This window comes from Vipera berus, assembly GCF_964194415.1.
Source record: "Vipera berus genome assembly, chromosome: 3".
Taxonomy (NCBI): Eukaryota; Metazoa; Chordata; class Lepidosauria; order Squamata; family Viperidae; genus Vipera; species Vipera berus.
The window spans coordinates 81,277,577-81,555,568 of NC_138204.1; the positions used below are offsets into that span (position 1 = coordinate 81,277,577).

The window sequence follows — 277,992 nt, forward strand, 5'->3', positions numbered from 1 at the left end:
AATAAATAAACAAACAAACAAATAAGAAGCACTTTGGTATAATAAGAACTCATATCTTAGAGAGCCAGTCTGGTGTAGTGGTTAAGGTGGTGGTCTAGAAACTGTGCAACTGTGAGTTCTACAGTTAGTCTTCAACTTACAACAGTTGTTGTAGTGACCGTTCAAAGTTACTACGGCACTGAAAAAAAGTGACTTATGACTCTTTTTTCACACTTATGACCATTGCAGCATCCCCACAGTCACGTTATTTGGATGCTTGACAACTGACTCACGCTTATGATGGTTGCAGTGTCCTGGGGTCATGTGATCACCTTCTGCAACTTTTTGACAAGCAAAGTCAATGGGGAAACAAGATTCACTTAACCGTGTTACTAATTTAACAACTGCAGTGATTCATTTAACATATGTGGTAAGAAAAGTTGCAAAATGGGGCAAACCACACTTAACAAATTTCTCACTTATCAACCTAAATTTTGGGCTCAATTGTGGTCGTAAGTTGAGGACTATCTGTAGTCCTGCTGCAGGCATGAAAGCCAGCTAATAAAGGTGGGACAACCTAAGCAATTGACTAAACCTATTCTCCTATTATACTGAAGGGATTTTATTATGCTTAAGCTTGATATTAGTAATATTGATATTAGTAGTGATACTTTGTCATCATTATATATATCTTTGTTTATCTGCAAGCAGTTTTGTAGGTGCTTTATATTGGGAAATTAGTTATATAAAAGCAAATGTTTCATGCTTTAGGTACAGGGGATTGCTTAACATGAAAAGAGCGTAGTAATGGGAGGGGGAAAATGAGTTACGGATGATTTAGATTTTAGATTTGGATTTTATTAGATTTATATACCGCCCTTTCCCGAAGGACTCAGGGCGGTTTACAGGGCATTTTAAAATCATACCAATACAAAATACAAAGTTAAAAGACAAATAAAAGATTAAATTATCCCTGAAAATAAAACCCAGTTAAAATTCTCAGCCTGGGTCAGAGAGCTCAAAGAGCCAAGTCTTTGATGAAGATGATGAACCCTGGGTTGCTGTGTATGAGTCATCATCTAGGAATTATTTTTCTGTACCTTTTGGTTCCTAGTACCAAGACCAGATCTCTTTCTTCTGGAAAGGTATAAAAGGTGGAAGACATCTTTCCTGGTTGTTGCCTTCATCTCTCTACCAACCACGAAGAGAGATGTGGCCACCCAACTCTATTTTGATCAAAATAAAAGTTGTTTGCTTGTTGAAACCTCTGCTTAGAAGTTTCTTTGGGTCTCTTAAATTCCTGAGTAACGCTGGGGCAGTTGTGAGGCTAAGTGTAAAACCTTACAACACCTTCTCAAAATGCGCTCATTCGAATTGTTTTTGCCATGTTTCCTGTGGCTGACTGTTCCCTTCTGTCTTCATGGGCCATGACTTCAGTTCACTTCAATCCTGCTCATTCTAGCATTTTCAATTCTCTCCAGCTAGCTTTCCAACCTGCTTCTCAGCTTCTCTCAAAAGTGAAACCTCCAGCTCTTTGAGTGACACTGACTCATTCAATAGGATTGCTTTGATATTCTTTAGATGAAACCTCATGCCTTCTCTTTTCCACTTCTTTCTCATGAATAATCTTTCTGACCTAAGAGGGCAGAACATCATGCCCGATTAGTTTCAAACACCCTTTCTTGTATCCTTCAGTTCTCACTATCCTTACCACACCCAAAAGGGGGATTTTATATTCATTTTTGAGTTAGCTTTCTTCCTTGTCACCAAAATTAGTTTCTTTTTCCTCCATTCTTTGCCTTGTCCCATCACATGACCTTTAGCACTGACCTAGTTAAAGTATAATCTGGGGCCCACAGATTTCATAAGCAATAAGAGCTTTTCTATCTCTTCCCTAAATCTAAGATTCAGTTTCCTTTAACCTGTAGTTATCTACGTTAACCCTTCTTGCCATGAACCTCTTTTATGGCACACATAGAGTTATGGCTCCACGCAGTTACTAAGTCAGGGGTCGGCAACCTGAAAAAGGAAAAGAGCCACTGGGAACCGGTTCCATCACACACACAAAAAAGTGGGAGCTGCGTGTGTCCGTCCATGCACGCGCATGCGCAAAAAACGTCTTGCGCATGCGCAAAACGTTTTTTTTGCGCATGCGCGGACGCCTGCGGTTTCCACTTTTTTGTGTGTGTGATGGAACCGGTTCCCAGTGGCTCTTTTCCTTTTTCAGGTTGCCGACCCCTGACTTAGTTCGGAAAGCTGCCGCGGCCCGTTTGCAGAACTGCCGCCTTCGGCAGCCTGTAAACGTGCCGCGGCAGCTTTCCCAAAGAGCAGCGCCGCTGCCTGTTCGCGCGGAGGTGCGCGCGCACCTCTCCAAAGGTTTGGAGAGGTGCGCGTGCACCTCCGTACATTCGGAGAGGTGCACGCGCACCTCTCGGAATGGGCAGCGGCGCCGCTTGTTTGGAAAGCTGCCGCGGCCCAATTGCAGGCTGCCGCCTTCCTCTGAAGGCGGCAGCTGTGCAAGCGGACCGCGGCAGCTTTCCCAACAAGCAGCGCCACTGCCTGTTCAAGCGGAGGTGCGCGCGCACCTCTCTAAAGGTTTGAAGAGGTGCGCGTGCACCTCTGCACATTCGGAGAGGTGCGCGCGCACCTCTCCAAATGGGCGGTGCCACTCTCCATTTGGAGAGGTGCGCATGCACCACTGCCCGTTCGAAGAGGTGCGCGCGTACCGGGCGGCTGGGAGCCACAGGAGACCGCTCAAAGAGCCGCATGCGGCTCCGGAGCCGCGGGTTGCTGACCCGTCTACTAAGTTATTATTGTTGAGGCTAGCCCAATTTTACACTAGGAAAAGTTAGGAAGTATTACTGATGACCGAACAAGAAGATTTATGTGAGATTCAGTGTACTGGCCAAAGGGATCTGAACCATTCCTAATATTGTTTATGTAAGCAAATAATTTCTCTAGCTTTAAACATTCCAGCAGTTATTCTGAAAAACTATATGTATCTGTGTATATATATTTCTACAGTACTTCAGAAGGGGTCAGAGTTTGAGCAAACCTGCTTGTTCATGCCAGTTGAGGGGTTCTGGAATAGTCCACTTGTTATTTGGAAATTAATGGTCTGAAACTTCTTGTATTGTTGCAGATTTAATATGTCAAACTAAAAGTTTACTGTAAGGTAAAGGTAAAGGTTCCCCCACACATGCATGCTAGTCGTTTCCAACTCTAGGGGCCGGTACTCATCTCTGTTTCAAAGCCGAAGAGCCAGCGCTTGTCTGAGGATGTCTCCGTGGTCATGTGGCCGCCATGACTAGACGCCAAAGGCACACGGAACGCTGTTTTTACCTTCCCACCATAGTGGTCCCTATTTCTCTACTTGCATTTTTTTGTGCTTTCGAACTGCTAGGTTGGCAGAAGCTGGGACGAGTAACAGGATATCACTCTGTTACGCGGCACTTGGGATTTGATCCGCCAAACTGCCGACCTTCTGATCGACAAGCTCAGCGTCCTAACCCACTGAGGCACCGCGTCCCTTCAAAAAAGTTTACTGTATTTCTAGACAAAATACCAGGACCCATTTTTGGTTTGGGAGTGACTCCTAAAGAAAAGAAAAGAAAAATGTTACCAGGAAAGGGACAGTCTGAGCTTGCTCAGAATGGTTTTGCATATTTCCAGAACAATCATAAACCATTCTCTGTCATTTGATTTAAAAAGTCCTGCTATTTCCTCATTTTTAATTTTGTTATTGTTTTAATGTACAAAGGGAATAAGACAACAAAGAACTAAAAAACACAAACAACAAAAAAGAAGCCTGTTTTTAAATATAAGGGAAAAAATCATATTGTTAAATTGTTACCACACAGAAAACGATTAGTCTTTCTATTAGACTGGTCAAGAGCCAGTTTACAGACATAAAAAGAACACATATGTTCAATTTTCATAGTAATCCTGGGATTGCTCATTTTTTCCATACTTTATTTTTTACTATATCACATGCTCAGTACTCCCAGTAATAAAGTAATACTCAGTAAAGTTCTCAAAAGATAAGCAAGAACTCATGCAGAAGTCTACATATAACAGCTCAAATTTCAAGGTTCTTAATGGGAGTGCCTCCTATTTCAGGTAACATCAGGGCACTGTTTCACATGCAATTTCTATATGAAGGTAAGCAAAACTAAGCTAAGCAAAGAAGCAAATTAACATAAATTAGAGTCTCTGCCAAAGCAAAGTGTCATTTACCACAGGAAATGTGGAATAGTAGTCAAGATTCAGTCCGAAGTTCAGAGAGGCCAAGCAAGCTTTATTGGGCAGTCCAAGTTCATCAACCTTTTAAAAGAAATAAGGTTAAGGTTTTCTTTTTTTATATAAATCTTTATTTACATTTCATGTTAAAAACACACCATACACCAACAAAGACAAAAAAAAAACATTTACAATATACAAAAAACGAAGAAATAAAAAAATTGAAAACCATTTCAAAAATTTTACATTATATCTACTTCTAAACTAACAATTATATTCCACTCATTAAGTCTCTTATAACCATCCAACTCCAAAGCTTATTCATTAACAAAGACTATATCACTTCATTTTTGACCAACCTCCAAGCCACCCTCATTTCTTTAATCTTTTATCCATCCAAATATACCATTTATTCCATGATAGAAATGCTGGTGTATCTTCTTTACCCTTCAACTTCTTGGTCAATGTGTCTGCTTCTGCACAATCAAGTATTCTCCTAATTATAACTTCATCCGGCGGGGTATGATTTGCCTTCCAAAATTGAGCATACCCCATCCTTGCCGCCGTTAAGATATGTAAAACCAAATACCATATATCCTTCTTAATATTTCCAGGCCTGGAGCCAAGCAGATACGTCTCTGGTTTAAGATCAACTAAACACCTTGTGATTTCCTCTATCCATTTTCCTGTATAGGTTTTCTATACAGGAAGAAAACATAGGAAAAACATGTCAAGAAAGGAAAACAGACGGTTGCTCCCAACAGTGAAACCTGGTCAGGATTGTCTCTTAAACCACAATGCAGCTCTTCTTAGAACATAGAATAGTATGTTTGTAAAGAGTCTTGTTGGTCTTCTAGTCCAGGGCTTTTCAACCTTTTCACCCATTGTACCACTTTTAGGATATGGCAACATCCGAGTACCACCAGTCGCCTTGCAAGGTGTCAAAAACCTGAAGACCAAAAAAGAGAAAAAAGTGAAGTACAGGTAGTCCTCGACTTACAACAGTTTGCTTAATGACTGTTCGAAGTTACAATGGCACTGAAAAAAGTGCCCCCAAGCCACAGCCAAGCAAGACACCTGCCTGCCTGCCTGCCTGCCTGGCGGCACTCTTCCTCCTCTCCGAGGTTTTCATTCTTTTGAGCATTTCTGTTAAGGATTGGCAGTGGGGGTGGGGTGGGGGGTGTTTGGTTTTTATTCCCTCCATCTGCTGGGTGGTTGCAGCAGGTTTTGGTCATTTCACATGACCCTGGGACACTGTGACTGTCATAAATATAAATCAGTTGCCAAGCATCTGAATGTAAATCACAAGACACTGGAGATTCTGCAACATTCTAGCTGATCGGTGCTTCCTCTGGGACAGAAGCGCCAGGATCAGCGCTGAGCTCCAGCTGGAGCCTGGCGCTAATCCTGGCGCTTCCACTGTCCCCTGACAGCCCTGCAGCTCCAGCCATCTCTCGCTCAGTCTTGTGTGGTGCTGCCACCAGGTTAGCTCATTCCCCTCCCCCGCTACCACTTTTCTAGGATGGTCGTGTACCACCTGCCAGGTGCCAATGTACCACAAGTGGTACCCGTACCACTGGTTGAAAATCCCTGTTCTAGTCCAACTTCCTGCCCATGGCAGGAGATCTAATACAAGTCTGGACAAATGTACAAATCTAATCTCTTCTTGAAAATCTCCAGTGATGAAGCAACTTCCAGAGGCAAGCTGTTCCATGGATTAATTATTCTCACTTTCAGGAAATGTTTCCTTAGTTCTAGCTGGATCTCTTTTTAAGGACCTTTCACCCATTACTTCTTGTTCTGCCCTGGAAAATAAATCAACTCCTCTCTATGTTAGCTCATCAAGTACTGGAAGACAATTATCATATCACCCCTAGTTCTTCTCCTGGTTAGAGTAGGCATACCTAGTTCCTTCAATCATTCATCATATGGTTTAGCCTCCGGACGCCTTATCATCTTTGTTGGTCTTCTCTGTTGCCTTTTTTTTGTATATTCCAAGTGTGGTCTCACCAGTGCAGTATAAAGCAGTACTATCACTTCATTTGTTCTTGAAACTATCCCTCTGTTGATGCAACCTAGTACTGCATTAGCCTTTTTGGCAGCTGCAGCAAATTGCTGGCTCATACTTACAGTAAGAGATGGTCTACTAGGGCACCTGGATCTCTCTCACAGTTGCTATTATTGAGCCATCTACCACCTATTGTATATCTGCACTTTTGTGTGGGGACCTTACTTTTCTCATCACTGAATTGCATTTTGTTGGATGGGGTCCAGTGTTCAAGTCTGTCAGGTCCTTCTAAATCTTGAGTCTGTCATCTAAAGTGTGAGCTATTCTCCCCAGCTTGTGGCAGCTGCAAATTTGATGAGTTCTCCTACTATCCCCTCATCTGAATTTTCATGAAGATTTTGAAAAGTACTGGACCAAAGGCAGAACTTGAGGTATCCCACTGATTGCTTTCCTCCATGTAAATGTAGTTCCATTGAGGACTACCCCCTGAGTGTGGTTGGTTAGCCAGTTGCGAATCCACCTGGTGGTGTCTATCCCACATTGTTCTATCTTACCAAGAGGTTAGTGCGGTCTACTTTGCTAAATGCCTTACTGAAGTCTAAGTAACCTATGTTACTAACACTGAATGAGTTTCCTTCAATCCTTAGCAAAATATGTTTTAAATACAAATCTAGTGGTCATTTTTTTCCAAATCAACAGGAAAAGGGGGATTAGGGGAAAGTTACAAATGGACTCAGGCTCCAGATAAATTTGAAATAAGATTTTGAAGCTAATTATAAAAACCCTTCCCATGGGAAAATGTTTTTTTTAATTCTATTTTTTATTTTGATTTAATTTGATGATACTAATACAGAATGAATTAAAATACTTTAACATTGGGTATAATGAAAGATTATTTTGAACAATGGACTTAGAAGTTAATTTTAAGAGTGTCTATTCCTATAAGTAATGTTTTAAAAATGCTATAAAAGAGAAATAAGTTGAGACTGACCTTAAAGTGATTTAAAAATGACATGTTACAAGAATGATATGGAAAAAGATGCTATGCTGGACACAAAAGAAATTGGTCGATGCCTTAATAATTTAAAGGAATATACAAATAATAAGGGACGCGGTGGCTCAGTGGGTTAGGACGCTGAGCTTGTCGATCGGAAGGTCGGCAGTTTGGCAGGTCGAATCCCAAGTGCCGCGTAACAGAGTGAGCGCCTGTTACTCGTCCCAACTTCTGCCAACCTAGCAGTTCGAAAGCACGTAAAAATGCAAGTAGAAAAATAGGGACCACTACGGTGGGAAGGTAACAGCGTTCCGTGCGCCTTTGGCGTCTAGTCATGCCGGCCACATGACCACGGAGACGTCCTCGGACAAGCGCTGGCTCTTCGGCTTTGAAACGGAGATGAGCACCGGCCCCTAGAGTCGGAAACGACTAGCACGCATGTGCGGGGGAACCTTTACCTTTACCTTTTTACAAATAATAAGTCACAATGTGACCTGGATAATTTTCCTAAATTGGATTTACAAAAGAACTGTTAAAAGTTTTGAAAAATTTTATGAAAAGGGACAGAGAAAAAATGAAATGTTTTGTGGGACGTTATTTGAAGGGTCTAAAGATCAAGATTGTTAACCATAAAAGGAAGGAATATAAATATGGTTTAATTAATCAAGGTTAAAATAGATAAATGTTGTTATCTTTGGTAACTCTTAATGTACTTTTGCTGATCTGAGCTGAATATTAAGTCCGTAAGGGTTTGTTTATGGATAAGAGATGCACTATGACAAGAGGTCCTCAACCTTTTGGGCACCAGGGACCAGTTCCATGGAGAGAGTTTTTTCCGTGGACCTGAGGGTGTTTGGTTTTGTGTGCTGCCTGTATCACACGGATGGGGCTTTGCTTGTTTGTGCGGCCCAGTTACTGGCATGCTGTGGCCCGGTACTGGTCCACGGTACCCCTGCGCTATGAGAAGAAGAAATCACTTGTATTTAAGAGAAAATGAAATGGTTTATAATTGTTTTGATGAGGAAGACAATTATGAGGAGGACAACCTAGAACTAAGGAGAATCTTCCTGACAGTTTAGAACAATTAATCAGTGGAACAACCTGCCTCTAGAAGCTGTGAATGCTCCAGCACTGGAAGTTTTTAAGAAGAGACTGGACAGCCATTTGTCTGAAATGGTATAGGGTTTCCTGCCTGAGCAGGGGGTTGGACTAGATGACCTCCAAGGTCCCTTCCAACTTTATTATTATTATTATTATTATTATTATTATTATTATTATTATTATTATTATTATTATTATTATTATTATTATTATTATTATTATTATCCTTTCTTTTCCATTTCTATTTCTGTTTCTCTTTTTCCTTCCCCCCCTGCAGCTTCTACTCTTTTTTTCAATTTATATTAGTTTTTAGAGTTTTTAATATAATCTTTAATAAAATTATTACAGGAAACCACCTCCACTCACTTTTTGGAAAAATGCAAATAATAGACCATCATATTCTATCCAAATATTGACTTCAAAAGTAGGGAAAAAGTTAAGTTCATGAAGTGAACAAATTACTTTCCTATAAGATTGATATTCCAAAAGGTTGATTTAATTTGCAATGTTTGTAGAAGAACAAAATAATGTTCTATAAGTTCTTTAGAATGCTTGCAATGAATTAAGATCAGAATGAGGAACTTCAATTCTTATTAAACTGTTGATATTTAACATACATATCAACAAAGAATAATCAGCAGCTGAATCACTCCATCAGAACAAAGTCCTGCTATAAAATATGCTGGAGTTGACTGCACATATAAATATGTGCATATCTAATACTTCTGTGCCATCCTTTCAGTCAACAAGGTGAGGAAAGTAGTGCCAACAAAGATGGCACTCAGTCAAGACATTTTGGTGGTAATGATGCTACTACATGGAGTAATGGGAACCATGATCAATTTCACCAATAATGGCTTTGAAGACATTGTTATTGCTATTAATCCAGCGATACCTGAAGATGACAGAATTGTTACCAACATAAAGGTATGATAATTGGACATTTATGAATATATTAACTGTATAATACATTAAGAATTCTGCTATCTATATCTATCTTTTGTAAATAATGAGGTAGCTTCCAAGATGTGTGTGTGTTACGGTGGACAGCTCTGTGTCAAGGGACTGGGCAATTCAAGACCAATTTGATGATAAGAAAAGAGTCCTTATCTGACAGGCATCCATTTGAATAGGCATAAAAATCAACTGATAAACAAGCTAAAATATATTTGTTTAAATTATAACTATAGCTGCCATTTTTATCTATTTCTGTTGATGATGCCACTTGATTCTGTCTAATATTTTACTGATTTAATTGTATCCTGTCTTTATTATTTTTGCAAATACCTCAAGGCAATGAACATATTCAACACACCTTCCTCCCCCTATTTTCCCAACAACAACCCTGTAAGGTGCTGAGAAAGAGTGACTGGGCCAGTTGGTCACCCAGCTGGCTTTCATGACTAAAGAGGTACTAGAACTCATAGTCTCCTGTTTTCCTGCTTTTGTCCTTTTAGTAATGCTTTCCTCTTTGGTGACGTGTAAGCGTACCCCCTGCTTTTACTATGAAGTTCCACCATTAATGTTTATGAAACTCCAAAGAAATTCATAAACGCTTCAACCAACTTGATTTCTCAGGCCCATAATGCTGCTCTTTTATCATATGGACTTTGTGTTCCATTTTAAAAGTCTTCCACACTCAAATCAGGCTAATTGTTAACTAGTCTCTCTCCTTTACCACTTTGAAGGAGAGATGAAGAAATCCTCCTTCATTTCATAGAATTGTAATAATTTGATCTCTGGCACAATATATCATATTAGTGCTGGCCTTCCCCAGCCTGATGTTTTTGAAGTTGAACTACAAGTCCTCCTTTTTTAATCAATATGGCCAATGAACATGTTTACTGAGATTATGGGAACCATAATAATTCATTACATCAGAAAGATATAAAAAATGAGGAAAATTCATACAAATAAGCTGGAAGAAAGTATTCTTCATATACCAAACAAGATTGTGAGCTTTAGCAAAATTTCACCCTGTAGGAATGTATGGTTATTAGATAGTTTTATTTTTAATGGATCTTATTCACATGCATTTAATTCTTTTTTTATAATTTCTCAACACAGCAGATAGCCTCATCTACTAATTTCCTGAATGTCAACATTTTGTCAAGTGTTCAAGAAAAAAAAAGAATATTTACCAGAGAATTCACAGATTCTATACGTATATATTTTTTATTTTTTATTTTTATTTTAATTCCATTTATATCCCGCCCTTCTCCGAAGACTCAGGGCGGCTTACAAGCTTAGCAGTAGCCTTCATTCTATGTATATGCTTGCTTATTAGGGCTTTCACCCCCCCCCCCAAAGCGGCATTATTACAAAGTCAGCTTAATTGCCCCCAACAATCTGGGTCCTCATTTTACCTACCTCGGAAGGATGGAAGGCTGAGTCAACCTTGAGCCTGGTGGGACTCGAACCTGCACTAATTGCAGGCAACTGGTGTTACTTAAGGAGGCATTAGCCCACTGCTCCACCAAGGCTCTTTTTTGTTATATTGTAAAGAGACCTTTTTCTTTTCACAAGGTAATACTAATAGTATTGTTTAACCCAGGGAAGTTGCATCATGTCCACTGTGTTTTCTGTGTTTTTAACTGTATATTCAATTAAAAAAAATTAAAAAAAAGAAAAAAAAGAACACAGAAAGGTACAACAACATAATTTGTGACTTTCAGATTCTGGGAAGTTGAGGTCTAGGTAGAACCATCTGGGTATGTGTAGTTTAATGAAGAGAAGGGTGAGGGGTGACATGATAGCAGTGTTTCAATATCTCAGGGGCTGCCACAAAGAAGAGGGAGCCAAGCTATTCTCCAAAGCACCTGAAAGCAGGACAAGAAGCAACGGATGGAAACTAATCAAGGAGAGAAGCAACCTAGAACTAAGGAGGAACTTCCTGACAGTCAGAACAATTAATCAGTGGAACAATGTACAGAACCCTAAGCAGTAACAATTGACAGCTCCACAACAAAGTGAATATATTTGTATTTTGTGTTTCTATTAGGATATGGTTAAAGAAGCATCTAATTATCTCATCAGTGCTACAGAACGAAGATTTTACTTTAAGTCTGTAAAAATTATAATTCCATTAACATGGAAACCAAAACCAGAGTATAAAAGAGTAATAAGAGAATCCTACGGAAAAGTAAGTGGACAATATTCCTCAAAAATATATATTAAGAGACAGAAACTACAATACAGCTGCAGGTCTCTGAATTTGTCTTTATAACTCAGTTGCCTTCTCCAATTGCAGTTGCTTTGAAAGGGTATTTGCCTTTTAAGAAGGGAGTATGAAAGAGCTGGATATGTTTAATCTTCAGAAAAAAATAACTGAGATAGAATATAGAATACTTTATAAATAAATAAAAAAGGTGACAGATTTAGAAGGTAAGAGCTTTTTACTCACTCCCTTTGTCATTCCAGCGGTCAGGACAGAGAATAATAGACTTAAGTTACACAAAGACAGATTCTGACTACTAGTATAAAAAAATGTAATAACAGTTCAACTATGCTGGCTTTATTCAGATTCTTGCACTGAAAATCAATAGCCTAAACAGGCCCTTCCAAATGGACAATTTTAAGATATTGCAACTGTGACATTTGCAGGGGTTATGAATCTAAAACTCCATATTTACAGAAAGTTTGCAATTAAATCAGTGTTAGCCCTACAAAGTAGAGTAGACTAAGACACAATGCAGTTAAGGTCAGGACTAGTTATATTTTAACACCTACAGTAACAGAATCTTGCAAGTCTGAATTTCCTCCTCCTCCTCCTCCTCCTTGCAACCCAACTCAGTGTGACCCAGGCAAATCAAAGTTTGAATGTGCTCTTACATCAGCCATAAAGTACTATGCAGTGCATATTGTGCTGCCACCATGCGGTTATTTGGGGAACTACAACATTATGCTAATTTGGGGAACTACAACATTATGTTAATTTGTTCAGCCAACCCCTCCCATTTGTGACGTACTTCCTCCTTCTCCTTAAACTCCATTCTATCACTTCCTGCCACCATCTCACATGCGGTGGTCTCTACATGCTCGTCTCTACATGCTAGGATCATTACTGTCTTTTGACCTTGAAATACCGTCCATTTCATCATCTACCACACCTTGTCTGCTGTAATCTTCTCTGCATGCAAATAAAGGTCCTTCTGGATGATTAAAAGATAATTTCATGAGTTCTGCTATCTGGCAAAGATTGTTAACAGTGATAGTATCTGCTTATACAGGCCAGGTACAGGGGTCTCAGCAAGGGGATAAATCATTAAACAACAGTCAGAGTCAGAAAAGTCAAAAGACAGTAGAATTCCTACAGCCTGCAATCCATATGTGTGTGTCATATCTGCAAGCAAGCTCACTGCAATCCGCCATCTTGTGAGAACACATGGTCACACAAGCTTACTGAACATCTCCTGTGTATGCTGAAAACTGTTTCTGTATATTGGACTGTGTTATAAACCCTGTCTAAGCTAGAATTTGACTTCTTAAAGAGACAGTACCCATTTTTGGCAAAACTTAAAAAATGTCTAGACAAGGCTCTGAACACTCTTTTATCGCTGAATCAATGCAGATGCATCATGCCTCTGACCACACAGATGCACAGGCAGCTGATTCTGTTGTAAAATCCAAGCGCACAATAAGACCAACACAGAAACTCAGAGAAAACTATGAGACAATTAGAGATGAATTCTCCAGTAATCTGTCAGACCTATGGGACAGAACTGCACACTGCATGTCAGTTTTGCTGCACTTTAATGACAATCCTGCTGAATTAAGAGACTCTATAGATCGCCTATCTGCAGCCTATGAACGTTACCAGTGGCTGTCTGCAAAATACACAGCCTTCTTAAAGGACTCTAATATAGATGACTCCTCAGCAGAACTAACCAAGACTGATGCACTAAACCACCAAAGAGATCTCCTAGTGCAGGGGTAGGCAACCTCGGCTCTTTTATGACTCGTGGACTTCAACTCCCAGAATTCCTGAGCCAGCCAAGCTGGCTCAGGAATTTTGGGAGTTGAAGTCCACGAGTCATAATAGAGCCGAGGTTGCCTACCCCTGTCCTAGTGCAAGATGCAAGGGATAAGGCAGAACTCCATATTGCTGAACTGCAGGAGACCAGATCCACAGCATGTTCTTCTAGATCCTCTCGCTCCAGGACTTCAGCATTAAGTGATAAGCTGGTAGAGGCCCATGCACATCTAGAAGCAAAGAAAGTGCAAGTCTCCTTTGCCAGAAAGGAAGCTGAAATACAGGCCCGCCAAGCAGAGGCGGAATCCCAAATAAAGATTCTGCGAATAGAAAAGGAAGAAGCAGCTGCCCTAGCAATGATAAGGGTCTTTGAACAAGCAGTGAAGGAAAGCACTGATCCAGATTGTGCCATCCCAACAGAAGTGGAAGATCCAGTGGAACGCACCAGTAAATATCTGCTAAAGCATAATATTTGCAACGATGCAGAGCTATCTTCTGTACCTCCTATGAACAACACTGTTCTGACTCTCAACATAGAGAGTCAGAAACCTGCAAGGGCCTGAGCCTCTTCAACTCCACAACACAAGTGCATTAGCACTTCAAACTGCATCACCAATGCCAGCAATAAACTGCCAGTGCTAGCAATAAACAACAGTTTAATCAACAGCCAGCATAAGCCTTAGAGACTAAACCACAGCTGAATCCTCTTGGAATGTCATTCTATCCTGGTACACCTCACCCTTATTCACCAGAGAACTTTCACACCCAAGGGGTCCCACAAGTTTCTTTGGCACCAAGGCGTGAGGGATCAGACCTCTCTCACTTTGATACATGATTGGCTGAGAGCTCATCAACACTAGCCTCTCAAGGTTTGATGACTGTCCAGAGAACTACAGATCCTGGAGATCAACCTTCAAAGCTGCTATTGCTGATCTCAACCTTACCACCAAGGTGGAACTTGATCTACTCATAAAGTGGCTGGGGCCAGAATCTGCAGATCGTGTTAAAAGACTGAGAACAGTACATGTTGACTCTCCAGATGCAGGTCCTGCTGCTGCATGGGCAAGACTTGAACAAACCTAAGGAAGCTCAGAAGCAATAGAGAATGCTTTATTCAAAAGACTGCAAAACTTTCCAAAGATAGGCAACAAAGATAATCACAAGCTTCAAGAACTAAGTGATCTCCTCATGGAGATAGAATTGGCAAAAACAGACCCACGTCTACCTGGTCTAAGCTACCTGGACACCTCCCATGGTGTCAATCCAGTGGTGTTAAAACTGCCATACAACCTGCAGAAGAAATGGACACAACAAGGCTCAGAATACAAAATATGCTACGATGTATCTTTCCCCCCATTCTCATATTTTTGCAGGTTCATCAGCAAACAAGCCTGGACAAGAAATGATCCCAGCTTCAACTTCAGTGAATTCAGTGGGCCTGCTCCACCATCATCATCAAGGTATGATAACACAGCAGCTAAACACAGAGACTCACGTGAAGCTGTGTTTACAAAAAAGACGGACATCTCACCTCCTGTACCATCTCCTGCTCAACGAAGTGGTTCAGATGATAGAGATAAAGATCCTAATCGTCAGTGCCCTATCCACAAAAAACCTCACCCTTTTAGGAAATCTTGTGAGCTTAGAGCAAAGACTATACAAGAGCGGAAAGAGGTTCTCCAAAAACTTGGAATATGCTACAGGTGCTGTGCTTCTTCAAAAACTTGGAATATGCTACAGGTCCTGTGCTTCTTATGACCATTTTGGTAAAGACTGTAAAGCCTTTGTCAAGTGCACAGAATGCAGTAGCGACAAACACATTACAGCTCTGCATCCTGCTCCACTTCCAGGCAATCCACAGCAACCACCGGTATCCAACCCTGCTTCAAATCATGGCGGGGAGCAGCAAAATCATGCTCCAGTCACAAATGTCTCATCTTCATGTACTGAAGTGCGTGGGAAAGGTTTCAGTCACAAATGCTGTGCCAAGATATCTCTAGTCAAGATATATCCAGAGGGTCAGCCTGAAAAAGCTACCAGGATGTATGCCATAATAGATGAGCAGAGCAACAGATCCCTGGTCAAACCCAAATTCTTTGATATCTTTGGCATACAGGGACATGCAACACCATAGACTCTCAACACCTGTTCTGGTCGTGTAGAGACCTCTGGCAGAAGAGCTAATGGGTTCATGATCTCTCATATCAAAGCAAAGAAGGACATACCATTGCCATCATTGGTTGAGTGTGACCAAATACCAGACAACAGGGAAGAGATTCCCACTCCAGAAGCTGTATATCACCATCCCCACTTAAGGCACCTGGCTACTGAGATTCCTCCAATGGACATGGATGCTGACATCTTAGTCTTGCTGGGAAGAGACATTCTCAGAGTTCACAAAGTACGCCAGCATTGCAATGGACCTGATGATGCCCCATATGCACAAAGACTTGACCTAGGCTGGGTAATAGTGGGAGATATATGCATAAATAGAACGTGCACACCATCAGAGATCAACTCCTTCAAAACTCACGTGTTAAGGAATGGGAGTGTATCTCACTTCAGACAATACCCTCACCACCATGAAGAAAAGGAGAAGCCTCTTAACATCATCCAGGTATCTGATGCTATCCCCATCAACTGTGATGATAACTTAGGCAGCACAGTGTCTCATACTACACGTGATGACAACAAAATAGCCATGTCAGTTGAAGACAGAGAATTCATCAACATGGTGGACACTGAATTCTCCAAAGATATGTCTAACAGCTGGGTAGCACCACTATCTCATCATGCCTCAGGAGAAAGCACAGCTGAGGTCTTCAATCTTCAAGATCCTGACAACAATCCAGAGATTCGTCCTGAAGTCAAGACCCTTCTCACCAGATCTGAGCAGAGAGCCATCATGAACTGTCAACACTCTGAACGGTTCTCCAACTGGACAAGGCTTGTACGCATCATTGCAAGGTTAGTCCACATTGCACAATGCTACCACACCAAGTCTAGTGACACTGAATGTCAAGGCTGGCACTTATGCCAAAAACCTCTCTCTGCAAAAGACAACTGCTTCTGGAATCAATGGAAGATGGAGTATCTTTCTCTTTTGCAAGGACACAGAAAATGGCAACATCAGAACCCCAATCTCCAAGTTGTTCTGCTCAAGGACCAACAAGCCCAAAGAATTGAAAGGCACCATAAAGACTTTTCACAGAACTTGTCTTGCCTTTGCCCCTTGGAGACTGAACTTGTCGCCTTTCCTTGTTGGATCCTGACTTCAAGAAGAAAAGTGATTTAAACTTTAATCTAGACTTTGAGGCCTGAAATTGCAGTTGTTATTGTTGCAATATATGCATGTTCCACCTTTATGTCTTTCAGGTCTTCAAGACAACAAGCAAATCACAAACATTTATTTGTATTTGCATAACTACCGTTATAGAATTTATAGTGGTATTTTACAATACCAGACGGGGAGTGTGCTGTTACATCAGCCATAAAGTACTATGCAGTGCATATTGTGCTGCCACCATGTGGTTATTTGGGCAACTACAACATTATGCTAATTTGGGGAACTACAACATTATGTTAATTTGTTCAGCCAACCCCTCCCATTTGTGACGTACTTCCTCCTTCTCCTTAAACTCCGTTCTATCACTTCCTGCCACCATCTCACATGCGGTGGTCTCTACATGCTCCTCTCTACATGCTAGGATCATTACTGTCTTTTGACCTTGAAATACCGTCCATTTCATCATCTACCACACCTTGTCTGCTGTAATCTTCTCTGCATGCAAATAACAGTCCTTCTGGATGATTAAAAGGTAATTTCATAAGTTCTGCTATCTGGCAAAGGCTGTTAACAGTGATAGTATCTGCTTATACAGGCCAGGTACAGGGGTCTCAGCAAGGGGATAAATCATTAAACAACAGTCAGAGTCAGAATATTGAACATGCCTACTCAATACCCTCTGCAGTCAAAGAATGACAGAAAAGTTGTTACCTTCAAGTGAGCTTTATGCTCATCGCTGGAAAAAAACAATTTCTAAACTATATATACTAAAACTTAATTTAGTGGACTATTAAGAAAAGAGATATCCATTATTCCCAAAGATCTGCTAAATCCAAAAGTACTTCTTTGGATCTATTTATATCACTTATATAATGATATAATTAAGCAACTGTTGTAATATTCACCATTTAGATAGTGACAACATTATAATTTTATTTTATTTTATAATGACATTATTAAGGTGAAATTAACTGAAATGTATCTGATTTATCTGAACTATTTGGGCTGTAACTGATTTGCCTGTTATTTTGAAGAGGAATGACATCTACTGTAAATGAAAATTTTACTCAATCTTTTTAAAGTCTGCTAAATAGTAGTCCACTAAATTAATGTTTTACTGTAATTCATGAGTTTCAAACTTGCCATATCACATGAGGTGTTGTGACATATCACAACTTTTTTCACATTGCCGGAGTTGGAATGGATGTGGCCTCCGGATGATGCAACCGGCCTGCAGACCAGCAGTTTGACACCCCTGCTGTAATTGGTTTTTTGTGATGTAAAGGGTCTTTCTTACAGTTTAACAAAGTGACTCTATGTTGCAAAGATGTTGCTGATATTGCTGAAGAATAACTGTTCACATCCTTAAATATTTCCCCTGCTAATTGTGGCTGCAAGGAATTATGAAGGACAATAGTTACCCATCTCTGCAATGTAATTAAATGAATTATAGATATACTTAATATGAGTAAATCATATGAATATCAACCAAGCCTTTCATTATTATGGTGATCCAAGTTTATGTTTCAGATGCAGAAGGAGTTAATTTTGACTGCTTCCATGCCAGTGTGCAACACCTTGTCAATTAAGTACCATAAAAGATGTATTCATTGTAGGTAATTTCAAGGCTAAAGAATACTGAATAGTGTGATGCAATAAATAAAAAAAATATACAGTGAATTTCTAAGAGGTGGTTTAAGACCAGGAATAATTTTGTATTAGCAAAAGATTAGCAATTTTTCCTTCACCTATCTTTAAAATATGCCCATGATTATTTTATTTTAGGCTGACATCATAGTAGCTAATCCTTACTTGAAATCTGGAGATGATCCCTACACCTTGCAGTATGGAGGTTGTGGGATACCAGGAAGATACATTCACTTCACGCCAACATTTCTGACAAATGACAATTTGCGCAATGTTTATGGATCTCGAGGTAATATATTGTAACTAATTGGTTTTTTTTTTCATTCTCATTAATGAAACCTTCAATAGGCAGGGACTGAACAATAACCAACAAAATAAGAAAGTTCATGAAAAATAAATGCCTAATCTTGCTCGGTCACTTCTTTCTAAAGGGTCAAAACTCAGGCAAAAGTTTAACAAGTTTGCATTTTAAAACGAACCATACAGTCTCCAGCCTGAAACTATCATATCCTGGGTCTATTCAGAGGATGGCCAGATTCAAAAGATGGAGCCCTGGGTGTCTGCATGTTTAGTAAACAGGATAGAAAAGGAACTTTCAGTTTTGTGCAGCAAGTCATCTAGGCTTTATTTAATGAATTTCCCTTTTGGAGTTGCACATAATAACTCAAGGTTGACTCAGCCTTCCATCCTTCCGAGGTAGGTAAAATGAGGACCCAGATTGTTGGGGGCAATTAAGCTGACTTTGTAATAATGCCGCTTGGGGTGTGTGTGAAAGCCCTAATAAGCAGGCATGTACATAGAATGAAGGCTACTGCTAAGCTTGTACGCCGCCCTGAGTCTTCGGAGAAGGGCGGGATATAAATGGAATTAAAATAAAAATAAAATAAAAATAATTTTAAGTGCAGCTTCAATTCCAAAACTTTTCTCAGTGGGATCATCATTAAATACCCACTAGCAATGGTATGTCTACAGTTCCAACAGCATTTAAGCACATTCACATAACACCAACTTCTTACCAACTATTGTAAATTTACAATTCATTTGTTTTATTTTTTCCTACAGGCAGAGTCTTTGTCCATGAGTGGGCTCATCTCAGATGGGGTGTCTTTGATGAATATAATTATGATGCTCCTTTCTATGTTTCCAAGGAAAAGGAAGTTGAGGCAACAAGGTATCTTCCTAGACTTATATTGGCTTCAGCACTTCATCAATTTTCTATCTACTTGTCTAGATCCAATTATTATTCAAATAATATTCAGGTCACTGTCTTGATTTGTTATTTGTATATCCCTTTCAATTATTAAGCTATTAATACAATGGTTTCTTTTGTATATCCAGTCTAATATCATGGGAAGTTTTCTTTATAATTAATTAAGAAAAACTTATTTCAAAATTATCTGGGCTCTTAGTAATTTGTTTTGCTGTTTATTCAAAGACACTTTTGTTTTAGTCAATAAACTTATCGTTTGAAGATTTTCTTTCACTAAGAATTGAAGGAAATTCACCTGGTGCTCTAAAACAAATGAATCCTGACATTCCTAATAGCTAAAATGCAGTTAACAAGTAATTTCCAAAAGTGATTATAAGAGGAAGCATGCAAACTTAATGTCTTTTCAAAGGGGTCCACTGGGATTTGAGCAAGATGGTTAACCCTTCTTCTCCCAGAATTCCACCAAGGACTATCATCTTGGAAGGACCAGATGTCTGGACCATTGGTGGGTGATCTCTTGTGTGTAGAAGAATTTTCAAAGAGCTGTTTACCGCTCTTCATTCTGCCATGGTTGTTGGCTCTGCTTTTCTGGGAACTATCTTCAGTTCCCTATTTCTTCCCTAGAAGTCCCTCCAATACCAAAATTCATAATTGTCAATACTCTTCCTATCCTGCTTTTTCAAAGTCCAAGGTTGCAGATATTGTCTACTTAATATAAACATCTTCTCCTGACATGGATGAGAGATCAAGGATTACTTGAACTTTAAGCTAAACCAGGAAGCTGAAAAACATCCTGGAACAAGGCAACAGCAAACCACTTCAGTACTCTTGCAAAGAAAATGAAATGAATATATCCCAAAAGATATCAGAAGTCAAGCTCAATTTGAAACAAATGTTCTCTTTTTATATTGATGTCATAGTTTTTCATTTGTAAATTATGTATATTTTTATCATATCATTTAGATGTTCAGCTAGTGTCACTGGTGTTTATATATATCCAACTGGACCAGGAAACCACAGAGACTGCAAATTCCAGGAGGACACTCAGATGTATGAACCGGGATGTCAATTTGTACCACATAAATACCAAAGCACTCCAGAGTCGATAATGTATATGCAAAGTCTACCTTCTGTAAGTATAACTAATGTAAAGCATTTAATCTGATCCGTTATTTGTCCTCCTGATTAATTCTTATTTTTATACTTTTAGGTTACTCTGTTCTGTAATAAAAGTAATCATAATATGGAAGCACCAAACCTGCAAAACAAATTCTGCGACTATAGGAGTACGTGGGAAGTAATCATGAATTCCACTGACTTTGCCTCTTCATCGATAATAAATACTCCTCTACCTGACCCCACTTTCACCTTGATGCAAACACGCGACAGAGTTGTCTGTTTAGTGCTTGATGTTTCGGGAAGCATGGGAGGTGTAAGTGTAGTGTTAGAAGATTCTTTTAATAGAACACTTCTTATAGGAATGCTGGGTTAGATGTTAAGTCATTATTAATATTTAATCGCTTCTAACTAAATACACGCTTCTTTTTTGTAAAGCTATTTATGAAACTATAATACGTCATAGTTGCTTAATTGTTCTGAAAAAGGGGAAGTTATCCAAGAGGATAGATATGATCCAAGATATTATACAGGCCTTAGAAGCAGGGTTTTGTAAGACAGTTTGAAAGCAGGCAAGATGTGCACGCTGCATCCATACATCTGGTTTGTCCTGCCCTCTTCCCTGTTCTGAACTTGGCAGGAAATTGCTATCCCAATAGCCCCACACCACACACTTAATGTCCAGTTGGACAGGTCTGTGGTGTGCTGCTGTCCATAAAGCAATACGGAACATGGAACTTTGCAGCATTGCCATGATTGGTTCATTCCCCGACTGAGAGTTTGTCTTCTCCAACATCATCCACTATTTGGAAATCCTCCACCAATTGGCACACACAACCCTCTGGGGTTACTTCATCGCTGCAATTTCTTTTTTCTTCTTCTTTCTTATTGTACCTTTGTCCAGCTATGCTTTCAAAGGTAACTCTGGGCCAGCCATCAACAGTTTTACCACTCGATTCTCAAGGCAGCAAGAAGTTAACGTTTTTATATCTTTTGGCACCGTCTTAAAAGGCCCTCTGCATTTTTTTGCTGCTGGATAAGGATTTTCAAAGAGTGGGAGTTTAAGAAAGAAGTTTAGGTGTGGGGAATCAGTGTGGGATCTGGAAACTCCCTTAAGAATATTACTTGAAGAAAGGAAATGAGGAGCTGGGCTTCCCTAGGAACAGCAATCACTGAAAAGGGAATTCCCAGGGATATTGGCCTCAACTTATGACCACAACTGAGCCCAAAAGTTTTGTTATTAAGACATTTGTTAAGTGGATATAGCCCCATTTTGCAACTTTTCTTGCTACAGTTAAGTGAATCACTGCAGTTGATAAGTTAGTAGCCCAGTTGTTAAACGAATCTGGCTTCCCCATTGACTTTGATTGTCAGAAGTTTGCAAAAGGTGATCACATGACCTTGGGACACAGCAAAGGTCATCAGCATGAACCAGTTGCCAAGCATCTGAATGTTGATCACATGATCATGGGGATGCTGCAAAGGCCGTAACTGTGAAAAGGGGTCATAAGTCACATTTTTCAGTGCCGTTGTAACTTTGAAGAATCACTAAATGAACTGCTGTAAGTCGAGACCTACCTGTACAAAAGCCAAGTCTTCTCCTCTTTAATCCCGGGAAGCAACACACAATTTCAAAGTTTTATACTTTCTCATCCAACTAATCACAAGCTGACCAATTCATTTTAAAAAAAGAAAAAATACAGGGGAGCCAGAGAAGGTTGGGTTTAATTCTCTCCCAAGCCAATCAGTTCCAAGTAGCATAAATGTTTAGTTACAGAACTTGAACAAGCTGTTAGAACTTTGAGATCAAGGTTGGATTTAGGCCAGCTGTTGCTGCTTCTAAATTGATTTTATCATTTGGCCAAAACAAAGGCATTTGAAATGATTGTTCAGGCAGTATTGACAACTGACAACTTTGTCGTTCCTCCCCGTCCTCCCATCCCTTTTTCTTTCTTTGCAGTATGATCGCATTGCTCGTCTCAGGCGAGCTGCAGAAGTGTTCATCCTACAAATAATTGAAACGGGTTCCTGGGTTGGAATTGTAACGTTTCATAGCAGTGCCAGCACTCGGGTTGGCTTGCGACAGATTGTCAGTGACAAAACACGGCAGAATCTTGTGACTTATTTGCCAACCACAGCTAGTGGAGGGACTAATATTTGTGCTGGAGTGCGCCAAGGATTTCAGGTAAAAGAAAACATTCTCCCATTACTTTTATTTCTAGTCCCCCCACCCCAGACATATGTTGTATAGTGAGCTGGTGCAGGTGTTTTAAGAGAAACATGAAGCAATTATATCATTCAATCATTGTAATTTTTTCAGCCTGATAAAACTGGATTGGCAGTATTCACAAGTACCACAGCTTTAATAGATGCCTATTGAAATTAACACACACACACACACACACATGCATATTTTAAAATGAAAAATCTCATTATCTCAGTGATCTTTTATGAAAATCTGATAGCAATTTGATCTCTTATTTAAATTGCATTTATTATATTTATTTTGGGGGGAAATCCTGGACATCATCCATGCCAAATTAAGATCCATCATCTCTCATCAGTGTGGAAAAGAGGGACAAAAAGATGCCATTCTATTAGGAGCTTCTCTTCCTAATTATTAAAAAATAATTAAAAGTAGAATTTCCATATTAATTTTTGAGAGGTAGACTGGCATTGCAATTCTTGTTGACTGGATTAGCCTGCAGGCCAGTTTATGGATACGCTTAGAAGCACTTCTTACAGTGGAGTTTCAGAATTTAAAAATATTTTTATTTTATAAACAGCTTCATGTACTCTTTTCATCTTTTAGTTCAGGGGTGTCAAACTGACAGCCCACGGGCTGGATGTGTCACGAAGAAACTGTGCCCACCACATTGCTGGCAATGGGGGAAAAGTTCCAATGTGTTGCGCAATGTCACGTGACATCGCGAGTTTGACATGTCTGTTTTAGTTGTATACTACAGGCAGTCCTTGACTTACAACCACAATTGGGGGTAGAACTTTTGTTGTAAATAAGAAATTTGCCACAGTTGTTAAGCAAATCACTGCAGTTAAATGAATTATGCGGTTGTGAAGTGAATTTGGTTTCTCCTGTTGACTTTGATTGTCAGAAGCCAAATGGTGACCACATGACCCTGGGATGCTGCAACTGACACAAATACAAGTTGGTTGCCAAGTGCCTGTATTCTGCTCACTTGACTGTAGGGATGCTATGATGGTTATAAGTGTGAAGAACGGATATAAGTCACATTTTTCAGTGGCGTTGTAACTTTGAACAGTCACTAGATGAATGGTTATAAGTTGAGAACTACCTGTGGAAAGAACTTTTTTTCTATAAAGAGAAGAGGAACATGCCTGCAAATGCAGATTTTATAAACTATAATTCCACAAGACAGTCTCTGAGTAATGGAAGGATGAAAATGTGAAGTCATTGCGTCTCAAGCTTAAGATGACCCCATTAATCATAAAATGTATGCAGTTTGTTAGAACAGGGGTGCCCAACCCTCAGTCCATGGACCGGTACCGGGCCACGGCATGCCAGCAACCAGTCTGCACAAACAAGGAAAGCCCCATCCACAGGATGCAGGCAACACACAAAACCACACCCCCTCCGAAAAGAGGAGAGGAGAGAAAAAAACTCTCTCCACGTAACCAGTCCCTGGTGCCCAAACGTTTGGGGACCTCTGTGTTAGAAAACACAGGAATGCTTTTAGTATGATAGGAGGATAAAGCAAGGGATGTGGTAGGAATATTTGTAGTATCAAAATACCGGCCCTTTTCCCCCCAAGGTGTATTTCATATGAATCAAGCAGGTTAGTGTTGCTCTGCTTGGGACAGATTAATAGAGGTAGGGTTAGAGGAAAAAGAAGACAAAATAAACAAGCAGAATAACAAAGTAGAAAGACGTTTTTCATTAATCTGATTGGAGGTGTTAGGATATGGCAGATTTCTTTTCAATAATACTAGTTCTGCAACAGTGGCAACCTTGGCGACAGGCTGAGGTGTGTGTATCGAACTGAAGAAAATAGCATACAACACAAAGGCCACCCCTTTTGTATATTTGTTGCAAATTAAACACACACTCAAAGGAAACAAAATTTATAACACTGACACACCACAACACTGCTCTCGTCAGTGTAAGACAAATTATAAGATCTTGTGGATTTTGTCCTTCGGTAGACATTTTATATGGCAGTCCTGGCAACTACTAAAATGGAATTGCAGTGAAGTACTGCTGAAAAGGAAAAAGAAAGATTCACATCAGAATAAAGCTTTAGAATAACCAAAGCAATGTTATACATGTTGTACGTTGTCTTGGTTCTAAGGCCAATTGAACAGATAGAGGAAAAACAGTGAAGGATGAAGGATTCATAGCACATCACTCCACTGAGATTTATAATATATTTTCTCTCTTTCTTTTCTTCTGTCTCTCTCCCTTCTTTTTATTTCTGACTCTATATGATCACAGGAAGTATGTAGTCTGGCTTTTATTTCATAGGTAATGATTTCTAAGGAATGCAGCACAGCTTTATGGCAGCTGGGGAAACATGCTGTAATTTTTATTATAAATTATTTATATAATTATTCTATGAATGTTATCTAGCTCCTTCATTTTAAAGAGCATTCCATGAGTTTTATACTGCATTCCCTGTTCTGCTAATATTTTATTTTAATTATTTTTAATACAGGTGATTTATTCAAAAGATAACAGTACCGAAGGGGGTGAAATTGTGCTCTTGACAGATGGAGAAGATTCAGAAGTAAGATTTTGCTTTGGTGAAGTTGAAAGTAGTGGATCAATAATTCACACCATTGCTTTGGGGCCAAATGCTGCAGAAGAACTAGAAATGCTGTCAACCATGACAGGTAAAGTAAGCTATATACTGTACTTTGAAGGGTTTCCAGTGTTATGCAACAACAAATGGTGATTCAGAAAATGTGAGCTTATCCTCATAATCACTGTTTGTCATGTATTCTAACTTCAGGTATTCTAAAATGATATTGCAATAAGACCCAAAGAACACTGTTTCAATGCCCAAACTGTATTAGTTCTGCTTCATTGTCCCATTCTCATTGCTCCCCCTTGTCTTTTAGATAATTTCTAAAATAAGTTGTCCTGACTACACGTACAACAGGCTTCCCACTTGATTATGAAGAGAGCAGTGAAGAAAGGAATAAGGTTCTAGGTCTTCCTAAATATCATCATCTCAAGTTTAAATTACAAACTCATTGGTATACCACAGAAATAATCAAACTTGTCTGAAAACAGACCTGTGCCTCCCAATTATGAATGCAAAAAGTCATCCCAAATATCCTGAGATCACCAAACTTTGCACAAACTCATTAACCGTGTTCTGCGGTCTTGTGGCAATATCACCTAATTCCTTAATTTTCATTTAACTGAAAGGAGAGTCTGTACTTCGAGGGGAAAAATGGCAAATTGACAAAGGCTCTGCCAAAAGTGGAGCCAACAACTGCAGTAGAATGGAGAGCCGACTAGTAAACCAGCTCTTTGTAATTTCTCTCCAGATAAGGAGAGGACTTGAGATTACCCACAAGTGCTCCAGACAATCGGTCTTTACAATGAGACTGCAAAATTGTAGCCTCTGGCAGGTTTAGAGCTCTGAGAGACAAGGGAATAGATATCTTGCTCAAACCATGATTGGTGCCTTCTAAAGGCCATTTGGTACACATACTTCCTTTTGGAAAATTGCTTGTTAACTTCTTTTCAGTTATTAGGAACGTTTGGATTGATAGGTTTTATAGCATTGGGTGAATTTCCTTCAACCCACAATGAAAGAAGATTTAATTACAAGATTTGTTGTTGTTGTTAGCTGCAAAGTCGTGTCCGACCCATGGCGACCCTATGGACAATGTTCCTCCAAGCCTTCCTGTTCTCTACCATCTTCTGAAGTCCAATTAAGCTCACGCCTACTGCTTCAGTGACTCCATCCAGCCACCTCATTCTCTGTCGTCCCCTTCTTCTAGTGCCCTCAATCTTTCCCAGCATTAGGCTCTTCTACAGTGAGTCCTTCCTTCCCATTAGGTGGCCAAAGTATTTGAGTTTTAGCTTCAGGATCTGGTCTTCTAAAGAGAAGTCAGGGTTGATCTCCTCTAGGACTGACCGGTTTGATCGCCTTGCAGTCCAAGGGACTCGCAGGAGTCTTCTCCAGCATCATAGTTCAAAGGCCTCAATTCTCAGCCTTTTTTTATGGTTCAGCTTTCACTGCCATACATTGCAACTGGGAAGACCATACCCTTTACTATACGCACTTTTGTTGACAGGATGATGTCCCTGCTTTTTAGTGTGCTGACTAGATTTCCCATAGCTTTCCTCCCCAGGAGCAAGCGTCTTTTAATTTCTTGGCTACAGTCCCCATCTGAAGTGATCTTGGAGCCCAGGAAAATAAAATCTGTCACTACCTCCATTTCTTCCCCATCTATTTGCCAGGAACTGAGAGGGCTGGATGCCATGATCTTGGTTTTATTAATGTTAAGTTTCAACCCAACTTTTGCACTCTCCTTCTTCACCACAACAAGAGGCTCTTTAGTTCTTTTTCACTTTCTGCCATTAGAGTGGTATCATCTACATATCTTAGGTTGTTGATATTTCTTCTGGCAATCTTAATTCCAACTTTTGATTCATCTAGCCCTGCCTTTCTCATGATGTGCTCTGCATATAAGTTAAATAGGCAAGGCGACAGTATACAGCCTTGCCGGACTCCTTTCCCAATTTTGAACCAATCAGTGGTTCCGTGTCCAGTTCTCACTGTTGCTTCTTGGCCCACATATAGGTTTCTCAAGAGACAAATAAGATGGTCTGGTACACCCATCTGTTTAAGAACTTGCCACAGTTTGTTATGATACACACAATCAAAGGCTTTAGCATAGTCAATGAAGCAGAAGTAGATGTTTTTCTGGAACTCTCTAGCTTTCTCCATGATCCAGGGTATGTTGGCAATTTGATCTCTAGTTCCTTTGCCTCTTCGAAATCCTGCCTGTACTTCTGGTAGTTCTCGATCCACATACTGCTGGAGTCTAGCTTTTAGGATTTTAAGCATAACTTTACTAGCATGACAAATGAGTGCAATGGTGTGATAGTTTGAACATTCTTTGACACTGCCTTTTTTTGGAATTGGAATATAAACTGATCTTTTCCAATCCTGTGGCCACTGTTGAGTTTTCCAAATTTGCTGGCAAATTGAGTGTAGCACTTTTACTGCATCATCTTTTAAGATTTTGAATAGCTCAGCTGGAATACTGTCACCTCCACTAGCTTTGTTATTGCTCAGTTTTTCTAAGGCCCACTTCACTTCACATTCTAGGGTGTCTGGCTCGAGGTCAGTGACCATCTCATTGTGATTATCAGGGACATTAAGCTCATTCTTGTATAATTTTGTATAATTTTGCTACCTCTTCTTAATCTCTTCTGCCTCTGTTAGGTCCCTGCCATTTTGGTCCTTTATCATGCCCATTTTTGCATTAAATGTTCCCTTCATCTCTCCAATTTTTTTGAAAAGATCTCGGGTCCTCCTTATTCTATTGTTTTCTTCTATTTCTTTGCACTGTTCATTTAAGAAAGCATTCTTATCTCTTCTAGCTATTCTCTGGAATTCTGCATTCAATTGGGTGTATCTTTCTTTTTCTCCCTTGCCTTTCGCTTCCCTCCTTTCCTCAGCTATTTGCAAAGCTTCCTCAGACAGCCATTTTGCTTTCTTGCATTTCTTTTTCTTTGGGATGGTTTTGGTTGCTACCTGTTCTACAATGTTGCAAACCTCCGTCCATAGTTCTTCAGGCAATCTGTCTATCAGATCTAATTCCTTAAATCTATTTGTCACCTCTACTGTATATTCAACAGGGATATGATTTAATTCATACCTGAGTGGCCTAGTGCTTTTCCCTACTTTCTTCAGTTTAAGCCTAAACTTTGCAATGAGAAGCTCATGGTCTGAGCCACAGTCAGCTCATGGTCTTGTTTTTACTGACTGTATAGAGCTTCTCCATCTTTGGCTGCAGAGCATATAGTCAATCTGATTTCTCTGTTGACTGTCTGGTGATGTCCATGTGTAGAGCCATCTCTTGGGTTGTTGGAAAAGGGTGTTTGCTATGACCATCGTATTCTCTTGACAAAATTCTATCAGCCTGTGCCCTGCTTCATTTTGTACTCCAAGGCCAAACTTGCCTGTTATTCCAGTTATCGTTTGGCTTCCTACTTTAGCATTCCAATCCCCCATGATGATAAGAACATCATTTTTGGTGTTAGTTCTATAAGGTGCTGTAGGGCTTCTTGCCCGCAGTAGTATACCTGATGGTCATCTGAATTAAATTCACCCATTCCTGTCCATTTTAGTTCGCTGATACTTAAGATGTCGATGTTTAGTCTTGTCATCTCTTGTTTGACCACTTCCAGCTTTCCTTGATTCATGGATCTTACATTCCAGGTTCCTATGGAGAAAAAATCTTTACAGCATCGGACTTTCCTTTCACTACCAGATACATCCACAGCTGAGCATCCTTTCTGCTTTGGCCAGTCACTTCATTCTTTCTGGCGCTACTAGTACTAGCCCTCTGCTCTTCTCCAGTAGCATATTGGACGCCTTCCGACCTGAGGGGCTCATCTTCCAGCATCATATCTTTTTGCCTTTTGGTACTGTCCATAGGGTTTTCATGGCAAACATACTGGAGTGGGTTGCCATTTCCTTCTCCAGTGGATCACGTTTTGTCAGAACTCTCTGCTATGACCTTTCCGTCTTGGGTGGCCCTGCATGGCATAGCTCATAGCTTCATTGAATTACGCAAGCCCCTTCACCACGACAAGGCAGTAATCCATGGGGAATTACAAGTTTAGGGACTTAATTTTTTTTTCTTTTGGAATGAACAGCAAAATGGTACTTAGTTTTTGAAAAGTTACAAATAAGAGTTCATACAGCTTTGAAATAAGATTTTGGAATTAGTGATAAGAATCCTTTCATGGGAAAATGCTTTTGTTTTGAGTTCTATTTGAAAAGAAAACCATGACAAGATGACTTTGAAGATTGGATACTAGAGGGAAGCATTATTACACTTAAAGGAGAAGAACATTTGTCTTTCTAATTGAGAATGGAGGATTTGTTTGTAACACTGGATATATTGAAGAATATTTTTGAACAATGGGCTCAGAAGTTAATTTTAAGAGTGTTTGCCTCTGTGTATAGACTATGTTTCAAAGATGTTATGAAAGAGGAACAAGTTTTAACTGACAAGATTGAGGCTGAATTGAAAAGGGATTAAAAATGACAGACTACAAGAATGATATAAAAATTGATATCCCGTTGGACACAAAGAAACCAGCTGATACCTTAACAATTAAAAAGAGACAAATAACAAATGAAGAGTGTGACCTGGATAATTTTCCTATATTGGATTCCCAGAAGAGGCTTGTTAAAGTTTTGAACAATTTTGTGAGAAGGGATAAAAAAATGAAAAAAATCAAACTCTGGAACATGATTTGAAAATCAAGATCAAGATTGTTAAAAGGAAGGAATATAATGTTGGTTTATTTGAACCAGGTTAAAATAGATATGTATGTTTTTATCTCCAGTAAATCTCTAATGGACTTTTGCTGATCAAGCCTCAATGAAAGAGCCTTTAAGGCTTGTTTATAAATAAAAGATTGGATATGGGAAGAAGAGATCATTTGTTTTATTTTAAAAGGAGGCAATAAATTATTAAAATTATTTATAGTTTTGATGAAGGGGAAGTCATTTCTTTACATATTTCTTTTTATTATATTCTTATTTTTTTCTTTCCTATTTTTCTATTTTTGCACTTTTTTCTTTTCATTCTTTTTATTTTTTTAGTTTGTTTTAGCTTTTGTCTTTTTAATTGTAGCTTTTAATAAATTACTTTTTTTAACAAAAATGAGATGGTCTGCAAATGATATTTGGATTGTTGCTAGTGCTGCATTGCTGATCCCTAATGTAAACACTGAAACCAGGTTTAGGCATAATGCAAATATTTTAGTGAAACTAACAGATTATCTCCATCTTAATTTAGGGGGATTAAAATTTGCTGCCTTTGATAGTTTGGATCCCAATGTCCTCATCAATGTTTTCAGTGGAATTTCATCAGATAGTGGAAATATTTATGATCAGTCAATTCAGGTATTTGAAAGCTATTTATTTTTTAAAAGCATAAATTACCTGACTGTCAACAACACTGGATGATTAGTAGCCCTTCCTTTGACCATTCCTTTTGAATGGTTTGTAAATGGAGCTATTTCTATCAATCTGTTGATGGCTAATTTGTCAAATGCCATGTTTCTAGAAATTCTCTTGCATGCTTAGATTTGGCTTGATCTAAAATATTTACTTATTCTCAGTTGAAATTGTGATGGAACTTCTCTGTGTCTGGTGGAATTAAAGACATTTGATTATGTCTTCTGATTACCAATTGACATTCATGGATGCTCTCTGCCAATCTTCTGCCTGTTTGTTCTTCATAGTGATTTTCATAGTCTTTATATTGTTTGTATAACTCCCATTTTTCATGTTTGGCTGCTAATTTTTGGATTTATGTAAGATGCTTTGGGGTTACTGTGTTACTTTTTAGGCTAACAAAACCAATGATATTGGTTAGTATTTTCTTGGAAATGTTAGTACATTTCTTATATTTCCCAGTGTCTTACAACAATTATTTAGAAAGGTTTTTTTAACTTTATCATAATTTATTGTCTACCTTACTGCCACTGTTGCAACTGTTATTGCTTGATTATCACTGCTTGCATGATCGTTAATTTTGCATTAAACTTTTTTATTATTCTTGACCATCTGATTAAACATATAGGTTTATGTATGCTTAGCTGCAGCATTCTGATAACTATATGCATGTGAATGCAGATGTTTGTGTGCCTGTGTACGCCAATTGTTTCTATAGGTCGTTCTCCAGTTATAACCACCAGTGAGCCCAAAAATTATATTGCTAAGCAAGACAGTTGTTAAGTGAATGTTGCCCCATTTTACAATCTTTCTTGTCATAGTTGTTGTGAATCGCTGAAGTTAGTAACACAGTAATTAAATGAATTTAGCTTCCCCATTAACTTTGCTTGTCAGAAAGTCACAAAAGCTTATCACATAAACCCGGGACACTGCAAGTGTCATAAATATGAACCAGTTGCCAAGCATCTGATTTTGATTATGTGACCATGAGATATTGCAACAGTCATAAGTGTGAAAAATGGTAATGAATCACTTTTTTCAATGTTATTTAACTTCAAACGGTCACTAAATCAAGTACTGTAAGTCAAGGACTACCTGTAGTACGCTTTTATTATTTATTATTTATTATAGTAATAAAAATATGTAATTACCTATGAAAATTACCAAGATAGATGATAGATAGATAGAGATATGGTTTGTTGTAATATCTGGAAGAGATGCTGTTATGTCAAGTGGTTGTTGCACTAGAAATACACAACAATATCAATGTTTATTCTTTAACCTTATATAGCTTTGTATTCAATGTTCTTAACTATTAAATTTACCTTAGATTATATATTCCCAAAGTAATTAAATACATTTTATTACAATTGTAATATTTTCTTGCTATATCATAATTTTTTTCCCCACTTATAGCTTGAAAGTAAAAGTCAGACAGTTGATGCCGGCAATTTTCTTAATGGTATTGTAACCATCGATCACACTGTAGGAAATGACACTTTTTTTGTACTTACATGGAGTGTAGCCAATTCTAAACCTGGAATTCTTTTGACGGATCCAAAAGGAAAAACATATCATACTAATGATTTTGAAGTTGATAATACCAATCACAAAACTGCTCGACTTCAGATTAATGGGACTGCCGAGGTAAAATATCTCAGCTTTCTTTCAATCAAGGAAACTGTATTATCCTTAAAGTTATAATTTTAACATTCCTTTTAGTACAAACAGGTCTACTTCAGAGTGCAAGCGATATACTAATAAAGTTTGTAATACTTTAAACTAAATTAGTACAATTACTTTATCTGCTGAAGCTCCATAGGATGGTAGATTAGACAAAGAAATAACCAAGTCTCTAAAAGGAGTGGCCTGGTGTTTCAAATTTCTCTTTGCTGCAACAGTTAGCTGGTGACATTTATTTGCCCATTCATTCCATTTTGACAGTTGGGAGAAGTTATACTCTACTAACAACTTATTTCCTCTGTAGTTGAAAACTGAAAATGTATTTTACCATATTTATTGGAATTTTAGACACTACAGTTGTAGTACATGGAAGACATTGGATTGGTGAAGACTTTCTTGAAGGGAGTCCTCATATGGGCACTCTTGTGTAGCCCCAAGTTGGCATTTCATTAAGCATAGTGTTCTGGCAAAAGGCTGGTCTTCTATGGACGTTCTTCAAATATACAGTCAATTGATATTAATGATATTGTTAATTGCAAGCAGTTACACCATCATTAAATCTTTTACACATACAGTGTGAGCCACAATCATGAAATTATGGGACCTTAGTTCATATGAAAGCCAATATGTGTACAACTGTATGAGTGATATTTGCAAGCTGCAGAACTAAAATTGGAGACTTCACAAGTGATCATGAATGGGCTTCTGTTGTCAAACTCTTTAAAATTCCGGCATATACAAATGCCTATTTATCCTAATGAAATACTGCAGGGGTCCCCAATCTGTGAGCCACGGCCCACTACGAGGCCACAGCCTATTGGCCACCAGGCCACGTGAGTGGCTGGCAGCTGCGCATGTGTGCATGTGCATAGCCTTACTTGTGTGAGCATTGTGAGCATCATGGGCATTCATGGCCCCACTCAAGGGAGCATCCCTGTGAGTGTTGTGGGCTTTCACTGCCCCATTTGTGTCATAGGCACTCGTGGCCCCCTCATACGAGTGCCCCACTCACACAAGCAACGGGTGTTCGTGCATGCCCGCATGTGCTCATGCGTTCACTCCCCACAAAACCATTCTTTCCCCCCCTCCCCCCGCTATGGGCCGCCAACCCTGAAAAGTTGGGGAATTCTGAAATACAGGATGCAGAAAATCAAAAATGCAGAGTGAATATTTAATAAAATTTTACTTCCAAATTTTGATCTGCAGGCAGGAGATTGGACTTATGTACTTTATAACACATACTCAATGGCTCAAGTGTTATCAATCACGGTAACTTCTCGAGCAGCATCTCTATCGGAACCTCCAGTAACTGTAAAGTCCTACGTAAGCAGTGATGCAAATGCTTTTCCCAATCCAATAATTATTTATGCAGAAGTCAGTCAAGGACTTTTGCCAGTACTTGGTGCAAAAGTTACAGCCACAGTTGAATCAAAGACTGGAAGTGAGGATCTAGAGCTTTTGGATAACGGTTCTGGTAAGTGTACTTGGAAGAATGCTTGCATTATATATTTTTCATTGATCTCTACATAGTATTCTAAAGATATGAACTTACCCACATGGACTCAGATATTTGTCTTACTACTGTTATTCTAAGATCATAAATAGCGATAGTGATATTTGGCCACTGTGTCTGTTGAGTTCCTTGCACCATTGCAGCTGCTTGCCTGGGGAAAAAAATAACTGTGTTGGATTAGGTATGGAAGGCTCGTTTGTGGCTAGTGTGCTTCTGCTCTGCTCTCCTTCTGTTGTATTGTTTTATCACACCCTTCTTAGCGTGATGTAACAAAATCTTCACCCCAAGATATAAATAGCCAGGCGCTTAGACTGTCAGCAACATTTCTAGATTAATTTGGTTCAATTGTACTGAGACTGTACATTGTCCCTTTATTTATTTAACTTAAATGTAGACTTCATCATGAGAAATGCTGAACTGGTAGAAACAAAGATTCGAAATAAAATTAATGGGAGAAATAACCACCTCAGCTCTACTAATGATACAACTTTAATGGCTAGAAGAAAAAAAAGACCTAAGCAATCTCTTGTTGAACATGAAAGGAGAGAGTGCAAAAAATGCTCAATATTTAAACAAAACCCAATATTATGTTTACAAGCTAAGTCAATCCAGTACATCTAGACAGAGTAGACTTCTAAGTTATATTGTAACAGGAAGGCTTCAAGTCTGACATCTTAGCAAATTATTGAAATAAAAGACAACATCTAGGTTCAGCCATAATTAACCCTAAGGTGACATACATAACTTTGTCAAAAAGTCGAATCCCTCTACTCTTAACCTTCTAGAAAAAAAGAGGCTTTATTTTTTGGGGGGGTGGGGACTGTAGGCAGACGTCTGGGAGAAACTGAGAAAGAAAGTGAAACAATTTTATTTATAACACTGTGAGATTCTATCATTATTTTGTTTAATATAAAGATTAGCATGTAATTATTAGAAATATTTCTCACTCAACACTTGGCCCAGAAAAGTCTGAACAGAGGATGAGGGATATTTTAGTACTTGTGGTATTCCAAGTCCATATTTTTCATTGATCTTTTACATAGTATTCTAAAGATGTGAACTTACCCACATGGACTCAGATATTTGTCTTACTACTGTTATTCTAAGATCATAAATAGCGATAGTGATATTTGGCCACTGTGTCTGTTGAGTTCCTTGCACCATTGCAGCTGCTTGCCTGGGGAAAAAAATGAACTGTGTTGGATTAGGTATGGAAAAGCACAGAGATTTAGGCAAATCAAGGTACAAAAATTTACTCTAGTGAAACTCAAGGTAACGTTTGTTTCTTACCTTACAATTTAATTTTCATAACATTAGTTTTCAGAGCTAGTCTTCTGAAAAATGTATACTATCTTAGGTATCTACACTTAACAAAAATATGATTATACAGGCCTGTTAGTTTGAAGTTTGGAATATGTCTCCAGTGATGGGATTCAGATATGTGAACAACCGGTTCTCTGTGTGGATGCCATTTCCAGAAGTCCATTCTGGGCCTGGGCAATAAAAAATTAGCTACTGGTTCTGCTGAACTGGTGTGAACTGGCTGAATCCCACCACTGTATATCTCTCATTTTTAGTGTTTACAGACATTTATATGGAAAAAAAATCATGCATGGCATATACCATCTGTATGATATCTCTGTCAGAGAAATTATATTCTGATAAATCTTTAGTTATTTTATCATTGGCTCTGAGTGGCTCACAACAGTACTTAAAATTAGCCCATCATCCCTCAAATTTAGGAAGTCATAAATTATGGTCCCTAATGTCTCAGGAAATCTATGCCAATAACATTGGTGTTTAGAATCTAAGACCCAAGAATTACAGAATTGGAAAAGCCTTTGTGGAGCCATTTTGATGAACTTCAAACCTATAACAGCTATTCTTTGGTTCTGAATATAAATAACATAGAATTAAACATTTACTTCTATAAAAACAGGAATATAACTTATTTTGGATGTCTTTTCTCCATTATGCAGGTTGTTAATTTTTAATATTTTTGTTTCAAGGTGCAGATATTATCAAGAATGATGGAATATACTCAAGATACTTCACATCATTCAAAGACAATGGTAGATACAGCATAAAGGTGCATGTCCAAGGGAGAGATAGCACCAGCCGACAAACTCGCCAAAGGAATCACGCTTTATATATGCCAGGCTATGTCGAAAATGGTAAAATTGATGAAAGAACAATAATTGATTAATTACATGCCATCAAGTTGTTTTGGGCTCCTGGTAGCCACATAGTTTTTCTCCATCATGATCTATCACGAAGACCTAACTTGATCTTTCACGTTTTCCATCACCACAATAACTGAGTCCATTGACCTTGGTCCTGGTCATCTTCTTCTCTTTACTTCTATCTTTCCCAGTATTACAGCCTCTTCCAGAGAGTGAGGTGATTGCATAATGAGTCTGAAGTAGGATAATTTGAGTCTGGGGTCATTTGAGAACTCCTAATTGATTTGTTTGATGATCCATTTGTTTGTCCACAGTATTCTTCAACATCACAGTTCAAATACTCTTCCCAACTTGCTTCTTCAAAGTCCAACTTTCACTTCTGTAGAGTATTACAGGCAATATCATGGCTTACATGATTTTTTAAAAAATAATTTTATTAAATATTTTGATACTTAATACAGACTAAACTTAGAGAAAAAGAATAGAATAGAAAGAAAGAAAAAGTACAGAAAAGAAGAAAAAGAAAAAGAAAAGAAAGAATACAATGAAGAAATATATAAAGAATTTCAAGCTTCATCACAATAAGTATAAATAAATTTAGTAACTCTTGCGGGTGAAGAAGGAGAGTGCAAAAGTTGGGTTGAAACTTAACATTAAGAAAACCAAGATCACGGCATCTAGCCCTCTCAATTCCTGGCAAATAGATGGGGAAGAAATGGAGGTAGTGACAGATTTTATTTTCCTGAGCTCCAAGATCACTGCAGATGGTGACTGTAGCCAAGAAATTAAAAGATGCTTGCTCCTCGGGAGGAAAGCCATGGCAAATCTAGACAGCACGCTAAAAAGCAGAGATATCACCCTGTCAACAAAAGTGCGTATAGTCAAGGCTATGGTCTTCCCAGTTGCAATGTATGGCTGTGAAAGTTGGACCATAAAAAAGGCTGAGCGCCAAAGAATTGAGGCCTTTGAACTATGATGCTGGAGAAGACTCCTGCGAGTCCCTTGGACTGCAAGGCGATCAAACCAGTCAGTCCTAGATGAGATCAACCCTGACTGCTCTTTAGAAGGCCAAATCCTGAAGCTGAAACTCAAATACTTTGGCCACCTAATGAGAAGGAAGGACTCACTGGAGAAGAGCCTAATGCTGGGAAAGATTGAGGGCAATAGAAGAAGGGGACGACAGAGAATGAGGTGGCTGGATGGAGTCACTGAAGCAGTAGGTGTGAGCTTAAATGGACTCCAGAAGATGGTAGAGGACAGGAAGGCCTGGAGGAACGTTGTCCATAGGGTCGCAATGGGTCAGACATGACTTTGCAGCTAACAAGAACAACAACAACTCTTCACTAAAAAAAGTTACGAAGAGCTATTCCTTCATTTCATATCCCTTTCCTTACCTGTAAGCAAATCCATAAAATTTTTCAATCCTGGGATTAGCAAAAACTCCATAAAGGGTTGCCATAGTTTTGCAAAAAAAAGTGTTAACTGTGATGAAATAACCCTATTTTATATTCTTTCCTTTTACTTCTAACAGTCTTAACATTTAGTTCCAAATATTGTCCTAAGATTTTATTTGTCTTCAATTCTTTTTAATTCCCTTGCACAGATTTTTTCCCCCAAGATGTTAACAAGACTCTTTCATAAGAAAATATTTTCCAGGTCATTCTCTTGGTCTATCATTTGTATTTCCCTTTTAATTTTTAAAACTTCAGCCAGTTTCGTTTCAGTTCTTTCCTGTCCTGTCAGATAAAATTTGTTTTGCGTCTGTCATTCCTTCATTAACATCTTTTGGACATATTCTATCCACAGAAGCAGACATCTGACTCTGTTGATATTGTAGTTACAAATTCTGGCCCCATTCTCCCAAGATGTCCTTTCATGTTTTCAATATTATAATATTTTATATCATTTTGTAACTCCCAGTATTGGCCAACAACAAAGAGCAGGCTTCTATTTTCTAACATAGTGATTTTAAAAGCTACATTAATCTTAATTTTATCACACCAGAGAAAGCCATGCCATCCAAAGTTCAAGGAATGTCATTCGAGTTTTAATACCTTATTTTCTACTTCTTCAACCAAACCAAACAGTAAGCTTCAAGTACAATTTCAGGCATTCCCAATCTTCTTCCTTTCTTTGCAGCATGGAGGATTTTATATTTAAGCCTTGGCAAGATGGCTAGCATAGAAATTTAATAATAACTTTTTCTTTCATCATGCAAACCGAGATGTATTTTTCTGCCATTACAGTTGTCCCCAATAGGTATTCTTTGAAACAAAAACATCATTTTAGACAGTAAATTCATTTTTATCCTAAAAATTCTTCCCAACAATGACAGTTGTAATTTCTCTCATCTTTCATATCATCTTAATTTAATTTTGTCTTAAGATATTGAAATTATTCTGAAATAACATACAATTCATATTAGTCATAACTCCCAAGTATTTCCTTTTTGTTGATGTTAAAATCATTGTTCCCATTCTTTTTCCTCTTCCATCTTCCTGTTTTTGTTAATATTTTCATTATCTAATTATCAATTTTAAATTGAGCTAATGCAGCAAAATCCTTTAATTTTCCTTTAATATTTCTATTCCTTTCAAAGAATTGTCAAACTATCAACAAATCATCAGACAACACTCATAATTTATATATTTTCCTTTTAATTCTTATTCCAGCAGTTATTCATCTTGTTTTAATACTCCAATCAATACTTCCAAAGCTAAGATGAATAGCAATGATTGCAGAGACATCCTTGACTTCTCTTTTTTTCTGTATCTCACAAGGCTTTTCACTTAAAAATATTTGTGCCTGTTGCAAAGTATAAATCCATTTTACCCATGGAATAAAATTTTCACCATTATCTTTCAGATAGTAAAGTCAGCTATCAAAGGCCTTTTCTACACTTGGAAAAATCAAAGCAGCCTGTTTTTCAGTATTTTATTTTCAGTATTCCAAAAAGTCTGATACATTTCTAATATCTTTTGGGTAAAAACCCAAAGTGATCTTCATTATGGAAATCAATGCAATAAATAATTATAACTATAAAGGTAATGGATTCCCTGTGGATTTTACTCCCCTAGTCCTGGTCAATTATAAGGGGCAGTGGCCATCTCTGTTTCAAGACCATTGAGCCAATACTGTCTAAAGACCATTCTATGGTCATGTGACCAGCATGTCATCACAGAGTTCTGTTATCTTCCTACCAAAGTGGTACCTATTTATGTACTCGCATTGCATGCTTTCGAACTGCTAGGTTGGCAGGAGCTGGAGCGAGGACGGGAGCTCGCCCCATTGCGTGGTGCTCAGGTCTTTAACCTGGGCTGCTGGCTTTCCAGCTGGCAAGCCCAGAGTCTTAACCCTGAGCTCTCTTTGTCTCTCACTGTCTGTCTCTGTCTCTCTCTCTCTGTCTCTGTCTATCTCTGTCTGTCTCTGACTCTGACTCTGTGCGTCTCTGTGTCTGTCTGCCTATCTGTCTCATCTATCTATCTATCTATCTATCTATCTATCTATCTATCTATCTATCTATCTATCATCTATCTATCTAATAATTATGTATCTCACAGTCCCTGATGAGTAAATAGGCATGATTGTTTGTATGTGTATAAACACACACATATACATACATACATACATACATACATACATACATACATACAATAATATGAAAATGATTTGTCATTCTTCTTTGTAGACAACTGAAATAAGCATCAGTTTGGAGTTTCCGCTGAATGACTTTCTTAAAAACTTTTTACAATAGGTGAAATAAAAATGAATGCATCAAGACCAGAAGCTAGTGACAATGATACCGAAGCAAACCTTGGAAAATTCAGCAGAATTGCTTCAGGAGGTTCTTTTGTAATGTCAGGAGTGGTTCCTGGAACTTCAGATGCCTTTCCTCCATCTCGAATCACTGACCTTGATGCCAAACTCAATGATGAGGATGAATTCCATTTTTCATGGACTGCTCCTGGAAACGATTATGATAAAGGAAAAGGTAACGTTTTCTTTCCTATGTTGGGCAGAAGAAATATTGCTAAAGGAGGAACAAAATACTACTTGTTACTAGCTCCCAAACTTAATTCTTTATGGAATTTTCCTTACCAGATAAAATTAGGTGATGCAATCTAATTTATCACACACACAGTGCTTTTGGTTTAAATGAGATGCCTTTGCCTTAGATAGAATATGCCCCAGAACCCTCTGTGAGTCGTTGCAAAGATTTCCCTGACAAAGATGTCTGTTCCCAAGTGTTGTGGAGAATTTGTAAGGACAGAGTCCTTTGTCTGAATGTCTCTTTGAATATTTTCATTTTTTTGTTTTTTGTAGCTGAAAAATATGAAATAAAAATGAGTGAAAATCCTCTGGAATTAAGAGATACTTTTGAAAGTGCTGCTTCTGTCAACACATCCAATCTGAAACCTGATGATGCTGGGGCCAAACAGTCATTTCAGTATAAGATAGAAAACTTCACAAAAGAAAATGGCACCGCAGTTTACTTTGCCATTCGTGCCAATGATGGCATCCATTTTGGGGAAGTATCTAATATAGCAAGAGCAGTTGTAGTTCTTTCTCCACCGCTCCCTACTACTCTGCTCCCTACTCCTCCCAAACCAACCAATCCTTCTAACTCTACTCCTCTCACGGATCCTTATACCACACCTTCTAACTCTACTCCTCTCACGGATCCTTATACCACACCTTCTAACTCTACTCCTCTCACGGATACTTATACCACAAAAACCACTTCTAGTGTGACAACTCCCAATGATGGACCCCCTGATGTGATAAATATTGTGACTGTAATTGTTATCATAGTATGCATTACTCTAATTATTATTTGTGCTTGTATATGTATAACTATTTGTGTTTTACATAAGCAAAAAAAGGCAAATCCTGAAACTGCAATGTAAGAAGTAAGAATTCAAAACTATAGACTGGAAATAAAGATGATTTGTGCTAGTTACATAGACTTCTAACAACCCGTATATGTATATTTAGAAGACCAGTTAATATTCTCTATCATAGACACAGATTTCCGCAATATCATTGATTTTAATTTCTAAAAGGAAAAGGAATTGAATCACTCCTCAGCCTATAGGGGAAGAGGTGAGTCAAAATAAAAACAAGTTAGAAAGACTTATCAGCCTTGTATTTTAAATTTTATAAGCTGCCCAGAGTCACCTATTTGGGGGGATATATAAATTTGTTTAATAAATAAATACAGAAACAAATAATTTCCCCATACTTTCATTACTCAAACAAAGGTGAATTTCCTGTGCAAATACCCCATTTACGTACCTATTCCTCCTTTTACCTTTACTGTAAATTTAACATAAAGCCAATCTGAAATTGTTTAGCAACCTCAATGGCAGCACTAATTTCATCTACACTGATTTACAAGAGTAAGTTTTATGTTAGGTTTAGGTTACAATGATATTGCCATAATGGAGTCTGATTCAGCTTTACACTGAAGCATTTGTTTTCTGAGATGAGAAAGATTAAATTAAATTAAATTAACTTTCTGCAGGCAGAATTTAAATGGCTTGAACATGTTGAATGGTTAAAGTGGCAACTTTTTTAGCAATTACAGTTTTTACAGTCCAAGAAATCTAAAAGCATCAAAGTGGGGATTTGGGGTGAAATAATTATAGAACAATAGGATTTTCACCCAATTTAGTAAAATTGCCAAATACCCAATGATTATATTGCACCATAATGTTCTATACTACAACATTAACTAAAGTTGAAGATGGCTTACCAATTCTAATAGCTACCAACAGGGACCAAATTGCTTCTCCTAAATATTGGTAAAATAAGTATCAAGAATCAGACTCATGACAAAATGATGTTTTAATACACATGGTAGGGAGAGATTTAGAAGAATCATATGAGATAAAAAATATTGTTACATTTCAACAATTTTACTTACCGGTATTTTCATTTGTTTATTCAATGTATACAGTCTCAGTTCCATGAATCTGGGCAGCTAACCAGGATTAAAAACAAAATAACAACAAAAAGTCACTAAATAATATAGAGTGGCCAAGGTAGAAAACCAGCCAACTCATCAATCAACATTTGCTCCAGTCTTTCTGAAGTTTAATAAAGAAGAAATTTAATTAATTCCCAAATTTGTTCACCATTGTGTGTGCAACTGCTACATTAAATAGCCCTTGGTGTATTTGTGAAGAAGTGTATTGAACTGTTTTGTTTTTGTAGGTATAATTCAAAATTATGGGCAACATGAAAATGGATGGGGATTTAATAATGTACCTATGACTGCCATCCTGACTTTTCTGACACGCCCCTGTATTTCTGTCTTGAATCCCCAATTTCTCCTTTGAAAATAAGACCTTTGAATTTGATGGGCCAAAATATTTTCTGACTTCTCATTGACAGGCTTATCAGACACTATTGCATATCGTCCTCGACTTACGACCACAATTGAGCCCAACATTTATGTTGCTAAGTGAGACATTTGTTAAGTGAGTTTTGCCCCATTGTATGACCTTCCTTGCCACAGTTGTCAAGTGAATCACTACAGACGTTCAACAGTAACACAGTTATTAACTGAATCTGGCTTCCCCATTAACTTTAAGATCTCAAAAGCTGATCACATGACCCCAGGACATTGCAACCATCATAAATATGTCAGTTGCCAAATATTTGAATTTTGATCACGTGATCATGGGGATGCTGCAATGATTGTGTCAGAATCCATTTATATCACATTTCATAAATGTATAGGTAGAACAATGTGCTTATTCTGGGGATTCTGCCATCTCTCCGAAGGGGGGGGGGAGAGGATAGACTTTAGGTATCTTCAAACAACAGGGAACATTTGAACTGGGGGAGGGAGGGGGAGTGACAGATCTGGATTGCATCTTCATTTACAACAAAAAAGGAAGCAATAACCATAAAACCAAGGAGAGTTCCCTTTCCCATGGAAGGGCCTGACATCTGACCAAATGGATGAGGGGAGGGGCTGAAATGGGAATGCTTTATATAGGATTGAAATGTAACTTTGTTAGATTCCGTCTTGTATTGCCACAATCGATTCCATCCTAGTAAACATTTTCCTTTTGGACTAAACTTGCATCCAAGAGTTCTTATTTCCTAAGATGTGGATTGAGGTGGGTCCTGACAGTAGACGGAATCTGCTTTAAGAGTCAACGTGGAAGGGAAAACCTTACCGGGGGACTTTGCAACAAATACAATGTCTGGCGACGAAGCAAGAGAGGAGGGAAGCCCCATGGAGGGGGAGTCTTCCCCCCAAATGAAATCCCAGAGACAATGGGAAGCTGAAGCAGCATATTCCCCCGGGGAAGAAGCGGTGGAGCAGTACGACTGAAAACCCCGATGGTTGATGGGCGTTGGAAGGAAAAGTGAGTGGGAAAAGGCTTCGGGAGAAGCGACCCTGAGGCAGAGTAACCACCAACCGGAATGGAGGCAAGAGATGGAGAGTTCCCTGCATGCCAGTGAGGAGGAGCGGATCCTGGAAAAGGCCATTGATCTGATGAAAGCAACCCTGAGCTCACTGAGGGAGGAGAGAGCTGAAAATCGCAACCGAGGCAGCGCCTGGGGACATAACTGGAAAGGTAACGGAGGGGATCCAACGCCTGAAACCCCGGGGCCGTCCAATGGAACAGGAATTGCTGCCTCAGCAGTACCCACCCACCCCAGAACCACAGACGGGGACCAGGATGAGGAGCGATACCGGCCCCAGCGCAGTCAACGCTCCAGCCAAAGACTCCTGCCCCTGGAAGTCAAATTCAAGGGGGAGCCATCACGACTGGGATTTTTCCTAACCCAAGTCCTCAGCTACATGGAAGAGTACGGACGGGACATCCCCAGTGACAAAGCACGCATCCAAATTGTGCAATCTGCCCTGGACGGGACGGCTGCAGACTGGGTGGTGAACTTGCATGACTCCAACGCCCCATAACTCAACGACTTCAACCGATTCATGTCATCTTTGAGGCGGCAGTTCGAGGATCCTTTGGCTGACCGTACGGCCTGGGAGAGAATCAAAACGGTGAGGCAGGGCAGGCGAGCAGTGGCTGATTATACCCAAGAATTCCGAGCCATTGCCAGCAAGCTGAACTGGCCAGAAGACATCCTCCTCAGCCACTTCAAAGACGGTCTAAACTACGACCTGTATGACGCTTGCCTGCCTCGAGGAGACCCACCCCATCTCAACGACTGGTACATCCTGGCGGAGGAAGTGGAAATAGACCTACTGAAGAGACACCGCAGAGGAAAACCATGGGGCCGCCTGCCACCCGAGCAAACACGCGAGGGGAAAAAACCACCAGCCACAGCCAAAAAATCAACAGGTTGCTTCAACTGCGGGAGAGAGGGCCACCGTGATGCAGAATGTCATTCAAAAGCCCCCCCATGAAAACCAGAGGCAGCATCCTCCAAGAAGCCGGGGAAGCCCCAAGGCAACACAAAAGAATCTTCCATGAAGGGGACAGAGGCTGTAGAGTCCACAATTCCTGCCAGGAACTGGGATTGGACTCCGGCCTGCACCGCAGGGACGGTGGACAACTCGGAAGACAGCTCAGAGGGAGAACCATTGGTAAGTGGACACCTTCCATCCATACTTAAGACAGTGACTATATTAGCTTCCCCTATGCCTGAAGCAGCCAAAATAAAAGCTCTGATAGACTCTGGGTGCATCCGCTGCCTTATCAGCCCAACGCTGGTGGAGAGATTGAGCATCCCAGTGAGGAAGCTAAAACAACCAATCTCTTTTAGTCAATTAGATGGGACAATAGCAGGGGGTGGACCAGCCACCCTAGCCACTTTACCAATCCACCTATCACTGGGGCCCCATGAGGAGGACATAACGTTTATAGTGGCCCCAGGCATGGAATGCCCAATGATTCTAGGACCGGAATGGCTGAAGAAATGGAACCCCGGGATAAACTGGAGGACAGCAGAACTCAATTTCCCAAAGGGGGGGCAGAAGAATTTAGACTCCAAAAGCAACCCCCCAACCCAGAGGGAGGAGACAGCAGCGGTGGGGAAAGAGAAGGGGTTACCAGAGATACCGGAAGAATACAGGGACCTGGCTGAGGTTTTCAGTGAGGAAAGAGCAGATGAGCTTCCCCCCCACCGCCCCACAGACTGCACCATAGAATTCAAACCTGGGGCAAAACTCCCAAAACCCAGGATGTATGCCATGAGCCCAAGGGAAATGGCAGAAATGGAAAGATTCATAAAGAAAAACTTAGAAAGAGGATTTATTGAGCCTGCCAAACCCAAAGTGGCCGCCCCGGTTCTGTTCAGGGAGAAGAAGGATGGGTCTTTTCGCTTGGTTGTGGACTATAGAAATTTGAACACAATTAGTGAATGTAATCTGTAGCCCCTTCCCCTAATGAAGGATATGCTATCCCACCTATCGAAAGGAAAGATTTTTACCAAACTAGACCTGAGGGAAGCATACTACCGTATTAGGATTCAGGAAGGAGACGAATGGAAGACTGCATTCAACTGCCCAATGGGGTGCTATCAATTCAAAGTATTGCCATTCGGACTGCAAGGGGCCCCCGCAGTCTTTATGCAATTAATTAATGACGTGCTGAGAGAGCACCTATATAAGGGGGTCCTGGTTTACCTCGATGACATCCTTATCTTCACAGAAACCAAAGAGGAACATATCAAACTAGTCAGAGCAGTCCTGAAGAAGTTGCGAGCTGCCCATTTATATGCTAAATTATCGAAGTGTGAATTCCATCAGGAAAAAATCGACTACCTGGGGTATCGCATATCTCCAGAGGGCATCGAAATGGACCCTGAGAAGGTCAGGGCAGTACTAAAGTGGGCATCCCCCCGCACACGAAAGCAATTACAAAGTTTCCTGGGGTTTGCAAATTTCTACCGCCAATTCATCCCCGCATTTGGCCAAATAGCCATGCCCCTCATAAATTTGTTGAAAACGAAGGGGGGGGGTCACCCGTGAAACACAGCCAGCCTCTGAAATGGTCAATGGAATGTCAAGCAGCATTTGAGAGGCTAAAGAGACTTTTTTCTGCTGAACCTGTCCTAAAATACCCAGATCCCGACAAACCTTTTGTAATACAGGCAGATGCGAGTGATGTAGCGGTAGGAGCCATACTACTACAAGAAGATGATGGGGGGACGTTGCAACCATGTGCATACACATCCAGAAAACTCACAGAAACAGAACAACGCTGGCCAATATGGGAAAAAGAGGCATTCTCGTTGAGGTGGGCATTACTAACATGGCGCCAATTTTTAGAAGGAAATAAAATACCTTTCCAGGTCTGGACAGACCACAAAAATTTGGAAGCACTAAAAACGCCCAGGAAGCTCACTCCTAAGCAAGCCCGCTGGTCCCAACATTTTCACCGATTCAATTTCACTCTCAAACACTTACCAGGGGGGAAGAACTTCCTGGCAGATGCATTATCCCGCATGCCCCAATATAACAGCACAAGAGTTACTGACTTTAAACCACTTGTACCGGAACAACAACTGGCAGCACCAGTCACCACCAGGGCACAAGAAAAAATGAAGCCGAAGGTAGATAGCCAAACTGGAATAGAATTCAGGAAGTCTTTGGAAAGTGATGAATGGTTCCAGAAAAATAGACATGTGTGCACAATTAAAGATGGACTGCCATGGGTGGGGGAGAAGCTATATATACCTGCCACACAGAGAATCACAATTTCATGCAACTGTGCCATGATACAAAATCAGCAGGACACTTTGGCTTTGTAAAAACCCTACACTTAACTAAAAGGCAATTTTGGTGGCCATCTATGAAAAAGGACATAGAAAGCTATGTGGGTAGCTGTCAAATTTGCGCGATGGCCAAAAGACTGCAAGGGAAACCGCCAGGTCTGTTACAACCAGTGGCAAACCCCTCAGCCCCATGGAAAGAAATAGCCATGGATTTTATCGTAGAACTGCCAGAAAGTAATGGAAACACCGTAGTCTGGACTGTCACAGATCTGTTCTCTAAGCAAGTACATTTCATACCTTGCCAAAAAATCCCGACCGCAAAAGCATTAGCAAAACATTTTGTACAGCATATTTACAGATTGCATGGGGTACCACAACGCATCATATCTGACAGAGGAGTGCAATTTACGTCGGCATTTTGGAAAGAATTTTTATCCCTCTTAGGAACCACCCAAGGACTGTCATCTAGTCACCATCCTCAGACAGACGGAGCTTCTGAATGACTTAATAATATACTGGAACAATATCTGAGATGCTTTATTAATTTTCAGCAGTCCGACTGGGCGGACCTACTGCCTTTTGCAGAAGTAGCATATAATAATGCAGTCCACTCAAGCACAGGTTACACTCCTTTTCAAGTAGCTACAGGCCAGAGTTTCAACCCAATACCAGAACTAACCCCAAAAGAACCGGTTATCCCTGATCTGAAGGAATGGATTGCTCAATTACAAAATACATGGCCAATCGTTAGGAAAGCGTTGGAAGATGCCAGAAAAGCATACAAGACACAGGCAGACAAAAAAAGAACCGATCCCACACCATTTAGGGTAGGAGAGATGGTATATTTATCCACAAAATATCTGAAATCACTCCAACCCTGTAAAAAACTAGGACCAAAATATATTGGACCCTTTCCAATTAAAAGAATCATAAACCCAGTAACAGTTGAATTAGAACTACCCAAAAATCTTAGACGAATACACCCAACCTTCCACTGCAGTCTATTAAAGAGAGAACAACAATCACCACTACGAGCAAAAATCCCACCACCACCACCCCCCATCATGGTGGAAGGAGAACAACATTTTGAAGTGAAAGAAATCTTAGATTCCAGAAAACACCATGGAACGATACAATATTTAGTGGCATGGAAACACCTCCCCTCCTCAGAAAATGAGTGGGTTAACAAACTCCATGTTAAAGCACCTAAGTTGCTTAAGAGGTTTCATACAGAATATCCGAACAAACCAGGCTAACATTTATATGTTTTCTTTCCCCACAGATGGACTCATCTTTTTTCTGAAAGGAGAGCCGAATGTCAGAATCCATTTATATCACATTTCATAAATGTATAGGTAGAACAATGTGCTTATTCTGGGGATTCTGCCATCTCTCCGAAGGGGGGGAGAGGATAGACTTTAGGTATCTTCAAACAACAGGGAACATTTGAACAGGGGGAGGGAGGGGGAGTGACAGATCTGGATTGCATCTTCATTTACAACAAAAAAGGAAGCAATAACCATAAAACCAAGGAGAGTTCCCTTTCCCATGGAAGGGCCTGACATCTGACCAAATGGATGAGGGGAGGGGCTGAAATGGGAATGCTTTATATAGGATTGAAATGTAACTTTGTTAGATTCCGTCTTGTATTGCCACAATCGATTCCATCCTAGTAAACATTTTCCTTTTGGACTAAACTTGCATCCAAGAGTTCTTATTTCCTAAGATGTGGATTGAGGTGGGTCCTGACAGATTGTAAGTATGAAAAACGATCATAAGTCACTTTTTTTCCAATCCCGTTGTAATTTCAGTCACTAAATGAATTGCTGTAAGTCAAGGACTACCTGTCCAGCAACACACCAATTCCCTCTGAGAAAACTATATACAAGTTTTTACCTGAGGTCTGCATCCCCACCAGGATTCATTTTTATGCCCTCTTGATCATGCTTTATCAAATACTTTTTTGTCAGTCCTAGCAAAGAGTAATCTTCAAGCAAGCGGTTCATCATCTAGATCAGGGGTGTCAAACTGCTGGCAAAAGCCATGCCCACCTGATTGCCGGCAGTGGCAAAACTGTCCTGATATGTTGCGCGATGTCACATGACATCGTTTGACATGTCTGATCTAGATAATTGACAACATGATTAAATGCTTTAAGAATAGAAAACGAGTGAGACAAGTCTATTCTGGAGAAAGTTTGAGGCAGTGGTTAAGGGTTGGATTAGAAATGGGGAGACACAGATTTACGTCAATCCTCAGTCATAAAAGCTCATTGAGTGACTTTTGGCCAATTATTTTCTCAGCCCAACCTACCTTATAAGGTTATTATTTTGGAGAACAAATAGAGGCGGCTGTGCTATGTATTCCACCTTGCGTTCCTGAAGAAAAGGCAGAATATAAATCTAAGAAACAATACTGCCTAAAATATCTTCTAAATTTATCTTTTTCTGGGAAAACTTTGGAAGAAGGGATCTGCCATTGTGAGATCTTCAGTGGGTTCTCTGCCAGGTTGCAATAATCAGTTTTGTCGTGCTTCAAGATACACTGCAAGAAAAACATCAAGAAATGATCCCCAGCAACTAACACAGATAGAACCTGGAATTAAGGATTTTTTTTGCTGATTTTGCAACAAAGTCTTCATGTGGGAATGCTCAAATTCTAAATTAGAAGTCACTATTAAAAGTTTAGGGGGGAGGCGTGGTGGCAGAGGAGTTAAGATGCTGGGCTTGTTGACCAGGTCGGGAGTTCAAGATCTAAGTACCATAGTGACAGAGAGAATTTCCATTACTTGCCCCAGATCCGGCCAATCTAGCAGTTTGAAGCATATAAATGCAAATAAATAGGTACCACTTCAGTGGAAAGTTAACAGCGTTCCATGTGCCTTCAGCATAGAATCATGCTGGCCATATGACCATGGAGGTGTCTTTGGACAATGCTGGCTCCCTCGGCTACGAATTGCAGATGAGCATTGCCCCCAAGAGTCAGACAAGATTGGCAGGGGAAACCTTTATTTTTATTAGACATTTAGCATTTCTCTCCTTCCTCTTGGGAGATAATGACTCACTTCTGAAATTATATTTCCTTCAGATGGGAAATTTGAGGAGAAGAATAAAGGTCTCTTTCCAGTCACATTTCTCTGAGATAAGGACTTTCCATTTTTCAGGTGGTTAATTAGTTTATGACAGAAGTAGTTTGGTGTAATGATTAAATTATGAGGCTAGAAGCCAGGGGACCTGGAGTTCTACTGCTGACCGAGGCAGAAAACCAGCTGGGTGACCTTGGGCCAGGCATCTCTCTCAGCCCCAGAAAGGAGGCAACTGCAAACCACTTCCAAAGATTGCCAAGAAAACTGCACGCAGCCATGTCAAGACTGACTGAAAGAAAAAAATGGTTTGAGAATCTGGAGGCCAGGGAGGAGACAGGCCAATAGAAACCGAGGCATTATTTTACAAGGCCTTAACCCTGGAACTCTTCCCATTTAGCAGCCGGAATCCAACTTTCAAGCCAAATGGGAGTGACATTTTCAGGCTGTGGGAGGTAAGAATACAGTCCCTCTCTCACTGCTTGCTCTGTGTGCAGCAAAGCAGTGCTAGGACAGATCATTCGCCCTTCCTAACAGTGGGTCTCCTGTGGGAAAACTAGGTCAGTTTACATTTCGCTTACAATTTTCTCCAAATGCTCCTGTCTGTTTTTCTCCTTCCCCTGCCCTTGTTAATTCATTCTTCTTAGGAGATAAGGTTGACCCAGCTAATTACCGTAGACAGGCGAAGCCAGCCACCTGCCTGCTTCGAGCTACCTGTGTATATAATTTATATATTTTTTTCATTTAGAGTTTCTAGGATTACATCTAGTAGAACTGTCTGCAGTTTCAATTCAATTCAATATTTATTTTTACTCACCACACGTAGTGAAACATTTCTTCTTTGTTGTGAGATTTCCGACATATATATTTTTTGTTATATGCTTTGGCTATCTCAGCAATTCTTGATGCATCGTGTATCATCTAAATCTAAAGCAGAGGTTCCCAACTCCCAGGTCTCAGACTAGGACTACTCCATAACCCTTAGGAACACAGGAGCCTTCCCCCTTTGTGGTTGCACCTGCCAAACTCAAGGTTGGTCTGTGAAGGAGGCCTGCTCCTGAAAGGCCTGCCCTGAGGCTCCCTGCAACAATCAAAGTGCCACTTCGGTGGCCTCAGTTTGTGATCTGTTCTGCAATTAGCAGTTGCTCATGTTTTTGACACCTCAATTGAGTTCCTCTACCTCCTTGTAGCAATAGTATGGCCTATTTCTATAGGCACCATCTGATGATGTCCTTCTATGGATTCATTATTCTGGTTGTTTCAAGACAAGTGTTAGCTAGGAAGAAATCATAATGGCAGAAATTAATAACATCTGTTTTTATTATAAATGACAGCTTGTGATTCAGCATCACACATAAACTCATTTTCAATGGACTTTTCTTTATGAAATTGAGCTAAATATTGGGGTGAATTTATCTTGTAATTCCCCAGAATGCTAAATTGATTTCCTGCAGTATGCTGACATCTAGCGGATTTACAATATTATTTTTATTTTACTTATTTATATCCTGTCCGATAGATGCTAGTTGCTCTAATACCATTTTTGCATTGTGGAAATGTGCTGGTGAAACTTTCACCATGCGCATCACTAACTACACCTCAATTTTTGGGAAAGAAGTCCAAGTGTGAACGTAGAAAATGAATCTTCAGTGACATACATGCTGCACTTCATAGAGCTGTACACTGTAAGAAGTTTGTGAACCAGCTGAATGTAATTTGGCACTCAATAGTTGCCAAGAAAATTCTCAATGACATCCTTGAATGCTTTCCAGGCAATTTTCTCAGACTTCACTAACCAATTTTCGAACCGTCGCATTGCCATTGATGATGTATCTGAACCGTGAACCAAGAAAAATGCCTTTGTTAATCTTGGAATTAAGTTATTCTTGGAAACATCTGTCTCAAAGAAGAAAAATCGTCACCTTCCTAGCTCATCACTTTCAGAATTTTTTTCATTAGTGTTTTATGTGAAGCAGAGGCAAAAATATCTTTGTCCAGTCAATAAGTGCTTCATTTGCCATGTTTTTCTGTTCTGAAATCAAATTTTTTTGTGACTCTCTTGCACAACTATCCCATTCGCATAAATAAAAACAGTACTTGGTACATCTGAAATGTATTCCAAGCAGCAGAGCCACTGCTTTTAGATCTCTTATACTTGATCTACTGCAGGGGTGTCAAATTGCCAGCCTGCGGGCCAGTTTCATCATACCGAAGCCAAGACCACCCCATTGCCAGCAATGCAAAAAGAGTCACGTCACAATACATCATGTGACGTGACGAGTTTGACACCCGTGATCTACTAGATATGCGTCAACCCAACAGTTTCATGTTTTCATATGTTTCTTTCATGCGTGGAGCAGAGCAAACAGGTACTGAAGGATGTACATGCCATTGTGTAACAACAGAAGCATTTTATAAACCGGTATATGATAAGTTAAATTACAAGCTATTTTCATGATTAGCAGCCAAAAATCTGTAAGATACAGCCAAAAGTGTTTAGGAAGCAAAATCTTTGATGTCCAGAACTCTGCTGGGAAATCTAGAGCAATGAAACTAGAGGAAGAGTAGAGGAAAAACAGAGGCAGGTGAATTCAAAATTTAGTTTTAACAGGTTTTATTAAAATAGTTTAAATAGCTTTTAGTAACAGCCTGGTGAAAATGTGGATCAATGAGACAATACTTTGCAGATAAAATTGTTTAAGTCCATGGTAGTTTAGATTTGATAATGGCTACTATATTGATCGGTGTACCAGCAAACTGCATTTCCTTAGGTACATTTTGAGTACTGTAAATTACAAACTGATAAGAATGTTGTTGTTTTTTAATCCCACAGTGACTAACATCTTTCAAACCACCTTGTCTCTATTACTGAAGTTAACAGGAGATGCACTTTAGTGTAGTGTTTAAGGGGCCAAGCTAGAGACTGGGAGATTTATGAGTTCTAGTCCTGCCTAAGGCACAAAGCTGGCTAGGTAACTTTGTGCCAGTCATTCCCTCTCAGTCCTAGGAAGAAGGCAATGGCAAACCACTTCTGAAATCTTGCAAGAACACTGCAGAGATTTGTCCAGGAGTCAATGATAACTCGAAGGAATGCAGATAATTTTGTAACCTTCCCTTTATTGGATTATGAATTCAAATGTGAATTCCAAAAGGCTATTTGAAGATTCTGAGATATAATAGGCACATGCACTTTTTACTATATTGGCAATTTACAGCGTCATATATGCACATACTTCCGTTCAGAGTGCAAAAATACCTTTTTATTTATTTATTTATTTTTGGGACTTATATGCCGCCCTATCTCCCGAAGGACTCAGGGCGGCTAACAACAATAAAAAACAACAATACAAAAATTAAAAAAGAATTAAATAACAGCCCCAAAATAAATTAACTACACAGTTAAAATTAAAACATATTTAAAAACCCATCATCAATCCAGGTCAGCCTGATGGAAGAAAAAAGTTTTGAGGTCACGGCGAAAGGACCGGAGGTCCGGGGCTATCCAAAGCTCAAGGGGGAGTTGGTTCCAAAGGGCTGGTGCTCCCACAGAGAAGGCCCTCCCCCTGGGGGTCGCCAGCCGACATTGTCTGGCCGACGGCAACCTGAGGAGGCCCTCTCTGTGTGAGTGCACTGGGCGATGGGAAGTCGTCCCCGGTAGCAGACGGTCCTGCAAATATCCCGGGCCTAAGCCATGTAGGGCTTTAAAGGTAAGTACCAGCACCTTAAATCTCGCCCGGAAGACAACTGGTAGCCAATGCAGCTCACGCAGGAGGGGTGTAATATGGGAGTATCAGGATGCTCCCATCACTACCCGCGCGGCCGCATTCTGCACCAGCTGAAGCCTCCGGGTGGTCTTCAAGGGCAGCCCCATGTAGAGAGCATTGCAGTAATCTATATGGGAGGTAACGAGTGCATGAGTGACCGTACGTAGGGCATCTCGGTCCAGATAGGGGCGCAACTGGCGCACCAGGCAAACCTGGGCAAATGCACCCCTGGCCACGACTCCAATATGATCTTCAAAACTGAGTCGTGAGTCCAGGAGGATGCCTAAATTGCGTCAACGGGAGGCAACACCTCTCCTCCCATAACCAAAGATGGAACCTCTTGGACAAGTCGAGATGCCGGTACGTAGAACCATTCAGTCTTGACCGGGTTGAGCTGGAGCCTGTTCTTCCCCATCCAAATCCGTACTGCTTCCAGGCAACAGGACATCACATCGAGGGCATCACTGGCTTGGTTCGGGGTGGAGATAAAGAGCTGGGTATCATTGGCATATTGATGATACCTCACCCCAAAACCACGGATGATCTCACCCAGCGGCTTCATATAGATGTTGACCAGGAGGGGCGAATTTACGATGCGTGCCACACTGTCTGAAAACATAAAAACAGGCAAAATTGTATTTCAGTGGTGAGAAAAAGGCAAGTAGCAAGTACTCACAGGCAGTCACATAAATCAATGACGCTTATTTTTGGAGTAGATGCTCCTTCTGATCTTGGCTGCCGTTTTGAGGATAGCGACTCTGTTGTGTTCTGAAATAGCGTGATCGGTGCTGGAAGACAAAACTCTCGCAAATCAAGCAGCAATTCCCGAGACAAGGGGAAAAAAAAAGATCCACGTAGCTCCTCCAGAGGCACCACCTCTCAAGAGATTAGTACGTGACCGGCCGCTGTAATCTACAACCGCAGCCGCCGAGAAAAAGGATCACGCCCAGCCTCGGAAGGACGTTCCCGTTAAGATCCTCGATTTAGGAAGCTCGTCATCCGGGTTGGGGGCGGAGCGTAGTTTAAGCAGCGGTGCCGTCTCCTTCTAGCTCTTTGGCTCCGCCCACGGTCCCGATGCATCCAATTGGCTGCTGGTTTCGTAACTCCTGGCCAAGGCCCTGTTGCGGCTGGCACCACCCTTTTACTGCCGCCGCCGCCGCCTTCGCCGGCGCTTCCAAAGGGAGGAAGTGTGGTGGGCGGCAAGCCGCCGCCGCCGCCGCCAACGACACCCCCCTCCCCTGAATTGGTCGGCTCCCGCTGAAAGATGAATATCATGGATTTCAACGTGAAGAAGCTGGCGGCCGACGCTGGCACCTTCCTCAGCCGAGCCGTACAGGTAAAGGCGCGGAGAAGGCAGAACCAGCGCTGAGGAAGCCAAGCCTCGTTTTGTTTTGTTTTTCTTCCCCTCCTTCCAAAGAGGGACTTCTCGTCTCGTCTCCTCCCGAGAGAGAAGCTCGGGCGTTGGCGCAGGCCGTTGCTGCGCGCGCCAGACCCCCCCACCCCACCCCTCCCCACCCCTCCTCTTCCCCAGCTGGCACGGAAGCCGGTCTCTCTGGCATTGGGGCAACAACCGGTTGATCAGGAGCCAAACTAGGCCTCGCCTTGTCTCCTCTCTTCTCCTCTCCTCTCCTCTCCTCTCCTCTCCTCCTCCTCGCCCAGTTCTGCCCAGGACCGGGCTGTCTGCATAGGCCAGGGGTAGGCAACCTCGGCTCTTTTATGACTCGTGGACTTCAACTCCCAGAATTCCTGAGCCAGCTGTGCTGGCTCAGGAATTCTGGGAGTTGAAGTCCACGAGTCATAAAAGAGCCGAGGTTGCCTACCCCTGGCATAGGCGAAGAAGGCAAGAGACGTAGAGAAAGAGAGAGAGAGAGAGAGAAGGGGGGGCTGCTGTTTTTGTGCCCCTTGCCCTACGGCTCTCCTCCCCAATCCCCCGGGTCGGTGGGGTTGCGCAGCTGGCTTTAAATGCAGCTGTTCCTCAGCTCCAGCGCTTACGCAAGGTCTCCCTCCCTCCCTCTCCCTCTTTCTCTCCCCCCCACAGCCTTTCCCTTCCCTCGTTGGGTTTTTTCTTTTATTTCGCTTCCTTTTATCAGCCTTTCTCCCTCGTCTCCCGGGGGCGTTTCCCGCGAAAGGGAGGAAGGTTGTGTGTGTGTGTGTGTGTGTGTGTGTGTGTGTGTGTGTTGGGGGGGGGGAAGAATGAAGATGCAAAACCCCGAATGGCCTTGGACAACGTGAAGAGTTTAAATGAAATGCTGGGACTTTCAGGACTGACGGAACGAAAAATCTTCCTTTCTTTATTATTAAAGAGTTTTACAAATTTTTTTTTACAATGCATATCCCCAAACCCCCCCCACCCCAAACCACCCCCCTTCCGCCCCCCCCCCCACTTCCCAGAGCTGAATACAGGGTTATAGATAATAATAATCCTATTCTAACTAAAATTATCCATTATAAAATTAACCAAATTCATAATGTGCTTTAAACTCCCCTTTAACATAGATACATTCAAATTATTCAAAACATAATAAGAATAACTTAAAAACAAAAATATAATCAATACTAATACTAAAATTAATAACAAGATCCCTCTAAAATCTACTCATAAGCTAAGTGGAACTTTTTAGTCCCATATTTATTCTGAATATAATCTATCCATCTTTTTGGGTTTTTTTTAAACCCCACACCACCACAAACAACTACGCTTTGAAATCCTCGAGCCAGTCATCATCATAAAACAGCAAGCAGCCAGTGCGGAGGGTTTTTTGAAAAAAGGGCTTGGGACAGATTGATGGAAGATTTGGGAGGGCGGGTGGTTTTGCTGGTGGTCATGACTTACATTGCTCGCCGCTTGCTAACCTTGTAAAAATCGAAAGCTTGATGTCTTCAGTACACTACCAGATTTGGGGAATTAAAATGTTGCCATTCTTTAGCTAGCCATGAAGGTTTCAAAGTGCATCCCCGCTGGCTACTTTGTGACACAAAATGCTGGACTAGATGGCCCTGTAGTTGTTTGATCCAGCCAGGTTCTTGTGCCATTATTGTTTCACTTAAATATCTGTGTAGACAAATAATTACAAGCCATTAGGATAACTGTAGGTGACTGTAGTGACCCTTCTAGACGCTAGAGTTCGGCATTTATGCTGTCATTTTGGAAGAGTAAGGTCCAAGTAAAATAATATATCAGAAAACAAAGTGAGGCCTCTTTCTTGCTCTCCATGTGTCTCCCTTCAAAAACAAAAATAAAGGATGTGCTCTCAGCTATTATTAGCTTAAGCGCAAGAGTGACTTCATACAACTGACTCTGCACATTGAGATTACGTTTAACTTTGCAAAAAGAAAATGCCTGTCTACAAAGTCTTAGGGCGCTTGATATATTATCAATTTTGTTGATTTCTTCTCATTCTACAGAAAATGTAAGGCTATCCCTGTTAATATACACAGCATGGTAGTGAGAGGAATTGTGCCCTTTTGCTTAACGTTCACTTTTTTATATTTGCCTTATTGGTAGATTGGATGAATTTGTGGCTTTAGAGGATATTTTGTTCCTAACTACACTTACATAAGACTTCCTGTGTTGTGCAATTGTTGCCATAGCACAAAGTTAGGGGATATCTTTAAGATTTTTCCAGTTAATAACAGGATGGCATTTCATTTCTTGGTAAAATTCTGCTAGTTGCATAATTGCCAATATACCACTAGAACCATATTCATTTTCTCTTCTGCCCTACTCCTAAAGTGTTGTTATATATTAATTTTAAACCTTCCATTTGGCTTTTATGGTAGGTTTCTGATCTTGTCTCTTAATTATAAACTAATGAGGAGAAACAAAAGTAGTAGTAAAGTTTTCTTTAAGTTGTTGGTAACACCATGTCTGCATAGTTTTCTGAGCACCAATAAGAGAATGGTTTGCCTTGTGCCAAGATTGATTTTCCAGTCTAGCTTATAGTTCCAAAGTTTTTTAGAGGCTCTCTATCCAGGTACTAAACAGAATTGACCTGCTTTATGTTTTGAGATGAGCTTTCATTGGCTAAGTACTGTTTGTTTATTGATAATATTTATAATTATTTATGCAAATCTTAATTCATTATATAATATGAATATTAATAGTTATATATAGGGATAGAATAACCTAATGAAAAGTATACTGATGTCATAGTGGTGGACCCCATTTTGTGACATACCTCTCCCTGGGAGGTGTGTATGACCCCAATGTTGTTGGCATTTCGTACCCAGGTCAATTTTATTCCAGCATATGTTGAGCCCTGAGTTTGGTTGGATTTGTTTTGTGGATATCCAAAGAATCTATTGTTTAATGTTTAATATTATTTTAACTTATTGTATATTGTTTTTTGATTTTGTTTGCTTTGACTTTGTACCTTGTCCAGAATTCCTTAGGAATAGGCTGTGTATATTGTAAAGTAAATACGCTAAAAGAACATTTAAGACTAAGTCAAATCATTTCCAAAATACCAAATATTTTGGTTGAATTTTTCACAAGTAAGGAACACCATAGGGCAGAGGTGTCAAACTCAATTTCATTGAGGGCTGCATCAGCATTGCGGTTGCCCTCAAGGGGCCGGGTGGGTATGGCCAGGGTGGGCGCGGCCTACTGGGTGGGCGTGGCTAGAGTGCATATGGCCTACTGGGTGGGCGTGGCCAGCTCTACATCGTTCGCATCAAGGGTGCCTATGGGGGCCTGGGCAGGAGTGGGACAGATCTGAGGGTCTCTGGCAGAAGGAGGGTCTCTGGGCCAGGGCCAAGGCAGTGGGGGCCGTTCCCTCACTGTTTCCAGGATGGCTTTGCGGGCCGCATGAAACCACTTTGCGGGCCGGATCCGGCCCTCGGGCCTTGTGTTTGACATGTCTGCCGTAGGGGAAAGAGACAGATTGCTGCTTGACATATAGATGTCTTTATGTGAGGGATATCCCTAAAAGTTCTCTTGTTGATGGCCTTGTGATCTGTTTATAGTCTTTAAAATGATATATGGAACAGAATTTTATATTAGAAGTCTACTCCTTTGGCCTCTTCTTTCCCCTTCCCATGTGACCATTGCTACTAACCACCCTGCGCAGTGGTTTTACATGTTTGTTTTCATAATATATAAAAAGGTAAAGGTAAAGGTAAAGGTTCCCCCGCACATGCGTGCTAGTCGTTTCCGACTCTAGGGGCCGGTGCTCATCTCCGTTTCAAAGCCGAAGAGCCAGCGCTTGTCCGAGGACGTCTCCGTGGTCATGTGGCCGGCATGACTAGACGCCAAAGGCGCACGGAACGCTGTTACCTTCCCACCGTAGTGGTCCCTATTTTTCTACTTGCATTTTTACGTGCTTTCGAACTGCTAGGTTGGCAGAAGCTGGGACGAGTAACAGGCGCTCACTCTGCTACGCGGCACTCGGGATTCGACCCGCCAAACTGCCGACCTTCTGATCGACAAGCTCAGCGTCCTAACCCACTGAGCCACCGCGTCCCTTTCATAATATATACTGTATTTTTATTTACAATTGTTTAAATTGCAATGAACTCAGAAGAGAGAGGGAGGAAGACAGGCTATATGTACAACAGATGTTTGTTCAGTTGGTCTCTTGCTTTCTCCATTCAGGCCATCAACACTAATTGCCCTTTATGAAATCTCGCAAGTTTATTAAATTTTTATTTATAGATATATGTGTTCAGTTGGTCTCTTGCTTTCTCCATTCAGGCCATCAACACTAATCGCCCTTTACGAAATCTCGCAAGTTTATTAAATTTTTATTTATAGATATATGTAGCATTGAAAGCTGCTCAGAGATAAAGCAATACCAAGTGGATTGCACTGCATATCCCAATCTCACTAGAGATCATCCACAAGCATCTATATACTACTAAAAATATTGTGTTTGATTGTAATCTTCCATTGGGTGAAACAGTGCAGCATAGGGCACAGATTTTTGAATCAACATACCTCAAATGGGCTAACCTACAGAATGTGTACCAAATGTAGCACCCGTGACTCCTGTAGGGTTAAAATTTTGAAATTTTGCAAAGTTGTGGCTGCTGCTACACTCAGCCATGAACATGTGATCATCATTTTCAATATTCCCTGTCAGTTTTCTACAAGGAAAATCAATGAGGAAGTCAGAAGTCACTGCCATTGTTTTTCTGCCCTGCTTGTGGTCATTCTGTTTTTCTGATTAAGTAAGGAAATACCTCTGAAATGAAGACCCGATGGGTAACAGATTGTCTTGTAATATTGGTGGCATACTAAGATACAATTAGTCTCAAAAGAATCTGTTTCCCCAGGGCTTTTTGCAAGTGTTGCCACAAAGTCTTCTCAACAATTTTCTTTAGAAAGGGTTGGTTGGAGACCAATCAATAGTTGTCCTGAATTTCCAGTCTGAACTATGGTTTCTTGAGAAAGAGGTATACCACCATCTCCTCCTAAACAGGGGACATTGTCTACTCTCTCAAGGATGCACTGAGCATTGTACCAACACATCACTGAGACATGGTTTGGAGCCTTTTGCCAATCAGAAATGGAAAGGAGCCAGATTACAGATGTCCTGTTCCCATTCTTCAAGCTAATTGCTAAAGATTAGTATAAATAAAAGTTAATATTTTTCATAAATGCCAGTGTTTCTTAAATTACTTAATAGGCTGCAGTACTTCCATCTACCCTCTGTTTTAAGAACTACATTTCTTCATTTGTAGTTTGTTCATTGGCACTGGAATGAGAACAAACAAAGCTATCTTCTAATTAAGAGATCCTATGATGCTTGCCTTATGATGCTGACTTATTCACTTTTATAATTAATGGGAAAAAATAACTCTTTCATTTTGCATTTTCTTGGCTACAAATAAATATATTTTTGATCTGTGTTAAACTATTTCTGTAGGCTCCAATAATTTTCATTTTAGTAGGTCATCTTAGTAATAGTAAGGCTGTTGTCAATTTATTTGTTATTGTATTGTTTTCATGAATTAGATATTTGCCTACCTACTTCTCTACTTTCTTTCCTGATTATATGCAAAAGGTAATTGTATTACTGGTCCATAAAATGTATATCACATTGTCTTTTGAGATTGTCTGCACAAATTCATATCTCTTGTCAAGTAATATTCATTAATAAAACTTGCATACTGGAGATTCTACCCAACGTTCTCATGCAGTGTTTTATTTACACATTGCATAACTTCAAATATTTACCATAACTGTAGCATACAGCACTTCTTAAGCATTCATGTGATTTCACAAAGCAATAAAGCAAGTTGAGAGATTAATCATAATTTAAAACATCCATTTTTGTTTATTATTTGGTATTGATTGGAATGTCACGTAGAGCCAATCTTCAGGAATATTTTATTTTTTAGATTATTTTTATCCCACTTTGATTACTTTATAAGTAATTCAAGACAGCGAACATACATAATACTTCTTCTTCCTCTTTTTTCTACAACAATAACCTTGTGAGGTAGATTGGAGTGAGAGAGAGAGTGTAATTGGACCAAAGTCAACAGCCAGTGTTCATGCTTAAACATGGGCTAGAACTCACCTTAATTACTACACCAACCTGTTCAGAAAATGAATAGTGATCAAGCTCCTATTGTGAAAGAGAGATCATAGGGATATTGTTATTGTTGTTGTTGTTGTTGTTGTTGTTGTTATTATTATTATTATTATTATTATTATTATTATTATTATTATTATTATTTATTAGATTTCTATACCGCCCTATTCCCGAAGGACTCAGGGCGGTTTACAGGGCAAAATAAAAACAGATAAAACAGTACAAAAATTAAGATAACGTTAAAATTAAAATAGGATTAAATATGTATGCTATTCCATTTTAGTAAAGAAGCTGGATCAACATGCTTGAGCATTTCCTAAATGTGAACCTAGTTCTCTAAAGTAGCTCTCTTAAGAACTACAGTACACTCTTTAGAGAGAGTGTAGTTCTAACCTGAATAATCTGAACAATATCCACATAAACCACCAAAGTCATTCCAGGATAAACGTTCAATTTACAGAACACAAAAAAGATAAATTGCTTTTAATTAATTTATTTAGCCATATAATTCCAGAGACAACATGTATTTTACAATTACTGTAAAATTTTATTTATTTATTAAATTTATTTACCACCTATCTCACTGTCAAGCAACTCTGGGTACAACATTCCAAAAGTACCTGACATTCTTATGTAGATGATGAAAGAATTAAAATGATATATGTTCTTTTAGCATAAGCACATAATAGGGTGTCAAGTGATAATCTAGGAGGGTCACTTTTCTGAAATCAGCCCTTAGAAATGGAGTCACCGATGTTCTGCCTCGTACTTACAAACTAAACTGGAAGGATACCATGTGGTTAATGGTACTGAAAGCTGTTAAGAGATTTTAGGGAAACTATTCCAGCTACACCCTGCCTGACCTTTTCTACAGACCATCTGTCAGGCTGACAAAGATAGTTTGAGACAGATTTGCAAAGGATAACGAATTTCAGGAATTGCACAGGCATTGCTTGCTTAAACATGTTGCCGAAGGAAGGCTTCCCATCAAGGATGCAAACCCTTAGTAGCCAGTCGTTATTTCTTCTTACATTGTTGCCCCTTCCCCTCAAGTTCTGAGGCTGTGAGGAGGAAAGTTGTTTTTTTTTTTAAAAAAATTAACACAGAACTTGAAAAACCCTGTGTCAGACTACTGTACATGAGAATGCCTACCACCTATTGGTGGGAAAGGAAGGGATGTTCGATAATGCTGAGGCTGAGGCAAACAGCTTCTGGGATCAAGTAATATATCTCCAGGCTACCTGAGGCACCATCTCAGTCAATGGGATTGGCTCGTCCCACTTGCAGAGGTTTAGAAGAGCCTCCTCTGCTGGGCCCTCCCTCTGGAGCATCATATCTCCTCTGTAAGATCTGCACCCATCCTTTTGATCTCCCATAAAAGCCTTAAAACCTGGTTCTCCGATTGGGCTGGGGCCTGGATGGAGGATCTGTTATTCTAGAGGTGGTTACCAAATTAGAAAATTCCACCTCCACTCTATTGTATGCCTCTCCTCCATTAGCTTAGCTATTGCTTTGTTGATTTTATTGTATTTGTTATCTTGCTCTTTCAATCTTTTATAATATTGTTGTAAGCCGCCCAGAATCGCATGACAGAAAAATCGGCGGTGAATAAATTTAATAAATAAAGTAAAATAAATACATGTGTACCAATATATATGCTTTTCTTTAATCATTGTAGTTTACAGAAGAGAAACTTGGGCAAGCAGAGAAGACAGAATTGGATGCTCACCTAGAAAATCTTTTGTGTAAGGCAGATTGTACAAAACAATGGACAGAAAAGATTATGAAACAGACAGAAGTGTTGTTGCAACCAAATCCAAGTAAGAGCAAAACTTTATTTGTCTTTTGCCATTAACTGATTTGCATTTTGATAAGTTCTACATGCATATATAATGTAACCTGAATTACTAACTTCAGAGAAACTAGCATTTAACTCTTCATGAATCCACATGCCATCTTTCAGTTGTTTTATTATGTACAAGGTAAAAAGGTAAAGGTAAAGGTTCCTCCGCACATGCATGCTAGTTGTTTCCGACTCTAGGGGCCGGTGCTCATCTCCGTTTCAAAGCCGAAGAGCCAGCGCTTGTCCAAGGACGTCTCCATGGTCATGTGGCCGGCATGACTAGATGCCAAAGGTGCACGGAACGCTGTTACCTTCCCACCGTAGTGGTCCCTATTTTTCTACTTGCATTTTTAATGTGCTTTCGAACTGCTAGGTTGGCAGAAGCTGGGACGAGCAACAGGTGCTCACTCTGTTACGCGGCACTCGGGATTCGACCTGCCAAACTGCCGACCTTCTGATCGACAAGCTCAGCGTCCTAACCCACTGAGCCACCGCGTCTCTATTATGTACAAACTATGCAATAATTCTAGAACTTAAAAAGTTAATTATAACCTTAAGCTTACAATTTTGCAAAACAAGTTGATTCAAAATAAAAACCAAACTTGTAATATCTTAAGTGACTAGGATGGAATAAAATTGATAGTATAACTCTCTGAATGTCAGAAATTCAAGATTTGTTGAAGCACAAATAACCAACTGATTATTCAAAGCTTTATGCTACTTTAATATAACTAAACTTAATTCAGTTCTCCAGTTCTGAAAATTGATTTCTCAAAAGCTTTTCATATGCTTGGAGTGAGACTTCATATACACATTTTTTTTAAAAAGCTTACACCCCAGCTTTCATTGAGTAGCTCAAGGCAGCATTTAGCACTTTTTCCTCCATTTATTCCTCACAGCATCAACCCTTTCAGACAGGATGGGCTGAGAGAATGTGACCAGCCCAAAGTAAGCCAATGAAATTATATCACTGAGGGAGAACTTTAACCTGGTCTTTCTTCCTCCCCTTTCCTAATGTGACACTCTAATCGTCACATTGTATTGCCCTTCAGCAATAATTTATTTGATATTGTTATTTTTTACAGGGGCACAACTGCCCGGTGGTTAAAGACATTGAGCTTGTCAGCTGAAAAGCTGACAGCCGGGGTTTGAGACCGAGCCCTGCATGATGGGGTAAGCTCCCAACTGTTCTGTACCAGCCTGCTACCGGCCCTGCAGAAAAGGCAACCCCTTTACAAACGGCAAGAGGCTGGAAATACGTCTGCCAAATTTATTACTACAAAAAACAAACAAGACACGAACCAAGATACAGGAGCTTTGAAACACTATCTGAGCAGTTGCTTTCAGCAAACCAGCCCTCCCCACACATTCCCTTTATAAAGAGTTCAGGGCGTGGCCTCTCTCTGCCTCCTTCCGAGAAGCCCCACAGCCTTCCTCTGTTTACTCCTACTTGACTGCCTCCTGCGTCGGGCGTCCTTGAACAGGGCCAGCTGTGGGTCATCTTCATCCACACTGTCAGGCTCACACAGCTGGGTCTCCATGGTGACCAAGTGGGAGGGGCCTGCCTGAGGGCTATCATCAGCAAGATCTTCAACCCCCTCAGCAAGGTCTTCAACACCCCCCTCCTCCTCTGAGTCGTCCGACCCAACTGCCGAACCCACAGGCTGACCCTGAATCACAACACCATCTTTGCCCCAGCTCCTGCCCACCTAGCAGTTCGAAAGCATGCAAATGTGAGCAGATAAGTAGCTACCACTTCTGTGGGGCGGTAACTGTGTTCTGTGGGCCTCAGCGTATAGTCATGCTGGCCACATGACGCTGGAAAAAGTCTTCGGACAACTCTAGCTCCTTCAGAGATGAGCACCGCCTCCTACAGTTGGACATAAACTGGACAGGGGAAAACTTTACCATTACCTTTATTAATATTACAAAATATACAAGTTTGGTTGTATAGCTAGTCCCCCCCAAGTTACAATGGCAGTTGGGACCAAGATTTCCATTGTCAAGTTATATGGTCATAAATTATGTCATGTGACCACATTGCTTAACAATGGCAATCTCAGAAGTCCCAGTTGCTATTGTAACCCCATATTGTGTAGGTCAGAGGTCGCAAACCTTTTGGGCATCAGAGACTGGTTCCGTGGAGAGAGGTTTTTCAGTGGACCGGAGGGTGCGTGGTTTTGTGTGCTGCCTGTATCCTGCGGATGGGACTTTGCTTGTTTGTGTGGACCAGTTGCTGGTATGCCGTGGCCTGGTATTGGTCTATGGACTGGGTGGTTGGGGACTCCTGGTGTAGATCATGAAATAGGAAGAGGTAGGAGTCCTAGGCAGGCAATGCAGGGGAGAGCATGGTTGCCATGGGGGAGAGGCAGGTGCTACCCAGTGAGTGTGTGGCTAGTGAGGGTGCTGCACTACAGCAGGGGTCCCCAACCCCCGGTCCATGGACCAGTACTGGGATGCGGCATGCCAGTAGCCAGGCCGCACATACAAGGAAACCCCCATCCGCAGGATGCAGGCAGCACACAAAACCACGCCTCTCTGGTCCGTGGAAAAACTTCTCTCCTGGTACTCAAAAGGTTGGGGACCTCTACACTACAGAGTGAGGGTGGATGAAAAAAATAACAGGAGTGACGACCAATTTCCTGTCAGCTTCCCCATTCACTTTGTTTGTAGGAAGCTGGCAGGGAACATCAGAAATTACAATCATGGAGCATGAGTCCAAATTGCAAGCCAGGTACCCCGATACCCAGATTGCATGACTATTGGGACTGCATTGGCTGTTTTTCCAAGAATTGGTCATAAATCTCATTTGTTCAGTGCTGTGGTAGCTGTGAATGTTTGCTGAATGATTGGATGTAACCCAGTGTCGGCCTCCCAAGTAGACCAGACAGAAAATTACGACAAGATGAATTAATTCTATTTTAATGTAAGGCTACATTTACAGAATTGGCAAGTCTGAAAGTACAAGTCTCCTGCTACCTTTCTTTTACCCCTAATAAATTAATATGAATTTTCTCTAAGTTTCTTTTTCCGTCTGTTACTCAGTTCTGGGCTTCTGATCATTCCCCAGGCAACATATTTCCCACCACCTCACCACCCCCCCCCCACTTCCAAGGTCATTCTCACATTCCATTCCATCCAAGAATTGTCTATAATGTACACGTGATATGTTTTGTTTTTTGCCAGATGCTAGAATAGAAGAGTTTGTTTATGAGAAACTGGATCGCAAAGCACCAAGTCGTCTAAATAATCCAGAACTACAGGGCCAGCATATGATTGATGCTGGAAATGAATTTGGCCCAGGAACAGCATATGGCAAGTTGCAATTATTAGTTGATATGACAGAATGTCTAAAATGAATTAATTAGATACTAATTCTATGATGAATGATTTATCTTCATTGTTCTGAAAGTGCTCTGTAACTTTACATTTTGAAGCTATGTGTGCTGGGTAGTGAAAATAATACTTTGAACATATTATAAAAATGGTTGTAATATTTAAATATGTAATAATACACAACTAAGGAAGGCTTTGAACAAATGGTCTCAATTATGTCTATACTGCTATTTGAATCATGCAATCAATTTTTCATTGCAGGAAATGCTCTTATTAAATGTGGAGAAACGCAGAAAAGAATTGGGGCAGCAGACAGAGAACTAATACAGACTGCTGCAATAAACTTCCTTACACCTCTTAGAAATTTTATTGAAGGAGACTATAAAACAATTACTGTAAGTTATTAATATAACTTCTTAATGAAACTTGAAGTAATTCTGAAAGCTCAAAGAAATAACTTTTATTGTAGTAGTTAAGCATTTGGTAGCATTATCAAGAAACGTAGCACAATTCCTGATATGCAGCCTTCGGTGATACAAGGAGCAAGAAATTGAAGTAGTTATGCTATTTCATTTTTGTGAAATAAAACTGAATCTTTTTCATATTTTTGTCACAAATAATAATGTTTTGTCTTGTTTAACAGAGAGAACGCAAACTATTACAGAATAAAAGGCTAGATTTGGATGCTGCCAAAACTAGACTGAAAAAGGCAAAAGTAGCAGAGGCTCGTGCTTTAGTAAGTAAGATCTGCTTCGTAAGAACTTCACAATACATAGTTTTGTATTTAATTAGTATTTTGTTTTAGTTCTTCACAATCCAGACATTGCTGCTAATAGCAGAAGGGATAGAAAACTAACTCATTTGTCCTTACCTTCTTTTATAGTCATGTATATCTTGGAAAAAGTCTATGCAGGTTTTTGGAGTGCATAAAGTATTTATATATTAGATTTTTAACCTGCCTTTATTACTTTATAAGTAACTCAAGGCTGTGAAAATGCCTAATGCATCTTCCTCTTCCTATTTTTCCCATAACAACAATCCTGTAAGGTGGGTTGGATATTGCAAGAGAAGAGAGGAGCTAGCAAAATACTTCCACCAGCAAAATGCTTTAGCTGGATGAAACACTTTTTATGAATATTAGGAGACCTTCATTTTCAGAATAGGAAATCTGGTTCTAGTCCTTTAAAAACAGTCACCATAGGTTCTTAATTTTTCAGAAAAAAAGTCATATAACAAGTTTAATAGGTTTGTGGCTGCGAACATAATATTAGTAGAACTTTGTTCAGCCTAAGGTGAGACTCTGTAACAGGAAATCTCTAGTCTTGGGGAAGTTAAATGATTCTTGTAATGTTACTTAGAAAACAAGGAGTACCTCTAGAAATTCATATTGGTGGGAGAAAGACTATAAAAATGCTGCTTCCAGGTACATAGTTTCAAGAAAAAAACAGAGCAAGTACCACATCTGAGAACAGGAGGAAAACATCAGATTGGCTTTAATTCTGAGATGTTCCGATGAGAAAAAGAGCTGTAATGACTGAGTTGCCAGATCCAAATGAGTTCTGTTTACTAAACGGGGACTACGTGTACTATCTAAAATGTGTAGGTAAGGCTTAAGAGATGATATAATATAGATACAATGATCTAGAACAGTGTTTTTCAACCACTAGTGTGCCGCGAGATGTTGCCTGGTGTACCGTGGGAAAAATTGAAAAGTAATTATAAAATACTTTCTTTGTGTTTATTTGATTCCTATTCAAGAGAATTACTTTATATATAGTCAATATAGGCACAGAGTTAAATTTTTTAACATTTTCTAATGGTGGAGTGCCTCGTGATTTTTTTCATGAAACAAGTGTGCCTTTGCCCAAAAAAGGTTGAAAAACACTGATCTAGAAGTACTAAATTCTGTATATTGAAAAGCATTAAACATTATTCATGAAGTGTCACTGCTCAGACAATGTGTATCTTATATCTTTGGTTCTGCCTACTGATACTGCAATCTAATTAATTGATCTACATTGCATTTTCTAGCTTTTTTCCACAACATAACATCCTTTTGTCTTTATACTTTTAAGCAACTAAACCTGTCACCACCTGATGAAAATAATATTATGGTAAATGTCTCTTACATGCTCAACTTGCTGCATGTAAAATGGCTGAAGGTTTGTTGGCCTCTTGTCTTCATAACATTTCTTAAGGTGTTTCCTCTTGCTTTCCTGCTGATCAGTATTATTTATTTAGATGAAGTACCACGTCAGCAACCATGATGGCATATATATGATATGTGGTCTAACACATTCACTGTTGGGGAGGTGGAGCTGTATCTCAAAGAGCAATCTGCTGATTGAAAAAACTAATCATTTAAATAATTTTATTGTTGTGTTTCTTGTCCTTCCAAGGTGCTGTATATATTTAGGAAATAATATATGTGCATGCATGAATCCCCAATGTACTATTAGCCTTTAGGGTGAGCAGGAGTATTTTAGAGCATAGAAAGTGAATAAGAATACCTTTTAAAAGGTACAAGATAAAAAGGAAGACGTAGTAGTAGTATTAACTCAAGGCAGTGACATAATACTCCTTTCTCCTTCTGTTTTCTCCACAACAACCCTGTGAGATGGCCTTAGCCAGCACCATTCATTATATTTTTTCCATATCTGGAAAAGCATTCTGGCTTATACCACTTTTATACTACTCCATGTATTCCCTTTGCTTTTTAACCTTCTTACCTTTTTTTTTAGGAATTCATTAACTCGATCCTATACATGTCTTGATTTTCTTCTTCCCCATTCATTTTATTTTTATAAATTTCTGTTGCGTTTTCTATGACTAAATGACCTCAACGTACATCTTTTGTACTTTGCATTTACATTTATATTCACCCATTCATTTTTTTATTGTCTCTTCTTGTTTTATCACATATACTTTTTCAATATTCCAAATCCCCTGCATTCACTTTTTATGTTTTTTCTGATATCTCCCAACTTTTACTGTTGTCTAGCAAAGTGGGCGGAAGCACCCTTGTATCTATAGCCATTTTCACTTCTTTCAACAAACATTCATTCCTCACAGCAGACCTCATACTTTTTATTTAGTAATTCGTTATTTCATAAATGTGGGAACCAAATAAAGGGATATTAAGATGTGCTTGTAGAAAGATGGCAGGTAGCATGTTCATTACGAGAGATGAATATTTGTTGAAAGAAATGAAAATGGTAGACACTGGCAGAATATACACAGTTTCATTCCAAGATATTGGTATTGTGTTCCTTAATATAGGAGTACTCTCTTATCCTTTTGTTCTTCAAAATTAAAGTGAAGTTCCATTAATTTCTGAATGATCTGTCTGTCTTGTCAACACCACCAACTCCTTTTTTTGGTTTAAACATTCTTGTGCTTTTCTACATTTGTTTCTTAGGAATCTTTATGTACCCCTAACGTGACTAGGTGGGGAAGATATAGAATGGCACAGTCACTTAGTTAACATTTAAACAAATGTATGAATTTCAGTAAGTAAGTTAACAAGGGCTATAAAGAGATTAACTTAATATTATAATTATTTGTAGTCTATCAGCACTTACCTTTCCTAGCACTAAATATACCGTATATACTTGAGTATAAGCCGAATTTTTCAGCCCACTTTTTGGGCTGAAAAATTCCACTTCGGCTTATACTCCAGTCAACAAAAAAAACTTACCGAGGACTTGTGCGCGGCCGAGGCTTTGGTGCTTCCGGGATCGCGCGCACCTCTCCCAAGCCACCGCCGTCCGGAGACCTGCCGAAGTTTGGGGAGGTTTGGGGAGGTGCGCGCGCAAACCTCCCCAAACGTCGGCAGGTCTCCGGACCTCCGCGCCCTGCCTGCCTGCTTCTTTCCGCAGCGGAAAGAAGCAGCCTGCCTGCTGCTTTCCGCTGCGGAAAGAAGCAGCCTGCCTGCTTCTTTCCGCTGCGGAACGAAGCAGCCTGCCTGCTTCTTTCCGCTGCGGAACGAAGCAGGCAGGCTGCTTCTTTCCGCTGCGGAACGAAGCAGCCTGCCCGCTTCTTTCCGCTGCGGAACGAAGCAGCCTGCCCGCTTCTTTCCGCTGCGGAACGAAGCAGCCTGCCCGCTTCTTTCCGCTGCGGAACGAAGCAGCCTGCCCGCTTCTTTCCGCTGCGGAACGAAGCAGCCTGCCTGCTTCTTTCCGCAGCGGAAAGAAGCAGGCAGGCAGGGCGCGGAGGTCCGGAGACCTGCCGACGTTTGGGGAGGTTTGGGGAGGTGCGCGCGTACCTCCCCAAACCTCCCCAAACTTCGGCAGGTCTCCGGACGGCGACGGCTTGGGAGAGGTGCGCGCGATCCTGGAAGCACCGAAGCCTCGGCCGCGCGCAAGTCCTCGGTAAGCTCCGGGCGGTCACTTGCTTCGCGTCTCCTGAGGGAAGGGGGGGCGACTGGAGCGGGCGTGTTTCCTCGCCTGCTGGGCGCCGCGATTTGCCCGGGGAACGCGCGGGCCCCGAATGGCAGCATGGAGCGAGGAAGCGGACAGCCAGGGCTTCCCTGAGAGCCGCGGCCACACAGGGTATTCCTGTGTATTCAGGCTTGCAAAATGGCGGATCGAGCCTCTGCTGGCGGCAGAGGCTTGCAAAATGGCGGATCCAGCCTCCGCCGGCGGCGGAGGCTTGCAGAACGGCGGATCGGCTTATACTCGAGTCAACAACTTTTCCCAGTTTTTGGGGGTGAAATTGGGGGTCTCGGCTTATACTCAAGTCGGCTTATACTCAAGTATATACGGTATTCATAATCCTGTCTCTTTGAAGATAGAGTTTTTCTTAGACTAGGACTCTGAGCCTCTCTCAATTCTATCTTTTCATCCAAATCTTATATAAAGTTATGGTTTCTACATAAGAAATTTTGCTCTACTGAAATTTTAAATAGACTTTAAAAGCTGTTTATTCACAAATCTGATATCTTTTAAGGCCTTGTGAAAATACTTTGACTTATCTCATTACTATCATAGAAGCTTTTGATGCACAAATAATTGCACACTAATCTTTTAGAACAGAATTACATGACTTAAAATGCAATGTACTAATTATTAAAAGATATAATTAATTGTGAGTGCTAGCAATTTGAATATTGTATCATCTTTAATGCATAAAAACAACAAAATAAGTGAGTCCTTTTTGGTAACCATTGGATTTAAATTATTAAAATGTCAAAGGCAGGCTTGGATAGCAAGAGAAATCACTTATGTTTCCATTATTGTTTGTAGTAGCTGGTTTTTGAATAGATTTGGCTTGTGTAAGCCATTTTTCAAAATAAATGTCATCCATCTGGTCATAATTCTGTCAACTGCTATTTAGATTGTATTCTTTTTGTTGCTTTTAAAGATAATGGGTATTTTTAACAGATTATTCTTTTGACACATTTAATTCATTGGATCCAGAAGTCTATAAAGGGAATATTACTCATGTGGAATGAGGAATTTTCTCTCTGTGTATGTACAACCGTCCTACTCTATGTCCCATGTCATCTCTTAAATATTGAACATTATAGAGGAGTCAAGAAACATCTGGCAAGATAGAAAATAAGCCACCACTAAATCAGAGACCAAAGGGACCTTTTTTTTTTACTTTCTGGAAAAGCAACTTTGGATCCAAATACTGAACATCAATTTTTAAAAAATTGTTTCAAGTTTTAAGCTGCTGACAGAATGTTGAAGATTCCCGTTTCCACATTTTCCTTTCCTACAAATTGTTTTTACCATGAGGGAAAATGGTTGGATAAAGGTTTTATCTGGCAGTAAAAGCATAATAATATATGGATATTATAAATAAGGAGAAAAATCATCCTGTAAGAAACTGCACTAGTAGTAGCACTGTCAACTGTAACAATATTCAGTAGACTAAACTTCAACTAATATCAAGCTATGTTCATTACATTATAAAATAAATCCATGAAATGATCATTAATTCGTAGCGGGAGAAAAATGGACAGTGAGGAAAACATAGCAATATAAATTCTTATTGTTTCTTTACATCTTTATGCTTACAAGATATGGGCAGAGGAAGTGACAAAAGTAAGTACTCCGAAGTGAAAATCTTGATTAAGAAATAATGCTGAATTGCTGATGTCCAGAGATAAATCTTATTGTTTAATTCAATAGTCAGTGGTGTGGTCATGGCAAAATGATAAAACAATTACCAAAAAAAACCCCTCCAAACATATATATGAACTCCATAACACAAGATAATTCTGATCTGTTGCACAGGATAAGAACTTGTTTGATTAATCTATGAGCTTCAGTCTCCAATTCTGTATTTGAAATGCATTCAATACTACTACTCACTGGAAGTTTGGAATAATATAGTCTTCAGGCACTCATTTGATTGCTTTGAGACTTTAAAATGGGGAGGGAATTGGACATGTAGACAGCCTCGTTGCCACTTTTTTTCCAACTAGACCTTCGGACAGGTGTTCTGAAACAAACATGCATCGGCACTGATTTAAACGTGAATACCTCTGTCAGGGTGATTTAGGATTGCAATACATTGAATGGAAATATATTGTAGCTGTTTTTCAGAACTCAGCACCTGAATTACTTTCAATACTGTATAGTTTAGCTGAAAATGTTTTTAAAAAACCAATTTTGCCAATATAGCCTTTAGACTTGTAATAAGTGTTCTTCCAGCAAAAAATACAGTTCTTAGTTATTTCAGGAGCTGGCTGTTCAGTCCAATGAAGGACCACCATTTATTGAACCATTTGATTATATTTTGCCCACAGCATAAGTAATGTTGTGTTATCAGTACTCTGAAAAGTTGTAATATGTTTTTCAGTCTGAACAGGAAGTGCGGATAGCCCAAAGTGAGTTTGACCGGCAAGCAGAAATTACTCGACTTCTGCTGGAAGGGATCAACAGTACACATGTAAGTACAGAATAAAACAGAAGATTGTTTTGCTTAATTGTTAAGGGTAAGAAAATAAAAAGCAATTACTGTATTTTCTGGCGTATAAGACTACTTTTTAACCCATGAAAATCTTCTCAAAAGTCAGGGGTCGTCTTATACACCGGGTGCTGAAAATTTAGGGACAGGGCTGGCTGGAAAACCTGGAGCGGATCTCCCATTTAGTCTGCGCAGGGAAAGCGGGACCAATTGGAGAAGAAGCTGCAGTCTGTGATTTTTTACAGGGTTTATAGGGTTTCCTGCCTTAGGGGGTTGGACTAGATGACCTCCAAGGTCCCCTCCAACTTCTTCTTCTTCTTCTTCTTCTTCTTCTTCTTCTTATTATTATTATTATTATTATTATTATTATTATTATTATTTAATCCACTTGCACTATTTTATGTTTACATGTTTGATGACAAACAGCCTTATGTTTATAAGTGACAGTTTTCCTACTAAGCACCTGCATGTCATAAGCATTTGAATTAAAATTACCATATTAAAATCAAATCTGATGTTTTTTAATTTTTATTTAGTGTGCGTTGGAAGAGGGGTAGTCTTATACGGCGAGTATAGCCCAAACCCTATAATTTAACAGGAAATGTAGGGGGTCGTCTTATACGCCCAGTCGTCTTATACGCCGGAAAATACGGTAATTTTAACTAAATGTAAGATTATTAATTATAACTAAATTTAAGCTGATTATATCCCTGCCACTCCTTCAACCATCCTAGATCATCTGATACAGTAAGACTATAGTAAATAAAATATCCTCTAGAATTTCTGAAGATTCAAGTTCCTCCCTTTGCCCCATTTAGAATGAAAAGCTGCAGTTTAAGTTCAGATACAGTCTTTGTTCAGTGACCACTCATTCAGGGTCCATTTGAAGTTACAACAGCGTGGAACTAGTGGGACATTATGGCTGGTTTTCAAAGTCCTCATGGTCATATGATTATGATTTGGGTGCTGAGTGACTGGCACGCAATTACAATAGTTGCAGTGTCCAGCATCATGTGATCGCCATTTGCGATCACCTAACAGTGACAGTGGGAAATGCTGCCACTGACATCGTAAGTTAATCTGGTCACATGATATCACACATTCTGACTGTCCATCTTAACAGTGGAATTGCTAGTCCCAATTACTGTCATTAATGAGGATTACCTATATTAGTGGTTAATTGTCTTTATTTGTAAAATTTGTAAAATTTACCAATTTCACATTTGATAAAGGTAATCCTTAAAACTTAATTCCCCCATATCCTCCAAATGAACATCCCTGTATTTTTAAATGATGGAAACATCCCTGTAATTTTATTATTAGTATTTATGTTTTATTGTATCATAGGCACATCATCTTCGTTGTTTAAATGATTTTGTGGAAGCCCAGCTGACTTACTATGCACAATGTTATCAGTATATGTTGGACCTTCAGAAACAACTTGGAAGGTAGCAAAATAATCAAATCTTTAGTTACATGTTTAAACTAAAGAGGTAAAATCAATAGAATTGGCAAGTTTTTTTAAAAAATTTGCTTAGTGACTAATCAAATTTCATGATAGTGCAATTCCTTGAGAATATCTTTCTGGAAAATTTCTGTTCATGTAACATCAAAGATCAGTATTTTATCATTATAGCTAGGATTTAATTGCACACATTTCCTCTGAAGCAAAGAAAAGGTTTTTTGGAATTCGTATGACTAGTCATTGAAGACAATTTGAATCAAATGTTTTGTTACTTGTACAATTTTGTTTATAAAGCTTTTGTACATTGCGTTTTATAGTTCAAAAATAGAATTGCTTGTTTTTGAAAAATTATACTGGAAGATAAAAATCCACATTAAAATTGTTATTTGAAAGTGTGTTACAACATTCATGTTTATCTGAAATAATTAATTTTATGTTCATCCTTTATAGCTTTCCAGCTATGGTTCTTGCCAACAATAACCAGTCATCTTCAACCTGTGCTCCAAGTAGTTCTTCTAGTAATGTGTCCTCAGCTACTGTTACACCCTCACTGTCTTCAATAAGCAGTGCAGCAGCTTCTTCAAGCTTTGGTGAATTGAAGTCCTCAAGTGGTCGTAGAAAAGCCAGAGTACTTTATGATTATGATGCTGCAAACAGCAGCGAATTATCACTACTTGCAGATGAGGTACATATTTACTATTTTTTTAAATGAAAGCAAATATTTTATAAAAGTATGATACATCTACCTTTTGTCTTGGAGCAATTGCAGTGTGATCTGGGTTGGAATGATGTTACCATAAGGCCTTTGCCTTGGTCAGATTATGTGTGATCTCTTTTTGCTCATTGGTGATTGCCCCCTCACTTTGCAGGTATGTAGAGTTAAGTGTCAAGTTTATTGACAGATGAGATTTTCAAGTGACTCAGGCATTGTTTATCTTAAAAGTCCTTTATTAGCCCTATACATCGGCAAAAGCTTGCTAGAGGAAGCTGGAATCTGAATCCCCTCCCCTTTTGCACAATATATTAAACACAATTCTCCACCTTTCTATTTCTGTCATGAATCACATTCTCCAATTAATTTGAAGAATCAGTTTCTCTTCTGTTAAGACAACCCGCCAAGTTCTTATCTTCTCTTATTTCAGACAGCCTTGAGGTACAATCTTCCTCCTCCCTCCTCCCAGCAATAATCCTTGCTCTTAAAGTAATACACAAGTTTAACATGTGAAATAGCTGCTTCTTCATCTCTTGTCAAGCAAGAACATTCGATGTTAGCAGCGTTGACATTAAGATTATATTGGTCTGCCCCAGGTGACTGATGGATCCTGTGAAGATTCAGATGGACCTTGGATTTTTATTCCAAGGATCTGATGGGTGGTTTAACTGCAGCTTGGTTATTGCCTGGAATGGGCCTGTGTTGGATTGCTCCTATGTGGCCTCTTACTGTGCCTTTATCTGGAAGTGCTCCTTGTTTTTCTGAGGAACTTCGGGAGAACAGTGTTGGAAGAGGACAGAGAGTGAATCTGACCAAATATGAGTTAAGAGCCATATCTGGGATTCCATCATGGCAATAAGGGTGGCAAAACATTGTGGTTATTTTTTCTGCCCTTGACGTGTCTGCCGATAGCCACCCAACAGCTCTCTTTAAAGTGACTTGTTCCTTGCTGGGGAAGGATGAGCCATTGAATTACTTGAAGGGTGGTGGGGAGGAATTGGCATCTGGCAGGTAAAGTTGTTTAGATTCACTCAGAGGTGGACTCCAACTGGATAGGTTTACCAAGGTGACAGAAACAAGGACCAGTGTTGTTTTTCTGGAGTGAGTTTGTCTAGTAGCTCCTGTGAAAAGAGAAAGGGTCTTCAGGTCTTTTAACCTGTACACTTGTTTATTAGATCCATGCTCCACCTGAATAGTGAACACTGCCCAGGGGGGAGACGTGATATATCCTTGTGATAATATCAGCTTCATTCAGAGGGAACGGTACCATTTGCATTGAAGGTCGTAGATTCCGTCCTCAAGAAGCCTTTGCTGGATCCAACAATCCTGGATAATTTTTCATCCAGCCTTTAGATTTTCCATTCTGGGGAAGATTGTTTAGAAGTTGGTTAGGCTACAGCTTCAGAGGGCTGTGGCAGATATGGATTATCTAGAGTCCTTTCAGTCACATTCGAGACCAGGACTTGATATTGAGATGGCATTGGTTGTGCTTGTTGATGACATTTGGCAAAATCAGGATGGGGTAGTGCAATCATTGTGGTTCTCCTTGGTTTCCTGGCACCTTTCTATGCCATCAGCCACAATATCCTTCTTGATGCAATGTAATGATTAGGAGTGGGAAGCTTAGCATCTGTTGGTTCTTTCTCTGTGATCAGGTCCAGTTGATGTTAGCAAATCAGAGACCCTGATACATGAGGTTCCTCAGGACTTGATGTTCCTCCTATTGCACATGGTAACAATTGGATGAGTTTATCCATCAGTTTGGTGTCCCCTCATACAGGTTAAGTAGAAGATGCTCTCAAAATCTTAGACTAGGCAGTTCTGGATGAAGAGCAACAGCTCAACCTCATCTTGACAAGACTAAGTAGCTGTGGTGTTTGGACTACCCTGATCTGAAGATGATCTATCTAATGCCAAGGAAAGTTACACTTTCGCAGTTAGGACTGATGTGCAGTTAGAGGGACTTTTGGATTCATGGCTCCTACATGAGGATCTGGTGTGGTCAGGGTGATTTTTGTACAGATTCCTCTAGTGGGCTGTTTGGCACCCATGCCTGGATTGAGAGGCCCTTGAGATAATCACTCATGCTTTGGATTGCAGTGTGCTCCACATGGGGCAGCTTTGAAGACCACTCAGAAATTGCAGCTGGTTCAACATGTAGCGACACAAGCAGTTATGGGTATGTCATTTATGCCCACGTAACTCCTCTGCTGCATGAACAGGTTACCAGTCTTCCAGGTACAATTTGGGATTTATTTGACACTTAATGAAGCTGTTCCTAGCATGGAGCCTGATTATCTGAGATCTGTCTTCCATTGCCCACCCTAAATGATTTGGGAATGTGGGAATGCTGTCCTTCCCAATTAAAAAGTGTCATCTGGAATGAACCAGGAAGTAGGTTTTCCCTGTCACAGTACCTGCAACTCTTGCTTTTAATATTGTCCAAAATACATTCTTTTATTCTGTTTGCCAGTCAGAATTATGTTGGAGTAAGGTGACTTACAGTTTACATATATAAATAAATGTTTTCTTTATTGTTTCTAGGTGATAACAGTATACAGTGTCTCTGGCATGGATTCAGACTGGTTGATGGGTGAACGAGGAAATCAAAATGGCAAAGTGCCTATTACTTACTTAGAACTGTTAAACTGAGTGATTGGCTTGTATAAAGACTGTCAGTTATGGTGAGATCATATTTATATGCAATTTAACTTTATATAAACCAGATTTAAGTGTCTTCCATGTTAATGTCTTAATGGATGAGAGTAACGAGCATTAGAAATGGGCATTTCTTGCCAGTATTGTTGCATGGTAGATACTGTTTTGAGAACTAAGTTGTTTAAGGGCTTTTTACTTTATGTGCCAAGATTGTTTCCTACATAACTTTGTTTCTATTGGAATTTTCACTAATAACAGTTTTCTGCTTTTGAGTACCTGAACCTGAAAACAGGGAAAACAGTTTTCTACAGAACTTTTCATAATGACAAGCCTCTTCACAATAATAAATTGTTGAAAAATTGTTGCCTTTCTTTTCCTAGCTACAATTGAACTTTTATCTTTTAAAGGACTATAACTGTACTTTTGTGCAGCAAAACACTGTGGTCTTAAAGAAAAGTCTTCATAACATGTTAGTGTTGGTATAGATATTGGGTTACTACAGGACAATGTTTATAGGATATCCTTGACTTATTCCCCCACTTCCACACATTTGATTGTTTTGCTCAGATTTAATAGCGTTGCTTGTTAATACAAGTATTTTGGTCAAATGTTGATTGGATTACAAGTGTTATCATTGTTAGTCACCCTGAATACAAAAGGAAAGGAATAACATCAAGATAGTCCAAATTCGGAAGTCTTTTGTGAACTTGCCTCTGGGTGACACGGTAATTCATCTATGCAGTCTAATTTTTCACCATTTAGCATTATAATTCACAATTGTACATTTCATTTTTTCCTTTTAAGTAAGGGAAACAATAGCAGCCACAGATAGTCTTCACACACATCCTGCCCAACCATTCCAAGTGCAGGCTAGCTCTGTGACATTTCTCCAGGTACACCAGAAAGAAACTCCTAGTTTCACAATGCCACTATCTTCTTTTGTGTTATCATTGTAACTGAGGGCCTTCTTAAGTCATAAACACTATTGAGAAAGGAGATTAATAACACACAAGAAGCCAATCCTGAACAGGCCTAATCAACTGAAGATTGACAAAGTAATGGCTGCCAGGAAAGAAACTGTTGAGTATTTCAACCCCCCAGAATGTAAGCAGCATACCTAAAGCAATTGTAACTCTGGAGTACATTTTATTTATTTAATTCCATTTTATTTTAATTCCATTTATATCCCGCCCTTCTCCGAAGATTCAGGGCGGCTTACAAGCTTAACAGTAGCCTTCATTCTATGTATATGCCTGCATTTAGTCACTTTCTGAGGAAGGTACCAGCAAAGTTATAGCTGGAGAAATCATTCTGAAACTAGGGATTTCATGGCACAATAAACAATGCACCGAATAAGGACACTGTATTTTGGCCACGTTTGCATTCAGTTCATACCATAATAACTATTTTTAAAAACTCAAATTATTGAACATAAAATGGATATTAGGGTGTTTCTTATGTAGCTTGTCAAGGGGTAATCAGTGGACTTTTAATCTGAGAATAGTTTGGGCTTCTAGCTTCAGAAGAGGATTTTCCTTACCTTCAGATTACAACTTGCCTAAAAAATGCCAGGTTATTAAAGCTTTCTTGGCCAACTTCCTTATTATTCACAGAGGAGTTTTTAAGGATTAAGGTTTGTAATTGCCCCTCCAAAACCGAACAAATAAAGGGAGGTTTGCCTCTGTTAGGTTAATGAGCAAGCTTTGTCTTATCTATAAGTTACATGCTCATTATATGCTTTCTCTTTTTGTTTTGCTTTGGAGGAGCAGCTGTTTAGCTTGATCTTTAAAAACTCCTATGAGAATAATAATAATTGGGCAATCACAGTATCTCAAGCACTTCTCCCATAGTCCACATGAGATGCTAGGAAAGCTGCAAAAACTGGCCCAGATAGTCTGCAGTTGATAAGAAAACTGGAAAGGGTTGTGTGCCAAAAGAGGCTGCTGTCCATCTCAAGGATCCCAACTGAGGGAATGTTCAGGAACGGGAAAAATCCTTTAAAATGCTGCGTATTTCAGTGATCAGAGAAAGTAATAAGGAGAATAAGCTGTCAACTACCCCACTATAGAGTTTCCCCACATAAAGTTCCCCACTATACAATATAACTCTGTCAAAAGGGAGAATGGGGAAGAATTCCATTTCCATCACTTCCTGGAGCAATAAACTACAGTTCTCCCAAGTACAAAGTCCTGTGAGTCTTGAGTGCAGCCAAGCACCTGGTCCCTCTTGTCACCAGAGGGATATTATCAATTTCGAAAGAATTATTGATAACTGATTTTCAAATTTCATACTAGATGGATACTAGTGATGGCCTTTTTCAGAAGTTTAAATGTGCTGAAAAAAATACATGTTAATGGCCCCATTATTTATCAAGAACCAGAGAGGTTACTTTTCAGTTTCTATGTCTGATGGCTGCCCCTGTGTTTGGTCTTGTGCATATTAAATGGCTCTCTCACTAAGGACTGTTCTACTGTATGCAACTTTTTAAAGTACAGTGAATGATCCACTCTTGATGGTTGACCTCCAGTAATATGACACATTATTTGTTTTAGTGATGAAGCCACGCTTGGAAAGTGACTGCTTTGTAATAATAGAGGATGCCTCAAGTGAAACATCAAGAATGCAGCTGGTATTCTGAATGGCTAAAAATCTTGATCCACCATAGAAATATTCACTAGCTTAATTTCTACTGATGACATGTAGACCCATATACATATTTGAACAGCTAATGACTGCATTTAAATCTAATCTGGGCACAGAGGAAAGACACAGATGGATTGATTCAAACCATAAATTACTTATGTGGCTTGACCTTGAAAGCATCAGACTAAAATTCAAAGATATTTGTTTATAAATAGCAGCCTATGGAGGCACACCAGGTGGCCCACCTTGCATTAAACTATCATATAATGTCTTATAAAGGTAAAGACCAAAGCCATCATAAAAACAAGGCAGATGTTGAATCAGTCTGTCAGACTGCTAAACTTCACACTTCTGGCATTGTAACAGCTTGAAGCTTTTGTAATGGACTCTCACTCTCAGCCATCCAAGACCTTTATTGACATGGGAGGCACGTTATAGAGCCCTCTCTCTGAATGTGTGTTACACAGCTATATAACAGGGCTAATGAGCGACCCCCAGTTTCAATATCAGAAATGGCAAAATGATATCTGAAGATAGCCAAAACTTTTGGGCTTTGGCCCAATTCTATCAGAAGCAATAAAAGCCCCAAAAGACCCCTAAAATCTACATACCCCACCCAAACTCTAAAAGACATGATCTTTGGGGACATAATAGGATTAACCCACCAATACCAAAAGGGCACACTCAGGCTCAGGTCAAAGTACATGACACAGGAAATACAAAGCCTCAAAGAGGAACAGGAAACAAAAGCCCAAGAAGGCATAAAAACACACACTTCCAGCAACGTGGTCAGCTTTCCCAGAGCCATGCTTCTGTCTGGCTTTGCTCTTCAATAAACCACAAACTTCTTTCTAAAGCAGTCTCCATTTTGTTTATTCCCGGCTTGGACTGGACCCTGATGAAGATTTTTCTTTCAACAGTATTATACAGAGCAGAGTTGTCTATTTCTTTGCCCTTAATATTGGGAACTATTCTTGTTGCTCCAAGTTTTGTAACCAAAATCACTCTCAACTTTGAGGTTTTATTTTTATTTTTTTATTTTAATTCCATTTATATCCCGCCCTTCTCCGAAGACTCAGGGCGGCTTACAAGCTTAGCAGTAGCCTTCATTCTGTGTATATGCCTGCTTATTAGGGCTTTCACACACACCCCAGCGGCATTATTACAAAGTCAGCTTAATTGCCCCCAACAATCTGGGTCCTCATTTTACCTACCTCGGAAGGATGGAAGGCTGAGTCAACCTTGAGCCTGGTGGGATGCGAACCTGCACTAATTGCAGGCAGCTGGTGTTGTTACTTAAGGAGGCATTAGCCCACTGCTCCACCAAGGTGGCAATGCTTAAAGTAAGAGTTTATGACCTACAGTCTGATGATCAGTTATTGGCTACAGACTTACTGTAGTTCTTACCCTCTGCCCTATTATTGCTTTTATTGTCTGAGGACTATTTGCTACCTTTGAAGGATGCTATAGAGCAGACATGTCAAACTGGTGACATCACTTGACGTCGCGCAACATATTGGAGCCTTTTCGCCATTGCCGGCAATGGGGTGGGCGCAGCTTCTGGATGACGCGTCCGGCCCGCGGGCTGGCAGTTTGACACCCCTGCTATAGAGGAAGCTCTCAGAAAGAGAAATATAATATAGTATACATATTGTATACTGTACACCTACATTTATATATTATAAAGTTTAGTTTAAGAGAAGGTGGACTGTATATACAATTCTGATAGCCTGTATATATCCCTTATTTCAACATTACTGATTGCTGGGACCTGGATAGAGTTAATGCAGGTATTCCTCAACTTACTTCCCCACATGACCCCGGGACACTGCAACCATCATAAATATGAGTCAGTTGCCAAGCATCTGAATTTTGATCACGTGAACATGGGAATGCTGCAAAGGTTGTAAGTGTGAAAAACAGTTCAAAGTCACTTTTTTCAATGACATTCTAACTTTGAACGGTCACTAAACAAATTATTAAGTTGACTATGTGTAATATATCATAGTCATCCGGGCCTGATGAATCCCTGGTAAGGATGAAACTAGACACGTACTGCTTTCTGGTGGTCAACGTGTCTGAAGACACCATATGGGATACATACCTATTTCATTGAATCCTAGTTCTGCGTTGTATTCACTGGCCCATCTGCTTGAATTACCCTCTGTGTCTAGACAGCTGATGTCAATGAAAGATCTTATTCCCAGTACTGGCCATTAAATAGCTTTCCCTCCTAAATTGGCCATGAAATGTAGATAGACAAATAGGTTTGTGTGTGTTGGAAATATGTGTAAATCTGTGTTAAGTTCCAATTCTTTATATTCAAGAACTCCTTATTTTACAAATCTATCCCCATTTTCCTGAGTAAGTATTTCACAGCTTCTTTAGCTGCTGACCAAACTTAAGGATTCAAGGGAAAAGTGAAGCTGATTCTGCAGACATGACATTTGCCCAGTTCTGGATTTTAAAATGGTCCAAATTCAGCAGGTTAGGCCTAATTTCACGACAACCCTAGTCATTTTGAAATTATAACCTGTATAACCTGTTGACGCATGACACATAGTGCACAATCTGTTGGGTTTAAATTAGGGTGGATTGCTGTTGTTACACTTGAGCTTGCAACTTGCAACTTTCCATAAATATTTATATAATAGTATACAATATAGCTGGTTAGAAAGAAAAACCCTAGTAGGCTAGGTATTAGCCAAGGTCACATAGAATAACACAAGCAGCAATAGACATATTTTTTACACTGTTCATATTAATTTCAGTTCCTTGAATTTAAGAGCAGGTAAGAGTATTTAATAATTGCAATATATTGGTGCTATTGTTTAAATGTCCCCTTTAAAAGAGAAGGTAGAATTAATATTAAAGGTGGGATTTATTTCAGAAATGAATGGATCTTGTATGAGAACTATATTGTGGCAATTAAATGCTGAATAAGGACAGGGAAATTTGTGCTCCATGCCATCTTCAGCCATGAAAGCTTATTGTGTAATTCTCAGCCCATTCTGTCTCAAAGCTTGTAGGGAAAAACTGGAGGGGAAAGAGCTGTGTACATTCCTTGAAATCCTGGAGGAAAGAGAAAGTGGAAATCTGAGAAACTAGCTTTTGAAGAAAAAACAAAGTGAAAGAGAATTTCTGGCATTGATAAACGCTTCCTATATAGTTACTCATCAGAGAGTACTAAAGATCATACTCCACCTTCACTAAACCTGTGCAACTTGCCAGCAGTGACACACATTATTATATAATTGAATGTCATGATAATGTATGCATTTAGATACATTTGAAATTTTGGTAACATATGGTAGGTGTTCTTATAAAATGGCTGCCATTAACAGATGCTTCCAGGTACCGGTATTATAAATCATCTATTTGTTAGAAAGCAAAGTGCTAAGATGAATTTGTGCCAACCCTTTTTACTAATTCTGTTTTTATTTTTATAATGTGGACACACTTCCAATCAAAGCAGTGTGAATCCTTAAGTGTTGTTGAACTGCAGCCAATAAACCCAGCCAGTATAGCCTGTGATGGGGAGTTTAATATTTGAAGGGCCATATTTACAATAATGTTAAGTTTGCTAATGTCGCTTAATGGCAGTTACTAACGCTTTCTATCATTTCTTCATGGTGTTGTTTCACCAGTAGATGGCATCATCTATTTCCTAAAAATAATGTAGAACTATTATTTGCATTTATTGCTTACCAAAAGTACCAGTATTGTGGAATGTTTTCTGCAGTCTTCAAGGCATAATAAACACGTCTTTACTAATTTGTATGCAGAAGAGCTGTAACCGGGTCACAGAACAATGTCCACTATGTTATGCTGTTTAACTGCAGCAACAAATGTATATTGGTTATCAACAACTGGATGTGTGATATAGTATGTCCAGTAAAATCTAAATAGACAGTGCAGTTTCACAACTCATAAGTTGCAAAATTATCCAGAATTTTATTACCATACAACCAAATCAGAAGTAGACAAGGTTTAGTCCTCCAGTTTTTTGGTCTTCAACTCTCATCAATCTCCTCCAGCCAACCCACTTTTAAGGGCTTAAGAGAGCACTGATTTCCTCTCCCAGATCTCAATTATTCGTCCTGTGAATCTACAGGCATTTTTAAAGAAAAGCCAATCATACATCTCTGAAAGGTTTAATGCGCTGGATGTAATGTTTATGAACATATTTTGAAAAAGATAGATTGAGGAAAAAATGCATTTTATTGACCCATTTTTTCTATGTCAACTTTTGATCACAAGTGCATTATTGATCCTAAGTATTTTAAAATGAAAACAGTCACACACAAATAGGGCAAAATTACACTGAGCCATTCTAACCTGTAATACAAAAAGATAGAGATTAAGAGGACTTTACAAGGACTTTACTTTTCAAGATAAACCATTCACATGATGTGATGGACTACTGAGAGCAAACATCAAAGTCACCATCAAATTGTATTATTTTCCTAGCACAGAACTTGATCCTTGGTCACTTTACCCATTTCATTGGAATTGTGGGTGGGATTGCTAGGAAAGACAATAAACGCAGAAAGCACCTATGTAGCTTGAGCCAAAATAGATGCTGCATAAGAAAACAAATGAACATTTTGACCATGTGTAAACGATATCAGTTTTATTTGGTGCATGTAGTTCTCAACTTACTATCACCACAGTTGGGAGCAAAATTTCCATCATAAGTCAATGCATTCATAAAGTGAGATGGCACGTATCCCCTCTGACTTACATTGGCAATCCTGGCACTCCCTGTTCTGATCATTAACCAAGAATCATGGTTTATTAATTGAGTATCCACCCCAATCCACCATTTTGGGCTTGGTGCCTCCCCCCCATCCCCAAGCCTGTATATGAATGCACCCTAAAAGCTTTTTATGGTAAAAGGCAAAGTTTTTAAATGTTGTCCAAGCCATTCTGAAGTTTGGCAAATGTGTTTTGCATGGATATTATTATTACGGGCATACAGCTGTGAGAGCTGTTATAACAGTTTCAAGTAGACTGGTGGTATCAAATGGAAATGGAAATCTTTATTATGGGACCAACGGCAAGACCAATCATTTACCCAGAAGGAGCCAAACAAAAACCAAAACGACACCAACTAGTAAATAGCTTTCTTTCTTGTCCCCACTTTGCCTGTTCAAAAGCTGCTAACCGTTGTTCTTCAGGAAATCTCACTCCTTTACTCTAAAGGGAAAAAAAAGAACTGCAGAAAGTCCTGCTTTGCTTCACAAGCAGTTTTCTTTTTAACACACTAAGTGTGAAGTTTTAGTGTTATGTTGGCAATCCTGGCTCAGTATGAAACAGCTTTTTCAATTTAGCTTAGAACCTGAAAAAAGAATTGAAATTAAGCAGAGTTATTATCTCCCATTTCCTGTCATCCCCACTATGGAGATGATCTGCTATTGGCTCTGTTAACATTCTTAACCCATTTCTAAGGAATATTATTTTTAACCCTAAGATTTAGCAAAATTCTCTATAAGAATAAAGGCAATAGAGCTCCTTACACACACAACCCAAAGGTGCTTTCTTTCAAAAGGCAAATGGACTCTCTTGTTTTGCTAGAAGACATAGAGTAGACATACACCCCATTAAGTAAATCCTTCCACTGGAGGGGGGGGGGAACTGCATAAAGTGTTAGTGTATGGAGTATTGGATAACAGGGATCAAATTATGTACACTTGCAGAGAGGCTGAGTTTTAGGAATGAAGCATCATAAAATTAGGCCCTCTGTGACTAATTCAGTTTATGTAATATAAACATCAAGGAGGCTTTTTGTGTTAAACACAATCAGTAACTTGAGAAGACAACAAAAGTGAGTATGAAGGCACATCAGTTTTGGGGGTGTTAGAATTACGTATCTGGTTAGTAATGGTGGGGTTCATTTCTCTCTCTTTTTGTTCCCTGTTAAAATTGAAGATCAGGAGGAAAGAGAAATCCTGCCAGGCTCTAACATCTTGCTTCCAAATAAGTGGAAATCTGTAAAGGGTTACCCTACTTTCAATTCTTTTAGCACAAATCTGAAAGCAGATGTTTGGAAGATGAGCCTTCTTTGTTTTGATCTGTTGTTGACCTCTCAGTTTACTCAGGGCAATGTATGTTCCGGTCTGCAAAGGATTTAACTTGAACCTACTCTCAACGGAATGTTGTTTCAAGCAGTGGTGGGATTCACGTATGTGAACAACCGGTTCTCTGTGTGGGTGCGGCTTCCGGAAGTCCATTCTGGCCTTGGGCAACAAAAAATTAGCTACCGGTTCTGTCGAAGTGGTGCGAACTGGCTGAATCCCACCACTGGTTTCAAGGCTAGATTCCAGTTCTCAAAGCGAGAGTACAGGTAGTCCTTGACTTATGATTCCAATTGAGGTCAGAATTTCCACTGCTAAGCAAAGCGTTGTGCCCCCATTTTATGACCTTTTTTGTCCACGGATGTTAAGCGAGTCATTGCAGTTAAGTGAAACATGCGTTCACTAAACAAATCCAGCTTCCCCTATTGACTTTGCTTGTCAGAGGTTGGTTGGGAAGCAACTAGCAAATACATGACCTGGGATGCTGCAACCATCATAAATATATGTTGGCTGCAAAGTGTCCAAATTGTAATAATGTAACCCGGGGATACTGCAATGGGCATAAATGTAAAGACTAGTTGTGGGTCACTTTTTTCAGTAATGTTGTAACTTCAAACAGTGGCTAAACAAATGGTTGTAAGTCAAAAACTACTTGTAAGGTTGTGGACCATGTATGGAAAACCTTCCTTTACTATTAAGTATCTACCGTATTTCTCCCAAAATAAGATCAGGTCTTAAATTAATTTTTGCTCCAAGAGATGCATTATTTTCTGGTTAGGTCTTATTTTCAGGGAAATACAGTACTAAATGCACCCATCTGGATGACAATCTTAACTGGGGCTTATTTTTTGGGGTGGGGCTTATATTATGAGCATCCTGAAAAATTATGCTAGGGCTATTTTCCGGTTGGGTCTTATTTTCGGGGAAACACGGTAACACATGCTGGCATATTGAGATATTTTTACATGACAGATTTCAGCTGCAATACAACTCAATCCTTGGCCCCATTCTTAATTCAGCTGCATTCTTTTACCTTGGTTGGTGCAAACATGGGAAACATCCGTGTTGAATTTGGACTGCTAAAGATCAGATTCAAATATCCATGCATAATTTAGTCATATTGGCTGAAGCCAGGGAATGCTGAAGTTTAACATTCAAACCTTGCTGGCTTCAGGCCAGTTCAGTGAGAGGGCGTTTTGCTATTTTTGTTCCTCCCTTAATTTCCCTCCCATGTAAACCAACAAAGTGAAATATCCACCTGTGGCATGCGTATCTCCCTAAATTGGAGGGGACATCCGAGACTCTTTTTTTTAATGTAAATTTTATTGGTTTTTATAAGGGTGGGGAGGAAAATGAAGGGATAGGGTGTGGGGTTGAGATAGCGGGAAAGATGGGGTTTCCCCCAATTACATTCAATATTTAGCAAATAGCATATTGTTTGGGTTGATATATATCAATAGAAGTAGACAGTAAGAATAATGATTGATAACAGTAATAGATATAGCAAATTATAGTAAACAATGTTAAATTTTCAATCTATAATATTTTTCTTAGTAAAATAAGGTCAAAAATAAGTATCACATTCCTTTCTCTCTAATTCGTTTGTCTAGCCATTGATAAAATTTATTCCAGGTTCTATAGTAGACTAAATGCTCTTTTTCTTTCATCTGTAAAGTTAATCTATCCATTTCTGCACAGTCTAGTATTTTCTTAATTAGCATTTCTTCAGTTGGTAAACTCTCATTTTTCCAATATTGGGCATACATAATTCTCGCTGCTTTTAATACATGTAATATTAAATACCCAGTCTCTTTATCATAATTGGGATCTATCATTCCTAACAAGAACAATTCTGGTTTAAATTCTATTTGTTTTTTAACCATCTTCTCCAACCATAAATGTATCTTAAGCCAGAACCTTTTAAGGACATCTGAGACTCTTAATCCGTCCCTGAATCTTGATCCACAAAGTGCTTCTAACATCAGAGCTTTGAAAGAAAGATCAGCTTCAACTGATAGTTTAACTTTAAACAATATATATATAGTATTCTTCTTGGGTGTTCAGAATGACTATTCACTGAAACCATATTTTAATAATTAAATCTTGGGCCAGTCACATGAGTAATGCTGTAAGTAAATACATTCCGGATAAGTCAGTTCAAACAGGCTGAGATCATTGGCTTAGAATAAGTATAACATCCCACACAAGTCCTCTAGTAATCTGATTTATACTCTAAAATCACTGAGATGCCAGAATTTAATTCCAATCATTAAGTATAAAATAAAACAGAAACACAAAACTGGCATTCCTTTCAACACACTGGAGCTCTTGGAGTGTTAGTTGAAACCCTAATTCTGAGTGGGACTTTATCGTCACAATTAAATTTTGTATGTGTTGTCTTGGTATACTCAGGACGTTTTGAGTTTTTAACATTATTGTATCAATGCAAGCTGACATCAGTGAGTAGACCTAATCGAGAAACCTAAGGACAGATTTTCTAAATGGAAGTTTTAATATCACATTTTATATCCCATATTATATATTTTTTTTGCAAAGCATAACCAGCTTGGCCCTCCCACCAGCTGAAAAACAGTTCCTTGCAGAAAGCTGAAATGTTATCCCCAGAATGATGTTGATGATTGATACAATCTGAAGACACAATCTGCTATCTAGATCATCTCAAGGCTAAGTTTAGCATGATGTTAAAATTATATCGAGTGCGTTTAAGTCAAGGACATACAAGCTTGCCGACTTTAAGATTTGTGGATTTCAATTCTCAGAAGCTGGCTAGGGAATCCTGAGAGTTGAAGTCCACAAGTCCTAAAGTCGCCAAGGTTGAATACCCCTGGTTTAAGTTTAAGAGCAAATTAAAGACAATATGAATAATGAGACTAAGGTTTTCATCCGGATTTCAGATATGGAGTTCAATTTATCCATCCTGCATGCCCATCCAGAATATCTTCTCCCCAATCAACTACTGGCATAACATCTAACAGGGATATCTTCTGAAACTAGTTAGAATGGTAATGAAAAAAGTATCTCTGGCTGTGATTTTTGAAAAAACTCAGCTCTGTCCAGGAAAGGGTTACATTAATTCTCTCCCCACTCAGTTTTGACTGATTTCTTGGCCTGCACCTGTTTCCCCCTCCAATTTTGATATGGTCATTCTCATATGTAATTTAACTCTCCTCTCCCACCTAATGAGAGGTCAAATCTGATTAGCAGGATATTAGCTCCTTTATCTCAGCAAACGTTTTCCAGATGTCTCCCCCCTCCCTTTTACACATCACTTTATCTTTCCTTGAGTTGTGTCTGCCAATTGCTTCAATTTCTACTGCCTGAAACAGCGACCGAATTCAGATCTCCAAAATTCTTGTAACGTGGTGAACAATAGGAGCAAGGTAATGATCATTTCGTTGGCCCCACTGCTGGACAATGCAATAGTCGGTGCTCATTAATGTGGGGTGCAGAAAATGAGAGGAAGCCTATTGATGTTGTTTTTCTATATGTAGCCATGAATATTGTCTAGTTTGATATGACTTGTGTGCCATGAAGAAAATGCATATGCTCTTATAAACATGTAAGCAATACAATCCTCAACTTATGACAATTGAGCCCAAAATTTGTTACTCAGCAAGACAGATGTTAAGTGAGTTGTGCCCCATTTTACAACCCCTTTTGCCATGACTGTTAAGCAAATCACTGAAATTAAGTGAATCATGCAGTTGTTAAGCAAATCTGGGTCCTCCTCCCTCCCCCCAGCCAATTGACTTTGCTTGTCAGAAATTCCCTAAGAAGATTGCAAATGACAATCTCAGGACCCTGGGATGTTGCAACCATCCTAAATGATGGTTGTGAAGCACCCCAAGTTTCTTCATATGACTTTGGGGATGCTGCAGTGTTCATCAGTGTGAAAACTGGTTGTGTCACATTTTTCAGTGCCATTTTAAGTGGTCATTAAATAAATGATCATAAGGGGACTGGAGGCTAAAACATATAAGGAACGGTTGCTGGAATTGGGTATGTCTAGTTTAGTGAGGGAAGGGACGCGGTGGCTCAGTGGGTTAGGACGCTGAGCTTGTCGATCAGAAGGTCGGCAGTTTGGCGGGTCGAATCCTGAGTGCCGCGTAGCAGAGTGAGCGCCTGTTACTCGTCCCAGCTTCTGCCAACCTAGCAGTTCGAAAGCACGTAAAAAATGCAAGTAGAAAAATAGGGACCACTCTGGTGGGGAGGTAACAGCGTTCCGTGCGCCTTTGGCGTCTAGTCATGCCGGCCACATGACCACGGAGACGTCCTCGGACAAGCGCTGGCTCTTCGGCTTTGAAACGGAGATGAGCACCGGCCCCTAGAGTCGGAAACGACTAGCATGCATGTGTGGGGGAACCTTTACCTTTGCCTTTAGTTTAGTGAGGAGAAGGACGAGGGGTGACATGATAGCAGTGTTCCAATATCTCAGGGGTTGCCACAAAGAAGAGGGAGCCATGCTATTTTCCAAAGCGCCTGAAGGCAGGACAAGAAGCAGTGGATGGGAATTAATCAAGGAGAGAAGCAACCTAGAACTAAGGAGAAATTTTCTAAGTTAGAACAATTAATCAGTGAAACAACCTGCCTCCAGAAGTGGTGAATGCTCCAACACTGGAAGTTTTTAAGAAGAGACTGGACAGCCATTTGTCTGAAATGGTATAGGCTTTCCTGCCTGAGCAGAGGGTTGGACTAGATGACCTCCAAGGTCCCTTCCAACATTATTGTTGTTATTATTATTATTCACTACCTGTACGTGGAATGGTAAGCTAGGTCAAATTAAACGTTGTTATACGCAGTTGAAGCAAAAGGGATTTGCATCTGAATCAGAAATCCATGGCCATGGCTATATAGCACAGATGGGTTGGATGAGAGCAAGCAGCCAGATGTTGGACGTTTCCAGGAAGACCAAGGCTTAATTTTACATCTCCCCATTATGGATCCGAATAGCCTTTTGACAATATTCCTAAGACATCAGTAAAGATGCAGTCTGTTTAACTTTCAGTTAACACTGTAAGTTAATTTAGGTATATGAAAAGCCTGGCGCTTATCAGGAGTAAATGCACCTGGAAATTGAATTAATGTCTTGGCTCTTTATGTTGTCTGTTTTTCTGGAGTTGAAAACATTTTCCTGCCTTCTAGTCAAGTCAGAAGAATACCAGTAGGATACTGAACTTTTTAGGAAACCACCTTTTAGAGAAATAAAGCAAAATATATATATTAAAAAACCCCCAAAACACACCATAGAAAGACAGTAAGATGTCAATCAAACAATAAAATTCCCCAAATATTCACAACCTCAAAAACATAATCCTATTGAGGCAACTTGGGAATGACTTTGAGATGCGTCATTGGACTTTTTAGTTATCTTGTGCTTTTCTGTGATTGTATTTTAGTTGTTTTGAATAGAAAACCCCAAATACCCTACAAGTTAAATTGGCATTTCTCGCTCTCCCATGGTTTGGGTGCGTTTTATAGCAGCCAAATATTCTGCAGAAAAAAAGTGAAAACACTTTAACTAATGTTATACATTTTAATTGAAACTTTGCTCAGTTTTGAAATATAAGTTTTTTAAATTAAATATCAATGGTCAGTTATATCTGCATAATACATTTATTTTTTGCCGGGGGGGGGGGGGGAAAGAATCTTAAACAATATGCAATTTCCATTGCTTAGCACGTAGGAAATTTCTGTTCTACTGATTTATGTCCTTTGAGTATTTTCCATTATAATCCAATTTAGGAAACTGGATTACAAGTCCTAATTGTATTGCTTAGGCTGTTTCTTTGGCGTTAAACATGTTTTCCTTGTTTCTTGCTGAATAAATTACTTTTATTAAGTAAAAAAAACATTAACATTATTTTGCACTGAGATTTTAAAAACAATTTTTGGAGGGACAGCAATTTAAGTCTGCTGCAGAAATAAAGCCTTACTGTACCCAAGATAGTAATATATTTGTGCTAAAATTCCCCTATTCCAATAAATCTGTAAATTTGATCTGAACTATTTGGAGAGTTTTAGTCTTTTAAAGGCAACACCATTAATGTTTTAAACAACTTTTGAAAAAAACGATATAATCACAATGAGCTTTTGAATATTTTGAACCTTAGAGAGAGAATTGAAATGACTGGAGGATATCACATTTGTCATCATGATTAGATCGCTTTCAGATCACTGTGATGCTAATTGGCACCAATGGGATCTACAGGGAGGAGGGCTGAATTAAGATGGTTGTGTAAAGTGCCTTATGGATCCTCGATTCCCTGTGGGCATTTTTGCAATGTTCAACGATCTGGCAGGCAATTGGGTTGGGTATTTGATCTCTGGAATGTAGAAACAATGAAAACAGTTGGAAGGATTTCTCTGGAGGAACCACTCTCCCTATGTGAGTCTCTAATCAAAGGATGACTGACAGATGGAGCATCATAGAAGACTCCTGGAAAAATGAGGGAACATGACTGGACAAAGACAGAAACTCATATCTGGGCCTACAGCATAGTTGTAATGGTGGTGAAACGTCTCCGTTCTAACAGTATATGTGGATCACCATTTATTAGCCCACGAGTTAAGCCATACTAAAAAAAAATGCCATATAGGTCAGGATTACTTTTATTGTTAACAGTGATAGTAACAGAATCTTGCACATATGAATGTGCTTCTCACTTTATCTTCGGTTGAACTAAGATGGTCTTGTCTTGAGATGTTTTCTCAGGTTACTTTCTTGGTCCAGATTCAAGGCCAGTTTGTCTGTCCGTTGATATTATTGTATCATTACTAGTACTTCAAGCTGCAATAATGAGATTTTTATACCTGCTTGTGAAGACACCGATCAGATTAAAAACAGATTCTGTACTTTAGGAGGTCAACTTTTTTTGTGTGTCTGTGTATTATTATCCTGTTTGAGAAACTGTCTGTCCTTCTTAAGCCATCCCTGTCTTAAGAAAGTTTACAAAATCATTTAGAATTGCATTTGCAATTGAGGCACATATAGGCTGATTTCATTAAAAAATCGTACCGAACAAATGACACATTCAATACATATTTTGTGAAGTAATTTATTGCCCTCTCAAATAATTTTCCTCTTCACTGAACTCATGTCTGCTGAAGATGATAAAATAATTTAGTGAAAATACACATGACATCAGACATGCATATGCCTTTCTTTAAGGCTTTCTATGTAGTCATCATTAAGTGCAATTCCCTAGCATTTCCCAGTCAATCAACAGCATGGGTCTCTCCAAAACGACAAACCATTTTTTTAAATAAAAAAGCAAGTATCTATTATGGACATTCTCAGTTATAAAAATCAGAATAGTAGAGAAATACAAAATGCAAAGAAAGGTAGCAAGTATTTGGGTGGTGATGGTGGATGGAATATAGTATATCGTATTTGGTATTAAGGTCTCATCATTGTATAAATGAGTGGCAGCATAATATGCACACTTATATGCAAGCACAGAATCACCTAATTAACACAAACCTTTTATGAAAAATATTCCAATTGTAAAAAAAATTCAGTATTTGCATCAGATAATTTATCAAACCCTATCATTAAGGAATCTCTATACCTGCAAAACTGAATTGAAATAAACTTGACAGTCATTTGATCAGCCTACCAATTTATAAACTGTGCTTTGCTTGAAGTGCCTTGTAATCAATATCCACATAATGCGGGATAGATTTTAAATGAATGCAGAAGCTGGGATGTTTTCCAGCATTTATCACACTTTGAGAAGATTATGATGATGAAAAACAGTATGAGAAATCAAGATTTCAATTCTTTTTAAAAGGGGAAAATATTTAAAGACGCTCTAACTTTTCATTTAAGAATTCTTCGACGCTATCTGTATTCCATTTGAGGATGCTCAGTTCTTCGGCAATGTTCCCACTGTCGTCCAAGAGCTTCAGTACAGGATCAGAGCCACGCACATACTATGGAGAAAAACATATCTAAGGTTACTGACTGTCTGTCTGGATTAAAAATATTCAGCCTATTTTGCTTGGTCAAACCTCATCTCCCTTGCTAAAGTTCAAATGTCAGTTTTAGATTGAATTAATTATTGTAGCCTGTTGTAAATATGGATCTATTTATGTCATGAAAAAAAGTCAAACACAGGCCTTTACTGCTTTATCTACAGTCAAAATTGGATTAGTTAATTCAAGTCTACGACTGATTGCAAGAAAATGCTATCACCAGAGATGAAAATTAGATTCAGCAGAATTATGTGGATCTTGCCATTAAATAAAGCAGAGCTGTACTTGGAGTAGAAAAGATCAAGAGCCTATTTGAAAATGCAATATTGAACATTCCACCTTCCCCCTACTCAATCCTTCCTTATAAGATTTTGAAACAATTTAAGCATAGAAATTTCTTTTTTCATTAAGTACAAAAATACTATGACAGCTGGAGGGGAAGAGCATTATAGATGATAAAATATGTAAATACTACATGGATAATACATATTTTTGTGCAGTCTGATCTTGGGAGAGCTCTCTTATGTGTGCTAAACTTTGGAACAGAGATGTTTGCTGATGTAAGATTACTCTTAACCTTTATGCTATTCAATGGAAAGCATAATTTTTTTTACTACTGAACTTCAATGGAAGATCTCTTAGCAACTGGACTCATGGCGTTAACAGAATCTGAATGGACTCAAATCATATTCAAAAATTATTCTGCATATAAAAATATTATCCTGTCTTTAAAATGTGTAACGAATCAGTACAAGTTATTTTGTATCAGTTCAACATCCCTGCCTCCTTTAAAATTAAATTTCTTCTTTATACAAGTAACTAACTCGCTATTTTTTATTATTATTGATCAAACATATCATTTGCATCTTTTGATGCAAAATGCATACTTGAATTCTCTATATCAGGGGTTTTCATCGATTGTACCACTTTTAGGATATGGCAACATCCGAATACCACCAGTCGCCTAGCAAGGTGTCAAAAATTTAATGACCCCCCTCCCCCCAAAAAGGAAAAAAGTGATGAAGTACAGGTAGTCCTCGACTTACAACAGTCAACTTAGTGACTGTTTGAAGTTACAATGGCACTGAAAAAAGTGCTCCCCAAGCCACAGCCGAGCAAGACACCTGCCTGTCTGGACAATGGCGCTCTTCCTCCTGTCTGAGGTTTTCATTGTTGTGAGCATTTCTGTTGAGGATTGGCAGTGGGGGTGGGGTGGGGTGGTGTTTGGTTTTTATTTCACCCCTTCTGCTGGGTGGTTGCAGCAGGCTTTGGTCATTTCACATGACCCTGGGACACTGTGACCAGCATAAATACGAATCAGTTGCCAAGCATCTGTAAATCACAAGACCCTGGAGATGATGCAACATTCCAGCTGATCGGTGCTTCTTCTGGGCTCAGCAGATGTGCTGGGATCAGCGCCGAGCTCCAGCTGGAGCCTGGTGCTGATCGTGGTGCTTCTGCTGAGCCCTGACAGCCCTGCAGCTCCAGCCATCTCTCGCTCAGGCTTGTGCGGTGCTGCCACCGGTTCAGCTCATTTCCCTCCCCCACTGTCACTTTTCTAGGATGGTCGTGTACCACCTGCCAAAGTATCACAGGTGGTACCCGTACCACTGGTTGAAAAGCCCTGCTCTATATTCTCTCTGAATCCATGTTTTATAGCCACCCTTCTATTACTAGCTGACCACAAAAAGGGAGAGTAAGAGAGCAAAAAATATGCAAACTTAACTATCAGCTATCAACATTTAGAGCTGTTAAAACATTTTTTAAAAAGGAACATACTATGGTTATATGGTTGGTATGAATAAACAAGACTTTATTCCCTTGAGAAAGGAGCCGCAACCAAAAACATGAGGAAAATGTACAAAGGGGAACAAACTGTAAAAGAAAACTTGCTATACAAAGTTTTCTTACCAAAACAGGTACCATGACTTGTTCTGTATAAAATCTGGAAACCTGGGGTTGTAAAAAAGGTTTCCCAGTGAACAATCAGGGGTCTTTTTGTTGTTGTTGTTGTCAGGCACACTCTGAATGCTTGTAGAATATGTTCTCAGAAAGTGGTTAGAAAATGGCTGATGGTGTTCCTGGCTTGTTTAGTTGAATGCCACTCTCTATGCACAAAATGTTTTTAAATGTCTTATAATACTTTATGCCAGATAAATGCAATATTTTATGAGGATTTTTTAAATTAAAAATAAAATAAAAAGGCAGTCCCAAAACCAGTCAAAATTGGTCCTTACCTTAATCTGCAGTCCCCTGAACAGTTTGGGCTTGTCACTCTTGACAAAAGCTAGAATTCAAAAGAAAGAAAAAGGAATTCCAAACAGGTTTAATTTCTCCAGATAAATACTGTATCTGTTTTTTAGGTGTTAAGAGATATTTTTAAATACCAATTTTAAAATCTAATTGGAAGGCAAAAATGATTTTGGAATGCTACTCTGAACATTACATAAATATTAAAGATAACTAAAGGAGAGCAACTGCCTCCTGAAGAAAATTGACAGCAATTGAATTTATGGTTGGTGCCACATGATGTGAAAAAAGGGGGCGCTATTAACCACTCTAAAGTGTTTACAGTAATTCCTTATTCATTTTTTTTCTACCTAATTTATAGATGCAATTCTTTTCCACGTTAATCATCTTTTACAGGCAGTCCTTGCCCAGCAACTATTTGAAGTTGTGATGGACCTTCCCCAGAGCTACTTACCACCCTATTCTCATGCATTCTGGGCACTTGGCAACCAGTGTGGATTTGTAGCGTTCTGCGGTCACATGACTACCATTTTTGGCAGGCTGGTTTCCAGCCAAAAAAAAAAGACCACTGAAGAAGATGGGTTTGTTTTATGACAGTGGTATTTGCTTAGCAATCACAACCACAATCACTGCCACAAGCAAGGACATGAATTAGGCGCTGTGACACGGTGACCCACTTAACAACCACCACGACTTACAACTATAATTACAGGCTCAATTGCAGTCGTATATTAAGCACTACCTATACCTATACTAAAAGGGACGCGGTGGCTCAGTGGGTTAGGACGCTGAGCTTGTCGATCAGAAGGTCGGCAGTTTGGCGGGTCGAATCCCGAGTGCCGCGTAACAGAGTGAGCGCCTGTTACTCGTCCCAGCTTCTGCCCACCTAGCAGTTCGAAAGCACGTAAAAATGCAAGTAGAAAAATAGGGACCACTACGGTGGGAAGGTAACAGCGTTCCGTGCGCCTTTGGCGTCTAGTCATGCCGGCCACATGACCACGGAGACGTCCTCGGACAAACGCTGGCTCTTCGGCTATGAAACGGAGATGAGCACCGGCCCCTAGAGTCGGAAACGACTAGCACGCATGTGCGGGGGAACATTTACCTTTACCTTTATACCTATACTATAGTATATTCATAGCCATAGTATTCTACTCTATTGTCCTGACCAGTATATGAGTACTAAGTCACCTGCATGTAGATAAGGAAGCAGAGAGGTAGCATTAGAAATCTGGGCCCCTGCATGTGAGTTATTTGGCTAGATTTGCATATAATACTAAACCATGACTTAAAAAAGGTCTGATGAATAACCCACCACTATTTATTTCTCAAATTTATTTATATGCCATGGATTTGCCTTGGTGGAGCAGTGGGCTAATGCCTCCTTAAGTAACACCAGCTGCCTGCAATTAGTGCAGGTTCGCATCCCACCAGGCTCAAGGTTGACTCAGCCTTCCATCCTTCCGAGGTAGGTAAAATGAGGACCCAGATTGTTGGGGGCAATAAGCTGACTTTGTAATAATGCCGCTTGGGGCCCCCCGAAAGCCCTAATAAGCAGGTATATACATAGAATGAAGGCTATTGCTAAGCACATTGTGCTTTAGATTGTAAGCCGCCCTGAGTCTTCGGAGAAGGGCGGGATATAAATGGGATTAAAATTAAAAAATTAAATTAAATTTGTAATTGCCTCATAGCATCTTCAAAAAAGAAATAAAACAGACCTATCAGCAGATCTAAATAAGCAAACTAAAAAAAATTCAAGAAACAATAATGCATTAACACATAAAAGCCAATTCCAGGTAGCAATCAATGTCCAAAAGAGTTCAGCCTTCACAAACATCGGGGAAACCATTGCTTAAGAGGGTCGAAATGGCTTCTAGAGAGATGATGTTTCACAATATGGGTTGGGAAAGAAGTCGTGTTGGGAAAAAAATATTTTTTTTGGCTCTTGTCCCCTTCATCTCACAAACATTGGCTGGATTTATATATATAATGCAAAGTGATGAAGTATGGTATATCAACCACAATGGCTAAATTCACACAGCATGCTAAATCAAATCCAAACAAATCCTATTATGTGTAATACAATGAGTAAACTCAGCAACAATGTGGGAGATCAGCATTAAGTTATCCAGATGAGATGCAAATTTGCTTTGTTGACTGAAGGATTAAAAGCTTGCAATGTTTATCACAGTGGTATGGAACATTTCATCAGTTCAAAAGATATTCCTTTGTAGACGGATTTCTCTTTCGCTTTTTCGGTAACATTAGCAGACCAGATCTCACAAAGTGATATAGAGTGATAGAAATAACTTAATGCTGATCTCCAGTGTTGCTCTGTCTGATGTCAATTCAAAACTCTAAGACATATTGTAGAGTTGGCAGTATCCTCACGCTAGCAAAAATGAACTGAGGCACCTTCTGGATTAAAAAAAAAGGCAGTAAACAACCTGTTTTATTTTCTGTTGAAACATTTTCAATATGTGATCTGAGGATGAGTAAGCATCGGAGCATTTTAATTTAAAAAAGAAGGAAAAATGATGCTAGTTGAAAAATGCCATTTCCATTATAATGAATGAGATTTTATTAAGTTTCTTGAAAGAGAACAGATCTTTGTCCTAAAACAGAAGCACGGAATCTGTGTCATAACAGTTTACGAAGAAAAGTCTCCATCATGGTTCCTCCAAGCGGGGAATAAACATGGCAACTGCTTTGGGAAGAAGGTTGTAGTTTATTGCAGAGGAAAGGCAGACAGAAAGATGGATCCAACAGGAAAAGAAGGACTGAGCACATGTGGGTAGTGGGTTTTTATACCCCCTGGACTCTATTGTCTGGAGTTATTTCCTGTTTCAAGCTTTGTATTTCCTTTGTCACGTATTCTGTCCTGAGCCTAGGTGTGCCACTCTAGGATTCTTGCTGGTTGTCTGTCCCAGCCCACCTCCCTGGGGCAGGGGTATGTAGATTTTAGAAGTCTTCTTAGCTTCAACCTCCCTGAATGGTTTAAATCTGCATTTCTATAGTTGGTTTCCGCTTGGGGGAGGGAGACTTGGGGCTATTAAGAAAAACTGGGCATGCTTTTCTGTCTCTTTAAGATCCTTTTAGGAAATATATTTTCCTGCCCTTTTAATATTTCCTTCTCTGGGGAGCTGACTTCCCACAACAGCAACAATGAGGAAAATGAGGACACAGAATTTACAAAGATGTGCAAAATATTCCATACATTTAACAGCTAGGTTCAGGTGGACGTGCATGTTTCAGGCAGAAGTGATGTGTGTCCACGTGTGGAAAAAAAAAGTTTTTGTTTCAGGCAGAAGTGATGTGTGTCCACGTGTGGAAAAAAAAGTTTTTGTTTCAGGCAGAAGTGATGTGTGTCCACGTGTGGAAAAAAAAGTTTTTGTTTCAGGAAGAAGTGATGTGTGTCCACGTGTGGAAAAAAAAGTTTTTGTTTCAGGAAGAAGTGATGTGTGTCCACGTGTGGAAAAAAAAAGTTTTTGTTTCAGGCAGAAGTGATGTGTGTCCACGTGTGGAAAAAAAAGTTTTTGTTTCAGGCAGAAGTGATGTGTGTCCACGTGTGGAAAAAAAAGTTTTTGTTTCAGGAAGAAGTGATGTGTGTCCACGTGTGGAAAAAAAAGTTTTTGTTTCAGGAAGAAGTGATGTGTGTCCACGTGTGGAAAAAAAAAGTTTTTGTTTCAGGCAGAAGTGATCTGTGTCCATATGTGGAAAAAAGTTTTTGTTTCAGGCAGAAGTGATGTGTGTCCACGTGTGAAAAAAAGTTTTTGGAAGAAGTGGGAGGAGGAGGAGGAGGAAGAAGAAAGGCAACATTTCCACTGTTTTCTACAAATCTATAATAGAATAGAGAGAGCTTTTACCGTATTTTCCGGCGTATAAGACGACCCGGCGTATAAGACGACCCCCTACTTTTAAGAAGTTTTTCAAGGTTTTTTGTCTTATACGCCGGAAAATACTTACATGCCCTGCCCTCCCTGTCCGTCGCAGAGGAGGCGAAGGCCCGACTGGCCCCGCCGGCCCTCCCGCTGCTCCCGTGCTTCTGCTGGCCCCCGAGATGCAGTGTTTCCCGGGCGGCAGGCAGCGCCGGAGGGCAGCCGCCACCCGCCACGGCCGGCGCCCCTCCTGCTTTCCCCCCCCCAGGCCTTGAACTTCTCCCATTCGGCGCAGGGCGGGGCAGCTCCGCCCGCAGCCTCTTTTTCATGTGCCGCTTCCCTCTCACCGTCGGCCGAGGCGCGCTCGGCCTGGGCTCCCGGTCCCTCTTCCCGACCGGCTTCCCGCCCTGCCCCTCATGGAGCTGGACTGGGCGTGGCTGCTTTTCCTGGGCAGCCTGGCGGTGCGGCTCCTGCGCTCGGACCTGTTGCTGAGCCGGCGGCTGCTGCTGCGCGTGGGGCTGCTGCCCCTCAGCGCCGCGCTCACGGCGGCTGCCTGCTGGCTCGTCTCGGCCAGCACCGCCCGGCGGAAGCGCAGCGTCGGACGGGAGCAGGACTTCCCTGCCGGCTCCCGTCTGACGCTCTTAGGAAAGAGCGAGCCGGCAGGGAAGTCCTGCAAACGCACGCGCATGCAGGACTTCCCTGCCGGCTCCACGCTCTTCCCTCAAGAGGGAAGAGCGAGCCAGCAGGGAAGTCCTGCGTGCGCGCGCGTGTGCAGGACTTCCCTGCCGGCTCCCGTCCGACGCGAGGGAAGAGCGAGCCAGCAGGGAAGTCCTGCACACGCACGCGCACGCAGGACTTCCCTGCCGGCTCCACGCTCTTCCCTCTTGAGGCAGCTGCTGCCTCAAGAGGGAAGAGCGAGCCGCCTCTTCCCTCTTGAGGCAGCAGCTGCCTCAAGAGCGAAGAGCGTCGGACGGGAGTCGGCAGGGCAGTCCTGCACACGCGCGCACTCCCCAGCTGCTAAGGAGCAGCCGGGGAGTGCGCGCGTGCGCAGGACTGCCCTGCCGGCTCCCGCCAGACGCCACCCACTGATTTTCCGGCGTATAAGGCGACTGGGCGTATAAGACGACCCCCCAACTTTTGAGAAGATTTTCAGGGGTTCAAAAGTTGTCTTATACGCCGGAAAATACGGTACTCAATTGATAGAAGAGACAGAAAACAATGGGACAATAAAAAGCGAACAAAAAGCTGGCAGAAGCAGGGAGAAAACTCAGGTGGGCTGCTTGAATAGCAGATGTTGGTAAAAGAAAACAGAAAAGAAACCTACAGTTCAGCTGCAAAACCAGAAAGGGGGACTCACAGTTCAGTGCTAAATCTGCACACTGCAGGTCCAAGTTGAACTTCGACCATCTCCAGTTAAAAGAAGCAGATGATGGAGAAAACTACCAGATGCCAGGTGAACGCTACTGAGTTAGTGCACAGACAGCAATTTACTTCACCTTAAAATAACTAATTTCGTAGCCAAAAAATAATCGTTGGTAAACAAATCTCTCTATTTGAGAAGCGACTGCTCTAATTCCAGGAACTGCAAAAAAGACAAGCCCAATGTGGTGGATCTGCTCAGCTGAAACAAAGAGTCTGCAATTTTAAGAAAAAGTCATGATTTTTGCCAGGAGGACAATATCGTTGACTGTTGAGAGAGTATTTTAAATCTCAGTTATTTTAAAAGACGAACTCGGGAAAAGGGATCGTGTTGCTTTTCTTACAGATTAACATAAAATAATTAAATATTAATACACTACAGGTAGACCTTACTGCCATACTCATTTAGTAATAACTTCAAAGTTATAATGGCATTGTAAAAGTAATTTTAAGAACCAGCCCTCATATTTATGACCACTATTATGACGTATGTCAGACATGTCAAACACAAGGCCCGGGGGCCGGATCCGGCCCACGAAGTGGTTTCATGTGGCCCGCGAAGCCATCCTGGAAACAGTGAGGGAACGGCTCCCACTGCCTTGGCCCTGAGACCTTCTGCCAGAGACCCTCAGATCTGTCCCACTCCTGCCCAGGCCCCCATAGGCACCCTTGATGCAAACTATGTAGAGCTGGCCACGCCCACCCAGTAGGCCATACGCACTCTAGCCACGCCCACCCTGGCCATACCCACCCGGCCCCCTGAGGGCAACCGCAATGCTGATGCGGCCCTCAATGAAATTGAGTTTGACACCCCTGTATGTGATCTCATCAGTGCACTCTGACCAGGAAAATATGCTGAAGATCATGAGGTGAAAGAAGCGACGTATTTCTGTGGCAACCCCCTACTTTGGAACACGTTTTCTTCTGAGGCTCATGGGTTCTCTAGCTTGCTGGCTTATAAGGCGGTAAGAAGGATTTTATTCTGTACGACTTTTGTACTGGTGACAAGGACAGATTGCCTGAGATTATGTAGAACTGATGTTTTGTTTCATGTTGTTATTTTTTTATTGGTTGATATTATTGTTGTAGATGAACTAGAATCTCTGGAGTGGAGTGATGCAGAAGCTGCTATATGAATAAATTAAATGTTCATAGATCAGCCACTCAATTTGATACCGCTATTCCTGTACCTAGATTTTCCAGTTAAACAGAAATAATGATTATAAAAAAATAAAAACAATCAATGCGCACTACATAAAGCAAATGTCCAGGTTTTGGGATATTCAGCAAAGAAACAGGTGGGTCCCACCAGACAGAAGTCTACTTTTTTTTAAAAAAAAAAGGGATATTGCCCCGAAAGCCTTGGCAATTACACGCTATATAGTCCAAAACAATCTAAAAATATTCTACCTTTTGAAGCAACAGAATGGTCTTCATCTAGCCTCATGTTCAATTACAGTTATTCAAGTGACATGCAAGGAACAAACAAAGCCCTCAGAACAAAACCAGTAATTCTGCTGGCTGCAGTTTAAGATCTTAAGAGTTGCTGAATAGAACAACTGTAACAAAACCTCTTACACCTGACACTTCTTAGAAATTTTAGATGTTTGCAAAGCAAATGACTTCTCACACCTGCTCTGCAATGTGCATGCGCTACCAGCGCTACTTTTTTTCCTTCTATTTTGGTTATTTCTGACTCTGAAATCACTCTTTGCTATTTATTTAATATTAATATTAATATTTGGGCCACTTTTCATGCCAGGAGTAATAGTATCCTGAAGCAATCATTCATACAGCTGCCAACGACCGCCTCCCATCCTATTATCGTGTTTCCAACAGCCAACTCTCAATAAGCATTGACAGAATGATTTGGCCTAAAAGATATTTTAAAAATAGTTGGGGCAAGGAAAGGAATGGTGGAAAATGGGAGATAGCCATTTACACACGTATCTTGCTATGTGTGCACGTATACATCTAGATAAAGACAAAGTGGAATATGATGTGGATATTTAAAAACCCACACGTTATATGCACGCACATAAAGCTACTGCATATTCAAGAGAAAAACTCAAGGCCTGGGCTACATCCCTCTCAATCCTTCTTCTAATTCTGTTTCTAGCAGCCAAGTGAAGAGCAAAATTTCACCTCCCCACTATCTTGATAGCAAAAAAAAAAAAAAAAGAACAGTGACTGGCAGTTTTTAATTCAAGAAAGGAAACCAGAATTAGATGGGATGGAAAAATATCATTGCATGGATTCTGGGAAAGGATGGCTAAAAAAAACAAAACCTGAACTACAACTTCTATCACTGACCATGCTCTCTCGTACTGATAAGAACAAGAGTTCAGAATCTGGAGGAAATCCCAATTGAATTGACCATCCCTTATAAATCGAGTATACACATACTATGACAGACTAGACATTCCTTCAGGATCTAAACAAATGATGGGGTATAACGACACGTTATGGAAAATAAATACCAACCACTGCAATTTCACTTACCCTGAACCTGAGGGAACCTCCCCAATTTTCATCCACACACTTCAAGGATTGCTCCTGCATAGAGCTGAAAGAAATAAGCAACATCTATTAACAATCCGATCCAACATTATTACTCTTCATGCAAAGCATCAATTTGACTTGATATACATTTATTTTTAATAGAAAATAATTACCAAGATAATCAATACATGTGCCTGAATTTTCTACACAGTGAATTGGTTTACCAAGTTTGAAGAACACCTTAAAAATAAATTACTAACTAATGTTGTGCAAGATTGCACATTCTACACATTACCATTTAAAAAAAACTGCTGACGCTGTATCCGTTCGCATAGGAGACACTGAAACCATGGACAGATATCTAGCGGGGAAAAAAATTCTGGAAGGACAAGAACTAACATACTTTACCAGAATTATATAGATGCCATTCTAGATAGTGACAACCATATTATTGGATTCATTTTACACTATCAAAAATTCTGGCACTTTTTTATGATTTTTAAAAACATTTTAGGCTGATTTGAAAGTTACCTAAAAAAAGGGGGACACAGGCACAGTAACACGTGCCCTGAATTTATTTCATTACAGTAGTATTTTATTTATTTATTTTAATCCCATTTATATCCCGCCCTTCTCCGAAGACTCAGGGCGGCTTACAATGTTCTGTAACCCGCTGAAGGGAGTATGGAAACTGCCACTAATACAGCCTGCAAGTCTTGGTTGGTAGTCCTCAGGTTAGGAAGGCAACTGAGACTGGAATTTCCTTCACTAAGGGATGCAGTTATAAAGGGTGATGTTCATGTGACTTCATTGCTTAGTAACACAATCTTGGCAGGCCCTGCTGCCATCATTAAGCGAGGTTCATTAAGTGAGGACCTTGCAGGAGAGTTTTGTGGGAAGAGGCATTGAAATCACATCCCAAGAAAGCAGCTGATAGGCAAGAGCTACAGGTGGGCAGGTGCTATGGAGTATGGGCAGGCAAGTATTGTAGGGAGGGGCTATAGAGTAGGGGTCCCCAACCACTGGTCCATTGACCATGGCACGCTAGCAACCGGTCCGCACAAACAAGGAAAGCCCCATCCATAGGCACACAAAATCATGCCTCCTCCGGTCCGAGGAAAAACCTTTCTCCACGTAACCGGTCCCTGGTGACCAAAAGATTGGGGACCTCTGCTATAGAGTGCGGGGGGGACGGACTACAAAGTACAGGAGGGAATGAATATACAGGCCAGCACTGTGGAGTGCAGGTGCTATGGCTTGCCACTACAGAGCATGGATAGGTGACTGCTACAGAATATGAGATCCCCATGCTGCCTGCAGGCTCCTTGCGAGAAAAAGCAGCAGGAAAAATGTGCAACCTTCTGCTGGCTTCCCCGTTGACTTTGCTTCTGTGAGCAGAGAAGGTCATCAATGATATGTGAGTTGCTAAGTGCCTGAATCATGATCGTGGCACTGTGGGGAATCTATGGCAGCCACAAATTTGAGGACCAGTTGTAAGCCCCCTCACTCAGTACCACTGTAACTTTGAATGCTCACTGAACAAAGGGTTGTAAACTGAGGATTACCTGTTCACTCGTAGGACAAAGTGTTCAGATCATAATGATTTGCTCTTTGTGACAATGGCTTTTGTTGTCCGTTTCAGAATTCAATTAAAAGTTTTCATTTGAGATTCAAAGCTTGTATGGTATAAACCACATTAGCTGAAGGACTGCTTGTATATGTAGGATCCTTCATAATTGCTAAAATCAGGGCCTGAAGTTCTATTCTCTGGCCCACCAGCGATAGGCTAACGTGTATCAGGAGGTAGACTTTTCAGCACCCAACCAATGCATCTTTAAAGACAGATTATTTTGAGCAGCATTTGATATTTTAAAATGTTTACCCAGGTGCTGCTGTTCCATTTTGTTTTGGGTGTTGCCTCTTAATGAGGTCAGTGCATCCTGACCTGATGCTGCTATAAAATACATAATTCATTTCATTGGAGTAAACCAATTAAACATCATTTCAACCTAGTTCAAGCATGATATGGTTAGCAGTGCTTTCGATAGGACTACTGCGCTGCCTGTTCCGTTCCCCTTGGTTGGGGAGCACAAAACCTAGGGAACAATACAGGCAAAAGCCTTAGAAACTGTCAGATTACCCCTGTGATCTTTTCAGTGATTACTCTTTGGAATCCTTTGCCTTCCAGGTAAAGGAATTAATAGGCCAAAAAAGTATAAGATGTTGAGATTTAGGAATCATGAATGTGATTTCATTTAAAAACACAACACGTCTCCCAGAAAATGAATATGGATGTATTACATCAGCAAGACAAATTACATACAATGGAGCCAAAACGCAGAGATTCATGGACCCAGCAGCTAAAACACAACGTACCAGTGAAACTGATGCATTGCATTTTGGAAGTGCAGATAAAAGAGAAGGCTTACTTGGAGGTGCTTACAAGTGTTTGTAGTTTATAAAAGTTGGGATTTTATTATTTGTAACTGGAAAATTATCCAATGCAGCATATCCTGAAGCAATGAAATCAGGCATATTTAAATCCTCCTGATTTCAAAGGGAGAATTATGCAGATCTTTTAACAGCTAAATTCTAAATGTGTACCCAGGAGGGAAGTTTATATCTGAAAGCTAAATATTCCATTGAAATCAGCGAGAAGGGGAAATGCTTAATTCATGCTCAATCGTGTCTTTGTACCTGATTATTGAATAGGCCAGTCTTTCCTTTAAATCAGACATTTATTAGAGCTGACTCGTGTCTTCTCGTTATTAAAATAAAAAAGCATACAAGCATTTGAAAACTAGCATCTTGAATTTCAATGTAATTTAGGACTCTGAGCTAAATTCAATAGACGATCTCTTCTGAAATCCCGGCAGATTTGTGAATAATGCAATGCGTAAGGTAAACCAACGCCAAGATAGCCTTGAATTCTGAGCTGAATGTCGATTGTGGGACCTGAGAGACTCACGATCAAATTCCCTATTCGACTAGGAAGCAAACAGAATCATCTCCGAATAGTCAACTTTTTTTTTAAACTGTACATCTAACTGAGGTGAAAATAAAAATCTAAGTAAACTTCGAAGGAAGAAGAATAAAGCTCAAGCTAAAAATGAAGCTGGGATGAAAGTCAGGAAACAACGTCCCATCCTTTCCCCATTCTACTGATAAAAGGAAAATATTTGTAGCTCAGGGTTGACATGAGGGGTCCTTAGGTGCTCTCTGAGTTTGGTTGTTTTCTTGCAGATGTTTCATTACCCAAATTAGGTAACATCACCAGTGCTAGTAAGGAAAACTCACTCATTACCAGCACTGTTGACGTTATCTAGTTTGGGTAATGATTTTCTGCAAGAAATCATCCAAGCTCAGAAAGCTTCAAGGACACCCCCCCCCATTTTCTAATTCTAGAATGAACCTATCACATTTCTAGCCTCATCACACGACCTCCTCCTCTACTTCACAGGATCACTAACAACATAGTGGTTGAATATTAAGGCTTTATCTCTCTGATCTAATAGTTACACTTTCAAGAGAGTATCAACATTTTATTTGGGATGAAAGTATATATATATATATATATATATATATATATATATATATATATATATATATATATATATATATATATATATATACACATACATACATATATACATACACACATACACACACACACACTTTATATATATATATATATATATAAAAGAAAAATGGGAAGGAGTACTCCCATTGACATTGCCATAACTAAGACAATCAGTCTGTTTTGCAATTACTACTATTTTGATAAAGCCTGCAGCAGAAGCCCAGAGGTGTATGATCTAAAGCACGGGTGTTAAACTCGCTGCGCCATGTGATTTGTCGTGACGTATTGCGACTTTTTTCGCATTGCCAGAGCTGGGGTGGGTGCGGCCTCCACATAATGCAACCGGCCTGCGGACCGGCAATTTGACACCCCTGATCTAAGCGAAACTGAAAATAAGAGTCAGAATCCTTTAAGGTCACAGCTATGTTTTAATTAGCATAGCAAAATGAAACTGACTTTAAAATGAAGTTAAATCAGGTCATCCAAATAACATTAGCCTAAAGCACTAAACACATTCTACTATATTATCAGTTCCTGGAACTGGCAGCTCTTCATGGCCACTTGGTTTAAATTATTCTCAAAGATCTATTTTCAAGTATTTCTATCCCTCTTATCCATTCCCGTCATATACAGGGGTGGGGTGTTTTTGTTCTGTTTTTGAAAAATAACATTTACTGGAAGAGTGAAATTACGGAATCTTTGTAGAAATAATTTCCTTCTATTATAATATTAATACTGATCATGTAAAAGAGCAGTTTTACTAAGTATCTCACTCAGTTTCTTGGCATTCTCAGGCCACTGTTCAACATGCCTACTGTTTGTTGTGCAAATAATCTCTTTCCATACTAGCCCTGATGTCAGGTCAATGATGGAAACTTGGAAATGGAAAGCTGCTTCAAAGCAGCTGTTGAGTTGACCATTAGGGAAAAAGTATGTGTGTGTGTGTGTGTGTGTGTGTGTGCGCACACACACACACACACACACACACACAAAACAGCCTTTGGGCTGACAAAAATTCTGCCCAAGAACAGAAGAAGGCTTCACACAATGTCTCCATTACGATGGTTTGAAGAATGATGCCAGTATGCTTTCTCCTTCCCAGAAGGGGGAAACAGAGGAGATTTGTCATGAGAAATTCATTATGGAGCCTTGAAAAGCACTAGGAGCAAGCAACCATCTGTTCTGCTTCAGCCCTTGCCTTTTAAAAAGAGCACGCATATGAGAATAGGCATATGAGGCATGCATCTTAATTATCATCTGCAGAGATCTGACACAGCATACAAAAATAAAAAGGAGCATTATGTTTAAAAATGACAACAAAAACATTCATCTGCTGAATTCTGAGAAGGTTCATAAGAGAAAGTATAGAGAAGTCTGTTTGTGAATAGACTCATAGCTGGAATTTGGCTTTTTGTTTCAGTTCAGTGTTTCCTGTTGTCCAAGAAAGAGGCAGCCATTCTGCTTTAAAAGCCAGCTAGATCTTTCTGATGAAAATTTTGGTTAAAAGCTTCAGATTCACATACTTGTTTCATTTCAGAAACCATATAAGCCAATTTGCAGAGAACAGACTTCTTAGATTTATGTGTATGTATATTTACACACACATACAAAATATCAGGCAACCACTGGATTTACTCTTTTTTTAAAAAAAAATATTGAGTTCTAATGGTGAAGAATATCAGAAACTACTGGATTATTAGAAATTAGAAAATGCAGTGTAAAAAATAGATTTAATTAAAGGAAATAGGTAATTCCAAAAGAGATGACAGTCACTAGTAAAAGAGCAAAAAGTCAATTCCAAAGTGCAACCAAGTCAATTTTCCAGGTGGTAGCTTACAAGACTGAAAACAGAATTTCTGGCACATTTTAACTTTTTCAGAACAGAATAGTATATGCGTGTATAGGTCAGGGGTAGGCAACCTTGGCTCTTTTATGACTCATGGCTGGCTCAGGAATTCTGGGGGTTGAAGTCCATGAGTCATAAAAGAGCCAAGGTCGCCTACCCCTGGTATAGGTAGTTCTTGACTTATATCCATAATTGAGTCTGGAAATTTGGCTTTGAGTCATTGATGTCATTAAGTGACTGTGTGGGGTATCTCGGGGGTGAGGGAGGCCCTGGCTTCAATTCGGGAATGCTGAGCTTCTTGTAGCGCTTAAGTTCAACGCCTAGTGTCACTGCCATCCGATACCACTTGCGGATTTGCTCAGGAATTTCCCTGTAGATGCATGCTTGAAACAGGTCACTGTCCAAGTCCTCCTTAAAGCAACAGATTAACAATTGCTCTGGCCACTCTTATTCTGCCTGCGACCCTTCATAACTCTTGAAGAAACTCCTTTGCTGGTCGACCCTTTTGGTTTAGGTCGCATATCTCCACTTTGGCTTGCAGAGCCTGGGACTCGTCTTCAAACCTGGCTCTTAATTCATCCAGAAAAAGATCTATGTTCCCTAGTCTGGTGTGTCCTCATCGTGAAGACTGGTTATCCCCTCTGCAGCCTCCCCTTCTATGTTGGCTACCACTGCGTTCACCATTATCTCTCGTCGGGGTAGGCAAGAGCATAGCGGTCTAGATGAGCCCAGACTTGGTTCATGAAGAAAGACAGCTTATCTGGGTCCCCGTCAAACATGGCTCTGATGGGTAGTGGATCCACAGGAGGTGCCCAGTGTGCTGGATACCAAACAGGGCACTGGTGCGGGGGCCGTGGCTGAGGTGGAGCCCATCTCTGGAAACCTCTTGGCTGCCCTCTGGGCTCATGGCTTGCTGTTGGTACGGAGGTCTTCGTCTGGGATCTGCTGCTAGCCTGGGAGGTGGGGAAGCTGCACAGGTCATGAGTGGACTCAGGCTCCGATGGGTGAGGAGCGGTTGGATTGTTCTAGCCTCAGCCCCAGCTGAGACCTCGTACTTCGCAATCGGGGGTCACTTCTCTGATTTCCATTCAGTTGAACTTCTCCTTCAATCTCTCAAACAAATGCCCATGGACTGCTGTCAGGTACTTCCATTCCCCTGATTCATCCCATCCCACTGCTCTCTTTACTTTCCATTTTAGTGTGAGAGATAGGAAGGAGGCTGTGGGAAGAGATCAAGGGGAACTCAGCTTCAATAGCCTTGGGGGTACTCTTGCGCTGGAAGTCTTCCTCTGCTCGGTATAGATCCCCAACTTCTTCCTGCACTGCTGACCTGTCAGATTTGTTGGCATGGATCTTCAGCCGAGCCCCCATTGGTGGAACTTTGTCCCCTGTCTGGGCAGCCATCTGTGTCCCATCTGCAGGTGTTTCATCAGCATTAGTGGTCGCTTTTCCTTTTTTCTCCATTCTGCAATCTTCCGAGTCTTTGCCATCTTCCCAAAAGAACTGGGGCTCAGGACCCTGAAGAGTGCTCTTTGATAGCTTTCTATCTCAGAGCAGAATTTTTTTTTTGCAGAGTTGGTTTAATGTCAAGGTTCTGACTAATGAACCCAAACAAATCAGAACCCCGAGACTTGAAGTCTCCTCAAAGAACATGTTTATTGGATACATAATACTGGCACCGTCAAAAGTAAAACCAACTCTAAACTCTCCCCCCCAGGAATTCTATGTATCTAAATGTAGCATTTCCCTGCTATGCTAGTGATCACGCTACCCAATGAAGGCAATTGGCGGGCTTTGTGACACTTATTCTCTCCACCTTCCAGCATCTATGGGAATGACCTTGGTTCCCATGGGATTATTCTATGTTTGGTCTAGCAATCCTGTCGGGTTCTTCCCCCCACTTCCTCCCAACCTGTGTGGCAACCAAGAATGACAAAGATGGCTTCAGCCAGGTTTGTTTCAGAAACTGATCATTAAGCATGGGCATGCTTTTGCTGAAAACTGGAAGTGCCACTTTTTGGCACAAACAATGTAAAATGCAGTCATGTGACCAAGGGACGGTGAAAATGGTCATGAAGGCGGCTATATTGCTGTGCACCTGAAGTTTGGCCATGTGACAGTAGAGGGGGCCTGACAACTGGATCTTTGAATTCAGGTAAGTAAGTCCCTTTTTGGGGGGTCAGTTTTAACTTTGTACAGTCCCTAGGCGATTGGTCATAAGTTGAATACTACTTGTGTATCATTAATATATTTTAAAAGAATTAAAATATATTTGTCAGCACCAAATACCTTTAAATGAGGGGACAGGGTAATTTTAACTAAAAAGTATGTAAGTGAACAACAGAGTTAACTAGCTTCACAATGTAGTGATCCCTACTATATTGAATGGCTTCACTGGATAGACCTCTAGAAGATAAGGCTTTTCAATAATTATTAGCGATGGGTATATAACTGCTTAGCATTTATTTGATCACATATCATTATTTGCATACAGTAGTATTATGTGTTAAGATCCAGTTTAACTCATTAGAGATAGTTTTAAATGCAGTCTTGTGTAGAAGAATTAAAAGAAAGATACTGCTGGAAGAATTATAATACTATATATAGATAACAATAAACTAATTTTTATATGGGAGTTAGTATACTAGTATATTAATAGCTGTTTTACATGAATTTTTTATATGAGAATATCAAAATTTAATAAGATTTTTTTTACTATAATTCATTATTTTATTATAATCATAACATTTAATACTAGACAAAGAAAGAGTACAGAAAGGATAAAGTGCAAGGGAAAAGCAAAAAGAGAGGGAGGAAAGGAAAAAGTAAAAATAAAGAGAAATAAAATATTTACAAAGGTGACTTCCCATATTCATCACAAGTATAAACAAATTTTACACTCTACCACCTCTAGGGTTACAATTATCTCTTCGTTCCATATCCCAACCTTATCTGTAAACATCGTGTTTTCTCATGTATGCCTGTGTCTCTATAAAAATGATAATCACAGTAATGAACCAATGCATTGTTGATCTATTCTCTTATCCAAATAATATTAATTGTGCTCTGTACTCTCTTGATGTTTGCCTTGACCTCATTTTGTTAACTTTATTAAATTAGCATGCAATAGATACCTTTCACATCAAACAAGATTGGATGATTTGATTCTTCCATGAGAACAGAGTTCAGCCAAGAAGCAAATAATAATAAAGGACAGGAATAAAAATGTGCATTGGTAGCGCAGTGGTTAGAATGCAGTATTGCAGGCTAATTCTGCCCACAGCCTGGAGTTCAATCCCGATGGGGCTCAAGGCTGACTCAGCCTTCCATCCTTCTAAGATTGGTAAAATGAGGACCCAGATTGTTGAGGGCAATATGCTTACACTGTAAACTGCCCAGAGAGTGCTGTAAAGCATTGTGGGGCAGTATACATGTTGAAGTGCTATTGCTATTACTAAAAGGTCATCAGAAATTTCTTACACTTCCACTTGCTATCATTATCGTTAACTTGACTGGTAAAGTAGTGATTGTGCTACTTGACACACAATTCAATATAGGGGAAAAGAAATAGAGCTCATTGATCAGCATTCATTTTATGTTGAGAAAAGACAAGGCCTCTCTATGCAGGAAGAATATGGCAACAATTTCTCCCTCTGCGTGTAGAACTTACAACTTACTGTAAAAGCCAACAGGATAAAATTTATGCCACTTTTTCTATCTGGAAGGCAAAGCTTAAAATTTCTTCCTGTTTTGGGCAGGAAACTCTGTCCCTTCAAGCACATGCATCGATTTTAGCAAATTTTGTTCTACTTTTCTTCTATGGTATATTATAATATAACAAGAAAACTTGCAACTGGTTAAGGTACTTGGGAACAGAAGAGAATTTGCAACAGTCAGCATAATACAGTACATAATTTAAACGCATCTATTAGGTGGCTAACTCATGAATATTTTGATGACCAATGCTTAAAAGATATATGAAATATGTTTTCAAATATTATGTGATTATTATTTTTGATTTGGCCTGGACATGATCAAAGTAATAAATTTAAACTATAATATACAAAAACAGTAAAATTGGATACAGGCAAGTTCCTATGAAGCATAAATCAGTTATTACAATGACATGCAATTTATTGTACGTGTACAACCTGTAAAAGTCGATGTTTTTAAGTGTTGCTTACACAGCATTTAAATAATAAAAAAGTATCAGCTTTTAAAATAAGTTGCCAAACAGTTTTCACTCATGCCTTTTTAGAAACACAAAATATTCCAAGAAGTTTCTGACTATATGTCATATAATTCTTAAACCTCTCTAAATAAATCTAAGAAACCTAACAAATTTTGTTTCTTGAAACAGATTTTCTGAATTACTAAGCATGCTATTCAAAGCACACAGCACTCTCTTTCAGAAATGTCTTTACAATGAATTGGGCATTCTTATCACTCTGGTCCAGCACAAGATAAATTACTTTTCTGTAAATATTTCATTGCTGTACTAATAAATATGTTTTTAATTGCATTTAGTTGTGTGGCACCTGATAATGATGCCTCGAGAACAGAAACAATACATTTTGATTTCAAACCGATGGGGGATGACTATTACCAATAATCATATAGTTGGCTTCTCCTGAGTGGCGGCAAGAACAGTTATACAGAAAAAGTTCATCACTTGCCATAATGGAAATATTCAGATCTGAAATACAATATTTTCCTTTCTTCAGATAGGAAAAATATTCTTCTATTGTAACATGCACAGTAAACACCTATATTGTATTTATTACAACATCAACAAATAGTTGGTTTTTACCCCGAGGAACTGATATTTAAAAGAAATGTAACTAGCTATTTAACAAAATCTTCTAAACATTTCCAGTAAACAGCAATGTATTATTGCTAAGCTAACAACTGGAATCTGTTCCACATTCTCTTCAGTTGATTGTATTTAATCTAACATCTAACTGATGGTATTTCATTTTGCTCAAACTTAACAGACTCCCTAAGAGACAGAAAGCAGACTGCTGGCTGACTCATGTTTGACCTTAAAAGTTTTAGGAAAAATCAGTATTGGCTTAACCAAATGAAAATCCAACAAACTTTTGTTGCCAAAATTTACAGTATTAAGATTTAATAAAAAAACTTTCAGTATAAATACTCTTATATCACAGGATAGTTAAAACACATTTTAACTCAGATATTTAAACATAACAATGAAACCCACCTTTCTAGTTTCAGATTGAGCTTCCTCTTGGCAGCACTTTCTGCAGAATGGATCCAACTGATTCAAGCCGAATTGGCCAAGAAGGTCACAAGAACTACACAACAAATTACTGGAAAAGCCAAGATCTCTGCATGCCTCCGATGATAATTCTGCTCCATAAGCAGATATCTGAAATCAAGTAAGATTTACACAATCACTTTAACATAGATATCTGTAACGTTTCAGTGTCCATAGTAACAATTTTTAAATAACACAGTTTCAAGATCTTCCATTTCCCACTGCAAACAAGACCTACGATTACTCTTTTGAGAGGACTCAGGTAAACAGGAAGCATATTAACTAATTTACCTATTTGCTGTGTGAGGTTTATTGCCACAGGAATTGTTGTATTTATCCTGTCTGACTGGTTTGCAATCTGTACTAACTATAATTTGTTCCCTTTAAGTCAGTGATGGCGAACCTTTTAGAGACCAAGTGCCCAAACTGCAACCCAAAACTCACGTATCATCGGGTGCCGGGTGGGCATGGCCCTTTGGGTGGGTGTGGCCAATTTTGTGGGCATGGCCCATTGGGTGGGTGTGGCTGCAGTGGTAATGGCAGACCGGGCGGGACTAAAGTTCAAGCAATCAATTCCAACTTTGTGAGAACTTTTTTCCCCCCAAGAAGTTGAAATTGATTGATTGAACGAACCTTTTTTCCTTTGTACACAGTGGCGAAGGCCTAAAGCGAAAAGGTTTTATAAAACCTAGCTGAAGACCTAGGACTGGGGCGATGGCACGCTTGCTCACAGAGAGGGCTCTGAGTGCCACCTGTGGCACCCGTGCCATAGGTTCGCACCACGGCTTTAAGTTTAGTCAACAATGAGCTATGAGCTCATAGTGGTTTGAGAATCGGCTTATGTCGTTGTATGTTGGAAAGCCCAGCACGAAGAGAGGTGGTGTTATGTTCTTCATTTAGCAATTAAATATTTATCTTGTTCTTCAAAGGACTCATTTGGCTTTTTTATTTTCATAACTGCCTTGCAAGACAAATTGGGTTGAGGGCTAGTGTGAGTAGACCAAAATCATCCAGAAAGAATTTTTCTTCTTCTTTTGAATATGGGGCTTTAACTTGCCACTTCAAAAGTTTCCACTGCCCCCACAATTCAAGTCTTACTTGCAAAGGTGAAATAATAGTATAAGTGCCCACAAAAATTGCTACTATGGTGGCTCCTTTTGTGTCAAGTCACAAAACTCTACAATTAATAGCTTATTTCTCAAGCCTTTTAATGCCACTGTTATAGTTTCAGTTACTATATATAATTGGTTAGATTTTTTTTATTTTTGTTTTAACAGGCTGTTACGGTAGTAGCGTTTTTACTATTGACCTATTGCCATCTAGACCCATCCAGCTAGCAAACTGTGTACAGATAAGTAGAAACTATGCATGTGATTCTGGTCTTGAAATTAAAAATCTAATCACTTCAAAGAGCGTCTTTGGGAATTGAGGGGGGTTATACACATTAAGAACATTAATAAAATTTAATTAACTTATTACATAAAGTTCTACTAACTATATTTCCAAGGCATCTGTTCCAAAGTATCCACTGGTATTCATATATCAAGTTCATTCCCCCCCCCTAATATGTTCCGTAGTGCAACAAAGAAATTAAAAATGGGGGGGGGGGAGAAACTACCCAATATAGCCAATGGCGAACACCGAAATAATTATACTGGATCGATTACAAGACTTCGCATACTTATTCGAGTAAAATCACGACAAGCTTTTACGCTGATTTCAAAGGGTTTAGCAGGGGTAGGCAACCTCGGCTCTTTTATGACTCATGGACTTCAACTCCCAGAATTCCTGAGTCAGTATAGCTGACTCAGGAATTCTGGGAGTTGAAGTCCATGAGTCATAAAAGAGCCGAGGTTGCCTACCTCTGAGCTAAGATATAACAAGGACCGTATCCAGCTCAACTTTTTCCTTTTTTTAAAAAAAATATCAAATGCATCCTGTTATTACAATCTTTTCGGGAAGGAACAGCCGAGAAGTCGAAGAAATAGCGAGTCAAAAATAATGAGCGGAAATATCTTCGCCTCAAGACCCCCTCTGGCCGTTCCCCAAGCTCATCGTCGCTAGTCTCCTAGTTCTAACGGTGCTTTCTTACCGCCTGCAGCGTCGCTAGCAACCAAAGCCAGTAACGGCCAAGCCCCATGCCTCCGTCTCGAATCGCCATGTTGGCACAGACGGTTAGCCCAGGGATTCTATTGATTAGGCCCCTCTACCGACAGGATGACCAAAGTGCTGCCTGTTTCGAGCAAAGGAAATAGCCGTACAGTTCTCCCATTCATACGGAACTGACCAGTGTAAAAAAAATTCGAGAAGGGAAAGAACACATTGGCATTTGCAAGAAACAATTTACATGCCTTCCAAGACCACTCGCTCCCTCTTTTTTTTTCAGGCACTTTCTTTGGACGCTTCGGAATAGAGCTACCTACTCCCCCTCAGCGAATGGTGCCTAGAGATTGACAAGGCGACCGACCAATCACACAGGCGAACATCAACCTTCGCCTTTACGGCCGGATCCAATACCCTAAGGCAGGGGTAGGCAACCTCGGCTCTTTTATGACTCATGGACTTCAACTCCCAGAATTCCTGAGCCAGCCAAGCTGGCTCAGGAATTCTGGGAGTTGAAGTCCATGAGTCATAAAAGAGCCGAGGTTGCCTACCCCTGCCCTAAGGGAAAGTAGCTAGGCCTACGGGACAAGTTTGTCCAATCAGCAAGCAAAGGCCTAGAAGGGACGCGGGTTCAGTCCCTTCCAAGTTTACGCGAAAGGAAGCGTTTGCAGGCGGGCGGATGGCATTGCCTAGCTAGCCAACCGAAGAAGGAGAAGGGGAGCGGTAAGCCAATGGACGTTACCTTTTGGGGCGGGACCTGTATTCTGGCTGGTCCGGGCTAAGCGAAAGGGGGCGTGAATACGGCCGGGCGTTTCGGTTGCTGAGCAGCGCAGGCAAATTGGTGGGTTGGCGGGGCGCGTGCCTGGCACCGTGTGCGGAGCGGGGCCGCCGGACTGAGCCGCTCAGGTGGTCGGGCGGGCGGGCGCGCGGCGGAGCGCGCGGAGGCGCCGTCGTCGCGAGGTTTGGTGAGGAATGTGAGAAGCTCCAGGTTTTCCCCGCGAGCTCTCCCCGGCGCCGGGGCTCTCCCCTCGCTCGTCTGCGGCCGCCGGTTGTTGTTTTTTTTGTTTGTCTCCCGCAGAGGCTGTTCCCCAACCACCCCCCCACCCCCGGTCTCCCCTCTCAGCCTCCCCTCCCGCCAGCCCCCCGCGTGATGTCGTGATCTCCAGGCGGACGTGCGACCGAGGAGGAGGAGGAGGAGGCGGCGGCGCTCAGGTGGCGGCGGTGGCGGCTGCTGCTGCTGCTGCCGCTGCTGCAGCCGCCGATGGGGCTGCTCCGGATTATGTTGCCGCCTAAGTTGCAGCTCTTGGCGGTGATGGCGTTCGGGGTGTCCGTCCTTTTCTTGGAGAACCAGATTCAGAAACTGGAAGAATCCCGTGGGAAGCTTGGTAAGTCCCGGACGGCTCCCCTCGGCCGTGGGAAAAGTAAGTGGGAGCTATGGAAAGGGGAACAGAGGGGGCCGTCAGAAAGTCGTGGTTGGGGTGCGCGCGCGCGCGCGTGTGTGTGTGTGTGTGTATAACGCGATTGTCTGAAGTGGGGTGGGGAAAAAGAAAAAGATGCCTTTCATTTTATTGCAGTACAACCAAGATGGCAAGGATGAGGATGAGGAGGGTGGGGGTGGGGGTGCTGATCCGGAGAAGCTGTGGATTGGGAAGACAGTGGAAAGCCCTTCGGTGTCTCTCTAAATGAGATAATTGGGTTTTGTTCGCATGATTCCGCCACAAACCCTGCAAAAATAAATAAAAATAAATGACTCAACTACTGGCCCCGGATTTTAATCTATATGTAGATCCTCTCGGTGTGACTCCCAAAGAAATAAAAGGAGAGCCATACATTTAGCTTAAAACAACCAACGAGGAAGGGGTTTTTTTTTGAGTTCTGGTTCTACGTAACCAGATAAGAGGATAAGAGGTAGGTCTGAAGTCTTTTTCTTCAGTCTCCAAATGAAATATTTGGAATGTCCCTTTTCTGTTTAGAGTCCAAACTTTGAAATAGAGAAATGTGAGGGAAGAGAAGGCAGACGAGCACTCCGAATGAACAGTGTATATTGATTATGAAATATTTACTAGATGTGGTTCATGGATTTCATAACTGGTGTTTCTATTGCTACTTGGTTATTGTGTAAATTGTTAGGGAGAAGCTAGCACAGAGACTTAAACTTCAATTTGTATAATTGTATCCTTTAAAGTTTAGCTAGGCTTTGTTGACGTACTTTGTTGAATTGCTTCGCTATGTATGGTGATAAATGATTATAAATTTTAGCAGTCTGTAATCTGTTCTGTATATAAGATGGTATACAATAATGAAGGATTTCAGGGTCGATCTTTTTATGCTAAACATTACTTTTTAAAATGTGGGTTACTGAAAAGCCATGATTGACTGTCACACAATAAATTCCAGCCAATTAAGATGTGCACTTGATAAACATATAATACACATTATGGTTCTTAAGCATGTTTTCATAAAATTAATTTATTATAAAACTTATTTTATTAAAAAGCAAAAATTAAAATACCTACCTCTTGATAGTGTAGGAATTACAAAAGGGTTGTACATTTTTCTTTGCCAGTATGTGCCATACAAAACCAATAAAAATGATGGGAGGATGGCAGTTTGGTGTAATGGTTAAGGCACCAGGCTAAAAATCTGGAGACACTGAATTCTACTCCTGCCTTAGGCATGAAAGCCAGCTGGATGAGTTTGGGCCAGTCACTCACATAATTGTTGTGAGTAGGAGGAAGAATATTAGGCATGTTTGCTGCCTTGAGTTATTTATGAAAATAATAAAAGTGACAAAAATAAAACATGCCATCTACCAGTATCACTTCATTATATTCATACATTCTAAGGGGGGGGGGAAACTTTGGTTTTCATACTTCTAATCAGTACTTTTTTTGTAAAAGAAAAAGGTGCCGGAACTCACACATGTCATACAACCTGCCTTGCCTACCCTACAAGGTTCCATCCAAAAAAGGTGCCGGACCTCCGTTCTGAGCGTTCTATGAGAAAAAAAGCCCTGCTTCTAATGTTAAAATGGGAGAAAAACTGGCTTTTATGCTGTACCATACATGTTATAATAGTAACTGTGAGAGGGATCTTTGAGTCCTAGTGGACAATCACTTAAATATAAGCCAGCAGTTTGCTGCAGGTGCCAAAAAAGCCAACACAGTGCTAGGCTGCATTAACAGAGGGATAGAATCAAGATCAAGTGAAGTACTAATACCACTTTACAATGCCTTGGTAAGGCCACACTTGGAATACTGCATCCAGTTTTGGTCACTATCATGTAAAAAAGATGTTGAGACTCTAGAAAGAGTACAGAGAAGAGCAACAAAGGTGATTAGGGGACTGGAGGCTAAAACATATAAAGAACCGTTGCTGGAATTGGGTATGTCTAGTTTAATGAAGAGAAGGACCAGGGGTGACATAGCAGTGTTCCAATATCTCAGGGGTTGCCACAAAGAGGGAGTCAAGCTATTCTCCAAAGCACCTGAGGGCAGGACAAGAAGCAATAGATGGAAACTAATCAAAGAGAGAAGCAACCTAGAACTAAGGTGAAATTTCTGACAGTTAGAACAATTAATTAGTGGAACAACCTGCGTCCAGATGCTGTGAATGCTCCAACACTGGAAGTTTTTAAGAAGAGACTGGACAGCCATTTGTCTGAAATGGTATAGGGTTTCCTGCCTGAGCAGGGGTTTGGACTAGATGACCTCCAAGGTCCCTTCCATCACCATCATCATTATTCCTCATTTTGTAGTAATACTGTGAAAAATGAAAAGCAATTTGTATTTATCTTCTAAATCAATACAGCCCTTTAAATACTGTGCATAAGATCTAGAAGCAACTCTATTAACTAGAAAAAGTGAAATTTCTTTCAAGTGGCTTTATTGACATGTTTCTGTCATTTTCCTGGCAACAGTATGCCTGTAGCTCACAATTGCTGTCATCAGTGCTGGCTTACACCTTCCCAATCTAGCCCAGAGCCCTGGGATTCTCTGATACTTTTTCACTGAGAAGTAAACCTGTGCATTAGAGTACATCTTGTAAACATACTTAAATTCCGTGTGTGTGTCTGTGTGCATATATGAAAATAATCTAGCTAAGACCTTTCACTTTTAAATGTGAAAGGTGGAAATGTGATTCATATTTTCTGATCCAATATGTTTATATTGGTGTCTTGTTATGCAGCATTTCATATTTTTAATATTATGCAACTCAGTTGCATCTTTTGCACTGAACTGTATATAGAGAAGGGGATGGGATCTGAAATTAATGTACTTTTGTTTGATGTGATTTAGGCAAATGCAGGGACCCTTAAACAATATTACATTTCGATAGGGCAGTCCTATCATGTTTATGTAAATGGGCCACTGAGCTCAAAGGAATTCCCCTTATGTAAGACTGTGTAGGGCTGCAGCCTTAAATGCTTTCAAAAAGAGGTTTCAGTTTATTGGATGGAAATATTAAATGTTGGTGATATTTGGTAGAATAATAATTTATAATCTGAGAAGCCTATTGTGTAACTCCGGAAAGTACATGGTAAAATGGATATATACTGTGTGAGGGATTCTGTATATGTGGTAAATAGGATTTCCTAGATGGTAGCACGTATATGGGACTGTGTAAGTTCATGAGGAAGCCACAATAAATGCCTGCTAAATATAAAAGTAATGCAGTTTGGATCTATATTCAATTGGAGCACTATTTCTGCTGATGACCTGGGGTAAGAAGCCTGCTTCCTTTCACCCTTTCCCCTCCTTTCCAGATCTCTTTGTCCCTGAAAATCTATTCCATAGGTTTTAGGGCTATTCTATAACAGCACGGGAATTACGGAGGGAAATTGATGAAAATAGTTTTCCCTCCTTTTTATTGGTTGGCATATTTGGATGGCACTCTGCTTATGGAAGGGACGCGGTGGCTCAGTGGGTTAGGACGCTGAGCTTGTCGATCAGAAGGTCGGAAGTTTGGCGGGTCGAATCCCGAGTGCCGCGTAACAGAGTGAGCACCTGTTACTCGTCCCAGCTTCTGCCAACCTAGCAGTTCGAAAGCACGTAAAAATGCAAGTAGAAAAATAGGGACCACTACGGTGGGAAGGTAACAGTGTTCCGTGCGCCTTTGGCGTCTAGTCATGCCGGCCACATGACCATGGAGACGTCCTCGGACAAGCGCTGGCTCTTCGGCTTTGAAACGGAGATGAGCACCGGCCCCTAGAGTTGGAAACGAGTAGCACACATGTGTGGGGGAACCTTTACCTTTACCTTATACCACTTAGTCCTTCCGAACAAAGTCGATTTGCTTGTTGTGTTCATTCCACAGATGCATGTATGTGTGATTATAACCTATTGATATCATCTGTGTTGGTTTGGGATACTTTTAAAAATATTTTATGCCATATAATGGAAATTCTTGCCTAATAAATAATTTGCCATTTCTAATTCCTAGTTTTAATGGTTAATCATAGTAGTATTGGTTAATGTGTAAGGAAGGATATGTCAACAAATGACTGATTAAAAATGATTGGAGTTCGTTATGTTAAAGTCTACAATGTTATTACCATTGTACTATTTTCAACAAACAAGTAATTTCAGATTATATTAACTTAAAGTGTTTTTGTTTCTGAAAAAAGCTTCCTTGAATTAATATAAATATGATTGTAGCGCAGTGCAATTCCTGTATTATTAATAATTTTGAGAATTATCAGTAGCGTTATAAAAGCTAGCAATATATATGATCACACTTTATTCTTACACAATTTGAGATAAACTTAGAAAATGAAAATATATTTGACGTTTGAGTGAACACTGTAATATCTGTTTTTATCTTTGACAGCATAAGGCTATGGAAACAACTGGTGACCTAATGGCAGTTTTAGATACACTCTGATTAAGTAGCAATCTATAATACTGACATGCCAGTAATTTTTTACTTCTAAATATAACCAAATCACTCGAAGTACATTGAAATGTGAATTAATTGGCATGTAGCAAAAATGAAATTCCCACATTGTGTAATACATGGGAATGATAGTCTTTCTTAATACATGTACTGTAATTTAGTTTAACAATTCCACACTACCTATGACAGTGAAAATGAAATTGCTTTACATGCTGTGATTAGTTTTCTTAACATTCCTAATTTAATCTCATTAGAATGCACTCTATAAAGAGAGCCATTTTTTGCATTTACCCAATTGCACATGTATTTTTGGTAATGATAATTCTAGGAAACGACAATTCCAACTTTAAGAATTGTTTATTGCAATTGGAGGAGCATGCACATTTGTTTAACTGTAAACATTAGATTTTAAGAATTTAGGCAAAAGTTGAAAATAACTTTCAGTTCTATATTTATTTACAATATGAGGTTGTGTTATAATTTTCTCTTAATTGTATTCCAAATGCAGTTACACTTTGGTTACCTTTTACATTCCCCTTGCCTTGGCAGTTGAAAGTTAGTAAATCTTAAACAATTGGGTACTATTAGGTATGTTTTTATGCTGCTTCCATTATCTGACTGAGCGTTTACAGTGACAGTATGTAATACATAGCATTACAATAACTATCAAGTAATCACTGTGTGAAGTATATTAAATAATAAATATGGTCAGTATCATAATAATGAAAGCCTGGTGTTGTACAACATCAAAACAGCTAGATTTGGGTACGTTCTCCATTCTTGCCCCAGTACTCCAAATACATTTAAAACATCATGTTTTTTAAAAGTATTTAAATACCTTTGAAAGTGAAACTGTAGTTCTTCCATCTTTGGGGAGCATGTTCTGCCTTCAACAATCAACTTGTCATGAGATGTAGGGACAGCAAACCTGTTTTTGGGGTGAAAGATTTCAAATCTAGCCTGACCCGTTTGCTGGTTAGTGACTGAAATAAAATGACTGACTGGCCTGATCCCTAACTATGTAGGGACTTGACGTTGATCACCAATACCTTGAATTGCATTCAGAACAAACTGACAATCCATGTGGCTTTCATCATCTTGGTGTGTTATACGATAATATCCACTTTTTCTGATTAATGTGCAAGTTGCTGAACTAAATGATTTTTCAAGGACAGTCTCATTTGGAACACATATACTAGCTCAGCCATGAACTGACAAGCTCCATCGCCTTCTCCTTCACCTGGTGTACCAGTCAAAGCTGGGCAAAGTTCGTCCTTAGCTACAGCACGAAGCTGCTTTTCCACCAAGAGTTGAGAATCCAGGAGCATCCCTAGATTATATAGCAGCTCCTCCTGGTATAACTCTACTCACAATTAAAGTTGATTTTAACTTAGAGGCAGTCAGTTTCTGAATCCTCAGCTACTCTGTCTTGCTAGGGTTTCGGTCTCTACCTGTTTTTCTCCCTTTAGCCTTTTAATAGGCATCAAAAAAGAGGAAGACGGAATAATTTCCATGTTATTTTTACCTGGAAGGCCTGCCTGAATCGAATGGTAGATTCTCCACAGATTTCAGCAGGCGAGCACTCCTAAGAACAAGTGGCATCACAGAGACTTCTTCTAGCTACCTTAGGAAGTGCCTTCCTTGTTAGATACCTAGACAGTGTATTAGGTATTCTTATCCCAAGTGTATGATTGTAGATGTCCTACACTAGGAATGCCCCCTCAGTAGCTGTTACTTCGACAGTGGTATAATGTGTACATTGTGAAGATACAGTTTGTGATTGCCTTACTTAACTAACCATAATGCATTATATATTGTTCATTCAGGTGAAGAGGCACGGCACAATTGATATCTAGAAGTGTTCTAGAGCCGGGCTTTTCAACCGGTGGTACGTGTACCACTAGTGGTACGCGAGCACATGGCTGGTGGTACGTGTAGGACCGGTTGAACAGCACTGAAAAAAAAAAGTAAAAAAAAGTTAAAAAAGTGTTTTTTTACTAACCTGCTTTCAGCTGCATTCCGTTTCTCCATTCGCTTCTCAGCCTTCAGTGGTTGTGGGACAAAACAAAAAAGTTCCATGAGACTTTCTAACTTCTCGTGTGATCTCGGGAGAAGTTAGTCTCATGGAACTTTTTTTCCCTTTATTACTGATAATCCCACAAACACGTGGAGAAGGCTGAGAAGGGAATGGAGAAACGGAATGCAGCTGAAAGCAGGTTAGTAAAAAAAGCTTGGGGGAGGCGAGGGCATCTGGGTGGGTGCGGGCGCGGTCACCTTACCCTGCATGGTGGTGGGAGGGTTAACGGGTGTGGGGGGCCCAGGAGGAGCTGTGTAAAGCAGGCACCCTTCACAAACAGGCACCCTGAAACCTGAGGGAAGGAGGGAGGGACAGTGGAAGGGAGGGAGGGAAGGAGGGCCAAAGAAGGAAGGAAGGAAGGACAGAAGGAAGGAAGGCAGGGACAATGGGAGAGAGGGAGGAGGGAGGGCACCCACCCCAGTCCCACCCACCTCCACCAGAGACCCATGGATTCCCCCCACACAGGCACCCTGCAACCTGAGTAATGAGCTGCCCCCCCGGCCATTGTCAAAAGGTTGCAAAAGGTGATAACATGACCCTGGGATACTGTGACCGTCATAAGTATGAATCAGTTGCCAAGCATCTGAAGGTAAATCACATGACCCTGGGGATGCTGCAACAGTCATAAGTGTGGAAAATGGTCATAAGTCACTTTTTTCAGTGCTGTCATAACTTTGAACAGTCACTAAGTGAATTGTAAGTCGAGAACTACCTGTACTTTATCATTTTTTTCCTTTTTTTTTTTGGTCAAGGTTTTGACAACTTGCTGGGCGACTGGTGGTACTTGGACATTGCCTTACCCTAAAAGTGGTACAATGGGTGAAAAGGTTGAAAAGCCCTGTTCTAGAGCATTATAGCATACTAGTATATACTTACACATACTAGTATGCTATGCACCTAACTATCTTTATCCTTGCAGTACGTCCAACACTTAAAAATTGGCTACTTATTGATGGCTCAGGTGATAACCCAATCCGAAGACTGATTTGGAGATGCTTCATATGTTAAAAAGGTAAAGGTAAAGGTTCCCCCGCACATGCGTGCTAGTCATTTCCGACTCTAGGGGCCGGTGCTCATCTCCGTTTCAAAGCTGAAGAGGCAGCACTTCTCCGAGGACGTCTCCGTGGTCATGTGGCCGGCATGACTAGATGCCAAAGGCGCATGGAATGCTTCCCACCGTAGTGGTCCCTATTTTTCTACTTGCATTTTTATGTGCTTTCGAACTGCTAGGTTGGCAGAAGCTGGGATGAGTAACAGGCACTCACTCTGTTACGCAGCACTCAGGATTTGACCCGCCAAACTGCCGACCTTCTGATCGACAAGCTCAGTGTCCTAACCCAGTTATATATGTTTATTTATTATTGGGACTTATATGCTGCCCTATCTCCCAAAGGACTCATGGCGCTAACAACAATAAAAAACAATAATACAAATGTAAAAAAAAAGATTAACAAGCCTCCCACTCCCAATCCCCCAAGACGTCACAGCAAGATACCATGGTCAATGGTATCAAAAGCCGCTGAGAGATCTAATAGGACCAGGACAGAGGAATAACCCCTATCCCGGGCCCGCCAGAGATCATCCACCAGCGCGACCAATGCCGTCTCCGTGCTGTACCCGGGCCTGAAACCCGATTGGTATGGATCTAGATACTCATATGTTATATAACACAAAACTTGGAATATAGTTAGAACCATCATTACAGTAAACATGTGACATTTGTATTTATTTTACGTGTATCGCTAAGACATGTTGATGTGCACTGAATTTATGAAGCAGTTATTAGTGTAACATTTTAATTGCTAGATAGAAAGTTTCTAGTCACTAGAGAATCTAGGAAGCTCTCTGTTGAAACTGCCTAACAAATATTTAAGAGGTCTTTAGGAATTTTGCATTCATAGTTTTTTTTCCTGTATGTAGCTTCAGCTCTGTGAAGTCTCAGTGGTGATAAATTGTATAAAGTTTGATAGTAATATTCAAAGATTAGATGGGGTAATATCAAATGTATGCCAGGTTCCCAGTTCTACCATTCTGAACAAATTTAGGAAGCTTGTCATGTTGACAATAGTTGTTGTTTTAATTGAAGAAAGAGTTGCAGCTTATTATGAAAAATGATGAGGAGATTCCATAATGTGGGAGTCAGTTTTTCCCCGTTAAAAAAAAGATGGAAATTAAAAAAGCTATTATTTCATAGCAAATTGTATGGAAATAATAATATAAATTGTTTCCTGTTGAAATATGGAAATTAGTTCATGCTATCTTGATTTAGTTTGATTTAGCTTTAAGTATTTTCTTAAAACTTCATCAACAAAATTTAGAAAATTGTGCAGCATTCCTGATCTTAATATTTTAAATCTTGTTTATTAATGCAGACATTCACATAGTGTGGATTGTAATCCATAGGGAATCTTAGGTATATTGGCCTGGGGGTGGGGGGGAAGCATTGCATCTTTAAAATGTTGACTAAAGCTTGATAGCCAAGCTTATATATTTGAGTATTAGTAAACTTATAAAGCAATTTTTACTTGCTCTTTTGGGGGGGAGAGGTACAAGTTTTATATTAATCTTCAATAGTATTGTATTCCTTACATTATAGGGTGTTATTTTGAAATGAAGTTCTTTTTTATAGTCTCAATTTACCTGTTGAAATCCATCATTATGACAAAAACATCAATAAAGTTTTATAACAAACTTTGATTCAAGTGTAATGTATTTTAAAGCAGTTGAAATTCTCATTTTTTCAAACTATAGCAATTGTATGTATTGCTCATATGACAAACTATTTTTCAGTATGGGCAATCCATTAGTACTGACCAACATTAGTTAGGTTCAGTTTCTGCTGAAAATAATACTGTATTTTCCAAATGCTTGTCAGCATGGACTTTAATAGTAACTTTTAGAATATCTGTAGAATAGAATATCTGTAACTGAAGTTAAGTGATACTTCATGTTTACTTTTTCAAAATGGAAATGTTTTTGTTGGGTAGTAAATTTAAAGTAAAATTGATCAATCTTGTGGCATTAATAGAAGTATGCTAAAATTACAAAAATAATAATAATGAAAGATACATAATTTTTGGTTTCACAAACATTTTTTGCTTTTGGAGAAGAAGGCTTTATTATAGTTTCTCAGAAAATGCTGTCCACTAAGAGCATGAAGCTAAGTGTCTGAAAACAATTGTAAGAATCTACCATTGGTTATTTGCTGAATAAGTGAAAAGTTTATTAATTTAGAGAAAATATCTAATTTCAATTGCTTAAGTACATTTGAATGAGTTGACTGTAGATGTCTATTGCTGTTGAGAATATAAGTAAGCAGTATTAACCTAGATAGGCTAATATTTTGATAAAAAGCAAAACTTTGCAAATTTTTTTTTAAAAAAACTCACTTTAAAGTTATCTCCTAGTTCACCTAGATTTTGGTAGTATGAATGGATAGGGATTTTTTTATATCTTTTTATATAATTTTGATGACATGGCTATGCGTTATAAAATTGCATAACTGTCTTGACAATGCAAAAATTAACAGAGTGGGAGTGGGAATATAGGTTGTGATGCCATAAATCAGACATGTCAAACTTGAGATGTCATGTGACATCGCGCAATGTATCAGAGCTTTTTCGCCATTGCCGGCAATGGGGTGGGCATGGTTTCCTGATGACGCATCCGGCCTGCAGGCCAGCAGTTTGACACCGCTGCCATAAGTCAATTAAATGCATGCTTGCTTTATTTGTTTCATTTTTTTTGAAATGGAAGAATAGTAACAATAACCTTCCTAATATATTTTATTTGTATATTGGTTCCCTTTCAGCAAAAGAGCCTTGGTGGAGCAGTGGGCTAATGCTTCCTTAAGTAACACCAGCTGCCTGCAATTAGTGCAGGTTCGAGTCCCACCAGGCTCAAGGTTGACTCAGCCTTCCATCCTTCCGAGGTAGGTAAAATGAGGACCCAGCTTGTTGGGGGCAATAAGCTGACTTTGTAATAATGCCGCTGGGGGGGGGCGAAAGCCCTAATAAGCAGGCATATACATAGAATGAAGGCTATTGCTAAGCACATTTGATTTGTGCTTAGATTGTAAGCCGCCCTGAGTCTTCGGAGAAGGGCGGGATATAAATGGGATTAAAATAAATAAAAATAAAAAAATGCTGTACTTCCAGCAAAATTACCATGTAAGAATATGAAGCCTTACTAAAGTAGAAAATATTTTCCAATGCATTTTTTAAAGTCAGTCAGTCATGAAGAATTTAATGCTAATATACAGAAATTGAACTGTAGATATTTTCTACTGGATTTACAAAATATATTCATAGGCTTCTGTAAGTTGATGTGGCATACCTAAAACAGATTTAGAATTTCTAGTTTATAAGCTTAATTTATGACTTAGAAATTTCTATAATGGATTGTTTTAGGCAAACAATGTGTAGTTTTCCTTGTAAGCAGTTGCCATCTTTGAAGAGGGATGGCATTTTATAATATTATGGATTTTATTTCTTCTAACTCTTTAAACATAAGACATAATTGAGTTCTGAAGGAATAATGCTCATATGTAGAGTAGTGGAGAGATGGCTTCAAGATTTCCTAAACAAAACCTTCAAAATTATCCCATCTAATTGTCCTTATATGAGTGGGAGATAGAATCTCTGTCAGAATTTCAACAGTAAAGTACAAGTAGCCTTCGAGGAATCTGTTTTTCTGACCTGGCTTGCCGCAAAGGGTGAATGCTATAGCCCAGGGGTGTCAAACTGCCGGCCCTCGGGCCGGACACGTCATCCAGAAAGCGCCACCACCCCATTGCCGGCAATGGCAAAACCGTCCCAATACGTTGCGCGACGTCACGTGACATTGTGAGTTTGACATGTCTGCTATAGCCTCTTTGGTCATGCGGAGCATTTTATTGGTGCAAGATATCACCATTTCTGTCTGCTTCTGACTCACAAAGTCATTTTCCATTTATTGTTCATTGTTTCAAAACCCTAATGTATCTTTCTTTTTATTTTAAACACTACACATATTAAAATAAATATTTTTTGCACAAAATATATTTGAAATGTCATATGGGATTTGAATTGTGCTCAGCTTGGCAAAACAAACTTCAAATAAACAGTATTAATATATTTGATGTGGTATACTACTGTTGTGAGTTAGCCTTAGCTTTTCTGCTTTAAAGAATATATACTTGATTTCTCAAAACTAAATATTCCCATCCCATGTTCTTTTATCTTTTACATTTACTAAATAGGTTTCTCCTTTCTTGGTAGGGACCAGCGCACCCCAGTTATACTTTGGAAAACTGGGAGGATCAAGTGGTGATATGGAGGAGATAATTTTTCTAGGGTGGGGGTGGTTATTTTCATTCTCTGAGCAGAGGTTGCATTATGATAATAGCTGTCTCTTCAGGGGTTGGGTTTTTTTTAACAATCTTGTTAAAAATTTGTTTCCATTTTTTTTGTCCATTCTTATAAAATTCTCCAAAGATTTAAAAAGCCTATTTTATAAATCCAACGTAGAAAAATTATCTAGGTCACTCTCTTGGTTTGTTATTTCTATATGCCTTTTAATTATTAAAATATCCGGTTCCTTTTGTATGTTGGGTGTAGCATCTTTCTCCATATTATTCATATAGATTGTTCTTTTTAAAACCAGTTTTTGATCAGTCTCAATCTTGTCCAGCAAAACCCGTTCCTATTCCATAACATCTTTTAAACACAGTCTGTTTAGGCAGACCTTCTTAAAATTAACTTATGGCTCCATTGTTCAAAAATATCCTTTAAGAAGGCCAATGTCAACATATTTTCCTTCTGTATTAGTAGTCAAACTGAAGGCTCCTTCTCCTTCTCCTAATTTCCAAAATCAAAGTTCTAACCATCTCTTTGTATCTTCTTGTGTGTATAATCCTTAAAATTGTATTTAAAACGTCTTTCACTACAGATTAAAGGAAACTCATCTGATGTTTTCAGACTTGTCCATCCAAATGTTCCTAATAGCTGAAAAGCAGTTAAGCAATTTCTGAAAGTGATTAGAAAAGGAAATATGTGAACCCAATGTCCTTTTGAAGGTGCTGACCATGGTTTGACCAAAATGCCTGCTGCCTCTTTTCCTAGACCTAGAGCAGGGGTGTCAAACTCAATTTCATTGAGGGCCGCATCAGCATTGCGGTTGCCCTCAGGGGGCCGGGTGGGTGTGGCCTGGGTGGGTGTGGCCTACTGGGTGGGCATGGCTAAAGTGCATATGGCCTACTGGGTGGGCATGGCCAGCTCTACATCGTTTGCATCAAGGGTGCCTATGGGGGCCTGGGCTGGAATGGGACAGATCTGAGGGTCTCTGGCAGGAGGAGGGTCTCTGGGCCAGGGCCAAGGCATTGGGGGCCGTTCCCTCACTGTTTCCAGGATGGCTTTGCGGGCCGCATGAAACCACTTCGCGGGCCGGATCTGGCCCCCGGGCCTTGTGTTTGACATGTCTGACCTAGAGCTTTTAAACCTGTGGGAGATTTCTGTCTTGTAGTTTCCTCCTGAGGAGTACTGTCTGAAACACTTGTGGGCAATCTCAAGCCCTTTCCTTATCCTATTTAATTTTGCTTTTAATGGCCCCATCTTCAGTTTGCTATTTCTTCCTGGGAAGTGAGAACTTGCAATTTCAAGGAATGTTTAGGAAAAAAGATCAAGATTAGCAATGCATGAACATAATCCAGTTTTTATTAGAAAGAACAATGAAAGGTTTTTACCATGCATTCAGTAGCTCTTCAATATACAACAGAGGTGGAAAGATTTGCAGATACAGATTTTAAAAGACATTTAAGGTGAATATTAGAATCATATTTTTCTTAATACTAAAATGGCTCATGTGAGCAGGTTACTTGTTGTGCACTGGGCGTTATCCTTGTTTTTCTCTCATCCTCACCCATTATATACACCTTCTAAAAGTATCTTAAATAGGATCCCTTATTCCTGCCAAACAAATGTGGTAAGGAAAGTGATAATTTTAGCTTAACCTTCCAGTGATGTCAATTTGGGTTGGCAGACATATACAACTAGATATAATTGGCTCCAAATTCTTAAATGATAGCTTCCACAAGTTGCTATATTTTATGTTTGTCTTTGAAACAATTTCATTTTTATTTTATGTATTTGTTACTTATAAGCATAAATCTTAAACACTTTATCTTATGACTTTGAGTTGATGAATCAGCTGATTAACTTGAACTGGGCCTTCTCCCAGTTAATATTCATGTCTCCTACATATTTTTTTTATTTTATTTTTGACAAAAGTGAGTAAAGTACATGTGAGTTTTGAAACATATAAATAATTATATTTCTTTTTTTTTTACAGATACTAAGTAGATACTGGAAAGATTGGATAAATCGTACATTTTTTTAAATTCACCTTTAAAATTTATAAAATGCAAAAAGCTAGTAGTAAGCGACCATGTTCACAGTATTTTAAAAACAAAATAAAAATGATACTTTCTTAATAAAATAGTACGTTGGATTGCTGCTGAATCAGTAGTTGAATCATCAAATGTCAGCCTGCTTTGGACTATTTTTGTGTTTGAGTAAGCACTGACTTGATAATGATCCCAGTGTAAAAAGTTTACAGTATTTCTTTTGACCTTTTAAATTACTGGGTTTTTTAGATGGTGATTCACATGTGGTATTTGAATTAGTTATAGTACTTGTTGTTTGTATAAATAGAAAAGTTGGGATACATTAGTGATCAGATCTTAATAAAATAGTATTTTTCAGTGAACTGCAAATTTTCAAATATGTAATCTAGAGTTCACCTGATGAGCCTAGATAAGTATTTTGAATTAATATGGGATAAACATCATATACATATTCATGTAATGAGTGTCACATACAGTATTCATAGTCCAAGTCCCTACATTGAAAGCATTGAATAAATGTTACATAATTGTAGAACAGATATGAAGAGTTGATCAGACACTATGAACCTTTGCTGTGTCCATATTCCCTCTCTCTCTCTCTCTCTCTCTCTCTCTCTCTCTCTCTCTCTCTCTCTCTCTCTCTCTCTCTCTCTCTCTCTCTCTCTCTCTCTCTGTGTGTGTGTGTGTGTAGAAAATGTACTTAAGTTGCTTCTCCCATCTGAATTTAAAAGAAATACTGATAGATTCAGTTAGGGCTGAATAACGTCTGGATTTGTTGACATAACTTAGCATCCTGACCAGATGGCAGTTCGTATGGAACATTTTAATGATATAATGAAAATGTTTAACCATTTCATTTGGGTGTGTAAATGTAGAAGCAGTTTTCTTCATTAAAACTTACACTGCATTCAGGACTCTAAAATTGTTCCTAAATCAAGTTAAAATCACATTGCCCCAAATAGGCCATTTTGTAACTAGATTTCAGTGTGGCAACATCAAGATTTTGAAGGAATTGCAACTGCAATGCCAGAAGTCACATGCACTGCATAGATTGTCTGCCTCAGCCAAAATATTCAAGAGAGGGCAAAGTATTTTCTTTGTATATTTTCAATATATATAAAATACAGAACTTGCAAAGAAACTCTGCACGTATGATTAGTACTATACTGTGTAAAACAGATTATTTGATAGCAACCATTTAAACAAGCTGCAAAACTGAGGAAAAAAACAAGGAGCAAAATCATATCATTGTATATGATCTTCCTTCAAATGAACCTGATCAGTAAAGATCAATAAATGGAAATGTTATGAATAAATTTCTGTAATATTTCCTTGATGATATTTGGGGGTTAAGTTTAGTTAATTTAAGAGATGATCCATTATGTTCTATATTTTCTTTAACATTAGTTGCAACTACTGGTGCCCTGCTATATTTCACTGCATTAGACACTCCAGATTTGGTGTAGGCAATTTGGTGTAGTCAGTCGGTATTACTCCCATTTGTTGCTGAAGTAGTAGCTTTAGCCGTTATGGCCAGTAGTTAGTGATTCAGGAAGTTGTAGTTCAGCAGCATTGGGAGTGCTCCATGTTGCCTACCTCTGCGTTAGCCCTTCAATAAATCCATTGTGTATTTGTAGATGACGAGGCACGCAGATTAACAAAAGAAAAAATTAAGATGGCAAGGCTTTAGAGTAGAATGTTAAGTCTGGAAGTATTATAGCTTATCCCAAAGCTAGACATTCCCGAAAGAAATATTTTTTTGGCCTATTAAGATCTGAAAATGGGGGTTTGTTTTCTTTTTCTCAGCTTTTCAGCTTTTTTCATATATGGTAATATTTTTAATTAAATAGTTGACCAGTGTGTAAGGGTGTAAAATATCTTTTCTAAAATAGTTTAGAATTGAACCTTTATAAGGTTGTAAGGTCAGGAAGGTAGTGTTAATATAGAAGATATCTAGAGAGACTCATAAATATGTAAAAATGTAAATATGTAAAAACTGTTGTCACTTATTTTCTAATATTTATCTGTTGTGTGTATACTATTCAGCACATTATTTAATAGGCATAATTTAATGATTGGTGTAATTGGTTTTGTTACATCAGTATAGATCATGGCTTTTCAACCTTTTCACTGATTGTACCACTTTTAGGATATGGCAATATTCGAGTACCACCTAGCAAGGTGTCAAAAACCTGATGACCAAAAAACAAAACAAAAAAAAACTGTTCAAAGTTGCAATTGCACTGAAATGACTTATGATCATTTTTCACACTTATGACCATTGCAGCATGCCCAGGGTCATGTGATTTATATTTGGATGCTTGGCAACTGATTCATATTTATGATGGTCATAGTGTCCCAGGGTCATGTGATCCCCTTTTGCAACCTTTTGACAAGCAAAGTCAATGGCAGGGCTGCTGGTGGCCAAGTGCTAAGGCGGGACTTCCTTCCCTCCCTCCTTCCCTGCCTCCCTCTTTCTCATTCCCATCTCCTTCTGAAGGAAGAATTTGAACAAACACCCCCCCCATATTTTCTCTCTTTCATATATTTATCAAACAAGGAAAAGCTTCCAGAGACAGAAAAGACAAGCTGCTGAGTGAACTAGTTTAAAAAGGCACATGCCCCTTTAAGAATTAGCTACTAGCTAGAAAGGAAAGTTAAGGAGCTGGCAGCCAGCACTTAAGGTAGAAAAAAAATGTAGTAAGTACTGGCTGCTGGCTAAGGCAGCCTCCCCAAATGGCTCCATTCATAAGTAAAGGAATGCTACAGGCAAAATCCATTCAGGAGAAAAATACTTCAAAATCCCTTGCAGCAAAACTTACAGCTAACAATTGCAGAGCAGGAGACATCAACCATCAGCCAAATAGAAATTGCCAAACACTCCTTAAGAACACAAAGCCCACATTGCACAAATCCCAGAACTTCAAAGCCACAAAAGCACATAATCCTTCCACTCTCCATCTCCCTCCCTCTCTTCCTCCCTGCCTCACCTCCAGCCGATGCTGCCTTTCTTCATTGCTGCCTTTCTTCATTCCTCATGGAGGGCAACCCCTCCCCTCCTGCGTTTATTGCCTCTTTGTTGCTGACAGCACAGATGGCTGCCACAGAAGTTGTAGATTGGCTCATGGCCGGCCTGCTTGATCTCCTCCTTCTCCTTTCCCTTCGGTGCAGCTAGAGCTGACTCCGCCTGCTCCCAAGGCAGCCTCTTTTTTCTCTCTCCCTCTCCCGCCCAAACTGCCTCCTTTTATAGCCTCTCCTGTCTCTGCCCCCCCTCCTCTTCCTTTCTGTCCCAGGTGAGCCGGAAGTGAGCCTGGGGCCTTTGCCTTGCCCCAGCCACTCTGCAGCTCTGGAGGACTCTCTCACAGTTAGTCCTGTGCTGTGCTGGCTCGTTCCCTCCCCCACTACACTTGGCTGGGCAGGGCCTTGTACCATCTGCCACGTGCTAATGTATCACAAGTGGTACACATACCACCGATTGAAATAGATAACTGTAACTGAGCTTATTTGGATGCAGTTTACATTAATCAGTGAAGGGGAATATTTGTAGCTCAGGGTTGAAATGAGGGATCCTTGGTGCTCTCAGCTTGCTTGTTCTCTTGCAGACATTTCATTACCCTAACTAGGTAGCATCATCAGTGCTAGCATCAAGGACCCCTTAGTTTGCTTGAATTCAGCTGCTGGTAGCATTGCAACAAAGGTTCATCCACCAAGAGTTAAAAAACATTTTATCAACCTTTCCTGAAAATTTTAAAAGTAATAATACTGCCTATGCTATTTAGAATATCACAGAATTCTGCCCCCTCCAGAGATTCTCTGTTATTGATTTTGTTTTGTCTGTAGACCTGAATGATTATGCTTTCATATACTCATATTCCTTCTTTAAAGAAGGGCTACTATACAGTGGAAGCTGGTCATATTTTAAACTTGTACCCCTTGTAACAATAGCCCTCTTAAGTGGGAATGCCTTTTGTATGCCTTTTCTGTCTCTTGGAATGTCTTGCCAAATGTTTTTGTTTTCTTCTTTTTACAGATCACTTGTAATTGCTGGAGGTCTTGGCAAACTGTTCAACTTGTAGACCAAAAGATTTATTAAAGTGTCTACCCCAGTAATCTTTTCCCTGTACCAGCTTTGTCATAAAAGCCAACAGAATATGCCAGGCCCTTATTAAATTGTTGGCTAATTTGGCCCTGATCAAAATAGCCTGAATCTTTTCCATAGCAGATCCGTATCAGATGCCATAACAAAATACAAATTACTCCATATCTTCTTATACATGAATGGAGTTTATATTCCATAATTTGGGACTCTGAATTGCAACTAATAAACTGTTTTATGTTTGTATATCCAGTGCTTTTTTTCTAAAAAAAAAAAAAGTGCCGGAACTCAGAGGTGCTGTCACTAGGAGTGATGCCGGTGTCTTGCTACGGCGTTGCCGCCCGTTCTTTGCACCCCCGCCCCTGTGGCTCAGAGCCACATGCCGCAGAGATTCCCCTCCCCACAGCGGCCATGAGGATTCCCCTCCCCGCAGTTGCCATGCTGTGGCCCGTGCTGAGCCCCCACCCAGAGCTGCTCCGAACCCCGACCCAGAGCGGTGTTCCTTGTGGCAGTGGTCTCCGGCGCCAAACAACCTCTTTCCAACCACATCCAGAAAAATTTGTAACAAACATTGGAATTCTCAAGGCCATGTTTGGTATTTCCCAGCAATCTGTTACTGGAAGGAAAAAACAATCCCTGCTGCGTTACTGATCCCAGAGAAGCATTTGCATGTATGCAGGTATCCTTAGGGTGCCATAGTTATGGTTGAGAAATATTGGTTGCAGAGTTGGCATTTCTGGATGTAATACAGATATTTTGGACTTATTTTTGTTTCTTTGCATGTTTGATATTTTTAAAAAGGCATATGCTGCTGACTACACTTATGCACATATGTAACATCTTTTGCTAGGATACATGACCACTGCTTGTCCAGAATGTGAAAAGTGAAAGATTGTGACTAAACAAAATTTTAATGTACAGATAATACCACCAGAAATTATTTTAGCCTTTTTAATAAATGTTGTTATTGATGTTAAGCTCACAATGGAAAACATCATATATTATTATGTATATACTAGGTGTTAACGCTGCTAACATCAAATGTTATTGCTTGACAAGAGATTTAGTTTAAGGTTGGGAGGGGGTATGAGTAGGATTGCACCTTTCAAGGCCATCTCTAACTAGAGAAGATAAGACCTTAGGGGGTTTTCTAACGGAAGGGAAACTGATTCTTTAAATTAATTGGAGAATATGATTAGAATTAGAAAGGTGGAGAATTGTGTTTTAATATATTGTGCAAGGGGCGGAGATTTCAGATTCCAGCTTCCTTCGAGCAAGCATTTGCCGGTATATTAGGCTAATAAAGGACTTTTAAGGTAAGCAATGCCTCAGAGTCACTTGAAAAGCCCATACATTGGAAACGTGACATCAAGCTGGAATCCACACTACTTTTTAAACTAATTAGGGAGTTCCAACCTCCCGTCGCTGTCCAAGTTTGGGAGGCAGTCTGGCAAAGAGTTGGGGAAGATCCCATAATGGAGGGAGTAAAATTGCCTGAAGCCAGTCCCCGGCACCAGCAGCCACCCCAGTGGGGGAAGGGCCAGCGAAGAAGCTGACAGGGAAAGCGTTTCAGCAATCCTCACAGCTGGTAGCTAGACCCAAACAACCAGCAGAATTGGACTGGTCATAAGAGTGGATTAAACCCAGCGGAGACTCCAGGCGCCTCAAAGCAGCCAGGGCAGCTGAGATTGAATACTCGGGTGAGTGAAAAATCCTGTCTGCAGATCAGACTGCCTGCCAGACCCAGGAGTCCCCTGCCAAGCCCTCCAGACCCATAGAGACAGAGGACCCCAGCCTGGGGCCTCTGCAGCAATGGGAGGTTGGGAAGCCCCCACAAGTGAAAGGCCAACAACCTCTGAGCTTGCCCCAGCTAATAGAAGCCTTGCAACAGCTGGGGTTGGTGCAGAAGCCTGGAGATCAGGAGCTGGTGGGAGGACAGCAGCAAGGGTGGCAGCAGCAGGACCCAAATGTGCAACCCCTGAATGTACAGCAGGACAAGTGGGGCCAGCAGCAGGGGGGGCCCTGGCAGCCATTAAATCAGCAACCAGAGTGGAGGCAGCAGCAACTGGAGACACAACAACAGTAGTAGGGGCCCTGGCAGCTGGTGAATCAACAACCAGGAGGGGGCCAGCAGCAACTGGGGGCAGAACAACAGCAGTGGGGGCCCCAGCAACCGTTGATCCAACAACCAAGGGGGGACAGCAGCAATGGGGCCCCCAGCAAGCAATGATGACCCCACCCTTCAGAGCAACCTTCGATGGGGACCCAGAGAAACTGATTTTTTTCCTCAACCAAGTACACTCTCACTTGAATCGCTGGGGTCACTCTTACCCGAACCCGGGTGCAATGGTCGATGTGATTGCATCCAACCTAGAGGGAGAAGCATCTGAATGGTTCAACAATTTATATAATGAGCAAGCCCCTGAATTGGAGGACCCCCACCTTTTCCTCCTGGGGCTGAGGGAAAGATTTGAGGACCCATCCATTGCCCTCAAAGCGAAAGAACAAATGCATAAGATAAAGCAAGCTGGCTGGCCTGCCCTAGAGTACGTGGAGTTTCGAAAGATGGCAGGTCGGATAGAGAGATGGCCTGATCAATCAATAATTCATTTTTTTAGAGAAGGGTTAGATGACCACCTTTCTCAGGCAAGTATCTACCAAGCTGTACCCAACCAGCTGCGTGAATGGTACTGTTGTGATTCAGCGTCAGCCTGTGGATTTGGCAGCTGAGTTGGACAATTCTGAAGAGGAGGAGGAAGAGGGGTTTGGAGAGCATTTGGTGTCAGAGTAGGGTTCTGATGCACCGCAGAACTCTCAGCCAGGCCCCTCCCGTCTTGTTCCTCCTCAGACCCAGCTGTGTGACCCTGAAAGATTGGAAGAAGATGATCCACAGCTGGCTTTGATCAGGGACGCTAGGAGCAGGAGGCAATCCAGCAGAACTGAGCAAAGGAAAGCAATGAGGCAACTCGGGAGAAGGCAATGAGAAGCCACGCCTTGAGACTGCTGTTTAAAAGGGGAATGTGGGGAGGTGCTGGTTGCTGAAGGCAACCATTTGAAGAGCTTCTGATAAAGTCTTGGTCTGTATTTGTTTAACTTTTGTTTGAACCTTTTCGTTTAGCTTATGCAAATAAATTTGGTTGGATTAGTTTTCAAAACACACAACAGTCCAAACAGTAAAAGTAAAGTCCAAATTAAGAATATTTCATTCTTAAGAATTGTTTAATTTAAAGTGGTTTAGTTGTAATAGATGGTTATAGATTCAAAATAGTTTTCAAGAGTGTACAAAAGAGACTATTTTTTTTCTAGCATCAGCTAAATTAGACATATTACATTGAGAAAAATGCTTCTCATTTCTTTCCTGTTATCTTTATTGATTTCATTGCAGAGATATTAACATAGGAAATAGATTATTTTGTTATTTAATTTTACCTTCCAAAAGACAGAAGCAGATGAAAAATGTGAGGTTCTTTCTTGAATTAGCTGTTTTAGATTCTAAAAGTTTAGTTCCTAAAGAAGTAACCCTGTAAATAATTTTCATGTCCTCCTCTAGTGCAGGGTAGCCAACCTTGGCTCTTTTATGACTCAAGGACTTCAATTCCCAGAATTCCTGAGCCAGCATGGCCCAGCTTGGAAACCTCTCTTTTTCCCCTCAGCGTGGCTGGCTCAGGATTTCTGGGAGTTGAAGTCTCATAAAAAAGAGCCAAGATTGTCTACTCCTAAAGCCAATAGAGCAGGGGTGTCAAAGTGCCGGTCCGTGGGCCGGATGCGTCACAACAAAACCGCGTCCACCCCATTGCCGGGAATGGGGGAAAAGCTCCGATACGTCATGCGACGTCACGTGACATTGCGAGTTTGACACCTCTGCAATAGAGGGAGCTTTTTTTTTTTTTTTTGCAAAAAAAAGGTGCTGGAACGCCGTTCTGAGCGTTCTATGAGAAAAAAAGCCCTGTGTATCTCAAATGAAAAAAGTAAATTCTAATTAATTAATTAACTAGTATTCCTGGATCCCTACAATGGAGAAGCTAGAGAAAATTTTGCAGGTTTGTGTCTTTCTTTGAACTTTTTCTGCAGCTGGCACTTTGGAGCACTTTTCCATACCAGATGTTACCTGTAAGAACAGAATTGTGTAGTCTTTTTTTGTCTTCAATAGTCATGTCTCAAAATTGGATAATAACTGAATAAGTTGATTTTGATCAACTGTGTCTAATTATCACCACTTTAATGCGATAGCACTTAATATAATTAATGTAACTACATTTCTTGGATTGACCAGCATAAAAGAACGAAATATGCTCCCTATTGCTATTTACTTATTTGTATCCCACCTTTATTATTTTTACAAATAAGGCAGTGACCATATCCAACACACTTTCCTCCTCCTGCTTTACCCACAATCACAATAACCCTCTGAGGTGAGTGGAGCTGAGAGAGAGTGACTGGCCCAAGGTCACCCAGCTGGCTTTCAGGGCTAAAGAAGAATTAGAACTCAAGGTCTCACAGTTTCTGGCTTGGTGCCTTAACTACTAGACCAAACTAGCTCTCAACTGCTTATGTCTGTGAATTTGCATGTGGGGGCGTATAAAGGTTATATATAAATAGTGACATGGTAGTTGATATAATGATTTTGCACCAGTGTATAGGTAGTCCTCAACTTACAACTGTCATTTAGCCTGGAATTACGGTTGCTAGTCAAGTGGGGCAACATGTGAACCAATTTTATGACCTTTTTGCAGTGATCATTAAGTGAATTGCTGCAGTCATTAAGCGAATATGGTGATTGTCAAGCGAATCTAATGTCCTCAAAGAGTAGGGTTTTTATTTTGTTTTTGTTTTGCTGGAAATCAGAACTAAACACCAGTTTTTTGCAGAAAACCTTGTAAATTGCGTGACCGTGGGATGCTGCAAATGGCTGTAAATCCAGGCCGGTTGCTGAGCACCCAAAATGCGATCACGTGACCACGGGGGGGGGAGGGCAGCTGTTGAAACTTTGAATCTGCATTGTGAGTAACCCTTGGGAGGTCCTGTAACCTTGAATGGTTGCTAAGCGACTGGTCGTCAGTTGAGGACTTCCAGTGTTAGGGTCTGTATGGATACTTAAATGCAGATTTTGAGTGAGAAAGACATTTAAAAGGTAAACATTACCCGTATGAAATTTTCAGTAAAGATTACAGTTACATCCCCCCAAAAAATCAAACTCCAATTTGCTATGCAAACACACGTAGAAGTCATTTGGTATACTCTCTTTCCAGATGGCATTTAAAATTACATAAACTAATTAGGGATGATGGAACATTAAGGAAAGGAAATCAATTCACTGTTTTTCATAAAATTAGTTCAGTATACTATTTTTGTAAAGTGAGGACCAGCAAGTTTATGAGTATACTTCCAAACCACCGTTAGATCACAGTTTGCTGTAATGTATAATGTAGCATTTACTTTCTTTTTATTTTTAAGTTTCTCACTCACTGGTAAAACTTGAGTGTCATTTTTTTTTGATACAAGAGGAGTGTCAAGGTTCTGGCTGAAAAGCCCAACGAAGTAAATCCACCAGAGACATTGCGATCTCTAATGTAAAGCTTTGTTAGGCAGAGCATACCGGCAGGGCAGAAAGTATACTAGCTCTGGCAAGATGGCGGGAAAAAAGATAATTAAAAGAGTAAAACCTTCCCTCCCTTCTCTGACAGTTCAGGTCACATTGTCCAGTCTTCAAGTGGTTATGAGACGAAAGTCTCTGTTCGCCAAAACATCTCTTCAGTGACCTCGACTCTCACACTGATAGTAACCACTTGTGCTTTCCAGTCCTTTTCCCCTCCCCTCCCCCGCAGCTGTAAAGCAAAAAGCAGCATGGCAGTTCTGATGGCAGAGGTCTTCGTAGCTTTACAAGGTCTCAGTGTGAAATGTGTGTGAGATTTTGGAGAAAGCAAAGCACATCAAAATCCATACCTTATATTGAAGTATAAACCAGATGAATGGAAACATGCATAGTTCAAATTGTTAGCATTTCAGTAGACACAATTATTGGTGTTTCAGTGGACGTAATTTATGGGAAGCTGTACTTACAGTGAACGAAAAAAAATATTTGATCCCCTGCTGATTTTGTACATTTGCCCACTGACAGATGATCAGTCTGTAATTTTAATGGTAGGTTTATTTTAACAGCGAGAGACAGAATCACAACAAAAAAATCCAGAAAAATGCATTTCATAAAAGTTATAAATTGATTTGCATTTTAATGAGTGAAATAAGTATTTGACCCCTTCGCAAAACATGACTTAGTACTTGGTGGCAAACCCCTTGTTGGCAATCATAGACGTCAGACGTTTCTTGTAGTTGGCCACCAGGTTTGCACACATCTCAGGAGGGATTTTGTCCCACTCCTCCTTGCAGATCCTCTCCAAGTCATTAAGGTTTCGAGGTTGATGTTTGGCAGCTCGAACCTTCAGGTCCCTCCACAGATTTTTTTTATGGGATTAAGGTCTGGAGACTGGCTAGGTCACTCCAGGACCTTAATGTGCTTCTTCTTGAGCCACTCCTTTGTTGCCTTGGCCATGTGTTTTGGGACATTGCCATGCTAAAGGAGTCTTTTAAAAAAAATCAGACTCTTAGTTCAGCCCAATAGAATTAAAGTAGCAATTAAGCAGCATTGCTAAGTTGACAAGCAGTATTGTTTATTTGTATTTCACCATTTTTTTATAAATAAGGGGCAAGCATAGCCAACACATCTTCCTTATTCTATTTTTTCTACTTGAGATGTAGGTTGGGCTGAGAGAGAGTGACTGCCTGAGCAGGGGGTTGGACTAGATGACCTCCAAGGTCCCTTCCTCCTCCTCCTCCTCCTCCTCCTCCTCCTCCTCATTATTATTATTATTATTATTATTATTATTATTATTATTTTTATCATCATCATCATCATCATCATCATCATCATCATCATCATCATCATCATCTATTTCACATCCTAATACATCACACGTTACTGATAGGACCACAGCCTATGTTTATCAGTCTACATCTACTTATACATAACCAGATTCTGTTTTAAATTTTAGCTAATTCTTAATTAGAATATTCAAATGTCTTTTAACATCAAACGTGGGATCCATAGCCAAATAGTGTTAGCTTTTAATGCAAGGGTTCTTGGTTCTCTGTAGTACCATGGCCACCTAAAATGAAAAAGGAAATTGTATGATTACTGTCAGTTGTGATAGTACTCAGTGAGTATGGCCGCTGTCAACTAAGCATTGAAAGGTTTCCTTGCCCATTCCTTATTCTCTTACTGCTATGTCATTTTGACTCTGTGGTATCCCTCCTAGTGAATCGCTTTTTAGCAGCCAGAAGCCTCCTACATTCCCACCCTCCTCCTTCCACTGTAGTGAGCAGATTAAACAACACAGCTTCTGTTGTGTTTTTTTGGGGAAAAAGTGCCCATAAATTGGACCGTCCAGATTGTAAGCTTCCTTTTTATACGCCTTGGTTGGCCTTCCTAACCAAATGTCTTGTTCTGATAGGTAGGATCCCAAGACCTGCCTCCAATGTTCCTCTTAGCAATTCTGAACTATTGTCAAAAGACTTGTTTCCAGTTCAGTAGATGGATTCCCGTGATGTTACTGATAGTGGAAACTTAAAAGATTGAAAGCCTCATTCGTCCTGAATCAAAAATGCAGACTCATAAAGACTCTCCCCTAGTGAAGTCTCAGAATTTGTGGCTGTGGCTCTGATCTCTTCTCTGCCAGACTATTGGTATTTCTTGGGTACAAACAAAGCAGCAGTTCCCCACTCTTCACTCTGCTATAACTAGTTAAGACCCAGTTCCACTGCCTCAGTGATGTGGTTGAGTTAATGGATGGAGATTCGGGCTTAGGTGTCAGGTCCCAAACTGATAAACATTGAGGAGAATTTTTTCCCCCCTGATTTCCAGCAAGCTTCTCTGATAATACCAGGAAAGAGAGTGTCTACTCACTGGATAATATGAAGCCTGTTAGAAAGAAAATTGGAAAGTGTCAGAGAGAGATTGCCATGGAGATATTGATTCTAAATTGAAAATAATTTAGTTGCTGAAATATCCCATCCTATTCATCTCAATAAATCTTGTTGAAGACAACTCTGTGAAATCATGCTTATGTCTGTAAATCAATATTTATTTTAGAAGGCTAAGCCTATTTTATACATTCGTAGAATGTCACTTGCAGCAACACATTTTTGTCTTAACTCTTATCTGTTACCCAAAGGTAGTTTCATTTCCAGCTCCAAATTTTTATTTTCTCCCAGCTCCAAAGATTAATTATCGAAAAATGCATTATTGATGTGCATTGTTCATGGGAGTCAGCTATGGGGCTGATTTGGAGAGGAAGCCTTGGGTACAACAGTTACACTGAATGAAGAAGAGATATAATCCTGATGAAATCCATTCAGTATCCAGCTTTTTCATCAAAATAGGCCAATCTTCTTCCATGCAGAGGAGCAGGAATTTCAGCATTTGTTTATAAGAATACAGATGCTAAATTGATAATGCAATCTTAGGAATTATAGTTTATAGATGCTCTGTATAGTATGTAGATGCTCTTTTTTTGACTTGCCAGCATGTTTTATTCCATGTCATCCTACAGAGCCAATAGTTTTAAGACAAATATGTGAAAGGATACAGGTTTTCCACCTCTTGAAACCAGATCACCAGAGAATTTCATCCTCTTTAAATTTTGCAGTTAGGGATCTTTGTTGCCATTGTGACTGTTTACTCCACTTGAGCTTTCTAAATGCTGGTAGAAGGTAAAGCATAGCAAATCAAGTGCAGAAATAAATTCATTGCTAGTGTCACAAAGTACATTTGAGGCAGATTTGTGGGGAAACAGTTGTCTTTATAGGAACTATAAAACAATTGAAGATCAGGGACGTTCATTCTCAATTCTGAAAGATTAAGATAGAAGAAATGATTGCAATGAACTACTTTCCAGTTTTAATGCAGTTTGAAGTGTCAGTTCACAAATAGTGAATACAAAAAAAAAATGGCTGGATTATGGAAACGTGTATACTTTGTAGGTTGTTGAAAGCACTGGTTTTAGATGTTTGTTTCCCTAATTACTGTAGTAAACAGCCAAAACACTGAAGCTCAAACTTTGTCCTCCTAATTACTGTAAGGGACGTGGTGGCTCAATGGGTTAGGACACTGAGCTTGTCGATCAAAAGGTCGGCAGTTTGGCGGGTCAAATCCCGAGTGCCGCGTAACAGAGTGAGCGCCTGTTACTCGTCCCAGCTTCTTCCAACCTAGCAGTTTGAAAGCACGTAAAAATGCAAGTAGAAAAATAGGGACCACTACAGTGGGAAGGTAACAGCATTCTGTGTGCCTTTGGTGTCTAGTCATGCCGGCCACATGACCACGGAGACGTCCTCGGACAAGCGCTGGCTCTTCGGCTTTGAAACGGAGATGAGCACCGGCCCCTAGAGTCAGAAATGACTAGCACGCATGTGCGGGGGAACCTTTACCTTTACCTTTAATTACTGTAGTTGAGAGCCAGCTTGGTTTAGTGGCTAAAGGCACCAAGCTAAACACAATGACCTCTGGTTTAGGAATTAGCACAGAGCCAGCTGGGTAACTTTGTGGCAGTCACTTCAACCTTTGGCAAACCACCTTTGAAAATGTTGCCAAGAAAAGTGCCGGGACTTGTCTAGGTAATTGCCAAAATCAAGGCTGACTTGAAGATCAAGGCTGACTTGAAGTCCCCTCCCCCCTCCCTCTCTCTCTCTTTCTCTCTCTCTCTCTCTCACACACACACACACACACACATGCTTATCTTGATTTTAAAATTTCCTCTAGCAGTTCTCATCTGCCGAAGAATTGTGGCAACAATTACGGTATGTCACCAATTATAACTGCATGATTAGCAAGCCTTTCTCTCTTCTTCCATCAGGTGATGATAATATAAAGAGCCAGCGTAGTATGCTAGCAAAGATCTAGGATTCAGGAACTTTTCTGGATGATTTTGAACTACTCAGTACCTCTTAGGCAGTCTACCTGCCAGGATTGTTGCAGTGAGAAAATTGCGGGAGAGCACACTGTACACTGCCTTGAGCCTTTGAGAAGGAAGCATGCAGTATACATCTAACTATAAAAAGAAGTTTTATACTAATATTGGGTCATTTGTGTGCAGTCTCATTTGGCCACTGAAATTGAAAATTGTGAAAATATAATTTTTATTAGAATTTCCCCCTAATTCCCCTAATTCTAGAAAATCTTGTCCTGAAGGGGCTTAGCAAAATACACATCAGGCATTAGCAAGAATAGGGAGCTATTTGCATGGGGGATTTTAAACATTTTTCTGAATGCCTATATGTTTCCTCTAATTCCTTATGATTGATTGTTCTGATTGTTAAGGAAATATTATTTGAGTATAGATCTTGAACCTTTTTCAGCTCTCACTGCTGGAGTGTATGTGCATTGTAGGCACAACACAAAGAGTTTGTTAAAAACGTATGGTTATACACACTATTTTTCAGATTTGTATTCAGGAATATTATAAAAATTCTGTCTCACAGTCATTCATACTGAATTTATTCAATTATTTTTGCAAAAATGGTAGAGCTATATTTTAACAGGAATTTGTTAAAGGAAGCACATAATTTTTCCCCTCTTCAAATCAGAATCTGAATTCACTGGAAGAAAAACTCAAAAGATTTATGCATGGAGGATGGGCCATATCTGCTTTATTTCCTGAATATCAAAAAATACTTCCAGAAAGCAGAGGCTAGGACTTGACCCTTTTAAAAATAATATGCTGTTGTGTGTGTATGACTTTCCATAAGCTTTATCATCCGTTTTATTGCCATTTTTATTCATTATCCTTTGCTATTTGTCTAATTCTCAAAGCTTCAACAAAACAACATGGCATGCCGTCTCTTAGGTGGCCTTAATTCTACTTTTGGACTGCTCTAGAATATCCTAAGGCAAATGATATCTCAATCCCTAGTTTACACAGTAAATGCATTATTTTGTGTAGCTCAGCAAGTACTGTATGGGTCAAAGTGAAATCTGTTTTGAACTATAACTTCTGAGCAAGCATCTTGCTCTTTGTCTACTTTGCATATCTGGGCCACTAATGTGATTGTAATCCAATATAAACTCCATTTGCAGAAGAAAATAATATTTTACAAAGTATTTGATTAATACAAATTAATCAGCGACTTAGGACCACAATTGAACCCAAAATTTCTGTTAAGTGAGTTTTGCCACATTTTACGACCTTGCTTGCCTCAGTTGTTAGGTGAATCCCTGCAGTTGATAAGCTAGTAACCTGGTTGTTAAGTGAATATGGCTTCCCCATTGACTTTGCTTGTCAGAAGATCACAAAAAGGGATTTACATGACCTTGGGACACAGCAGCGGTCATAAATATGAATCAGTTGCCAAGCATCTGGATTTTGATCACATGATCCTGGGGCTGCTGCAAAGGTTGTAACTCTGAAAAATAGTCATAAGTCCATTTTTTTCAGTGCCGTTGTAACTTTGAATGGTCACTAAACAAACTACAAACTGACTACCTGTATATGGAATTTGTTACCAGCAGTTACAGTAACTGCAGCTGGTTTGAATGATTTAAAAGATTAGAGACATTCATGGAAGATCAGGTTATCAGTAGCTTAACGTTAGTATTGATGGTAATTTACTACCTCTTACATCATAGACTAGTACCTTAAATATTGATTATTGGGAATCAACAATGAAAGAAAAACAGTTACTTTCCAGTTCATGCTGGTGAGTTTATTGAATGATTCTAATTGCATACTGCAGACAAAGAATGCTGAACTATAGATGGGTCTGTGGTCTTATTTAGTAGTTCTTTGTATATGCTAATCTTATTTTGATAAATGTATAAGTACTTCTCAATTTATGGCCACAATTGGGACTTGGACTTCTAGCAGTTAATTAAGAGTCATCATGCAACTGCACCCAATTTTATAATTTGAGCAATGCTAATGTTTTATTTCACATATAGTAGATTTATTCAACCTGTCTCTTACAATATTTATCTAAAATAAAAATAATAACCACTTAACTAACTACCTTTGAAGTAGGGAGAGGGGGTCTCCTTATATTTACAGAAAGGGGTGGTACTGCTATTTTTAAAAAGTGTTTCTTCCTTATTGAAGACTACAAAAGTAAGTGTGGACTCTGTGGAAAGGTTAAACGATTTAAGTGATGCCATAAACATCTTTAGCCTACTGCCTGGAAGCTGTGAGTATCTGGATGGATAACACCAGGCATTAGCTGAACTCTGGCCAGATTGATTGACTCTTGGTTTTGGGGCCTACGGATTTCAGGACTATACCATCTTTGGTACTGGATAGGGTAGCACTATCCCAAACCTGGTGTACAATCTGGGGGTCCTCCTAGAGTCTCAATTCCTGCTTGAAGAGCAAGTGATGACTGTAGCTAGAAGGGCTTTTGCACAACTTCGTATGGTGGACCAGTTGTGCCAATTTCTGCACCGGCAGGCTTTGATCATGGTCACACGGAACTGCCCTTGAAGAGTATCTGCAAGCTTCAGCTGGCGCAGAATATAGTGGTGCTGGCTGTTATGTGTTCTCTTAGAACAGACTATGTTACACCTCTACAATTCAAGGGGCTGCTTTTAAAACCATTCATGGCATGGGACCAGGTTATCTGAGAGACCTCCTCTTTCAAATTACATCTGTTCATCCCATAAGAGCTGGCTGAGGGGGGATCCTTCAGATTTCATCAGCTAGGGATTTACACCTGGCAGGTCCTGGGAACAAGGACTTCTCTGCTATGGCGCCCACCCATAGGTACATCCCCATCCCTGCCCCCCCTTTATATTAGCTGTATCCCTCCTGACATTCCTGAAGTTAACCTGGCTATGTCACCAGGCCTGGAATTCCCAGAGAATGGGAGGATGGATACTGTTATTTTTCTACCTGGCATTTGTATATATTTAAATTTTAATATTGATTTTGTAATAATTATTTATATATGTATTGTTTTTTATTATGGTTGCTGTAGGCTGTCCAGAGTCACTTTTCATGACATGGACGGTCATAAAAACTTTGATTAATAAATACAATAAATAAGTGAATAAATATTATTAGTAGGACCTTACCTTTTTCTGCCTAATTCTAGATATTCATGCTGTACATTATGGAGGGCAAGCAGTGTAGTCCAGTTCAAAATGGTTGAAAGTTATGACCTGAAAAGCAGCGGTGAGATCCTTATCTTCCCAAACTGCTGGCGACATTGAGATTTCAAAAATATTTATGCTTTCACCAAAAGCATGTTTATGTTTATGTTGTCACCAAACATTTAAATAAATATAGTAATTTGCTGTATAAAATGAAAATATAATGTTCATTAGAAAACTCTAATGTAAATAGAGTTTACATAAATAAATTGCATGTGGAATATTCACCTAGAAAAAAGTGCATTTGCTTAGTTATACCTGGTTTACTTGCCTCCAGAGGGGATTATTGTACTAATCTCTATCTACATAGCTAGAATGTTTTCAGTAGTCATTGAAGCCGTATTGCATTGGTATTGTTTTTTCCAATTTGATTTCAGGTCCAATAAAAGATGAAACTGTAGATGGTTTGGGTTAAGGCTAGCTAAAATAGAAAAAACATTGTATGTGCTTTGTCAAGGAAAGCAACAATGATTAACTGAGATCATGCACGACCTTTTCATTGGCAATATCCCAGTTTGGGGCTAATCTTGTTTTATTGCTTGTATAGGTGTTTTTATTTTAATGAACTTGTAAATGTTTGGAAACATAGCACGTTTTATTGTCTCTGATTTACGCATCTATTTTGGCAGTTTACAGTTTGAAAAACAATGCATACATATTTCTGTGAATAATATTCCAAATGACCTAAACAAACTGTTCTAAAACTAAAGTAAAGTGTGTTGAGATGATTTAAGACAGGGTAGGACCAAGAAATTGTCTGTGTATGAGCTGATAAGATGCTTAAAAGGAATCAGCGAGACACATAATGGATAATGGGCACAAAGAGGTGAGGTATGGACCTAGTCGTAAATTAGAGGTTTGCAAGGACAAAGTATGTCAATGACGAGCATTGCTATAAACTAAATTTAGATTTTCTTTAATTTCTTTTAGAATTATTTCTTTTGCCCATTATCTTCTTTTTTCTTTAGTTTCATTATTTATTTATTAGATTTTTATCCCAACTTTATTATTTTATAGATGATTCAAGGTGATGAATATACATAATACTTTTCTTCCACCTGTTTTCCCCACAATAACAATCCTGTGAATTAGAGCTCACAGTCTCCTGGTTTCTGGGGCAGCACCTTAACCACTATTATTGTTAGTTGCGAAGTTTTGTCCGACCCATCGCGACCCCATGGACAATGTTCCTCCAGGCCTTCTTGTCCTCTATCATCTTCTGGAGTCCATTTAAGCTCCCGCCTACTGCTTCAGTGACTCCATCCAGCCATCTCATTCTCTGTCGTCCCCTTCTTCTCTTGCCCTCAATCTTTCCCAGCATTAGGCTCTTCTCCAGTGAGTCCTTCCTTCTCATTAGGTGGTCAAAGTATTTGAGTTTCAGCTTCAGGATCTGGCCTTCTAAAGAGCAGTCAGGGTTGATCTCCTCTAGGACTGACCGGTTTGATTGCCTTGCAGTCCAAGGGACTCGCTCACTATACCAAATTCAAATTGTTTTCACCCTGAAAGGGAATAGTGTAATGGGTATGTGCCGTACATCTGTTCACTACTTCTTACCCTCCAATCATAATAGGCAATTTGGGACAGGGAAGTGTTTCATGTATGCTTTCCTTTTTATTATTCTTTTAGCTCATTTGCCAATTAATTGCGCTGCCATTTTTCATATGATTAATTGTCTTAGAAGTACCTCCAAAAGCATAGAATTACTGTATAAATATATCTACTGTGGATTCAGTTTGTTTCCTTACTGTTCAAGTTTTTCTTATTAAAATAAAATGTAGTTAAATGAATATTTTGAAACCTTAGTCTAAGATTATTTAAATATGCATTTTTATACTTTTAGTATATGTGGTACTCTCCTTTTAACATGCCATGATTTGACAGCAATACATTTAAATATTTCCATATAGAACTTTAGAATTTGTATTTAATTTCAAGGGCTGCAACCAGAGCATTGCATTCAGTATTGATCTATATACTACTAAAACTCTGAATTCTATAACCTTGAACAGAGGGAAACGGTGCATCATAGGGCCAAACATTTTGAATCAAGGTACCTCAGCTGGGCTAACTTACAGAATACATCTGAAATCTGAGACCCATGACACTCATGAGATTGAAATTTGGCAAATTTTATAAAACGTTATAAAACGTTTTATGGCATAATACAGAATGTCTTGTGCTGATGTTTGACTGTTTGATACAGTTCACTATTTTCAAGGCATCTCTGTATCTCTACTTTTCCAGTAAAGATAGTACGTTGCAAGCTTTGTCATTGTTTAAGGCACTGAGGAACAATGACCCCAGAGGGCACAAACTGTCTAGTTTTAAATTAAACATGGAGGGAGACCATTATTAAGAAAAGAAAATCTTGATAAAACTCTACCAATACAGGGAGGAATGTCACAGGGCAGGGTGTGTGAATCTCCAGCACCTGAGAGCAACGCAAATACTAGTAGGCAGATGTTTTACAGAGGGCGCTCCGAAATTGAAATAAAGAAGAATGTTCTGATTGTGGAAAGTGTAAAACTGTGGAGAAGCCTGCCTCATGAAATTGCGGCTCCTCCATTACTAGACATTTTCAAGAAAAGACTGGCTTGTTGTTTGTGTGAATGGTTATGAGGCTTCCTGCATTGTGCAGAAGCTTGAAGTAGAAGCCTTTCAAGGCCCCTTTAGATGCTATGATTCTGTGGGTTGTTTTTTTTTACACTTATAAAAAGATTCTGCTTTGCTTACAAAATTAAAAGTGTACTATTTCTGGGTTTTCTTTTAAAGGCAAAGAAAATTAAATGGAAATTGCATTTACCTGTGGAAGATACCATCATATTTACATAAAGTCACATTTACAAAATTACATCAAGAGGGAAATGCAACATAATGATTTCATAATTTATAATCAATTCACTATGATTATATTTTGTCTCTTGATGTAATTTAGTAAATACGATTCAGGTAAGTATGATGTTCTGCACTTAATGTAATTTATGCAGTTTTTAGAATTTCAGAGGACTGGGTCTAAATTTTTCCCCCACATTTTAGATTAATGGCTGTTTTATTGAGAAGCTATTTGTCAGTGCTTAAAAGTGGGCCATGTGGAAATCAGTTTAAAACTGGAAATAATGTCAAATTGATTTTTTTTATAAAGCGTCTCCATTACTTCAATTGCATTATTCAACATTTTTAGTTTAAACTTACTGTAACAGTTGGCTGTGGTGCAGGTTCTAGTGCGGGAAGTACAAAAGATTATAAATAATTTCTTATATAATAGTTGTATCTGAATCGTTGGGAAGAGATTTGGCATTTGTAAATTTATCGGTGTCAGGCTATTCATACAGTCTTACAAATGTTTTTGCTTTCTTAGTTTAACTCAAAGAAGAGAATAGATGCAGCTGATACTACGTAGAAAATACTTTAGTATTGAATTAAATTGCTCTGTGAATTTAGTATCATAATACAATATATTACTTGTTTTCACTCTTCTACCCAAAACTTACATTATGAGATCTCTAATCCAATCTTCCCAAAATGCTGCTGTACATTGTCCAGAATGTCCAGTTTCCACGGCCAGTATCTGTACTACTGACAAATGTTAGTTATTGTAAAGCATGATCAAGTGATTAATTGGAGAAAGGTTGTTTAGTGATTGGAAATAAAACTGGATATGTGGCACTAATATGAGGAAATCTTGTGGATATTAATAGAACTATGGAAGCCTTCTGGTTTAATTTTTTTTTAAATCCCACCTTTATTATTTTATAAGTAACTCAAGGTGTCAGATATTCATTATATTCCCTCCTTCTATTTTCCTCAAAACTTCATGAAACAGGTTGGGCTGAAAGAGTGGCTGACCCAAAGTCACCCAATTGGCTGCTTATAAGAAGTAGTACACAAAGCAAAACAAGGGGCGCGGTGGCTCAGTGGGTTAGGATGCTGAGCTTGTCAATCAGAAGGTCGGCCGAAGGCGGGTCGAATCCCAAGTGCCGCGTAACAGAGTGAGCGCCTGTTACTCGTCCCAGCTTCTGCCAACCTAGCAGTTCAAAAGCACGTAAAAATGCAAGTAGAAAAATAGGGACCACTACAGTGGGAAGGTAATAGCGTTCCGTGCGCCTTTGGCGTCTAGTCATGCCGGCCACATGACGACGGAGACGTCCTCGGACAAGCGCTGGCTCTTCGGCTTTGAAACGGAGATGAGCACCGGCCCCTAGAGTCAGAAACGACTAGCACTCATGTGCGGGGGAACCTTTACCTTTACCTTACACAAAGCAACATTTCTAATAATCTTTTCCTGTTTTTGGTAACAGAGGCTTTATTAAGCTAAAAAAAAATTCTGGACAATTTGAATGCTACTAGCTATAAAGCTTGCAAGATAATAAATACAGTATTATTATTTAATTAACTGATTAGTTCCAATTTATATAGCTGCTTATTGCAACTGCATGACTCTGGCCAGCTTACAGCAATTTAAAAATTACAAAACCAATTAAAACATATTAAGAAAAGTATAAAACCAATAGAATTAAATTTAGGTAATGATAAAGGAAAACAAGAAAAAGCAACTTCTGTGGGAAATGCATAGTAAACTGAATCTGTAAATGCAGTATTAAATTGTTTGTTTTTAGGCAGAAGGGAGAGAATTTGTTGGTTTATTTTCTTAAATGAGGTTAAAATGACCTTATTTTAATTCTATAGTATAATTGTTTTTAAAAGCACCTTTCCATTTTGAAGGACTTTAGGAACTCAGTACAAGGAACTCTTTATAGTGCGTTAGAAAACAAAAATTTTGCTTAACAATCTTTATTGCTTGATGGCTAACCTTTACACTGAACATATTGACTTGGACTGGCCTACCACATAATGTACATTCAAGGTAGTTCTTAGCATTAACTATATATAAAACACATTGGCTTGTAAAATACTGCTGTATATTCCTGGATGACAGATGTACTCAATCGTTCATTAATAGAAATAGCAATCTTAAAGATTGCCTAATGGACATTGCTTTTAAAAAAACACTGATTTTCTTCTGCACTTAGTATCATTATATTATTTCAAATGGAAACTGCCTGAATAACTGCCCCTCAAGCCAGTTTAGAAATGACAGAGAAGATTTTAGAAAGCAACTGGATTGTAGTTAAAATATTACGTTATTAAGTTCAATTTATTATTGAATTTATCTTCAAAATACTTTGTGTAGACTAAGATTAATATTAAATTCTATCTTACAACTTCCGTTAATGTCAGTAATGGTGGCAAACTGGAATCTGTAAACTGCCTATAATTTTTTTTTAAAAAAAATAGCCATTGTTTTACAGGAAAGCTAGCAGCTTAAGGTATGATTCTACTATTGTAGCATTGTCTGATTTGTTCAAAGGAACTATTTTGTGGAGTCTCTGCTGATTTCATATGGCAACTTATGTGTTTCGTTGCTGCAGGTTTTTTTTAAAAAATAATGTTTACAAGATGGTTTGTAATATGAAATGGAAAACAAAATATTAAAAGCCAGGTAACCTTGGTAGGAAATTTAAGGACTCATCCACAGAGCCTGCAAGTCATGAAGATACGCCACTTCCCATTTTTAAAAGACATACCGTCACATTGGAGCCTTAATTTTGTTGCCTGTCCAAAGTGTTCTGTCACAAAAGTATTGTTACAAGTAGTCCTTGACTTGACTTAAGACCACAGTTGAGCCCCAAATTTTTGTTGCTAAACAAGACAGTTGTTAAGTGAGTTTTGCCCCATTGTACAACCTTTCTTGCTATAGTTGTTAAGTGAATCCGTGCAGTTGTTAAGTTAGCAACATGGTTGTTAAGTGAATTGGGCTTCCTCATTGGCTTAGCTTGTCAGAAGGTTGCATAAGATCACACGACCCCAGGGCACTGCATCTGTCATAAATATGAACCGGTTGCAAAGCATTCAAATTTTGATCACTTGACCATGGGGATACTGCAACTATTGCAAGTATGAAAAACAGTCATAAATCACTTTTTTTTCAGTGCTGTTGTAACTTCAAATGAACTGTTGTAAGTCAGGGACTGCCTGTACAACGTGAAACTTAAAAGAGGTTTCTTAGTGCAGGGGTCCCCAACCCCCGCACCGTGGACCGGTACCAGGCCACGGCATGCCAGCTACTGGTCTGCACAAAACATGGAAAGCCCCATCTGTGGGATGCAGGCAGCACACAAAACCACACCCCCTTCGGTCTGTGGAAAAACCTTTCTATGGGAGCAGCTCAGTCCTTCTGGATTATCTGACAGCACCTTTTTTCTCCCTACCTTTCAGACACTGATACTAACAGTCTGTTTGGGAACTTGTGTTGGTTTTAAAATGCAGGAGTAATCTTTTAGTGTGGCTATGTAAGTGTGGGTGCTTCAGTGAATCTCTTCTATTTGGTTTGAGGAACAAAAAGAGGACCAAGCTGCAAAGGAAGAGAGGAGGATTTCCGGGAGTTTATTTGAAGTGGAAATATCTTGTTGGAAGGATCCTTAGGAGCTGAATTGGCAAAAACTTGGGATGGTTTTCAATATTTGAACTAGAGGAACAGGCAGAAAGGGGGCTAGTAGGGACTTGGTAGGAGAGAGAAAAGCCACCCCACACTAACCCAACTATGTCTTAGAAGTACGTATTTTTGATTCCTAGAGCAGCCATGGGCTTCATTAAGTCATTTTTTAGTTTTGTCTCAGAAGAGGAAAAGAATAGCCTGGACAATTGATAAGACTATTTTCATTCAGCAAAATCAGACCATATTAACTTTGTAAGTTCAACCGGTCAGTCCTAGAGGAGATCAACCCTGACTGCTCTTTAGAAGGCCAGATCCTGAAGTTGAAACTCAAATACTTTGGCCGCCTAATGAGAAGGAAGGACTCACTGGAGAAGAGCCTAATGCTGGGAAAGATTGAGGGCAAGAGAAGAAGGGGACGACAGAGAATGAGATGGCTGGATGGAGTCACTGAAGCAGTAGGCGTGAGCTTAAATGGACTCCAGAAGATGGTAGAGGACAGGAAGGCCTGGAGGAACGTTGTCCATGCGATAGCTTTGCAGCTAACAACAACAAAGTTCAACAGAATTTATATAAAAAAAGAGACTGCAGAGGTTTTTGTACCTATTAACCTGTACATCTTTTGTCCCAAAGGTGCTTTCCAAAAGGCAACTGTACTTCCTTAGTTTTTTTCCTTGAAAACATTTTGCTTCATGTCCAAGAAGCTTCTTTAGTTCTGACAAAGCTTCTTGGACGAGAAGTGAAATGTCTTCAAGGGAAAAACTAAGGAAGTCTAATTGCCTTTTGAAAAGCACCTTTGGGACAACCATGACCTGGATGATTGAGAATCTCCATAGACTGTGTTTCTTTTCTTTTTAAAATCGAACTGCAGGCAATTCTACTCTCTTCTTAATAGAAAGCTTTAATTAAATCCTTCCCTTCCCCAAATGCTAGTTTACAAAATACCAATATTTTGGCTCAGTTTCATTATACAACCCCAAGTACGAGAGGTTTTTATTTTTAATTTAGGATTTCTAACAATCCAAAAATGATTTCTTCCCATCGGCCTGAAATTTTTCAGAATGTGAGCTGTGGTGAGGATCTAGATATGCTAGTCACATTTGGAAGCCTTGGGAAATGGCCACATTTTCACAGAGGTGTATATCACCCTAGTTCAGAGGTCCCCAACCTTTGGGGCACCAGGGACCGGTTCCGTGGAGACAGGTTTTTCCTAGGACCAGAGGGTGCGTGGTTTTGTGTGCTGCCTGCATCTCACGGATGGGGCTTTGCTTGTTTGTGTGGACTGGTTGCTGGCATGCCACGGCCCAGTACTGGTCCACGGACTGAGGGTTGGGGACCTCTGCCCTAGCTTTAGTAGCACAAAACAATGCCTGCAGGTTTAAGTCAGAATTTAACAAACCCTTTCCGTCTGCTGCTCAGGCATACTTAGGGCCTTCCTTTTCTCTTAGTTGTTCCACGTAATAGAGGCAGATTGGGTGTCAGTTTGTAATCTCTCCTTCCTGCCCGATTCTGCATGTTTTCTGCAGTGAAGGAAAGCCTACAGCATAAACGGGAGAAAGGGGTAAAATTGACACGGATAGTTCAGGTTGGATTGTGGGGGCCTTGAAATCTTTTAAGAAGTTGTAACCTTATCAGTACCGATCACTTCAGAACTTGTAAAAAGGCAGCCTATTATTATCAGCCCTGACTTAGGGCTTGTGTGCCCAGGTGTCCCACTCTTGTGTTCAAGGGAGTGATTCATGATAATACTGAAAATATGGGAAACGATAAAGGAAACCACCATTCATTGCTCTGAAACTACCTTGCATTGAAGTATGTGTGAGGAAATACTTTGTATGTTGACGGACTGTTCTCCTATATAAAGGAGAAACTGCTTTTCCAGAATCAACCAAGAATTTTGATTAGGCTCCACCTCTTTCTGAATATAGAGCTCTTGATAAACATGTTTCTGTAAAAAAAAACACCTTACTGTTCTAATCTTAGAGATTTTTAGCTATGTTTGTAAGCGATGTAGTTCGAAGCAGATTATTTTAAAGTGGATCCTTTTGCTTTTGATCAAGGTGAGAAGGCTGTTTTTTTAATCACCTTGGGTTTGATCATAGTGAGATAGTGCGAAGAACATTTGGAAGCGCAATTACATGTTAATACTTTTTTATTATACAGCTGTTTTTGAAGTGCGAGAAATTAGTGCAGAAATTATATGACTATCAAGTTTTGACATCCTGTGATTTAATTCTACTGAGAAGCAAAATCTGAATAAGTCTCATCAGAAAGCAAGCATATTTCTCCTTTGTACCATGTGACTAATTTTTTTGTACATTTAATTCATTATACGTACTCACATTGCTAATCAAATTCATGGGAGGTCATTATGGATTCTTGCATAAATCAGTGTTCCAAGGGATCATGGAAATAATTTATTATCTTTAATAAAAAACCCAAAATGAAACAAATTAAATTGGCTTGGTATGGAAAAGAATTTACCATTTGAATTTTGTAACAAAACTTGTACAGTTTCAAAATGTGCTAATTTATTTCTGTGGCACAGTGTGGTATGTGTTTTGTTTGGTTTGGTTTTGGCTTAGTAAAATGTATTTGCCCAGTCTATACAGCATGTGTTTCCTAAAGCATCATCAGTAGTTTACACAGTGAAATTCGATAGAGCACCTTCCATATACAGATCAGGACTCTTCTTGAATGGGAACCAATCTAACTTGTGTACTTATTCTCCCAAGGAAAATGGTGATATTAGCTCAAAGTATAATAAAGAATGATTCCAATAAAAAGACATCAGGGTCCATTCATCCAGGGAGGGATGGTTGTCAAGGCAACATCTGAATTATTGTTATTGGATTTTTTTTAAGGCCACTCCAAGAAGACTCTTGGTGGTACACAATAAAACTAATGCGTATGTTAAAAACATAACTAAAAAGCATATCACTAAAAAGCATATCACTGCTCATACCAAGTAATACTTCCAACGTGCAAGAATAGCTCAACAGGGGCTCCACAGACACTCATTTTCATAGGGTAGTTTTTACATCAAATCCAAATTTTGGACCATCAATGGTCCATAGAGATCATGAAGTAGCCCACCTTGGCCTTCCAAGTTAATTATCAGTGAGCTGGCCAAAGTTGTCTTGGTACCTTAACCCTGTCTCTTTGTGTTCAGGTCAGTCAGCCAGATTGCAAAAATGGATCTGGTTCATCAAAATGTATAGGAGATAGTAGCAAAAAGTTAAGTAGCAATATGAGTTCAAAGTCTTAGAAAATGAACAATAATAAACACTTCTCAATTTTAGATATTAATTGTGAGTCCATGTGCACTAGGCAAAGTGGAACTGTGATGTCACACAAGCAAACCAAACATTAGGTTGATGATTTATTCCCTCCTAGTTGCTTAGTACACAAATATTTCTTTGAAGAACATTTTTTACCAGCTCATGTGTGTTAAGTTATTACCATGGCCTGAGATATGTAAAATAAGTGATAAAATTGTTTGAGGGTAGAAAATTTAGCTTAAAAGGATCTTTAAAAATGGAAGGGATGGGAAGGCATACACAGACACATCATAATCACTGGTCAAGGAATTTCCCGTGCTCTTAAATATAAAAACACAAGAAGAGGGTTTATTTAACTGAATGGCCGTTGTATTGTCTAAACATTTATTTAGTGGTGCATGATGTCAGAAAATTTAATAAACCGTTTTCAGTACATTTATGTGTCTCCCAAAACTGGTCTTTGCTTTCTCCAGGACCATGCTAGAAATTCCCTCTCCCCCCTCCCCACCAATCATTTCAAATCAAGAGACTGCTGCACAGTGAGCTAGATAGAAATAAAATATATAATCTATATCTAGCGCCCCAGTAATCTTATATTCTAAACTGTTTATGGCATTTCATTAAAAGTTAATTTGTATTATTGGGTGGTTGTGTATTCAATCTGTCTTCCATGAGATCAAAGAAATGTACATTGCATTCCCTCGTCTAGGCTTTCTCTACAACCATCTAATGCAGACATGTCAAACACAAGGCCCAGGGGCCGGATCCGGCCCGCGAAGTGGTTTCATGTGGCCCGTGAAGCCATCCTGGAAACAGTGAGGGAATGGCCCCCGCAATGGCCTCTGCTGCCTTGCCCTGGCCCAGAGACCCTCCTTCTGCCAGAGACCCTCAGATCTGTCCCACTCCTGCCCAGGCCCCCATAGGCACCCTTGATGCGAACAATGTAGAGCTGGCCATGCCCACCCAGTAGGCCATATGCACTCTAGCCACGCCCACCCAGTAGGCCACGCCCACCTTGGCCATACCCACCCGGCCCCCTGAAGGCAACCTCAATGCTGATGCGGCCCTCAATGAAATTGAGTTTGACACCCCTGATCTAATGGAATGTTTGGGCCAAAAGAGAGTGATTGACCCAAAGTCACTGGTGAGTTTTTGTGGCAAAGGTGGACCTCAAACTGAATCTCCCCCATCCTACTCCCAACGCCTTTACCTGCATGCAACATTTGCGTATAGTTTAAGTGCATTAGCTTATGTTTTTATAGTACATCACAACATTGTTTAGAAACTCCACTTTCATTAGTTTCTTCTGTCGTAATGAATATCATTACTGAAACTAGATTATAAATGTTAATTACAGTTATTCATTTAATTGAGCTTAAAGCATGGGTGTCAAACGCTTTGGCTTGCCTGGGCCACATTGAGAGAAGAATTGTCTTGGGCTACATAAAAATGTATAATATAGTTAATGTATATAAATCACATAATGTTAAAATTTATGATCTTGTAAGCCTATTACTAGCTGTTCGGGGCCATGTGTGGGCTGTGGGCTAGGGGTTAGACACACCTGGCTTTAAGTAAAGATATTAAAATTAAATGTTAGAATTAATATTAAAACAGATAAAAAGAACCAATGTATAGACAGGGCGGAAACTTGTATTATCTGAAATAAAAGTAAGCTATTATTTTTAAATATATATATATAGTAAACCATATAATGTTATGAATTGAGTTATATATAAAACATGTTCAAATAATAAATTAATGTTTATATTTCAAATTTCTTTTTATTTGTAAATCCTTTCAGCATCTCCCCACGTTTTCAAAATTGCCATAAAATTGGTTTAGCTTTGGAATAATTGAACCAAGCAAGTAAAGGTAATATGGAGTTTAAAGCTTTGATATTTGTTTACAGAACATATTTGTTTTTTCCACAATAGTGAGAGCATTTCCAGAATGCTGGTCAATATTCTCAAATTAGATGAGTGAAATTCAGCACATTTCTATCTACATCTGATTCCTCAAAGCAACCGAAACCTATTACTCCCTTGACCATAGATAACTGATTGGTTGTCTTAAAAAAGCCAACCTTGTAGTAATAAGTACGATCCATCAAATAACAACCCATTTAAAATCTAGAAGATCAGCCCCTGCTGACTATTAAATGCTTCATATGCATTTCTTCTATAATGCCTTTAGTAAGGATTCCCTGCATGCCTGTGGCTTTGTGGTATAGAATTGCAAAGTAGGAAGCGACTGATAAACATTGCTACAACTCTTTTAATATTTCTGGCAGCAGAAATATGCTGAGCTGGTAACATCAATGCTAAAACCCAAACTTCAATTCACTGTGGCTCCCAAAGGAAAGCATTATTGTGACTAGTTCACAATGTACTTTAAGGTAATGGAATCTCTCCCCAGGAATACAGCAAGCGTATTACCACAACATTATTGATACTCTAAAAAGCCTGTCATAATATTTCTAGTACTGCATTAAGATTTATGGTAAAAGAGGCTCCCAGCTATCTTGGAAAGGGAAAAAAATGTACTGCTACTTTAAAAGTTAAACAAAGATCTTTAAAAAATGATACAAATTGCAAAATGGGACTACTTTTCAGTAGAAAAACCATAGTGTGTTTGGCCATGAATAATGGGAAGAACAAACAACTTTTAAAGAAGATTGCAGAGTATTTTATTAATGCTAGATAGTGGAGAGGAGGATATATTGTTATAGTGCTATGCTTGTGTTGAAAGAAAAATCTTCATCAGGGTCCAATTCAAGCTGGGAATAAACAAAATGGAGACTGGTTTAGAAAGAAGGTTGTAGTTTATTGAAGAGCAGAGCCAGGTAGAAGCATGGCTCTAGGAAAGCTGACCACATGTTGCTGGGAGTGGTGGGTTTTTATACTTTCTTGGGCTTTTGAGGTTGTTTCCTGTTCCTGTTTGAGGCTTTGTATTTCCTGTGTCATGTACTTCGACCTGAGTCTGAGTGTGCCCTTTTGGTATTGGGTTACTCGGGAGAAGGGCGGTATATAAAAATAAATAAATAAATAAATAAATAAATAAATAAATAAATAAATAAATAAATAAATAAATAAATAAATAAATAATCCTATTATGTCTCCAAAGGTCATGTCTTTTAGAGTTTGGGGCGGGGCATGTAGATTTTAGGGTTCTTTGTCTTCCTAATCTCATCAGTTTCCAGCTTCTTGTCTCCAACCTTCCTGAATGGATTATTACATCTGTATTTCTAAAAGCTGGTTTCTGCTGAGTTTTCTGGCTGGGGGAAGGGGAAAAGTTTCTGGGGGCTGATTTCTGTCTTTTTAAAGATCTTCTCCATTATTCCTTTGGGGAAATATATTCTGCCTTTTTAATATTCTCCAAAATATTTCTTTCTCTGGATTCTTCCTACAGTTGGATATCTTCACCACCACAGTTCGTTCTCTTTTCACTGCTTATGAAGAACAGAGGAATATGTTGATTTCTCTGGTACTGTGACTTAGCATAACAATTTATAATCTTTGCTATGGAAGAGTGATTGCATTTGGTCAAAATGCAGATGCTTTTTTTATTTCTAGGAAGCCATATAATTTTGCCTAATTGTATCACATGAGAAACAACAATCTTGAATTTTAATTGTTGCTTTGGAGAAACCATTTGCTTTGTGAATTCAAATCTTTGTTCAAAGCCTAACTGGCATCTATCTAGCTTTGCCTCCCTCATTTTCCTCCAGTTTCCCTTCCTCCTTTCTTTTTTAATTCCTTCCAAATACAAATATCCTTATCTATATTATTCTTGAATTCCTTTCCTCCTCCTTTTTTGCTATTTCTGATGGAAGGATGGCTTATGTGTCAGAGAAACCGGTTGGTATATGCTTATGAAACTCAACAAATCTCCCTTATTTTATAGACCAGGGGTAGGCAACCTTGGCTCTTTTATGACTCATGGACTTCAACTCCCAGAGTTGAAGTCCATGAGTCATAAAAGAGCCGAGGTTGCCTACCCCTGGTATAGACGTTTAATTCATTGGTTAATTCAAGTAACTTTTTGGTTGGGCCCTGCCCTTTCTCGAGGAAATGTGCCCTCTGGTAGATTGATATATGAAAGAATGAAGAGATAAGTAAGTGTGGAAATTACCTTGGCGGACAGGAGGAAGAGCTTCAGACTAGACCAGTGATGGGGAACCTTTTAGAGACCGAGTGCCCAAAACTGCCCCTGCCCCTCCCTCCCACAGGGCCACCCACCTCCATGGCCCGCCTCAGATTGCCAAGGCAGCCCAGCAGCGCCATGGCAGTCACGCCCTCCGCCCGCGCCCCACAGCATCATCTGCGCGTGATGGGGCATGAGAGCAATGTCTTGTCCCAGCTGCCATGTCCTTGGCTGCTTGGGGGTGATCCTCCTCCAGGGGGCTGGTGGTGAGGGTGCTGCGGGGGGGAGGTGGGGCTGGGGCAATGGCACACGTACCCACAGAGAGGGCCCTGAGTGCCGCCTCTGGCACATGTGCCAGAGGTTCGCCACCACTGGACTAGACCATTGCTATGCAAAAGGTATCTCAGTCCTCAGAAAAAAGAGGGTGCCCTGAAAGCATTTCAGAAGGCACTTTTCTAATTTTCTGGGAAGTAAAAGTAAGGAGAGGGGGGGAAATACTCTCAGATTAGCAAGATTATGTTAATGTAACCTTGGAACAAAGATAATGCTAATATTCATTATTGTGTACCTGCTCCGGACTACCCGGAAGGGCTAATAAATGTCTATATCACAGGTGGGGAAATGGATTTCAATTGGATTTGATAAGCTAGGATGACAGGGGAGGAGAGCTCATCATTGTATGGGAATTTAGGTTTATAATATTTGTATCTGTCTACCATTGGTTTTCAGGGCAGGCGGGGCATCTTACATTCAGGTAAACACCACCAGAGTCAATCTTTTCTTGTGTTTTCTAGATCAGAGGCCCCAATCTTTTTGGGCACCAGGGAGTGGTTCCATGGAGAAAGGTTTTTCCCCCGGACCGGAGAGTGCGTGGTTTTATATGCTGCCTGCATCCCACGGATGAGGCTTTGGTTGTTTGTATGGACCGGTTGCTGGCATTCCATGGACCGAGGGTTGGGGGACTCCTGTTCTAGATAACTGGAGTGCTGCAAGAATCTTAATATTCTTCTGCTTGAAAGAAGGAAGTTTTCTGCTTGCTCTATCAAACTGTTTCAGGCTGTGTTGTTTCTTAATTTTTTTTTAGAACTCAGTCAAGTTCACGCCCCTCTTCTTTCGCCTCAGAAGCAGTACATTCCAAAACGCTGAGGGAGTACTTCAGTTCCTCAGATGCATCTCTAACACTGCCTTGTAGCAAGAGGCTGGCTTACTGTCGATGTTTTGATCTCCAGTTAAAGTTTAACTTCTGTCCAGTGGATCTGACTTCTTTAATAGTCCTTTATAACTTTCCTTTGTTCTAGAGGAGGAAACTGAACTGCTTACCGGTGGTGGTGTTTTTTGTTTGTTTTTTGTTTTTTAAACTAAAGTTTTGAACATTCACATGCTACGATCAAGCTAGTTTGAATCTGTTCATTCTTTTAAATAGAGAATTCTGGACATTGAAATTCTGGCAAAGTCAATTAGACGTAGTTCTTAAAAATGTTCCAAGTCCTGGAGATGGAATCCAAGTCTGCTAAATGTCACAGAAACTGCCTATCCTTTTCAGAGCCTTGTCTCAGACTTGGTTTATTATCCTCCCAACATTAATTTAATTTAATTGGGTTTTAGTTTTAATTTCAGGGACTGGAATTTAATTAATAGTTTTAACATTTTAATTTTTGTATGCTATATTTTTTAATTTTCCCTGTAAACCGCCCTGAGTCCTACGGGAATAGGGCGGTATATAAATTTAAATAAATAAAAATAAATAAATAATAGCTGCACTGGAAGGCAGATTTACCAGGATCCCTTTTGAGGCCTATGCTTATTCTTAAAGCTTGGAGTGGTTAAAAAGGTCGGCATAGTGCAGGCAGTCCTCAGCTTGCGACCAAAGCTGAGTCCAGAATTTTATGTTGCTAAATGAGACATTCGTTAAGTGAGTTTTGCCCCATTTTACGACCTTTCTTGCTGCAGTTGTTAAGGGAATTACTGCAGTTGTTAAGTTAGTAACATGGGTTGTTAAAGTAAATCTGGCTTCCCCCAGAAGGCCTCAAAAGCTGATCACATGTTGGAGCATTGTAACCATGGTAAATATCAACCAGTTGCAAAGCATCTGGATTTTGGTCACATGACCAAGGACAGGGGTACTCAACCTTGGCTCTTTTGTGACTCGTGGACTTGAACTCCCAGAATTCCTGAGCCAGCCATGCTGGCTCAGGAATTCTGGGAGTTGAGGTCCACGAGTCACAAAAGAGCCAAGGTTGCCTACCCCTGAAGGGGATGGTGTATTGGTCGTAAGTGTGAAAAACAGAAGTCTCTTTTTTCAGTGACATGGTAACTTTAAACAGTTACAAATGAACTGTAGTAAATCAGGGACTATCTATATATTAAACTTTTATAGGGACCTATACAACACTTGTGCCTCTTTCGGTAAACTCTCTGAGGCCACCCAGATAAAGTTCTTCTTCCTTATTAACTTATCACTGTAAGCAATGTTGTATACATATAATAGAAAATTGCACCGCACGATTAAGCAACAGATAATAAAAAGACATCAGCTAAGCTGGTAGTCCATCTCTCTTCTCGGTTGCTTTTATATTATTGTATTTATATCTTACATTGTATGTTGTATTATGTTTTGTACTGTTTGCATTCTTTGTTCTTCTGAATTGTTTTGTTGTTGGTCTTTGGCTGTACTACAGAAGTAATTCATTGTATTGTTCATAATTATTTTGAAGCATTGTGATTCGTTTTCCAAGTGGACTATGCATTATAATTCATAAACTTGTTATGCATGAACAATAGCATTTAACTATTTCATGAAAATTGTTCATTTTCTTATACAAACTTTCATTCATGACTTTAATCTCTCACATAAAACTTACTGTTTTTAAAGACTTATTTAAATAAGTATTAAACCATGCAAGAAAAATACTTTTGAAAATTTTGAGGAGATTTGATTTCAATTTTCTTTTTTATTTATCGAAGGAATATTCTCCATCTGTCAGCCTAAATGTCACTATAGCTGATGAAACAAGTAGTGCAATAAATCTGTAGAATTGTATAAATTCAAGAATGGCAGCATAATAAGAATCACATCAGTAATAAATGAGCTAAGAGCAGGATAAATTTATTAATTTATACCCAAAGGGGACTCCCTCTCTCTCCAAAAAAAGCTGGAAATAGGTGAGAGGTGAGACCTGGAGATGGCATTATGTGTCCAGAAGGCAATTTGGAATTCTCTTTCTAGTTGTGGCTTGTTGAATTCCAGAAGGCAGCTGAATTAAAGGGAAACCTCAAAATCATCAGTTGAAGATCCTTGTGCTCAAGTGAACAGATGCAGGAAAAGCTAGCAGCTAAGCAACGTATTTCAGAAAAAAACTATGCTAAGATAACTAGAACAGTGGTCCCCAACCCTCAGTTTGTGGACCAGTAATGGTCTGTGCAAGAAGTGGGAACACACAACCATTCCCCCGCTGCTGTTACCGCTGGTCCGCAGAGCCAGATGTTCTAGACCAGGGGTGTCAAACTCAATTTCACTGAGGGCCGCATCAGCATTGCGGTTGCCCTCAGGGGGCCGGGTGGGTGTGGCCTGGGTGGGCGTGGCCTACTGGGTGGGCATGGCCAAAGTGCGTATGGCCTACTGGGTGGGCATGGCCAGCTCTACATTGTTCGCATTAAGGGTGCCTATGGGGGCCTGGGCAGGAGTGGGACAGATCTGAGGGCCTCTGGCAGGAGGAGGGTCTCTGGGCCAGGGCCAAGGCAGTGGGTGCCGTTCCCTCACTGTTTCCAGGATGGCTTTGCGGGCCGCATGAAACCACTTCACAGGCCAGATCTGGCCCCCGGGCCTTGTGTTTGACATATCTGTTCTAGACCGCTGATCTAGAAAAGAACCTGGAGTGAGAAATAGCACATGTGATTCAGCTTGGAGAAAGAGGAGGCCAGTTCAGCTTTTTGCTGTAAGATTTTAACTTTATCACCCATCCTTGGTCAGTTGGATCAGAGCAGTATGCTGGGTTAACTGCATTTCCCAGACTGCTATTAAAGGTAACTCTTCATACAGGGCATTACAAGAATTTATCAAGGCAATGATCTAATGTAATGGCCAGACTTTCCCTGTCTGGAAAAAGTTATCGACTTTTAACGTTTAAGAATCTAATAAACTAGTTATATTAGACCAACAAATAAGCTAAGTTGATCTGAGTTCAGTTGAAGTCTAAGTTGATGCTAATTGTCTTCCAAGTACTTAAATGTTTTGAATTTTGTCTACTATGAATTTTACTTAAGATGAAATTACTTTGAACAGAATTTTTGGAGGCTCTGGGAGAGCTGGCTGTAACAAGATCTCTAAAAGTAGTTTAGTTTTCATTTAGCAAAGCAGCTCTAACTAACGATAATTAAAGGCTGAACATTTCTATAAAATAAATCCAGGTTTTGAAATGTCCTTCCAGCTATGTGTATTTGCGTGTGCGCGCATAAATAATCTGTGGGCTTTCAGTAGCATTTGATGCTTATGTTTTGGGGTGTTAGGATTTTGAAGAACCAATACTTTTGGCTTTCCACAATTGCTGGAAGATTCAGTGACAGTTTCTGACTTCTAGATTGCTTTTGGTTTATAGCTGACATCATTTTCCCCAGAAGCTGAGATTAGGATCTGGACGGTTTAGTGCTGATGTGCTGTCCTTAGACCGTAAAGCTTTCAGACTCCATGCAGTTGCTTTGGACACATCAATTGGAAAACATTAAAATGCAGTACACTAAGAAGAAAAGATTAATGTTACCCTAAAGTATTCCATACCAGGGCTTTTCTGGTTTAATTCATTCATGGGTAAAGCCGATTGGTATCTAAAATTCCCTAGGCTACTCAATGAACGCATTTGTGCTTGTTCTGTGACAGAACAGCTATAGGAAAAAGGCAGAGACAAATGATTGCATTATGCTGATAGAAAAGAGATTGCATTTTCAACATTTGTCATCTCATTCAACTTTGATATGAGACATTCTCCAGACTCTGCTTTTTAGGCAGATTTATCAGTGTATTTTTTTATTCTCCCTGGTCTTAAAAAAGTAATCAAGTATATTGAAAAGGTATTTAATTTCTGGCCTTCCGTTTTAATGCTCATATCAGGCAATGAGTTGTGCAACTTGCATCCTGCCAATAATCTTGTAGGATTTACATGTGTGTCGAAACTAACATTTTAAAAAGTAACATATTAATACATTTATCCCCTCCCCACCCATGTGGTGACAATAACAAAATCAAACAAGCTCCAAATGGGGTCCCAAAGCCCCCTGACAAAACCATGTCTTCTAGGCCTTATGGAAAACCAGCAGGGTGGAGGTCAATTTTATAGCTGGATGAATAATGTCCCAAAGGGAGGGAGGAACCACAGAGAATGCCCTTCCTAGATCCCACCAGACGTATTTCCTTGAGAATTGGACCCACCCCATGCCCTGCCTTCCTGCTCTGGTGGGTTGGATAGATGTAATTGGGCAGAGGCGGTCCATCAAATAGCATGGTTTTAAGTTATGTAGGGCTTTCAAGGAACATACAGTTTAATTACATCACCTGATTATTATTAGTCATTACTTGGGAATATGACTTTGAATATAATTTTAAAATAAATCTGTATAGAATGTAGTCTGGATTCCCAGGAGGGAGGTGCTGTATTCCAGCGTGAAAGAGGCAGCAAAGCATGGAATGGTTGGTTGGGAGGAAGAGAGTACGAAAGAGTCCTCCATAGCCATTCTCAGAGTTACCTGTAGTATTACAAGTAGTTGGGCAAGATTTCTGTCTGTATGTGAGGAACAATAAAGGAAACTACTATACTCAGAAATAATTCCATGTGTCTTTCTTGATTTGTGAGCTGCCTGACAATCTTTATCCAAATCCTGCTGCAAAAACCTTTTCCTATGTCTCTGCGCAGAATTTCATGCAGACATCTTTTTTTTCAAGATGAATTTTTGCATGTTTGGAAATACTAGTCGATAGAAGACTTCGGGTAAGACAATGTAATCATATAGTTCTTTGATAAAATGCAAAATCTTTTTATTTTATTTTATAAAGCATGATTTGACTCTCCCTCTAGTGGTGAGCAAGTATTGGAGTGCATCTGAAACTGAATAGTAAACCTCTAATAATACTTTTTTTTAAAAAAATCTTTTTTTAATGAGATACTTTGTCAAAGGGATAGGAACAAAAGCAAATTAATAAATCAATTTGCTTTCACAATACAGTCCTAGGCAAAGAGATGAAAAAATAAGATTGGCAGATGTTTCGTCTAATGCTAAAGAAAGCCATATTATTTTTATCAGTTTACTGGCTTCATCAAAACATTAATTTATGGAATATATTTTTAAAAATAAATATAATTTATGGCTTTTCTTCTTATCAAAAATAACTGCCAGAATGGTTTGCAACATGTCTTTTTATGTATGTTTTCCCATTTTTAATTATAAGTATATATCATCTTAACTATATTCATAATATTATTTATTCCATTCCTGTGTGGTTGAAATAGCAGAATTAAGTTAAGTGCTGCTGATTTGGTCTCCTCTATTTGGAGATATAAATGACAGTGTGATGCATATTTATTATGAGACTTTTCAACTACTGAAACATATTAAGAAGATGAAAAAATACAATTTCAGTTGTTATTACTATATTATGCAAGCAAATGTCAGCAAATTTAATATCAAAGGTAATGGTTGATGTCTCTTCTGGCTCTATCACTGATGTGCCATATAATCTCTTGCAACCTATTTAATTTTGCCCATATTACTTCTCAATATGCAAGTGAAGTGAATAATGTTGATTTTACAGTACTTTTTAAAAAATCAGTGATTTGTATAGCTTAACAATAGTTATATCCTTAATATCTGAAACTTCATTTTAAAAGAGCGGTTGAAATAATGACATGAAATATACAGCTATGAAAAAAAAGACAAATAAAACATTATCATTGTTTAGAAAATCCTCTTTCCAAAATAAGAGGAGAAACACAATTGTGATTGATTGGTAGTATTAAATACTGGCATACTGGAATATTGGCTTTATTCACAATAGTTGAGAAGTTCAAGACAATTTGTCAAATGCATTGTGAAGTTCAAGACAATTTGTCAAATGCATGCTAAAACCTGGCATGATAATTTAGTAGACTTTAACATTTATATAAAAAATAACTTATAGTCTACCACCTATTTCACAAGCTAAAATGATTGTTCAACTAAATGTTAACATTAACACTACCAAGCTGAGACAAGGATACCTAGCCAGTGCAATATAATGAAGATTGGAATTTCTTAGGTGATTTGAGTTTTATGGTTATAAAATAGTTAAGATCAAAAGTGTTTTTAGTAGAAATCTGATGACATATTTAGGTTGAAGGGAAAAATGAGTATTTGATGAACATAATTTTTTTTACAAGTATAAATGTTAATTGTTTTTCTGAACATTGTTAACTGTGACTAATTACAAATTCAGTTTCTCAAATTATGTTTTAACTCAGGGGTTCTCAAGTGTGGGTGATAAATAAATTTGAGGTAGACAAAAAGCAGGAGCCCTTTTCAGTGGATGGGTAGTGATACCAGAGTCCAAAATTGCATATTCATTTAGTGTGCCATGGACCCAGATAATTCTTCCTTCTTCCCTTACTGCTCCCACTTTTACCACTTGCCTCACTTCTTGTTGTGATTCAGCGTCAGCCTGTGATATGGGCAGCTGAGTCTGAAGATTCTGAAGAGGAGGAGGGGTTTGGAGAGCCTTTGGTGTCAGAGAGAGGTTCTGATGCACTGCGGGACTCTCAGACTGGCCCCTCCCATAATGTTCCTCATCAGACTCAGCCATGTGAGCATGAGGTATTGGATGTAGATGATTTACAGCTGGATCTATTCAGGGACGCTAGGAGCAGGAGGTAATCCAGCAGAGTAGAACAGAGAAAGGCAATGAGGCAACTCAGTGAGAGAAGGAGAAGGCAATGAGAAGCCACGCCTTGGGACTGCTGATAAAAGGGGAAGGTGTGGGAGTTGCTGGTTGCTGAAGGCAACCATTTGAAGATCTTCTGGTAGAGTCCTGGTCTGTTATTTTTGTTTAACTCTTGTTTGAACTTTTGGTTTAACTCTTGTTTGAACTTTTGATTTCTTTGTAAATAAATTTGGTTGGGTTTTTCCAGCCTCTTGACTATAAAAAAGGGTTGTCCCTGACATTCAAACAGGGCCAGTCGTAGGCTGGAACAGAACACTTATTGCCAAAATGCTACGTTCCATTCTTTAGGGCTATCTGATACATTCTATGATACATATGGAACTGAATTGCAAAGTGTGTGCTCTTTCATTAAAAATTGTATATTTTCCTAATTAGGGATGTGTCGCCTTTCCATTCTTCCTTGCACCTTCCTTTCTGTCAACCACTGTCAGTGCCAAGTTGTGGTGTATTCCGCCCTCCCTCATCTTCTAAGCCTTGCCCTTTCCTTCCTTCCTCTGCCACTGTTATCCCAGCATGGCCCGTTCCAGTCTTCCACCTACTGTAAATTATCATCACTTTCCTTCTACTCCCTTCCTTCAACTGCCGATTTAGTTAACTTCTTCCCTCAGTTATAACCTCCAAAACAGTTTTGCCTGGGAGAACTGCATTTAGATCTGTACCTTTAACAAAACGCATCTATTTTGGTCTATAGTTGAGTCGGAAACATGTTTCTGAGTGCATGTTTTGTTTTGTGCATCGATTGATTTGCACATTCCTCGCAGCAATAGCAGATTTACTCAGATAGATGGTTTTAGGTATGCTTCACATACAGGACTGTGTTCTGTTTAGTAAGCTCCAGAAAAATAATAATTAAGCACTGTTAAAGCCTGCTCCTGAGCACTTTATCACATAGTCTCAGCTGCTCCTTACCTCAAGCACGTATTTTTCTGGGATCTCATGTCTACCGTGTGAACCCAGGAAAAAGTTACAATTCCTTTAGGTGTCGACAAGTCCAGCACAGAGGTCCTCTTTGAAAAGCTCCAGATCTGAAAGACAGCACATCCCTATCTCTAATTACACATAGTCCTCGACTTACCACACTTCATTTAGTGACCGTTCAAAGTTACAACATCACTGGAAAAGCGATGTATGACCGTTTTTCACACTTAACGACCGTTGCAGCATCCCATTTGGTCACACAATCAAAATTCAGATGCTTTGCAACTGGTTCGTATTTATGAGGGTTGCAGTGTCCCGGAGTCATGTGATCAGATCATTTTGCAAGCTTCTGGCAAGCAGAGTCAAGGGGAAGCCAGATTCATTTAAGAACCGCGCTACTAACTTAACAACTGCAGTGATTCACCTAACAACTGTAGCAAGAAAGGTCTTAAAATGGGGCAAACCCCAACAAATGTCTCACTTAGCAACATAAATTTTGGGCTCAATTGTGGTCAAGGACTCCCTGTATCTTAGTAAATCTGTTATAGAAGATTGCAGTTAGTGGTTCATACTGTAAATTCAGTTCTGTTATACGCAGATAGAACAATCAGGCAATAGGATGTATTTTGGGGGGGGAGCTACAGTATTCCTACTCAATTTAGGATCTAGGCCAGGGGTAAGCAACCTTGGCTCTTTCTGGGAGTTGAAGTCCACGAGTCATAAAAGAGCCAAGGTTGCTTACCCCTGGGACTCTAGGCCAGTGGTGGCGAACCTATGGCATGCGTGCCAGAGGCGGCACTCAGAGCCTTCTCTGTTGGTATGCAGGCCACCGCCACCAGCAGCAGATCCATCAGGCCGCCACTGCTGCCTGGAGTAGGAGCCCCGTCCAGCACAAAGGAGGCAAAGCAGCCGACTAGCAAGCTCAAGTAGTGGTAGAGCAGAGATTATCAACCATTGTCGATTGGTGGACTGGAAGAGAAGGGAGGAGGAAGCATTTTACATGTGTGCATGCGCGCACAAGGCCGCGAGCATGCACATGCTGCAAATGGAGCGGGGCTAGTGCCTGCGTGATACTCACTAGCCCTGCCCAGTTTTTGCATGGTGCCTTGTATCTGCACCCTGCGGTGGGGCAGTGGCTGTTTTTGCACCTTGTAGCACAGTGGCCCATTTTTGCACCCCCAGTTTTTGCGTGCCAGAGGTGGCACTTGGAGGCGCCTCTCTGCCGCGCCCCCCCCCCGAAGATACCACAATGCTTATGCGGCCCTGGCACTTTGCAATAAATAAGTGACTTTTGGGTTGCGTTTGGGCACGCGGTCTCTAAAAGGTTTGCCATCACTGCTCTAGGCTAACACAGAACTTTACCTTTAGCATATAAAGCACCTTCCTAAATTCCTCATTGTTGGGTTCAACATGATTTCTCTTGGGCTCTTTAAATGAACAGTAAATACTAAAATATTTTAACATTAAGGAAAAACACTGTATGTTTATAGGAAGACTATAATTTAAAGGAAGAACACAAGTATGTCTTCCTTTGAAAATTAAATATTCATAAACTAGTAAGTGGTAATTCCTAATGCTTGTTTTGTTTAATATGCAAGAGCAATTTCATGCAAGGAAAGTATGAACTGTAAAGAATTGTAGACTGTTGAAATAAGCTAGTGATTATGCAAGACACAGAAGCATAATGTTCTGTACCAGCCTGCTACCGGCCCTGCAGAAAAGGCAGGGACAACCCCTTTACAAACGGCAAGAGGCTGGAACCAAGCCTGCCAAATTTATTAACATAAAACAGAGCAAAACAAGACACGAACCATGAAACAGGAGCTATGAAACAGGAACTATTCAAGCGGTTGCCTTCAGCAAACCAGCCCTCCCACGCATTCCCCTTTTATACAGTTCAGGGCGTGGCTTCTCTCTGCCTCCTTCCGAGGTGCCCCATTGCCTTCCTCTGTTTACTCCTGATTGACTGCCTCCTGCGTCGGGCGTCCTTGAACAGGGCCAGCTGTGGGTCATCTTCATCCACGCTGTCAGGCTGACACAGCTGGGTCTCCGTCGTGACCAGGTGGGAGGGGCCTGGCTGAGGGCTCTGATCAGCAAGCTCTCCAACCCCCTTAGCAAGCTCTTCAACACCCCCCTCCTCCTCTGAGTCGTCCGACCCAACTGCCCAACCCACAGGGTGACCCTGAATCACAACACATAATTTCTGTTTAGCAGAGCGTCTTCAATAAAGAAAGCTTCAATATCTTGAAATACATGTGTGAATGGATACGCAGAATACTAGTAGGGCCTTGGCAAAATATAATTGAAACATTTAATATTTGTATTCCGATCAAGCAGAAAGACTTATCTCTTTTCATGTGAAAAGAACTGGTTTGCAGCCAGAATGTATTATATGCAGACAGGGAAAGCTGTTTTAATTAGAAGTTTAATCTGGTGTGGAACTGGATTAACTCCCCAAAGCCCTAGTGAGCATCTACTCTCTTTACCAGCTGGTGTGTTTCTCTTAACAGATGCATTTTTTTATCTGTGTATTGCTCTTTGAATCTTTTCCCTCTTTCCACTCTATCCATTTGTCAGATGATAAACACTGAGAAAATTACAGCTTGTCATTGCTGAATGCAATAATGTTTTTGAGAATTCTTGCCTTAACCACTAATGTATACTTTGATCAAACTTATCCAGTGTTCTAGGCCTGATGGTATTTCTTTTAGAATATATGGTATTGGCTTTATTCTGCCTGAGCAAATAGAAACTGACAGTTTTATGGACAAAATCCATTGCAGTAATTTTGTGAAACAAAACAAGAATGAAAAACATTGTACAGAATTGGATATGCGAAACGCAGTGGACATAAATGGGTATGTGAAAAGCTGTTACTAGTTGTGCATTTAAACAATCTGTGTGGAACAATAGCACCGTGTTGTGCCCACAGAATGTTTAAATATAAAGCACATCCTTAATGAACTTCTACAGATTTACTAAGATGAGCATTGAAAAGTGCACATCTTGCCATAAGTGGCTCTGTCAGGACTCCAGGAGCACCCACAAGTGGATAATCCTCTAGACAAAAGCCGAAAGACACTTAATTACTCCTGCCATTGTGGAGCCATCTCCTGTGGTCTGCTTCTCACCCAGACTTTTTGTCCCTTATTCACAGTGAACATTCATTTCTGAAAGATGTTGGAAAGGTTACAGAAGGTATCGGTGAAGAAATAAACCTACTTTATAATAATCGCCTTCCTGCTGCATATCAGCTTACGTACTTTTGAAACTGACACTATAAAGCACCCAATATTAACTATATTCTTTTTTAAAAAAAAAAATGTATACACAAGCCATCTCAGCTCAACATAATAACTTCAGTGGGTTTTTTTGCCATTAACAAAGATTTTCATAAAAGTATAATGAATTTACTATGTGTTCCCCAACAAAATGTCCAGCTCTGCAATAGAACGTAATTTTGGTACTCCTTAATGTAGCATTCCTAGTACTGTAGTCATCAGATCAGGCAGAAAGATGTATGGAATTCTACCAATCTACTTCCTGTTGAACCACTCACCCTGCACTTTCCCACTTCTTAGCTTTCTGGCTAAGATCAAGTATGGGAAATGTGATTCTCAGGAAATGTGATTCTTAGGCCAGATGCCACCTTTGTTCCAAAGGTGTTATTGGACTTTCAGTAAATAAGCCTATGAATTGTTATGCTTTTTGTCTCTTATTTGTCCTTAGAGGTTCCTAGGTCCACCACAGTCTTTCTGTGTACGTTCTGTAAGAGTGATTTTCATGTCAGTGTTATTTCAAGGAATAGCTCTCCTCAGTCTCTGTAAGGTTGGGCATCCAGAGATATTGCTGCTAAAAGCTTGCGAACCCTTTTAAATTTTCAACATTTCTGTATAAATATGGCGTAAACATCCCTACCGTAGGGATAAGGTTTTTTTTGCTGCAATGCAGGTCACCAAGCCACACTTTCATTCAAGCCAAAATGTTCTATTTTGATCTCTCAGAATATTCTTCCAATAGCCTTTTGGCTTATCCACATGATCTTTCACAAACTGTAGATGGGCAGTAATGTTCTGTTTGGAGAACAGTGGCTTTCTCCTTGCAAGCCTGCCATGCACACCATTGTGGTTCAGTGTTATCCTGATGGTGATCTCAAGAAAACTTGACATTCACCAATGCAAAAGAGGACTCTTTAGTTCCTTATATTTACAGTGGGTGTCTTTGAGATTTCCTGCAATATTGCACACTGCATTTATAACTGGTTTCAGAAATATCCTTTGTTCAAGGTTACAAATCTGTGTTATAGAGAGCAGAATTTTGGAAGTAAATACACAGAATTCTGTTCTGTAAATAATACAGGACCTTTCATATTGCACCTGATTTTGCAACTCATTAATTAAAATACCTGCCTCTAATTTCCCCTTAGTAGATTCCATCACACCTTCGAGTGAACTTGTAATCCTAGAGGTGGATATACTTTTGCCACACAAACAATTATGTAACTTTGGATCATTTTTCCTCAATCAATTAAAAAGCATGTTTTGCTTGCTACTGTTCATACCTTTCATACACAATGATACAACCCTATTTTTTTTATTTTAAAAAAAGGATGCATGTGTAGTCAAGTCCCATACTTCTCTGCTTTCTTTGCTGGTCAAAAACTGCAGTGCTTATCTTAGGAGCAGAGGGGAAAATGGGAACTATACTTCTAAACATTTACAAAAGAATTCCCCCCCTCAAAGTTTGACCTAATTATCTTATTATGTAGTAAGTGATAACCCCTGTGAGCCAAGTTCCCATTTCATAGTGCATTTTGTACACATGGCTGGCTATTTTGCCTGAAGATCTGGTAACTTTGAAGTTCTTGCAATCTTCACGCCTGTGATTCCCTGCTAAAAGGAATATTGATTCACAATGCATATGTATAATGAATCACTCAGTTCTCAGAAAAGAGTCATCAGGTAGTCATATGCAGTGGAACATTGTAGAAAGCCGTGTAACAGCCATGCTTAGTGATTTAAAATTTCCTTCTAAACATTATAATTCCTATTATGAGACATAGACATCAGCAGAACGAAGAAATAGCATGTTTTTCTGGGCATTTGCACATACTTCACATAGGCATTAGTCCCTATCGCAGACCATAAATATGAATGTCCTAGTTTAAAATTCATAATGTGAGAAATTAAGGAGGGGTGATAAATATATTATGCTGCACAGCTGTGATTGCTATGCAGAGTATGTAAGCAAAATGAACCAACACTGAATTAGATGTTAATTAAAATTTTAATGAATTTTATCCATTTAAATATTCTGAAAAACACTCAGTCTGAGAAAGAACAGAATATAAAGATTAAAAGGAAAAAGAACATCTCACATATACAACATATTGTATATATATTGTTGTGTGTATGCATGCATGTTCTTGTAATAAATCTGTATGAATTAAAAGTGCACCTGTTTTTCTTTTGAAGTCCAGAATAGCTATATAAAAAATGCACAGAACAAAATATAATAGGATGAATTATAGCATTTGATCATGCTGGCATTTGGCAATACATTTAATTGAAAATTAACCATTGAACTTCTTTCTAGGTTCCTTATATAAATATTTGTATATATACAAATGTGATACTTGAGTGGGTTATCTGATGGTAATAAAACTAAAGTTTTCAGATCACTAGCTCCAATTTCCAGGCAGCTGCTGCATTAAATTGTATTTAATGATATCAAAACCCAGCTGGAGTTGTCTTAGCTGACTTTGCTTACTAGTATAGAGAGCACCAGGTGTGTGTGTTGGAGTGTGAAAATAACTCTCTACATAAGCTATGAGCAGTGCTATTTGCATTCTTATGTCAAAATGTTTTTACTTGCTGTTGGAGAAAAAAAATACTTTGGACATTGTTAGCAAACACTGATTCATTAGTCCAACTCTATTTGTGATAAAGTGTTTATAATTATTTATAAATTATGAGGATTGGCTCCTAATTTGTTCATGTCTTACAGGTGATCCTCGACTTCCAGTCCTCCAGTTAGGACTGGAATTTTGGTCACTAACCAATGCAGTCACTAAGTGAGTCATCACATGACTGGACCCAATTTTATGACTATTTTTACGGTGGTTATTAAGTGCAATCATTAAGCAAATCTGACTTTCCAGATTGATTTTTCTTCTCGGAAGCCAGTTGAGTAGGTCATAAATCACAACTACGAAACCGCAAGACGTAACTGTCGTAAAAGCGAACGGGTTGCCAACAGCCCCAGTTGCAATCACAGGGGTGGTGCAACAGTTGCAACTTTGTGGATGATCTCAAGTCATTTTTTTCAAGGCTGTCATAACTTTAAACTGATAGATAGATGAACAACTGTAAGTCAGGGACTACCTGTAATGGGGTCTAGGGCAATTTATTTTTAATGCTATTTAATTTCATTAGATGAATATAAGGTAAGATGTTCCTACCACTGCTCTACCAGTAGTGCCAGCTCCAAGCAGTTCATGTAGGATTTACAATGTACTTTTATATTAGGGAACATCATTACAAACCCATTATTTTACTACACTTGGAAATATTTCTTCAGGTAAGTCAACAGTATATCATCTTACCTGTTATCTTCAGCCCATACAGATGGAATATTATATACACCTATTCCTGATAATGCCAACCTAGCAGTTCGAAAGCACGTAAAAATGCAAGTAGAAAAATAGGGACCACTACGGTGGGAAGGTAACAGCGTTCCGTGCGCCTTTGGCGTCTAGTCATGCTGGCCACATGACCACGGAGACGTCCTCGGACAAGCGCTGGCTCTTCGGCTTTGAAACGGAGATGAGCACCGGCCCCTAGAGTCGGAAACGACTAGCACGTGTGTGCGGGGGAACCTTTACCTTTACCTTTATTCCTGATAATAAATGTTTTAAAGCAGTACCATTACTACCGTGTGTTTTTCTTTCTTTTCTATTTTGGCTTTAAAGAGTTGTTGACTGTCTTAAGTCAACAGCCTAATGATGCATATGTTAATATTAGAATGAATTCTCAGGTTGCCTATTACCATAGACCTGTCTTAGCTATTCTGCATGCTATCCAGGATCTTTTCAACTTCTTAGTGTGGTGACATAGTGTGACTTGCCCAAGTATTAGCACCCAACTTTCTCTCTACACTTCAGTTCAAAGGATAAAACGTGCCTTGCATACAAATTCCTTGGTTTATTCCCTAACGTCTCCAGATAGTAAAATGAAAGACTCCCGTTGAAATCTTAGAAAGTCACTATCAGCCTAACTAAGAAATATTGCTATTAGAAGACTAATGATCTAATTCACTTCAAAACAGTTTCTTGAGTTTATGATCAACTTAAACAAGGCCACCTTCAATTCCTAGAAATGATTGGGATATAAATTTAATCCTGCCTCCAAACATTTAAATATAAAATTTAGAATTGGTACATATACAGCTAACCATATAACTGCTGTATGCAAAGTGTTGGGAATTTACTGTTTAAAGGAAAATATGCTAGGCATGATTCCCATGTTGCAAAAGTCTGTCCTTGGTTAAATTCTGCTAAATTTGACATTATAATCCACCTTATAGGAGAGTTGCTTTCTATCCTGCATGTTGATATTCTTCATGGTAGAAATGAATTTATACGGGTTGGGGAAGAAGACATAATTCTGGGCTATTGAATCTAAACTCAGGCTCTTGAAAACATCTGTTGTTGAAATCAATATTGTTCAATTTATACTGATAGCTCTAAAGATGTTGCATTTAGGAAAGTGAGATCAGCTTTTTATGTTGCTATTATATTATTTGTTGGATTGTCTTTCAAGTATGTCAGCTAAATTAATGACAGCAGTCAGTGTTGGAATAGATGTCCAGATTAAAAGAACGGTAATCTTATCTGATTCTTTGACAAGGTTGGTGGCTTTCCATAATGGAAGAGTGAGATGTAAGTATTTTTTGGTGAATCAATTTGGTTTCTGAATACAGAATCACAGATAGTAGATTTTTCGATTTTATCAGGACATTTTAGGGAAGGAAAAAGTAGATCACGCAGCTGAGGAGAGCTTGTATAAAATTGTTATGGATATTCCTTTGTATTAATCTTCTTTGGAGATCAGATGCAGGCTTAGTTGAGAGATTAAGGATGAATTTGGAGATAGTGTGAGTTGTGGCTTACTGGGAGGAGAATTTATTTTCTTTGTCCTGATTTCACATTTTTAGGGTTTTTACTGCCTGGGCCATAGGAAACAGATGAGTCATTCTGGAGTCTTGTTAGGATACTGTCCATTAATGAGAAATCTCTTCAAAAATGATAGGGATACTATGGGATAGTGTGATGATTGTAGAACAGAAGTTAATCTTGTCCCTTGGAATTGTTTGTGTTAATGATGGAGACTTGTTGCTGCAATGACTCCCTGACTTGGGTGTTTTGAGTTTTTTCTGCAAGAACAATGGTTTATAATACTGTAGAACAATTTAAAAGGACTTCTGGATGATTTATGGGACTAGAAGTTATGATTTTATTGTGACTTAATTGAATTGAAATCATCTTCCAGGAGGTGGCAATAATAGGGTTTATATGTGCTTGCAGTGTTATTTCCTTGGAGTACAATAAGGCTTTAAGGAGAAGGTAGGAATTGTTTTTATTTACTGCTTTTGCTACTGATTGGTCATGGGAAATAGTGAAAGCAGAGAATAGAGCACGGCCTGCTAGTAAACATTATATTAATGGAATAGCTGCAGGTATTAATACGTTGAGGAAACCATAGCTTGGCTATAAGGGAAAGAAGGGAGGAGATTGGGTGAGCTCCCAACCTTTCAAATTGTGGCCTAGCAAAGATATCAAGGTGACAGTAAAGGTGGCCCTCCAATTTAAGATCTTGCTTTATAATGCCTGGTCCCTTGCTAATAAATGTATTTATTATATAAGATATAATCCTGCCTAGACACATTGGCTGTGACATGTCTTGCAGAGATTTAGCTGAGAGAAGAGTATTAGAATTGTTGCAGACTCACAGTGAACAAAGTCAGATTCACACTATTGGAGCAAATCACAGAGAAGTAATTGCTAACTGTTTATCTCTTTATATAGATTGTTTTTATCTAATAAATATTGAAGAGCGGAGATATGAAAGCTCTTTCTGTTTGCTTGATCTTACTTCTCTTGGCTGACTAAAACAGATGAAATGGAACTGATGCCATAATTATAGAGTCCCTGCCATATGGAGGATTCAAATCAGAATAATTCTTCTGATAAGACTAAAAAAACCATATTGTATTGGATGGGTAGTAAAAACATAGGAGCCTAGCAATTTGGGAATGGATTGGATTGTGTAGAGACAATTGAGGGGGGGTTAACAAGAGAGAAGGGGTTAGGTACCAGTGGTATTGTGACCATAAAGCATTATTTGAAACTAGACATTCTGTGACCCATTGGATCTTCATTTTAGAGATATTTCCTTACCTACCACCATGTACCCCTGTGCACTTTCTCTGACCCTCGTAGCACCTTCTCTGCAGCCTGCCAAACCAGCTGTGTGCTGTTCCTGACCTGCAAAACAGATCTCATGCACCCCCATGAGTTCACCCCAACACACACTATGACGGAGGTCCCCAACCTTTTGGGCACCAGGGTCCAGTTCCACGGAGAAAGTTTTTTCCACGGACTGGAGAGTGCGTGGTTTTGTGTGCTGCCTGCATCCCACGGATGGGGCTTTGCTTGTTTGTATGGACTGGTCGCTGGCATGCCACAGCCCGGTACCAGTCCACGTCTTGGGCGTTGGGGACCCTTGCACTATGACACTCCTGAACACCTTCTCACTTCCACCTTCATGTGGCAGCAGCCATTTACCTGCCTGCTGGCCTGGGACTGCCAGCTTCCTGCCAGCTTCCTTCTTGTGGGAAGTTGGCAGGGAGGGTTAGAAATGATGACCTTGTGACTGTGGATGAGCCTAGCAGCACTAAAGTGGCCATAACTTTGCCAAGTTTCAGTCCCCAGGGGAATTCAGTAATGAGTTCCAGAGTTTGGATGCATTCTGCAAGTTAGCCCCTCTGAGGTACCTTATTTCAAAAATGGTTGCTTTATGATGCACTATTTTGCTCAATTGATAGTTACCGATAAACAGGAGAGTTTTAGTAGTATGTAGATTCCTGAGTTTAGGACTTACTGAGAAATTGATGCTCCTGCTATAAACCTGCCCAGTTACTGGAATTCAACAGGTGAGGCTCTTTTCAGTGTGGTCCTGCTAGACCTTTATTGCTGTGAAGGAGAGCAATGTATTTCTCCCAAACTGTGAAGTGTTCTTCCTAGAACAGCTTAGCTTCCACTCATCCAGCATTTTGAAAAATCCTGAAACTACCTTTTTTCACATTAAATTTAAATTTACCGACAAAGAATTAAAGGGAGACTAATATAGCTATTTTACCTTTTTTCCCCAATCATACTTTTAAACTAAATTTTGATCTGTTGATTGTTAATGTTAACAAATCAACACATCTTTTCAAACGCCACCCAAAGTCACATTTTTGTGGGTGGATGTATTAATTTGATAAATACCTATTATGCTTAAACATATTTATTTAAAGTATTTAATTTGGACATTGTACATGTGCTTTTACAAGTCAAAAGACAGTGTATGAATGCAATAAATAAATATTCGTTTAATTCACTTTAATGCTGCTTAATATTAGTCATTTTTGTGTTTACCTAGTAGGATGTCATTGAACTAACATTTCAGAAATCTCACTTTCACTCTTGTGCATAAATTAAATCCAGTAACTCGATTTGATTTACACAGTCCAGTTACCACTGTTGCATATGTGTTCAAATTTAATAATGATTTAATTACAAGGTGGGAGCTGCTTACGCTAGCTGCCAAGGTTGTGCTTGTGTACTCTCTCATGGACAGTAAGGTAATTATTAAACTAAGATTTGCAATGGTATTGCCAAAACTTTACTCAGAAAAGTGGCCCAAGGCCAGAGAAAAGTATCAGGCTGAAAGGGAGAAGTAAATAAAGTTAGAATTAAAAAAAAAATGATATAAATTTAGAGTGTAAGTTTTTTTTTCTTTCGTTCTTTTAACTGAGGAAGTGCCCAAAATTCAGCTGGTATAATAAAATCAAGTATTTGTCCTTCTATCTCTAGATCCCCTAAACACATTTTGTTTTGAGGAGTGTTGTGCCAACCTAGGAGAGATAGTTTGGTCTAGGCCAGTGGTGGTGAACTTTTTAGAGACTGAGTGCCCAAACTACAACCCAAAACCCACTTATTTATTGCTGGGCGCCAGGTGGGTATGGCCTACTGGGTGTGTGTGTCTGTGGTGGTCATGGAAGATTGGGTGGGTGTGGCCAAGGGGGTGTGGTTACCTCACTGTTGCTCGTGGGGAGGGACACGTGGGGGGGTGGGCAGGGTTGGGGGAGCTCCAAGAGGTCTCTGGCAGGTGGGACGGTAGACAGGAGACTCATCCTGTGGGGTGAGGCGAGGCAGAGTGGGGGTGCCATTGCCATGGGGCAAGGCAAGGGCTGGGGAAGCTGCTGCCTGACACCATCGAACCCTGCACACAGAGGCAAGCGAGCGCATGGGGGCCAACAGTGTCCGTCAGTAGCCAAAGCCTGCTGGCCCCTCGACCAGCGCATTCTGGGGCTCCGCAGCCCATCGCCAGCAGTTCAAAGAAGCCGCCTCCGAGATGGATGGTCGGCCAACAGCTGAGGAGATGATGCAGTGGGTCGTGCCTGGGAAAAGGAGAGCATGCAAGGCCAGAAGGGACGGGATGGGTGGGAGGAAAACCAGCCGTGCTGGGATGCATTCAGCCATGTGGGACCTCGGCGAATTAGCATGTGGCTGGTTGAAGAGGGACAGTTGCCACCTCCTGGAAGATGGCGTGGGTGCCCACAGAGAGGGCTCTGAGTGCCGCCTCTGGCACCCGTGCCATAGGTTTGCCACCACTGGTCTAGACTCTAGTGGTTAACATGCTTACCCAGAAGTAGGAAAATCCGAGTTGTATTCCTGTCCTGGGAAGAGACGCCAGCTAGATCTCTTTGGGCAGTGAGTGTTTCAGTCCTTGGAAGAGAAGGCAGTGGCAAATCACCCCTGAACTGGAACCACTTGTCATTAGCATTTTGTTTGTGTGTGTTTTGCTTTGTCTGTGGACCTCGGCAACTGCTTGCTTAGATCACTTCTGCCATCTGAACAGTGACACTGATATCTGGCTTTCACACTTCAGTGTCTCCAGCTGGCTGCATGTTATCCAACTGTGTTCTTGTTATCCACCCAATAGATTATAGACTGATTATAGACTGATAACATAGTCTGATGATGTAGTCTGCTTCAAATCCTCCTTCACCTTGGCAGAATACGATAAGCGTCAGGAGCCCTCCTACCTTCTTTTTCATGCTTGCTGCCATATCTGCGGTGTACAGTTAATGGCGTCATTGTTGGATATCAGAGCTCCCCAACAGTAGCTTTGGACTGAAGGTTGATGAAACATTTGATTCATAAAGTTGCGTAGAGCCAATCATTGTACTGTAATACTCTACATGACAGATTTTTTTTAATGATTTTCCTACATTTTTGAAAGGCATTTTATGTCACGTTCAAGATACTTGAAAAAGAAAACAACTGAAAGTATAAAATAAGATTTATTTATTTATTTATTTATTTATTTATTTATTTATTTATTTATTTATTTTATTATTTTATTTGTATACCGCCCTTCTCCCGAAGGACTCAGGGCGGTGAACAGGGCAGTACATATTAAAAGACAAAATACAAAAATTAAAAAAGATTAAACAAAATGCCCACGAATAAGTTAAAACACATTAAAAAAGTAGGTTAAAACACATTAATAAAACCCAACCCCATCCCATCAGGCCAGGCCAGCTTGTTCGAAGAGGTAAGTTTTTAGATCGCGCCGGAAGGAGCGGAGGTCAGGCGCCATCCGGAGCTCGACCGGAAGATGGTTCCATAAATCCGGCGTGCCCACAGAGAACGCCCCCCCGGGGGCCGCCAGTCGGCATTCGTTGACCGGTGGCACCCTGAGGAGGCCCTCTCTGTACTGGGCTGTATAATTTTTGTGAGATTTGGTTTTAGATAAATAAAGTTCATCCATTTGCCTTAAAAATTTACAGTAACATTTAATAAGTCAGGCTTTTTTTTTAACCTGATTCCTTTTGGTGTAATTGAAATACTTCTCAAGTTGTTTGCTGCCAGCTTTTCAGGAAATTGCTGAATTTTGTGGCAAATAAAGGAAAGGTCTTACCTTTTCGTTTTCAAGTTCATAGCAATATTAGGGTCAGGTATTTTCTCCCAGAAAAAAATGATAGAAGCACAAAGATATTGAGGGTTTTTTTGGTGCATACTTTACATGCCTAATTTGTAATAAATCTAATGTTGTTGCCTTGGGGCGCAAGTAGAAATCTGTGTTATTCAAGAACAGATACAAAATAGACAGAGAAGGCTGAGTTGGTGGGATAGAGAAAATGAAGCAAGCTGTGATCTTGTAATGAAGTAGAACTATGCTAAATTTGTTCAGACTAGAATCTGGTCTGTACTACAAGGCAATTTTCTTGACAGTTTTAAGAACAGGAAAAATTGAAAGTGCAAGAATCATGTTCCAACTTGTCTGATCTGTAAAATCCTGACAAGAAACCTGTTGGTGGTGACAGTCCAGGAAGGAGGAGTAGTTATTTATGTCTAGGTTATAAGAACAGTTGAAAAATCATCAAGCCAGTTGGAATCTTCTGTCTTTTCTTGGGAATACTAAGATTCCTGAGACAGAGTTTTAATTATGGTGTTTGAATTGATACGAAAGAAGCTTATTCTGTTAATCTGGGTACTTCGTATTGAGATGTTGATAAGTCCCTTTCTCAATATTGTTGAAATGAAGATGAGTCCTTCGGGAGAAGGACGATATAGAAATTAAATTATTATTATTATTATTATTATTATTATTATTATTATTATTATTATTATTATTATTATTATTATTATTATTAGTTAAAATTGGGTGAAAAAGTGAAACATTTCATTGGGGTGGACTTACTTTGTCAAATGAATGTAGATACAACAGGTTGTTTTAACTTTTCTTTAGTTCCTTTTTTTTCTTTTAGTACCCATCTTTTCCCACCAGCTTTTAGATGCAAAATGTTAAGATTCTGCCATCCTTAAATAACACTGAACTAAAAGCAACAAGAATCCTTCACAATTGAATGAATTTGCACGTAATGCAAGCACAAACAAGGGAACAACTTAGACAAAGGAAGGAAGGAACAAAGAAAGGGAGTAGTGAACTGAGGAAAAAATGAAAAAGATCACCGTTTTTTAAAACCTATCTGTAAAAGGTAGCTTGTGTAAAATATATATTTTGTATCTGCCACCTGTTTTAAACGGGACTGAGCATTTCATTACATATGTTAGGTTTTACTTGCTCTTTTTCTTGTTTTCAGGAAAGAATTTTTATTGTTCGGATGGTGTGAGGGTTTTTTGTTTGTTTGCTTGCTTGTACGTCCCAAGGCTATATGTGCCACAGAAGGCAAATATAGTAACGGAATACTTATATTGGTCCTACTTGTGTGCTAACTCTGAGCGTGTACTATATTTGGGGACGGGAACCAGTTGTTTTCTCCTCCTGTGAAAGCCCCACTCTTCTCCAGATGGGGAACTGCATGGTGATGGCAAGGTCAAATGATGCAAGACATTGATTGTGCTGCCCATTTTCTTGCTCTTACATTTCTCTGTTCCCATCCAACAAGCCGTTGCCAAAAAAATGTATTATTTCTTGCTTGAGATCTCAACTGATTAATGTTTTATTTATTTATTTTTTATTTTAATCCCATTTATATCCCGCCCTTCTCCGAAGACTCAGGGCGGCTTACAATTTAAGCACAAACCAATGTGCTTAGGAGTAGCCTTCATTCTATGTATATACCTGCTTATTAGGGCTTTCGGGGGGCCCCCACAAGCGGCATTATTACAAAGTCAGCTTATTGCCCCCAACAATCTGGGTCCTCATTTTACCTACCTCGGAAGGATGGAAGGCTGAGTCAACCTTCCTTGTCTTGCTTTTCTTCTGGCCATTTCAGTCTCCCTGTTTTTACACCCTCACCCCTACCCCACCCCAAATCTCACCATATTATTTCCAGAAATTCAAAATGACTTCTAACATTGGATTTCCCTTTTCTGGGTGGAGTGTAACTCCATTGATTTCAGATTTCCCTGTTATTCTCTTTTGTTTTTTTTTATCTACACGAACTTTGAGAAGTTCAGGATGCCTATTCCTGCCCTAAAATCCCAATATTCTCTCCACACTCTCCCATTGCAAAGACAGTATTTCTATCTTCTTGACCAGTTTAAGAAATTGCAATGAGGACTACTATAATCATTAGGGAAAAAGTATATTTATTAAACTTTGTTGGGCTGGTAGTTAACTAACTACCAGCCTGCTAGGCAGTTTATCTTCAGGGCAGCTTGGAGCGGCAGGCCTCCATATATACTACTACTACTACTACTACTACTACTACTACTACTACTACTACTACTACTACTACTACTACTACTACTGCATTCGTGTTGGAAGCCCCTACCAAAGCACTTCTGGGTTGAAAGGATTAGCTGGTAATATCACTGTTGCCCAGGGGATGCCCAAGTGGGCTTCTTTCATGTCCCTGTTATTTTCCCACTGAAGTGGTACCTATTTATCTACTTGCATTTACATGCTTTCGAACTGCTAGGTGGGCAGGAGATGGGGCAAATTGACAGGAGCTCATTCTGTCACATGCTCACTCTCAGGTTTTGAACTGCTGACTGTTGACCTCTCAATGGTCTTTTGACTCAGTGTCCTAACTACAAGAGTTACTACGGCCCCCATCCATATATTGAAAAGGTACATTCATTTGGATGATAGTCCTGGCTGTGTTTTGTGATAAATTCATTTAGCAATTACTTGGAAAGATGCTGAAAAAAAATATATATTGTCCCAGTTTCTGGGATTTCCATTTCAGCTTTTCTACTTGCTTCATTTGCTCCTTTCTTTTTTTGTGGCTTGTGTTTTTGTACTCAGGATGGAAATTTTACATCTTTAATGATGTTATTGTCATAAAGTACTTCCACTTCTTTTCTTATCAGACTTGCAATTAATTTGTAATTGGATTTTGCAAAGCCAATCATTGTAATATCATACACAAGGGACAGCGCTGAATTAAAATAAGCACAGGATTCATTTTATCTAAATTTCAGTTCCTTTTTGCAATTAATTGACTAAATCCAAAATGGTCACTAGCTAATGTTTTGTAAAATTCATATTATGTGCAGTATCTTTTCAACTGTCTGCCTTTGCCAAGTGTTGGATAGTTTATAGTCATTATTTGTAGGATATATGTGAAAAAAGTCTTACTGTGTGATCTTTTTTCTTATTCTTGTTAACCCTGAGTAGTTTCGGTTCCAAATTATGACATTTAGCATTAACTATGATTAAGACTAGCCATAACCCTGCCACCTTTAATATACCTTATGGGTTTCCCCTTCCTGTAGTTTATTTTATTTTATTTATTTGTATGACCACCCACCTCAACAAGTGACTGTAGGTGGCGAACAAAATTAGAAATAAAAACAATTACAATAATGCAAATGTTAAAATACATAATAGCCAAGAATGTATGATATACCATAATCACTAATATAACCAAGAAACAAATCATTGCATACAGTTGGTGCCTAAATTTTCCATTCAGGTTGAGATGGCATGCAGTGCCTTCATTTTAGAAAAAGTAACATTCTTTAAAGATATACCTACAAATTTAAGATGTTTAAGGTGCTCCTTTTTAGCCATGGTTTAACCAAAGTCACTTAACCTACTCCAGGGGCAGGCAACCTTGGCTCTTTTATGACTTGTGGACTTCAACTCCCCCTGGACTAATCTATCATATGATCCAACTCTTAGTAAAAGGAAATTGAAATTATATTGGTCTAATAAATGGCAGAATTAAAGATGCGTTTGTTTTGTTCTGTGCTTTGTTTTCACAGAGAGGGCTATTGCAAAACACGAAGTTCGGGAAATAGAGCAGCGCCATACAGTAGATGGCTCTCGATCAGATCAAATAATTCCAGATGAAGATGATGATGTAGTGATCATTTACAATCGGGTACCTAAAACTGCAAGTACATCTTTCACAAACATTGCATATGATCTTTGTGCGAAGAATAAGTATCATGTTCTTCATATCAACACAACCAAAAACAATCCTGTTATGTCTCTACAAGATCAAGTAAGTTACCATGGTTAAGATATTACATTTTGCATTGCTCATTAATCTTACTTACAATTTTCTCTATCAATCATAAAGTATTGTGTGTGTGAGGTGATGCCTAAACTCCCAGTGGAGAACAACAAAATAATAAGTTCTGATAAAATCCCTGACTTAGAATTAGAGTGGAAGTTTTCATGTCTGATTTATGTTACATTCTAGTTTCCTTGAACTTAAATTTGAATAAAGGCAAATGTAGGTATGGTATAGGTATTTGCTTTGTGATAAATTAGGGCATTCTCTCACTGTTTAAAACAGAATTAATCATCTTCTCCTTCTGTATTTTCTACATCAGTTGGTCATTCTTTCCTTTTCATATCAGATATAAATTCTTGCCTTTTTTTAGTGGCTTAATCCTTTATTTCCATCGTTTGTACATAACTGGGTCATATCTTTTTTAAAATACAAACCTCTTGATGGAATCCACTGATTCATATTCAGATCATTTTCCATCTTTGTTCTTAGTCAGTCTTATTACCCTTCGGCCTTCTTTTTCAAAATTCTAGAAGAATAATTGTCTTAATAATGCTAACCATATGATGTCCCTTTATGTGCTATCAAGGGTAGCAAAATGGATTATCTGACTTATGGATGATCAAGAAGGAGTTTCTTAAGGCAAGTTATATGTCCACAGAAATATGGTGAATTTCTATTTTTTGCCTAAATATGTATTGCACACCTGGGCAGTTCCTCTGAAAATCATGTTGGCAACATATTTTGCTCAAATCTCAATATGCAAAAATCATATTGTCAAGGTTCTGACTAATGGAACCAAATAAATCAGAACTCCAAGGCTTGAAGTTTCCTCAAAGCACATGTTTATTGGATACACAATATCGGCAAGGTCAAAAGTGAAACCAACTCTGAAATTTCCCTAGAGATTCAATGTAACTAAAAGTAACATTTTCCTCCCCTCTACTATACTACTAGTAATCCCCCAGGTACGAGCGTTTTTATTTAGTGAGCTTTCACAAAAACAAATTCAGAAAGGGTACTTACATTAGAAATTCAAAACTGTGACCAAAACAGGGCCTCTCTAGCCATGTGACTTGATTTCAGTCTCTATTGTAGCGGCGGCCATTTTTATCTCTGTGACTTGCCTGGGCTGTTCGGGGCTTTGAGAAGCCAGAAGGTTTTGGTTTTTTTTGTCCCTGGTCACATAGCCAAACAAGAGCCGAGCTGGTACACGTTTTTGCTTTCACTGCAATCTGCTACTGCCTGTGTTCGAGTGCTACAATTACTTCTGTAAGTATTTTTTTAAATTTTTTTAATTACTCTAGACTTTGCAAACACAATAGCTTGCAAAGTACAGTACTTAAAAAGCAGAGCAGTTCCCAAAGTACATGCAAACAAAAAAAACTTGCAAGCCCTCCTTGGAGGAAATTTAGTTCTTGAGCCAGCTCACTGGAAACATCTGATCGGCGGCTGGTGGTAAACCCTCCCAGTTCAGTTAATGTGGCAGCTACCAGAGGAAATAGTAAGTCAGATCTTGGTTCATTTAACAATCCATTTGATTTAATTAATGAATTTGATTTTAAAAATTAAACATTTTAAAATTTTTTGTAAAATTAAGTGATTCATTTGAAGAGGTTTTTTTTTACTTACGAGCCTAATGGCCAGGTTCGTACCTCGGGGACTACCTGTATAGATTATGCTACCCAATGAAAGTAATTGACGGACTCCTCAATTCATCTTCACTCCTCCTTCCAGCATCTATGGGAATGACCTTGGTTCCCACGGGACCGCTCAGTGTTTTGTCTAGCAATATTTTGTTTTCCTATCCCCCTTACCCCGAATCTGTGTGGCAACTTAGAAAAATACAGATGGCTTCAGCCAGGCTCTTTTCAGAAGTTGACACATGCATCATTAAAGTAAAATGTTGCACTTGTTTTTTATCATATTTGTCACCAATTTTGAAATTTGTAAGCTATTCTCATATGTTTTTCTGAGCATGTAATTCTTATTCTTTGTATCTCAGAGAATTTTTGAAGCTCCCAATTTTCACTTTTTTCCCTGTAGGATTTCTGATGTTCTTTCTCTGTCAAGATACATTTATTCTATCTTTCACATCTAAAAATGCATCTGGGTTGAAAATGTAAAGCAGTTTTAATATGCCAGAAGTTCAAAAATAGCTTTTGAATACTTTCTTTTTACGTATCAGGAAAAAATTTTCTGCAGAAATCCTTTTATATTTTCTGACCTTCCTAAGTAAAATTTTAGAAAAAAGTCTCCCGTTCAAGCACTCCTCCAAAACAAAATCCCAAACAGGTTTGTGTGTGTGTGTGATAGCTTTTGTAAAAATATGAAAGAGACGTAGTGGTGAAAATACTTGCAGAGCTGCATATGATCCTGAATAATTGATGACAAATGAATATTCTCTGTTCATGTAAGGCTTTGGCATCAAATATAGTGATACCAACATACATTAATTGTTACTTCAGTTACTTTCTACTGCAAGATTGTAGACAAAAATACTAATATAAAAAAGGCCTACAGGCCAGGTCTTTTGTATTTATGTGCCATTATTTTTTTATTTTTTTTTATTTTAATCCCATTTATATCCCGCCCTTCTCCGAAGACTCAGAACGGCTTACAATTTAAGCACAAAGCAATGTGCTTAGCAATAGCCTTCATTCTATGTATATGCCTGCTTATTAGGGCTTTCACCCCCCCCCAAGCGGCATTATTACAAAGTCAGCTTATTGCCCCCAACAATCTGGGTCCTCACCTACCTCGGAAGGATGGAAGGCTGAGTCAACCTTGAGCCTGGTGGGATGCGAACCTGCACTAATTGCAGGCAGCTGGTGTTACTTAAGGAGGCATTAGCCCACTGCTCCACCAAGGCTCCTTGGTGATAGTAGACTTTCCCTAGAAAAGGTATCAAGAATGTTGAATGGGCAGTTTAATATTTGCTCCAGTTTACTTTTCTGAAGGGACGTGGTGGTTCAGTGGGTTAGGACGCTGAGCTTGTCCCAGCTTCTGCCAACCTATCAGTTCGAAAGCACGTAAAAATGCAAGTAGAAAAATAGGGACCACTACGGTGGGAAGGTAACAGCGTTCTGTGCGCCTCTGGCGTCTAGTCATGCCGGCCACATGACCACGGAGACGTCCTCGGACAAGCGCTGGCTCTTCGGCTTTGAAACGGAGATGAGCACCGGCCCCTAGAGTCGGAAACGACTAGCACGCATGTGCGGGGGAACCTTTACCTTTACCTTACTTTTCTGGGATTTTTCATTCAACATGCAGGTGCTGGAGGAGGTGGAGATTTGAACAACAGCATAAGCACAGTCTTTTTTTAAAAAAAAATTCACACATTAGTATTCACGGTCTTTGTACTTAAACTGCCTGGATTCACTTGGGAACTGATGCTGCATGAGTCAGTTGAAACTGAAGTAATAACAATTGGCAGGATCTGTGACCTGTTGGACCTTGAGATTTGATTATTGGAATAGTATTTTTCATATTTATCTAGCTTGTGAGATTTAGAATGACCAAACATCCACATACAAACACCCGCGAAAACCTCAGAAAACAAATATCATCATTATGTCTAGATCTTATAGGTCAGTTGTAGGATAGAAGCCCAAATTGTTCATTTCATATTCAAGACGTTCAAAAATCTATCATCCTAAAAAATATAAGCAGTTGCAGTTAAATTTAAGAGACGCGTGACAGTATTTTATTTTTTTTTAAAAAATACATACCTGATGCACTACACTGTCTGTTCACTCAAACACTGGGAATGAACTTCCATTATATGTCTTTGCAGTAAGTTAGAAGAGTATTCTTTAGAGCTGGATCCATGGCAACTATATTCCTAACAACTTCATTCAGTTTTGATAGCAACATTAAAATATATATATTTAACTTGTATAAGTAAGCTTTGAAATATTTGCAGCAGCCCATAGAATGAAGAATTCTGTTTAGGCTTTTTCCAATTATTTTTATTTTATTTTTGTAGCAGATTATGATGGCGACAGGTAGTCCTCGACTTGTGAGAGTAATGGAGCCTGCCCATTCTTGTCGGACTACATTGAATGAAGTGCATAATTAATGACCTCCCCGTCCATGCTTTCTCCAATGCATTCCTAAAACGAATGCACAGGTCATTAGGTAGAGCATGGGGTGACTTGGGGGTGGGGGAAAACCATGAGAGGCCTAGTGCAGGCACATGCGCACCGGGTATACCTCCCCCAACCTCTGCGATATCCCATGCTCTGCCTCCTACTCCTTGGGTTCCCCAGAGATCTGTGGCCCTCCTCCATACCCCACCCTGTCACAATCACACACTTCCTTTTGAAGATATCCAGAGCTCAGGAAGTTGGAGTAGAGAAGGCCTCTCCCTTGCTGGATGATTGCTGGGCCACGTGGCACAATTGAGAAAAAAAATCCTGCTGGTTTTGCTTCCCTCACAATCCTTTCCTGCCCGGTGCCAGCTGCTCTAGCTTTATGCTAGCCTGGCTGGTGTTCGTGGAACTAAGTGATTGTGCCGATTTTGGTCTGTTGCATTCCTTTCTTCCCCAGCCAAGCGTAAATCGGCACGATTTCTTTAGCTCCTCGAATGTCAGCATAAAGCCTTACACTACTATGGCTGGTATTCGGGGAGATACCAGTAAGAAGAAATTGTGCTGATTTTGGTCTGTTGCAATCCTTTCATCCTCAGCCAGCATAAATCAGCATGACTTCTTATCCTCCCGAATGCCAGCGTAGGGCTAGTGTTACGCTGGCTGAGGAGGAAAGGATTGTAATGGACCAAGCTCAGCACAATTTCTTTTTGGTTCTCCAAACACCAGCCATTCTAGTGTCAGGCCTTATACCGTCATTCGGGGAGCTAAGGACGGCAGTCGGCATGAAATCATCTTAACGCCCTGAACCCCAGCCATGCTAGTGTAAAGTAAATGCGGCTGGCTCTGGGGACGAAAGGATTTGTGAGGGAAGCAAAATCAGCAGGATTTCTTCTCAGTTGTGCCATGTGGTCCATCAGTGGCCGAGCAAGGGAGCAGCCTTCTCTACCTGACAGTGAGCGAATGGCGACGGGGTGGGTGGGTGGGTGGGTAGGTAAGAGTGAGTGGAGCCGGGTATGGTGGGAAAGCAGGCCCAGTGCCTCTGAGGGCCTGACAGGGCAGGATGAGAGAGTGATAGGTAGGAGGATATGCTGCAGTCTCTCTGTGGTCGGTCGTAAGGGTGAATGACCACGGGGTTGCTGTAGGGGTTGTTAACTTTGAAAGGATTTGTATTTAGATTTTTTTTGGGGGGGGGAGTTTGCAACTTCCAGTGTTCATTAAATGGCCTGTTCTACCTTAGTTATCTGTATTTTGTCCGACACATTGATGTTATATGAGAGTTTGCGATACATTGTAGAGAGTAATTAAATAAAATTTGGTTTCTGTATCATATATTTCTTTTCCCTTTGACATAGCGTAGAGAACTAGCTATTGTTGCTATACCAAAACAGAATTAAGTTTGCGTTCAAATGGCAGCTAAATGTTTGCCTCTTTAGAAAATCGCAAATGGCAGAAAATATTTCCTTGCTTCCTAAAGGAATGCTTTTTTTGCTCAGGATGTTGGGGAGCTGTATTCCCCTCCAGAATTCAACTTTCTTTATCATCCCACTTGTTTTCCCCCCCTCTCTCCCCCTCCCCCTCCCCCTCTCCCTCTCCCCTCTGATATCTATGTTCTATTATTATTGAGTATGCTTAATTCTCATTATGCTACTGTATTGTTTTTATCTCTAGATTTTTATGATTATTTGGGGGGGGCTACTTTCTCAAACTTTGCAATTCTGCGGAGCAAGTTGGTAGCTGTTTTTTTTTTTTGTTAATAATGCTGGGAGTTGGCACTCGAACTTACTATTGGAAGTTAATAACCATTCTACAGTTGAAATAGTCCCCATTTTATATTGACTTTGACAATTGTGTCTGTGTTCATTGGCTAAAGCAATCTCCTACAAAGGTCAAGATGCAGCTTACTTCAGATGTTTGGCATTCTCTCGGCAATAGCTAAAGTCATTTTGCCAGACAACTCTCAGAAACTCCAGCAACCATGAACACTGTGTTAGGAATGTTGTTCTAGAAATAGCATTGCATATTATCTTGATAAATTACGAGAATAACGTAGATGTGTCTGCTTTATCTTACCTGTTTGATTAGATTATTAGATACTGATTTTCATGTTGATCGATTTTTGTCCAAGTTTGTTGCTTTCTGAATTATGTATTTGTATGCAAACTCCTGTAGCTTCTTCAAAAATATACTGCTCAAAAAATAAAGGGAATACGTAAACAACACAATGTATAGGATGTCTTATTTTGTGTTCCCTTTATTTTTTTGAGCAGTATACTAATACTGGGTGTCTGTACAGATAATAGGGAGATTCTTGAGCAGTCATATAAGCTGTCCTAAAGAACTAGCTCAGAGGTCTTCAAACTTGGCCCTTTTATGACTTGTGGACTTCAATTCCCAGAATTCCTTAGCCAGGCACACGGGCTGAAGAATTCTGGGAGTTGAAGTCCACAAGTCATAAAAGGGCCAAGTTTGAAGACCCCTGAAGCTGCTTTAATGCTTTGTGGTGTTTACACTAGCAAACTTTTTAAAGCACCACTTTCAAATAATTGCAGTAATACACATGTATTGTAATTTCCAACTCAGAACTCCAGGTCTGTGGACTAGAATGAGACGTTGAAGAACATTTCTGTGATATTGCTAAGACGATTAATTGAAATATTGCTGAAGTTGCCAGGAGTTGAGCCTGGCTGGGAGCTTTTACTCTTGTCTGTATTTACCGGTGTGTCATTGTGTCAGTGTAAAATTCGTATATTCTAATTATGAAAGATAGGAACTAAATATAACACTTAAAATAATAAATACATATTTGACTAATAATTAAAGCAAAGCTTGTTGAAAGTATTGTTATAGAATATGAAATATAAGACATTCCTGATTAAAAACTTAGCCATGTTTAGCAAATTCCAATGTTTTCAGCTATCTGTCCATAATAAATATTGATGATGCTGGCTCATCATCCTTGAATTTCTGGAGGATATAAAGTAGAATAAATTATCTAATGAATACACACACACACACACACACACACACACACACACACGTATTTTGTTTTGTAAAACATTTTAAAAAATCTTCCTTTTTCTTGTAGGTACGTTTTGTGAAGAACATAACTTCATGGAAAGAGATGAAACCAGGATTTTATCATGGACATATATCTTTCTTGGATTTTGCAAAGTAAGCTACACAACAAATAATTCAATTTGCACCAATTTGACCTTGAATCATTCTTTATCATTTCTAATTTTCATGGTATAACTGTAGTTCACGATTCACTTTAGTTTGTACTGCCCTCTCATGGTCAAGATCAGAAATTGCACCATACAGAGAACTGCAAATACTGGGTTTTGGTCACTCCTTCCAGTTTTGTTTTTCTCTGCTTCCACCTCCTCTTTCATTTTCTTAACATGTCCTTTCCTGTTCAGACTTTGTTGACAAGAATGTTGTAAATCATGTTGCCTCTTAAAAGAGCAAGTCATGCACATTGATATGTCTGAATAGTCAGAGAAATTAAGTCAGAGAAATTATTTTTCCTGATAGTTAAATCTTGAATGTTTGTGTATATGTATGTGTGTGAACCTGCGGGCGTGCACATGTATACATCTGTGTCATAAAGACAAGAACAAATGATTTTAATAACTTATTTTCTCTAACATTTCAACAGAGGATCTCTCTTCCCCTATCTCAAGACAGTAACCAAGTTATAAAGCCTCATCATTCGGTCCTAATCAGTAAAACTCCATTAAAATTTATCAGAAATGAGAAGGCATATAGGTGTATGTTTAACCAAATCATATTATATATCTTCCTATGTATTTTAATAGTATTTTAAACACAAGCAGGATTCTTACAGTTAATTTCAAAAATCTTATTTTCAATCCATCTGGCTCTTTAGCAACTTTCTAAAAATCAATGTTCTAATTATTTCAAAGCAATTTGTTCAAAGTTGTTAAACTTCTTTCCCTGTGGATTGAAGGAGAAGCACCAGGTTTGATGAAACTTGCCATTCTGAAAGTTCTTGATAGCCCAAAAGCAGTTAATAAACAATTTCAGGAAAGGATTAAGAAAGGAAGCGGATGAACCCAGTGTCCATTTGAATGCTTTCAACCATGGCTTGGGCAAAGCTGAGTTTCCTTCAGCTTCAGGGGCTCTAAAACTCAGTGGAGGCCATTGTTTTACAGTTCCCTTACAAGGAGCCTCAGTATAGAGGTCCTCCCCTTTATCTGGAGAGGAATTTCGAAGCATTAATTTGTTTGCCAATTCCTTGCTCCATTGCAGTCATGGTGGTATTAAACTATTAAGAGCATCCCATCCTCAAATGTTAGGACTGAATGCCTATTGTCCTCAAAGGATTTCTGAGTGGAAGTTGATGTTGTGAATAATCTCAGGTGTACCCCAGGCTAGTGGCTAAAATTATTTTGTAGAAATGTAATTGTTAGTTTTAGCATTAAATTTGATTTAAAGCAGCATAGAGCATTGGGCCAGAAACTCCACACCTTAGGGTGGGTGCATGCTATGCAATACATATAGAAAAAAGGGTAGGGCTTACCTTGCAACTTGCATCGTTTTGGGACTCTCCTGATCCCTCCACAGATGCTTATCTTTGTGGATCCTACAGTTCTGTACCCTGACAATGTCTGAGACAGAGACCAGTGCATGAAATTTCTGTTTGAACATTTATTTTAAGAATAGTGGGAATATATACTGCTCCATAGTGCTTTACGACACTCTCTGAGTGGTTTACAAATGTCAGCATATTGCCCCTAACAAACTGAGTCCTCATTTTAACGATCTTGGAAGGAGGGAAGACTGAATCAACCTTGAGCCAATCAGAATCGAGCTCCTAGCTGTGGGCAGAATTAGCCCGCAAATATGGCATTCTAACCATTGCGCCATCACAGCTCCTATACATGGTAGTCATTGTTTATTTCTCAATTTTGCTTAACCTTAAAAGCATGGTAGCTTTTAAAGCAAGTTAAGAAAGAGTATCGTGTGTGTGTGTGTCTGTGTGTCTGTGTGTCTGTGTCTCCCTTGCCCTCTGTTTTATTTTGGTAATTGTGTAAGAATGGCAACCTCAAACAAGTTTGCATTATATATACTCATGAAACATAGTATTACATAATGCTGCAGTGAACAATGGCAGAGAAAGGTTGAAATATTACAAACCAAGAAGGAGCTCTCAGTCTGAAAGAAAAAAAAACCGAGTATAAAATTGCCTTGTTTTTTCAAATTCAGTAGCGTAACATACTGTATTAATGCATCTCTTGTGTTGAATATATAATGAAATAATAACCTTGTGAACAGCTTTGTAAGCATTTCTTTACTCGATAGATTATTCATAGTTTGAAACTGAAGACGTCTTATTCAAGAAAGACAAGAAAACAATATCACAATTTACACTTACAGGCGTATTTTCCCCAGGACTGTTTTATACTTAAGTTTTTGTTTGTTTCTTTGTTTGTTTGTTAAATGACTGTGCCTATCCTCTATATAGTTTGTTTTCTTATGTTTGTGATTTTGATTTTTAAAATAATGCAGTATTTGCTCTTCTTGAGTAACAACATATGGTGTGATGTTCTTTGAGGGGAGAAATTTACACACTCTGAATACTGTTTGTTTATCTTCTGGAATAAAGTCTCCCCTAGTGCTTTGATTCAATATGCACTCATACAAAATTAAAATGAAGTTAAAAAGTTTTTCAACAGCTGTGATAAAATACATTGTAGAAATTATATCAAACAGCATAATGAATTAATATATAGACAATATACGGATGCTTTCATGTTCTTTGAAATATAACTACTCAGCACTAACTTTCTGATAGGATTCTCTTCATTTTTGAATTTTATCATGATTGATTTCTAAAGAGACCTTGATACCTTTTGGGTCTCTTTCCTAACAATACTGATTCATCTCTCCCATCTACCGAAGAAAGCCAAACCTGTGTCTTATCTATTCTGTGTTGGCTGTATACATTCATAGATGACATAAAAAACATATGTTAGACTAAGAGGGCGTAAAGTATAGGAGGAATAATTGCAGCAGTAAGTTTCCCTTCTGCTTCTCTTTCCTGAGCATTGTCTTCCCACATGCAGAGATGAGCTGGCACTTCTGCTTGAGTCAAGGAATGAGAAATACGAATTGAGAAACATGTGTAACAGAGACCTTGATTCCTCTCTTTTACCCTCGCTGCGAAAGAAAGAAAGAAAGAAACTTAGAATATAGTTTTTGCATTTACACCATGCGACCAGTTGTAGTGTGAACAAAATGATAACTATAGCAAAAGGTCAAAATGAAAGCACTTAAATACGTGCAACGAAATCAAGAGTAGCAGCAAAAGAGGCCTGAACTGGATTGCCTGCTCTTGACACCTTGGGACCTGCTCGGTTTTGTGGCCAGTGTTAAAGCTTCCTGCAAAGCATTTAAAACTCTCCCCACCTCTTGTGGGAAATGCTGAACCTCTATTAGAAATGTCCCAAAATATGAGCTAGTTTTGTGTAAGGTTTCACAGAACAGTTTGTAAAGGGTCATTTTGGTTAAAAAAAACAAAACCAAACCCAACTTGCTGCTTAGTATATCCGTCTGAATATACTTAAATAGATAAAAATCTAACTTCCACTTCAGCACAAACCTATCCTAATTTCTGGAGCAATGGAAGACCGTTCTTGCCCTTTCTTCTTGCAACCATTTCCCCCAGTGGGGCCAGAAGAGAGCCCAGGCCTTCTCCCAGCCTCCCCACTTCTGGGCCCTCTGTCCGGTGCTCTGCTTAATGACTGTACAGTCACTTAACAACTGAAACGGGAAGAGCCAGGATTGAGCCAAGCAGTCATTTTTCTCATTTAACAACCACTTCACTCAGCTACCAAGATTCTGGGTTCAACTAAAGTTGTAAGCGGAAGACAACCTGTGTGCACAATATGATGAAAAGCTTTTTATTTTGTAGTAAATTTTCATAGGCAAGCCACTTTGCTGTGGTGGTTAAGGCATCAGTGTAGGAACCGGGAAACGATGAGCTCTAATCCTGCCTCGGGCACAAAAACAATTGGGTGACCTTGGACCAGACACTTACTCTCTCTGCCCTAGGAGGGAGGGAGTGGTAAACTACTTCCAGCATGTTGCCCCAAAAATTGCAGTGGCTTATCCAAGCAGTCTGTAGGAGTCAGAGGCACAGAGACACCGACATTTTCACAAGATCACTGTATAAATTCCTTAAAAGAAGGTGCTAATGAAAGAACAAAACTATTGCACTCAGTCCAATCCTATCGGGTTTCTCATCTGTTGAATATGGCTAATTGTCATTTTTCCAGCTTCCAGTATTCATCAAGCTTAATTATCATCTCTGCAGCAAGCCTTTCAAAGGCAGGACTTTATCAAATTTATTTAACATTTATTTAAAAGGCAGGACTTTTATCAAAGCAAAAAACTATTTCTGAGCACCTCCCCCATCCTCATACCTTTCCTCCATCTGGTCATTATAGTAAGGCCAGCTGCATTATCTTCTTTGTTGCAAAGTATAGTTTTAAAAGGTTGCATCTGTTGGAAGCAGAAGTACCAGACTAGACTTCTGCTGATAATACTTGTTAGACAAAATAAAGTGAGTATCTATATGTAAATATCAAGTGTGCATGTTTTAAATCCACCAAAATGGAATGTATTATGATAAGGTCTGGTGACCTTCCTTTGAAAACTATCTCGGCTGTGAACTTTTTTTTAAAAGGCCCTTGAAATGGAAAACGTATTGTCTGCTTATTGTTTTTTCCTGTATACATTAATATGGGGGGAAAGGAGCACTCTTGAAATAAACTTGACACCGGATCCATTTTTACATCATGCAGGAAACGCTTTGATTTGTCAATTAGATTATCTTTTTCTGTTTCAGATTTGGTGTTAAAAAGAAACCAATATACATCAATGTCATAAGAGATCCTATAGAGCGGCTGGTTTCTTATTATTACTTTCTGCGCTTTGGTGATGATTACAGGCCTGGACTCCGAAGGCGAAAGCAAGGGGATAAAAAAGTAAAAGTATATCTTGTTCACTTTCTTTGTGGCTTAGTTTTAACTGGGTAATTTATGAACTAAATGAAAAACATGAGACAGTAATGTTCAAAACCAAAACTGGAGCAAAAGTTCTCATTCCATTCATAAGAGTTTTCTCTACATTTTTTTTTTGATCTTTTAAAACATCTGTTCATGAGAGCAGGAATGAGCTTTCTTTCTTTTCTTTTTTTTTAAACACTCCTCCATATATTTCTTTTGTTATTTCCCCCATAATCCTTTATTGAAGATCTTAAGCTGGTTGGCTCATGTTAGAAGTTTCTGCTGTAAATTGTGAACATACTTGCTTGTCTAGCTCTTTCCTGGATTTCTTAGCTTTCGCTTTTTGCCTGTCAGCAAGTAAATAAATAGGTAGAGGCTAACTGAAGGTATCTTTCTCAAGTATCTATAGCATAGAGGTTTCATCAAAATGACGAAAGTAGTGTCACGGTGGCACAATAGAAACCTTGTCCCTTTTATACATCTGGGCACTATAATGATACATGCACAAAAGAGAAGGAGCTTACACAGTGCAACACTACTTTTGTAATTGACTCTCCCCCAAGGACACTTCTGATACCTTCTCCTCTCTTAGCAAATATCTGGATGCTTCATACCATGAGCAGAGTGCAGTCTATTAAGAAGTGTGTAAATATCCTTCTAGGGGGATGCGGTGGCTCAGTGGGTTAGGATGCTGAGCTTGTCGATCAGAAGGTCGGCAGTTTGGCAGGTCAAATCCCGAGTGCCGCATAACAGAGTGAGCGCCTGTTACTCGTTCCAGCTTCTGCCAACCTAGCAGTTTGAAAGCACGTAAAAAGTGCAAGTAGAAAAATAGGGACCACTACGGTGGGAAGGTAACAGCGTTCCGTGCGCCTTTGGCATCTAGTCATGCTGGCCACATGACCACGGAGACGTCCTCGGACAAGCGCTGGCTCTTCGGCTTTGAAAAGGAGATGAGCACCGGCCCCTAGAGTTGGAAACAACTAGCACACATACGCGGGGGAACCTTTACCTTTACCTTTTAAATATCCGTAATTGTTAGGCCTGAATCTGGCGGGATAATATTACAAGCTAATGATGAATCATAAAACTTTTGCCCTGTATTATAAAGAGTTGTGGATCGGAATTCTTCAAACTGCAAGTAATACAGTCATCCCATCCCAGTATAATATTTCATACTTTGGGGGTTGAATATTATGAGACTTTATTACTATCAGCTGGGTCATCATTTTATGTTATGGGAATGCTAAAGCAATCCATGGATCCATTTCGGCCAGACTGCATGGGTCTTCCTTTTGCTTTGGTGCCATGTTAACTGTATTCAGGAGATACCTTTCCCTTTAAGCAGATGCAGTCTACTTATTAGATTGTTTATTATAGCATTACTTCGAAAATTCAGTCCAGAGACCCTACTCTTGCTATAATGCCTAAAGAGTTTCTTAGCAAGAAGGAAGTTGGTTGTGATCCAGTTGATCAGTCAGCTGTAACTAATGCTGTCTTAAAATCTGTTCTGACCACACATTTCTTGCTGATGTACACTTACTTGGTGGTTATCATATCACACCCTCTGTGCTCTTGGATTTTGCATTGGTTATAAGCAAGAATTGTTCTGCAACATTTGTTTGGATTCTGCTCCAGTAGTATTAAAAAGTACTAAGTAATTAACCCTTGTATAGGAGGATTCAGAACTATCAAAATTAGCCCAGTCTACTGTAGCAGCAGCAGCAGTAGTATAACTTGATTACCAACAGGCAATCTTTTAAATCAATAAATATAATACCTTCAAATTAGTTCCTGCTAATATAAAATAAACCATTTTTTTAAAAAAATAACACATTTTGTCTATATTCCCATGAGCCATTTTAATTTCCATTTTTAGTTAACTTCTGTTGTGATCTCTGCAAATAGCATTTGCTTCTCAAGCGTCTGTATTGTTGATTGGTTATCTGCAGTTGGAGCCCAACAGAGTTTGACTTGCAAGCATAGTTGATATAGGCAGATTCAGTTGTAGAAATGGGACTTTTTGCTATTGTTCTTATATCCATTATTTAACAATATGACCACTTTGAAAAGTTTCATATGCAAGAAGGAGTTTTACAGCTTGCTTCTGAGTTTCTTTCGTTGTTTTTCCCCCCAGACATTTGACGAATGTGTAGCAGCTGGAGGCTCAGATTGTGCTCCTGAGAAACTCTGGCTTCAGATACCATTTTTCTGTGGGCATAGCTCTGAATGTTGGTAAGAATATGACATTACAGAAGAAATTTATCCTTGATTGTGTTACATTGATTGAACTAATGAAAATGGGTATCGGAAATTTAAATTTGGGCTGATGGTGGTGGTGAGGATGGTGAGCTTTAATTAACATAAGTAGCTTACCTTCCAATGAGCAGAGTTTTAGAGAATTATAAACCATTTTCAAACTGAACTGTCCCTTTCCTTTCTAAACTTCCATATCAATGATTGACTATCCCGATTAAAAACTGTTTAAGAGGACTTCTGGTTTTGTGTCACAGTGAGACGGGACGCAGGAAGGCAGAGCTTCATTGCCCCAAAGAGGCGATGAAGAAGGAGGGGTGCCTTGTTGATCACAGAGAGACAGCGGTCTCTCCGTTTGATCCAAGAAAAGCTCTCTAAACTGGCAGGGAAAAGAGCGGCCACACCTCTGTGGCTGGCCATTAGTTGCTGACAGCCGAAAAACAAAGCTTTAATTAGCACATTGTAAACAGCATGTTTGCACTGGGTGAGAATATTGTTCCTTTATTTACTATTTTACAACTTAATTTCCTGGGAAAGGCTCCCAAGAAGTTTAGAAACTCCGGATGTGAACGGAAGTGGCATTTTAAATTTGTTATGGGGGACAGAAATACACAGTGCTGAAGTAAAAGTAATACAAAGCTACATCTTTGATAAATCTGAGAACTGAGATAATTGTTAAGATTTTCTCTTTGAGAAAAAAATTATTGAGGTGAAATATAAGAAATCAACCCTTTGTTTTAAAAGTGGAAAATGGACTTTGAATGACATCTAGTGGTGGATTTGAGTACAGTACCATAACTAGCTCCTTGGCTGCTTGGTACAGCTGGCAATAAAGGAAAATATTTTGGCATATTTATCATCCTGACCTTCTTGGACTATAAATACCTACTGAGCTTGGACTTTTAATCTCAAGAGCTAGTGGGAGAGAAAGAAAGATTTGACTTTTGAACATGTCTGGCTGCAGAGAGGTTGAACACACTTGTAATGTTGTGGACTACAACCTTGCCTGAGTGATAATTTTCAGGATACTTGAGACAAAGGATTACTACAAAATATTGCTATTAGGACTGAATTATAAAGGCTATGTATAAAGACCAGAAAAGTAGAGGAAATCTCATTCCATTCTTAATGAGACTGGTGATACCAGAGGATTTCTAGGAATGATGTCTCAAGAAAAAAGAAATACCTTTCAGAAGGAAATACTCGCTGTGTTACAGCAAATTCATCAAACATTTGTTGCACAAAAAGAGGACATAAAAAAACCTATAATGAGACTAAAAATAACCTAGATGATATAAAGGACCAAATTTCCAAACTGAAGCTACAACTGGAAAGCTCCCAGACAACGACTGTAAAGTATGAACAAATAAATCAGAAATCAGAGGGTGAAGCAGAAGAAATGGATCTAGAGATGGAGGAGATAGAAAAAAGGAAATATGGACTGCAAGACCTACCTATAACAATGAAAATACAAAAGACTCTTTACTCCTTTCTCCAAAATACACCTGATGACAAGAAAGAAGATTTTAGAAAATGGAACATAGAGTGGGCAAGGGAAATGTTTAGGGAATGTGGATGGGCAGAGTCCTCCCCCCCAAATAAAATAAAATAAAATAAAAATACCTAAATTGCCTTTCTCATGCCAAGCAGCTTGCACAAAAATATAAAATTTTGGGGTGATTTAATTGCCTTGTCCTGGAAAGCTACTTGGCAAAAGAAAGCAAGCGAGAGTTAGACTTAAAAAATAGAAGATTTGCTCTATCAGTGGGGGCGCTATCTGTTTAATATACCTGTTTGAATATGAATAAAAGAACGGATGAACCTTAGATATAACTAGAATTTTATAATGGAAGATATGATTTAGAATTAAAATAGCATTTTCTTTTTCTTTTTTTGATATGGGAAATTTGAAAATAAGAGGATTGGTATGAATAAATTTATTTAGCTATATAAATGTAATTAATATTGAGAAAATCTTAACTGATAAAAATACTGTAAATATTGATGGGAAATCAAACTTAATAAGAGCACGAAAACAGGATATTGACTTATGAATTGATATTACTGTTATTTCTGTAACATTAGTAAAATATGATGAAGATGTCTCTATCTAATTTTGTATGCATCAATAGTACTAAGAATTGTAATTGTTTAACCAGGGAAAAGGAAAAATATGAGAAAGAAAGGAAGATCAAGGAAAAAATACTGGAGTGTATAGTACTGAATAGATTTATATTGAAGTAGTTAATGTTAAATACATAAACCCAGACAACATGTTGTTTACTAAGCTCTAAAGAGTGTGATTTTTAAAAATCAGTAAAACTTATATATATAAAAAATAACTGTTTAAGAGGAGGTGGGGATTTTGGCACTGGCTTTAAAAAGGATTCATCCAAAGGAGCTAAGGTTATTTTTCATTTTAATTGATGGAAATAGGCACAATTGAACTGCATTATAAAAAAACATAACCACACTGAATTCATCAGTAAGGAAAAAAGGAGCAAACAAGTGGGGTTTGTCATGATAATGCCCCAAACAAGTAGTGACTGGAGGTCACTTCAAGTATAACCTATTTCCAACAGAATGTTTTTGTATGTAAATGTGCTGATGATCATTTCTTCAGACAATTTATTCACTGCAAGCATGAGCAACTACTTTATGAGTACTAAATGTCATCTGAATGCTTAATCATTTTAAAAATAGAATAATAGTAATCATAAGATACCAATAGTAGATGATAATAGGAAAGATGAGAAGGATAATAGGAAATCCCTTTGTTTTTGCTTATAATGTAGACTTACTAAAATGCAAATATTCTATGGTTGCTGTGGAAGACTGTTGAACAACTCAAATGTTCTCTGAATCTCCCCCTCCCCCCCATCACATTCAAAATGACACTCTTGACTGTTTTAGTATAACAGCATAACTTTTCCCCACTCCATAGCACATTTTAAAAAGGCATTTGGGCCATCAAGAAGTTAGAAATCAGAGCTGTAAATCTTTTGACATCTAACCTAGGCAGTGAAGAGAACAAAAAGTGGGGAGAAGGGGAAAAAAGCAAAGGAAATTAAAAATGTGTGCGGCTGAAACTTTGTTTTCTTGTCTGTGCAAAGATAACAGCTTAGCCATTATTTTAGCCTGGTGTGAGAATATCTAAACGAAGAGAACCAAAATTCTTGGCAGACATCAAAACCATCCTGTAATTACTTTTTATCATTTTAGGAATGTGGGAAGCAGATGGGCTTTGGAACAAGCCAAATACAACTTGATTAATGAATATTTCCTAGTGGGAGTTACTGAAGAGCTTGAAGACTTCATTATGTTGCTGGAGGCAGCTTTGCCTCGCTTCTTCAGGGGTGCTACAGAATTATATCGAACAGGTATTTCATCACCCCTCAACTACATCATGTCTCTCTGTGTGTATGCATTTCTTTTTAGGAGAAAGCACAGTGTCTTTTCCGAGATTTTCATTATTTCGTTCCTGAAAGAATTACAAGCGATGTATTAGGGCAGACATGTCAAACACAAGGCCCGGGGGCCGGATCCGGCCCGCGAAGTGGTTTCATGTGGCCCACAAAGCCATCCTGGAAACAGTGAGGGAACGGCCCCTGCTGCCTTGGCCCTGGCCCAGAGACCCTCCTTCTGCCAGAGACCCTCAGAACTGTCCCACTTCTGCCCAGGCCCCCATAGGCACCCTTGATGCGAACGATGTAGAGTTGGCCATGCCCACCCAGTAGGCCATACACACTCTAGCCACGCCCACCCAGTAGGCCACGCCCACCCTGGCCATACCCACCCGGCCCCTTGAGGGCAACCGCAATGCTGATGCGGCTCTCAATGAAATTGAGTTTGACACCCCTGCATTAGGGCTATTAAAACTGAAAATGTGCTTCAAGCATAGAATACACACCCAGCACTTTGCAAATTCTGCCTAATTGATTGACTGGTGTGTGTGTGATTCAGCAAAATTGAAGAGCACGGCATTTTGATCGATGGGGGTTTTGGCCGAAAAACAAAATCTGCAGATCTATGAGAGGCTGAGTAGGGCAAGGTTTTTGTTCCTCTCTGTTCTTCCACTACATACCTAAGCCAGGCAACTTGGCCAGCAGCTGAGGCTTGAGTGGCCGGATCTAACCTGCCACCCTAAATCATCCAGCCAGTAGTCTCCAAAAGAAATATTATGTCTCCCTGCCTGGGGTGGTTCTTAAAAAAGAATTCAAGTTAGCAATTTTGCCTTAGATTGGTGTATGCCCAGATTATTTTAATAAATTCTAACAATCTGAATGGGTTACAAGTCATTTACATTTAAAATATACATATGTGTTTATATTATACCTATTGAGATCTCTTCCTCCTCTCCCCTCCGTAAGCATTTCTTTCCCCAATCAGCAGAGGCACACTGAGACTCTTCAGAGGACATTCTTATGTTCCCCTTTGGCCGCACCTCCCTTCCTTTCCCCCCAAAGCAGTGCATCTCTATGATTTGCTCCAAGTGCTAAGAGGGAGGGGGAACGGGGGGGGCACATGGCCTCTGGCCCCTTTTACAAAAGAACGTTCCCAGCCCCTGGTCTCAGCACTGGCTTCCTCACCAGTCTTTCAGTGCTTTGCTTCCATTTTATATATTGTTTTACCCAGTGGGTTTTTTTTTTGTAAAGGTGCCAGAACTCACACATGTCGTACAACCTGCCTTGCCTACCCTACAAGGTTCCATCCAAAAAAGGTGCCGGAACTCCGTTCTGAGCGTTCTATGAAAAAAAAAAAGGCCTGGTTTTACCAACATATAAAATACAAAGAAAAATAATATCAGGAAATTATGACAAGGAAAAAAGAGGGGGAAAGAAAATATGAGATACAAGGGAAGAAAGAAAAAAAGAGTTCGACTTCTGACTCTTTTTAGCACAGTACAAGATAACATCCCAGCCTCAACGTTTTACTTTTACACATATAACTAGCCATTTCTATAACAACAAATCTATCTACCGTAATCAGCAAAACCAAGTCAAAAGTTTCATTTTGTTTCATCGCAAGCCCCAAATCCAGAAGTGATATCTAAATAAAAAACATAATTAAATATATTCTTCTTTTTGAATAAAACAATCAATTTAACCATTTCTGCTTTATCTTTTTTTTAATCCCATTTTTATTTATTTATTTATTTATTTATTTATTTATTTATTTGGTTTATATACCGCCCTATTCCCAAAGGACTCAGGGCGGTTTACAAGGCAAAATTTAAAAACAATCCAATATAAAATTAAAATAAAATTAAATTAAGTCTAGCCGCAAAAATTAAATCACAATTTAAAAACATTAAACCCCTCAGTCCAGACCAGATAGCTCAAAGAGCCAGGTTTTTAGGTCCCGGCGAAATGAACGAAGGTCGGGGGCAGTCCGGAGTTCCGTTGGCAGTTGATTCCATAGGGCAGGCGCGCCCACAGTCTTCTCCGAAGACTCAGGGCGGCTTACAATCTAAGCACAAATCAATGTGCTTAGCAATAGCCTTCATTCTATGTATATGCCTGCTTATTTGGGCTTTCCCCCCCCCCAAGCGGCATTATTACAAAGTCAGCTTATTGCCCCCAACAATCTGGGTCCTCATTTTACCTACCTCGGAAGGATGGAAGGCTGAGTCAAACTTGAGCCTGGTGGGACTCGAACCTGCACTAATTGCAGGCAGCTGGTGTTGCTTTAGCCCACTGCTCCACCAAGGCTCTTTTATCTTCCTTGCTGTGGAAATCATATGTATTTCTATTTGCACTTAATAATCTTTACAAACTATCACCATTTATATTAACAAAATTCTCGCTGTATTCTTTCAGATTCTTTAACCTTAAAGGGAAAATTACTTTTTCCATCCATTTTAAAAGACTAAACCTTTCTTTAAAACCTTTCTGAAATCAAAACTTTCTAATTCATCTTTTTTTAACTTCCTCTTAACATGCAAACTTTAAAGTTCACTATTAAATTTAGATCACTCGCTCCAAGTTACCTTCATAGAATAATTTTTTCTTCTTGTATACATCCTTTTTAAAATTCTAAACTTTTTAAAAATTAATACATCTTTTTCTTTAACTTTCTCTTAACACAGGTACTCTCAAATAAACATTCAATAACATTTTACAAACTTTAGGAATTACATAAACATTATATATAAATGAAAAATAAATTTTCAAACATTAGACTCTTTCAATTAGAAATATCAAGCTGATAAAAATCCATTCTAATTCCAATTGATTCATTAAGTTTAAGTCAATCCTTCCACCTTGTCTTCATGAAGTAAAGTCTTTTTCTTCTCTGGAATGTTTGTCAAGTATTTATAAGCTTCTCTTTTCCTCAAGGATTTCTCAACCATTTTAATGTCCATAAAGACAAGTCTTAAACTTATCCTTTTAAAAGCTGCAGATTTTCTTGGAGCTTTTCTTTCACTTGTATTGTGGAGCTTATATTTAAACCATCATAATAAGAGTTGGTGTCAGGTTTATATTCCAAAATTGCAACTGACTCCTCTGCATTGTCAGCTACTTGTGAAATTGCCTCGGAGGTTTGGTAACTTTCTACACATATTTGCATCTCTGAAGTAGTTTGAGAAGCTTTTTTTAACATCCTTGGCGCATAGCTGATCTATGAACTGATGGATTTTATTTAAAGATTTTTCAAATACATCTCTAATAATTTGCTCCTCCATTTTCTTAACTCCCTCTCTAGTCAAAGAATAGCTTTTTTGTAAACCACTTAAGAATTGCTGGCCAATCAGGAATCATGAAAATCGGAAAGTTTTAGCCACCCACAGCAAAACAGACCAAACTACAAATTACTAAAAACAATAAACTAAACTAAACTAAAACCACAACTTTCTGCCCTTATATTTCTCCATCAACTTTTTTTTTGAAAAAGGTACTCCACACTTCCTTATTTTGGCTTGCTTTAATAGCTTCTTCCTTGTTGTTTAACACTGAAGATATCCCCAAAATGTCACAGATCTTCTAAAAGGAGTAACAGGCTGTGTGGTTAAAGAGAGCCTCATTTAGCTTAATAAAGATTAACAGTCTTTAAAAATTACTAAGAAATGAAAGGCACAACTTACTATCCATTTGAAAAATAAATTCTAAAAGGCTTCTTCTTCAGCAACAAATTGATTGCAGGCCCTCCCCCCTTGTTTTGGCACACAAGCTGCTTCGAAGCTCAGCTCCTGAAGCTACTTGCAGACCTTTGCTGTATTGGAGGATCTCGAGGGATAATTCTGTGGTAGATCTTGCCCATCTCTTTGGCTTCAAGTGCACCATATTCCACTGCTTTTTTCCCCTTCCTCCCGAATCTTCCCCTAGTTACCCTTAGCTGCTACTGTTTTGCTTGGCCATAATGTATACAGCTGGCCTGATTGCCTTTCCAATCACCCTTAACTGCTGTATGCTATCCCCAATGTTGTTTGGTTTCCTTCTTCCCCCTCTCCCCCCCTTTCTCCAAAACAGATACGGATTTTGGTCTGGGCACAGTTGTGTGCACAGAACATTGTGCGATGTGCACAGAACATTGTGCAATTACTAGTGAGAATATAATACCAGCGGCTTTTTCCAATTTTCCCTTATGTATCTGAATACATATAATTTATCTTTCATTACTTGCTGAAAACTAAATAAAACATAAATGTCTTTTCTATATCCATCTAGGCTCAGTAGACCTAACTTTTTCATCGCCATTTGAGCAAGTTTTCATGGGCTACCAATGTATTACTGAAAAAAAGAAAGTAAAGCTTCATACCTGGCTTTAGGAAATAGGAAACAGACCAAATCACCTTTAGACTACATTTCTAAATAGCAAGCATACTCCTTTAAGTTTCCAGTTATATGTAGCAGGGCTGTGCAGCGCTTCAGAGTGAAAGGGGAAAAGATATTTCAAAGCATGCATGTATGTAAAATTTGAAATTTGAAACGCCCTGTGTCAAGCTGAAAACAGTTGTTTTCTATTGGAAATGAACTGGTTTTTTAAAGTTTTTATTGATCTTTTAATACAATTCAAAAGTACTTCTTCAACAAACATGTTGTCTGAGTTTATCATTCACTAATACAAATTGAATTCCTAATCCCTTATTCTTCTCTCCAGCCATTGATAAAATAAGTCCCAAGTATGAAAATATTCTGTTCTTTTTCTTTCAACCTCAGAGTAAGTCTGTCCATTTCTGCACAGTCTAGTATTTTTTTTAATTATTTCTTCCTCTGATGGTATTTCTTCATGAAATGAACTGTTTTAATCCTGTTGGAAATGTCTCAATATGACACTCCACAGATGATCAAAATGGCCTGTTCCCAGTAGAGGACAACTGTTTAGAATTTAAACATTTTTCACACCATTTAATAGGAGCCATATTTACTATTTTCTTTAAGTTCATTGTAGTTTATAGCCTGACTTTGATTATTATTTCATAATTATGGCTAGAGAGTAGAACATAAGGAGCTAGTTTTGATAGAATGTAATATAATATATAGTATAGCTTGTATAGGGACGCGGTGGCTCAGTGGGTTAGGACGCTGAGCTTGTCGATCAGATGGTCGGCAGTTTGGTGGGTCGAATCCTGAGTGCCGCGTAACAGAGTGAGCGCCTGTTACTCATCCCAGCTTCTGCCAACCTAGCAGTTCGAAAGCACGTAAAAATGCAAGTAGAAAAATAGGGACCACTATGGTGCGAAGGTAACAACGTTCCGTGCGCCTTTGGCGTCTAGTCATGCTGGCCACATGACCACAGAGATGTCTTCGGACAAGTGCTGGCTCTTCGGCTTTGAAACGGAGATGAGCACCGGCCCCTAGAGTTGGAAACGACTAGCACGCATGTGTGGGGGAACCTTTACTTTTACCTTTATAGCTTGTATAGCATGTTAAATGCATATAGGTCTTGTGGTATATACCTAACATAAATGACTTTGTCCTCTTGCCTTTAAAAAGATATTTTAAGATAAAACATTTATATTATGAGAAATGTCACCCAAACACAAATTGCTTTGGTTTTTTTTATTAATTTTGTTAATTTTTATTAATTTTGCTGAATTTCTAAATATTAATCATGATTGAAATAGATAAATGAATGTGATAAGAAGAAATGCACTTTTCTGCAGTCACTCCCTCTTTATGGTTTCATAATTAAGCCCTTTAGCGGTGACAAGAATGCAACTTTTTTTGTTTTTCCCCCTCAAAGTTGTTGCTCACTTCTCAAAACTTAATAAATCTTGGTCAAAATTTTGTCACTTTTCACATCTGTTTAGAAACCTGCAGAACAAAACAACAGCAACACCCTGCAAGCTTGCATAAATTTAAGGGTCCATGAGAATATTTACACTATGACCAATGAAATTGTGACTTGTGACTCTTTTTTTTTTAAGGTAAAAAGTCTCACCTTAGGAAAACAACGGAGAAGAAGCTCCCCTCAAAAGAAACCATTGCAAAGCTCCAGCAGTCTGAAATCTGGAAAATGGAGAACGAGTTCTATGAATTTGCCCTTGAGCAATTTCAGTTTGTCAGAGCCCATGCGGTTCGAGAAAAAGATGGAGAGCTATATATTCTGGCACAAAACTTTTTTTATGAAAAGATCTACCCCAAATCAAACTAAAGACGATGGATATTTTTAGGCTAAGAAAACAAACACTTGTGATCACATCCTTGTTCTCGGCACCAATTTGTAGATGATTGATGAATCCACTCAAGTGCTTTGATCTTGAGCTCGGCAGAGTGCACTGTGTATCGCTGGAAGAAGACAGCTGAAGACTAAGAGACCTCGATCATCTCTAAGTTTAAGCTTTGGTTTCTTTAATATTCTGAAAGAAGGTTACTACCTAGACCTTGCACAAAGATTTACAGAAATTAAGCACACACCAGTTGTAGCTGAAGCTTAGGTGAAAGACTTCCTTTTATTGTCTTCTTGATTCATAGGGCAGTTTCTTTTACTTAATGCAGTGCAGAGAGGAAGCTGTTGGTTCAAGATGGGAGATTTGGGTTGTATACACTTACGAATAATATAAATAACTGGCCGACATTTGTGTTTTGTTCTTGTGAATTCATATCACATGACATTCGTTGGAATGTTCACCTCCTAAGAAGTGATGCAGTTGGACGTTCCCGAATTTATAAATAATGGATTTTCATTTTAAGAAGTTAGAACTGGTCATCAGTGGGTTTTTTAAATAAAATAAAATAAAATAAAAATAAAATAAATCCTATAGTAATATTGTAAAAAGGCTGAAAATCACTCAGTGTTTCTTTAACATCTTTTCAACCTCCATCTTACGTTGGGAAAACTGTTAAGTTAGGTTTTGCCTACACTTCAATGTAAAACAGATAATGGATTCTGTATCAATGTTCCATGAATTCTTTGTATTTTTAACATCTACTGGCAAATCCATATTCTGACTCAAATAGTGAGCCTGTGGTATGGTTAGGGTTTTCCTATTTAGATACTTTTACCAGTAGAATATTTTTACTAAGGTCCTTTACAATGTGTTTTAAAGTATTGCATTTGCAAAAGGAGAAAACAGCTGTAAATAATGCATATTTTATGTATTTGGACCAAAAGGTTACAAGTAAATTGTTTAAAGTGTCTTTGCACCAATTTTCTTGGACGAAAAGTAAAAACAGCCCCATTTGCTTTTCCAATCCCCACTTAAAATTGACAGTTGGACATCACTGAAACATACTTCAGCGATCTCAACAAATTTAAATATACAGTGTGTCTGTCCAGGATCTCTTTTTTCAGAAGAACAACTTAATCTTCATCTTTTTATCATGACTAAAAGAAAACTGAAGCATGTGGCCTGGCCAAGAGAGATATGTAGAAATTGATGTCAGTGTATTCATTGAACAGCCTTACATTATTTAGTAAAGTTGCATTTGCCGCAGTTAGCACCTTACAACATTAAGATTGTTTAGCAATTAACATTCTGCAATGCTATATTTTAAACAAAAATCAAGAACATTTGAGGTTCTTAAAATTCCCTGTTGGTGCACAATTTTTGATTTTTTTTTAAAAAAAATAGCATTAAGTTTGAAGATTTTTTAAAAAGTTAAAAAATAGCCTTTGAATTTCACATTCAGTAGAGTGCTAGAAGTGTAGCTGTATCAAGAGAAAAGTCTTATTATAGAGACAAAACAGGTTTATCTATAATTGAATGTTTTAATGCCAAAAACACGATACTGTTATAATATGGTAATGAGACTGTTAAGTAAAGCTTTTACCTTTATGTATATTTTACTTTGACTACTTCTTAGAGAGATTTTAAAATGGCACTGCTTTGCTATGCGGTACACTTTTGTTGAGTTGACAAATACTGATTATGTTACTTCCCTATATTACCATAAGCCATTTAAATGGCCATATATTACCATGGCCATTTAAGTCCAGCTGAACGAGTTATGGGAAAATGTAGTAATTCTTGCTATAGTATTTAAAATATATTAAAACTTATGAACTAAGTGTGGATGTTGACAACCCAACAAAAATATTGACTGTCCAGGCTAATGGTTATATAGTTTGCCTGTTTTCCACTCTTGTGTGCTGGGAAGAGAATTTAAGGTTCTGCTTCAAAACAAGGAGTTGTGTAACATAACCTGAGCTAGTGTCACCATGAAGATACAAATGTGACTGTGCGAATTATTTCCAAAAACCTCCTTAACATGGTGCCAATTACATGGGATATCAGTCCTTGCAGATTCTCCACTATGTGGATGTGTGTTTAAAGGAAAGAGTGTTTGTCTGCTAATTAGACATGAACTACTTTGCCTCTAGATGTATCTTCATTAGTTCAGGTGCATTTTAGGCTGCAATGATACCTACAGTTACCTGGGATTAAGCCCTGTTGAACACATTGGGACCCATTCGTGAATAAATGCATATGGTTATGATGGCAATATTGTAAAACATACATCAAGTGGGTGAAAAGAATAGAAAGGCCCCCCTTTTTATTTCCTAAAGGCTCATTTTGTAAGCAAGCTGTAGCAGCTATTATACATTTTAGTTTAGTTACCTTAAATCATAAATGAGTTATATTTGGCTTCGTGAGATATCAGATACTACTCCATTTAGGGAAAACAATATTCCTCATGGCTATTTAGTCCTAGAAACTACATGAAAAGTTGGTGCAATATTAAGATAATGGCAGAAAATTTAAAAATCTGTGATTGCATTTAAAATGAAACACAATATTTTGAGACCACTGCTATTGCATTTTACACTTAAAACATCTGTATTTTATTTTCTAAAATTCTTTGCATGATGGGGTTGTAAATTACTTTTAAAGAAATAACTGAATAAAGCTCTGAATGCTTATAAAGTAAAATACAGGCTTCTAAACATTTAACATAAACTTACAACTTACAAAAATTAATTGAAGCAGGACATAGCTTACATACACATTTCAATAGTATTGAAAGTGTTATTAATGAATTATTTATCTTCCTAGAGAAGGCTGTGTAACTATGATTTTACTTCACAAGTAAAAGCATAGTTTAAAAGGCCAATTTTTGTTTGAATCTTAGCAGTCAAATTGAGGGTAGTTAGAGCTTTGATCTTTAAAGAACAAAATTATCTCTTGTTAGTTAATAGTTAACATGCTCTGATTTTTGCTACAGTAATTGACTTATTGTTCCCTAAATACTTTTCTTCTAATCACTTGTTCTTTCTGGATATTCTGTTTAGAATTCATGGAAAGTTTAGCTGAGCTTTTTGTGGGGAAAGAGGTGAAATATATAACAAGGGCAAATAAAAGACTTTTAAGGAGGAGAGATAGAGCAGTATTGTTCAGTGTGGCTGAGGTCTCATTTTTAATCTTAAACTTGAAAATAGTTGTAAACATGGGCATACAGGAGCAAATGGCTGTGTCAAACTCAGGCTTGATTTGAAATTCTTACTGGAATGATTAGAGGATTATAAACTTATTCAAGAATTTTAAAAATATAACTATGGAAGATCTACAGGGAGATTCTTTCAGCTAAATTCTGCATGACCGTGGAAGTAAGACTATCCTTTGGACAAAGTTTTTCTTCAAATCTTTCCCATCAAGATCAGGAAATCAAGAGTGGAAGAAGAGTATGGATTGGCATCTTCAGATTGTATTGATGACCCATCACCCAATAGGACTTACACTATAATGTGATCTAGTATACTTCTAAGGCAGGGGTGTCAGACTGCCAGCCCATGGGCCGGTTGCATCACTGATACGTCGCAACACGTCATGCAATGCGGCGAGTTTGACACCCGTATTCTAAGATGTTCCAGCAAAGACTGCTAATGGTAGAATGGCCTTTGTTATTAAAAATAAACACTCTGTTCTCACTGTTCCCTGGGAAACCACAAAAAGACTTGTAAAAGAAAGTGTTTTGGTCCTACGATTTTTAAGTATCTTGAAATAATTACAAATATAAAATCTAGATGTTCCTCCTTTGCAGCACATACAGTGGATATAAAAAATCTACACACCTGTTAAAATGCCAGGTTTTTGAGATGTAAATAAAATCAGACCAAGATCAATCACTTCAGAATTTTTTCCATCTTTAACGTATAAGCTGTACAATTCAATTGAAAAACAAACTGAAATCTTTTAAGGGGAAAAGTAAACAATAACAGGGTTGTTGAAGTCTGCACACTCTTAAAACTAATACTTTGTTGAAGCACCTTTGGATTTTATAACAACATTCACTCTTTTAGGGTTGGAGCCAGTTGGTATATAGCCCATCTTGCCTTGGAAGTCTTTGCCTGCGCTTCCTTGCACAAGCGCTTCAAATCTGTCAGATTGCAAAGGCATCATCTGTGCCCAGCCCTTTTTAGGTCAAATTGATGGATATTTGGAACTACTCATGATTCCTTCCAACTTGACTAAAGCCCCAGTTCCAGGTACAAAAAAAAGCCCCAAAGCATAATGCTTCCAGCATCTTACTTCAATGTGGATATGGTGTACTTTTGGTGATGCACAGTTGTTTTTACACCAAACACACATGGCCAAAAATTCAACCTTAATCTCCTCAGACCATAACACATTTTCATACATGCTTTTTGCCAGACTTGGTGTACTGTAGTAGCTTTTGCAAAATGTAGCTGGCCTTGGAAGAATTCCTATTTAAAAAAAAAACTTCCTTCTTGTCACCCTATTCTACAGGCCAGATTGTTGTCACATGTAATACAATGAGATCTTTTTGTTGCTTTGTAACTTTGCAGACACAGTTTTTGCTGTAAGAGGCAACTGAGTACATGTCAGGCAAATCCTACAACAGCTGAACTTCATATGAGCTTGATTAGAATCACTTTAATTGGCAAGTGTGTACTGACTGCTATTTAACGTCAATATGAATGAAATTGGTTAATTCTCAACACAGCCACAGCCACACATCACAGAATGTGTGCATGGTGAAGCAGCCATCTTATTGTACGTTTTGTATTTTTATTTTTTTTCCTCCTAAAGGATTTAAGTTTCTTTTTCAACTGAATTATATAGCTGAAATGTTATATTAAAGGCAGACAAAATTCTGAAGTGATTTATCTTGGTCTGATTTTTTTATAACTCAAAAACCTGGCATTTTAAGAAGTATGTAGACATATCACTATAGATGGTAGTCTGCATTCCAGGCAGACTCTGAGCAGTGGCTGTGATTACATGTAGGATTGACACAATAACCATTGTCTTGTATCCTTCAGGAGCAAATCATGGTTAGCAGGGTCTTCTTTTTTTCATCTCTCCTAATAATTTCTGGGAATAATTCTAAACAGTGATTTTGAAGAGTAAAACAGCCAACCCAAACTGGATCTTTTGTTACCTCTGAATATCACATAATAAATAGATTGTCCAGCCACCTGTAACCATGGCTTGTAGTTGATTACATGCTATGGAACTGGATGAGGGATTGTGACAAGCATAGTTTCATGTTACATCTAAACTGTATTAGGGTCTGTGAGCTCTGCAGTATTTCAGTTATTGGTTCTCCTGAAAAAACTCACTCTTGTTAGGATTCCTCCATGGTGATATTCTATAAAGAGGATAACTGAATAATCTTTTCTCCTCACTCTGAGTAGAAGCACTTTTTTCTTCATACTGAGCATGTGCACTCAAGATGCACCTTGCCTGTTGTTTCTCTTGATCAAAACTACAAATGTACTTTTTTTTGAAACATTTTTTTAAATTTAAAAATAAAATGGTGGTGATGGCATAGAGGAAGTACCAAAACAAAACTGATTATCAAAGACTGCCAAATAGTAGCTAAACAGAGGTTTATATTTCAGACTCAATACTCTATACAAAATGCTTACAATTAACTTTCCTTTCTATATTTCAGCAAGCAAGGATAACTTTTTTTCATCAGGTTTTTTTTTAAGATTGTAAATGTCAAATTAAATTTGTATTTGTGTTTAAGTAACATATTCCTTAAAAGGTGCGGCTCATAGTACAGATAATTAGTAGACTGGAAGATAAAATTTCTTAGAATACTTTAATGCATGTATTTAAAGAATTTGATTAGTAGGACCGCTTGAATGAAGTTATAAGAATTGCTTTATAAATCTTTAGGCTATGGGAGGTGGGTAGTGATATTCTGATTATTTATATATTTTGTAAATCCAAATATATGAAATATGTATGTTGTAATGTTTATAGTAGTATTCCCCAAATCCAGTGAATTAGCACCATGTCTGCTAGAGGTGGAGTCAAATGCCTGCTAGAGGGGGTGTTGCAGTTGTTATGCACATGAATTGCTGCCCTGAAACAAATGAGAAACTTACCTGCAAAAGGGCAGTGTGTCTGATTCTGGAATTAAAACACAGTTGTGGAACGTATATTATTGCGTAGGGCTTGTGTCTTGTCTGCTTCACAGGTTAAAATTGCCTCTTACTAAGCCATTTCTGTACAGGCTCAAATCTGAACACTCTCCTCCCTCTCAGTAGATGACAATGTAGAATCAGCTTTTTGAAATCCATGTGCATTGGAGAACAGAACAGCTTTAATATGCATTTCAACTGTGACACTTTTTCTCCAGTTAGTCCTTGACTTACAACAGTTTGTAACGGCACTGAAAAAAGTGACTTATGACCAGTTTGAACACTTAGGCTGATGTAGCATCCCCATGGTCATGTGATTAAAACTCGGGCAATTGACTCGTATTTATGACAGTTGTGATCCCCTCTTGCGACTTTCTGACAAAGTCAATGGGGAAGCCAGATTCACTTAACAAGAATTTGACTAATGTATCAACTGCAGTGATTCACTTAGCAACGGTGGCAAGGAAGGTAGTAAAATGGGGCAAACTCATTTAACAAATGTTTCACTTAGCAACAGAAATTTTGGGCTCGATTGGGGTCGTAAGACGAGGACTGCTTGGACTTAACTTGCAGAACTTGATGCACATAGTAAAGTAAGCTTTTGTAATATCAGAATTCTAGCAGATGTGCTTCAAAGTGTACAGTGAGTTTATACATAATTTGTTCAAATACTGTATATTCACAGAGTCCTCAAATTATTAGAAGTTAACAGTAACAATTGTTTTTGACATTTATTACCTAAGGGAAAGGTTGCTGCTTTAAGAATTGAATGCTTTTTAGATATTTTGCATTTCTAAACAAAAACAGCTGATACTGACTTTCCTATTATGAACATTATTCCCTGTCCATCTTCTATGTAGTCTTAAAATTAAGCCTTTTATGATTTCAGTAAGATTTGCTTTTACACTAACTTCTCCAGCATTGAAGCTGAAAATGGTCTTGGAAATATTTTCTATATTCAGTGCCTAATCTGTGCTACTATGAAAACCTGCTGAAAAACCTCTGCCAGGTGCACTGCCAATTAGCTCTTCAAGTGTGAAAACTCAAGTTTAAACTAGAACAAGTGCCATCAATGATTAGTTGCCAAGATATACTGTATCTTAAGTCCATGTAGTTATGTAACCTTTTGCACCTATTTATAAGCAAAAGCCCTGGTTATTTTTATATATTTGCTTTGAAAAAAAATTATCTGTTCAGATGCTTGGATTTCTCTCTTATTGAAGTTTTGGTGAGCTAAATTGTAGTTTCTATATTACAGCATTTCAAAAGCATTATTGAATGTAATTTTGAGAATAGAGATTGTGACTCATTATTTTTTTAAGCCACACGTCTAAACTAGTGCCTTTTCCCTCACAGTCTGTGTTAGACCATACTCTTCCTTTTCACATATGGATTCAGTTGTTCAATACTCTCCCAAGTATAAAAAGCATTTTGTCACAGCTGTTTGATAGACTTGCTTTGTTATTTTCCTTTTATTTTGCTAAGAGCTTTCTCTTGATGAGTGTTTCAGTTGATTTACCTAATGCAAATGATGCATAAAATAAAACACCCAATGGGAATGGGGGAAGACAAGTCTGGTGTCTTTGTTGAAATGTGTCTTGTGAACATTCAGTAGGCATATCCCAGGAAAATGCAGTGTCAGGTGCAAGAAATCAGGAAACAAGGCAATCCAATTGACTACAGGTTTATTGCATGCTAACCCTGTCTACAACAATCTGAACCACTAATGGTTAAAGCAAATTGGCGGTAGATAAGAATCAATAGAATTCAAGGGGTGGGGGGGGCAAACTTAGCTCTCTTGTGGGTGCAAAGGGATTTATGACTACTGACTTGCTTGACCTCAGGCTCAGCCTGGTCATCTACATGCAGGTGGTTGAATGTAAATTTAAAAAAGCTGCAGGAATGCCTTTGTTATATGACTTTTTTGTGAAAGAAGTGCACAAAGAGGTAGAGACCTTGTGTGAATTAAGACGTGGGTGAGTGAAATAGTCAAAGTTGAGTTTGGAATGACAGCTCACATTTGGAGGTTTGAAGGAACTTGAGGCAGCTGAAGGAACAAAAATGGAGTCCAAAATAACCCACTGGTTATCACTGCTTGGGATTTATTCTGTAACTGGAGTGGATGGCAGGAAGAAAACAGGCATCTCACAGTCAAATAGAAATTTTGGAGAACATTATCTGAAAGGAAAAGTGTGCTAAATTGAAGACACACTCCCTAAAGGAAAATTTAGACAGAAAATAAGTTTAAAATCAAATATAACACGAAGCTATACAGGGAGTCCTCAAATTACAAAGGATGCGGTCATAAGATTGATGTAATGTGACCACACTACTTAGAAAAAGCAATCCCGGCAGTCCCAGTTGCTCTTGTAATCCCCAAATGTGCAGATCATTAAGGAGGAAGTGGTTGGGAGTCCCAGAGGTAGGAAGTTCAGGGTGCCACATGGAGTTTGTGAGGCCTGGTGCAGGCCACATGTAAGTTGGGGAACGAGGCTACTACAGGCACATGAGAGCCCAGGGAAGAAGGAATGACACTGTGAAAGAAGGAAAGAAGGCTCATTAGAGTGACTTGCAATCTTCCTTGGTGGCTTTTCCATTAACTTTGCTTGTGAGAAGCCAGCAGGAAAGGTCACATATACGGGAACCATGGGACACTGTGTCAGGCATCTTGGGTAAACCAGACAGGAAACACTACTAAATGAGCTAATTCTATTGTATTGTAAGGCTACATTAACAGACTCTTGCAACTCTGAAAGGACAAACTTCCTACTACCGCCTTTAATTCCCTGATCAGTTAGGGCAGGTCCTTCCTAAATTTCTTAATCTGACTGATAATCTGTCAGGGGCTCCTGCCTCTCCTGTCTGTCTGTTTCCTAGGCAACATATCTTCCCCTCCTTCCCCAGGGTCACCCGCACATTCCATTACATCCTGCAACTGTGGTTACATGCAAGCTGCTTGCTGAAGCAGGTGTGATTGGGAGGCACAGCAATGGCTGGTATTTTGAGGACTGGTTTTAAGTACCCCGCCTTCAGCACTGCTGTGGTCACTTTGAACAGTCTCTGAAAGAGTGGTTGATAAGCAAGGACTATGTGTAGATCCTTGGTTTCCTTATCTTGTCAATTTCCAGTGAAAATCCTCATAGACTGTTTTCCTCAACAAAATGTGGTTGTGTGACATTATTACATATATATATATATATAGTATGTATCTATTATCTGCGTAAAATTGTACACAAGAAATAGCACTCCAACAAAAGGCCAGGCCAGGCTTAAATGTAATTTTCATGAACGAGTATCTGGAATTGGAGAAGTTGAAGTCCACACATCTTAAATTTTTCAACTTTTGAAAACGCTGATCTATCTCTACCACATGCCACTCAAACACTAATCCAAACTGGGCCTCTGTAAATTTACATGCAGTCTGCAGGAAAGAGATTCCTGAACTTTTTCCTTCTTCCTTCTCCAAATGCAAGAAAAAGGAAATGATAAGGACTTAATAGAAGAAATCTACACATTTTTATTTTGTAGGAAGCCCCACAGAGTTCTGTAACTACGCCTGTGCTAGCTCCCATCCCTTCCCCTCTTGCCCTTCCATGTTTGCACCAGAGAACTTCTGTTCCTTGAAGAGCTGGTTTTTTCAAAATCCCCCTCCCCCTGCAGATCTTTGGGGATGAAGAGGTTCTACGTTGCAGATGTTCTTGAAGGGTGACAACAGGAGAAGGAATTACTGCCCTCGTTCTCATTCTACCGCAAAGTTAGTTCCTTTCTCCTGACCCTTCAAGCAGTTGCGTTCTTCATCTCTCCCTTCCAAAGTATCTTCCAGTTGTATTTAGATTCCTCGCTGAGTAAAGGTTGGATTAAGTGCTGTCCTGTTCAACTCCAGCATTCAATATTCCTGTGTGAACTGTTTTCATAGTAAATGTAACATGTCTGCCCATACAATGTGCTGGTAACCACTTGAGAAGAATTCTCATTTTCCTTTTAGATATGTTTTACAACTTTCTTTAACTGATACAGCTATCTTCCTCTATTCCAAGTTTTCTTTACAGGGCACTGACTTTGTTAAAGCAACTTAAGGTAAAGGTAAAGGTTCCCCCGCACATGCATGCTAGTCGTTTCCAACTCTAGGGGCCGGTGCTCATCTCCGTTTCAAAGCCGAAGAGCCAGCGCTTGTCAGAGGACATGTGGCTGGCATGACTAGATGCCAAAGGCACACAGAACACTGTTACCTTCCCACCGTAGTGGTCCCTATTTTTCTACTTGCATTTTTACGTGCTTTTGAACTGCTAGGTTGGCAGAAGCTGGGACGAGTCTGTTACACGGCACTTGGGATTCGACCCGCCAAACTGCCGACCATCTGATCAACAAGCTCAGCATCCTAACCCACTGAGCCACCGTGTCCCTTAAAGCAGCTTAGATCTCCACAAATGCCAGTATAGGCCTCTTCCTGATGCTAGCTGTCCCTATACCAAATTCTGAAGAGCGCCCTTTCTTAAACAGGTTTGGTACTTTCTCTTCCTATATGGCCCCTTGGGACATGCTGTTTTTTTGTTTTTTTTTAAACAGACCTTCAGTATGAGACTGAACGAGCCAATCTAACTTTCTGGTTGGTTACCCAGAAGCTATAATGCGTAAATGCAATCTTTTATAAATGTCCTGAAATCCTAAGGCACTTCACTGCAGCTGTCTTTTTACTGTGGAACAGTCAGCTGAGCCCACTTTACATGCTTGCTTTCATCTCTTAATGGGATAGTTCCTAAATATTTAGTCATCAGCATTACTTGCTGAGGCAACAGTTGTGTGTGGAGTTTCAATTCCTTCTCAGGGCCAGCCGTTTAGCCAGCCAAGGAGACTCCTGAAGGTTAAATCTACAGCTGACTTGGGGGGAGGGGGGAGAAAGAGAGAAGAGAAGAGAAAAATGGAAGATTACTTATCCTGGGATTAGGGAAAATGTAAAGCCCACTCTCAAAATCATGCTTAGCTATTAACGCCATGCAACCTTATCTTTTATGCAGGCAAACACATGGACCGTAAAGCTGGTAGACATGCTTTCTCCCAGGGCACCCTTCATTCAGGCTGAAATATGGAACCACTTGAGTCATTATTGCCAAGGAACGTGACAATACCTCAGTATGGAACACATTAGCATCCTGAGCAAGAAAATGTGCAGATTTTATTGGCTTGTCACATTAGTTAGTAAGACACCTTTTAAAATAAATGCTTGCCTGCATAGCCTGTGTGAATCCTAAATTCACTGAGGGGGAGGGCGTGGTTGTTCGTTGGCCTTTTTGTGAGTCTCTTCCCTTCCCCCCTCCATGCTAGAGTTGAGCTTAATGCAACTTTCCTTGCTTCTTAATAAAACATAAGAAGCTGCAAGTGACTCTCAAAGCAATATCCAGATGTTTTCTTCTTACAGAACTCCCTCTTCCTGTGGTGACTTCTCTCTGGGTTTCATTACCACATAGCACAGATGTGATAACTCACGATAGAAGCTAATTTTTCAAAAAAAAAAGAAGAAGCAAATAACACTTCGTTTTCTAAAAAAAACATAAGCCTTACTAAGAACACCTGCAGGTTCAAAAATGAAAGTTTCAAGACCTTTCAACTTTTGAGAAGAACACACTGGAACCTCACCAAAATGAAAAGGGCCAGGCAACAATTTTTGCCATTTTTTTTTTTAGAAACCTAAGTTGCTCCTGACCGTGCCCTTCACAAGAGACCTTTTTAAGCAATTGAACTAAATGAGACTATTGGACTATGTTCTCCCTTTTCATGGAATCTCAAGACGTCTTAAATATTATCTCAGGAGTGAAGATATCGAAACTCAAACAAATCGGGATTGAAGAACCAGTTTTCTTTTCCCATGAATCTCCCTCATCACCATGGAGCATGGCCAGTTCTGCTGCCATTGCCAAAAGCCAGTGCAGATGGAACGAGATGAATTGGTTTCTTAGAAGGCTGTGTTTTATCTCCATGTTTTTTCTGCTACCATCTTGCTCCTACTTTCTTCTCTAATTTTTATTAAAGAAATCTTTCATAAATCTTTAATGTCACCCGCTTTTGAACTGCTGGATTGGCAAGAGGTGGAGTGTGAGACAGGAGCTCACACCGTCCCATGGCAGCAACTAGGCCTTGAATGCGGCCCTGTTGATCATCAGCCCAGCATCCCAGTCTTGTGAGCCACTCCCTCCCTTTTAACAAAGTAAAAACCGTAAGAGAAAATATTTATTTATAATCAAATAAAGATAATAAGCAGTAGTAGTAAATAGTAAAAAATGAAGATAGGAAAGGAAAAGAAAGATCATAAAGAAGCAATTTTCAGCCTTCTTGACTGTAGTTATATCTACATTTTTTTTACTTTACCCTCTTTCTCTAAGTTGGATCATAATTTCCTTCTTTTCATAAGCTACTCTTTTTAATCCTCAGAGTCATAAATCACAAGTTTTATTTTTCTCTTTTGTTCAGCAAAAAGTCCATAAGAGGTTTCCAGTCACTAATAAATGTGGTCGTTGAATTTTTGCTAATCGAATAGGCTAATTTTACCATCCTTGCTAGTTCTCTTTCCTCCTTCTTTCTCATATTCATCTTCCTCCTCCACCAATGTTCCCACTGTCTGGAAAAACTACCTTCTGATGGGCAGGGGGCCACAGCCTGCTAATAAGACACAATCAGCGATCTCTGGTGCTGGCTCGCAAAAAGGTAGTGAAGGTCCACAAAAACTGATTGGTTCTAAACCGTGTTGTTGTACCTGTTGTTCAGATGGAACTTGATAGGTGAAAATTTGCTCCCCTTGCCCAACGTCTTGGACAAACTCTGATCTACAGATCGTCTTTGTTTAGTGACTACAATTAGGACCAGCAACTCCATCGCTAGTTTGGTACACCAGACATCACTTGACCGTGATGGACTTACAACCTCCTTTCCACCACAATAGTTAAGTGCATCCTCTGTGGTCATTAATTGAGACATCATATAACACCACATTGCAATTTTACTGCCAGCTTCTCTGGTGAGTCTGCTGGTTGGGAACTGGCTGCGAAATGCACAAATGGCAAAGGTGACTGTGGGATACTGCAACAGTGGTAAATGCCTGCCCAAGTCGATCACAATCAGGGCACACTGCATTGTTTGTAAGTGTGAGGACAGGCTATAAAGTTACTTTTTCAGTGCCACTGTAATTTCAAATGGTCATTAATTAGGATAGTCATTAAGCAAGGACTACCTACATTGATCTCCTTCTCATATATGGTGCAATTGCCCATCAGACTGGCTTTTCCATGACTTGTTACTCATGCTGAACCCCATGCTAATAAATTTCATATGCCCTTAAATTGGAATGCATGAATGGGGTCCTGCGGTGTGGTATCAGTCAATCATTTTGAGAACTTTTGGAGTGGATAACGGAACATTTGAATTCGCATCCAAAGCCAAACAGACTTGTTTTGATTCACGCTTAAACTGAAATCAGAGCACATTGCTTCATTCAGAAACCGATCAAACCAACTATCCTGTGCTCAAAGGGGTTCTAATTTAAACATTGTGCATTCCTTATAAGAATACATCCATGCATTTATGTGAATTTGATTAAAGCTAGTGTCATTCAAAAAGTAGCTGGCTATAAAAAAATCACTAAAACAAATGGGTTTCATACCTTTTTTTTCTTAGCTGATGTTTGATATATTTGTGATTAATAACAATTCTATTTAAAACAAACTTTTAAAAAAAGTCTCATGTGAAGAGGCTGATTTAACCCTTAATATCGCTGAGGCTGCATCTTTAATCTGATTTTTATTCAAGAGTTTTAGTAAAGTGAAAACACTCCCAGGGAAGGGGTGGGACCGAGGTTTGATCAGGCTTTGAATGGAATTCCTGAAATCTGTCGGATGAAATTAGCCAGGAGGACAAATTAGTCATGACTATGCTGGAATTCAACCCTGCATGATTGTCTTCTAGCATCCTCACAGTTTTATATCTCAACAAACCTATGAGGTGGGCTATATTGAAAGGCAGAGGCTACTTTTAAGCCACAGAGTGTGCTTGAGAACAATCTCTTATTTATCACTAAGGAGCCATTCAGCCTTTTTTTTTCTTGTGCGTACAGGATGTGCTGCCTTGCAATGATGAGAGGGAAACGATAGAGCCAAAATCATGATAGGATCACCTGCCCAGGTTCTGGCCACACATGTCTAGTCAGACAAGATTTTTCCCAATTAATTGATGGAATTTAGTGTGAGCAAAGACCTGGTTCCTTTTTGACAAAGTTGCCCTGTTGATGGCACAGATGTCCAGCCCTTCTATGCTTAATGAGGAAACACTGTGCATTTAGATATTTTATCTTGCAGGATGACATTTGTTTTCAGATAAGATGGCAAGCAAATAATGTGTCATCTGTTGAAGTCACTGGCTGGGATCCAAAGTGCTGTTTATCATTCTCCAAATTGTTTCCAAAAGCTGGGGAACTTCCCAAAGGAGTTGCTGTAACCTACAAAACCTACAAAGCTGGTGTGAGAAGATGAAGAATGAAGAAACTACTTCTCTTCTGGGCCGTTCGGTCCCTGACACTATGATTCATAGTTGGAAATTCTCAAATGTTCTGGAAGTAAAAAAAAACCGTAAATGCTGGTATGAAGGACACAAAGTGGTGTTTGTGTTTGCTGGTGGAGAATTCCTTAAGTCTAAGTAGAATTTTACAGCATGGTAAATACTATGCTGATCTCATTAGAATTCCTTTGAGTTTCAAAATTAATTATCAGACATCTACAATTGAGCTAGGAATGTGAAAGGAAGGAAGGAAAAGGAAAGTGGGAAGGAAGAAAGAAAAAGAAGGGAGAAAAGGAAAACAGGGAAAGAGAATAACCCCAAAACTGGAGCACTGGTACCGCCATAGTAGGCCCTCCTTTCAGACACGGTTTGGAGCAGGGGTGTCAAACTCAATTTCATTGAGGGCCGCATCAGCATTGCGGTTGTCCTCAGGGGCCCGGGTGGGTATGGCCAGGGTGGGCGTGGCCTACTGGGTGGGCATGGCTAGAGTGTGTATGGCCTACTGGGTGGGCGTGGCCAGCTGTACATCGTTCGCATCAAGGGTGCCTATGGGGGCCTGGGCAGGAGTGGGAGAGATCTGGGGGTCTCTGGCAGGAGGAGGGTCTCTGGGCCAGGGCCAAGGCAGTGGGGGCTGTTCCCTCACTGTTTCCAGGATGGCTTCGCGGGCCGCATGAAACCACTTCGCGGGCCGGATCCGGCCCCCGGGCCTTGTGTTTGACATGTCTGGTTTGGAGCAAATGTCTAAAACTGTTTTACTAGGTGAAGACTAATTTATGCAATATTTTTCCCCAGCCATGTTCCAAAGTGATTTGTTATGTAAAATAATGAGAACACATAAATACAAGCCTAAGACAGTGACGTTTTCACAACGTGTACACATGAATATTTTGGCTGTTATTTGACCATAGAGAAAAAAAGGCAAAGTCTTTCTGTAGTCAAACTTACCTCTTGATATGACTTTGTAATTTCTTGGTAGTGATATGGAACTGGAAGACATTGTCTCTTTCTGGGATTTTTTGCCCCTGTTCTTTCCGACTCTCCTGTTGAGTTTATAGCTCTGGGATTTCCCACTAGTCCCCATCTAATTAATAAGAACCCCAATTTTTAATGTCAGCCAAACTTTACTTGGGACACTTGATAACAGAACCCAGGAAACTAGGTTTAAGTCCATCATTTTACTCTTGATCTGACCTACATCCAAGGTTCTGACCTGACTCATTTTACTTCCTCTTATCCTCCCGTCTGTATTCTTGTGCATGAAATATATTAGCACCGTGCAAGCCATCTTCCAAGAATCAAAATTCTTGTAGTGGGATATAAATGCAACGAACAAAGCAATTAATCCCATAATGTTCATATACTATCAGAAAAACACAACTTCTGCCACTTCAAAGTTTTGGTTATCTACAAGACTAATCAGTTAAATCTCTTTTAATACCCACAGTGAACCACCATCCAATCTTCCCAGTTCTTTGTACCAAGTCTTAGTGCTTTCTACCAAGAGCAGAATCCAAAGGGAAGGTATAAGATATCCACGTTATTTTTTTTTTTTTTTAAAAATTCATGCTGTTTAGTGGAATAAGGATTTTCATCTGGTCCTCTGAAAAGCTATTCAATCACCTGTTGGCAATGTTAACCATCTCATAAACTCTACAGTGTATCCTTATAGTATACATTTAGAAGATGGCTCTGTATTGGCTACAGCCTGTTGTCATTTTAAAGCTTTTTACAAGCTGTGTGCACTTTAACCGTCTTCATAAAACTTTGCTTGAACCCTGGTGTCTCAATGTCTCCCTTCTTTCCCTCTTCCCACCCACCTCCTAGAAAAGCTCTTCTCTTTTATGTAGACAGCAAAGTGACTTTTTAGAGCATGGTCCATTGGGAATAATCAGCAATTGTCATGTAAACCTTTCTCCACTCACATTGGATAGCAACAGTCTGTGGTTTCTGGGTCTTCAGCTTGGCAGAAACCTCCTTTTGGTTATCTAACTGTTTAATCTCTCTGAGAAAAGATCTGTGCAAACATAGTGATAGTACCTTTTGGAGAAGTGGTAAATCATTTGATATACGATTATTGTTCTTGGAATCTTAAGTGAAACATCCACCAAACGTGCCTTGTCTAGTTCCTTGCTTGAATTTGAGTTTAATATTATTTCTGCCTGAGTACTTAATGAACCTGGTCAATAAAGTGAGTCTCTTTGGTTACATCTCAGAAATGACTTGAAGGGCAGGGAATAAAACAATCTTTTTTCTTTTAAAAGTTTTATTGAGCCTATACGCTTTCAACAATAGATAAACAGAACATTTATAAACTTTTTGTGCTACTTGCAATTTTAAAAGCTGGATTAAAGAACGTACATAGAAAGGTAAGTAACTGCAAGCCATTTAAATAGCTTACCTTTATCAAGGATAACTCTAGGACTTGCACGAAGTGGGAGTTCCTAGAAATGCAATTTAAGTGCCATCACCAAAGCATGAAACAAGAATGAAACTGAAACCTTTAAAAGTAAATTTCTGATACCACCTATGTTTATTTAGAAATAAATCCAACTTGTTTTTTTTTGGGGGGGGGATTTATGTGAATGGCAATAAGATTGCAACCTTATTTAGTATTTTCTATAGTAGGAGTGGAAACACATGTAACATGATAGACATTGTTAAACAACTTTTTAGCAAACTAGCAAGGATACCAGATTCAATAGAAAATCCAATAGGTTTTCCTGATTTGACTTTTGATTCCTAAAATGAGCGTTACCTGTTCTCTTCCATAATGAAGTAAACAAAATCCTAAGTATTTTTATTCAGAGTCAAATCATACATCCAATAAAAATAACTACTGCAAAATATCCATAATGTAACTATGAAACTCAATAGATGCTGAGTTCTAGAATGTAGATTTTGTAAATTGCAATTATCATCACTTCCACTAAATGCAAATAATGTACCCTAGTTACCGTGAGCCTACAGCTGTTTGCAATCTACAACAAACTGCCTCCAGAAGTTGTGAATGCTCCAACACTGGAAGTTTTTAAGAAGAGACTGGACAACCATTTGTCTGAAATGGTATAGGGTTTCCTGCCTGAGCAGGAGGTTGGACTAGAAGACCTCCAAGGTCCCTTCCAACTCTATTGTTATTGTTATTGTTACCAAGCTCGACAACCATTCGTTGAGACCTATCATGGACTCTTTCAGAATTTTGCTTTCTGAGACTGCAAAACTAGAACCACTTCCAGCTATCCATAGTTTTGGTATTTAAATAGTATGTTATGTTCAACTGAGAGGGTCAAACAGGGTGCAGGCCTACTACAAGCCAATAACTATTTAATATATTCCAGAATTACTCTTAAGAGTCTAGGATCTGCAGAGGCTTACGATAGTATTTAAAGCTTTTCCTGATGGGAAGTATGTGTTAGGGTGCTAAGGTTTAAGAAATTCTGTTGTAGGATATATTGTTGGTGTTGGGTGCGTGGTGTAATTAACTATGAGTTTAAGTGCTGTGAATGGTTGGCCCTTAACAAAGGAAATTTGCAGGTATGAACCAACGCCAAGTGAATGTGCTCACTGAAAATTAACGGTCTCAAAATAGCCCATTTTTTATTTTTATTTTTTAGAAGATTATTTCTCAACCTGTTCTTTAAGATGTGTGGATTTCAAGTCTCAGAATTTCCTAACCAGCATGCTGGAAGGATTCTGGGAGCTGAAGTCCACACATCTTAATTTTTCCCAGGTTGAGAAAACACTGCTTTAGAGGGAAACAGCCATGGTACGTCCTTTGCATGCAGTAGATTCCAGTTTCATATTCTGCGGAATGACAAAACAGTACAGTACAATACAGGTAGTCCTCAACTTACGACCACAACAGAGCCCAAGATTTATGTTGTTAATCTTCCTTGCCACAGTTGTTAAGTGAATCATTGCAGTTAAGTTAGTAACGTGGTTGTTAAGTGAAACTGGCTTCTCCATTGGCTTTTCCTGTCAGAAGGTTGCAAAAGGGGATCACATGACCCCAGGGCACTCCAACCATCATAAATAGGAAAGAGTTGCCAAGCATCTGAATTTTGATCATGTAACCATAGGGATGCTAGCAATGGTCATAAATGTGAAAACCAGTCATCAGTCACTTTTTTTCAGTGCCATTGTAACTTTGAACAGTCACTAAATGAACTATTGTAAGTTGAGCACTACCTGTAGTTGAAATAATGGACAGCCATCTATCATTGACAAAGAGGTCTCTGCAGAACTTCAGATTTCAAGGCAAGAAGATGCTTGCTGAGATGAGAAGGTGGCATTGGTCCAATTCAGTAAATCAAACCCCCTGCTCGGTCCCTTTCAATTCTACTGTTCTATGTTTTATGTTCTATGTTCTACGTTCCATGTTCTGTTTTATGTTCTATATTCTACATTCCATGCTCCATGTTCTACATTCCACGTTCTATGCTCCACGTTCTATGTTCTACGTTCCATGTTCTAAGTTCTACGTTCCGTGTTCTATATTTTACATTCCAGTTCTACGTTCTATGTTCAACACTCTTTCCTGGGATGAGAAGGCAAATGTGGTAGGCAGCTGTACAACACCACAAAAAGTTGTGGCTATTGTAACTGCAGAGAGGTGCTACAGTTGTTCCTGTGCACACCATATCACCTTTTTGGTCGTGGAATTTGAAATGCTACACATTTGCAGAGAATATGTCACCCTTGCCTTGACAATGAGTTGATGATCATCCCAAAGCATCTTCATTTTATGCAACTATAGCCAGAGATGCTTATATCATGGAGGTTGTTTTGTGAAAATATTACACCTGAATGGTAATCAAAACTAGTCCCACCCCCCTCCCATTTAGAAAAATCAAACCCAGGAAATGTTTTGCAGCATGCTTCTGCTGATCTGCTAAACTTATCTTCGCTGTTCAGTTTTCAGTTCCTTTATTTTATTTCTTTTTGTAAAAAAAATAAAATCAAGAGACTGCGGCTATGATGCAAAGTGGGGACTAATTAGCAACTGGCAATTTGTGTATTTTACCCTGGATCCTATTGCCAGTGGGCCTCCCCTTTAATCTTCTGCTTGACGGATCTTATGTTAAGGCCAATAAAACCAACTGCCTTACTTCAGCTCTTATCTAGCGTTGAGCAATTATCAAGAGGCAATTATCTAACTGCAAGCCCAGTGACCATGAAAGATAAGTAGTGACAAACATACAGCTCTTTTCCTACTTTTCTTACTTACCTTCTTCTAGAACAGAAAAAAGAGACTCTGTTAAAATCAAACAGCTGCAGAATATACTATTTCCCCCCCCCCTTGGTACAGCCCTTAAAAAAGTTTCTTGCAGTTGATAAGTGAGGGATTGTTTTCATCTGTCCTTCCAAATGGAAGTCTTTTAGCACCTCCAATCCAAAGGCCTCGTACAGCTGTCCTTCGCATTCCTCCGTTATTCTGCAGCAGTCGGGTATTAAAACCATGAGGAAACAAGCGAGAGTTGAATCTAGAAAGTGACAAACGCTGGATCCTCCTTGTACAAAATTTGGGAAATGAGAGAGGGTTAGGGTTGCACCATAAAAAGTGGCCTACAAGCTTCCGGTCCTCAGAGAAATCCTGAGCTTTCAAAGCAAGAAGAAGCATTAACTTGGAAGGGGGGGGGGAGAAATGAAACACCAGCTAATTCTGAATTTAATCCACTAGATGGTGCAAAAGGAATTCTCACTTGGTACTAGAAAAGTATTCAAAGCTGTTTGGGAAGGCTCAACAAGGCTGTGATGACCTCTCTTTGCCTCCATGAAGGTGCTCATGTTTTATGCTCAAGCTGCTTCTTTCTTTTTTTAAGCAGAGAATTCAGAAGATGCTGCTTGCTGCTAATGTTTACTTACAAATCAATGTCATACAAAGCAAGTAATCATTACGGGGCAGTTTTAATGCGTTAATTAAATAAATGGATCCATGCCTTAAAGAGCTGAGTCTAGCAGAGATGGCAGACCTACCTGATGTGCGCTACTGCCTTTGGAAGACTTTTAACCGATTTGGAAAACTTTTAACCGGTTGCAGTTTTTTTCCTGTCCCTGAAATCAATGCAAAATAGGACACAACTAAACAAAATCCTGTTGACTTCAGCACAAACCAAATGGGTATCTCCAGGGCTTTTTTTGTCATAGAACGCTCAGAACGGAGTTCCAGCAACCTTTTTTTGGATGGAACCTTGTAGGGTAGGCAAGGCGGATTGTATGACATGTGTGAGTTCCGGCACCTTTTTCTTTTACAAAAAAAGCACTGGGTATCTCTTGATCCAACAGTCCGTGTCTGCCCTAAACAATGGTAGGCATTACAGCTTTATGTCTCAACTGGCGAATGTTTTCCAAATCTATATTGGGCTTATAGATTGGCAGCTACTTTGATATCAATTTTGCAAAATAACGAACAGAGTTGAAATAACTGCAAGTTAGTTTAGGAGCTTGGTGCTTTGGACAGAATGACGAAAGCAGTGTTGCAGCAATGTACCACATGTGATGTCACATATGCACAAAGGGGGAGAGGGAACAGCTAGATTTTTAGTATTGTTTATATGATTTGGTCCTACTTCTGTTCTCCCAACACCACTATCAAACATATTTGAAGGGCATCATACCAGGAAAGCACCATTCTGCCAGTGGAGTTGATCTCTTTATTTGATTCCAATTTTCTATTTACCCTTTGGACGTGTCTTTGGAGCATAGCGGCATGCGATGTAAATGTACACATTTATTTTTTAACCCTTGAAGATGGCTAGAAAAAGCCTTTAAGATTTTTGTAACATGTAATAGAGAGCATGCCAGTCCCGATTATTTATGGAGATTCTCAATCATCCAGGTCATGATTGTCCCAAAAGTACTTTTTCCAAAGGCAACCGGTCTTCATTTTTTCCCCCCTTTGAAAATATTTAATTTGCTTCTTGGATGAGAAGCAAAACATTTTCAAAGGAAAAAAAAACACGAGAAAGTCCAGTTGCCTTTTGGGAAAAGCACCTTTGAGAAAGGCTAGTCCTGAGTTAATTATGAAGACAACTTTTTAAAATGCTTGTCCTGTTGTGATTACTGACTCCCCTATTTAATGCACTTTTGTTTTTGACAAGCAATTCTGGAAGGTATCTTAATATTATAAGAAGCTCTTTATCTAAAGAAAGTTTCCTGTGAGTTGTCCAGATACGTTTAGCAACAATCAGCGGCTGTAGAAGAACCTGTGGCAGAACCTGTGGGGTGGAGTTAAAAAAGAGATCAGCTTAGAATCCCTACATAGTCAATAACTAAACTAAGTCCAACCTCTGTTGGATTCTGTTGACCCTTATCTAACTCCAAGCAGGTGCTGGCTGTTAGTTGAGAAGATTCCTGTGAATAGGCATGAGTAGCAATAAATCAGTTTAATTGGACTTTCACCTGTAGACCAGATTGTTTGTACTTGACAGTAGCCACACGATAGGGATTGTAAGTACCCAAGTGGTCAGATTAACCTCATAGATTAAGAACTTCAGTTTGAAAATGAACCCAGTATGGACTCAGTGCCAAAAAATAAGCCTTAAAAGGTTGCCTTTCCTTACATAATAAATAGCCCAGTAGATGTTTCATATTGATTTGTTGGGCATTTAAAGTGCTGTGTTTTATCTCACTGAACACTTAGCAAATTTGTCATGATTGTATTTAGCAGGGCAACCACATCATTATTTATTTCCCCAAACCTTTCTGGCATATTGTTTAAGCCCTTATTACACCTTGGGTAAGCTACTATTACATTACGAAGGAATGATAATGCCCTTTCTGCTTAAATAAGCATGACAAAATAACAACTCTGTTCAAGGGAGGCTCCATTGGAAGGGAATATCCCACTGCCAAATGCAATGCACTTTGTGGCTGATAAAACTTGAATCCCATTCAAAAAGATTTGGAGCTTCTTGTTGCTATTTAAATGGCCAAGCATGTTCTCTGGGATTTGTATCTTGCATCTTGCAAAATCAAGCAAACAATTCCTTGGAGAAAGGGAAATAAATCTAGTTCCAGGTATTGTGATGAAATTCTACTGTATTTATAGTGTGATCTGTCCATGATATGTACATTGCTCCTTGGACAATGGACGGCAACATCCAGATAAAGATATACATCTAATAATCATTACCATTCATCATCAATATCATTTTAGCCATTCTCTATCTACTGCAGGATGAAGGCCTCTTCCTCATGTTTCCAACCAATCGGTCCTGAGCTTTCTTTTGCCAATTGGGCTCACAATACTTGCTGATGTCATTGATCCATCTTGATTTAGGTCTCTTTCGTGGAAGCTTTTTTATCAAGTGGGGTCCACTCTGTCACTGCCTTGGTCCACCTGCCACCAGTTCTTCTTGCTATGTGAGCAGCCCATTTCTATTTCAATTCTCTTACTCTCTTGATGATATTGTATACTTTCATTTGTTCTCTAATCCAGAGGTCCCCAACCTTTTGGGCACCAGGGACCAGTTCCGTGGAGAAAGGTTTTTCCATGGACCGGAGGGTGCGTGGTTTTGTGTGCTGCCTGCATCCCACGGATGGGGCTTTGCTTGTTTGTGCGGACTGGTTGCTGGCATACCGCAGCCTGGTACTGGTCCACGGACTGGGAGTTGGGTAGCCCTGCTCTAATCCATGTGCAGGTCTTTCTATCTTACAATCATTACCGTTATCATCTTGAAAAAGCTAAGCAGGGTAACCACTAGGAAATGCCATGGCTGTAGGCTAGACAGGAAAATCAAAATAACATCCTAGGAAAAGGTGAAATTTATATTATTGTACTGTTGGGAAAAGCAGTGTGTTTGGTGATTGTGGAGTCACCAGAAGTCACGGTCAGCTTTAGAGATGCTTATCTTTTACTTTTGATCCATGGGAAACTATCAGAGAGAATGGTCCTAGTGCTACCAATTAAAAGGATTGTGTGCATCTATTCAGCCTTTCTCTCTTCCCTGCCGATTTCACACTAAGTTAAAAGAAGAAAGGGTGGGAAAACAGGCTATGAAATCCAAGATGAATATTGCTTTGGCCCTCTATAATATTAGATGTCTAGCTTAGAGCAACTGGAGGCTCTTTGTTTCAAGAGCTGCACGTAATGAGAATTACTCAGCAGTAATCATTACAATCATTACAAAGTCAATCACATTTATTTATCTTTCTTGGTCATGTGTTCCTTTTGTGTTCATTATCTCCATAACAAGTCACCTCTACAAAGTTTTCTTTCCCTTGCAGTTTGTGTCTTTCCTATGCCTCCGAGTTATTTCTTCTGGCCTCTGTTTAGTTCTATCAAAGGAGAATAATAAGAATTCTCTCTGAGGAGAAAAACACTTTTTTGGTATAGTTTCTTTAGTTCATGCCCTCCAAACAGAATGGATTACAGTGTCCAGGTTTCTTAATTTGGGAAGTTATTGTCCAATAGATCTTGAAGGTGTTGGTTTGGGAAAGACTATAATAGCAGTTACAACTGTCTTAATAGTTAGTCCCTTCTGATCAGGAAGGGAATGAATTGTATGTAATATTTATTTCAGAAGTAGAGAAAGATGGAATTAGACAAGTAATTCATTTGGGTGTGCAAGCGTACGAGGAAATGCTAAACATTGCTTTCCCTAAAAAATAGTCTTCATATTAATTTCATTTCTGTAATACAGTTTATTTAAGGCAGTTTATTAATAGCCTCTTTGCTAATATGCACACAACACCTTATATACAAGTAAAAAGGGCAGATTTTGCTGTTTGATTATTCCCTCCTTATATGTTTGGTATTGTTAGGCAGTTATGATTCTCTCAATTGTGAGTCTTTCACGAATTCTGAGTTGAAGTGCTAGCCAACTATCCTTGAACTATTAGCAAGTTACTAGCATAAAATCTGCTGTCTCCATTGTCAGTCCAACGCATCTGTTATGAGAGAGGTGTACAAAAGCATTCAATCAAATGAAAGTTTGAACTACCTAGGTATCTTTTGAGCGGAGTGGTGAACAGGAGTAACAGATTTAATTATTAATTTTGCCATTGTCTCATTGTGTGCAGAGAGGGCTCAAAGCATATAAGGAGCCCTCGAATTACCACCACAACTGACCCCAAAATTTATCTTCCTAAGTGAGACATTTGTTAAGTGAGTTTTGTCCCATTTTACGACCTGGCTTGCCACAATGGTTAAGTGAATCAATGTAGCTGTTAAAAATTAGTAACCCGGTTGTTAAGTGAATCTGAATGGATTTTGCTTGTCAGAAGTTTGCAGAAAGGGGTCACATGACCCCAGAAGACTGCAACCGTCATAAATATGAACCAGATGCCGAGCATCTGAATTTTGATCACATGGCCACTGGGATGCTGCAACAGTCGTAAGTGTGAAAAACGGTCATAAGTTACTTTTTTCAGTGCCATTGTAACTTGGAACGGCCACTGAGGAAACTGTTGTAAGTCAAGGACTATCTGTAGTTATTCCCTGGGTTTCACAGGTCTAATTTATATAATTGTCTCTATAAACAATTGCTCCTGTTTTTAACGGTGTCCCTCATCAAATATTAATTCATGTCTACCTTCCATACATAGGACCTGCATTGTCAAGGTCAGCTGGTGGTGTCACATGACACAGTGTGAGTTGCCAATTCCAGTATTGTTTTTTGGTCTAAATAAATTATCGTGTATCCTCTTAATTGTGCTGAACAAATTACATTTGTCAAGGTTTATCTTGGTAAATAAATAACTGGAGACACATGGATGAGTATTTGTGCTGTTCAAGGTCTCTTGTTTCATTTGTGGGAACCAGATGAGCATGAAACAAAAGAGAACTTTTCCTCTAAAAGCAATTATCTCCCTGCGTTCCCATCAGGATAATTATATTGCAGGGAATTCTAAGAAGCTGTGGAAGTAGGCCCGAATAGTTAAAAGCGACAGTGGCTAAATTGTTATGCAAAAGTTAACAGACAGTGCTACCACTGGGCCTGTTTCTCCTATTCAGAGGAACTGGCGCACTGCATCGTGCAATGTTAGCATGAAACAAAAATTGCATTAGGAAAAACAGTTGTGATATGAAGCATGAGCTAAAAGGGTAGACGAAACCAATACAAACGTGGACTTGACTGCTGCTCTTAGAGCTCAGTTGCCGGAGAAAGATTGAAAGCCTTTTTCTTGAGAAGTTAAACCACACTTCCTTCAGAACTGCTTACCAAACAATTCTTTGTAACTTCAAAACTTACCTCTTCGAACAAGCTGGCTTGGCCTGATGGGATGGGGTTGGGTTTTATTAATGTGTTTTAACCTACTTTTTAATGTGTTTTAACTTATTGTGAGAGTTGTGGGCATTTTTGTTTAATCTCTTTTAATTTTTGTATTTTGTCTTTTACCATGTACTGCCCTGTTCACCGCCCTGAGTCCTTCGGGAGAAGGGCGGTATACAAATAAAATTAATAATAATAATAATAATAATAATAATAATAATAATAATAATAATAATAATAATAATTATAATAATAATTATAATAATTATAATAATAATAATTGTGATTTATTTTAATTTTTGGTTGATAAACTCAGACTAGGACATCACAAACATTCCTTGTTCTTGCCAATGGGACTTTGGCATGTTATCAAAAATAGCTCTAGGGCTGAGTGGGTGTCACACCTTGGAGAACCAAAGAGCCCAACACATAAGAAGGAAGGGACATCCTGAAGAGCATTGGCTTCTGGAAATCTTTCTTTCTTTGTTTTAATCAGGAGGGGCCATCTTTATCTTCTTTCACATAACAGAATAATGTTGCATTTCTGGGTATATTTCCATGCTGGATGTATGTGTGCACTGGGATGTACAGAGCACTCTGTGTATGTTTCTTATTTGATCAGTAACCAGGAGGTAGAATGGGGGTTTGGAATAGAGAAGTCAGCAGAACTTATTCCATGGTGATGAATTGGAATATTTTCCTAGGTTTCTCTCTCTCTTTCTGCCACACCCCTCTCACCCCTAGTCTTATCTGACTCCTTTTTTGAATTCAACCTCTTCTTTTTCCTGGCTTTTTCCCAGTGCTTTTTTTGTAAAAGAAAAAGGTGCCAGAACTCATACACATCATACAACCCGCCTTGCCTACCCTACAAGGTTCCATCCAAAAAAGGTGCCGGAACTCCGTTCTGAGCGTTCTATGAGAAAAAAAGCCCTGCTTTTTCCTAATCCTATATGTGGTCCTGTTCTGTTCTGTTTTCAGGGAGTTATCCTACTGATGGGTGGACAGAGTCCTAGCCTCTTGTACATAATTTCTTTTAAACATTGTATAGGGTTGGAATGAATAAATATGAAAAAATTAGATGGATTTAATCCTGCTTCATCAATGGATCAAGCAAACACTGACTCATTAATCTATCTCCAATACTGTTTTAAACATAAAGTCTGGTTCTTAAAAATAGGAGGAGAAAAGTTGGAGTAGAAGTTATTTCCAGACTTTATTCTTAAATAAACCCCTTAAAAATTTAAGAAAACCGCCCTAAAGACTGTAGAGGGGAAATTCCTTGGGTATTTTGAATGCAAAGGTCCTCTTCATCACAAATCTTGCATTAGATCGTACAATATCTGAGATAAGCACTCTCCTCTTAGAAATAGATTTTCTTACCAAAGCTATTCATTTAACCAGGCTAGTTAATGGTTCAGCAGTATCCATATTGATTGAGAAACTACTGAAATCTTGTCTATATGTTCAGCCTGCAGCAATTAAAACTAATTCTGGTAATATGGATATCCCAGATATTTGCAAGCAATGTGAAATCTAAGTCAGGATCAGGAGCATTTTTAATTATAAAGTGTCCTGCAACTGTCACCATGAAATGTCAAGCAGATGCACGCTCCATTTAGGGATTAATTCCTTCCTTAATCTTCAGGCATTCAGTCTGTCCAGTGCTGTCTTAATGCAACAAGAGGCCTGTGATCGTTTTAGGGCTGCCATTATCTTGGAGCAGGCTCCCAAATTATCTCTATTTTTTCCCTCTATCAATCATCATACAGATAGGAGCCGTGATGGCGCAGTGGTTAGAATGCAGTATTGGAGGCTAATTCTGCCGACTGTCAGCAGTTCAATCTCACTGGCTCAAGCTTGATTCAGCCTTCTATCCTTTTGAAGTCAATGGTGAAATGAGGACCCAGAACACTGGGGGCCATATGCTGACTCTGTAAACTGCTCCGAGAGGGCTGTAAAGCACTATGAAGTGGTATATAAGTCTGAGTGTTATTGCTATTCCCATTTAGCCATGAAAGGTTGAAACTAATCTTAGCTGCAAAAAACCGGATGACCAGTAGGTGACAGGAGAGGGAAAGAGAAAGAGAAACCAACAGTCCAGGAATTCACTGTCATCTAGAAGTAGCCCCAATTTTTGCTATCCCAAAATAAATAATATTGCATAGCATTTCTATTGGTCCACTTTTGACTAACTGTATTCAATGAAGGCATAAGTTCAAACATTCTGGATGCAATAAATTAGAGACAGGGAGGGAAAGATGGAAGTCTTTATAGGCTGCATTAACAGAGGGATAGAATCAAGATCACGTGAAGTACTACTACCACTTTACAATGCCTTGGTAAGACCACACCTGGAATTCTGCATCCAGTTTTGGTCACCACGATGTAAAAAAGATGTCGAGACTCTAGAAAGAGTACAGAGAAGAGCAACAAGGATGATTGGGGGACTGGAGGCTAAAACATATCGGGAACGGTTGCTGGAATTGGGTATGTGTAGTTTAACGTAGAGAAGGGTGAGGGGTGACAGGATAGCAGTGTTCCAATATCTCAGGGGCTGCCACAAAGAAGAGGGAGTCAAGCTATTTTTCAAAGCACCTGAGGGCAGGACAAGAAGCAATGGATGGAAACTAGTCAAGGAGAGAAGCTAAGAACTAAGGAGAAACTTCCTGACAGTTAGAACAATTAACCAATGGAACAACCTGTCTCCAGAAGTGGTGAATGCTCCAACACTGGAAGTTTTTAAGAAGAGACTGGCCAGCCATTTGTCTGAAATGGTATAGGGTTTCCTGCCTGAGCAGGGGGTTGGACTAGATGACCTCCAAGGTCCCTTCCAACTACTACTACTACTTCTTCTTCTTCTTCTTCTTCTTCTTCTTCTTCTTCTTCTTCTTCTTCTTCTTCTTCTTCTTCTTCTTCTTCTTCTTCTTCTTCTTCTTCTTCTTATTATTATTATTATTATTATTATTATTATTATTATTATTATTATTATTATTATTATTATTATTATTATTATTATTATTATATTGGTCTACTGAGGCAATAAGTACCAATGAAGCAATGTTCATTGGAAGAAAAACCCAAGAACGTGAGGAACTAAGTTAAAAGGCAACTCAGCAGCAAAACGGTTAATGCTATATATGTCGTTAGTGGTGCACTGTTGAGTGATCCTGATTATTTGAGCACCAATTCTCCTGTTAAAACAACATATTAGTGATTGTGGCTTAAGTGTGGATCTCATGTTCTCATCAGACACAACATGTTCCCAGGGGAATTCAGATGGTCTATTTTACATAGATCTTTTTTCTTCTTTGGAAGATGTAAGAAGATGGGGTTTCCTAGAAAGCAACTTTTTTTAATGAACAGACTTACAACTTTTATAAATGATTACAGTTTATATCTTCCACAGAAAAGAAGATTTTCAAAAACCGATTGGCCTAAAAATTGTAGCATTTCAACTCTGAGCTTTTGAAATACAATACTTAAAATGTACTTTTATTTATAAACACACCCATTCAATTCAACTGGATACAGTTTGCAATGTATATAATAAAGCCCTTGTAATACAGGTAGTCCTTGGCTTACAACCACAACTGAGCCCAAAATTTATGTTGTTAAATGAGTCATTTGTTAAGTGAGTTTTGTCCTATTTTACGACCTTTCTTGCCACAGTTGTTAAGTGAATCACTGCAGTTGATAAGTTAGTAGACCGGTTGTTAAGTGAATCAGGCTTCCCCATTGACTTTTCTTATCAGAAGTTCACAAAAGGGGATCACATAACCTTGGGACACAGCAACGGTCATAAATATGAATCCAGTTGCCAGGCACCTGAACTTTGATCACACAATCATGAGGATTCTGCAAAGGTCGTAGCTGTGAAAAATGGTCATTGTGACTTTGAATGGTCACCAAACAAACAAACTGGACTACTTGTAATGTATAGCAAGTAAAGGTAAAGGTTTTCCCTTGTTTGACTCCAGGGGGCCGTGCTCATCTCTGTTTGTTAGCTGAGGGAGCCAGCATTGTCTGAGGATGTTTCTGTGGTCCTGAGGCCAGCATGACTATATGCCGAGGTGCATGGAATGCTGGTACCTATTCATCTACTTTCAATCTTTTTTTTAAATCCCATTTATATCCCGCCCTTCTCCGAAGACTCAGGGCGGCTTACAATCTAAGAAGCACAAATCAATGTGCTTAGCAATAGCCTTCATTCTATGTATATGCCTGCTTATTAGGGCTTTCGCCCCCCCCCCCAAGCGGCATTTTTACAAAGTCAGCTTATTGCCCCCAACAATCTGGGTCCTCATTTTACCTACCTTGGAAGGATGGAAGGCTGAGTCAACCTTGAGCCTGGTGGGACTCGAACCTGCACTAATTGCAGGCAGCTGGTGTTACTTAAGCAGGCATCAGCCCACTACTCCACCAATCTGTTAGGTGGGCAGGAACTGGGGGATGTAAAGGGAACTCACCCCGACATGCAGTGCTTGGGTCTTGAATCTGGGCTGTCAGCTGACAAACTCAGTGTTTTTAAACCCGGTTTTTGCACACACACACCCAAATATAGTAAATGACATAAAATAATTACGTGTCTTTGTGTGTGCATTCAGAGACATTTAATTGAATGATGCATTTCAAAAGCAAAGATAAGGCAGTTACTGTAGGTCCAAGATCGGCTTATGACCGTTTCAATTTCTCCCAGGCATCCGAAAGAAGATTCAGTGTAGCCTAACAGATTGGCATATTTAATTAAAGCACCTAAGATTTTCCAAATCATGCTACAAAATGAACAGAGAACAGATAAAGAAGAGGAGAGCTAATATACACAGTTCAGCTCTTTATTCCTAAGTTAATGGATGGCTCACTGCACAGTGGATATTGCGTCCTTCCTAAGATACGGAATGTGCAACTTCTCAGGATATTGTATTGCTTCCATTTTGAAGTGGTCCATTAAGGATGCTGTTCTTAAAGGTCATTCCTATTCCACTCTAGTTCCAAGCATCATCATGGCAGAGGAATGTGAATGTTTCTTTTGTCTGAGCTTGACACTACACAAATAATTGTTCTACATCCAGCTGGGGACGCTTATTATGGAGAAGTTAAATGCTTTAGCTTTTCCTCTTGATTATGGACACAACTAATAACCTACACCCAGTGTGCTGAGACAATGTATTATGATTTTAGTATGCATATGCCAGCCTTCAAATCAAAGGTTTTCCCATGGGTGATGTCTTCTGTAGCAATTCAGCAGAGAAACCAGATCATACCGGGCCACTTGATTCTTTAGCTGATGGTTAAGTCAACAATGCACAGCTTTCCCATCCTATTATAATTAGGAGCTGACTATAGGGATATGTGAATTCATCTAAATCTGATTTGAACCACTTAAATGGAATCAAATGAAAAACAAGCAAACAAAAACATATTATGGAATTTGGGGCTACGTTTCCTGATTATGTACATTTTAATGAATTATTGTATGGGAATAAATAGTGTTCATGTATGGTTTATCCCAGATTTAGCACACAATACATCGGCTTTAAACACATTTTATGAAGAATCTGTAAGTGTTCACCAAGGTAAGATCTATCTCCATAGGGTAGAAAGGGATCTTGGAGATCTTCTAATCCAACCCCCAATCTACACTGAGGTACATTTAACACCTGAGGCATCATTTTATATACTATTTGTTAGTAATGTAACCAAATATTACAGACCAATGGATATCTTTAAACAATGGAGAAAGTAGGCAGAATTTGGAAAATCAGTTATATTTCGGTATGTGTACACATACTGTAAGTGTGTACCACAGATCCTTGTGTAGCGCTGCAACTGAAAAAGAAGTGGATCCCTGAGAGATTGTGCTATTAAGTTGCTTTTTAACAAAACTCCCAGTAACTATGTGCACATCTGCCCAGAAAAGCAGGTTCAGAAATGAAACTGGATTATTTTTTTTGTTTGTAGATGTACGATTGTGAAGATAAGCTATGAAAAATAGTCTCCGCATTTATCAATAAATAATCCATGGTTCCACTTGCAAAACTTTCTCACCTATCTGAGCTCAAAACAGATTTAACTCTGCTGAAATTATTCCTGGTGGGATATGTTTTAAAATTCCATTTTATTGGATTACAGTTTGCAAAATTGTGCTCCCTGCAACATGAAAGTGATTGGGATAGAAAAGCTAAAGGGGAACTGCATTGTAAGGAGAATACGTTGCACATTGAATCATGTGCTGTATGAGTGATTCAGACATAACAGCACTGAGATAAAACTTCAGCTTAGATAATCCCCAATTTGTTGGGGGTGGAAGAAAGCTGGGACACTGCTACAATTCATTTTCTTTATCATGAATCTCCTTCCACCGTTGGCTTTTAAGTTCTGTTCCTCCATCCTTCTTGGCCTTCCCTGTTTAGCTACAGCACATTAACTCTTCTTGAAGTATAAATTGGAGGAAAAGCAAGTGCCAGGCTTTTTTTTAAATGGTTTCCAAACGCTGTGGAATTTCCTGCTGGCTATATTAGATTGGCCAACAACTTTGTAATTGTCTAAAAACAGTTGGTTGACATTTCTTTCCACCCATGTTTTTAAAAGCTACTTGGCTGAAATGCTGCTGCTTTCTTCTTTCTTTTTTTAAAAAAAAATTAAACCAAACTGTATCCTGGAATCCTTATGTTTTCTCTGGGTGAACCATGCTTTCATATTTATGACTGAACTCCCTTGCAACAGACAGTTTTAAATCTATGGTGAAAGAGAAGTTATATTCCTTTCAGTGATTTAAGAGTAAGAGCAGGAAATGAGTAATTCTGATTTAAAATCAGGAATCACTTAAAATAAGGATCACGTGATCCTCAGCTTCAGAGTATTTTATATATGTTTTTTTTAAAATTTCCTCAATAGGAGATGGGGGGAGGGAAACCACAGTTGATGAAAGTTAATTACTGCTTTATTTTTGCATACCAAGAGTTTAAACAAGCACCATACCATTTATCCAGCTAGTTCAAGGTACATCTAAACCAATGTCTTATAAGGACGAATTCTCTAGTTATATTGAATTGCTGCTTCTTCCATCCCAAGAAATAATGGCTGAGTGACAACTGGACACAAACATTGATTATGCTGGCTGTCGTCTATGTCAGCTGTAGCCCAACACATGGAGAGTTTATCTCTTTTAGGAAGATTAATCTGTAGTACTTGATAGTGCTTTCTGGCTTACAGACTAAGGTATTTCCCCCTTGAGATTTATTTATTTATTTATTTATTAAATTTATTCGCTACTTATCTTGGTGTCATGAGATGCCACAAACTGAACTGTCCCCTTTGACCTGCAAAGTATGTAATCTCCTCTGAGCCACATCTCAGCTGTCAAGAGTTCAAGAGCCGAGGTAGTGCAGTGGTTAGAATTCAGTACTGCAGGCTACTCCTGCTGACTGCCGGCTGCCTGCAGTTCGATTCTCACCGGCTCAAGATTGACTCAGCCTTCCATCCTTCCAAGGTCAGTAAAATGAATACCCAGATTGTTGGGGGTGGTGGCAATATGCTGACTCTTTAAACCGCTTAGAGAGGACTGTAAAACACTGGGAAGCAGTATATAAGTCTAAGTGCTATTACTATTATCCTCAATAGTATTGACAGATAGTCCTCATTTAACAATTGCTCTGTTTAGCAATAGTTTCAACACATGGCAGCACTGAAAAAGTTGGTTTATGACTAGTCTGTGAACTTACAATGGCTACAGCATCCCAAGGTCATGTGAACATCATTTGTGACCCTCACAGCCAGCTTCCAACAAAGTCAGTGGGGAAGCTGACACTATGTCAGGCCCCAAAAATGAGACATGGAGTTTCTTCTGAGTAGTTTCCTTTATTGTTCTTCACTTATAGATAGACTCTTGCTAGACTAAAGCAACTATTTGCATAGTTATAAATATACCCTGGGATTTATAACCGTTTAAACCTCCTTCCTGCCAACCAAACATTCCAAGTTTTGATACTTCTTTACCCTTTCAAATACAGCCCTTCCCTCCTGGGAATCCAGACCACATTCCACCCCAGTTGCAAGCCATAGTCGCGTGTCATCAGGCTTAATGACTGAGGATGATTCACTTGAATGAACCGCAGCGTAAATGATGTGGTGTTTCACTTCCGTCATTTGGCAATGGATTTGCTGATCATTAAGTGAGGACCACCCATATTTTTTATTTCCTTACATAGAAGCTGACAGCAAGCCCATGCAATGAGTAGGGTGTGCCAGATTGCAATGGCACACATGACTCTGAACAGATCCACCCATGCAGATTTATTGTATGATATGATGGCGTAAACCCTGCAGGGCTATTCTGCATAAAGGGCAACTCTTGGGCTACAAATGCCATAGGTATATTTGTATTTAGAAGTTGGATTACAGAGGAGAATGTTGAATGGTTCCTTTCCACAAGGCCATAAATGTCTCTGAGAAATCATAATGAATTACATAATTGACATTATTTGTGTGATGATACTCATGATGTTTCTTGCTTTGCCCTGTCCTCAGCCTGTTGCAGACATCCCCCCACATTTGAATAGTTGTGGGGCAGGAAGATCCCCCCAAAACCCAGTGCCTCCAATTTTTTAATTTTGGAGGAGTGGGAAAGAGAGAACGGTGGTCCCCTCACCTCCACAGTGGTAAGAACTACCGTACCAGGGAGAGAATTTAACTTTTTCTTCAGAAATACAATTGCAGTACCTCTTTTATTAGCCCCCGCATACTTTAACTCTGACATTTTTGCGTGCTGAAGGGAGTCTTCTTCATTTTATCCTTCATCAGTAGTTAAACCTGCTTGAGCTCATTAAATGGCAATGTGTTGGTTACTTACAGTTGATAAAATTATCAGAGGCCCGTTTTTCTCCCAGCTGGGGCTGCAGGAAAGCATATGCTTCCAGGCCAAAAAAAGCAATAAGAGAGAAATGTTATTCTCAAATTTGACCAAGTGACCCTTTCCCCTTTTTAGAGGAGTTCTTCTGAATCCCAGCCCAGGACACATCCTTTTGCAGCAAGGCAGCATTCCCGGGTCTTCTGTGTGTGTGTGTGTGTGTGTGTGTGTGTGTGTGTGTGTGTGTGTGTGTGTGTGTGTGTGCGGGAAGTGACTTATTATAAAACTCACTGTACTCATTGAAGTTAATGAGATGTGGAAAGCTTTGTAATTTGATTTGCTGGACCATATGCTGTAAAAGGATACTGCTGATTGCATTCCTCCACATTTAATTTAAGCAGTATGCAACAGCTTCTTCATATGGCTACTTGTATAATTAAAATTAAATTGGAGTATTTAAAAAAGAAAGAGGGAAAGAAAAGAAAGCACACCCCCACCATTGGCTATATTACTTAGTGTGTGGTTGGATTGCAAGGTTTCTTCTCGAAAACATCTGTAAGTAATGTGTGGGTCTAATTTTAAATCTTGGCAAATATCTTCCACTTAACATTAGGGGTTTTTTGTTGTGTTGTTTTTTTTTACTGACAAGGTTTCGAGTGGTGGTTTTTTGGAAGCCTGTTGGTAACAGATATGCATCCGCAAGGACAAAAACATTTCTTAATTAGAGTTAACTGTAACACAAAACTTAGCATTCTCCTGACCTCCCTCTCACACTCAATTTAGACCCTGCAACACAAATGGGGTGCGGTGAAATTAGGCTTCTGTCTTTACCAGATGCAATGAAGTATTTTGTTGTTCTTTTAAAAAAAAAAGTCATCCCAGGGTCCAATGTGTGTGTGTTTTTTTCCCTGTCTTTTCACCATCTGCTGAGAGCAAACACAGATTCCAAAATGGGCAAAGTTATGTGCTCTTTGTGCAGGACTTCATCTAGATGCCACTACGTAAAACCATACTGCTTTAACATATGTCTAGTGGTTTGATTTCCCTCTATTTAACTGCAAATATTTATGAGGCAGAATCCCAGGGACTTTCCATGTTTATATGTATATATGCTTTTTTCAACTCCCCACAACAGCCTTCTGAGGTGGCTTGAATTAAGAGAGAGCGACTGGCTCAAAGTCACCCAGCCAGCTTTTATGGCTCAGGCAGGACTAGAACTCACAGTCTCTCTGTTTCTAGCCTGAAGTGTTAACAGTTACACCAAACTGGCTCTCAAGTAATGCAATGTGTAGTTTTTATTTTTGAAAAGGTGCATACCAACTTTCCCCACCCTGCCATCCTGGAGGTTTTGGACTGCAACTCCTATGGAACAATAATTCCATCACGTTAGCTAGGGTAGAAAACAGATTATGTCATAAACTTTTATAAATTTTACTGTAAGAGCCTATCCATACTTTTTATTTACATAAGCAGTATTCCCTTCTCAGGTCTAAATAACCCAGTGCCCCAATTGTTCCTTCTAATTTCTTTCTTTATTTTTTTTTTAAAAATGCAGATTTCTTATCACCCCAGTTGCTCTCCTTTGCACATATTTTAGTTGTCAATGTCCTTCCTAAACTGCAAGAGAACATTTTTAGGTGCAATTGTCCAGCCTAAGATTTCTTTGGCACCTTCATGACTTACATTCATCTTGTGATCTATGACAGGGCTTTTCAACCTTTTCACCCATTGTACCACTTTTAGGATATGGCAACATCCGAGTACCACCAGTTGCCTAGCAAGATGTCAAAAACGTGATGACCAAAAAAAAGAACAAAGTGATAAAGTACAGGTAGTCCTCGACTTACAACAGTTCTCTTAGTGACTGTTCGAAGTTACAATGTCACTGAAAAAAGTGCCCCCCAAGCCACAGCCAAGCAAGACACCTGCCTGCCTGCCTGGCAGTACTCACCTTCCTGAGGTTTTCATTGTTGTGAGCATTTCTGTTGAGGATTGGCAGCGGGGTTGGGATTTATTTATTTTATTTTTTTATTTTAATTCCATTTATATCCCGCCCTTCTCCGAAGACTCAGGGCGGCTTACAAGCTTAGCAGTAGCCTTCATTCTATGTATATGCCTGCTTATTAGGGCTTTCACACACACCCCAAGCGGCATTATTACAAAGTCAGCTTAATTGCCCCCAACAATCTGGGTCCTCATTTTACCTACCTCGGAAGGATGGAAGGCTGAGGTGGTGTGTTTGGTTTTTATCCCCCCACCTCTGCTGGGTGGTTGCAGCACTTCACATGATCCTTGACACTGTGACCGTCATAAATATGAATCAGTTGCCAAGCATCTGAATGTAAATCACAAGACCCTGGAGATGCTGCAACATTCCAGCTGATCGGCGCTTCTTCTGGGCTCAGTGGAAGCGCCAGGATCAGTGCCAAGCTCGAGCTGTAGACTGGCGCTGATCCTGGCACTTCTGCTGAGCCCTGACAGCCCTGAAGCAGCACTGATCTTGGCATTTCTGCTGAGCCCTGATAGCCCTGCAGCTCCAGCCATCTCTCGCTCAGACTTGTGCAGTGCTTCCACCAGTTCAGCTCATTCCCCTCCCCCGCTACCACTTTTCTAGGATGGTCGCGTACCACCTGCCAGGTGCCAATGTACCACAGGTGGTACCCGTACCACTGGTTGAAAAGCCCTGATCTATGAGATCCATACCTCTCAGATTTCTCTCTGTCAGTTCCCACTTTGTTCTAGAGCAGTGTTTCTCAACAATGAAAGCTTGAAGATGTGTGAACTTCAACTCCCAGAATTCCCCAGCCAGCTAACTTGGAATAAGAGATTGAATTTGATTGGCAGTTCTAATACCCAATCACCACAGAGAAGTGACACTGTGGTGTCACTGAGCAACATTTGTTTGAGGAAAAGTTCTGTGCAGCTTTGAAGCTTACACATTATTTTGTGGAGTTATATCACAACAGAAATATTACTTTATATCACTTCAGTTTTAATATAGCAGAATGTATGGAACAGAGGGAAGATCTTTTCTTGGTGTCCAACCAAGGTTTTCCTGCATGAAAAGTATGAATGAGAACCTATTTATGTTGTTGAAAGGCAATGAATTGTATGCACAGTGCATATACTTGAGGCATACTTCATAGAACGTCCAACTGTTGCTTATTTAACAATATTCCTCCTCCCCTCTGGACGCATTGTAATACTTGTTTTGCAACCTGGCTTTGCTCCTAGTTGAAAGACTTTTGCTCCCTTCTTTATGCTGGCAAGAATAATTTTTCAATACCTAACATGTTTGGTTGAAAAGAAAGGATTCTCATGGCTCTGTATAGTTGGATGGAACAGGTTGTGACAAAGGGGATAATCTGAAACGTTTTGAGATGCACCAAAGTTTTAAAGAAAGAAGCAAGTATAGCACACGGGCCAGCCATCCTTCAATGTGGAATTGTTCATATACAGCCCTATAAATTATGGTTGGAACCCATGGCTCTCCAGATGTTGAAATCCTATCAATCTCAGTCACCATGTTCAATGACAAGGGGCAAAGGAGCAGGGGAGGGGTCTAAAACATCAAAATAACACCCACAATTGGGTGATCAAAGCCCCACCCCTTTTACATGTATGCATTCAGTGCCAGACTCATTAAAAAGGGTTGGGGCTTTGATCGCTCATTCATTTTGATTTTGACACCATTTTGATATCAGTGACCTTCCAGGGACAACCCTGCAGAAAAGACTGAAATTAACATTTCTAAGAAGACAAAGCCCTCAGCCTTGTTGTATGTGGAAATAGTTGTAAGGAGCAACTGGGGGATTTGGATGAGTGTACGGGTGTGTGGGTCTTTTGGGATGATTTTGAGAACGTCAGCCAGGCAGGGAAAAGGAATCAAGCTGGGAACTAGTTTGAATCCTTGCCTAGCAATAAAAGTCATATGCCTGACACTTTCTCAGTTCCATGGAAGCATACATGGTTGTTCCCAAGGGAAGGGAAGTGGTCTGGAGAGATTTTTATAGGTAGAACGTGATAAAGTTATTGACTTCATAAATGAATCTGGTTGCTTGTGTCTGACAGATGAATACTACTGGCATGTGGACTGGTTTGGCTGTTCTTATAATGGCTGAAGAACCCAAATATCTCTTGTTGGTTTTAAAAATTATTATGAATATTTATTATTTTTATAGTATTCACCTTCCAGTTAAGTGTGATTGGATTACAGCTGAAGCCTAGGATATTTTGCTTTGAAAAAATTAGCCTTCTGTGAAATTTCCACTCTTTGGGGAAAGAAAAATTACAGACAATCCACTCCTGTCTCTTAAACCAAGTCAATCACCTTACAACTATTTACCAATTGAGTATCTGCAATTATAGCCCCATACCAGATGTATGGACTTCCCAACTCCTTTTTTTCATTATTTGGTATCCTTGTAGTATACAGGATGTGTTTCTCTTAAATTTCCTTCTGTTGCTTTGCCTACCATGGGCAGACAATTCCTATTGATGCAAGCAGTGTCTCCTGCCTTCCTTTGTTTCTTCCTCAAGCCAATTCTTCATCATGCATTTTTATTTTGCTTAATATTTCATTTGTACAGTACATTCTTTGCATTTTTCAAGATTACATGATCCCTATCATTAGTGTTCCTCAGCACTGTCCCTGTTGTCGGTCACTTCTAAATGGGCAATGAAGGTAATTCTGTTTTGAAGGATTTTTACTTAACTAACATTCATTATTACACTTGTCTCTAATCTGTGTTGCTTTGGTCTTTTTGCACATTTTAAATTTGGGTTTTTAACGTGAACCATCTTGAGTAGTTCTGCAACTTCTCTGCTCTCCCTTTCACTTTACCTTCCCCCCCTCCCCCCCTTACATTTCCTCCTTGCTCGTTTATCTGCAACCTAGCAGAATGGGAGCCGATGGGAGGAGTTGAAGAAGAAAAACATTTTTATCCTTGCCTTATTTTCATTCCGCTGCCCCAGTGCCTTGTTTTACAGCTAATTGGCGCAATTTGCAAGACACAGGTCTGCTTCCGTCACCTTTTGGTTCCACTGAAAGCATGAGGGGAAAAAAAAAAGTAGCAGAGCTTTTTCAAGTTTTTTTTTATAGTTCTGTTGCAGGATCCAACCTCTCACTTTCAATTATAGCTATTTGATAAAAGGATCTAGTGCACAATTTAGACGGAAAAAAAAAATCCTTTGGCCAGGTCTAGTGGTTTTCCTCCATGCTTCTTCACTGAACAATAAAGGGAGGGAGAAGGAGGTCAAAAATCATTGGAGATCCATTTATTTCCCCCAAACTCAATGTGGAGGTCAAGACAAAGATTTTGACCAAGCTTGATTTCAGCCCTTTTATTCTGGGTCGCAAACACAATGAAATAATTTTACCACCTTGAGCCTATACAATTTAAAACCAACCTGGCTGGCTGGAGCGTCACACCATACCAAATTCCATGCCTGGGATTTTCGATATGGAATCAAGGATCAAATCTGGAGCAAGTGTTAGAATCAACCATTGAAAGAATTAAAGGTCAGCTTGGAAATCTAATCCAAATATGTTAGAAGAAATCTTGAACTTATTGGTTTCTCTTTTGAAAACTGTTTTTTTAATAAACAAGTTAGAACTGTGGGGCCCTTGGTTCTAGCACTGATGATGTTACCTAGTTGGGTAATGAAATGTCTTCAAGAAAACAGCCAAACTGAGACAGTACCTAGGACCCCAGAGTTCAACGCTGAGCTATAAATATTTTTTTCCCTAAAGTTAGAACTGTTTGTTGAAGCCTTGATTTTAATATTAGTAAAAATGTAGTTCAGAACTGTTTTAATAGTTAAGAATATATTATTGGCAATAAGGAACTATTGGAATGTAGCCAAACTACAGTATATATGGAAAGCATCCCCCCAAGCATGTGTTTTATGTATCTTCAACCTCTTTCCCAAAATTTTCCTAGCTTGACAAAATATTTATGCTGGATGCACAGATATATTTGCCATATGTAGCAATCTTACAGTCAGTTAAGTATGAACAAATCAATAATTACGTAAGGTGAATTCACGTCATGTAGATTTCTTATAATCTGTTCACAGTGTCACCCAGTAAAGACGTTTTGGTTTATGGTGATAATCGTTCTAAAGTTCAATTAAATGTCCATATTTTTAAACTGGCAAATTTAAATTGTAAAAGAAAGCTCAAGGCCGTATTGATTGGAAACAGGCAGAAGAGGCCTGTCTCTTGCAGTGGATAGACAATGGCTAGAATGATGATGATCATTTTTAAATATATAATTTAATGTTTATTTTTCAGAAGACTATATAAGTAGAGTATCAGAATACGTAAATAGTTGCAGAATACCAAAAACAATGAGTAAAGAACAACAAAAAGGCATAATAAGTACTTTTTAAAAAAGTGACAGAAAAAAGGAAAAGGATAAGAAGTATAATACCGTTATAACAACCAACAGTTTCAGTTTTAGTATACATTCCTGTAATCTTTATCTAGGTGAAATGGTGCATCACTGGGCAACAATTTTTGAACCAGGGTACTTCAAATATGTCCAAAATTCGGAACCAGTGATTCCCACATTTTATAAAGCATTTTATGACTTAAACATGATCATGGAACATTTTATGACATAATATAAAACGTCATAAAACATTTTCTGTGCCAATTATTTGACTGTGCTCCCTATATAGAATTGTTTTGTTACAAGCTGGGTGGCCAATAAATTCAATAAATCAATAAATCAATTCAATAAATAAATAGATAAACGATTCAACATGGGCTACTTTCAAGGGAGATACATCTCTGAATATATCCCAACTTTTCCAGTGAAAGCAGTACATTAGAAGCCTCTTGTCATTTTTTAAAAGCATTGAGGAATTTGGTAATGATCAATTACCAAATCAAATAGAAAAAGATAGAAGTTACCCAATAATCCCACTGTATTTCTCATTGTCAACCAATCTACATTCCAATAAGAGCCAAAGATTTATCAAACTCCATACCTCTGGAAATAAAATGCCCCTTCTATTGAAGATTGATCCAAAAACAAATAAATGGTAACTTTCCCATAAAGTCAATAAGGGATGATAATCTACTAAAGTTTAATTCCCTATACTTATTGCTGATAAAATACAATACCAGTGGTTTTTTTTCCCAAACCCAATAAATTAAAGCTGCCCTCATCAAATGGTAATCTCCATTTATTGAATGAAATCCTATTACACACAAATAAATTTCTTAAATCATCTTATCAATCTGAAGAAATCTTTGGAACTGACATTAGAATGCTTTGTTTGTTGTTGCTGTTGTTAGTTGAGAAGTCGTGTCCGACCCATCATGACCCCATGGACAACGTTCCTCCAGGCCTTCCTGTCCTCTACCATCTTCTGGAGTCCATTTAAGCTCACGCCTACTGCTTCAGTGACTCCATCCAGCCACCTCATTCTCTGTCATCCCCTTCTTCTCTTGCCCACAATCTTTCCCAGCATTAGGCTCTTCTCCAGTAAGTCCTTCCTTCTCATTAGGTGGCCAAAGTATTTGAGTTTCAGCTTCAGGATCTGGCCTTCTAAAGAGCAGTCAGGGTTGATCTCCTCTAGGACTGACCAGTTTTATTGCCTTGCAGTCCAAGGGACTCGCAGGAGTCTTCTCCAGCATCATAGTTCAAAGGCCTCAATTCTTTGGCGCTCAGCCTTTTTTATAGTCCAACTTTCACTGCCATACATTGTACTGGGAAAACCATGGCCTTGACTATACACATTTTTGTAGGCAGGGTGATGTCTCTGCTTTTTTGTGTGATGTCTAGATTCACCATAGCTTTCCTCCCCAGGACAAAGCATCTTTTACCGTAATTTCTTGGCTGCAGTCCCTATCTGTGGTGATCTTGGAGCCCAGGAAAATAAATTCTGTCACTCCCTCCATTTCTTCCCCATCTATTTGCCAGGAATTGAGAGGGCTTGATGCCATGATCTTGGCTTTCTTAATGTTAAGTTTCAAGCCCACTTTTGCACTCTTCTTCTTCTTCACCTGCATAAAGAGGTTCTTTAGTATCTCTTCACTTTCTGCCATTAGAGTTGTATCATCTGCATATCTTAGGTTGTTGATATTTCTTCTATCAATCTTAATTCCAACTTTTGATTCATCTAGCCCTGCCTTTCTCATGATGTGCTCTGCATATAAGTTAAATAGGTAGGATGACAGTATACAGCCTTGCCGGACTCCTTTCCCAATTTTGAACCAATCAGTGGTTCCGTGTCCAGTTCTCACTGTTGCTTCTTGACCCGTATATAGGTTTCTCAAGAGACAAATAAGATGGTATGGTACTCCCAACTCTTTAAGAACTTGCCACAATTTATTGTGATCCACACAATCAAAGGCTTTAGCATAGTCAATGAAGCAGAAGTAGATGTTTTTCTGGAACTCCTTAGCTTTCCAGCGTATGTTGTCAATTTGATCTCTAGTTTCTCTGCCTCTTCGAAATCCTGCCTGTACTTCTGGTAGTTCTCGATCCACATACTGCTGGAGTCTAGCTTGTAGGATTTTAAGCATAATTTTACTAGCATGTGAAATGAAAGCAATGGTGCAATAGTTTGAACATTCTTTGGTATTGTCTTTTTTTGGAATTGAAATGTAAGCCGACCTTTTCCAATCCTGTGGTCACTGTTGAGTTTTCCAAATTTACTAGCAAATTGAGTGCAGCACTTTTACTGCATTGTCTTTTAAGATTTTGAATAGCTCAGCTAGAATACTGTCACCTCCGCTAGCTTTGTTGTTGCTCAGATTTCCTAAGGCCCATTTCACTTCACATTCTAGGATGTCTGGCTCGGGGTCAGTGACCACCCAATCGTGGTTATCTGGCATGTTAAGCTCGTTCTTGTATAGTTCTTCTGTGTAGTTTTGCCACCTCATCTTAATCTCTTCTGCCTCTGTTAGGCCCTACCATTTTGGTCATTTATCATGCCCATCTTTGCATGAAATGTTCCCTTCATATCTCCAATTTTCTTAAAAAGATCTCTGGTCCTCCCTACTCTATTGTTTTCTTCTATTTCTTTGCACTGTTCATTTAAGAAGGCATTCTTATCTCTTCTAGCTATTCTCTGGAATTCTGCATTCAATTGGACGTATCTTTCTTTTTCTCCCTTGCCTTTCGCTTCCCTCCTTTCCTCAGCTATTTGCAAAGCTTCCTCAGACAGCCATTTTGCTTTCTTGCATTTCTTTTTCTTTGGGATGGCTTTAGTTGCTACCTCTTGTACAATGTTGCAAACCTCTGTCCATAGTTCTTCAGGCACTCTGTCTATCAGATCTAATTCCTTAAATCTATTTGTCACCTCTACTGTGTATTCATCAGGGATATGATTTAGTTCATATCTGAGTGGCCTAGTGCTTTTCCCTACTTTCTTCAATTCAAGCTTAAATTTTGCAATGAGAAACTCATGATGTGAGCCACAGTCAGCTCCTGGTCTTGTTTTTACTGACTGTATAGAGCTTCTCCATCTTTGGCTGCAGAACACATAGTCAATCTGATTTCTGTGTTGACCGTTTGGTGATGTCCATGTGAAGAGACGTCTCTTGAGTTGTTGGAAAAGAGTGTTTGCTATGACCATCGTATTCTCTTGACAAAATTCTATCAGCCTGTGCCCTGCTTCATTTTCTACTCCAAAGCCAAATTTGCCTGTTATTCTGATTATCTTTTGGCTTCCTACTTTAGCATTCCAATCCCCCATGATGATAAGGACATCATTTTTTGGTGTTAATTCTATAAGGTGCTGTAGGGCTTCATAGAACTGGTCAATTTCATCCTCTTCAGCACTGGTGGTTGGGGCATAGACTTGGTCTACTGTGATATTGAATGGTTTGCCTTGAATTCGCACTGAGATCATTCTGTCATTTTGGGGATTGTATCCCGGTATTGCTTTTCCTACTCTTTTATTGACTATGAAGGCTACTCCATTTCTTCTGAGGGATTCTTGCCCGCAGTAGTATACCTTATGGTCATCTGAATTAAATTTACCCATTCCTGTCCATTTTAGTTCACTGATTCCTAAAATGTCGATGTTCAGTCTTGTCATCTCTTGTTTGACCATATCCAGCTTGCCTTGATTCATGGATCTTACATTCCAGGTTCCTATGGAGAAAAAATCTTTACAGCATCGGACTTTCCTTTCACCACCAGATGCATCCAAAGCCGTCCTTTTGGCTTTGGCCCAGTCGCTTCATTCTTTCTGGTGCTACTAGTACTAGCCCTCTGCTCTTCCCCAGTAGCATATTGGACACCTTCCAACCTGAGGGTCTTATCTTCCAGCAACATATCTTTTTGCCTTTTGGTACTATCCACTGGGGTTTCCATGGCAAAGATACTGTAGTGGGTTGCCATTTCCTTCTCCAGTGGATCACATTTTGTTAGAACTCTCTGCTATGACCTGTCTGTCTTGGTTGGCCCTGCACGGCATAGCTCATAGCTTCATTGAGTTACACAAGCCCCTTCGCTGCGACAAGGCAGTAATCCATAAAGGGGCTTAGAATGCTTCTGAGGATCTAAATCAAACAAGGGACAACGCACAAAAGAGAAGCATGCTGGGTGGGGGAGTTCTGGGAATTGAAGTCTACACAACTTAAAAGCTGCTGAAGTTGAGAACCATTGAGCAACAGGCAACCTGAACCATCTTGTAGAAAATGCTTTTTGGTATACACAAACACACACAGACACACACAGACACACACACGTGTGTGTGTTGTGTATGTGTATATGTGTATATGTATGTATATGTATATATATGTATATGTGTATGTATGTGTGTGTGTGTGTGTATGTATATATATCCAGTATTATCTTCTTATTGCAAATATGAGAGCAGCAGCCAAAAAATAGTTATCACTGATTAATTTGAACATAGGATTTTGCAGTGTGGAAACAGTACTAATGATGATGATTCCCAAACCTTCCAGAAGAGTGTATTCTCCAGTTAATACTAATTCTTAAGAATTACCTCTACACATGCAATCCTATTCTATCTCTCAATGCAGTGCGAACAACTCTATTTAACAACTTCAGTCAATTTACTGTAATGTAATATTTCACTTAGTGCAATATACTTCTGAGTAGACTTTGTACAAGTTCACTGATAGATCCAATTCAGAAATAGAAGGTCCTTGCTCCCCCCGCCCCAATTCCCCTTTATAAGACTTTATTTTAAATCTCAGGATAATTTCTCAGTCTTGGAAAACTCATTAAAGAGAACCTCTGTGTATAAAGTCATTTTGGGAGATACAATTTAAGATTTTAATATGAGCGTATGTCCCTGCTTCGTGCTGCCAAAAATTTAGAAACTGCTTCTGCAGAGAAGATTATTACTAATGGCAAACTTGGCTTCCTTTCTCTCTTTTTTTAGAGACGCTGTAATTTGGCTCAAAAATGATCATTGGCTTTTACTTTTTAATCTACAATGTATTGTTTTTTTAATCCAAGCCCACAAGCATAGCAAATTAAGTAAAAAGAAAATGAGCTCTCTGTTTACGGGACCACCAGATCTTGCCTTTCTTTCTAGCTTGTTTTTTCAATGTGAATAAAGATGCTCTTTTCATACAAAAAAAAATGGCAAAGGCCAAAAGTTTAATCTTTTCTAGACAACTTATTTTATTGCGTTTTAAATTTCCCCATGTATTAACGTGACCCTTTTCTGTAGCTTTTTATGCCTGGTGTTTAATTACTTATCATTAGCAACATGCATGGGGGAAGTAGTTTAGCATCTTTATAAATGTGATCATTAGTACATGGAAAGACACCGGTTTCTTTAGGACTCTCATTATTTATTCAGTTTTCATGGAAATGATCATTAGGAGAAAACGGGCCACCTGGTTAATTGCAGTCCCAATTTGAAAATCTCTGTTGCATTTCTTGTGGACTCTGTGATTATGAGCGTCTGCATTTCCTAGCTAGGTGCATCTTTTTATGTCTGTCTGGAATGGATTTGCTAGGCAAATAATTTACAAATGCCAAACTTTGGTAAGGGGAAGAACCTACTGGTTATTCTTTTTTTTTAAATTGAAAAGTTTTACAATACATTTTATCTTTAACAATCCCTCCCCCTCTCCCTCCACCCAACCCTTCCTAACCCTCCCTAACCCTCCCCCCCTTCCCCCTCCCCCCTCCCCGACTTCCCAGAGCTAAATACAAGGTATAAAAGTAAAAACAATCATAAACAACCATATGTTAGCAACAATAAACTACCGGTATTAAGTCTATCGCACTCTAGCTCATATGAAATGACTACAAGCAATACTAATATCACATAAAAAAACTTATACAAATGCTAAATGAAACTTTTTGGTCCCATATTTGTTCTGGATATAATCAATCCACTTTTTCCACTCCATAATATAACGTTGTTGCGAATGGTCTTTCAAATAAGCCTAAATCTTTGCCATTTCCGCCAGGTCAGAAACTTTTAGAGTCCATTCTTCTATAGTCGGCAGTTCCTCCTTCTTCTAATATTGACCTACTAAAAGTCTTGCTGCCGTAATTAAGTTCAACATCAACTTAGTGTCCACAACAGTAGTATCTGTAATTATGCCCAATAAAAACAATTGCGGACAAAACTTTATCCTTTGCTTAAATATCTTCTGCATATTCCACCAGATTTTAATCCAACCTACTGGTTATTCTTAAGCCCTCCCCAGCAGTTATAGCCAAAATTCCTTTAACAAAAAAATAATAAAATAAAAGCAATAAAATAAGGGTCATGAATATGTAAGTTGGAATCAAAGTTATCTGAAAATACATCAACTTTTAAAGTTATGTGTTTTTCTTTCCTTTTCAAAAATCTTTATTGGCAAAGATGTTGTTGCCACTGCAAAATATATTCATTTATCCAGCAGAATCTCATTTAATTCAGGAGGGCTTTTGTCTAAATAAGCCCAATTATTTATTTGATTATGCTTCTAAATCATCTAGTAATCACAGCTCTCTCTGTGTTGTACAAAGAAGTTAAAAAACGATTACACATCCTATTACATCCTATCTTTTCTCCCTATGCAGAATTATGTTTATTTTATGGCCTGTAGGCATTTTGTTTTTGTTTTTTAAAACAAAACAAAACAAAAACCAATATATGCATTTTGTTGAAGAACTTTGCTTTGGAAGACTAATCAATAAATTATGTTATGATTGTGAGAAAGCAATCATGTAGATCTGTCTTGCTTTTTTGCCACAGAAAATCATAAAGTGTGAAAAAAGCGGCTACCTCTTAAAAATGTAATGTACAGTAAACAAGCTATGGCCATTCAGAATCTGTTCAGCTCTCATTGGTGGGGATGATGGGAGCTGGAATCCAACCCTATCTGGAAACCTCAGTAAGACAGACAGATAAACCCAAACAGTTTGTAATTCATGCTTAGATGTAGAGGATTTCTACAACTATAGACACTTCATCTACCCTTTAAGGAAACCTTCCCTAACTTGGTGGCCTCAAGATATGCTGTGATCCTTCCACAAAATTAGACCAAGCTGCCAAATCCTGCTTTTTGTACTTTTGCAGAAATGTAAACTCTGTAAAGTTTAGAGAAGCACTTGATTTTAAGACTTGGAAGTGGAAATGTTGAGATGGGGTATTCTTTTGTCCATTAGCCTTGTAAAATCCTAGCATTTATTTTTGTAAAAACTCACCTACGCATACTGTATTCTTTTTTAAAAGACATTGCTTCTCCCCAATGTCTTTTCCATCTGCTGATTATTTTAATTCACTGCCAGTTTTAAGTTCCTTGATACTTAATTATGGAATCTATATGATATAATGGTTCCTAGCCACAAATCAGAAGGCTGATTATGACCTATAAAGATTTCTATGGTTTTGCATTAGAACGTCAAAGAAATGCTTGGATTCTGAAGAACTTTAGAAGATCTTTTGTCTCAGATGCCCCCCCTCCAATTAGAAGAGTGTTTGTCAGAAGAGACTCTCAGAGACCCTTCCCAATTTGGGCTGATTCTGATTCATATTGTTCTGTTAATAGATGAAGCCTTTCTTTTAGACACATTTTTGCTTATTAAGCTAAATGCTTCCCTCTAAATTAGCTTTCAATTGATGGGGGAGATGCCATTTTTATTTCTCGTTTTTTAGCTGTATATTTTCAATCATTCTATTTCTATGTTTTAATCATAATTTTCTATTTTATCCTGTAACTTCTGGTTAGCAGCTTTGTGTGTTATTGGAAAAGTTCTGAAAAACTACTGCAAAGGAAAAGAAATAAAAAATGTCAAATTTTTAGACCTTTATCTGTTAGTCAGGTGGTAGCACTTAGCTGACTTTGGCTGATCTTGGAAAGCTAAGTAGACTTGGCTATAATTACTGTTTGAACAGGAGACCACCAGAAAATATCAAGGGTGAAAAAAATCTATCATGCTGGTAAGAAACTACATATAACTGTCTTATGAAATCTCCAGGATTCATGGTTAGTTCAAAGAACCGATATTTTAATCAAACATACGGTAACCCACAGGGTTCTCATGAAGATAAAGGGAAGTGAGTGAATGTGTAATGGGACAAGAACAAACAAATGTGTACTGTATGTCAGATCCAATTTCTTGGGAAAAAGTGAAATAACATTATACAATTCTTGCATTTTTCAGCATTAAAGTTGTAGCAGAATTCTCTACCTACAAATAAGTGCTAATAGGTATGCACTTTTAATGAGAAAGTCACCTTTGGGGGTTTTTCCAGTAAAATGTGTGTGCTGAATACGCTACACAAATAACAATCATAGGGCAGTAATAGTGCATAAGTATGTTGTGCTAGTATTAAAAGGCATGAAATCTAGAAATAAACACTTAACAAAATAAGGATTATTTTCCATGCATTTATCCTATTTTACCTTCACAGCTTTAAGGCAATAGAGACATCCTGATATGATAACTTCTTCTGTTGTAAAAAAAACACACAACTGTGACAGGAAAAAAAAACTTGTCAGAACCTCTTATTCTGTCTGTAAACAATTAGCCGGCTCTTGCTCCTTCAACCTAGTCTGAAAAAGCTCTGGAAATCTGCAATCAGTTATATCTCCAATTAGCATAAAATATATTATCCATCTATTCATTTATTAATGATTCATCAGTTAACCACACATAATGAGCAAATAATTAGTAATGCAGTCTGGTTGCCAAAGAACTGGGAAAAAAAGTGTTGGCATTTTAAAGATGAAAGGTTGCATTTATACCAAAGCTTGGTGATGATAAAGTTAATACCAAAGATAATTACAAAAGCCTCTACCCGATATTAGAGGCTGTGGGCCCACAAAACGTGTCTAATTGAACTTAGATTATTCTTCAAAAACCGGCATGTTACTGCATATTAGTGACTGGTTTTGCTGGAGGGCTGAGGTATACCCCCAAATAATCGTCCCAGTTAATAAAACGGCAGACAGCAAGACAGCGAGTGCTCTTTGTTTGCCTGGTTGAGGCCTTTTGGAAAACAATAAATTGCATTGATGTCAGCCAAGCCACATCCCTTTGCTAATTATCGTTTGGTGCTGAAATGACTCCTGTGAAATTGGAAGCAAGGAGAAACACACAGCCGTAGAGGGAGGCTTTTCAAGCTTCAGCAGTAAATGTGGGATAGGCCTCAGGCACACAGATGTTAAAACAGTGAATTCCCCTACAGATTACGCTAATGGAAACCCTGTCAGAGTAAGTCAAATCCAGGGTCTGTGGTCAAAATCTAATTAATGTACCTAAAAAAAAAGAAAGAAAGAAAGAAGAAAGTATTGGGATGCCCCGAGGTGATGAAGTCTCCAGAAGAAACTTGCTTGTTTGTAAAAACTGTTAGCATGCATAGCAACAAATGCTGAGCTATTGCTTCACGATGTAACACTTATTTGTTGTGCGGCTCTGCACCATGGATTTGATAGAGGACTGGTGAATCTAGTTTGTACAGCAAACTTTTAACTCTCTTTTGCTCTCTAGACAAATACCCCTCCTGGAATCCATTTGGGAGAGCTGGGAAGATGTGGGTGCTCAAGTCTCTCTGCAGAAGCTGAGAGGAAGCAGAGTTTCTCTTGGATTTTGGGAAATGATGGAGCATTAAAGAAATTCTGGAGAGAATGAGATTGGACCCAAAAAAGGGCCAAATTACTCAACTGTACAAAAGTAAAAAAAAATAGAAAGGGATAATGCCAGCTGGTGCTGGAAGGTTCAGTTTGGGAATGTTGCTGGCACCATCTTGTAAAGCAGCATTGCCCAACCTTTGCTGGCTGGGGAATTCTGGGAGTTGAAGTCCACACACTTTCAAGTTGCCAGCATTGGGAAACACTGTTCTAAAACGCTTTCGCAGCTGTACAAAATTTGTCCCAAGTAATAACAGATTAAATGAATTTCTAATGTAGGAATCTTCCAGTTTCCACAAGCCATCCATTCCCACCCCCCAAAGCAACAACTCTCCTCCTGCATATTTTATAAAGAACAGCACAAGCAGGAGAGACCTTACCCTTTTTTTTTTGAGGAAAAGAAAGAAACTATGAAACTCGTCCACCAAGATACACGTTCACATCAGACCACTACAGCAGAACGCCATTTCAGAATGGTGAGTAGTTTGAGGATTTTAACACGTTGAATTATTTAAATCTGTTTTAGAATAGGTGTCCTTTGTAATTCGACTTTCTTGTTGAGGGTAGGGCTTTCTGAGAAAGATATCTTACCCAGAGCCTTGCAACAATGAGCTTTTGTAGGATGTGGCAGAAGTAAATATGCAGATTTTTTTTTTTTTGCTAAAAACCTATTTAGCAATATGTACATCCCTACAACATACAGCAAATAAATAAATAAATAAATAAATAAATAAATAAATAAATAAATAAATAAATAAATAAATAAATAGGCTCTGAGCATCCCATTTGGTTGTTTGCTGATGCATTTGTGGCATAATAGACATTTTATCCTTAATAGTTAAATTTGAAGTAAACAAAAGGTAGAATGATATTAATTCCCAATGAGATGTTAATACTATTATATTTATTTCTCTTTTGCTTTCCTTATGAAATGGCACAAAGTATTTTTAGGATATCAAAGGAATGTGTTTTGCTTGTTTGGCAAGTGTGCAAAGTACAGGGTGCTCAATATCCATGAAACCAATATAATTCTTACATATCTTTTTAAGCAGAAACAGATTGTTTTCCCTTTGGGAGTTTGTTGCTAGGGTTCAGAAAGAAGGGAAAAAAGATAAATAGAAAATTTACATAGGCCACTTAAAACATCACAGCTAGATAAATTATACATAATTTATTTGATGATTGTCCGGAACTTGAGCTAAGTACTATCATATAAATGCTGGGCTGTTTCATAATATCCTAATTCACACAATTAAACAATAATATCTCTAATTTAGGTTTAGAACTGTGTGTGAAACAAGCTACAGTGATTTATAAACCATAGTTTCTGTCCTATCATATTGTGCAAACACCGCCACTGTAATGTATAATTTATTAAATAATCACGGCTTAGTGCATTAGTTCAGCCACAAGTAGAATTCTTTTTGTATACATATATGTATATATGTGTATAATTTTAATTGAAGATTTTAAGAACATAGTTAAAAAATAATATGAACTAATATAAAGAAACCAAAAAGAAAAAATCAAAAAGAGAGCTAAAAGTGTAAGAAAGAAAGAAAAAAGAAAAAGAAAAATAGAAAAGAAAGAAAAAAGATACAATAGCAATAGCCCTTAGAATTATATACTGCTTCATAGTACTTTACAACTGTCTCTAAGAGATTTACAGAGTCAGCATATAGCCCCCAACAATTTGGCTCCTCATTTTACCAACCTCACAAGGACGGAAGGCTGAATCAACTTTGACCTGATCAGGATCAAACTGCTGGCATTTGGCAGAGTTAGCCTGCAGTACTGCATTCTATCCACTGCACTACTACAAAGAATAAGATCTTTGGTCCTGATTGTATATTAATGTGTAAAATCCTCTGAATCAGCATATGTATTTGAATTCAATTTTTTTCCCCACACATCTACTAAGCATGATAAAATAATCTTTCTTATTCACATTTCCAACATAAACCTGAAGTGCCTTTATACATTCTAGACAATTTCTTTGGTGACATATGCAGAACCCACCGTACATCATTTTATAAAATTTCCTTTTAAGATTATAACATAGTGTAAATTTCAGTCCTTTCATCCACATATTTACTCATTGTTCAATGCATGGTTTAGCTTTAGTGTAACTGAAATGTTTAGCCCTCATTCTTTTACTTGTTCTTCTATTTCAATTTTCTATAAACGTTTATATGTTTTAGCAACCACATATTTATCATTTGCACATAATTCTGTTTATATTCAGTTTTACAATGTTTGATACCATAAACACTTTTGCCTATTTTAAATCTTTCTGAAAATTGTAAATAAGAAAACCGTTGCCAAGTATATCACTCTGCAAACAATTTATCTCTTGATTTTATTGTGTTCTCCTTGACAAAACTGCAGTATCTCACAATAAGTTAGCCATTTGTGCTTGCCTATTATTGCTTGTTTAACAGAATAACAGAGTTGGAAGGGACCTTGGAGGTCATCTAGTCCAACCCCCTGCTCAGGCAGGAAACCCTATACCATTTCAGACAAATGGCTGGCCAGTCTCTTCTTAAAAACTTCCAGTGTTGGAGCATTCACCACTTCTGGAGGCAGGTTGTTCCACTGGTTAATTGTTCTAACTGTCAGGAAGTTTCTCCTTAGTTCTAGGTTGCTTCTCTCCTTGACTAGTTTCCATCCGTTGCTTCTTGTCCTGCTTTCAGGTGCTTTGGAGAATAGCTTGACTTCTTTGTGGCAGCCCCTGAGATATTGGAACACTGCTATCATGTCACCCCTTCTCAATCTTAAAATCCATTTTTAGTCATCAATTCTGTTTGATCTATTTTCATCTTTTGCTAACATCTTTGTCTTCCATTTATTAATCTTAAAATCTGCTAGTGCACCAGATTCTTTTAGTTTTGCCATTAATGTTTTCATTCACTTTAACAGTTCTTCCAAATTCAACACCAAATCATCTGCAAAAGCCCTTAACTTAGGAATTTCTTTTTCATTCTCTGCTCCTACAATCCTCTCATCTTGTCTTATATCTTATTCAATATTTCAAAGATTAAAATAAAGAGAAGCCGGTAGGCATCCTAGTCTTGGGTTATTCTTTTAATTTTTTTTGTTTTTGTACATCACATGTTAAATCTCAGTTGAGGTTTATTTGTGCTTTCTGTGTAGGGCTGGAGGCTAAAACATATAGGGAACGGTTGCTGGAATTGGGTATGTGTAGTTTAACGAAGAGAAGGGCGAGGGGTGACATGATAGCAGTGTTCCAATATCTCAGGGGCTACCACAAAGAAGAGGGAGTCAAGCTATTCTCCAAAGCACCTGAAAGCAGGACAAGAAGCAACGGATGGAAACTAGTCAAGGAGAGAAGCAACCTAGAACTAAGGAGAAACTTCCTGACAGTTAGAACAATTAACCAGTGGAACAACCTGCCTCCAGAAGTGGTGAATGCTCCAACACTGGAGGTTTTTAAGAAGAGACTGGACAGCCATTTGTCTGAAATGGTATAAGGCAGGGGTCAGCAACCTGAAACAGTGAAAGAGCCACTCGGAACCGGTTCCCTCACAAAAGGAAAAACTGGGAGCCGCAAAAAATGTGTGCACATGCGCGTACATATGCGCATGCGCAGAACAGGATTTGACTGAAGAGTGGAGCCAAGGCGAGATATGCACCTACCCTGCATATTTGAATTGATTGGTTGAACTTTTTTAGTCCCACTTTTTTTTTTTTGGACTGCACATGGCAGAGGACTGGGAGCTGCAGGAGATGGCTGAAAGAGCCGCATGAGGCTCCGGAGCCGCGGGTTGCAGACTTGTGGTATAAGGTTTCCTGCCTGAGCAGGGGGTTGGACTAGATGACCTCCAAGGTCCCTTCCAACTTCTTCTTCTTCTTCTTCTTCTTCTTCTTCTTCTTCTTCTTCTTCTTCTTCTTCTTCTTCTTCTTCTTCTTCTTCTTCTTCTTCTTCTTTTTTCTTCTTCTTCTTCTTCTTCTTCTTCTTCTTTTTTTTCTTCTTCTTCTTCTTCTTCTTCTTCTTCTTCTTATTATTATTATTATTATTATTATTATTATTATTATTATTATTATGTATAGGAGAAGTAGAATACTGTATGTTCATGAATTAGTTTTCTCTTCATTTGTTAGCAGCTCTTTACTTGCTTATTTTGAACCCAGGTTTGGGTGAAATAAGCTTTTTTGTCCTGCCGTCTCCTTTATGGATTCAAAAGAAGAAGTATAACAGAGTTTCCTTTCATTTGTGTTATACATGGATATGGTTATGAGTTTCCTCCCATCTTCATTTTCCATCTGGAAAACTGTAGTCTCCGGCCCTCTGATATAACTCCCCCACCATCCCTTGTAGCTAAAAGGGAAAGTCCTTCTTGTAACTGACTGAGTCTGTGCCTAGTAATATCAAGACAAGTGTGTGTGTGGGGGGGTCAGACGGATGACCTTCAGGGGCCCTTGTCTTCTCCTCCTCCTTTTTCGTGGGAATCGAGAATAGTTTAGCATAAAGATTGGGTCATATGCTCCTCCTCCTTACAAGGAATTAATGCTGCAGGCCTGCCTGTTGGGAGATTTAAAGGATTTAAAATGAGCTTTCTTTAGAGTTTGGTGGCTTTGTGGTAGAGCAGGTATCAAAGCCAGCGTTTCTTCATCCTGAATATTGCTGTGTTAAATGTGATCATTTCCTCTGCAGTTGCTTTGAATTCCTTAACTGAGTTTTCGCATCTAGGAGGAATGTCTTTTTTCTAGTTGAACTCTTTTTCCAGAATAACCAACTTTATTTCCCTCCCATGGTCTTCCCTCTGTCCCTGAGATAATTCATTTGTTCATCTAACAAGTATTCCAGAACCACAGTTTGCCCAATAATTTCTTCTCTGACAGAGGCCCATAATTCACAGTGTGTACTTAGAAAGCTCTATTTCAACTTTCTGATGAAAAACTTGTCCTCTGTCTATCACCCGTAGCTGGATGAGGAGATAGAGGACAAATGCCACCTTAGAGCAAACTCTTCATTGCTATATAAATTACTAGCATCGCAACTATCCTGGCCTATTTCCTGTGGCTGAATTTGTTTGCAAACTTTGTGCCTTTACTCAGATGGTATCAAGTCAGGCTATCTAGAAGTACTCTTTTATGACTGTTGGACTTCAATTCACAGAATTCCTGAGCCAGCATGGCTGGCTCAGGAATTCTGGGAGTTGAAGTCCATGAGTCATAAAAGAGCCAAGGTTGCCTACTTCTGACCTATACCTACTGCTGAATGTTTTTTTGGTCTTCCCCTGTTGCAAAGATATTCCATTTTCTCCAAAAACTTCAAACCATCAAGCACTTTTTAAAGATCAAATGGATCATTTCAAAGCCTTCTGAATGTTACTCTGTTGACTGTTATCAGAAAAAAACAACCCTGACATAGGTATTTGAGCCCATACTTTCTACCAGATTTCTCCCCTCCGCATAACAATCTAAGAAAGTAATGCCACATTTATTTCCTAATTTTCCACAGATCAGTCCAATAGGCTTGCAGTCCTGCAGCTCACAGCTACATTAAAAATACAAGTTTCCATCTGTTCTAGAATTTCTACCCCCTCCCCCAATGCACTTCTCCACCTTTTCATTCTCGATGGGGGGCGGGGGGAGAAAAAATTGAACTAGAACATCCTTTGGACTCTTAATGCTGGAAGGGAAGTCTGAAATGGTTCGTTTAGATGAGTTATCAAGGTATAAAATATAAGATGGCAAATTCTGTTCATTCAACATGCCTCCATCGATATTCTGTTTGCAATGCCCTGAGAAATCTAAGTGGCCAGACAGGTGAAGCAGACAGGTTTATGCACTTGCAAAAATTCTGACTCTGGAAGGGAAGAAGCAGTAGAGGAAGGGAGGAGACAGTGCAATAAAGGTAGAGTTCTAGAATGGGGATTGATCCTGATGAAAAACGATCTGTGTGTTGTCCTGTGCCAGGAGGATAGAATAGATAGATAGAATCAAAGCATAAAAGACTCTGCCACAATTCTAGTTAACATGTAACTTCGGGCACAAAGCTGATTTCCCCCTGCTCCTTTTTAAAGCTACTTTGATTCTAAGCTAACATATGACATACATGAATATATATATCATTTTTATTATTTCAATTGGAATATGTAAAAATTGAGCAGCCTTGGTGTTAGAAATTCTGTTTATTTAAAGTACCACATAGAGCAAACAAAGAGTACAGTCACCATGTGTTTTACTGCTCAACTATATAACTGTAACAGGAACTGGAAACTCTACTTAGAAACAAAAGAGCATAGAATATATGCCATAGATCCAAACTTGTAAACACTGCCATCTACTGGCTAAATACTGCTGTAGTTGTTGCATAAAAATACATTCTAACAATGAATTTGAACACTTGTAAATACAGAGATGTAGACCTTTATGGAGATCCATGGCTGCTAGCCTTGATGGCAGTGTAATCATCTCAGTCATCTGTTGGGGGATTAGTGGGTTTCCTTTGGCAGTTGCTGGAAGAGATGCGCCAGGGATGTAATCCAGCAGGGCCCAGCTTATGTTTTTTTCTACACCTCTAATGTATCAGGTATTATGTTATACACTCAACTTCCAAAAAGGAAAAAAAAGTGCAAAACCTAACCCAAAGTTTATTACATGGATGATAATGAAAATGCAGTGTGAAAGCCCTAGGGGCTTGATTTGCTATGTCCACAAATGAGAGTGTTTGAATTGGTTTCCACATTTTTTTGGATAAGTTTTATTTTTTTCTCTCTAAACAGAATTTGAAAATGATTATTGCAAAGTGCTGTTCTTCCTCTCAGGTTACTTGTTGCCCTTGCATACACTTACATCAGTCTTAAGACCCTCTTTGGAAGCTCTGTCCAAACCACTTCTGCCACTGAAATAAGGAAAGTGAGTCTTAAGGAGACGGTCTTATTAGTAGGGACTTTCGGGCTATGGAATAACCACCCCAGGTAGACTCACCAAACACCTTATTAGTGACTTGGTGAAGAACATTTAAGGTTTTTGTTATTTCAATGCTGTTACTGGTTGATTTGACCTCCCTCCCTCCAGTGCAAGGTCCTTTTTTGGGGGGGAGGAATCAACTAAGTATTGGTCCATTGCTTGTGACAGAACTGACCAACTATCATGTTTTCCAACCCGGACTTCATGGGCTGAAAGAGAGTGACTGGCCCGAAGTCACCCAGCCAGGTTTCAAGCTTTGCTCCATATGAAATAGCTTGCACCAGCTCTTTTAAGCTGCTTTCTGTATCAAGTTACACTGCAGAAGCCATGGCGCTCTGAGTTTAAGAGATCACTGCACAGGAAAGTAAGAGTGGATAAAAAACGAGGAATGGAATGGAAAAAGACATGTGGAAACTTGAAAGTGACTGGACTTTCTGGTCCATCAATTTCATCTGTCCTAGAAGGAGTCTGAAGTCCCTGAGGCTTTTCTCGTCCAGGAATATTTACCTTAAAACTGGTTTTTAATAAAGCACTTTGCAATGAATTGGACTAATATAGAGGAGAAATTCACAACTAAGCTCTTCTTTACCAGCCTGGAGCAAATACTGCATCTCAGATTTTCCCGGTGTTGCTTTTAAGCTTTGTTACATCCGCAGATTTTCAAGTTTGTACTTTTTCACCCATAGAAATGTTGGCTCTTCTTGAGCGAAAGGTATAAGATTTTTATGAGATATTTGGTTAATCGGTTACTAGCAGACAAATACATTATGTTGCCTTTACATATATTGCAATTGTAATTAATTAAATTCTGGGGTGGGGGGAAGTTGTGCAGTTTTAGAGAAAATTTCAAATTGGGAGCTTCAGGCTGACATGTTTGGGGAAGGCTTCCAGTTATGACCAAATAGAGCCTGCTTTGTGTGTGTTTGTGTGTGTGTGTGTGTGTGTGTGTGTGTGTGTGTGTGTGTGTGTGATATATCAGGCAGAATCAAGTGAGGCGTTCTCTGCATTTTTGATATGATGAGCCCAAAAGATTCACTGCTATAGAGTTGCATTTATGGGATGGGTAGCTATATAAATTTGATAAATAAAATCTAAAAAATAAAATGTAAAATATGAAACAGGTTTTAAAGTTTGCAAGACAAGCTTTTACTCCTCTTGAAAAAAATTGTTTTGATACTTCCTATTTTTTGGGCAAAGTCCCCAAGAATGGTCTAAATGTCAAACTGAGAAACCAGTTATGGTGATTTTGAAGGCTCTCTGGCAGGAAGAGAGGTGTGGTCAGCCAACCCAATTTTTTTTTGTAAAGACAAAAAAAAAAAAAGATATCGGAAGAGGAAAGAGGCAAACCTGCTCAAAACTGTATCTGAAGCACATAGAATATCTGATGTCTGTAACAGCGGGGAGAACACACAAATAATAATCTCTTATGTCAGGGATCCCCTAACCTCGGCAACTTTAAGACCTGTGGACTTCAATTCCACAAATCTTAAAGTTGCCAAGGTTGGGGACCCCTGTCTTATGTCAATGTTCATAGGAGTTTGTAAAAGACCTCTTGAGTCTAGCCTGGACTGTAAATGTTTCTGTTGTCATTTAGCTTTCTTAAGAGTGACAGCTGATTCTCAGAAAAGGCATGCATGACTGTTCTGTCTAAACTAGAAAGTTTCGATTTGGGGCATTTACACACTAGGCAGATCCCGAGTGTCTCTCTTTTTTCGATAGTGAGAAAAAGGTTTCCTCTTACTCCTACTCCCAAGAATATAGCCACAAGCCCATCACCACTGACAGTTGGCCCATCCGACAGGTAACCTATTCCCAGAGTGGGCCACAAAATAGAGGACATAAAACAGCTCATGGTCCACTTGATTTTTGCTTCAACACACTGCTGCATCTTCAGGGCCAGCCAAATGCTGCCAGTCATCTGCATCAAAACCAGACAATTCATGGCCCTGCCATGCTCCACTACCAGTCTATACAATTCTTTGATGCTGATGCTGAGATGCTGCTGTCCACAGTCTGCTTGCAGTCTGCTATTGCTGCTGTCGCTTGGATGGATCCAAGCAGAACTTTGCTTCTCCTCTGCCGCTGTTGCTGCCGCCACCACTACTTCTCATGATTCTCATGATGAGTGCGCCAAGTGCAGATCTGTACATTGGGGAAACAAAACAACCACTTCATAAATGTATGGCACAACACAGGAGAACAAACCCATCAGGACAAGAGTCAGCAGTCCATGTGGATTTAAAAGACAAAGGGCACTCTTTCAAAGATAGCAAAGTCCACATTTTGGACAGAGAGGACCGCTGGTTTGAAAGAGGGGTCGAAGAGGTTGTCTGTGTCAAAACTGAACAGCCCTCTCTCAACAAAGGGGAAAGGATACAACATCATCTATCTCCCGTCTACAACACAGTCCTTTCAGCAGTTTCACACCCATTTGCACTACTCAGGTAACCCTGACAATAGAGATAAGCCTCCAGGTGCATCAACAACCATCTAAAAATGCAAATGACTAGCTGTCTGCAAGGAATATAAATCCTTCCATTTCCCCACTATCCAGTCCCAAGTTTGTACATGAATACCTACCTCTTCAATATGACTACTTTATTGTTGTTGTTGTTGTTGTTGTTGTTGTTGTTGTTGTTGTTGTTGTTGTTGTTATTATTATTATTATTATTATTATTATTATTATTATTATCTTTTTCAAACCAGAGAAATTTCCAGGGGTCTGCATCTGCTTTAACAATTTGTACGACTCTCTTGAGAAAACATTGGCAGATCTGGCTGCAGGCACGGTGGAGGAGAAGAATGCCATTCACAGCATGTTTTGCTGAGTCCTGACATCCAGGTCAGAAAAAGAAAAAGAAAAAAAAGAGGAGAATTCAAAGATATGTCGGACTGCTGAGAGTCTAGCAGGCCACAGTATATGGCTGGTCTGCTAGATCCAGATCACAAATTTTGCTAGGGTAGTAAGGGGGGAATTGCACAGACTGGGCTAAAAAAAATTAAAGAAATGAAAAAAGAAATCAACTGTGCTTAATTATTCTTTTTAAAAATTCACTATTCAGCTTACATCAGTGTTAACATCTACTGAGAAATGCAGCCATCAACAATTTGCAACTCAATGTGTGTTACTTTAATTAGTATGAAAATTAAAGGGCAACTATAGGCCAGTGTGAATGATTATGGAAATACATGTGCCCGTGCAGGGCTCTCATTTAATTAATCGTCTTGTAAACTATATCAAGCACTGTAAGGCTCTGAGTGTAGCAGCTCCGTTTTAAATAACTACTTAGTACTCAACAGGATGTGGAAAAAAACTCTGCAACAGAGGCATCTGTGTCTCAAGTTTCCAAGATTAAGGGTTGTTTTGTTTTTCCCCCCCCTTCAGAGCAAAACTATGTCAAGAAGAAAATAACCGTGTCTAAATGCCAATTCTGGGATGTTCAGACATCCATTTAAATTGTTTCTTGGATATATGTTTGGTTGCTCAGGGGAGCGTATGTGGTCAAGACAGAAGATCTACAACAGGGGTGTCAAACTCAATTTCATTGAGGGCCGTGTCAGCATTGCAGTTGCCCTCAGGGGGCCAGGTGGGGTGTGGCCAGGGTGGGCGTGGCCTACTGGGTAGGCGTGGCTAGAGTGCATATGGCTTACTGGGTGGGCATGGCCAGCTCTACATCGTTGGCATCAAGGGTGCCTATGGGGGCCTGAGCAGGAGTGGGACAGATCTGAGGGTCTCTGGCAGAAGGAGGGTCTCTGGGCCAGGGCCAAGGCAGTGGGGGCCGTTCCCTCACTGTTTCCAGGATGGCTTTGCGGGCTGCATGAAACCAATTTGCGGGCCGGATCCAGCCCCCGGGCCTTGTGTTTGACATGTCTGATCTACAAGAACCAGGAAGGGTGTGTGTGTGTGTGTGTGTGTGTATGTGTGTTTTGTAGAGAAAGTAGTGGTTTGTAAATGAGTGGCTTTAGAAACTGATTGGCAATACTGTAGTAAATATATAAATGAAAGCCTGAATTAAAGCGAGGAACGTTAACTACTTAAGGTAAATGGAAGAAAGAAAGCCACTTTTGTTTCAACTGCCACATCATTTGATTAAGAAACAAATCACCATTTCTTTTCTTTTTTTTAAATGCAGCCTTAATTATGTTTACTGGGTGTTGGTTGAAGGGAAAGAAAACCCATTAAAAGCAACTTTCATGAATTCTGTTTTGTGTGTCCAGCATTGCTGGATCTGTAATCCTTTTGCATTTCTGCTTTGTTTTCGTTAGCAAAGGAAAACATTAAGATCACTTAAAAATGTTCTATATATATATATATCCCTCTCCATTCATTCTTTTAGAGAATGCAATTTAGATGCCAATTGATTTTTGAAAGGGTCTCATTTTAAGGGAGGAACCGACTAAATGAGTAGAAGTAGAAAAACACAACAATTCAGGACCTGGACTTATTATCTTCTCTCTAATGAGGTTCTAAATCAATGGCATTAGATTGGTTTAAAGACGACTTAATGGAGGGGATAAATAGGCCAATTGGAAATGAAGGCATTATGAGCTCTGAGAAGTTTCTAGCTGGTATTCAAGCTCTAAAAAGGTAAAGGTAAAGGTTCCCTCGCACATGCATGCTAGTCGTTTCCGACTCTAGGGGCCAGTGCTCATCTCCGTTTCAAAGCCGAAGAGCCAGCGCTTGTCCGAGTATGTCTCCGTGGTCATGTGGGCGGCATGACTAGACGCCAAAGGCGCATGGAACGCTGTTACCTTCCCACCGTAGTGGTCCCTATTTTTCTACTTGCATTTTTATGTGCTTTCGAACTGCTAGGTTGGCAAAAGCTGGGACGAGTAACAGGCACTCACTCTGTTACGCGGCACTCGGGATTCAACCCGCCAAACTTCACCTTTTATTCAAGCTCTACAGAAAGATGCTTATTTTTCTTTATCAATTTCAGTGAGTAAATGCAGCCCTAGAGCAATGTTGTCTATGCAGTGGCAGAATGTTACCCCATCTCTGAAGCTCTTCTGTAAGGAAGAAATATGGTTTAGCTATCCTTCATATCTCCGTTTAAGCTGACAGCTTCCACTTCAGTCCCACCTCTTCTGGACCTAGTAAGGCTGGTAAAAATATCCTTCCCAAAACCTTAGAGATTTACTAATATTCTTTTGGACCAGGCTATATCAAGGATTAATGATTATGATTCAGTTCAAGACAGTTTCCCAAGTTCTCTGTGTGAGATGCATCACCCTGGAAAACAACATTTGTTAGCATTTCAGAGTAAGTTCCACTAGAATTTATTTCTGACTAATGCAGTTAGGTCACAATTAGAGTAAGTTCAAATAATGAAATATTCAGTTTAGTGCAACTTGTAAATTGATACCAGGTCGTGCTTAATTTGACACAAAACTTAATTAATGTAGGGACTAGGATATGCACAATTGGGTTTAGCACACGTGCAGTTGTGGTGGGGGTTTAGACACTCCTTTGCACGTGCAAAATGGAAAAAAGGAAGACTGACAGAGGAAAGCAGCACAAGCTTTGAAAAAAAGAAAAAAAGGCTTGCTATTATATTAGACCCCCCAAAATTGATGTGGAGGGTACTAGGGCTAGAATTATTTCTGTTGAATTGGAACCAGTTGCCATATTTTCCATAGAAATATCACTTCCAACAGTGCAACTTCAAATAACGTGAACATTTTGTGCAATTCATTAACTGTAGTAATCAAGATCTACCTGTGTCTTCAACATTGCAGTTTTGGACTGAAATGCTCTACATAGTCATTCATCTGCAATCCATTG

The 277,992-nt window shown here is 39.3% G+C and overlaps 4 protein-coding genes and 1 long non-coding RNA gene across 8 annotated transcripts; 4 read left to right on the plus strand and 1 right to left on the minus strand.

Moving 5' to 3' along the window:
* Nucleotides 1-9,128: 9,128 nt before the first annotated feature.
* Nucleotides 9,129-42,352, plus strand: CLCA4 (chloride channel accessory 4; the record flags this gene model as incomplete). The annotated part of the gene is made up of 15 exons (XM_081325507.1): nucleotides 9,129-9,248; nucleotides 11,323-11,463; nucleotides 18,365-18,515; nucleotides 19,289-19,397; nucleotides 20,400-20,568; nucleotides 20,647-20,868; nucleotides 22,513-22,737; nucleotides 25,244-25,421; nucleotides 30,591-30,697; nucleotides 32,168-32,398; nucleotides 33,641-33,908; nucleotides 35,957-36,121; nucleotides 39,885-40,121; nucleotides 40,454-40,926; nucleotides 42,347-42,352. 15 exons carry the CDS (start codon nucleotides 9,129-9,131, stop codon nucleotides 42,350-42,352), a joined length of 2,802 nt encoding a protein of 933 aa, XP_081181633.1.
* Nucleotides 42,353-54,759: 12,407 nt separating this feature from the next.
* Nucleotides 54,760-78,517, plus strand: SH3GLB1 (SH3 domain containing GRB2 like, endophilin B1). Of its 4 annotated transcripts, XM_081322652.1 has the most exons (11): nucleotides 54,760-55,022; nucleotides 62,903-63,044; nucleotides 66,254-66,382; nucleotides 66,665-66,798; nucleotides 67,047-67,139; nucleotides 68,479-68,565; nucleotides 72,430-72,453; nucleotides 73,214-73,303; nucleotides 74,669-74,769; nucleotides 75,237-75,471; nucleotides 78,043-78,517. In XM_081322652.1, the coding sequence occupies exons 1-11, from the start codon at nucleotides 54,951-54,953 to the stop codon at nucleotides 78,148-78,150; spliced, it is 1,215 nt and encodes a 404-aa protein (XP_081178778.1). In that variant the 5' UTR covers nucleotides 54,760-54,950; the 3' UTR covers nucleotides 78,151-78,517. The 4 variants fall into 4 exon arrangements, with proteins under 4 accessions (XP_081178778.1, XP_081178779.1, XP_081178780.1 ...); XM_081322653.1 differs by lacking the exon at nucleotides 72,430-72,453 and having other exon boundaries at nucleotides 54,761-55,022; XM_081322654.1 differs by lacking the exon at nucleotides 68,479-68,565 and having other exon boundaries at nucleotides 54,765-55,022.
* A 15,421-nt stretch (nucleotides 78,518-93,938) lies between these two features.
* Nucleotides 93,939-117,823, minus strand: SELENOF (selenoprotein F). Its single transcript, XM_081325761.1, has 5 exons — nucleotides 117,720-117,823; nucleotides 115,571-115,738; nucleotides 104,924-104,987; nucleotides 97,109-97,158; nucleotides 93,939-94,829 (listed from the first exon to the last, which is right to left on the minus strand). The coding sequence occupies exons 1-5, from the start codon at nucleotides 117,786-117,788 to the stop codon at nucleotides 94,698-94,700; spliced, it is 483 nt and encodes a 160-aa protein (XP_081181887.1). The 5' UTR covers nucleotides 117,789-117,823; the 3' UTR covers nucleotides 93,939-94,697.
* Nucleotides 117,824-118,291: 468 nt separating this feature from the next.
* On the plus strand, nucleotides 118,292-222,160 carry HS2ST1 (heparan sulfate 2-O-sulfotransferase 1). Its single transcript, XM_081325760.1, has 7 exons — nucleotides 118,292-119,115; nucleotides 190,175-190,416; nucleotides 197,608-197,693; nucleotides 202,396-202,534; nucleotides 204,690-204,787; nucleotides 208,031-208,188; nucleotides 214,179-222,160. The coding sequence occupies exons 1-7, from the start codon at nucleotides 118,992-118,994 to the stop codon at nucleotides 214,403-214,405; spliced, it is 1,074 nt and encodes a 357-aa protein (XP_081181886.1). The 5' UTR covers nucleotides 118,292-118,991; the 3' UTR covers nucleotides 214,406-222,160.
* Nucleotides 130,959-137,425, plus strand: LOC308666819. Its single transcript, XR_014026166.1, has 2 exons — nucleotides 130,959-131,036; nucleotides 137,114-137,425. It is a non-coding gene; the product is annotated as an uncharacterized lncRNA (long non-coding RNA).
* Nucleotides 222,161-277,992: the final 55,832 nt, after the last annotated feature.

Coding starts and splice junctions, on each gene's coding strand:
- SH3GLB1 (XM_081322652.1), top strand. CDS start 54,951: ATGAATATCATGGATTTCAACGTGAAGAAGCTGGCGGCCGACGCTGGC. Junction 73,304..74,668: donor AAGGGATCAACAGTACACAT/GTAAGTACAGAA, acceptor ATTGTATCATAG/GCACATCATCTTCGTTGTTT. Junction 74,770..75,236: donor CTTCAGAAACAACTTGGAAG/GTAGCAAAATAA, acceptor CATCCTTTATAG/CTTTCCAGCTATGGTTCTTG.
- HS2ST1 (XM_081325760.1), top strand. CDS start 118,992: ATGGGGCTGCTCCGGATTATGTTGCCGCCTAAGTTGCAGCTCTTGGCG. Junction 190,417..197,607: donor TTATGTCTCTACAAGATCAA/GTAAGTTACCAT, acceptor TTTTTCTTGTAG/GTACGTTTTGTGAAGAACAT. Junction 197,694..202,395: donor TCTTTCTTGGATTTTGCAAA/GTAAGCTACACA, acceptor TTTCTGTTTCAG/ATTTGGTGTTAAAAAGAAAC.